Source organism: Diceros bicornis, chromosome 12 (genome assembly GCF_020826845.1).
Source record: "Diceros bicornis minor isolate mBicDic1 chromosome 12, mDicBic1.mat.cur, whole genome shotgun sequence".
In the NCBI taxonomy this organism is placed as follows: domain Eukaryota; kingdom Metazoa; phylum Chordata; class Mammalia; order Perissodactyla; family Rhinocerotidae; genus Diceros; species Diceros bicornis.
The window spans coordinates 74,961,327-75,199,268 of NC_080751.1; the positions used below are offsets into that span (position 1 = coordinate 74,961,327).

Sequence of the window (237,942 nt, forward strand, 5' to 3'; positions counted from 1 at the left end):
ACCATTTCAGTCCCGTTTGGTGCGACCACTGGAGAGAATTGTTTGAACGCATTCATTCATTCAACCAACATTTTGGGCATTTAGTATTACGTGGCACTACCCATTGCTGCAAATACAGAAATGAAAAAGGCACAGCCATGCCTTCAGAGAGACCTAACTGGGGAGGCAGACCTTCAAAACACATGTCCCTCTGCATCATAAGGGCAACAACAGAAGCACATAATGTGTCCAGAAGCACTGCAAAGGAGGACGGAGGACGAGACTGACTGTGTGTGGGTGAGGATGGGAGCGAACAGGGATGGAGATGGTCCCAACAAAGTAACAACTTAGGCAGTTTAGGGACATAGGAGAAGGCAAGAGTGCATGCGTGTAGCAATGAGGGCAGATGGAATTGCATGAGCAAAGACACTGGGATAAATCAAACAGTCTGAAGTGCAGGGAAGGAGCAGGGGAGGTCTGCAGGAAGACAGAGAACTCTGAGTGATGGAAGACCAGCTCAGAGAAGCAGAAAGAAAAGAAACCAGGCAGGAAGAAAGTATCAAGGTTTGCTGTGTTTGTTTCAAAATAATTGGTTTTGTAACTTTAGAGTTGTACTTTTTTTTTCCATTAGTAAATTATTGAAAAGTTTGCTTTCCTGTGCTATTGGGAATATTACTAGCAAAGGTCCAGCTCCTTGTAAAGCACTATTCTTCCAATCAGTACTTTCCTTTGTTCTCATTAAAATGCCTTCCATTTTCTCCTGTGCTCCATAACGATCTGTACCAATTTACATGCCACCTACCTCCACGTTGACATATAATGTTAAATATCCGTAGGTCAGCTTTTGGTTCTGCAATCTCAACTAAAAAGTCAGTTGTGCTAATATTTAACAATAATGAACCCATTTTTGTATGCATACTTGCTAACTGGTTTATAGCATTCATGGTTTAATAAAACATTTATAACATTTGCAGCTTATTAAAAGGCTTAAATCCTTAGGTACTATACATGAGGAAAAAGAGTAAAATTGCCACATAGTTTCAAGAAAATAATTTCTGCAATTTAAACACCAGTATCTCAATGACTTTACTCATTCCTGTTGCCATTATATTCTTATCATTGGAGTTAAAAATAATCACTTTTCATATGTCCTGAGAAGGCTGAAAAAGCAAACATTAGCTGATGGAAGGAAGTGAAAGTACTTACTGTGGGAAGTATTGAGCATCCCAACTAACAATGGAAAAACCTACTCACAGGAGATGAGCCAGCAGCCATCACTCAGAACTTTTTATTGACACAATGTAAAATTATCGTAAACCTAGTTATAGAGTTTCCAAAGAATAGGAGAAGCTCCTAAAAGAGAATCATGGAGAAAAATAGAAATGACAGCAGAAAGCTTGGAAAAAAGTACATAAGGAGCACAGTACCAAAAAAGGTAGATTTTATTTATCTAACAAAAACACTGATTTGGAACACCACACTCATAAGCAATGCACAATAACTGAGATACAACGCTACCTGCCGTCTACAGACGTGTACACGTGAACAGCAAAAGGTCAACACACTTCACATCCACAGGGAGGAAGACCAATGAGCAAAGGGATCAGAGTCCTGTTCATTTTACCCCAGTGAATGTAATTATTCATTTGTGTGCACTATTTGCTGTCGTCTGTTTGCATTCACAAATATGTTGCATTTCAGCGTTTGTCACCATAAGGACTCCTCGTAGTCAATATATTCATAGACTTCCATTTGTAAACAAGGCAATCATTGTATTTAAACTAAGAAATATTTTCCTATTCAAGTAGGCCTGGAATAAGACTCTAGTGTATGAATGTGCACATTGGCCTTCTCTCCTACCTTTATTTTGGAGATGGTCTTTACTTTATGGCCAGTTGGATGGGTGCTGTCTAAACTCCTGAACTAGCAAACCCACAGGACTGTGCTCTGCTCTGAAGCTGGGTGGGGAGAGCAGAGCCTGGAACGAGGTTGGTCAGGAGCCGTCTAAGGCTGCCAGTGGGTCCAAGTTTACAGGCAAGATTTTATTCCAGGGTGAAGGAGAGATGAAGAGCCAAGGGAGGCACCAGTGCTTTATCAGAGAGGCAGAAACCAAGTCTGAAGCAGAATGGCTCTAACAGGGCAGAATGAGAGGGCTCAGGAGCACGATGTAGGTAAGGAAAGCTGAAGAGAGCCCTGGGCCAGGTTCACAGGGGACTTGAAGCTTCACCTGTGGCCCAAGAGGCAGCTGTTAAGGAGCCTGGGGTGTCAACCCCACTTTCTCCCACCAGACTTGTTTGGTAGGAGGCTCTAACACACTGGGATGGGAAAGAAGGGGGCAGCTGTGGTCAATGCTGTTTTCTTAGATAATATCTTCCCACCGGAAAGGGGCAGCCCCCAGGAATAATGTCAACAAGGACTGAAAACCTCCTATTGCATCTCCTGGTCCCCATCTTTATTATTACCAGGTTAAGTCCCAGTATGCTGGGATGGAAGGCAAGGTGTCAGGGAGACCAAGCTGGTGACGGCAGAAAGCAGAATAGTCAAGGAAAATTCACACAGAGGGACAGAATTAAGATTTGAAGAGAGCACAAGGAAGTAATCTGAGGTACTGATGTGAGAGACTTTTTGTAGGTGTAAGCTATGGGCTGAATGTTTGTGTCCCTCCATCAAAATTCATATGTTGATATCCTAACACCCAATACGATGGTATTAGGAGGTGGGGCTGGGAGGTGGTTAGGTCATGAGGGTGGGCCCTCATGATGGGATTAATGCCCTTATAACAGAGGAAGAGACACAAGATCTCTCTCTCTCCCCCATCTGAGGACACAACGAGGTGGCCATCTGCAAACCAGGAAGAGAGACCTCACCAGACACGGCATCTACTGGACCTTCATCTTGAACTCCCAGCCTCTAGAACTATGAGAAATAAATTTCTGCTGTTTAAGGCACCCAGCCTATGGTATTTGTTACAGCAGCCTGAACAGACTAAGACAGTGCCCAAGGCCACAAATTTGTATGGAAAAGGAATGCAAGAGCATTGAGATGATTTGAATAGATAGGACTATATATAGGTGTCTTTTACTATTTTTATTTGTTTGTTGGTTGATTTTTGTTTAAAGCCCTACCTTGTTCCATAGAAGCTGTTTGAAATAGCTTAAGAAATACAACAGGATTAGATTTTTCTATTTGACAAAGAATCATGGCTAACCTCACATACATTTACCATAGTAAGATTAGAGGGAAAGATTGATGTACCGAAAAGTATGCTCAGGATGCTTCATAATGGTTAAAATGGGGCAGTTCTGAACTTCCCTAGTAACCAATGAAGAAAAGCACTTTCATCTTTTAGATGATACTCCATCAGGTTAGAAGTTTCAGGTCGCAATCCATCAATAAAGGGTGACTGTTAGCTATTTCACCTTTACTAGCATAGCTTCAAAAATTCCCATGTGACATGAAGTCACCACTCCACTGGGTCTATAGTAATAGTAGCTTTTTGTGGAAACTTTTGTGTCCTTCTCTGTCTTGTCACTTCATTGACTGCACCACTTCAGCAGAGCATCCTGGTGGTCAGAGAACACTGACATTGATCACAGCGTTTCCAAGGGTTTCTATGGGACACACCCTGAGGGAAAACCTGACAGAAACAGTCCCATGATCAAATGGGAAACTGCATACGTCCTAGCTCGTGGAGCCTGACACTGATCACGGACATAGCAGGAGTCCTGAGAAGTCCCACAACAAAGAAATATTTTATTAACTTTGTTTAAATTTTATTTGAAAGTTAAATCAGGGACCAGCCCTGTGGCCTAGCAGTTAAGTTTGGCGCACTCTGCCTGTTAGCTCAGGGCAAATCTTCCTCAGCCAAAAAAAAAAAGTTAAGTCAAAGACATTTCAATTTAAATTTCATTAATCCTCCATTTACTAAATACATTGTACAGTGTCACCTCTTTCTCCATAGTGCCTATCATGCAGTAGAAACATTTTGGGAAATATCATAGGGCAGTCAGAGGAATCAGTTCTTCCAATTCTCAAAATACGTTATAATTGGTAACTTATTTCTCCTCAAAATATTCTTGTGCACACAGATAAATTGTAATGCTCTATGGAATTATTATTTTCTGGTTATTTTATCCAGCACAGAAAACTCAAGCATACTCTAATACAATATCATCTTATAAATTACATCACTGAAGCCAACCACAAATACAATGGATCGTGAAAACTTGGCCTCTAGATTCTCTAAGCTTTGCAACCTGTCCAAGTTTCTGCAGCATCTCTTAGTCCTCCTGGTGAGTTGGCATGAGCTGTAGGGTATTCTGCTAAGTTCATGTTAGCATGAACCTAATTAGGTTTTGGATGAAGATGTGTAGACGTGCTTAATAAGCCTTCCATTAACATGGGCCAGGGGGAAAAGCGTTTTGGATGGAAAAATGAGATATAAAGACCTTGTTTGGATTAAAGTGATGGGATAAATACAATAAGATGAAATTTAATATAAATATATGTAAAGTCTTGCACTTCAGCTCAATTTAATAAACAATGTATTAAGTACATCATTGTGCTGAGTGTTGGAAATTGCAAAATGATCAAAATACCCTTTCCGCACTCTATTTGTTTGCAATATAATGAAAAAGAAAGAGAACTAAAAGATAATATAAGTGCATAGTAATTGTTATAATCGAGATAAGAATAGGTCTCCACAGGAACTCAAAAGAGAGGTGCTTAACCCCGAACTGGAAAGGAGTCATGAATGGCTTTCTAGAAGAGATGAAAACCTAAGTTGAGGAATGAGTGAGATTAAGCCATGTAAAAGAAGGCCACGTTAGTCACTAGAATTTTAATGTAATAGCTCAGATAAAGGATGATGAAGACTAGGGCTGGGGTAAAGGTATGGTCCCTAGTTTACATATTGCCCCTGAAATCTACTTGTAATAATTAACTAAGGTGACAATAATTATTTAGTCATGTCAAAATGATCACAAGTCCCCCCACGGCCCCCAGAAAAAAGAATTTTATTTCAGGTTCACTCTTCCAAATATACGTTCATGAAATGGAGGGAGGAGAGGGAAAGAAAACAAAATATTTTTTAAAATAACAGCCAAATATTTTCCAATTTTTACCAAAACTATAAATCCACAGATAAAAGAAGCTTAACAGAACAAAAGCATAAGAAACATGAAGAAGACTACACAAAGACACCTCAAAATTAAATTGCATGTCACAAGTGATAAAGAGATCATCTTAATAGCACGGGGGAAGTGGAAACACATTACAGAAGAACATAGAGAAGGATGACAGCAGATTTCTCCTTGGAAACCATGTAAGCCAGAAGATAGTGGAGTAACATCTGTGAAATACTGAAAGAAAAAACCATAACCTACAATTCTATACTCAGTGGATATATTGTTTACAAATGATGACAAAGATTTTTCAGACATATAAAAACCTAAAGAATTAATATAAGACACAGATGCGCTACAAGAAATAATAAATGAAGTCCTTCAGGCAGAAGGAAAAGGATACTAGATGGAAATCTAGATCTACATGAAAGAATTAAAAGGACTGGATATTTCAGCAATTTGTATATTGTAACAACAATTTTAAACACTTTTTTCCTTACAATTTAAATCCCTTTAAAAATTAATTTACTGATTAAGGCAAAAATAATAACAATGCATTGTGAAGTTTATAACATATGAAGAAGTAAAATGTATCACAGTAACAGCACAAATGCCAGGAGGAGACAAATAGAAATATACTCTAATAAGGTGCTTATACTGCATGTGAAGTGGTTTAATGCCACTTAAAGGTAGACTGTGATGAGTTAAAGGTGTACCCTATAAACTCTAAAGCAACTACTAAAATAAAAATACAGAGTCTTAGCTAATCAGCCAACAAAAGAGAAAAATTGGAATAAGAAAAAAAAAAACTGTTCAATTGCTCAAAAGAAGACAGTTAAAGAAAAAAAGTAATAATGGTATAAACAGAAAAAAAAGTAGCAAGATGGTATATTTAAGCCAAACCATCCACAATAATCACATGGACTAGAAATGGTCCAGATACCCCATTAAATAATAGTAATTGTAAAGCAAGACTCAACTACATACTGCCCACAAGAAACTCACTGTAAAAATGAACACTCAGTATCAGTATCAAAAGTAAAAGGATGGAGGGGCCGGCCCATGGCTTAGTGGTTAAGTGCGTGCGCTCCGCTACTGGTGGCCCGGGTTCGGATCCCTGGCGCGCACTGACGCACCACTTGTACGGCCGTGCTGACACCGCATCCCACATACAGCAACTAGCAGGATGTGCAACTATGACATACAACTATCTACTGGGGCTTTGGGGAGAAAAAGGAGGAGGATTGGCAATAGATGTTAGCTCAGGGCCGGTCTTCTTCAGCAAAAAGAGGAGGATTAGTATGGATGTTAGCTCAGGGCTGATCTTCCTCACAATAAATAAATAAATAAATAAAAGGATGGAAAAAGATATAGTGTGGTAACACTAATCAGGTGCAAGACTTATGGTTTCAGACCCAAAGGGTGAACAGCATGGAAGTTGTCACTCCCATCTTTACAACAAAAAAATGCTGAACAAATTAAACATCAATGTCTTTTCTTGAACTCATCAGAGAACTGAAGTTGCAGGGAAAACTGCTACCACTGTGAAATCTGGAGAAATCTGATGAATCAAGAGAGTCAGAGCTGAGATCTTACAACCAGAAGCAACAGCCACTACAGCCAAAACCTGGCTAGAAGATGTAAAGTGAGGCAGGTACATTTGATGAGGAGGCTGTGTGTGGATTATCACGACAGTGAGAAACTTCTGGGGCCAAGTCTTAGCGGGGGCCCCACAATTTCATAGATTTTAACTCAGTGAACCCCACCAAGTTTTCATGGTGAAGAACTGAGAAAGATCCTCGTCCTTGGAGCACAGGCAGAGGAGGGCATTAAACAGCAAACACAGCTCAGGTCTAGCCAGATTGACATAAATCCTCACACTAGGCCTACTCACTTCAGTTCCCATTACCTGATACAACATATCTGGCTTCTAACAAAAAAATTATAAGATATTCCCAAAGGGAAGAAACACCACAGTTTGAGGAAATAAAGCAAGCACCAGAACCAGCTTCAAATACGACACAGTCACAGAAATTATTAGTCAGGGAATCTAAAATATCTAAGATCAATATGTGAACTTCACTCATGGAAAAAGTAGTCATCAAGCAAGAACAGAAGGGTAATGTGACCAGAGAGACAGAAAGTCTAACAAATAACTAAACGAGAATGCTGCATATCAAAAACACTGCAATATAATTGAAGAATGCCAGGGATAGGCTCATTAGCAGACTAGACACAGCCAAGGAAAGAATTAGGGAGAGTGAGCTTAAACAAGTCAATAGAAACTACACAAATTGAAATGCAAAGAAAAAAAAGAATGAAAAAAATTGAACATCCAAGAACATAGGACAATTTCAAAAGGTCTAACATATGCATAACTGGAATATCAGGAGAGGTAAGAAGAAGAAGAAATGTTTGAATGCAGGCTGAGAATTATCCAAAACTAAAGACAGACATGAAACTAAAGATCCAGGAAGCTTAGAGAACACCAAGCAAAAAACTACAAAAAAAACTACACCTAAATATCTTGTATTCAAAATGCAGAACACAAAAGACAAAAAGAAAACCAAGACAAATGCTGGAGGTAAAAATATCTTATTTACAGAGGAACAAGGATAAGAATTACAAAGTATTTCTTGCCAGAAACTATGCAAGCAAAAAGAGAGTGCAATAAAATATTTAAAGTTTTGAAAGAAAAAACTACCAACCTAGGAGTCTACATTCAGGGAAATTATTCCTTGAAAGTGAAGAAGAAATGAAGACGTTCTCTAACAAACAAAAACTGAGGGAATTCGTAACTACTAGATGTTCCTTGAAAGAAAGGTTAAAAGAAGTTCTTCAGTGACAAGGAAAATGATCCAGTTAAGAAACTTAGATCTACATAAAGAAGGAAGAACATCAGAAAAGGAATAAACAAAGGTAAAATAAAATATGTTATTTTTCTTATTGTTAATTGATCTAAAAGATAATTTTTTGTTTAAAGCAATAATAGTAAAAGTGTACAGGGTGATTGTAGCATATACATAAGTGAAATGAATGATGGCAATGTCATAAGGGATGGCAGGGAGGAATTTGGAATATTTTGTGAATAGGAAACTGCAGTACACATCAAGTGGTACAGTGGTATTTAAAGATGGATGTAGATTAGTTAAGAATGTATATTGGAAACTCTAGGGCAACCTTTAAAAATTTTTTAAAGAATTATAATTAATATGTTAAGAGAGGAGATAAAATGGGACAATATAAGTTGCTCAATTAATATCAGAGAAGGCAGAAAAAGAGGGGGGGAAGAACAAATGCAATGATCAGAAAACAGTGACAAGGATGGCAAACATTAATTCAATTATACCAATAATCACTTTAAATATTAGTGATGTAAATATCCAATTAAAAGACAGAGATCTTCATAGTGGATTAAAAAAACAAGACCAGACCACATACTGTTTACAGGAAATTCACTTTAAATATAAAGAAGCAGTAGGTTAAAAGGATGGAGAATTATATACCATGCTAATACTAACCAAAATAAATCTTGACTAGCTATATTAATTTTATAGAAAGCAGACTTCAGAGGAAGAAAAAGTCCAAGTGATAAAGAGCTGCATTGCATAATGATAAAGGGAAAATTCTCCAATAAGTCATAACAGTCTCAAAGAAGTTATGGTACCAAACAAGAGAGCATCAAAATATACCAGGCAAAAACTAATAAAACGAGGAAACTAGATAAATCCACAATTCTAGTTGGAGACTTCAACATCCCTTTTTTGGTAATTGATATGCCAAGGAGGCAGAAAATTAGTAAAGATAGAGTTGACCTGAATAGACTATCAATCACCTTGATCTAACTGACATGTATAGAATGCTCTAGCCAAAACAGTAGAATACATCCTTCTCAAGCTGAATTTGGAACATTCACCAAGATAGACCACATTCTGAGCCATAAAATACACATTAACAAATACAAAAGAATAGAAATCATACAAAGTATGTTCTCAGATCACAATGAAATTAAACTAGAAATCAGTAACAGAGAGATAGCTGGAAAATCTTCTCACATTTTAGAAATTAAGCAACACACTTCTAAGTAACATATGGGTCAAAAAAGAAGTTTCAAGAGAAATTAAAAACATTTTGAACTAAATAAAAATGAATATATATATAAATTATCAAATGACATATAAATTATCGAAACTTCTAGAATGCCTCAAAAACAGAGCTTAGAGGAAAATTTATAGCATTTAGTGCATATATTAGAAAAAAGGAAAGCTCAAAATCAATAAGTTCTTAAGTTTCTGTCTTAGGAAACCAGAGAAAGAAAAGCAGTTTAATCTTAAAGCAAGCAGAAGAAAAGAAGTCATAAAAATTGAAGCATAAATCAGTGAAACACAGAACAAGAAAAATAGTTAACAAAATCAAAATCTGGTTCTTCAAAAAGATCAATAAAACTATAAAAATCTAGCCAGACTAACCAAGAAAAAATGAGAGAAGACATAAATTACCAATACCAGAAGAAAGAGGGGTCATCACTACTGATTCCATAGACATTAAAAGAATAATAAATAAATACCAACTTTATGCCCCCAAATTTGATAACTTAGGTTATCAAATAGGAAATAGATCTATTAATTGACAAACTAAACTATCAAACTCTCAAAGGTGAAATAGATCATCTGGATAGGTTTATTATCTACTAAATAAATTCATCGGTGAATTCGACCAAACATTTAAGGAATAAATTATGCCAGTTCTCCACAATATCTTCCAGAAAACAGAAGCAGAGGGAATAATTCATAACTCAGTCTTTGGGGCCAGCATTACCTGGATATTAAAACCTGATAAGGACATTACAAGAAAGGAAAATTACAGATCAAGATCTCTTATGAATAAAGATGCAAAAACCTCAACAAAATATCAGCAAGTCAAATCCAACAAAGTATAAAAAAAATTATACACCAAGACCAAGTGGATTTACTCCGGGTATGCAGGACTGGATCAACATTTGAAAATAAATCATTGTAATATACTACATCAACAGGCTAATGAAGAAAAATCATGTGACCATATATCAATTAATGTAGAAAAAGCATTTGACAAAAATCCAACAGCCATTCATGAAAAAACCTCTCAGAAAAAATACAGGGGAATTTTCTCAACTTGTTAAAACATCTACAAAAAAACATACACTTAGCATCATGCTTAATAGTGAGAAACTGGACACTAAGATTGGCACAAGGTAAGGATGTCCCCTCTCACCACTCCTATTTAATATCATGCTGGAAGTCCTAGCTAGTGCAGGAAGACAATAAAAGGAAAGGAAGAAGGAAGAAATAAAGGAAAATAAAAAACAAACTATGATCAAGTTGGGCTTCTTCCAGAAATACAACATTGCTCTATCATTGCTCTATCAATTAATGTATTAATGACATTAATAGATTCATACCAGAATAAATGACAAAACCCACATGCTTATCCCAATAGATGCAATGAAATAATTCAATAAAATTCAATATCCATGCAAGATGAATATTCTTAGCAAACAAGAGATAAGCTAATAGAGAATGTAAAAAAAATGCTTCCAAGACAAGTCAACAGTAAAATGTTGAAAACATTCTTTTTTTTTGTTTTTCCTAAGGAAGATTCGCCCTAAGCAGCTAACATCCATCGCCTATCTTCCTCTTTTTTGCTTAAGGGAGATTAGCCCTGAGCTAACATCTGTTGTCAGTCCTCCTCTATTCTGTATGTGGGTCACCACCACAACACGGCAGCTGACGAGTGGTGTAGGTCTGTGCCTGGGAACTGAACCTGGTCTGCCAAAGAGGAGAGCACAAACTTAACCACTAGGCCATGGGGCCAGCCCCTAAAACGTTCCCTTTAAGAGTAAGAATAAGATAAGAATACCCACTGTCACCACTTCTATTCAAAATCGAACTGTGGAAAAAAAAAAAATCAAAGAAAAGAAAAAACTGAAAAGATATAAAAGGATGGAAAAGAAAGCAGATTGCACGAGGAAAGGTCAAAAGAGTCAACAGTTAAATTATTAGAATTAATGAGAGAGTTTAGCAAGTTTGCTGGACGTGAAATCAATATACAGAAGTCAGTGGCATTTCTGTAACCAGCTATAAACATCAGAAAATATAAGCCCACAATTCTCCATAGCAACAACAATAACAAAAACACCTAGGAAAAAAAATCTAACAAAAGACATATAAGATCTTTATGGAGAATATTAAATGCCATTGAAAGACATTGGTCATCTTTTTTTGTGGAATTTTTGTGGCTCTTGAGAATGATATTTTTTTAAATGATATATTCTAAAACATAAAATACCTAATAAATTGAGAGAAATATCCATGTCCATGGATAGAAAAACTTGACAGTATGAAGTTAAATTCTCCTTGATTGATCTCTCTTCAAAGCAGTCTCCATCAAAATCCCAATATGCTTTTGAAGACCTTGGAAAGCCAATTATAAGCAGTATATGGAAAAACAAAAGTTCGTAAGTAGCTAAACGTTTATGAAGATTAAGAACAAGGGCTACGGCGAGCCAGGAGACAGAGGGAATTGCCCTGAGAGATACCAGCACTTAGAAAACTGTGGTAACTGAGAAAGTGTGAGTTTGACGCAGTGAAAATATAGACCAGACAGCAGGAAGTCCAGAAACAAACCTGTGAATGTGTTAGTACTCAGTTTGACAGAGCTGGAATTGCAGGCTACATTGCATAAACACTGGTTACAGATATGCAAGAAAATGCAATTTGATCCCCACCTCAAATCATATGCAAAAATCCATTTCAGGGCGATTAGCAATCTTACTGCGAAGTCAAGGCAGGAAACATGTGAAAGGCAATCTAGAGGAAGACCTTCATGAATGTGGGGAAAAACAGAGTCTGTCTTCTCAGCCTGGGATTCTCTCTGAGCGTCTCCTCTCCCCATTCCTCTGGCACTGTGAACCAGTGAGGGGAAAGCACTGCTGGGAGAAATGGAGACAAGTCAGCAGAGACTGGTACAGAAACCACTGAGGATTGATGGGAACAAAGACTGCCTTCAGTCTGACGGTGTTTTCAAACAACTACAATTACCAAGACAGCAGCCGCAACCAGCCACCGAACGTCAAACGACTGAAAGAACATGCATGATCAGCGCAGAGCCAGGCAAGCACCACGCAAAGAACAGTCTCCTTAGGCTCCAAGAGCAGACAGCCCCCAAGAGACAGCGTTGTCCCAGAGCCGTCTTAACTGCAACACTGTAGTGCTTCTCACTTTCGTTTGGTCTTTATTTCAATCTTGACTTTTTAAAATACAGCTCTTCTATTTTTAATTAACAAATAGAATAGTGATTGCTGTTTTAAATTTTACATAGCTGAATTTTTTAACTTTTGACAGTTTTATTGTATTTCTGACAAATATTTATTTTCTTTGGGTCGGAGAGGTTATGTGAATCCTGCCTGTGCCATCCCCCAGGTTCTGTGACAGATGTGATGACAGACTCATTCAAAAAGAATGGAGCTGAGGGGTATACACTCTGTCTCGGGAAGGCGGGTGTGACGACTGACTGACGCTTCAAAGAGAAGTAGAAAGTAATGTGGCCAAGTGATCTCGACACAAGAGTTGGACATCAAAGAGAGATTTCAGGAAAGGGAACAACCTGAGAAAAGTTATGGGGCAAGAACCAGCACCTTAGGTAGGAGATGATACAAAAAGTTTGGCTCACGCAGATCTAGATTGAAATCTTTTCTCTAGCATTTAGCAGGTTTGTGATCCAATGTGAGTTAAGTAACTGGTCATCCTTCAAATCTACTCCTCAAGGATTTGATAAGAATGAGAAATAATGGATGCAAAACGTCTGGCACACACTAAATGTTCCATAAACATTGGCTATGATTATTAGCAGTAAAGTGTAGTGGTGACTTTTTCCTCCGTATGCTGGGACAATAACCATGCCTTCATCATTCGCCATTTAGTCATCTAATTAGTCACTAGTCATTTGTCGTCAGTCATTCTGTAGTCTATCCTTCACTCAATGGTCTGCATTTCCACACTGGTCATAAAACATGTTTCCTATGTGAGTGGGCCCATTTCAGGACTCTGTCCCCTGTTCCACTTCTTGATTTTCTAACCATGCACCAGTAACATACATCTGCTAACTGCTTCAGCTTTATTATCTAATGCGGTTAGTGGAGGAATTCCCTTTTTTTCCCTTCAAAATCACGTTGAATATTTGTGGCAGGTTGTATTTTATACACACACACACACACACACATTCCACGTGTGTTGGCACTAATCTCACCAACAGGCAAGTGTGCATTCCCTTCCCTCGAATTTCGGTGGGGTCCTGTGACTGACCCCAGAACAGAGAACGGTGGAGATGGAGCCTTTGTGACTTCTGAGGCCAGATGGTAAAAGGATGCAGCTTCAGCCTGGCTCTCTTGGGACACATGCTTTGGAGCCCTGAGCAAGCCTATAAGAAGTCCAGCTACCCTGATGGCTGGGAGAACGTGTGGAAAGACAACCTACGGGGAGAGAGATGCTCAAGGAGCCCCACCTACTGCAGAACCCAGCAGTTTGCCTCTTCCCAGCCCGGGACAGATGTGAATGCAGGCAACTCTAGCCGATTCCTGCAGGCAGCCTCCAGGCCCCAGAGATGACACAAGGAAAGCTGAGGTGCACTGCCCCCACCAGACGGGCCCAGACTGCAGATGGGTGAATAAAATAAAGGCTCGGAGCCACCAAGCCTTGAGGTGGTTTGTTACGCAGCCATAGCAACAAGAGCGATTTCTGGCCCTTTGCTTTCATCAGCTTATCACGTTCCAGGAAAAAACCCCTGGGGAACGTTTAATAGAATTGCTTTGCATTTGGCATAAATGTGGACCTCTTCGCAATAACGACTCTTCCCAGCACAACATACACCACGCCAAACCCTTTCTCTGTATCTAATATGTTTTCTTCCCATTTAGTCATGGAAACGTGCTGAGTTACATATCTTTTTTCTACTGAGAAACATCTTTGCATTTCTATGATAATCCCACTTCATCAGGATATACATTTATATACACTTTTGGAATTGGTTTGCTAATATTTTATTTAAGATGTTTCAGTCTATGTTCATTAGAGAGATTAGTGTATAAATTTTTTTTTACTCTTCTCTGATTTTGATATCAAGGTCATAGTAAGCACATAAAACGAATTGGCTCACATCTCTTCTTACTCTGCTCTCAAACTTGGAATGTCATATTCCTTGAATGTTTGCTGGAACCTGCATATAAAGGTCTTTAGTCTTGGTGTTTGGGGCAGGTGGTTTGTTTTAGGATAGATTTAAACTACAAATACCATAGCTTTAATGCTAAAAGTATATTTAAATTGCCTATTTGTTCTCGTTTCACTTTAGGTAAATTTTAAATTTAGACTAAAATATTTTATTTTTGTTCCATTCTTGAATAATAGTTTACCCCTGTATTAAATCCTAAATTGGTGATTATTTCCTCTTAGCACTTTGAAGATATTTTCGTTGTCTTCTTTTTTTTTTTCTGTTGACACTGCTGTCATTCTAACTGTAGATCTTACATAGGTGACCTGTCTTTTCTCTCTTCTAAAATTGTCTGTCTTTGGTGTTCTGCTGTTTCATCATAATGTATCTAGACATAGATTTATGGGGTTTTTATCCCGCTTTGGTTCTTTGTGTACTATATATTCTATTTCTCTGTTTTCAGTTCCATTAGATGTACATTTGATCCTTTCATGGTCCCTCAATGTCCCAACTTCTCTCATCTTTTTCATCTCTTCTTCATTCTGTGTAATTTTCTCAGCTTTCTACTTCAGATCACTGATTCATCACCTCATTTCTTTAATCAATCCAATCAGTTTTTTGCCTCAATAAGTTTACACATTATTTCTAAAAGTTGTGTGGTTTATTTTGCATATCTGCTATACTACTTTCACGGTGTTTTGTTCATTTATTATGTTTCATTATGTTTCCAAAGCTTTCTTTGACATCTTTATTTCAATATCCTTAAGGATCAGATACTGCTGTTTTTCCTGTCTCTCTTGTCGTGGCGACTTGTTCTGTAATTTGGGGTTGGGAGCCTGTCGTATGCGTCTTCATCTTGGACACACAGTGCACCCTAACTGAGGCTCTGTCTCCAGATAGTTTGCGCTTCCTCCTGCCCGGCATTTCTTTAGTATCCCCAGCCTGTAGTACTTTTTGTGTGAATTTCCCAGTCAGGGATTCCCACATATGCAGATTGAATAAATCCAAAGCTCAAGCCCACACAAGGGTAGGCCTATGGTTACAACATCTCAGAAGGAATTATTTGTTTTCACCTCCAAGCCTAGATCAAGAAAAGCAATGTTCTTTTATTTTCCAATTTTCTATTTTAGAATTTCTCACACATCCAGAAAAGTGGGAAGAATAGTATAATGATTGCACATATACCGGCTACCTGGATTCAAATATTAACATTTTGCCATAATTGTTTATCTGTACATTCATGTGTATGTGTACATATTTGCTGAACCACTGGAAAGTAAGTTGCAGACATAATACTCGTTTAAAGAAACCCAAAACAGAGGCCACAGTTTGAGTGTACCCCTAAGCCAACCAACCATAGCCACGTTACCAAAACTTCAACTGTTCTCGTGTCTCCAAAATTCGGACTCTGCCTTGAAACAAATGTGAGCTTTCTTCACTGTGACCTTGCAGCTTCCTAGCCAATCAGCTGCACCCAAGTAAGCTCGGACAGTGCCACCATCTGAAAAGGAGCGTGAGTTTCCAGGAACCAGTCACAACAGAAAACAACTACATCCTCACTCACACTTTGCAAACCACGCTGCAACCACTGAGAGCAGAGCCTCTCACCACTGACGGTTTTGAAGTCCCCTGCTCACGAACAGTTTGTGTCTCACTCAAGAAAATAGTCATATCAAGCAAAGCTCTCTGAATTCTTTTCTGACACACTTTACCCCTAAATACTTGAGCATGCAAATTCTAAAAATAAGGACATTTGCACATCTAATATCATCTCACATCTAATATAATATTAGCACATCTAAGAAAATTAACAAAAATTCCTCAGTATGATCTACTATCCAGCCCATAGTCACTTTTCCCAATTGCCCCCAAAACGTCTTTTGTAACTCGTGTGTCTTTTTTCCTAACCAGATTCCATCAAGATTCCAACACTACATTTGGTTGTTACGTAACCTTTGTTTTTATCTCCTAAAGAAGGAAGGCAGATTCACTTTTAGTTGACCCTTTCAGGAGGCTTTATGCAGGGATATACGTCTACTTCCCAACGTTGCTCAGGCCCAGGCCCTCCTTTCTCTTCCCTGAACTGACAGACAACCCGAGGCCCTGACGACCCAGCCAGCCATCACAGCAAGCCCGGGACCCATCAGCACAGCTCCACAAGCCTGCCACTCTAGGTTCAGTTTCCTCCTCTGTTCTGACCCTTGAATATTTTCTTTCCACTTCCTGAGAGCTCAGACACTCATTAAAAATGCTATATTTCATTCAGCATTTCTAAGTGTTCTGCAGGTAATCTTCCCTATTGTTATGTCTCTGACCTGCTTTTTATGCCCCCCGGGATAACACAGGATCCAGCACATTCAGAAGTACCCCAAGGGTTTTTTGAATGAAGCAGATTAAATAAAATCACACCCCCATTTTATAATGATTAAATCCACATGTGCCTACCTCTTTTTATTTTTTGAAATTAATTACTTTAACTCCTTAGTTACATATTAAAGAAGTGACTTTGAAGAAATAACACCTACGCTGATCTGTACCCGGATAGCCTACCGTGTCGCCATTGACGGTATCATCTGCAGGACCAGGAACCAAGGGGGCATCAGTTCCAGTAATCTTATCCTGGATAAATTTCCCTGTAGCAACTTAGGTTGTCGATATTTCTAAAGAGAAATGCATTTTTGCCTCTTAAACTGCCATCTCAGCAGTCCTACTTACCTTGCGTCCTCATAGTACTCACGAGCCAATCCATGCACTTAATCTCCATTCTGTAAAACACTGTGTCGGTATTTCACTGTGTGAAACAAAGCCTCGGAGCTTCGGACTTAAACGGTGCCTGAGTTCAAAAGCACCTGGTGTGATTTTGATCCTCAAACCCCAAAATCAGAAGTGTCACAGCTCGGGCACTGGTGCAGCAGGCCGCCTGACTCCAGCAGACTGCGGGCACCCTGGAACGAGCCAGCACGAATACCAGGTACAAACTAAAAAGTAATGATGGATTTTCTTTACGTCTACCAGGATTGACAATTCCAAATAAGGAAGTTCTGGAATTAATAGCTTTCCTCTAACAAATTTGTTTGGGATCTTCATTTTTCGATTCCACTCACAGTCTCTTACCACGCTCACACACACACACACACACACACACAGGTCTCATGACTATGGTAATCACAGAATGCCCTCATGTAACTCATCATCTCTCGGCCTCTTTTCTTCTTTCATTTTTTCCTCTTTCTCAACCCCTCACCCCAGTGTCAAAGCACCTGTGTGGCAGAATTTGCTGCACAGAGAGATACAGGCGAGAAGGACCAAGGCAGACTGAGGAAGAGCAGAGGAGTCTCATGAGTGCCACCAGGAAGCAAGTCTGTTGATGCAAATTCCCCCGTGTGCCGGCCGGGCCTGCAAACACATAAGCGGGCACCTGGGCACAACCGGCCGAGACATGGACAGGACCAAGCAGGGTCCAAGGGCAGCATGATGAGCACCATGACGGGCGCTGTCCAAAACCGGGACGACTCCAGGGGAGACCACAGGCTGGAGGTGCACTGGCCGTGCTGGCCCCAGTGAACTCACCGTTGTCCTGAATGTCTCTGAGTTCTCCCAGACTTCGGACAATTTCCAGAATAAATTCAAAACAATCATTTTCTGTCTAAAACTTGTTATCCCTGTGGGTAAATAATTTGCTGGGAAAATCCCAAAATGGATTCAATATTCTAATAGTTCATGTGATTTGTTTGCTCAACTTTTGGATAGGTGGGGTATCAGAACTAAGAATTGGAAGGATGGGGGCGCGCCCCGTGGCATAGCGGTTAAGTGCACGTGCTCCGCTGCTGGCGGCCTGCGTTCGGGTCCCAGGCGCACACCTACGCACCGCTTGTTAGGCCGTGCTCTGGAGGCGTCCCATATAAAGTGGAGGAAGATGGGCACGGATGTTAGCCCAGGGCCAGTCTTCCTCAGCAAAAAAAGAGGAGGATAGGCATGGATGTTAGCTCAGGGCTGATCTTCCTCACAAAAAAAAAAAAAAAAAAGAATTGGAAGGAGAGCTGAGGAGATGGCATTTGTCAAACAACAGCCTTATACCAGTCACCGTCCTGCCTATGATGCTGAGTGGACCACAGGGCACCCTCCCTGCAGTGTGTGCTCTCAGCTCTGCTTCACAGACAGCACACGAGAGCCCAGAGAGGTCGATGGGCCGGCCCAGAGCTAGTGTGAGATGAGGGAGCTAGGAGGCAAATCCAGATCTCGCAGCTCAGAGCTCCTTCCACAATGCCGCCCTCGGGACTGAGATTCAGGACCTGGATCCTCGTCCTGGCTCTGCCTTTGAGCAGCCGTGTCACTGGATTTATCTCTGAGCCTCAGTTTGCTCATCTACAAAAGGAGGAGATACAAGCCTGCCCTGGCTCCCCCTCCACGTGCCGGTACAAGATAAGCTTGCGCCTGCCCACATGACAAGCATCGTCGATGTTGCCAGAAATGCCCACCAGTGCTTTCCTGGGCCTGCCCTGTGTCAGATTTCAGAAATAACACACCTGGGAAAAACAACCTGGTCCAGGGAAGGTAAGGAGGCAGGTAGTGGACACAGAAGGAAGGAATCACAACCTGAAGCCTTGAGAGTGGCAATTTGTGCAGGTGACGATTACACAAATCATTAAACACAACAGCAAATGTAAAGCAAGCCCAGATTTCCTGCCCAGATTGAAAGTGGAATCAGAGGGTCACGTCGTAATGTCCCTTCGAGTGGCCATTAAACAGGCATTACACAGTGATCTGGTGCGGATCGCTCCTGCCTCATCCCTCCAGGAGCCAGCGTGCTGGTTACTGCTGAGGGTGGAACCACGAGCGCCCTGTACCCGGAGCCAGAGTCTCCTCCAGGACCAGGTCCCCTGACCACTCCCAGAAAATGTCAACAAAGCTGCCACAGCAGAGCGGGAGGGACGCTTGGAAGAGTCCGCCTGCCTGCTCTCTGGTTTGTAAATCAGCACAAATACCTTTATTCTTGTGCCCTTCAATACAGTCTCCAACCATGAACAGGCCAGAACAACCTGCATTTGCAAATAGCATCCAATCTGAATCTCTCCACTTCTCTGTCCAAGACCTGGGTCTCTAGTCCTATCCTCACCCCTAAGGACTGAGTCTGCCACGTGGCTGATGGGAGAAAATGTTAATGAAGGGAAGAGGGGGATGGGAGGAAGCACCCTCTTATTTTGAGCACTTGACTCACCTCCTATGGTCCTCTGGTCACCATTGGAGTTATCCTGACAAAGATAGATTCTTTTCTTTTGCATATCTGACATTCCAAACCTCGTGCAGACGGTCTACACTGGAGCTCATTTTACAGGCGAATGGAAAAGTCTACCCCAAGCTCTGTGTGCCTTTTGGAGTCCCCACAGTGGAGCTTTAAATAATTTGACAATATGGAAACTTGAGAGGTGGTATTTCTTTTAGATCAAGAACGTGCTGCTAGATGAGATAGAAAGGAAATGTACAACTGTTGCAAAACATTTTGTAATTTTTTAAATTTTTTTCTATGTATCTCTTTCCAATGGTTCTAAGATATATTAGGCTGCTTATTGGTCGTGAGGTAGTTATATAAAGAGCTTTCATATCTTGTGGAACTCAAACTGGCTCCAATGGAAATCTATTTGTTGTGACTAAGTAAGTAACAGTGATATTTTTGCTAGGGAGTACCTGCTACATTGCATTAGTTTTATTTGAGGGAAAAAAAGCATTTTCATCTCTGAATTGCAGTACATTTGATTTCTTTGGTTAACTCGGAAAATATAGATTGACTGATTGACTTAAGAAATGTTCACGGAAGCTCAAGGGATTAAAGCAAGAAATATCTAGATAAAGTGCATGCTATGAAAAAATAAATAAAGGCATGACATTGGTTACTTTTGATTTAACAAACATTTCTCTTTTTGGAAATTTTATTTTTCTTCTAAATGAAGACAATATATACAATTTACATTGAACATAACTTTCCAGGAAGTTTTTCCCTACTACAGACTCTTAGGGGTCACAATCCATACCTCTTTATAATCTCTGTGATTCTTTTGCTATCACAAAACTACTCCTGTGCCTTTAAGTATTTGGGACATTTTTGTAGGTAACGTGGTTCTTAAATTATTAAAATAGTAGACTGGAGAAGATGTACACATTTCTCATTTACTAGTTTAAATAAAATTGATGCCTTGCTATCAATTCAGTGGTATAACCAAAAATTTTGCTATTTAGGGCAACATGTATACAGTAAATCACTTCATGAACTACAGTGGAGATCTTAGTCTCATGAATAAGGCACTTGTTGGAGTCAACATTGACTGCCAGCAAGGTGTGAGAGTTTACCTGATGATGCAGACAATGTTTTATTTCCATAAATGTTAATCTGTCTATCATCTATCTATCTATCCATATCTACCCATCCATCCGTCTATCTATCTTCTATCTCCTATCTCTATCTATCCATCCATCCAACCATCCATCCATCTATCTTCTGCCTATCCACCCAACCATCTATCTATCTTGTCTTTTGTCTGTCTATCACCCGTCTATCTATCTATCTTATACACACACACACCATTTGCACAGGGTAGTGTTGTATGTAATCAGACAAGTAATATCCTGAAATAAAATCTGTTCAACAGTGAGCACTCTCCCCACCTCCAGAATGTGAACACATCAAAGACAACATTATATTATTTATCTTTCACCCCTAGTTTCAGCACAGTACCCAGCTCCCAGGAGAGGGGCTCAGTACATGTTTCCTGATTGAAAAACACTGAACCAATTATTGCGGTAGCCCAGACAGCAACAGTCAGTCAATTTTTGGTTCTGTGTAGTTAATGGAAACACGGGTCATCTGCCGGATTTATCCTGGGGTGTTGCGACTGGGTCTTCTTCATGTGATTACTCATGCTTCATTGTTGGAGGTCTGCAGAAACTACATGATGTCTTGGGCGTTTCTGGGGATTCTGTTGGGCTCTAGTATAGAAAAATTAGATCTGAAACTCAGCTAATAGTGCATCCCTGATTACAATACTTTTAACAGATATAAGAAGAGGGCCTCTTAACTTCAAAATTTCTGCCCTTGGGTGGCTGAGAGCATCCTTCTTTACAGCCATGCATCTTGGAAAGCCAGAGCAAGTCCTAATGTCCCTCAGATCTCCCGGGGATCCCGCGTGTGCTCACACACGGAGATTTCCAACCAGAGGCTTAGAAAATGGGCAGCCCTCCCACTTCATATCCTCAAATATCAGAAGACTCCTTTTCAGAATTAAAAAAAACATACAAATATCTTCACATCCATGTCTCTATCTAGAAAGATATCTAGGAAACTTCGCAAGCAGGACAGAAGGAAAACCTCTAAAGAAGAGCAATCTCAAATCATTTTATCCAGTGTGGAATGCTGGAAGACGGCAGCTGGAAACACAGGCTGTTTACAAAGCTAAGTATGATGGGCGACTTTCACAGCAAAGAGAGAGAAAAAACAAAAAGTGTATATATATATGTAGAGACAGAGACAGAGACAGAGAGAAGCACATATCACACATCTGTCCCGAGGCTGGCTGCCTCGCATACTCTCTGAGCCACGAGGTAAGTGCTTGTCTTGGTTCGTCCAGGCTGCCATAAAAACTACCACACACCGGGGGCTTAAACAACAGACATTGACTCCTCACAGTTCTGGAGGCTAGAAGTCCGAGATCTAGGCACCAGCGCAGCTGGGCTCTGGCGAGAACACTCTTCTAGTCGCAGATTTCTGGCGGTGTCCTCAAACGGCAGAGAGAGAGAGGGCTCCTCTCCTGCCTCTTCTCAGAAGGGCGCTAATCCCACCTGAGGGCTCCACCTTCATGACCTCGTCACGTCCCAAAGGCCCCACCTCCTTAAGGGTTAGGATTTAACATATGAATTTGGGGGGCCAACACTCAGACCATAGCAGTGTTGTTACTGTATCACCCCCTGCTCCAGGCTGAATGTTTCTTTGCCCCTGAAATTCATACAGGCCATCAATCACCCTAGCCTCCTGCCTTTAAGGCAAAGAGACGCCTAGCCTAGAAAGCCCTAATGCTCACCCCACATGGAAGCACAGAGCTACAGTAAAGCTTCTTCCATCTCTTCTACTGGGTCCAGGACTTCTCCCCGACTCCGTGCCCCCTCCAACCCAGGGGGCTTACCGTGAGTGGAATAGGCCACTCCTGTCATATTTACCCCCACAACATCTCTTGCAAATAAGGTAACGTCTGAGACCATCTCCACCTGATGGAGAATGCAACCTTGTGTACGTAGGGGGAATCAGGAGAGGGCAGGAACACTGTTTCTTTCCCCCTTTTCACCTGCCCTGTATTTTGTGCATTCTGCTCTTCAGAAGCCTGCTCCAATGTTTTCCCCGGCCATAGAGAATTACCACGTACAATGATTTTTTTTTTTTTAACTTGGAGCAACTGAGAATATCAGAGACAGGTAAAACGGGAATTTCCCCATTAGCACCAGATGTTCCACCAAAGGATATTACAGTGCAACCGGCGAGACATGTTCTGATGATAGGAGTTTCAAGCCCAATTTCATGAACTCTGACCCTTTCCCACATTAGAGAACGCAGATAGATAAACATAAGGCTAGACAGATTGATAAACAGTCAGAAAGATAAAACCAACTTTTGATTATCTGCATTAATGGAAAGACAGCACAGATAAGTCAAAATCAGAAAGCATCCAAATCTCATTTTAAGATTTTGAGTTATTTGTCTTGACTTTCCTTCCGTAAACCTTTTTCAGGCATAGTTTGGGGGGGTGGGGAGGAAGGGAGGAAAGGAGAGGGAAGACGGAAGGAGGTGCCCATGAGCCATGGTTTGCATACCTGCAGAGATAACGTATTAACACCACCCCGCACCCCCTGTTTCCTGATCCCCAAAGCTAAGCCCTTTAAACTGCCGTGGATGAGAGATTGTGCATCTTCCTTCCCCTTCCACACAAACTCCAAAACCTGCTCTCCTGAGACTTTCCCCATGCCCAGCTGCCCATGCCTTTACCAGACTTACAACGCCCAGCTGTAGATGCGAGGGCGTGCACTGTACCCCACCTAGGCCCCCGGTGGAAGGGGCTGCCCTACAGCTGTAGCGGGTAGGGAAGACAGGGAACCAGGTCAGGACACGAGTCCAGTCCTCTCAATTCCAAGCAGCTGTACATGTTCTGTAAACCACTGGGCCTCCCTGAGTTCGATTCCTTTTTGCAAAAGGGGATTGATAATGCTGAGTTGCCAGTGTGCACTGAGAGGTTGGGGATCCTGGCCTGGGCTTTGAAGAGAGGCCCGTGTGGTTTGGAGTCACAGTCTGTACCACCGTCTACAAGACATGGAAGCTTGGGAACTTGCATAACCTCTCTGAGCCTCACTTTCCCCTTTTGAATGTCCCCCACCTTACATCATTGCCACGGAAGCAAAAAACATAAAATACAAGAGAATTTAAGAGTTCATTAAATGGCAGTTGTTATTATTATTTTATCAGCATCTCCACTACTATCATGATGATGATGATTAAAACTCAAATAGTTGACATGTAGAGAAGAAATAACACACCAAGCCCAACTCCTGAACCCTCACGGGTGTTCACTGAGTGATAGTTGTCATGCTGCTATTATGACCGTCTGTCAGCCCCTCCCCAGGGAGCCCTTCCCTGCTGCCTGGGAGCTAAGATTTCCTTTATAGAATGATACCATTCTCTTCCAGTTCACCTTCCTTTCCAGGACACAGAGCCAAATGGAGAGAGGTAGCAATTGCTTCCTGACTCGGCCAGGGCCCAGGGCAGGACAGCCTGGATCCTGGAAGGCCCACCTTCACTGGCTGAATGAGCTGGGGAGACATGGCCCACAGCACTGGACACTGCCAAAATGTCCATCCCGGCTGTAAGTTGTTCTGAAAGGAGATGCCCGCCACTAGCATTGATGCATGAGGGTTTGTCTGTGATGCCTTCCCTCTCTTTGCATTTGTCTTCTTTTGTTCTCCACGCTTTCTCTTGTGACCTGGAGGCCTTGAGCCGTGCGCAGTGCCTTTGGCCTCTTTCAATCTTGCCTCTAGCTGCTCTCTATTGCCCCTACCCTCTCAGTGCCCCTCCCAACTCCTAACCCCTCTCCCATTACTTTGCTCTCTCATGCTCTGTGGACTTTCTCTTTTCTTCTCTCCTCAAGGGTGTCATTGTTGGAAAACATGGGAGGCCAAGATTCAAACATGGCAGGAGATGAAGAATGACGTTTCTGGTGGCTGAAACAGCTCGGTGCAATGTCTGGGAAAACCATAACTCAGCCCTCTGCCATTCCCTACCCAGCCAGAAGGGACCTCACTGCAGAATGCAATTACAGTAGCAACAACAATCACAAGGAATAATAAAAAGTCAATGGTTTTTAGACACTATGTCCCAGGCACTATCCGAAGCACCTGACATGAATTATTTTCTTTGATCCCCATAAGGTAGAGGCTGAACTGGGAGACCCCAGGACTGGGGAACTGTACTAGGTGCTAATCAGTGCTTGGTACTTTAGAGGGGCTAATGAACAAGACAGGCTCTGTAGCAGGACCTAGCTCTGCTCTCCTACGGGCACAAGAGGAAAGTGGCAACAAGCTCCGTCTGGGCATCAGCAGGCCAGGACACCAGTCCTGGAGATTCTGGGGAAGTCATTTGCTCTCATGACTAAAGTGAAACTGGGCTAGACAATCTTTAACTTTTTTTAAGGCTTCTAGGTCTTTAGGGACTTATGCTTTTATATCAAGAGACCTTCACCTAATTAGGTGTCAATATCTGCCCTTGTCAGCAAACGTTTGCTTCACGCCTCCGGTCCAACCTGATAAACAGGTTGAGTGTGTTAGACACCAGTGCTGCTCACTGATATGTCCAGTCCTCCCCCTTCTGGGAAGGTAGGATTGTGTTCCCTCTGAAGTGAGACACGGTCACGTGACACACTGTGGCCCAGGAAATAAGAGCAGAAGTAGCTTGTGTTGCTTCTAGACAGAGGCCTTTAAAAGCTAATACATGATTCACCATTTTTCCCTTCCCCTTGCCCTCATGTAGGTGATTCCTGAGCCACTGCCCACCAGAAAGAGACATACACATGATCAAGAACATACTCCTCTGAGAGTTGGGGGTGGAGGGGTCCTTTGTTACAAAGCATAATTTGGACTATCCTGATACCCTGAGAATCTTCCTAGTGTCACGCACAGTTCTAGGCTCAGGACACGCAGCCATTAACAAAGCAGCTGGTTAGGGCAGCCACTGTTGAAAAGAAGTCCCTGAGCGTAAGGCCTGCCTGCCAAGAAGACTCACAGCAGCACGAGTTCTTTCAGGAAGACAGCAGAAAGTCTACAGCAGATAGGAAGGGGCATCCCAAGACAAATGGCTGTGGAGTAAGGCAGTCAGGATGAGTCAGCACCCACATGTGGCCACAGAGGACAATCTGGTGTCCTCTCAACGTCACCCTGCACTGCCAACATACTGTCCACGGAAGGGGCTGCCAATGTGTGTGCACACCACATGCACCCGCCAGTCTTGTCTACAACAAGGACAATACTGACCCAGAGCAGGCAGGAGGGGAGGGGCCCTGTGAGATTCGACTCTTACGTGCGGTCCCAGAGGCATTTCTCCAAATGGATGATCTGCTACACACAGGACAGACCAGGACCTTACCACATATTTGCTTCCAATGGAACTGGCTACCTGTGCGAAGCATTCACCCAACAATTCTTCATGTTTGTAGGAAAGCTTTCACACTGCACAGCTATTTGGCTTATCAAGCCTGCAATTCTGAGTCTGGGCCAAGACGTGGGGAAAAGTGGATGCCAAAGAGAACACCAAGGAAACTAGCAGTGAGCAGAGAGACCACAGTTGCCAGTGACCCCACACCCGCCGTATTCTCTTCAAAGTCAGTTAATCCTAGATCCCACCCATTCTTGTATTCAGTAAACATATTTGAAATGTCTAGGAATCTCTTACTCTCTAATCACACACTTGGCACATCCTGCTATTGATAAGGCAGTAGCTAAACAACTAGCATCTTGCATTCTGAAATGAAAATTTTAAAATGCACAGTCCTTTTTAATTCTATTTCTAATTACTGCACTATACACAACCCAGAATGATGGAGAATTGATAAAATATGCAAATGAGTCAACAATTCATAGAATACATTAAAATTTCCATTTAAACTGTTGGTTAAGCTGTACACATTTGTAAATGTAAACATTAACCCTCAGGAAAAATATTTTTTAAACTACAGCATAATGGAAACTCCACAATAATATGTAACAGAACAGGGGTCATTACACAGAAGGGTACCCTATTGCTATAAATTAAAAAAGGAACATTTCCACTGAGTTGTTGCTTCCTCTGAGCTACTCTCAGGTACTTCCTCTGGGTCTCCGTAAAGCCATTTTTCATTCTCTCCTCTAGAGTCAGCAGTGGTGCATGCATCCATCTCCTTAGCCAGGAGGCTGTGCACCAAGCACAAGAACCCAGCCTCACTCACCTGTGCATCCCTCATACAACCCAGCTTCACACACAGGTGCTTGCTGACGTCAGCTGAATTGACTGGAATTGAACAATGTGGAAATGAACCGAATCGACTTGAATGGAGTTAATCCACATGCGGCGCTGTGATGTCTGTGGATTTCCGTTTCAGAAGCTAAGGAAGTACATCCACATTTCCTCCTCTTCTGCCTATACACAGATGAAGTGCCTCAGGCCAACCAACACACCAGCAGGCTTGAATGGATTAGGTTTTAAGGGCTGGACTCATCCACAAACTAAGTAAACAAGGCTGCCCATCGACACCATCTTCCCACCTAGGAAGGTGTCTCAGCCCACACCTGGATGGAAAGAAGGTCACCTAGACCTGTTAGCTCAGCTCCCTCCCAGAACGCCTTCACCGAGCTCCTCTTCACATGGGATGCTCTCTGCTAACCAGAAGCCAAATGATGGTGGATACTGAATCTTCGAAAAAGCTGCCGTTACCCATTATTTTCATCAGTTTCCCCCAAGAATCATGCTAGAGTTTATGTCAGGAAAAAGTTGACTTTCATGAAAAGTATAGTGCGGTGTTTTTTATCTGGCAATGAAAAACACAAAACCTGTCGATTCCTTTTACCCAATTTTGCCCATCCTGCTAGGATGCTTGGATCTAAATAACGATCAAGAGTAGTAATCCTCTGATCACCAGTTCTTGGTGAGTTATTGCCATTTCTCTTCTATTTGGTTCCTTATTTCTCTTTTTTTACTATATTCTCTATTGGCATTCATTGGAAATAGCTTCAAGTTATTTTTGAAATATGAAGGCAATAAATAACTAATAAAATAGAACAAATATCCCAATTATATTAAAACTGCTGAGCAAGAAAGCTGTGCTATATAACCAAAGGTTATCGTAAATTCCATAGTTCCTTCCTATCCTGTCAAAACACATAAACTAAACATATCTAACAAATTATATTTGGAAAATAGGATTATAACAACGTTGAGAAAAGACAAATGATTTGGCAGACAGCATCAGTGATTTTCCCAAAGGCCAATGAATTAATAATCTATAAATAGAAACCACATTCCCATGCTTCTTCAGGTTCTCTAATCACTTCTTCAAGAGACTGATCAATTAATAAGGGGGAGGGAGGAGGGAGAAGGAAGGAAGGAAATTCTCATTATTTGAGTACACATTGTGTACCAAGTGATTGTATAGACAGTATTCCACATACAGTAACTCTATGGAGTAGGTATCATTATTCTTATTTTATAGATGAGACTCATTTTACTAAAGCTCAGAAATAAGTGACTTGGCCAATATCACAAAACTGTAAGAAGTCGTAAGTGTTCCGTCCAACTGCAAATCCTAAGTTTTTCCCTCCAAAAGGTGCTATGGTGCCTATTAATACCTCCATAATACTGTCAAATGCTCTGGGTGCTTCACATTATTATAACATCCCATTCTTCCACTAACTGTGGGTAGTAGTTAAAATAGGAATCTGCCCATTTTGGAAGTGAAGAAATTGAGGTCAAGAGGTTTAAGTGCCTAGTGTGGGTCCACCCTGATACTGCAGAGCAGAACTAGATGGTAGGTTCTGTACCCCAGGGCTACAATCTCATCACTCAGGTTCCCTTGTACCAGTCCTGTAGAGAAACAAAAACTTGTGCCCCCAAGGCCCCCCTTCTGCTACCCATTCCAGGAAAGGATGGGGTCGAATGTGGCTGCTGGGAGGTTACCCTACCAAGAGAGTTCTTCCATGACACCTCTTTGTCCACTCTGGACTTAGCCAAATATTACATTTTAAAGGTTTGAATAAGTCCTTAGAGATAAGTCCAGAAATGTGTCCGCTCCCTCAGATGCAATTCCAATGCTTCCAGCCTGTGCACCAAGCTCCTACGGTAATGAAAATTACCTTCCTCCTGACCATTTAATGATAGCAGAGTTGAGAAAATACAAAAACTCCTGGAAAGAGGAGGTTAAGTGAATGTCTGATGGCCTTCAAGAAGCAATTAAGACTTAAGCAGATAGTTCAAGTTGACGCTGAACCTGCGTATCCCCAAGTCCCTGACATCCCAGCGCTGCCCCCACCTCAGTACAGACTGACATATTTCCAATGACAACAATGATAAATATTCAGCAGCGTAAACACCATTGGCATTTCCCAAATCAATATTAATGGAAACCCTCAGGCAATCAATACACAGAGGGAAAACCTTCATCGATGCAGCTTCTGCTACAAATGGTAGTATCCCCCCTCCCAACTTCCAGCGAATCCAGATATTCGTGAACTCTCTTCCTCGACACAAGCTAAGCCTTTAAAAGTGTATGCGTAGGATTTCCTTCTTTTCACAAATATTAATTCCATAGATAACCACTCTCAACCTCCCTGACACAAACACCCCTGGCCCGCCACTCATAGAAGACTTCAGTTAATGAGAGTAAGCAGAGCAGCCCACTATTTTTTTCTCTTTGAACTTCCATGTTTGACTGAGCTCCACCAGGCAGTTCTAATAAGACCATAACAAACATCCCTGTGAGTAGCCGAGTGGCTGAAAGCAGACGAGTCAGAAGATGGCAGGAGTTTACCAGGTTTGCTGTTTAACTAGCTGAGTGATTTGCAGGAGCCATTGACCCGCTCTTTGTGCCCCGCTTTCTCACCTGTAAATTAGGGATCACTCAGAGGACCTCATGGGCCTGTAGCGAGGATTAAATGAAACTGTGGAAATAAAACACTAGACACAGGCCCTGCACAGAGAAAGGATTCTGTTAATGGTTCCTATCATTATTAATCCGTCTGGAAAGCATGTGATTCAGCAAACGTGAGTGGTGATCTTTTTCTCCTTACTTAAAGTCGAGGATGCGGTGTGGACAAGCATGAGTCTTACAGAGGGTGGGGAGGAAGGAGGCGGGGACATAGTGACCAGGACTTGCCCCCATGGGCTTTTTGTTTTCCGCAGGTCCTTCTCATTCACATTGTTGGTCTTAAACTTGGGAAATTTTGAGAAAAACCTCCCACTTACAAGGTTTTGTGGCTCCCCATGGAATGTTGGACAAAGAATTAAAAAAGCATTAAGAGAGGAGTTGGATTAGATAAATCCTAGGCTTCTTCTGGTCTTAAAATTGTCATTTTCTAGGTTCTCTGTTGCATCAGTGAAATCCGCAAAGATAATAAGGATAAGTCAGTCAATTCTGTGCCTTTCACAGCAAGGTTTTGACTTAGGACTTCCAGCTAATTGGACCCACCCACACTAGGCTGCATTATAAAGCCCTGGGGAACTATGTTAGACTCCTTTCAGGGAGGAGCAAAGGGAATTGGATGTTTCTTGGACCATCCATCCAATCAAGCCGGACTTGAACAGAGGGCCCCAGGAAACAAAGGAAACTTAAGAAATTTTGTGTTTGACCTTGGTACTTCCCCGCAACGGTGGAAGTAGGATTGGAAGGCCTGCCCAAGGGCAAGGGACACTGAGGATCAGAGATGTTAAGGAACATCTCCAAGGTCACACAGATACAAATGGTGGCGGCAACAGTGGAATCCAAATCTATTTCTTTACTGCCCCAGAGAGTAGGATGACCCAAGTTTCCAGGGACCTCACTGAGACAATGACAGGGATCCGCTGAGCCTGACGAGATGGGAATTTATTCCAAGTGCCGGCAATAGTTTCATACGAAAGCTATACATAAAACCTCACAGTCTTATATGAACTAATGTTCCTGTTTCCAAGATGAATTGCAAGATAAAAACTCTTGTTTGTGTTAGCAAAGAAAACTTCTTCAGGGGGATAAAAGAAGAAAAAGAAAACACATCAGTTCTGGATCTAAATTGCAGTAAGGAGAAAATATCCTGAATTGAATCACTTAGGAATCACTCTTTCCCAAGAGAAAACAGGTTACTTACAAGAAACAAGCTTGAAATCTCTGCACCTGGAGCAGCTTCCAGAGGCTTTTGTCCTGGGCAAGGGGGTGGGGGGGGAAGCGCTGATACTCAGTTGGTGGATAAACAGTGACATCCAGTGGCCAATGAAATTAACCAACTGTGTTCTTTCAGTTCAACTATCTACACAGAAAAAAAATTTTAATAGTATGTATTTTGTTATTCAACAGACTCTTACTGAATAACTGGAACGCGCAGATGTTATGCATAGACACCCCTCAAGCCTACAGAGATTTCCCGCACCAAAACCAACCCCTAAAAAAGAAACAGAACAACACCTAGAGCTTCAGATCCTCTTCTGCATGCTCAAGGTGCCCTAGCCAGAGGGTTCGGAGAACTGCAAGGGAAATAAAAGGCTCTGCCTGGGTTTACAACCAAACCAAGGCCCCACGGGACTGGCTGAGTGAGAACCTCAAAGGCCTCCCCTCTGCACGTTGATTCAAATAACAGCTATTTGCACACACCAAGTAGTAATCTTCTGCGCACAGGAAAGTTGGTTCTCCCGGCTTCCCTTGACTAGTCTTCTCCATAACCTGGCCAAGCCATGTTGTCTTCCACTTTCCTGGTGGGTAAATTGTAGCTTTCATAATTCCTTTATAGCTGGACTTGGGCAAATAAAAGAAACACTGAAAGAAGGAGCTGAAAGACTTGGTTTTCCACCACGGGCTGTAACCTTGGCAAGGTTAATCTGCAGGCAAGTTGCTAACCTCACGAGGCTGTGACTTGATTATAAAACGAGGCATTTTACTCACCTCACAGGCTGTGAAGATTCTGTTCTTTTAGAGTTATGGAGCAACCTCTGTGAACCTAGCCCCATGCCCGCCCGACTTCGAGCTTTGTGCCCAGTCATCACTCAATAAACGATACCTGTCTTCCCCTCCTCTGCTCCCCAGTTTACTGTCTCCAGAGTCAGGAGGTCAAACCAGATCCCCTTTAATCCTCCTTCCAATTCGACCAGTCACACTTCTGCAGAACTCCCTCCCTTCCTGCGGCAGCTCACGAGCAGGAGCTGAGGCCGTCACCACCAAGTGGTTTCCGTATTTACCATTACATTAGAGAACCTGTATTTCAAATGTATAGATATAAATTATGCCTGTGACAAAGACATTAAATCACAGGGTTCTGTGGCTCCTAGACTTTATTTATGAATTTGGTCTTACACAGAACTTCATTATTTTCATTTTAGACTAGATTCCTTCAAATCTTAAAGAATGCCTGGTTCAAGACTATAGTACCAAAGTACCTACGAGTATTCTAAAATTAGAGTCTTTATTTCACTCAAAACAGTAACCAACTCAAAAAAAATTGTTGCTGTTTTCTCTGATTTAATTAACCAGTAGTTTGACGGGACTCCCTTTTCAGAATGGGTTTACAGCATTTGCAACACTGTGGGTCAGATCCCCTCACCAAACTGAGCTCCTCTCCCAAAACAAACAAGTGTTTTGCATATTCAGATTAAGAAGTAAAAAGCACACAGAAGACGTAATATGTGTGATATTTAATTGTGAGATGCCCTCACTGCTAAGTAATAAAAAATTATTAAAAACTCCATCTTAAAAAAGATAAGTAATAAATGATCAGAGTTCAGATCTCATAGTTGTTGGATTTCAACAACATCTTTTAATTAAATCTGGAATATGGCCACACTAGAAGCAGTTAATATTTTCAAATAAAGCAATTCTTTGTCTAAGATGAAAAGCATTAAAGATTCATGTTATGTATTAGACATACTACAATAAGAAAATCAACTGAGGTCTTTGCATATTCAATAATAAGGTTCAAAGAAAGGGATTCTCTGTTGGCCAGTCAACCAGAAATCGGGTGCATTAGAATACACCATACTCTAAGCATTTTAGGGAATCAGGGTCTTTCTACCTTATGTTTTTCTTTGTGAGCCCACAAAAACTATAGTTAACAGAGAATATCCTTGAAGCTATGATATTTATCTTCTGAAGCGAAAAATACTATCAAGGGAGTCTATGAATTTAACTTTTTAATATGATTCAGAGCAAACACTGCGTGAGCAGCCTTGGGCTTAGTGTTCCAAAAACAAAGAAACAATAGCACCTTATGTTTGTACAACATCTACAATTCAGAAAGTTCTTTCCCACCGTTTGTCCCAAGTTATTCCCGAAACCTAGGAAGTAGACAGGGAGGTATTATTAGCTGCATTTTTCAGATGAGAAAACAGAGGCTCAAAGAGTCCTAAGACTGAGTAGGGAAACTGCACTGTTCTCTAGGATCTGACCAACACAGTCACTAAGTACTTCAACTATTTCACATTTAAAAAATGGGAAAGCACCGGAAGATAACACATGCTAAGGGCTAAAGGTGTTAGACTGGCCAGCTCTGCCCTGAGGGTAGATAGTCCTGCCGGCTGTTGGGTTCGGCCAGGTGAGCTTCCTTGTGGCTCATAGGGATAACGCTTGAGCAGGGAAAGCAGGAATCTGACTGATGTGTTTGTGGTTGAGCCTGGAAGGTAAGAAAGATGTGGAGAAACAGAGAAGGAGACAAGCACACTTTACAATGGAAGTGAAAACGCGGGCGGGCTCCAGGGGCCAGTTTCCGTGTGATGTTGGGTATGCGGCTGGACGTGGCGGGTTACACAGGACTGAGCAAAGAGCCTAAGCTTTACAGGAACTCACGGTAACAGACAGCCCCCTGGCTGGCATGATCAGAAGTCCAAGGAGTCAGAGCAACAACATGCCCCAAACTCAGGCACGCCTTCCGAGATCAAGATGCAAGTGAGCGTTCAGGGTGGAGAAAAGCTGACAGCCTTTCATTAGGTTGTTGAGCTACAGCGCTCTCCTTAAGGTTCTGTCGAATTTCTCTCTCTCGTTTCCTCATTTCAGGCTTTGCATTCATTTCAACCTGCTCAAGACATAAAGCACTAGAGAACTGAAAAATTCTTGGAGGTTTCCTTTCAAGTTTCATGCCAAGGCTTCCAGCTAGCTTTTCCATATTTAATCACAAGCACTCGGTTGCCTGCTTTCAAAGAACTTAGCGCCGAGCACCCTGCCCACCAGCTGTAGCTGCAGCCCTTCAAAGCGCAGGGCGGGTTGACCCCAGCCAATCAGTCAGAGCCCAGAAATTCAGGGTGCTCCGCCGGCGAGGACAGAATGCTGAGTAAATGCTCAGTGTCACCTGTAGCTGAATACAACCTCGGGATAGGTACTGCGGTCATTATCCGTGATACATGAAAAGCAAAACAAGAATCTTTTTTCACTCTCTCCTTACTGTCTTCTAATCTAATTGACAAAAAGCCCACAGAAGTGCAGTAAAAATTCATCTTTAGTCAATAGGTGAAAATATATTTTTTTATGTGAGAATTATCAAAAGGTACACAAGGAAATGAAGGGGAATAAGTGGGAGTAACCTCAGTTTAAGAAAACACTCACACACTGCATGTAGAAAAGGTAGCAGAGGCAGACGAGGGGAGATGGAACAGATGGGCGAGATCATCAGATTTCACTTTTCAGGAAGGAAATTCATTAGTATAGTAAGTTAGCTTTTTAATTATGAATAGGGTCATTTAATTCACCAAATTTACCACCAATTTCCTGAATAGTATATATTCCTGAACCAACTATATCAGTGAGTCATTTCTGGTACTTTGGCAAAGAGCTCTACAAATGACCTCTCACACAGATGGGCACCTGCTTGGGACAGCCCCCTGGACCCCGGTATAAAGACTGGCCTGCTAATGTCAGAGACACAAGCTTCAGTGGACATGCACAGCTCTTTGACATGACATTTCAAAACGGTTCACACTAAAATTTTTGAAATTATCGTGAATTATTGTCCTGAGAATTAAGAAGTAAATGAATTTTCTATATTCTCAAAATAAACCCAGGGAGTCAAGAAATCTTGCCCAACTCTAGAACGGAATTAGGACATTAAAGAGGGAAACCCTGTGATGGTTTTCTGAATATCCAGTGATAATGTGGCTCCATAGTTTCATGGGGAAGACAAATGTTTTCTGTAAATGCAGCTGCCATCTGGTTAGAACATAAGTCCTAGTGGATGAGTCTGAGTTTCCTAATACATAGAATGTATTAGAATTATGTAGACCTCTTGTAGACTTCCTGGAGACAGCCCTAGCACCTATATGTTGATGAGAAAGAAACTGCAGTTCCAAACAACAAAATACTCACAACCAAATCACATTTTTTGATACAGGAACAGCGAATTTTCTTTCACGTGCTTGTTTGTCATGGATAATGCCACATGATGAACTGACACCTTAAAAAACATTTTAAAATTTAAAAAAGCAGCAATACTGACATCCAGATATTTAAATAAATCTGTGCTTTCAACCCAACTAGCTCATTTGGGGAGGTTAATAAATTCACAGATGGGGAAGTTTACATTGTGTATGAATGTGAATAAGGGGCAAAGTGGGGTTCAGAAAGAAGGAAAATGGGACAAATATTTTATAATTTTGCAAGCTAAAAGAACTTTTTTTTTTGCTGTAGTAACAAGCATAGCCATGAGTTCTACATAGGTCCTAACCCCATGCTCACAAGAGAGGTAGAGAGGAAGTGATAACTTTTTAATATAGTCATATTACATTTATAATTATTATTACATATTTCATTTTTAGACTCTTGCACAAAGTCAATGAGAGGAAATAATATAGAAAGGAACATAAAAGATGCTGATTGACGGGGATTTTAAAGATATGCCCACCCACAAGGGCAACTAGTCCACGAAAAACTCAGAGTGACTTGCAGTGGGGAAATATACTGGATTAGGATGGAAACTGGTTGCCACCAGCCTTGCCACTAAGATGGCCCAGTCACTTCCTGACCGAGGCTTCAGGTGCCTGTTCTATAAAATTGGACCAGATGCTCTGAAAGTTCCCTTCCAGCTCCAAACACGCAATGCTTCTACAGAGACTGAATGCCCCACCACGCTGGGGCTGATGCTGGTGCACAGAGATGCACGTTCTCACTTGCCTGCATCATCACATTAATCTCCATCTGATTATCAAGTGGCAAACTGGACCAGTGCCAAATGGCAGCTTCTTACAAACTCTCTTAGAGCCAATTCCCCTGTGGAGAAGCACGGGGAGGCTTCTGAGCGGCTCCATCCTCCTCTCTAAGTGAAACACTGCAAAGCCAGTCCAGTCTGTGGTCCCAGTGACATCTCCTACCAGACAGAGCGGAGGTGGCTGTGGCCTGGGGTTACTGAAACCGAGGTCGAGGGTCAGGGCCCACACGGGCTAATCCACCTTCTACAGAGAAAGGAGAAACCGTCTCTCTTCCTCACCAGAGTGCCCATTAAGCCCAAGAAGCCGTTTCCAAAGTCCTTGAAGTGTAACAAAGGGCCGAGGCCAGAGTGTGGACAAGTCAGTACATCCCCTCACAGCTGCCAGGACAGCCACCTGAGCCTCACAGGACGGCACAGCCCCTGACCTCCCGGTTCCAGTCACGGGGCACACCTGCCTTCTGGGGAATCCCCCTGAGCAAGGATATTGCACTGCTGTTGACACAGGCAGGAAAAATATGTTCATGCATTTCTCACTGTAAATTTTCAAGTGGCCTAATCAAAGTTCACTAGCTTTTTCCAGCCTGTAGGAAAGAGGTCGTGCTCAGTCCCCTAGGGGCCCAGCCCACACGTTGGCCAGAAACCTTCTTCTGGCATCCCACTGGCCAGAACTTAGGCCGTGGGCACACCTGCTTCCAAGGGAAGCTGGAAAGGTGGTCTTTAGCTGGCACGTGGTTTCCCCGATGAAACTTGGGATTATTCCAGCTGTAGGAGGGGACATCCAGCAGTGTCAGCTACACACCCTCTGTGGATATCAACCGCTTCCCCGGAACTGTGACTCTGTGAAAGCCGGGGTCTCGCTCATCTTCCCATCAGCCCCAGGGTCTTACCACAGCATGGACTAACATTATAATCTCCCTGAACTGAATTAACGTTATAATCTAGTTTGTTTGGCTTGAGAGATATAACACTTATGATACAACAATAATGGCCATCCCCTATTGAACAATTACTTGGCAGCCTGGGGGTCCACTAGAATACCCTAATCCTCACACTCACCCCAGAGGCCTCTCATCATCCCATCTCACAGGTGCCTCTGTCAAAAGAAGCCAGGCCTTTCTGATGGCCAGGCCCCTGCTCTGACATATCTGGGCATCTGGGGCAGGACAGTGTCATCCTGGAGCTGCGCTCCCTCCCCTCTATCCAGGGAAAATTAAACCCTCCAGAGACGATGCCCAGAAACATTGCCTCCTCCACGAAGGAAGCTCACGCAGTCAGGCAGCGGCTTGTTTTATTGCATAGAAATCCTATTTCCAGACACTTCAGTTAGGCCCACCCCATGGCTCATCTGCAAGAGCTTTACATGTGTAGATCCTTTTATGGGTGGGCTATAAGTGACAGAGAGGAAAGAGCTGGAAATAAACAACGACGTAAATCTGATTTCAGTACACACCTGTGCTCGGACCTCATAGTTTGCTTAATGTCAGCCTCTATCTTGGTGCCTAGTTTGTAACCATCACTAATAGATTGCTTACCAGCAGCCATCATGGAGCAGGCGCTTTCTCCCTCCAGCTCCTACCACCACAGTATTACCAGGGAATTTGAGTTCAAACTCCAGCAATACAGATCGCACCCTGGAAAAAGCATTCCCCGTGGTGAATGGAAATCTTGCCTGAATGCTTACAACTAGAAAATGCAAACAAGCAATTTAGAGACAGTCACCAATTACTGAACAGCTCATCCCCAAAGTCCATAGACTCACACATTGGCGAAGCAAATCTCATAGCATTGCTCTGTCTCTTACATCACAGTGGGCCATTTGGAGCAGGGATGACTGCCCAGCCCTAGAATTCCCATTCTCTGTCCAGGCGTGGGTACAAGGCCACCAGGACCATCTGGATTTCCTAAGTAATCAAGAGAATCAGAATCGCTGCAATTGTTTACATGCACTTTGAGTTGTGGAAGGTGAAGGAGAGATTAGAATGGGAGTTCCAAAGGGCGGGAGGCTTTACGTATTCTGTTCCAAGTGCCTAGAACAGTGTCTGATGCATAATAATTGCTCAACAAAACTTGTTAAATAAATGTTAGCTCCTAAGGATCACTAAAGTCACTAAATATCTTAATTTGTCTTCAGGACCCTTCTGTTTTCCTTCAAGTGGCTTCCCGTCTCTGCCGAATCCCCACCAGCCTGGGCTACCCTGCCACCACCCCCCTGCTACTCCAGTGTGCACACTCAATGGACAGTACAGCCCTGCAGATCACCCTCTGGTCAGGATCGTCCCAGATCCTTCCCCCTAGAAATAACGAAAATAATTGCCAAACAATTTATAGTTTGCACATCTCTTTATATGTTACTTTTGAGATACATTTGTCTAAGAAACAGGGAGCACTGAGGCACAGTAGAGAAGGCATGACCTTTGGATGTAGAGATACCAGATACCAAATCCTAGTTCGGTCACTAAGAACTGTGTGGCCTCGGGAAGATGTGTTGGGATAGATTTGAGACTCGGTTTTCTCGTGTCAAGCGAGCTGGTACCCTCCTCTCAGAGTTATGATAAAGACTAGACCCAGCGTGTGCAAAAACCAAGCGGTAAGTGGCAATGAGAGCTCAGACGGTAGAGAAGCTTCCCATCGCCATTATCAACAGCCTCGTCAACAGCGGCACTGGTGGGAGAACTCTTGGACGAGGTCTGTCACCTGCTTCTTTTCTTCCGCCCTCTCCTGTCAAGCACATTGTCATCCCAGTGGGCAGGCGACGGGGCAGGACAAGGAAGAGCCTGGAAGTCTCTCTGCCTTGTTCCCCAAACAGCTGCAGACGTAGACAGAGGGTCTGAAGGAAGCACAGTTTCCCCCAGACTGACAAGGTCTCTCCTTGGCCGGGGGCAGTGTGAGGGGCTGTGGGTTCTGGGCTCAGAAAGGACTCGTCCCCGACCCGCGGCTGTGGTGGGAAGTGGCAGCCCAGAGAGCAGGTTAGAGGGGTGTCTCCCGTCAGGGAACAATGACCAAATCGATACCATAGATGTGCTTTGTTCCCAGTGATTTTATTTCCAAATTTAAACAATTGCCAATATATAAAACCAGAGATGTTTATAAACGTCTGAATTTCTGGCTTCTTTTGGACAGCAGCGAGATCTGGCAGCACAGAGCCCACAGTCCCTCATCAGCTGGTGCTGAGTAGTGTCCAGCACCACGGAAGGAGCTCATCACAGCCCTGGTGTCTTGTGGCCAACTTGCCTTCCTTCTCTGGGGCCTGACCCTGCAGTCATTTGTGTTGGGAATGCCCAATCCAGGGAGAAGGAACCCTAGTTGGACTGACAAAGAGTCTTGCGTTCCAGGAGGGCTAGAGTAGGACCAAGCACAGCTGGACCTCAGACAGGAGTGTCTGCAGGTGACTGCATGGACCAATGACCAGGGAGCATCTGAGCCCCAAACTCAGCCCTAGGTAGCACCCCAGGGCTCTGGAAAAATAAAAATAAAAATTCTGCAGAGGGAAAGGAAAGCCCTGGATAGGCCAAGTTTAGTCTTCTCTACTAAGCCAGCAGAATGTGGTTCTGAGAAGAAACAGAGTTATGAGCGAAAAGGTATGTGTTTGCATATCTGAATTTGAAGGCTGATATTTATCATATTACAGTTAATAATATTTAATATACAACATTACTTAATTATAACTTGCCTGTGACATGACCCATTTTTTCAGGGCCCTGCTAAGTGATTGGCTAATCTGAGGAACTAATTTTTAAAAAGCACAAGGTACTTAATATCTCAGCCTCCCTAACAGAATGCTCAACTATTGCATTGCCAGGTCCAAGTGCAAAGACAAGGCCTGAGAGCCTCTTGTTCTCACTGACGTCCTGCAGGATTTTTTAGGCCCAAGGATCTGAATGAGCACATCAACCGAGGTGAGGCTGTCACTTACAGGGCAGCTCTCCAGCTGGAGATAAGCCAGAGATGCTCCGGATTTGCTGCTGTGACATGTCACTCATTGTCCATTGGAATCGAAGCCCCTGAGGGAGTCATGACCATTTGGTCAAGGGAAACGCCACCCTCCCATCACACAAACAGACCCTCACTGCAACTGCACCCTGGTGTGCTTATTCAGATCAATGGGAGTGGCAGCTGGCAAGTTAGACCTCACAGGTGCCCCTCCGGCTCTGTGGCCTTCCTTGGTTGTAAGTGCCTGTACCAGTTTCCTGTGGCTGCTGCAACAAATTACCACAAATCAGGTGGACTGAAACAACAGAAATCTATCCTCTCACAGTTCTGGATGCCAGAAGTCCAAAATCAGTGTCACTGGACCAAAATCAAGCTGTCAGCAGGGCCATGCTCCCTCCAGAGGCTCTTGGGGAGAATCCTTTCTTCTCCCCTTCCAGCTTCCGGTGGCTGCCGGCGTTCCTTGGCTTGTGGCTGCATCGCTCCAACCTTCACCTTTTCAAATCTCACCCTGCTCTGTCTTCACATTGCCTTCTCCTCTGTGTGTCTGTGTCTAATCTCTCCCTGCTTATCTCTTCTAAGGACACATGATCACATTTAAAGCCCACCAGATAATCCAGGCAATCTCCTCATCTCAAAATCCTTGACTTCATCACATCTCTGAAGACCCTTTTTCCAAAAAAGGCAACAATTACAGGCTCCAGGGATTAGGGCCTGCTATATTTAGGGATAATAATGTTTCCCTGCTATCAGAGGACATTATTCAACCAACCACACTCTTTGGTTTTAATACCAATGTTATACTCAATAGCTACAGTGTCAAGGGTAGAAGGAAAAAGGAATAAGATTCCAGTCACCAGTGACAAATGTGTTTTGAGCAATGAAGACACTGGGCAGATGGTCCATGAGGCTGAGAAGTACAAAGCTGAAGATGCTAAGCAGAGAACAAAGTGTCTCCCAAGAACCTCACAGCCCCATGCTTTCAACATGAAGGTCACTGCAGGAGAGAGAAAGTTCAAGGTCAACAAAGGGGGATGAAATGACGAGTGAGACTGTTCAGAAGGGAGAATTTGAGAATTGGCAGAAAGAAGGGGGAAAGTCTTAGCAGCAGAGGGGAGCCAGGAGAGCTGCTGGGACTCCCTGGGGTTCTCCTGCAACCGGACCCCACATCGAAAAGGTCGACCAGCTGACCAGAGAGCAAGGTCCAGCATCCCCCACATGGCTGGTGCCAGAACTTAAGTGGCCGGTCTTACAACGCCATATTTGAGCTGCCACATGAACTAAAGACTGGGAGTTCTGAGCGTTGCAGTAGGTGGACTGGAAAAGAATTGATCCCAACTTGTAAAAATATGCACACATATATATTCACATAGAGACCCAGGACACAAGATAGCAAAATTTTAACAGTGATAATCTTTTGGATGGTGAAATGTTATTCTTCGTATTTTTATGCAATTTCCAAACTTTCCATCTTGACCACATATTAATTTCCAAACAAGAAAAACAACACTACATTGGCTCCCTGTCATCTCCATTTCTGCCTTCTATATTTCACTCCACTTTTAAGCCAGTAGCTATTCTCTTAAAAAAAGAAAATGAATTTTATTCCTTGCCTCTATCCCTCCTGATCGCTGAAATCTAAGCTAAAACTCAAAACACGGAAGCTGGTGACTTCTTGCTCACCAAGAAAGTCAACACGGGAAAAAGGAGGAATATGCCTAATCTAGTCAGCAAATACTTTCCCCAGTCAATTATATCAAAAACCATTGATCCTCCATCAGTCAGAGTCCGAAAGCTCTCGACGATTCTCTGGCTGGCGGATGGCATAACACGTGTGCTTCCTTCCTTAGGGGTCTTGACGTCACCTGAGGGATGGTAGCATTCCTGTGGGGGTCTCCATGTCATCCTCCCTGAGGGTCTCTGTGTCATCTGAGGGACATTCGCAAGGGATTCAGGGCCTCCCTGAAAAACTCTCCACTGAATACTAGTTAATGAGATGGAACTGCTTTTTTTCCTTAATATGAATTTCTTTTAATCAATTCTTGAATTGCCCTGGTTTTCAGACATTAACGTTTATGTTAATTTAATGTTAGTTAATCAGCAACTCTGATGCAGCAGACCTGGGGTAGGACCGAGGGCCACGTCTTGTCCACTTGCACACCGCCCGAGTGTGGTAAGTGTGGACTCACACCACACTGTTTGAATCCCTGTTGTCCTGACATGTGGGTTTCTTAGAAATTAGTGGAAATTGTACCAAAGTATGTATTTGAAAGCTTTTGCCTTGGAATTATGTAAAAGCTGTTGAAGGGAAGGTGAATTTTTGTCTTTTCTTTTGTTCCCCCTTGAAAAAATTCAATATAATATCAACTATTTATTGAGCCCCCACTGTGTGCCAGGAATTGTAATAAGCATTTTTAAACTACCTTATTTAATTCTCGTGGCAACCCTACAGAGCAGGTATTACATCACCATATTATAGATGAGGACACTGAGGCTCAGGACAGGCATGCTCGAGGCTGTACGGTCACAGAATGGTGTGGAGAGTTTTTTTTATTATTTCTCCCTTGAAAATCCAAAGACTAAATATGTTTATTTCTATTGTCCACTCTGTTGCTAAGCTTCACTCTTGGTAAAGGACATATTTTCTCATGAATAACAGGCTACACATTTTGCTCTTTCTCTGTCAGGAAGGTGAAAAATGAGCAGAGAAATATTTATCTCAGCTGGAAGAAGAAGGAAAACATAACAGAAAGTACACAGAGAACATGGGCTTTGCAAACAAGTTTAAGAGAAAGAAGCCTGAACACCGTGTCTCGTCAACTAAATAAAGGACTCTACAGACAGGTCCCGAGGAAACAGGACGCTGTCATCTGGCCGCACACGCAGGACAGGTAGAAATGTCATAAAGGAGATGAGTGCAACTCCCACAAGCGCCTACCTGAGACCGGGCTCCGGTTTCCTGGCTTCCTGACCCCACCCTGAAGATGAGGGTAGGTGGCGCTCCTCAGGGAAATTCTTTTAAAAAACCAAACATACCCAGAAACAAAGTAAAGCAAAGCCTCTGGAGATAGGAAGAAAATGCTCACCTAAAATTAAGGATTTGGCATGTCAGTGTAAAGTAGAGGAGGATGGGCGTGGATGTTAGCCCAGGGCCGATCTTCCTTAACAAAAAAAAAGGCAGGATTGGCATCAGATGTTAGCTCAGGGCTGATCTTCCTCACACACAAAAAAAAAACGACAGCAAAACCCACCAACACGGCATGTGGATATCAAGGGAATTGAGGTCAGAAAACCCCATCAGCCTCCACTCAACACTGGAAAAGCACACACACCTCTTGGAATCAGATCTCAGCGCTCCAGCCCCAACACGTCCTCTTCCAAATGGACGTCATTTCCATGTTTCTCTGCCACCCAGAGTGCAGGACCAAATCGTATTCTCCTGTTTCTTGGCAAACTGCCTTAACGCCCAGAGTTCGTGACACATTCTCCCCACAGGACTTGTAAGAGTGAGCGAGAGAAAGGCAGAAAGGCCAACACAACCCAGGAGGGCCTCCGCTACAAGCTTCTTGGCTCATGAAGCAGATCACAAAGTTACAGTATGAGAATTCCCATTGCTGATTTTTTTCTAAATCCATGCTGGTATGTAAAATTAGAGATATTTAGAGGCCTTGAAGTCATTTTTAAATGTCAAAATGCAAGGATATAAAGACACATCTCCCGGCATCACTGCTTCTCCTAGGAATCCTAACAATTTCTCTTTTTTACATTTACGTGTCTATTTTACTTTTTTTTTAGATGTGTCTTGTCATGAACTGGTAACTTTCCAAATTAGCGTAAGCGTTTAAAGAATCTTTGCTGTGGAATACGATCCCATGTTACTTCATCCTGGTGAGGAGTTTTCTAAAGAAGCCTGACTTTAGTTTCAACCACAGATATTTTTTAGAACTACTATTCCCAGAGAACTGTGTAGGATGCCACACAAAGAAAAAGTAAGCCCTGACCTCAAGGAATTTACACTCAATGCTGTCTTTGTTGCCACTAAAAACTGTGATCTAATTGAGCAAGCAACACAACAGCATATATAAAGAAAAAGAGAGAAAGCAATATTAATCTCCAAGTGAATGGTACGGCTACTCAGATCCCTAGGACTTAGGAAAGGAAAACCCCAGCGTGGGGAGCCGGTTAGGGAAGACGTCTGTCACTGGGAATATGTGAGCCACTCCCCTGCTTGCATCATTTTCTGTTGTCTACAGAGACAAGATTCTTAGCCTGACCTGTGAGGCCTTCTGGATGGGGCCCTGCTCCTGCTTTTCCAAGGAATCCTGTCACTCCACTTCACCCCCTTTGAATGTCTGTGTTTCTGCATATGCTCTTCTGCATATTCTTCTAGAATGGCCTAGAGCATCATTCTTCCTCACCCTAGTCCTCTGCATGAACTTCTATTCATCCCTCAGAACCCTTCCTAAAATCTTCCCTACCTTTGAAAACAGACTAACACACTTCCTCCCCTGTGTCAGCACCAGGCCATGGACACATTTTATATGTCCTGCAATGATTGTGTGTGCCTCCCCTTTAAGCCTATGGAGGGGTGTGTGTGTGTGTGTGTGTGTGCGTGCATGTACATATATCCAGCATGGAGGGCACATAACAGATGTTCCAGGTATTCAAAAATGTTTCTCAAATGAATACTGGTCATAGAGGAATCTGAGCAAACCCTGGAGGATGGTGAAAAGCTGAGGAAGGAGACAGGACATTCAACTCTGAAATCAGCCTGGACGCTGGCAACACGAGTTCTCTCCCAGGGCTCACGGGGGAGAGACCGTGGGAGGGCTCCTCTAGTGCAGGAAAAGAAGAGATGAGCTTGAAAAATCCTGTTGAATTCAAATTCTGAAATGCCTTGAAGGCCAAGTGAAGGAATGTGAACTTTCTCTTTTGTGCAAAACCTGCATTGAAGTTTTTAAGCAAAGGTGTGGTGTGGCAAATATAGTATTGGAAAGATGATATTAGCCATAATACACCATGGATGGGGCATTATTGCAATCACACTGTCATGAATAGAGAAGGCTGGAATCTGTGATGAGGGGTTGTAGGAAATTACAGTAGAATTTTACCTGATTTTCGCGCTACGGACAATGTCTCAGCAAGCTGTCTCTGTACACCAAGGGCACCCCTATGAGAGCTATGGTAAAAGGTTGGTGACAAAGCCAACATAATGTGTGTTTTGAACAAAAGAGGAAAATGTATTTACAAAAAAATATGGCTTTCACCGTCCTGATTACTATTCCCATTGCTGTTTCAACATTGGACAATTTAATTTAATTTTCTTTCCAGAGTTGTCAAAACCTTTCTTTATTTATTGGCCAGCTCTCTGGATGTACTGTTGCAATGCACACATTTCCATATTGAGCAATTTGATTTTGACAGAGATGATATTTGGATATATGTTCTTTGTTTATAGAAAGATCCAATCAGCCTGTGAGGGCAACGGAGGACAGGCGTGTTTGTTCTGAGAGGCAGTGTTATAAACCAGCGCAAAGACACCACAGTTACACGCACTTAGCTCTGACAAGGTGTTAGGAAGGCAATTTTTCCAACGCAAAGTAATCATGATGAGCCCATGGCTGGATCCAGAAAGCTAAAAAATAAACATCCAATATATGTAGTGTATTTAAGGGCTTTCATAACAGAAATTATTTACATGCCGGGTACCATCTATCATCAGAGTACATATTTAGAAAACTTAAAATGCGTATTAGCTACCTGATCAACTGACTGTAATCATGCTCTTGAAATTAACGTCGTCTATCATGAATACATGGAGGTTTGGATCTTTTTAAAAAAGAAAATGTATATTATGTTTTCAGTGGGGCAAAGCAGCTTCTCTGAGCCCTCTTGGTCTGTCCTGTTTGTCCCTGTAAATCAACACGTAGCCTTAGCTCCTTCACGTGGCACGGCGACAACTGTAGCAGGAACATGTGATCAAACAAAACAGAGCAGGCCTTGACGTGGTACTTCGTGGTGGTTCAATACCACTTCACTGTCTGTGCAAAGTTACTGCGGCCAATTCTATGTTCCTCTTCAGAATTCCCCCAAGAAGACACCTTACTAACAGGAGGAGGTTGAGCTCGGTAAATTTTGGTACTGTTTGCCTGGAAGCTCCAAAAAACTTAGACAGGATGTGAAGGGAAAGAAAAGGACAGAGAGGTGGCCCTCTCTTTGGAATTTGATCTTTGAAGGGTCCCTGACTGAGGGTTAGTGTGTGTGTGTGTGTGTGTGTGTGTGGCTTTGGGAGAGGGGGAGATGGAGGGAATAACTAACTACCCCTCACCCTGTCACACACAGAAGTTAGAAGCACTTTTTGATTGTGTTGATTCTTTCATTGGGCTTGTTTCTTAAGCCTTAGGTGAAGAACTCCTGTCAGGTATTTTATGCTGAGATAAATTTTCTAAAGGTAAAAACCTGTGTATATATTTCTACATTCCTATTTCTGTGGACCAGTGTAAAGAAGAACCATTTTTTCTTTTGTGTGGTTTTAGTTTTTTGAAACCAAATTCCAAAACTGCCTTTCTGAAGCACAGAGCATAAGCTGTAACTGGATTTGACAAAATCTAGCCAGTCTGACGGTCTGGCTGTCATGTCTGGAGAGCGTGTGAAGTTGAAGTGACAACAGGAGCACTAGCATTTCAGTATTTTGTTAAAAGGAGCATTTTTGTCTTGGGCTCTCCCACTAGGTCTTCAATGTTTCACGGTCTTAGCTGCTTTGTATGACGTTCAGGATAAGTTGGCTACCATGTGACTCTTAGTCACATGGCTCTTAGGGATAGAGTTAGACATACAGCCCTTCACACAGCAGCTGGCAGAGAGCAAACACCCGTACATGGTGGTCACCGGTGTTGTTATTCCTATAAAAAACTAAATAAGTGTAATATAAATGGAAAGTCAGCACTGGAAGGAGGAGGGTGTGGACTGTGATTTTAGAACATTCCAGAATACATTTTTAACTAACAAATAGTTTGGGGAGATTTATGCAAAGGAAACGGAATAATAAAAGACAGTATATAATTCCTTATATAAATTGACTACCATATTTAATAAAAGAGATTGTTGAGCAATACTGCATTAGGTAAGAAACACAAGACAGTATGTGTCTTGACAGCCTGTGAGCTAATTAACTCGGCCGTTGTTGAGGAACCAAAAGCCGATGAGTGTGCACTCCATCCAATACAGTAAACCATGCTCCTCTGGACCTGAGCATCTCAGGACCCGCCTCCTGCTCTCTGGTTTTACAGAAGCAAATATAAGGAGAAACATGTTTGTTTTGAGTCTTTCGTTCCAGGTAGAAGTGGAATGCAGAATGTTTGCTCTGGAGAAAAAAAATCTAACTTCATTCACTTGTGGTCATTTAAAAAAAAAAAAGACACCTGAATGAATTCAGTGCATAGTGTGACAAGGCTCTGACAAAATAGAAACGTGAGGCATTTCTTAGGTTCTAAAGGCCAAATTGCTTTAACTCTTTAGTCATTGAGTCATTCACTCATTCATTCAACCAACCAACCAGCATTTATTTTGCAACAACTATTGGCAAACATCGGGGAAAATTAAAAGGTGATGCTAGGGACTCACAGGACGAGGCCTGGCCATAGTGAAGTGAGTACAGACTGCTTCCTACATTTTCTGTGAGAGCCCAACATAGATGCTTTTTATTTTATTTTATTTTATTTATTTATTTATTTAGCTGAGGAAGATTAGCCCTGAGCTAACATCTGTGCCAATCTTCCTCTATTTTTTTGTACGTAGGACACCTCCACAGCGTGGCTGGTGAGTGGAGTAGGTCCGCATCCGGGATCCAAACCTGCAAACCCCGGCCGCCAAAGCAGAGCGTGCAGAACTTTAACCACTGAGCCACGGGGCCAGGCCCATGGACACTTTTGCATTTACATTTCTACCACTGAGTCTAGAAATACTTTATGAGTACAAAACAAATTATATGCACCTGGTAAAGGAAGGAAGGAGGGTGGAAGGGAGAAAAGGAAGGAGAGAAAAAAAGGAGGAAGGAAGGAAGGGAGAGAGGGAGAAAGGACACGTTTTCTTTGAATTTCTTTAATAGACACAGGGACAGTATTAGGAACATCCTGCTAAATCCGAAATGAAACTAGGCTTCCGAATATACTTTGGTCTGCTGGGACAAGACAGAAGTAAAGCTATTTCCCTTCCAGTTCCTCAAAGAAAATTGCAAAATAATCTGTTAAAAATCACACATAGAGTATACACCGTGTTATATCAGTGTTTGACTTTATAAAGTAAAATGGCAAGGGTAAAATTATAGTGAGCAGAAAATTCCTGCTCCAGCCCCGTGAGGTGCCCCTGGGGCGAGGAGCCTGCACAGGGCTGGGGAGGACAGGAGGCAGAGACCCAGCTGGAGGAAAGCCCCATGCTGGAGACACGCGGGAGGACAAGAGAAGATGGAGAGGCCCAGGAACGCCATTGGGTTTTCTCAGCAGAAGTGGGTGTGGTGCGCCCACAGGGCGAAAGCAGCACCGTTTAGTGATGGGACTGGTCCAGGAGAGGGGAAAAAGGACGACTTCCAGAACCGCAGCAAGTGTAATGGAGAAAATTAGCCAAACCTTCGGCCAACATGAATTAGCTAGCAAAACTTCAGGGATCAAAAATTCGATGACATGGGGGATCTTCATACAACCAACAACTAAACTCATGCCTCAAGCTAATTCCGGTAACGCTGTGGGGAGCTCCCTGTCCTATATTTCCATTCCCCCAGAGGGCTTGGGAAGTAGGATGTGCTGAGCCAGCGCTAGCCCACAATTCATTGACTGTGGAGCTGCCCGGGTCTTGCCCTGAAGCCATCTGAACCCTTGGAATGGGAAACTGTGTTAAGCAGGAGGGGAGGGCTCTGCAATAGAAAGTGGGATGGTCTGAGTGTTGCCACAGAGTTGCCGTGTGGCCTTGGGCATCTCATTGACCGAGCTGGGCTTTTATTTCCTCATCAGTCCTCTAGGAAGTGTTGGCTCTAAAGACCTGCACTGAAATAACTTGCACAGAAAATATGAATCCTAGCCTCGCACCTCAAGTGTGCAAGAAATCTCTCTTGATTTTTATTAAGTCATCTAATCTCTGACTTCTAGCCCTGCCCCACCAAAGTAGTCAATATTTAACCTGTTCTCATTAAATGTATTCTCCCTTGGGCTATGCAAAGTCCCTGGGGAGCTACATAGTGCCAAGCCATCCTCAGCCAGCCCCGGTTACCATGGACATGCTTGGTGTCCCAGGCAGCATGGTACTCCATGTCTGGCCTCTGTGCTTCTATGCCGTGCTGAGGTACAGGGAGTTTGACAAGTCAGAGAACTTGGATATTCCCTTTTAGTTACACCAAGCAACCGTGCCCATTGAGGCTGCCACTGTTCCAGAGGACCGCCACCATCCCAGGCGACTGCCATTGAAGGGCCTAGGGTCTCTGCTCTCTCTCCAAATCCATCTCCATCACTTCTCTGCCCTAGACAAAGAGCCCCTCTCCCTCCAGGACCCGTGTCTGCTCTTGTCAGCGGTAAGTTTAGAGTTTTACAAATGACAGGAGGTAAAGTATTTATGGACAGAGTCTGCTTTGGGCCCGGTGGCATGAACCTGAGCAGGAGCAAGTGCTCACAGAGGAGCTTGGCCATCTCCTTCAAAGAGAGACAGGGATACTACGAGAGAAGGGTGAACACGAGGGAGGATGTTAATAAATTATCCCCACACCTACACTCCTTGAGCACAGACCAGTTTATTTAATCCCAGAAATAATGCAAGAAAGGAGCTCGTTCACATGACAGGGAATAACTCTTGCGTTTAAAGTCCAACCTCAAACCATCCAGAAAGTGAACAATCACGCCACCAATATCCAAAAGTGAACACACTACCTTCAGTCTATGCTAAAGAACATAGCCACTCCCTGTTCAATGAAAAGACCAGGGACTTTCAAGGGATTCTTTAAAATAATCTATAAAGGAGAAAGAAAAATGGGAAGGCATAAAAAAATTCAATTATCCAATCACTGTTTTGGTATGAGATTTCCTTGATGAAGACAAGTCCAAGAAAGTATAAAATTATATGACCGTATAGTACCCTCTGTGGTTTCAAATGTGACCATTTGTGAAAAAATCAACATGCTAAAGTATCTGCAAATATAGGTCCTGGCACATACATGCATATGTGAATATACCTCTATAAGGTATTGTTTGGGTTATCTATTGTTGTGTAATTAATTTCCTTAAAGCTCAGTGGCCTCAAACGATAACCATTTTGTTATCTTCCACGGTGTTGTGGGCTGGCTGGGCTCAGCCGGGAGTCTCTCCTGTTTCACATGGTGTCAGCTGTGCTTACAGGCACCTGGGGGCTGCACTGGGCTGGACCATCTGAAATGACCAGTCATCTGCCCAGAGCCTTGGCAGGGCTGGCTGCAGACTGGGCTCTGCTGGGACACTGGGAGAGCTGGCCTCTCTCTCTTCCCATGGAATCCCAGGGCCCCTCCCTCTCCATGTGGACTTTCCATGTGGTCTCATTGGGTAACTACATTTCTTAAACGGTAACTCAGGGCTTCCAAGAGCTCACAAGCAGAAGCTGCCCAGACTCCTTAAGGCCCAGGCCTGGGACCTGCACCGAGACACTTCTGGCATATTCTATTTGTTAAAGAAAATCTCTACTTTAACGTAGAAGGACCCTGCAGAAGGATATGAAAGCCAGGGTCACTGGGAGACACCTTTGGAGACGAGCTACCATGGACACTCGTGAAATTAGACAATGACCCCCTCTATTAAGTAAATCACCTGAAAGTTTAAGAACCTCCCAAGCATTTTTTAAGTACATGATTTTCCTGATTAGCTTAAAGGGAAAGATGACTAAAGCGTGAGATTCTTTGAGAACGGAATTATCAGCACTAGGCCAGCAAGGAAACGCATCCAAGCCAGGCTCCCACTTTTGACTGCGCTGTCCTTAGCGTGGCAGCTGCATCTCTGGAGAAAAATTAAATGAAACCATATTTTAAGGAACTATCTTCTCTTAATGAGAATGCAGCTCAGATAGACACATAAGGATCACCCAGGACAAAGGAAGGAACATCCATTTAAGGCCTTAAGAGTATTTTTGTTTGTTTTGTTTTGCTTGTTTTTTGACAAAAATATACTCAGCAAGGCTTCGGTGGTGTTAAACATACCTTGCATTATTACCCATTAAATAAAAGAAACTCTTTAGACTTTAGCAGTGTTTTGTCACCAAACAATGGATGCTGGCCCCGGTACCAACTGCTGTTTTAGAGTCTGCGATCGCCCCGTTGTTTTTATCAGGTTTTCATTAATCCCCACAGAGTACCGGGGATTACAACCAAAGTGAACACAACCAAAAGGAACACGTACAAGCAGGAGACAAACCCATGATGTTTTTAATCGTGTAAATACAACATTATATTAGCAAAATCCCTAAGTGAACGTTGTAATTTAATCATTGGAATAATTTCGCCAAACAATATTCAAAAATCCTACCAGGAAATTACAGAGAATAAAACTTTACACTATCAATTATCCCTTCTCTCTCCTTTGCACTCAGCTTCATGTTTTCAAACAGATCCCTCCCATCAGATTTCCAGCACGCTCAGGTGTCTCCCGTTAACAAAAGGAAGATGACAAGAGCACCGTCCTGAGACTCACAGCCCTTCTGGAAGCTGTCTCTCTTCTCGTCTTCACAGGCAAACCCCTTTCAAGCCTCTATCACTGATTCCTCATGTGCCACTCACTCCTCACCCTCTCGGTCCATCTCCAGTGGCCTCCGGTCACTCAATTCAAGGTAAGGCTTTCACCTCTCATAGTGTGTGACCTACAGCACTGCCTCCTCCCTGCAGCCTCCTTCCTTTGGCTCTGTGACACCCTCTCTTCCTGTCTCCCCCACGGGGCTCATTCTCCTCTACTCCATGTCTTAACGCTGGGCCTACATCTCTTCTCACTGTGTGCTTTCTCCCTGGCCTTCCCATGCAGACCTATGGCTTCACTCACTATCTATACACCCTGAACACCCACAATGCAAACTTCTGTCTCTACCCAAGAGCTTGCTCTCCAGACTCGCATTAGACTGTTTGACATGGCCACTCCTACATCTCAAGTCACCTAGAGACCAGCATCTCCCACACCAGACTCATGTTCTTCCTCATAACCTTGTTTCTTCCCAGTCTTCCCAGCCTCACTCAATGGCAGCACCATCCATCCACGCACACTAGAAATCCAGACATCATCCCAAACACCTCCCTCTGCCTCAGGCCATAATCACCATCCACCACCAAACTTGCAGGTTTACCTCCTAAAATAACTCTCAAATCCATCAACTTTTCTTTATTTCCACCATCGCTAATCCAACCTGCCACCATCTTTTACCTGGATGAAAATTGAAAGCTTTTGAATTTTCAGCTCCTCCAATGCACTGCTCTCCTTCCTTCTGTCAGGACTTCTCTCTGCTCACCCTTCCACTTCGTTAACTCACCTTCATCCTCATCCATCAGATCTCAGCCTGAAGGTCGCTTCCTCCACGACTTTCCTTCTCGACCATATATAGATTATACCATCTTCATCTCACTCCATTGCATTAATTACAGACTTCAATTAGGCATCAATTAAGGTCATGATTTGATTAATGTCTTCCTACCCTGCTTGGCCAGGAGTCCATTAGAACAGAGCCCCTTAAGTCCTCACTGCTTAGCACAGTACCTGGTGCCCAAGAAAAACTCAATACAATCTTTAAATAAATATTTGTTTTAAACAAATATTTGTTAAATGAAACTTTTAAATAAATAAATGTTTGTTGATGGATGATGAGGATGAGTCATACTCTGAAAAAAGGGTTAACGCAAAAAATACTGTGTTTCACCCATAAAATGTGTGACTCCTCTATCCTGCCTTAAACATAGCATATAATGAACTTAATTGAGTCTAAGAAGACAGTCTCTTCAAATGAATTCATCACTAACATTTTCAGGGTTCCAGTCCCTCTCATTGATTTTTGAAAGCTCTGTATCCTCTCCCAAGCAAATGCACATATGAACATACATGCCCATAAAACATGATACATGCCTCTAGCCAGTGCGTTCCTGACCTCCAGAGAATAACTCCTGTTCCAGCACCTTAGAAGAGTTGCCCTTAACAGCAAATATGACTGCCCAGGACTCCAGCAGCTACAAGAGTTGAGAGGTTGGGTTAAAAGTATCTTGAGGCCAGGACCTGGTCTTCATGTTGTTTTCAGCTCCTAAAATGAGCTCTTTTCTCCTAATTTTCCTTTTTCCTATTAAAAATCAAAGGCAGTGAAAGATTCTGATTGAGAGTTCTGACTAATGGGGTTTTATTTAACATTCACACAGCTTTCAGAATACAGATCATGTAAGTAACCCTAAACCTTAAACCTCCCTTAAACATACACACAAAAAAATGATGTACCAATTCTTAAAAGTGAGAATTAATCTAATAGAATGCTTTTGAGTGTGATAAACTCTATGCAATATTTGATGAAAATGGTTATTTTATCACGAAACAATTTTAACCTAATTGAAAAAGAAAAAAAAATATGTGCCTTGAACTTGCTGATCCAAGGTTTTCCATGCATAGGGAAGCTGTTAGTTGTTATCAATTCTGTAAATAAACCTGCTGATGAGAAAGCCGGTTCTATTACTTGCTAAATGGGTCATTTGTGGGAAGTGCCAGGAGCCTCTTATAGTGTTTACCTCTTAGAGCCTGAGGATTGGAAATAATGTGCACAATTTCTAGCACAGTGCTTGGCTCAGAATAGGGATGCAATGAAGAGTAGCTATTATTTAAACTTGCTAGTTAGTTTTCACTCTAAATAATCCATCCCAAATACCACTTCACCAATAATTGTCTATTAAGCTAAACAGCCTTGAAAAGAAAATATGAAAAAATTTATTCCACTTTCTTTACCAAAAAATGCAAATTAAAAGCAACCATCAGAGGACAAATAACTTCCCCACACCAAAAAATACGTATATATAATATATATATTAGCAAGTTAAAGGAACCAGATGAAAGAATTCATGGATGATATTTTTAACCATATGCAGAAGTGGAAATGTGAGAGGGAGCATGCTCCTCCCCAATAGTCTCTAAAACAGGAAAAGCTGTCAGCAAAATGAGATGGGGAAATGGGGAGATAAAGAAAACATGATATTATTGTGGAAACTGTCAAATTATGGCTTCCTTGGCTTTTCATGTGAGTTTGGAGAAATTACTAGCATGCTGGTGAAAATGCATAACAGCAGGGGAACAAACCTGAAAAATGTTGTTTTTGTACTGTTTGACAAGATAATATTTCAGAGGGCAAAGGGGACATTTCAGCCACATTGGAAAAAATACCATTATCTTGACTCAGTCTTCAGTCACCCTCTTTAACTGGCTGCCGTGTGCTCTTGTGTTCACATCTATCAGCCAGGGGGAGCAGGGCACAGTGGGAGTGCTGCCTGGTTGTGCTCCTCTAAGACAATGCATTTTTTTCCTTGAAACTTAAAGAAACACCAGCAGCTTCATGAGTTAAGTCTGGATCATTGGTTCACTTAACAAAAAAATAAAAATAAATTTTTCAAAATAACAAGTTGGGAACTCTGCAAATCAGCCGACCTGCACTCTTCAAAATGTCCATTGTGAAAGACACAGAAGCTGAGGACCTGTTCTAGATTAAAAGAGACCAAAGAGACACGATAGCTAAGTGCAGTGCATGGTCCTTGATGGGATACTTTTAAGTCATCCTTAAAGATATTATTGAATCAACTGGGGAAATATATTAAATAGTTGTATTATAGTAACGCTAAAGTCCTGAGTGTGATAGAATAATGCTCCCCCAAAAGATGCTCAAATCCCAACCCTCAGAACCTGTGAACATGTTGGGTTGCATGGGCAGGGGGAATGAAGGTTGCAGGTCAACAGACCTCAAGCTAGGGCTGGTTTCTGGATTATCCAGGTAGACCCGATGTAATCACAGGAGATTCAGTGTTCGGGCAGTGTGCTGTGGGAAGAACTCCATCAGCCGTTGCTGGCTTTGAAGATGGAAGGGGCCACAAGCCAAGAAATGCAGGCAGCCTTCAGAAGCTGGAAAGGTAAGGAAACAGCTTCCTCCTGGAGCCTCCAGAAGGAGCATAGCCCAGCTGACACCATGATTTGAGCCCAGTGAGACCCACATCAGACTTCTGACATCCAGAATTGCAAGATAATAAATTTGTATTGTTTTAAGGCACCGAGTATATGGCTATTTATTACAATAGCAAGTGTAATAATTTTGTTGAGATTATGTAAGAGAATGTTCTTGTTCCTGGGAAATATGTGTGGAAGTCTTTAGGACTGAAACGTCATACTCTCTGCAACCATCTCACAAATGGCCCAGCAGAAAAAAAAAGAGGGGCATCAGACACAAATATGATAATATAAGAACAACTGGTCAATCTCAATAAGAAAACTAAGTGATACCAGCAACTTTCTTGGGGGAGGGGAAGTCTACATTTTTTCAGAATAAAAGTTTGGGGCATCAAAAGAGAAAAAAAAGAAGAAAGATTGTAAGATCATGTCAGAGTTCATCCAGAAAGAGGATTTTAATCAGTTAGCAAAGTCTACCGTTGGCAAAGGAAGAGAGGTGACATGTACTATGTTTGAAGATCCCAGACAATCTAATAGGGGAAAAGTGATTAGACAACCACTGATCCCCTGCAACTTCCCCCTCGCAGCAGAAACCAGAAATTTTATTCTCTGGAAAGGAATAGAATGTCTTGGGACAGAAACACCAGGGGCACTTGAGGGTGAAAATATCGTGTGGAAAATGGGGATCCAGTGAATGCTTACTGGGTGTTCAGTCTCCACTTTCTTCCTCATGTAGCCCCTGCCCTGGCAGCAGGCTCATATCCTCTGAAGAATCTGACCAGTTGAGAGGGAAGACCTCACGGCACTGTTGGTCAGGGTCCCTCCAAACTGGCCATCAAGACCACCCTGCAGTGAAGACCACCCAGGAGCACATAGCTTTCAATCATTGTTTCAGTGCTACACTCTGAAATATGAGTAGTCATCTGACATTTGAGAAATATTTTAATATGAAAGACACCGTCCAAAATAATGCAAACTTTGTCTTGTAAACATTTCCTAAGATTTTATTAATAATACCAGAGAACAAGATAGTGTATCCTTAAAACAGACTGTTAAAGAAATTTTTTAAAAAAGTAATATCTTTTGTGGAGAACAAAAGATTTGGAAAACAAAAATAATTTGAGAATAAAAAATAGCTCTTAGAAGTTGATAATATGAGAGCAGAAAATTAAAAATTCAATGAAAGAGTTGGAAGACGGAGCGGGAAAAAACCTTGCATCGGAGGAGTCCCTGGTTCTCCTTATTTTCCTGTTGTCATGGTGACCAACCACCTTCTTATCAACCTGTTTCAACATGACCACAGTCTAAATGCTCTGGCCTGGGGGCTGACAAGGGTCACGGTCTAGGTATTGGGGGGTCTAGAACCATCGCACCAGCTACAGTCAGTGCAAGAAGCATGAAGCCAACTAAGGACCAAGCTCAGTGTAACAGATGAAGTGTGAAAACCAGACCCAAGGTTTGGCGGGAGGGGAGAGGAAACACTGAAGGAGGGCGCTGGGGGCCCGGCCCACAAAGTTTCTCTAAGGCATCAGGGCATGGACGTGGGCAGCCCTGAGGGTCTCTGGTGTCCTGCCACCAGCCTCTTGAGCAGAATGGTGGCAGCTGAGGCAGGCAGCTTATGTGGTAGCTCTTCTGTCTCTTTGCTCGTCTCTGCTCTGATCCATTCTGTTTTAATCGTAAGGTTTAACCATCAAATTCAACCTGATTTCAGCCACTTTCATCCCAATATCATAGGAAATTTTTAAAATAAATTTTCCCTTAAAGCAAGGAATCTCAAATATATTAACAAACATGCCTCAATCCTAACTTCATTGCAGTAACAGTTTACTGTCTGGGACCCTTTCTCCGGGACACAGTTTCCCTTTTTGCTGATACCTGCTCAAAAACATAAGCACCACTTCAATTCACGTTTAGCATTTCTGCTAGGCCCCTCGAATTTTCATCGGTATTGCCAAGAAAAAAGCAGCCAGTTATTATCTTCACATTTGGAATGCATTCCATCTCATATCCATTGGTGATAATTAACATTTTCATTTAACAAGGATCTATCATTAATAAGTATCATAATCCCATTTCATAATTATTTTTCCAATTAAAAACCGTTTTTAATTTGTCAAGTTGGTATGAATTACAACAACGTCCACATTAAGTAAAAGCCATTAGCAATTTTTCTAATTGCAGAAGTAATCACAGTAACAATTCAAAGCTAAAATTTGCATTACTCTATAAAACACTTAAATTTCATTTATTTGATGACATTTCCTAAATATTCTCTCATTTTAGACAGTGCAAGAATTGCCATCAAAAATGGCACTATTAGCAAGCTAAATTGTGAAAATTCCTCTCTAGCCCTCAGCCTGCCTATGAAACGTGGGGTCAAACAAGGGGTCACCCACGTCCCTTCTGGTTCCAGCATTCAGCAATTCTCTTCCTACTCCCTCTCCAAGTTTTCCAAGTCTTTCCAAGTTTTCTCAATGCTGAGGCAAGGGATCCCTGAAAGTGAAAAATAATTTCTCGTGGGGTTCCGATTTGCTCTAAACAATCTTTAGGGTCGGCCTCGTGGCTTAGCGGTTAAGCGCACGTGCTCCGCTACTGGCGGCCTGGGTTCGGATCCCGGCCATGCACTGATGCACCGCTTGTCCGGCCATGCTGAGGCGGCATCCCACACACAGCAACTAGAAGGATGTGCAACTATGACATACAACTATCTACTGGGGCCTTGGGGAGAAAAAAGGAGGAGGATTGGCAATAGATGTTAGCTCAGAGCCGGTCTTCCTCAGCAAAAAGAGGAGGATTAGCATGGATGTTAGCTCAGGGCTGATCTTCCTCACACACACAAAAAAAAAATCTTCAATACAGAAAAAGTTCAGAGAGCAGTTGCCCCCTCCAGCACCCGGGCACTTGGTCTGGCCTCAGGGTTACCAGATGGAGCAAGTAAAAATGCGGGACACCCAACATGGAACATGCTTATGCTAAAAATTACTCATCAGTTCTCTGAAATTCACATTCAACGGGGTGCCTATGTTTTGTCTGGACCAAGATTTTGCCATTAAAGACAACACTGGAACATCTGCTTCCAGCCCTGGGAAAGTAACAGGGTCCAGGCCTGCACCCCATCATAAACAACTAGAAAACTGGGCAAACGGTGTGAAACAAGTGTTTCTGTAGTTGGACAAGCACAGGACTGTGTTCTCCGAGAGGGGGAAACAACCTAGGGAGAGGGAACCCCAACAGCACAGCAGCCGGATGAGAGTGGAGGGGCAGAGGGAGCTGGAATTTGCAGTGCCGGGTCGTGAGAGGATAACACTAGGCAGAGGGTGAGCTCCGGAAATCTGCATAAAGGCCCCTGGAGGATCTTCCAACCTGCACACCCTGCACAGGGGAAAACTCCCTAAGACCCGGGAAAGATCTGCCTGGGAAAAAACAATTACCAGGACAAAATATCTCCAGAGCTCACGCGGGGCTGGAAGAGGAGTTCCCACTCTCCAGAGGTGAGACGTCACTGAAGACAACGGGAAATCAGGAGGATCCTGAGAGGCCGGTGCAGTAGCAACGCCAAAGCTGCCCTATAACCCTGACTGCTGGCGGTTACAGGACTTGGAGGAGGCCCCGTCAACCCAGCTCCGTGACAGCCCCTCCTACTGTCAGCCCTGGCACTGAATGCCTAGGTTCCTGGTGCCCTCTCACCAGCACATTCTACCAGATAACCATGGTGACTGGTGAGTCCCTGGTGCCCTCGCATGGAACATAATCTTTGGTGGGCTGCCTGGCCTCACCCATTACGTCCATTCCAGGATGCCCATTCCTGAGCCTTTCATCCTGCTCTCCTTCACTAGGGGTCCAATGTGGGGGTCTTCAGTGGAGTCTTTATCCATGTCATGAGGATCTAGTCTCCTTTTGTCTAGTGGATCCCATCTTAGATGTAAGTTGGCAAAGCAAACGGGGCAGGTCCACCTGCTTCTCGAAAGCTTGGACCCATCACTATGTTCACATTCCCATTGGTGAGAATTAGTCGTTTGTCTGTAGCCAATTATGATGTGTGCTGAGAAACGCAGTCAGTCCCTGGAAAGCCAGCTGCTCCCAGAGAGCGCTCCTCAACAGCGAAGGGAGAACACAAACCTGGTGGGCAGTCAGCCATCTGGGCTTAGCGTTCTTGAAAACTCCCCTCGCTTGCCTCTTATATCGCACCTATCTCTGGGCTCTGCGTTTCACTTCCTAAATAGTTCTCGAATGTGTCCACTTGTCTTCACCTCCAGTACCGACTCTTACCTGTGCTATTTCAACACTTTCCTAAGGGGTCTTTCCTCGTCTATTCTAATTCTCCTCTTCACACTGCACTCAAAGGATCTTTTCAAGACACAAGTGTGAACTTGTCATCCCTTCAGTGCTTCTCCCTTGCCCCTGGGTGAAGACCAAGCTCAATAGTCACAGCAGGGTCCCTCTCAGCCTCACCTCCATCCCTGCCGCACTGGCTCCTTTCAACCCCTCGTCCTTCCAGGCTCCATCACACCCCAGGCTCTATGTCCTCCCTTCCCTCTGGATTGATCTTCCACTCACCCTTCAAATCCCAAAGCCATCCCAAGCTTTCCTGACCTCTACTCCCGATAAATCCCTTATTAGACATTCTTAAGAAGTTCTCATTATAGCGTTTACGTTTCTACATTTACTTATTTACTCATTTGATGAATGTCAGTCTAGAATATAAACTCCATAAGGGCAGGGTGTGGTGTGTTTTTGCTTAGCACAGTGACTGACACAGTAGGAGCTTCACAAGTATTTTTAGGGGAAGGAGGGAGAGAGAAAGGGAGGAAGGAGTGAGGAAGAAAGGAGAGAGGGAAGGAGAGAAAGGAGGGAGGAGAGAGAGAGATGAAAGGAGGGAGGGGAAGAGAGAGGAAGGAGGGAGGAAGGGAGAGAGAGACAAAGAGAGAGGGAGGAAAGGACAGGCTGGGTGGGGGAAGATTTATGCACGAACGTGACAATCACATCTTGTACTTCTGATTTAAGGAGGGCATCTGTGGGGAGGGGAATGGCAAATTGAGGAATAGGACAAGACACCGGACTCTTCCGGGGAAAAGGCTAAGTTGAAGGAGGAGATTGCAAATGACCAGACCACGTGTCACAACCTGGTGCTTATATTTCATGGTCCTCTGACCTCATGAGTCGCTGCTATTAGATCAGGAGCTTAGGGTAGGCGGGAGAAGAAGCAGAATGAGAATCAAGACATCTTGGCAAGAGTTCCCGCCACGCCCAGGATCAGAACTGGACACCCACTCCCTCCGTTGAGTGTCTGTTATGTGTCAGGCACTCTTCCAAGTACTTGGGACTCTTGAGTTTAAGAAACAAAAAAGCAGAGAAGATCCTTTCGGTTGTGCAGTTTACATTCTAGTAAGGGTAGACCTAGCATTTTCTCATCTAAAAGATGTGAATAATAATCATTTTCACAGGTCACTGTAGAGACTAGGCTGGAATGTCTCCACAAGAAACAATCTCATCAAGAGCAGGACTGTGTCTTCCTTCAACAGCTTTGAGCTCCTACTACGTGCCTGGCACCAGGCAGAGGTGCTGGAGAAACGAAAGCTAGCAGGCGCCCTCCTGGCACCCAAGCATGGAAGAAGATGCTAGTGCGGGAGTTACTGACACTGTTAGTTGTTATTATCTTCCAGGCACTCTCCAGTTGCATATAACACGCTTGAAGCCCTTGGATACACCAGACACCATTTTAATGTAATCTTAGCAATGATCTACATTTATTTAATAATAACCCTGTGAGAAAAGAGCTGTCCGCACTTCCATTTTATAGGTGGAAACAGGGGCAGGAGTACCAATGGACACAGCTGAGATCTGAACCCAGGCAGGCTGACTCTGAGACCCCAAGCTAAACCCATTACCACACTGTTTCCTCATTGAAACTTCACAAAGTTAGTTCTAACGCTTAGCCCACACCCGGAACATAATTGGTACTTAAGAATGCTGAATGTACAAAATGGGGTTCACAGAGAAGTAGTCACACCACAGCTGCATAAGCAAAAATTAAGAGCGTGAAAAAAGTTTTACCTGGTGTGTCTATTTCTCCAAGAGAAGCCCACCTCATTCTGCTAAACTAACATGCCCCCGTTCTACCGTCTCAGAGAGCTCAGGCCCAGCCTTGCCATCTTCATGCCTGCAGCGCCGATGCGCTGCCTGGGGTAGAGCACATGCTCCCAGGAGTGTGGGCTTAGAGAATAAAGACACAGCAGATAATTGCAAACACAACTTTGCTGTGAATTTTGGGAAGCTGCCAGACTCTTCCTTATCCATGCTAATTATTATGGAAGCCCTGTGAGACGACCCAACTTCGTTTCATTAAAAAACACCAGGAATGAAGAAGAAACTACTGGATGATACAAAAGGACAAGCATTACCAGAATTGGTTGTACGAAGTGATATCTGTAATCACAGGTATTACCTGCATTCAGAAGTTCATGGTCATTTCTATTAAAAGGTGCCTAGGATGATGAGAATTACGTAAAGGAAAACAAAGGGCCATTTGGGTGTAAAGGCCAGAGGAAAACCTGTTCAGGATATATAAATATAAGACTATATCTACACATCATACCTACATAAGCAAGTGATTGAATAGAATTGCTACAGTATAATATTTCTATTTCTTTAAAATTTTACTAATTACTTTCGTAATTATGCTTATAAGACTATAAGGTCCTAATGTAGAGTAACATTTTTTTAATTTTAACAAATTTTTAATTCCATAAACAAAACATGAAGGAAGTTTGAGAGACTGAAGGGAGAGGATAGACTACCATGTGCCACGTTTACATTTTTGCACATCATCTTCCAGTCTTTGCCCACAGACCTATTTATTTTTCACACAGTTACAAACAAGAAATTAAAGTCGATAACAAGTTTTTAAACTGATTTTTCAAGCTTCTGTTTTAAATAATCATAAATGCTTGAATATTAAGAAGTGGCTCATTTCATGGGCACACTTTTTTCCACCTTTCCAATAACCAGAAGGATGGGATTATGAAATAATTTCAAGTGTTAAATTACTTCCTCGTCATCAGCATCATGCTTTACAGAAGCTCCTGCCCTTTGGCTCTCAGCTAAGACCCTAATGACAGTGTATGATTTGGTCCCAAAAGAGGCTAAAACATCAGCACTGAGGGAGCCTGGTTTTAATCTGACAGAAGCAGAGATGTAAACAAAATTAACTTAAAAGCTGTTTGTGACTCGTTTAGCTTTAGGAGCTCCTGGGTGTGTCAATTTGCAGGAAAGCCAAGCGCTGCATTTAGCGTCATGCTACATTTGTACATGATTAACTTTCAGAGACCCAATTCATGTTTTTTAGAAGTAATAAATTAAGCTCCTGGATTTTTTTGGCATGGCTTGGCATGTGAATTTGCTGTTGTGTCTTTTTCAAATGTCTTTACATCTGAGGGCACATAAATTCAGTCTCGATGGAGGTCAGACCCTCATTAATTCACTTGACCAGGCTGGAAAACTGCTCTCTAAGAAAGGGTGGAGAAAAAAAAGGAAAAAAAAAAATTTCCCCTGGTTCACAAACAAGGAATTACCAATATAACACGTATCAGGAAAATCAGACCAGACAAAAAAGTAATTCAACATTGACCATACAGTTAACATCCAGGCCCCACCACAATTCCAATGTAACTGGTAAATAGTAAGTTAAAATACTTCTCAGGAATAAGGATTTTTTCAGCTATAATCTAGAAATGCTAATAAAATCATGAGCCAACATCCACTTCCTGATGAATCTTTAAACTCGGAGCAGACTTTGTGTCATGAAAGAAAATTATGACACTGAATTTCAAAGTGCTTGTGTAATGTGATGTATTTTCTACAAAGACCTCGAAGAAATAAATATTCCAAGCCTTCTAACCAAGGTCAACCTATCGATTGAGCAGGAAAGGGCATTCTAAAAGGCAAAGCATTTAAAAAAATTAACACTACAGAGATGCACCTTAATGCTTTTAAGAAATGTCTTTGGCAGACGGAACATCAATCTAAAGAGTTAAAAAAAAAATCAGCTCATGTGGAGTTGGAGGAAGAACAGTATTTAGGAAGCATACCTTACTACACTGTGATCCTGCCTCAAAGGAGAGGGAAAAAAAAGAGAAAAAAGAAGGAACCAAGCTTTCTTTAAGGATTACAAAATCATTGTGCTTAGCAGGTACTGAATTCCCACAGTGGTCTTAGCATTGGAATGACAGCGGAAGGCCAAAGGCCGTATGGTCTGCCAGGGAGGTCATGACCCTTGGAAGCATTAGTTCCATTTGTAAATAGCCATGGTATTGAGAGAAGAGAATGGAAACTGATTTATATTTTGGAAAATGTAACTGGGCCTATGTCCTGTGAGGAGAGGGCTACAGACGGCAAGGGGAGGCAGGTGCCAGGTCACCGCACAGGGAGCGGACATTCCTGGTGCAGGGCCCTTGGGGTTCACCCTCAGAGAACTGTGGAACGGGTGCTTTACGCCACCATTCGAGGTGTTGCTTTTTCAAAGCAGGCATGCTCGAGGGTGAGTCTGTTACCAAGGCTTGCCTCTTGCTTTATGATTTAGGTTTTTACATCGAGTGGCAAATGTCTGGTGTGAGAGAAGGTTTTGATTTTCCATTTTCATCTCATGGTTCGTTTCTCCTCATCAATCTTGCTTACTGATGTCTGCTGGGGATTTCATGCTGTGATCTGCAATAGGATGAGCTAGGAACTTGTGTACAGTCGTCCCTCTGCTAGGGGAATTATGTTCAGATAAAACTGGTGAGAAAAGTCACCAAAGCCATCCCATCAAAGATCACATCAAAATCTGCTGATTTCTATTCTGCATGGTCATTTTAAACGGCATCCCAGAACCACAAGATATTGCCCCCAACACTTTGAAAAGTTTACACTGCAAGAGACCTGTGTGTGTGTTTCTGTAATGATCTACTCAGACTTTACGATTTCATTGCAGCTAACATTTACTGAGCACCTAATATACACCAAGAAGTTTGCTAAGAGCCGCAAATATCAATAGGAAAAATACGTTTTCTTTGCCTCAAGGGAGTTGACTATTTTCTGCACCGGTCGTAGGTCCTTGACTCACAATCCCATTCTAACACAGGTTTTGGGATTCCAGAGTACCAAAACCCCAACTGAAAGACTGGATAGACTTCAGGAAGTGTAGACACAAAACAAAGAAGTTCAGTTGACAGACTGAGGAACGCCCACCTCCTCATTCAGTGGCAATTCTTTCTGCTAGGGTTTTGTCTTCTTCGACCTTGAATTCTGAGCCTAAGTGTTAAGAGTTGGTCCAGGAAACTCAAGCACGTAGCTAACACTCTTATTTTTACTTTGGAATTCCTAAGCCTCTATGATGGGTGTGGGAAAGGAAGTCTGATGTGGGGTCTAGTAACACCCAGGAGTGCAGCTGCCAACCTGTGAAGCACGGGAGCAGGCAGACGGTGAGGAAGGATGCTCTCCCTCCAGTTGCCCACTCCCAGCCCCCTCACTGCCTTGCCCTTCGTGAATCTTCCATCAGACCAGGCTAAGTCGCAGGGCTAAGAACTCCCTCCCAGCAACACCCCTGCTGGGAAATGTTGAGATTTATAAACGACGACATTGATTACATTCTGTCCACTTAGCCTGACTCTTCCCCAACTGCTAATCTACTTACTCTGACTCTCCAGTCTACCCCCTTCATCCCCCGATTCCTCCATTCTTCCTCCATCAATAATCCTCCCCTCACACCACTGGTTTCTTTTCAGCCTCTTTCCCAGTCTGTTCTTTACCCTCTAGACCCAACTTGTGCCTGTTCACCTATCTACATGTCCACATCTACGTGTAGATATCGACTACTATACGCCTCCACCATTGGCACTCCCGTTCTGATACGAATCAGCCCCCATGTATATCTGTGTGTAAATATGCCCCACCTTTTCTTCCTAATTTTCCCCACCTCGTCATATTAACTGAGAAAATCAGACCCCTCCAAATCTTGTGAAGGGGCTGCCTCTTCCCACTGCCCTTGGCCCAACGCTCCCTCCCAACCTTTCTCCACACCTGCCTCTTCTCTCCTGGCTCTCCCACCTAACTCCCCACGCCCCTCCCAGACCCATTGTCCCTGCACTTCCCTGTCCGCGTCAGCCTCGCTGTTATCAGTTACTTCAGAGTCGTGTTGACTATGACAAACATGTCAAGCACAAATCTAACGCTTAAGAGAGATGCTAATGAAAAAGAAAAAAGAAACGATCTCTGCTTTCGATTAACTTAAAATTTGGAACTTTTTAACAATCAGAATCCACAGGTCTCCTGCCATTTCCGACATTCCAACACAAACATGCTGGGGTGACACTAGCGCCGACATAGCTTAGATGCTAGCACGGTATGAAACCACTCCACCTCTCCAGTCCCCAATTCCTACGTCCTCCTGTCTCTGGCCATCATGGTTTGTCCTTCTGCCTCTTTCTCTACCTATCTTCCATTGAACCTGCTTTTCTTCTGGGTTGCAAACTCCAGCTGCACAACCGCCCCCCACTTTCCCAGTTTATCACACCCAGCATAACTTCATTTGCCCCCATGTGCAGCCTGGGCCGGGGGCAGTCACCTCCACAGCACCCCCACTTTATAAACCTGCATTCCTGGACCACTGGCCATGCACTTCACACCCAACTAGGGCTCAACAATTATCCACGTTTCTGAAGACACCAATAACTTCTCCAGGAATGAGTTATGTAGAAAATGTGTATTTGGGCTCACAAAGTTACATTTTGACATAACCAATATGAAAACAGCCCAAAGTCTGTGAAGAGGTGAAATCTTTCATTTGCAAGGTTTCTGGAGAATGTGTGGCTTCTCATGGCACATCTCTCATTATTCCCTGAGGAACAAGTATATTCTGTGGTAGTTTCATGGGAGAACTACTGTGCAGCTGTAAACAACGTGAGGTTATCCAGATTTTTATTTATTGAGTAATTGATTTCACTTTTCACAATTATGTTTTCCATTAAAAAGCCTATATTTATAAAGGCATGTTAATTTAGAGATGATGCAGATAATTAAGAAAAAAGAATATTGAGTTAAGTTTAAACCCCAATCCACTGTAGTTTCAAGCTTCTAAGAACAGTATCATGTGTTCAGGGAGGAAAGTGGAGTCAGTAAACCCACTCCCACCGCAGGCAGTAAGAACAAGCTCCTGAGAAAGGCACCTCGGGACCCGGTGACGGCATAGAAGTGATACAAGATCATGCAGGTCTGAGGAAAGGAAGGTGGAAGGGGAGGAGCAGGAGAGGGAAAGGACGAAAGAAAGACGGATGGAGAGGAGGAGTGGGGAGGAATATTCGGAGAGCAAAGGGGGTAATTGAGGAACCATTTGTTAGATGCTCGACACTGTACCGGGAGCTTGGGTGCTTTCAAAATATTAGGTTACTTAATCTTGAGAACAACATTGGGAGGTAGATTTTATTTCTATTTCTGTTTTGTTCAGATGAAGCTATGAAGCCATCAGGGCTCAGAAAAAAATCAACCTGCCCAATGACACCGTCAGCAGGTAACCACCGCCGAGCCTGCTCCAGCGGCACCACCATCCTCCAGCGGCCGGAAAGGAATGCTCCCAAGAAGACTGTCTAGAAACAAGGAAGAATTTCACCTCTCATCTCCTTTTCTACGTCAGAAACTACAGAATTCCATAATTGTCAACACTACTCTGATTGACTGTTCCTATGATACAATATTGACTTTTCTGATACGGCACATAAATGATAAAGGTTCTAGATTAAATGCAGCTTCCTTATTTAAATTGAAAAAAGAAAGACAAAGTTCAAGATGCTTCGTGTACTTTCTCTCCCTTATTGAGTGATGCCCTAACCATCACACTGGGAAGTGTCCCGTTGTGACTTCATTCTGTAGAGCTTAATTTCACCTTCACGAAGGAATCAAGTGGGAGGGAAGGAGGTCTAAAAAGTCAGCTCTGACATCTCTTCTTTAAAAGATTCTTCTCTATTTTCTATCTTTGCTTCAATTGTGGAAGGAAAACGTCCTCAGGGAGCAGCCCATGGCCCTCTGCTCCCCGTGACGGGCCCTTCACGCCTTGCTAGGAATGTACACGTGGAAGTCATTGAGCTGACGGGCACTCTGTGCAGAGCGCTTCCCGCTGTATCACAATAGGAACCGCTCAGGGAGAGGTGTCTCCTCCCCTGAGAGGCACTTCCCAGCCTCCCTGGCAGAACCCCTCCTGCTGTGTTCCCAGAGCCATTCGAACACATCTCACCTGACTGCGTGCAGGAGCAGCCGCCCTTTCCAGATTCGAGCACCTTGAAGGTAGAGCCCACTTGTCACCTTTGTCATCTCCCTCACAGGGCCTGGCACAGAGCAGTGTTGAGTAGTTAGTCCTTGACAATGGATAATCATATCGTTATAAGTTCTCCTCAGAGCTTAGAGGAAAGAATAACCAACATCCACAATTCCTTTGTGGCTTTATGAAAGGCATGGCATCCTGTAGGAAAACTGTCATGTTGGTGAGTAGAGAGCGCAGAGTGAAGAATGGATCGTGATCCATTCACGATCAAAGGGGGAGGGATTTTGTCCTCCAGGTTCCCAGAGCCAACCCTCTCTGCTAAGATCAGACAAATTGCTAAGTGTTATTAATCACCAAGTTAATCTTAGATACGCTCCAATTCTGCTGCAAATGCTAGAACAAACGCGGAGTGATTAAGAATCAAAGTGATCCTAGGAAACCACGTCAGGGAAGACGAGAAGGAAGGAGGAAGAGAAAAAGAAGGGTGGAGGGAGGGAGAGAGGAGGAAAGAGAGAAGGAAGACCTCCCTGACAGCCTTACCCACAGGCCTCTGAGTTAGATCCAAATAAGCAAGTGTCCCTAAGTCAGCACTGTCAATAGCAAGACCATGTGAACTGCACCTGTAATCCTAAATGTTCTAGGAGCCATATTTTGGGAAGTAAAACCTAAGTGAAATTAATTTTAGTGATATAGTTTATCTAACCCGATATATACAGAAATACTATCATTTAAACAGGACATCAATATAAAAAATTATTAATGAGCTGTTTTGCATTCTCTCTTTTCCTACTAAGGCTCAGAAATCTATGGGGTTTTCCACTCGCGGCACTCGGGTAGGACCAGCCATATTTCACACACTCAGAGGACAATGCAGGTCTGAACTCGGCGACAGCTCATCTTGTGTTCCTGGGGAAGTGTCCCCCTGTGGAATTATGGCATTTCAGACAAAATCCACGCACTCTTTCTAAACTGGGCCAGATTCTTTTTCTTGAACAAAATCCTTTTTCCTGAATCTACAGTGTTGTTTTCACTTGGACTGGATTACAGACCTTATTAGAAAAGTGAGATGATACCTCTCTCCCTAACCACAATGGACAGGGCTCTCCCCCGACACATGAACTGCATTTGCAGTGTGCTGGAGGGAAGCACACTGCATGGAGCAAACCTCTGAGCAGGTTCCGCGTTAGCGGGCTTGTCCTCACTATTAACCTCTGACGTGCTGGGACGAGATGCACGCGTGGAAAGGAACGCACCCCGCTTCCCCTTTGCGCTCTTCTCTGTGTTTTCATAACATCTCCAGGTAATGGGGCACCGGTTTACTTATTTTTCTTCTTCACTAATTTAATTAGTGTCTGCTGTCTCTTTAATGGCCACGAATGCATCTGCTTATCTGGAGGTTGTTAAAGCGGCTTTTGTCTCTTCCCAGGCTGGCCTTGTAGGCAGGAGGAATCTCCATGCTTCCTGGTCCTCTGGAATTTCACTTATCTTCCTTGTCCCATAGGAGAGCCAGTAAGCCCCACACAGCTTTATCTCTGCCTAATGCAAACAGTTTGAAGCTATTGTGCTAAAAACTTCACAGAAATAATGGCACTATATCCTGAATTTCAACAATAATGGATATGATCAAAGAACTTAAAACTCTATTAAGATTAACCAAACTTCAACTTTTGTGGCTCAGAGCTCCGTGAAGGCGGCCTGTGGACAAGTTCTGACGGACAGAGCACGTCTCAGGGCCGCCCAGCCGGAGGAATCTGAAAAGAAGTCTTAACCTCAACACCAACAGCGAGGTCTGCATACTTCACTTTGAAAAGAGACGGCAAAGATAAATTACAACAACGGATCCAGAGTTATTCCTCTGATCAGCCAAGCACACTGTGGCCATCCTCACTTCAGGCTCTGAGTCTGATCCACGGAAGAGGCTTGGGGCTTTCCTTTTTAATTAAATGATTCTAACCTTAAAAAGGGGGAGGGATACTCTGCAAAGGATAATATAGAAGTAGTTGCTTTGAGCTCTATTTAAGGACAGTCTTATATTTAAGAAACACGATATCTGGAAGAACTCAAATAATAATTTCTGGTATTCCCAACTCATCTATGTAATAAGATAACAATTTTGCTCCTCTCCTGGGTCAAGAGTGAGCAGCACTATGCCATTTACACAACAGACTCCTCTCATCGGTGGTGGGAACTGAGTCAGACAGGGCGTCTAAAACCGTCTCAACCCTTCAGCACAGTCAGCTTCTCTCGGCAGGAAAGTCAACCTTGAGAATCTAGAGGTCAAGGTCTATTAATATCATAGACGGTTACATGATCCACACTATGTGTATATTCTGCTTATTCGTTGTAATAATGTAACCCCTATGGTTTTATATGGCAGCTCTTGGAGAATACTTTGTGAGCATTTCTCAGAAGAATCAGGTCGATAGTTGGGGGATGTGCTGTCTCTTTGCGTGTAATATTCATTCAACAAACCTTTATGAGCCCCATAACCAAGGGACCATGTACACCATCTGTAATAAATCTCTGCTGGAACGCTCCCACATCTGGACACTGGACATGTTTTATGAGTGGCTAGATTGCCATAGGAATGAGTTTTTTACTTTAATTCACTCGTGTTCTTCCTTAGTGTTGTATCCTCATAATATTATTATATATATCAAATAGGGTAAGGTACAGGGTGGGCACAGGGAAGCCATGTCTTACCATTAGTCTTTGGGGTCCTTTTAATTCATAAACTAAGAGGTTTGTTGTTATTTGCTTGTTTTTAGGGCTAGTTTAGGCTAAAGGTGGTTTTTTAGTGATAAAAGATTGCCTATAGAAGCCTGTACTCTCTGGAACCATTACCTTTGTTTCTTTGTTTAAAACTGCTAATCTTTTCTGAAAGTGAGGGTGCCACCTTGCACGCGTGTGTGTGTGTGTGTGTGGATGAATACCCTGCATGTGTGTGTGTGTATGTGTATGAATATCGTGTGTGTGTGTGTGCGCGTGCATGAATAGCCACTTAATTAACAGACAAGGGTCATTCACATCTCCTGCTGAGCATTTAAATATGACCTCAGCCCTAGAACTCAAGCCAAGTATCTGTTAAACGGTTGCTTTGCAAAGCACAATATAGTAGTCATCTAACAAACTTGTTCCTAAAACGTATGTGAGGAGAAGAAAATGAAATAAAGGGCTAGATTCCAGGTCTTCATGCCGTAGACATGCCCTCCCTCCTGCCCAGATGTCGTCCTTACCTGGCTACTTACCTGGGGATTGTCTGGACGCCCTACACAGAGGGATCTGCCACGTGTGGCTGTCCTAGTGTTCTTCCAGGCCTACTTGGAAGAAAACAGGAACAGCCTTCCCAAACCTCCAGCATGGAGGATAAGCCAGATCTAGACACGCATCAAGACCCAGCAGAAGCTGCACACGGGTAGACTGCAGGGCCTCCAGGAGGGGCACAGAGGAGGCACTCCAGGATGAAAACATTCTTCATCCAACAGCTGCTCTTTGTGAGCAATGAGAAATTATGGGATATTATAGAACTTGAGCAATTTAATCTACCTGTACATTAAACCTTTTATGTTTAGTGATTTGCCTTTTTTTAAATAAAACATCCTCCTGATGTATTATGCATAGCTTATTTGCAATTGAATGCCTCAGAGTGACATAATATTCTCCAGATTTCTGGGCAGGGGCTTTAATTAAAAGGAATATGAAAACCAGGCACCCCCAAGCACTTATGCTGGTGTTTAGGGCCCCAAATTATCTTAACTTGCGCTCACTTGCATAACTAGCTTTCTTGAACATATAGTCTTTTAACTCCTGAATGTTCTACAGGCAAGGCCCATAGGAGAAAAAAGGCTAGGGATTGGGAATTCAGAGGCAGGGTGACTCATGTTGTCTCAGCCCAGGGGAGGAGGCCACTCCAGAAATCACATCCAGGAAGGGTGTCATGCAGACTGGAACATCGGAGGTGGTGAGGACAATGTGACTGCAGCTGGCTCTCAGGTGAGTCCTGGTGAAAACTGGAGCGGGGCTCCTGCTGCAATGCTGGCTGCCGTGCTGGCTATCGGCCCTGTGTGGAGGATGCCTCAGACTTCCACCTAAAGAAGGCTGACTGGAATGTGTTCTAAGTGGCTATCACCACTGTGCTCTGTCACCCCCAGGCAAATGGTTGGGACACAGCAGGGTGCCGACATCAAGGTCTTCAGGAGGGTGGCGCAGAGCCCTGACCACAGGCGTGCCAGGTCTTTTGTCTGCCAGGTTTAACAGGACATGACAGCTGTGAATGGACTCATGCTCCAGAAGACTTACCTGGGTCTCTCCTCAACCTTTCCATGAAGACTTCTCAGACAATAATAAGAGCATGTCACTAAATGCTACTCTGCTGCCCTTCTCCCCTCTCTCTCTTTAAGTACAAAAATCAGCCTTTTCTGGGAAACTTACAACTGCTAAGAGAGATCCCCACCACTTTCATCTCAAACTGGGTCCCAAGGGCTAACAGGCCAGTGTGCTGTCTGCACAGGTGAAGCCCCAGGAGGACGCGCAGACGCAGCGGCACTAAAAGTGACTTTCCCAGGGCCATGTGGATCCGTGGGTGGTTTTCACCTTCTAAGCCTCTCCTGCAGCCGCAGAATGAAGGGAGCAATACTCTCCTCTGGCCAGCACCATTTCTGGAGTGCAGTCATCTGGAACATCTACATGCAGCAGTTTACTGCACCTTAGAACCGCCTTAGAACCACCCCCCACTTCCCCGGCCCAGTGCCTGTCTTCGCAGGGCTCATCTCAGCGTGTCCGTACCCACACAAATCTGTTTTCTGAAACAGAGTTTCTCTTCCCCAATTTTCAACGTTGTTCACTAAGTGGTCCAACCAGTGACAGAAATGTGCTCCTTATGCACAACATCACCATCTCCTCTTGGAGTCCATCCTCAATTCCCAGCAACTCCTCTGGGATTTTACGTAATAGTCCACTTCCCAGGAGATACCCGGCACTCTGTGGATGCTAAATTTTTCCTGGGCTCAAAAACAGATCCAGAATCCACTTTCTTACTTTAAACAGGAAAAGAAGAAAAATTTTCTATGAGTTACTTCATGCACATGTACTTTCAATTCCACAGCCTACGGAAATTATTAGAAAATGGTAGATTGTCATCTCTAATTCTTCAGTTTTTCAGATATGATATCTACTCGTACCTTAGAAAAGAAATCTTCTTAAGACTTTATTTGTTGTTTTATGTTTTCCATCCCAAGAAAACAAATTATGAGACTACAAAACAAGATAAAAATCCAAGATTTAAAACTTTTTTATTAATGTCACATCATTATAGCTCTCACGTTTCTACGTCTTTCTTTTTTATATTTTTCCAAAATAACCGAATAACCTTAGAACATTTTCGAGGTAATAGCCCTCGTTCTATGTGATCATTACTCATTTAGGACCATTTAGTGAGGAACTACTTTCTCCTCCAAGATGCTATCTACAATTGGGTTAAAAAAATTTAACACTCAACATGCTTCAAAAATAATAAGATCCCATGGGAAAAGTCCTGCTGTGAGATATATATGACTGTAACCTTCACTAAAACAAACAAGAGTGCACGTCTGTCTCTAAGGATAAAATTTAGCCCAGTGAATTTTACCCCCCGTGAATACGCCTCAGTGGTGCAGGGTTTACATCCCACCAAATGGGGACATTAATCTAAGACTGATTGGCTTGACTATAAAGAGGGAATTTCCCTTGATTTCTTGCCATTCCTTCAATTATTGCGTAATCATCCTTCCTTTAGTCTAGAAACAAAAGAACTCTGACAGGCTTCCAAAAATAGAATCAGCTACCAATTATCTGGTCGTAGGGTTTAAATGGATGGAGACCCCACCTGCCCTAATGACTTGGATAAATGAGATGGGGGAAAGGGGGGATGTACATGGGAGTGGACACAGCTTAGGGGCACTTCCTTTGTGCAAGGCACTGGGTGGGGTCACGAAAGGAGGAAGAAGTCCAGCCTGCCAAGGACTTGCACCTTCACACCAGCTCTAATCCTGTCTCTAACGAGGCAGGGTAGGAATAAGAAATAATAAGTAAAGAGTTTGAGAGCAGGAGACAAACACCAAGGCAGACAGGCTCTGTGAAAACTCTGCTGGAGTACGAAGAACACTCTCCAGAAACACAGGCACTGCCAGAGGGGAGGCGAGATCTGTCAGCCTTAAAAGGCACATGGGTTTTGATCAGTCAAGGAAAAGGAGAAAGGGTCTTCCAAATAGAAACAGCAGCACGAGTAAAGGCAGAGAGATATGAAAATACATGGCATATTCAGGGGACAGCAAGATGCCAGCGACTAATCCTAAACTTTTGAGAAGCGAGTCACATCACATCTTCTCATACTGAGACGAGGCCTGTGTTGCTCCATTCCTGACCCCGTTAATTCTAAGAAGCACAGTGTCAAGCTTCCTTATTCTCGTCATTAGGTGAAAATGACAGAACTAGCATGGTTAAGAAAGAACATTTCTCACTCTAGCTGGTCTGGTTATTATACCAATATTACTATACCTTCTCCCAACATTTAATAATCACTTTCAAAATTGTTAGTTGTAGTTTCTCTTGACTCTAAATTAATTTCCAGTCATCGTCTACTCAACACAATAACTCTAAAAAATAATAAGAGGAATTATTGCCATAGTCTGGGATCTGTACTCAGGAAAACTGAAATGATTCTTTATTATTTACAACTGTTGTTATCAAGTTCAGTCAAAGATTCATCATCTTTGATAATTACTATAAAAAAGATCAAGTAAAAAAAGTCAAGTCAAAATATGGACTTCACAAGTCTTTGTGAGTTAAAGGCCGTATATAAGGTACATGGGTGAAGACCATGAGTATCCAATATGTAGGATTCCAATAGATGAAGGGATTTCTTACAGTTACCAAAATTACGTAAATGCATATTGCTCTGAAGGAAGAAAGGAGAAAAGGTGAAAATTGTTTATAATTAGGCCTACTTCTGAAAATCACTACATGGTTTGACATCAGAGCATTGTGTGAAGTTGCAAAGGGGGCTTAACTCTGAAGATTTGAAACAGTATATGTTAATAATTTCCATATTGTTTTCGGATTTCTTGTGTATCTGTTTATGCATAAGTCCTTCAAAAACAATAAAGAGTTAAAACCATATACCCAAAGCTGCTTAGAAAGCACACGATAATGCATCCTACACAGAAACAACTTTAATTAATCAATTAGCAGAATTAGCGGGAGAGAGGGAAGCAACAGATTTCACTTTAGTAGAATATCTAAAATCCTATAGGAAAGTGCTAAACGCAAATAATCTTGCATTAAAACAACCTAGTCTAAGGATCTGATAAAATGGACCACCGGGCTAGGAAAGTAGGTAAAGAGAATATTATAAACACTGCTCAGAGCTTCATCTCAAAATAACTCATAAACTGAGGAATGATCAAAGTCTTCTCTGATCCTCCGCATCTTCTATCAAACTAAATGATCCCACTAACAAAAGGTTGGGACAGTTGCCTCAAGTTTAGGAACTTCTCAGGGTTCTCCCCAAGCCTACAAAGTGTATCCATTCTCCCACAAAGGACGAAGCTCTGGTGGGCGCCATGTGCAATAAGGATAATGGGCACGTTTGCTGAGCACCTTCCAGAAGTCATGGGTCTGTGCTGTGTCTGCGTAACCTCATGCACCTGGGAGGGCTCACTTTGCCCCGATGTTAAGGGGGGGTGGTCAAGAAAAATAACCTAAAGTTATTTTTACAACCCAGAAAGTCACCTCCTCCTTGTAACCCCAACGTGTCCTCTCAGTGCCTTCAAAAGTGGCTGTCATCTAGCAATGCAAGACGGGGTTTTTTAAATCCCTGACCCTCACAGCAATGTGCAGTTGTAGAATGCACTTATCACGGTGGCCCTGGAGACGCTCACACCCATGAGCAGGGGACCAGGCCACTGCCTGGGTCTCAGGTGGGACCGGTGGCTCAGAGACTCAGCACACTCCTCCTCCACGTGCCCCAACAGCATCTTAGAGAAGAGGGGAAAGCAGGGAAGGACCAGCCCACATGCTGATGATAAGGGCCAACATTTACAGAACGCTTCAGATGAGCCGGGCACTGCTCTAACCCTGCGTAGGTCAGCTCGCTCACACATGACAACCTCTGATGGCGGTACGGTTCTTATGCCCACTTCTTGCCCAAAGTGGGGGAACAAAGCTGGGGTCAAAGCTAAGCCCAGGCCAGCCCAGGACCTTCACTCGTCACCCGAGCCACTGCCTGTCCAGCCAAGTTCTCGGGATGAGAAGACCTTCCATCAGGCATGTTCCCTTCCAGGACACAGGGGAGGGTATGACAAACACCCCCTGTACACATTCTATATCTGTGAAATGTCAGGTTCCCTGTGGGCGACCACATAGACTGTTAGCCTCAGCAAATTCTCGCCTTTTATGGTCATCTTTACAAAGCGGAGCTCACAGACAGGCTCCAAGAGCCCTCTCCTTACCTGCAGGTGTTATAGCAAAACAATAATGGCCATTATCTCTGGGTGATGAGATTAGAGGGGTTATTTTATATTTTTAATTTTATGCTTTTGCAAATATTTGACACAATGAGCATGCATAATTTTTATTTTGGAAGAAAAAGAAAATTCCATTTTTTGAAAGAAATAACCCCGTTAGCATTTTCCTTTCCTTCACAAGACTTATAATTAGGATGTATGATTTGAGAGGTCTTCCGTAACTGTTATACTGGAGTGTCTTCAACAAATCCTAAATATAAAGATTTTTAGGGGATTTATTGCCTGTGAAAAAGTCCACATTTATACGGACACAGAACAAAGTTTCTCACATATTCCTAGGTCACATGGGCAGAGGCGGCCTAACCAAATCAGTCAAGCATATTGACAATATTTATTGAAACCAAACTAAATGCAAAGCATAAGCAAAACTCTGTAAGATCTTTATCCTGTAGACAGTAGGGAACCATTAAAAGCCAGCTTCTATCCATGTGGAAGTCTGAAGCTCGCAGCTTGGCAGAAGCAGCGACCGTTGAGATGGGGTCTCAATTTCCAATATGCCCCCCATGGCACACACTTCCCCCACCCAAACCTGATCCCACCGCCAGACACACCAGGCCACGTCTCATGTCTACGGCTTGGCTATCCTTGCTCATTCCTCACAGAGGCAGCTGTGTGTCTCCTCCAGAGGTTAAAGTCTCTCTCTGAATTCTGCACCCGCCCAGAGCCACCTGCCTGACATCCAATGGGCCCTGATCTATTCCAACTCCCCGGGACTGTGAGAGCATCTGACACCACTGGCCACAGCCCTTTTAAACGCTCCCTATCTTCTGCCCTAAAAGCTCCTTCTCAGCCACCTTTCAGTGTCCTGTTCCTCAGCCCACCCCTCAGAGAACGATGCTCCCCAGAATCCTCGTTTCTCTTTCGACTCGACTCTCACTTCCTGTGACCTCATTCACTCCTAGGATTGCAACACGTCCCGAATCTACAACTCCACCTGATATCTCTTTCCAAAGCTATCAGGCCTTGTTATCAGTTGAATCATGTCCCCAAAATTCACATGTTGAAGTCCCAGGACCTCAGAATGTGACCTTGTTTAGAAATAGGGTCACTGCAGATGTACTTAGCTAAAACGAGGTCACACTGGAGTAGGGTGGGCCCTAATCCAATACGACCAGTGTTGTGAAAAGGGGAAATTTGGACACAGAGACACACAGACACAGAGAATGCCATGTGAACATGAAGCAAAGATCTACAAGCCAAGGAACACCAGAATTTTTGGCAAACCACCAGAAGCTGAGAGAGAAATGGGACAGCCCTCAGAAGAAACCGATCCTGTCGACATCTTTATCTTGGATTTCCAACCTCCAGAACTGTGGGACAATAAATTTCTGTTGTCTAAGCCACCCAGTGTGTGGTCCTTTGTTACAGCAGCCCAGGAAATAACACAGCACCTCTGCACCCAGATATCCCCCCTCATCTCCAGGGGCACTCTGGCTAAGCATATCTGAAAATAGGCTCCTCCCCATCAGCCCGAGCCAGCTCCTGCTCCCTCATCGCCAGGCTTGGTGACAGGCACCGTGATCCATGTGTTGTCTTAGCCTTGAGCTCTGGTAGGAGACCCCGTTGATTCCCCTCCCATCATCACCTCCTAAGTACCTCTTGAGTCCCCTTTTCTCCGTTACCACCGCCTTCAACTGGGCCCAGGCCTTATCTCACCTGGATCATTCCCTAGCCTCCAAAACAGTATCAGGGCCCCCAATCCTGCCTACCCTCCAATCTATATTCCACTCTGCAGTGAAAACGGCCTTCACAGAACACAAATCTGATGGTCACTCCCAGCCAACAACACTGTTAAGATAAGTCTCAAACTCTAAACAAGCCACAAAGCCCTCCATGATTTTGCCCCACTTACCTGCATCTCGTCTCTCATCACCCCATCTTCTATTGTCGGTGAAGCCACATTAAACTGGCTCTGTTTCCAGACATCGCAGATCTCCTCTCTTGCAAGTCTTGTTTCTGCTGCCTGGAGAACTTGTCATTTTCCGGCACACTACTGGACACGCTGCAGCCCAAGCCTGCCACCTCTGAGCCCCCAGCATCCCCCAGGGTGTCGGGCCCTGCTGACAACACTCTGTGAGTCCCTGATTTTACTAAATTGCAATAGCACCTTTTAGTCTGATGGAACTAGATGGCAAGTTCTCTGAGAGCAGGGTCCAAGTCCGTATTTTTCTTTGTTGAGTCTCTGCCATCTAGCATAGGACCTTGAATCCAATAAATATTTTCTTAACTGAATTCATTCATGAATGTGCTTTTCCTGCCGAAAAGCTACATTGAGTTCTCAAGACAGCACACACACAGCACTGCTCCTGCCCTCAAGATGATCCCAACCTAGAGGAAGAGACAGACATATCGAGTGAAAAATATATAAAATAACATGGAGAGGTGCATTTGACCCAATCTCAAATTATTACAGACACTTTCCTGGATATTTGGAATTGGGACCGAGAATTGCAGCCTCCATGCATCTGTAATGTTTTAACGGGAGAGCTGTAGCTGAAGCTGTCAGCTGCTCCAGTGCTGGAGGTGAGAAAAGAGAGATGTGAATACACTCCAACTTTTAAAAATTAGGAATGAAGGAAGATCCCAACCTGTGCTCTTGTAGATAGTAGAACCAGCCATATCTGGCTATTTAAATCTAGTTAAAATTAAATGAAGCCAAACATCTAGTTTCTCCATTGTGTCTCAACTTCTGAAACTAGCCAAAGGGAGAGGAGGAGCAGAGGGATCTGGGTCAGTCTGAAAGTGTCAGGGCAGGTTGGAGAGAAAGCATCCACTTTCCGGGTGGAGTGAGCGTGGGGTAGTCAGTAAAGGGGGTGGGCGGGGACGCCCATCGGGAGAGGTGGCAGGATCCACCAAGGAAGCTTTGATGTGGGTGAGCCACACACCCCTTGTCTGGAAAGCTCGGGTCCTGACACATCACAAAACAGTTACGAGAGTAAACTGTTAAATGTGTCTGCAAATGCATTATGACATGCAAGGAGCATGCAGACTTCCTTCTACTCTTCCCTTGTACTCTTATTACCCATTATTTCCACTCTTAGGCTGTCAGACCCCAAAATATGCATCTGCTGACGTGTATTCCAACCTACAGAACAAGCAGTCTGATTCCCCGAAACCTGACCCGGGCCTGGCTCCTGGGTCAGTCAGTGACATGGTTGTGTAAACGAATAGAGGAATGAATGAGCGATGCCCTCAGTGCGCAACAGGAAATTAGGGCCTCTTTATAACAAAGAGCTCCTATGTCTTGTCAGTTATTTAAACCAGACTAAATGGAGAAATGTAGTTCACTGACTGCCTTCCCCTCCTTAATCTGTGTCATCTCCACGTTTACTTTTCAAAGGTTTCCATTTTTAGGGCTCAGGGGCACAGTCTTCAAAGGTACCCACAATCTTATGTCACCAGAATTTGGGGATCAGGGTGATTAATTTCCAACTGTGTTCTGAGCTTTTGCAGCAAGTGGAAGGTAAATTAAATGCATCTGTAAGTGAGTTGAGGAATGTTTTATGTGCTGAATGCTGGGATAAAACTGACAGGAATACAGCTCATCGTGTTGAAGCAACTGAGAAAAACACATTGAAAAGAAGTAAAACAATATAAAATATAGCTGGAACTCACAAATGATAAGCAATTTATTTTCCTTTCACACCATATTGGATCACAGAGAAGAGTGATGTCATTATTTTATTATTTATCACTACTGGGACTTAGCCATATGAGACTTGGCTAGGGTATCTGGATTTCAGACCATTTGTTTTCTGCTTTTATCATTAATCATTCCTCCAGCAAAATGCTGAAGCTATGGGAATGCAGAGATCCCAAACTCCCAGCTGTTAGGAGCACGAAAGACTTACTGCCAAATAGCGTGTTTGTATGTGCACCATTTGGGCCAAAGGTGGAGTAAACACATAACATTGTACAGTGCTGGCGCTAGAAGGAACATCAGGGGTCATCTGGGCCTACCCCTCACTGCCCACGTGAAGAGTCGAGGCCAGTGGGAAGAGGGCAGCCTGATGGAGGAGAGCACCCATTGCAGTGAAACATGAGCCTCACGCCTGACTCCCTCATCTCCTAAATGCATGACTTTGGGTAAGTAATGTACATGCTCCCAGCCTATTTCCTTATTTGCAAAATCCTCACCCGCACCCTCCTCATCATCATCATTATGGTACCCCCTTCCTGACAGGTGCACTGCAAAGACGGAGATGGTGTGTGTATGTATCTGTAAACTGGGCATCACTCCACAGAGGTTGGTTCAGCTGTTGGCTCCACGTTGCTGGGGCATCCTGCCATTGATGTCCAAAGAAGACACAAACCACTCACCTCAAAAGGACATGACTTCTAATGGCCATTCTAACACTGAGTTGCCCAGTACAGTAGCCACTGGCCACACGTCCCTATTGAGCACTTGAAACACGGTTACTCCAAATTAAGATGTGCTGTAGACATAAAATACACATGGATTTGAAGGCTTAGTACCAAAAAGAGTCAAATATCTCATTCATATTTTTATATTGACTACATGTGGAAATGATAATATTTTGGTATATGAGGTTAAATAAAATATATTATTAATATTAATCGTACCTATTTCATTTTACCTCTTTTAATGTGGCTGCTAGAAAATCTGAAATTGCATACGTGGCTCCCATCTGTGGCCCACATTCTCTTTCTTTTAGACAGCGCTGTTCTAACCAACCTCTTGGTCATGCGGGATTTCCTCTGGTTCAGCAGCGCCCACTGAGAGACAGCAGGCCAGCTGGGAAGAGGTGGCTTGTCCCATGCAGCCAAACCCCTGGCCTCAGTCTCACTGTTACTGCAATCTTCACGCAGGCGCAAGAACTCAGTCTATACCCTATAGACAAGTCTATTCTTGTCTTTTGTCCTTGAGACCTTTGCTCTTAATTTCCAGGCTTTCCATATGGTATCATTTAAAACAGCCCATCCCACGGGCCAGCCCGGTGGCATAGGGGTTAAGTGTTCGAGTTCCACTGCGGCGGCCCGGGTTTGCAGGTTCAGATCCCGGGCACACACCAATGCACCGCTTGTCAAGTAATGCTGTGGCAGTGTCTCATATAAAGTAGAGGAAGTTGGACATGGATGTTAGCCCAGGGCCAATCTTCCTCAGCAAAAAGATGAGGATTGGCAACAGATGTTAGCTCAGGGCTAATCTTCCTCACAAAAGAAAAAAAAAAGAACAAGCCACCCCAAAGATATATAATCCTAGGACCAATGATATAACTGGGTGTTATGGGTTGAATTATGTCCCACAAAAATATGTTCAAGTCCTAACCTCCAACACCTGTGCAGAGGAACTCATTTGGAAACAGGGTCTTCATAGATGTGATTAGCTAGGATGAGGTCATACTGGATTAGGGTGGACCCTAAATCCAATGACAAGTGTCCTTATGAGAAGAGGAAATGCCAAGTGAAGACAGAGACACATAGGGAGGACGTCAGGAGACAACAGAGGCAGAGATTGGAGTGATGCAACAGGGGACACCAAAGATTGACGGCCACCATCAGGAGCCAGAAGTGGCAAGGAAGGATCCTACCCAGGGTTTCCGAGGGAGCATGGCCCTGCTGACACCTTGATTTTGGACTTCTGGCCTCCAGAACTGTGACAGAATAAATTTCTGTTGTTAATTTTAATTAAAGCCACCCAGTTTGTGGTATTTTCTGACAGCATCTCCAGGAAATGCATACATTGGCAGGGGAGGGACCTCCATGCAGAGCTAATATGCTTTCCCATTTAATGAAAAGAGTTTATTTTGTAGGTCATAACCAAATAACGGTCTTTTTTAAAAAATACATTATTTTATTAGCAATCGCAAAACTTAACATCCAAAACAAAGCATAAAGAGTACATGATGTACAGTTCCATTTATAAAAACAATTTAGTGACAGAAAGCTGATCAGTGGTTGCCTGGCACAAGGCGTGGAGGAAGAAATGGACCACCAAGGACTCAAGGAAACTTGTGGGGGTGATGGAAGTGTACTGTATTTTGAATTTTTCATTTTTCAAAATTCTTCAAATTGCACAGTTCAAATGGATGCAGCTCATTGTATATCAATCAAGTTGATTTAAAAAACCTAAACTTGGCATTATAATAAACTTAGGTGTTGTTCTATAAGTTTTAAGCTAATAGAATGATCTTATAATCATGATTTGGCATTAGCAAAGTTACTGCTAAGCTGCCCCACTTCCACTTGCTCAGCTGCTTGAAAGGGCTTCTGTGCTGAGCAGTTAGCACCGTTAAACCTTGAGCAGTAATGCCCGTGGCGTAGTTTTTATGATTTTTAACTCAAAGAAAGATTTTTATGCTGCAGACACAGTGCAAGAAATTGAAAAATTAATGTTAACAAAGAATACACTTTTATACTAACATTTTGAACATATTTATAGTTATAATTTTTTTTCATTTTTTAAATATTTCACACAATGCACTGTATGATTCAGATAGGTCACTTAACATTTCTTTTACACTTTCTGAGCATTTTCCCACCATTGATTTTCATCCATTTGAAATAACAGATGGAAATAAGCAATGCAAACAAATTATCAAACACATGAGTCTTTAAAATCTTGTCTAGGTGGGTCATGTCTATTTAGGCTACACTATGAAAAAATAACGAACCACAAACACTTCACCTAAAAGAACTGTTAAAAGTCAGAGGCTAACCATAAACGTTCTTGGCATATCAATAGATCAAGCAAGAAATATTTTAAATATCATTGGATCTTGATGAAATTTTGACGACCCAAGGGAGCTTTTTAATGTAAGACACACATCAGTTTTGTTCTAGCCTTACTGCTATGGCATCGTCCACCACTAATACAAAATTCTTGAAAGATTTCTGCATCCCTTCAGCTAAAAAGTGACCACACACAGTAATCCTCCCTTATCCTTGGTTTCGTTTTTTGCAGTTTCAGTTACCCGCAGTCAACCACGGTCTGAAAATATTAAATGGAAAATTTCAGAAATCAAAAATTCATAAGTTTTAAATTGTGTGCCATTCTGAGTAGCATGATGAAATCTCACGCCGTCCCACTCCAACCCGCCCAGGACGTGAATCATCCCTTTGTGCAGAGTATCCACTCTGTATACACTACCATCCTCTTAGTCATTTAGAAGCCATCTCGCTTATCAGATCAACTGTCATGGTATCCCAGTGCTTGTGTTCAAGTCACCCTTATTTTACTTATTAATGGCCCCAAAGTGCAAAAATAGGGATGCTGGCAATTCGGATATGCCGAAGAGAACCCGTAAAGTGCTTCTTTTCAGTGAAAAGGTGAAAGTTCTCGACTTAATAAGAAAGAAAAAATCATATGTTGCAGTTGCTAAGATCTACACTAAGAACAAATCTTCTATCCATGAAACTGTGAAGAAGGAAAAAGAAACTCCTACTAGTTTTGCTGTCGCACCTCAAATATGTATGTACAGGAAAAAACAGAGTCTGTATGGGGTTCGGTGCTATCCCTGATTTCAGCCATCCACCAGGGCTCTTGGAACATGTCCCCCAAAGATAAAGGGAGACTGCTGTATATAAAAGAGTCATCAGGTGTCAGGCAAGCCCTTGTTGTTGCCAGTGCTCACAAAAGGGCCTTGACAACTTTCAGCCAAAAAAAAAGTTGTCAAAGATCAAAGAGTTCTCCTGGGGATTCTACAAGAATCTAGGAGCTAACCAAACCGATACAATCTCCCTGCACATTACCATAATCCAGGAATTCCAATCAACACAGAGTTAGAAATACTTTACAGACATGCTTTGAAAAAATAGAAACCATCTGGATGAAAAGGGGGCATCTGACAGCCATAATGACCTTCAACGATGTTGTTTCCATGATTCTCTTTGTTTTTCCTTCCTATCACACAACTGCATCTTGTACGTGCTTAACCACTTGGAGATGGGGAGAAGGTGGGACTCAATTATTACTTAGTAATTGATAGAGTAATTGTTTAATCCATAAATTGTCAGAATTATAGATGATGCTCTCCAACATTTATGAAATTTTACCTGCTCTGTTGTTACACAAGCCCAACGCTAAATAAAATGTATGTGTCAGCACTATGATACTATAGTCAGATTTTTAAGAGAATTAAGACAAGGTTGAATTCTTTCAAATAAAGTTATTTGTTAGTGATATCACACTGGATTTTAAATGCATTAATTTTTCAATGGCCGTGAAACCAATACAGTAGTCTCTCCCTTTTCCACGGAGGAGACATTCCAAGACCCTCAGTGGATGCCTAAAACCACAGATAATACCAAACCCTACATATACTTTGTTTTTTCCTATACATACATATCTATGATAAGGTTTAATTTATGAGTTAGGCACAGTAAGAGATGAACAATAACTAAAAATGAGATAGAACAATTATAACAATACACTGTAATAAAAGTTTATAGTTATAGATCTTAATCTCAGTGTACAATTATTTTTCTTTCCTTATTAAGTGGAAAACTTTCACCCTTTCCCTACTCTTGTGCTTTGGGGTCATTATTAAGTAAAATAAGGGTTACCTGAACGGGTTACTTGAACACAAGCACTGCGATACAGTGACAGTGGGTCTGATAACCCAGATGGCTACCAAGAGACTAACAGGCGGGTAGTGTATACAGCATGGATACGCTGGACAAAGGGATAATTCATGTCCCCAGTGGGACGGAGCTGGACAGCACAAGATTTCATCATGCTACTCAAAAAGGTTCACAATTTAAAACGTATGAATTGTTGATTCCTGGAATTTTCCATTTAGTATTTTTGGATTGTGGTTGAACATGGGTAACTAAAAAGGTGGAAAGTGAAACGGCGGATAAGGGGGGACTACTATACTAGTGAAATTCTCAACTCACCCAGCCTACGGCCAACAGGCCATGAGTGGCCAGGTCCTCCTAAATTTGTTTACCTAAGAGTGTAAGAGCAGCTTAACCCAGCTCTGGCTCCAATGAACAGTTAACTGAGAGGTTGCCCCCTTTACTCCATGAACCACACAGAGTTTTACTCAAATAAGTGGGAGCCCCAAATTGTATCTCTGCTGACATTTATTTCAAAGACCTCTGAGTATAGCTATAGCTGCCAACCTATCGCCTTAAAAAATTCTAAGGACTGAACTCTCACAGCTAGTTCTTCAGCATCTAAACAAAAAGAAATGCTTGGACCGAACAGAGCTGATCTGATATTTTTATCTTTACCCTTTGAGGCAAGAAAAATGACTCAAGTTGAGCAGCACAATTATCCTTCCAGGTTGATGGCCTGGTTATAAAGAACTCTCAAGGGCTGCACGTGCACAGAAGCTGTCCTCACTATCAGACACTGGGTCATTTTAGGATGCCTCTAATATCTTTTGAAGTAAAAAACAAAAAGGATTACAACTGAAATGGCAACAGAAAAGATAGTTGTTTCAGTGTTCGGCAGAGAGAAAGCTAAGCTCTGTCTTTATCACAGTTAACTACCATCAAATGTAGCATTTTTTTTCCGTCCTTAGCTCGCTATACTGGGGCAACATAAAGGTGAAAAATAATATTGTCAGAACTGGTTGGAATAAGATGTAATTGGGAAGAAATATGTGTCCCTACTCTATCTAGGAAAACTAACCTCCCTGAAAAGCCAGAGGCCACCAGCCCAAGGAGACTAGTCCTGGGAGGGGGTAAGAACAAGGCGAGCCATGGCTTCTCGCCCTCCTCATGACTGGAGGTCACTTGGGAAGAGGGATCTGTCTGTCGAGGAACTGCCACAACTAGACCAATCAGCCTGCGTCTTGTCCTGCAGAAAAACAGGATGCATCAATGTAATTATAAGTGAACACAGTTTTACTGTTTTAAATTAAAAATGAGTATAGTTTCAAGGACTTCAAAATGCCCCAGAGTGTTGGTTATTCATTACGGATGCCTGGATCGTTCCACATATAAATCACCCATTTTTGTGGATTAACAACAAAAAAGATTAATTCCAAACTTCCTGCTGATCATGATCTCTGACCGCAATACAGCAAAGATTCTTGTATCTCTTCTTTGCCCTGCACTGACGTGTGCTCAGGAAATGCAAACATTACAAAATAGGATACAGCTAGATTTTATCACAGAACTGAGATGCTGCCAGCAGGGACTCATTCAAGAAATACCTACTGAGTGCTACTTATGTGCCAGTCATGGTTCTGGGCCCTGGAGATACAGCAGTGAATAACAGAGACCAACTTCCCTGCCCTTGGGAGCTGACATTGCAGGAAGGATGCTGCCTCTGAGGACACGGATAAAGCTATTAGGACCTGGGTTCAGACCATGGTAAAGACATACATTAAATTCAAGAAATACGTGTTGAGTGCTTTCTGAGTGCCTGGCACTAGAACAAAGGCACCAGTCTTTAAAAGCTTAAAGTCAATTAAATAGTTACTATTTATGGAGCAGCAACCAGGAACCCTGCTAGGCACCTTATAATTTATCAATAAATAATGCTGGAAACAACAAAAGACCTCGAATACCCAAAGGAATCCTGAGAAAAAGGAGTTATCACCCTCCCTGATTTCAAAATATACTACAAAGCTATATCTAGTAACCAAAACAGCATGGTACTGGTACAAAAACAGACACACAGATCAATGGAACAGAATCAAGAGCCCAGAAATAAACCCACACATCTATGGACAGCTAATTTTCGACAAGGGAGCCAAGAACATACAATGGAGCAAGGAAAGTCTCTTCAATAAATGGTGTTGGGAAAACTGGATGGCCACATGCAAAAGAACGAAAGTAGACCATTATCTTACACCATACACAAAAATTAACTCAAAATGGATTAAAGACTTGAATGTAAGACCTGAAACCATGAAAATTCTAGAAGAAAACATAGGCAGTACACTCTTTGACATTGGTCTTAGCAGCATATTTTCAAGTACCATGTCTGACCAGGCAAGGGAAACAATAGAAAAAATAAACAAATGGGACTACATCAAACTAAAAAGCTTCTGCACAGCAAAGGAAACCACCAACAAAACGAAAAGACAACCTAACAATTGGGAGAAGATATTTGCAAACCATATATCTGATAAGGGGTTAATATCCAAAATATGTAAATAACACATACATCTCAACAACAAAAACACTAACAACCCAATTAAAAAATGGGCAAAAGACCTGAACAGACATTTCTCCAAAGAAGATATACAGTGGCCAATAGGCACATGAAAAGATGTTCAATAACATTAACGATCAGGGAAATGCAAATTAAAACTACAATGAGATATGCCAGTCAGAATGGCTATAATTAACAACACAGGAAACAAGGGTTGGAGAGGATGTGGAGAGAAAGGAACTCTCATCCACTGCTGGTGGGAGTGCAAACTGGTGCAGCCACTACAGAAAACAGTATGGAGATTCCTCAAAAAATTAAGAATAGAACTACCATATGATCCAGCTATTCCACTGCTGGGTATTTATCCAAAGAACATGAAAACATCAATGCGTAAAGATACATGCACCCCTGTGTTCATTGCAGCGTTATTCACAACAGCCAAGACTTGGAAGCAACATAAGTGCCCATCAAGGTACGACTGGATAAAGAAAATGTGGTATATATGCACAAGGGAATACTACTCAGCCATAAAAAACAATGAAATCTGGCCATTTGTGACAACATGGATGGACCTGGAGGGTAGTATGCTAAGCGAAATAAGTCAGAGGGAGAAGTCAAATATCGCATGATCTCACTCATAAGTAGAAGATAAAAACAACAGCATTGAGACAGAGATTGGATTGGTGGTTACCAGAGGGGAAGGGGGGAGGGAGGAGGGCGAAAGGGGTGTTGAGGCACATGTGTGTGGTGATGGATTGTAATTAGTCTTTGGGTGGTGAACATAATGTAATCCATGCAGAAATAGAAGTATAATGATGTACACCTGAAATTTATACAATGTTATAAACCAATGTTAACCACAATACAAAATAAATAAAACAATAACAAAGGTTGAGCTGTAAAACAAATAAATAAGTAACCCTATTAAGTAGGTTTATTATCCCCACCCACACTTAGAGAGGGTAGGTTGCTTGCCAGAATGCCAGGAGTGGTTGAACTAGAAGAAAACTGTGCATCTGTCTTATGTCAGAACCTATACTCTTTTCCTCTCTACCCCGTCTTCTAAGTAAGAAAGGGTGAGCTACTTTACCCAGAGTAGCAAATAGCAACATATCCCGATAAAAAATTCAAACTGAGGTTGAAGAGAGGAGCTGAATGTAAAACTGGAAAACAGTTTCCAATGATCAGAGCCCAGGGTTGGCAGGGTGGGTCCATGCATGAAGAGTTGATGGGGGATAGATGTGTGATGGAACAATGAGGAGGTCAGAACCCAAGAAGACGGAAACAGACAAGAAGTGGGCGCAGTGGGCGGGAGGAGGGGGTCAAGGAAAGCACTCAGGCAGAAGACATAACAAAGGAAGGATTTTATGTGGGGCCACCTGCATGCCAAGGCCATGACCCCAACAACTTAGAAGGGACTTGCAGTGCTGGCAGCCCAGGTTAAAATGATGCCAAAGGGTAACACAGGCGCCCAATTCATCTCTTGAAATCCAGACTAGATGCAGATGGCTTTCACAACCTCATGTAGGAATTCAGATGACAGCATCACTGTTCTCCAGCACGGCCCCCAAAAACACCCTCCACACCCACGTTCCCCACCACGTACTGAGCTAACTTCTCCACTTTCATAGCCACTCTGAAACTTGGAACAGCACCGAATTATTCAAGTCCAAGTCCCCATAATATGGTTATCATTTTGTCCTATATTCTGGCATTCTTTAATTCAGCAGTTGGAATAAATGGGTTGATCAGTCCTACTATAAACATTAATATTCAGATACACTACTCAGTAGCCATAATATGAAACAGAGGAAATCAAATTTTGTAACTGTGAAACAAAGTTACTAATTTTATAAAATTCAGATTTTAAAAGTTTACATTTTGGTCATGTTATCTTAATATGTAAAACATTTAGAAAGTATTTGCATTTCTCAATAAGTGTATCCCACTTTAAATACCAGGTGTCTTATCTATAAAAATAGCGTAAATTGAGCCATTTTTCAAATGTTAATGGACTTCTGTGAAATGCTGTATAAGAAAAAAAGAATGTTTATCTTACAGCCTCTCCTTCAGTCACTTCTCCTTTGATTAACTTTGCTTACAGCAAACATGGCGGGGCTATGGTTTGATGGATATATCTGGGAACATTACGCTTCCCCTTGGCTCTCTCACCGGTGCCTCAAGAGCAGCCTCAGTGGCAGCAAAGCAGAAGCCACAGACTCCAAGCGGCTTGGATCAAAGACCTCAGGAGGGAGATGCCCGTGCAGAGCCTCTCCCAGCCACTGAGACTGTCAGGACAGACTGTCAGGACAGGGCCAGAGAGACGGGGACAGGGGGAGGAGGAGCTGGGTCTTCAGATTTGAAAGAAGTTCCTTCCCACCCAGAGTTGAAAGGGCTCAGCCTGTGCTGTTCTCACATAAGTGTGATCCATTTTCAGTGACCATGGGTGACCCTGGTAATCCTCCTGAACACAGAGAAAGATCTGTACACATGAGGCACAAAGTGAAACCACAGCCCCTGACACCGAACAGGCCAGGCAGTAATTTCCCGACAAGCGAGAGTTAACACTCACTAAGTGTATTAATAAAGGAGAATTTGGGATCTTGTGTGTTTAGAGCCATTACTTTAATTTTCCATGTCTGACCACAATTTTTCTCTATCTAGAATTCAAAAGAATTCTTAAAAATCACAGTGAGGGAATCCCTACTAATTTGTTCATGCAAGAGGGGATTGCGCCTGGGCTAAGCTTGTATTTATTATTCTGTGTGTAATGGATTATCTTAAGAAAATGTTGAGTTTCCCTAGAGATTGCCTTTGTCTAGTACATAAATCAAGGATCGTTTAGTACGACGCCTTTGTTAACATAGATTTACTAGTCTGCAGGAGAATCGTAGAGAAAAATTACCTCCTCGTTTCAAATGAGTAAGTGGACACCCACAGACTTCAGTTGGATGACGAAGGTCAGGCAGGTAGGTACAGAGCAGGGACCTGAATCCACGTCTTCTGACTCCAAGTCACACTTGGCACCTGCTGCGCTCTGGCTGTTGCAGGAGTGGATTGTCTACAGCCTTCCTGCCCCAAAGCCCCAGCCATCTTCTCCTGCAGGTGCAGCAATGAGGAATGACCCTAAAGGACTTCAGAAAGACCAACCCAAAGACTCCCTCCCCTACCTGAGTCAGGTGACAAGGGGCTGGCAGCGGTCTACTGCAAGAACTATTATTCCTAGATGATCTGCTAGATTTAGTGGAATGCGGCCTCTGCTCATGGGACTCTGACCTCATGGAAATCAAAAACACAAGCAAAATCTTAGCACTCTACATTTACTCAGCGCATGAGATTTTATTTCTGGCTGAGCGAAGGTAACCTCTTTTAAAGCATTAAAACATGAGCAGCCCAGTAATGCCCCTCATTGAACGTTAGAAATGCAGTAAACAGCCAAATCAAAGAAGGAAAGGAGGAAGGGAAGAGGCAAATAGACACGACACACTTCATACTGGCATTTTGTCAGAGTGCAAACTGTTCCAAAAGCTTTTTCTGTTAGTAAAATCAGACACGTATATGGAGCAGTTGATGCCTGGACTTATATTTAGACTTCTATCTTTGTCTTTCTGATTTGACATTTCTAAAGGTCTAGAATGATTAACTATTTTTATTTCATGATGATACTTTGGAATATGAGCAACAACCAAAAGCTGGTTGGCCACTACCCTTTGGCTTCTTACTTGCTGCAATGTCCTATAGCGTGAGTGGAAATACCACATGGAGCTTGCCACAGTGATTCCGTATCAGAGCTATCAATGCTCTAATAAGCCAGGGAGAGTCATAATTCCAAATTCTATTTAAGAAATCACCAGGAGCTGTTCTGCTGCATCATTTCCTCTGGAAACCGAATATTCTTGCTTCTCTAGAGCCATCTGCAATGACTGCTCTAAGGGAGAAAAGGTGAAACTGGAACAGAGGGATTTACTCTCTCCTCTCCTTCAGTCTTGGTGTGGATCCATGCAGCAAGTGGCTTCTCAGAAATTTCTCCAGAGGTGTTAGCCGGCCAACCAGGGGCCAGCTTCTCCTCCTGCCTGTCAATTTATTGTTTGTGTTGACAATCCGCACCACTGGTGTCAAATGGCAGATTAAAATGAGAATTAGCAATCTGGGGGCTAACCCAGATGGAGAAAAAGTCATTTAAAATTAGAATTAATTCACATTCCTGCAAAGAGGTGGGGGAGAGGGCCTACCTGGGGTCCTGGCTGAAGGACCAGGACATGGAAACTCAACACATCAGACCACGCGGAGATCCGGTCCTGCAGAGTCGGGCACAGCGCTGCAGCCTCTCCTGTCTGCACCCTCAGCCAAGGGAAGCACCCTCACGCTCTGCCCTGAGTCCTCAAACAAACGGGCACACCTGGGTGCCCTGAAGCTGTGCACTGTGTGCCTGTGAGGCCAGAGAGGGCTGCAGCTCCGCAGCAGGGGGTCCTGGGCTGCACAAGCATTTAGGTCATTATTCTGCCACATCCTTCCTCTCGGAGAGCTCGAGGCAATGGATCCTGCACCAGGAAAGGTGCCAAAGGCCTGTTTTCTTGCTGTTTTTAGTGTCCTAATGCTTGCTTCTTACGAATTAGCACGGCATTAGCAACAACTCTGCAGGGGCTAAGGAATGGTTTGTAACGTAAACAATTCCTAGGTCACTTTGGTTTGTATGTACCTCGGTCTAGATTTATCATGAGTGAAGCATAATACAGATTCTGGATGGTGCATTCATGAAGTATGATCACGATTCCTTACAACCAAACTAGGCAGACATTGAACACTAGAATGATAGAATACATCCTTTTTTCTAAAAATATTTAATTAAATTTTGCAAAAAGTAAATTTTAAATGTCACCTTTATTGAAATAATTTTTAGTTTTTTGATATTCATTAATTAGTTTGTATTTTGTCTTTTAATTTTAATAATTTTGGATATTTTACAAGAAAAATAGTACTCTTGAAACATCATGAAAAATAAATCTAATTTTTAACCTTAATTTACCTAAATTTATATTTTATTGGTAATATATTAAAATTTTATATTTTGAATGCAACTACATTTTCCTTTCTAATCCTTTGGATCAGAGATAAGTAAATTTTTTCTACAAAGGGCCTGCTTTACATCATTAAGAATGAATGAAAGTTGGTATTTTGCTAGAAATAGAGAATAAGAAAGTGGAGGGAGCTTAAAGAGAAAGCAGAACGGAAAATAGTAACAGAAAACATTTAAAGAGGCAGCCTGTTTAAATTTTTAAAAACTGAACAGACTTTTGTCAAGCACAACCCACATAAAATTTGTGAATAGGGCATTATAAGCTGATTTTGTGAAAATTTAATTATTGATCAAAACAGTAAATATGAGCAAGAAATTATTCTAATCAAATCCACAACATGAACAATTTTATATTTTGTCAACTTCAGTCATAAAAAAAAACAACTTTATGTATATTTTGATTTTGTTTCTATGAACAAATATTAAGGATTTTTGTTGTAACCATTTATAGCTTGGTTTATAACTTTTAAATGTTAAAAAAACCATAGTGTGCGGTAGTCCATTTATCCCAGGCACTGCAAATGTTGTGGCAGGCTTAGAGAAAATTGCAAGAGAGGCCGTTTTCTGGTTAAAAACAAAAGAAGCCTGCACACTCTCATCAGATTGTTCTTCCTCAAAGACTGGCTGTGATCACGGAAATCCCAAATCCCAAACTCAGAAGGTGTCTATACGTCCACATTGTCTCCAGCCCAAATTCCTCAGACCGACGTGCAAGGACACCCACAATTTCTCCAGAATCTACTTTTCCTTCCTCCCTTCCACCACTCGCCTACCTCAGTTTCCCACTCCAATGGACTGGCGGCCCCCCGGCCTCCCGCCCAGGTGTTGCACGGCCATGCCCACCTGGAACAGCTACACCAGCCTACTCCTATTTCAACACTCCGTTCCAGTCTGCCTCCAAGATGAAGCTTTCCCCGACTGCATATGTGAGTCTCTCTTTTCTCAACTCGTTAGGCACATATTCTCTGTAGCCCAGGAGGCGGGTGGCTCTGTAGTCATGATACCGATGAATGATGCCTTACTCCCAACCAGTTCATGATTCTCGTAAGAGCTGACATTTGTTGAGCTACTACTGCATGCTAAGTCCTGTTGGGTACTTTACATTCACTGTGAAAGGAAAATTAACTGAACTGAATTGACAACTATTCCTCACCACAACGCTACAAGACCCGAAATTCTCCCCACTCTCTGTTTCCCAAATTCCTGCTCATCAGGCTCGTATCTTACACTAAACAACACACCGCACAGTACCTCCTCAAATGCTCAAAGAGGAGCCACTCAATGAAAATCAGTATTGCTGTTGTAGATGTCAAAAAAAAAAGAAATTATATCTAAGGTTCTAGGTAATTATGCAGAAACTACAACTTATATATACATATTTCATTCATAAAAATAAACTCCTAGCTTAGCCTTACTCACTTATATACCATGCATATGAAATATTTATTTTTATGCAACCCAAATATGAGAAGTATTAGAAAGGTTTTTTTTGAATGTACAGTCATGAGTCACCTAACGAAGGGATGCATTCTGAGAAGGCATAGCCTACTCCACACCTAGGCTGCAAGGCACTAATCTTATGGGACCACCGTCATATATGTGGTCCATCATTGACCAAAACATCCTCATGCAGTACATGACTGTACATTATTGGAAAGATGATCAAGAAAATTTATTTCCCCCAAAATTAAATTAATACTTCTCCTATAAATTCATTAGAATCCTAGAAAGCATACTAAAGGTTAACTAATGACACATAGAGGTTATGGTTTTTTCAAATATCAATCTGTATAAATATCTAAGATACTACAAAGCAACAACCTAGAATCTGGTTGCTATTTCTCATTGACTGCTTGACTAGTTGTGGTAAAATAAGCGTGAGAACTCAAAAGTCTTGACTGTCCACAATTTTTATGACTCTTCATTATTTTGTATAAGATCTGTCTTTATCACAGAAACATGAGAACCCTATTCTCACAGTAAAAAGATAGTTTGAGACAAATCATTGTTTTTGGATATCTAATCCAAAAGTTTAGTTTGCCCCACATTCAAGGTTTTGAGAAAATACTTCTAGGATACATGATACTTTGGAGAGATTAATACAGGAAGCTGTATTTTCATTAAACCCATTCGTCTATGCAGTGGTGGGATGGAACCTGCTCACGTGGGGTCAAAAAAGCTGGTTTTACACAGCTCTTTCCATTGTTATACACAATGTGGTCAATGACATCATATTGGTAGCTGGAAATCAGCCACGGTGGAAATAGTCACAGCATGGAAGCTGACAGATGTTATAATAAGAGCTCCCCGCACCCCACTCCTGAAAGCCAATTGTTAAACATTTACCAGCACACCACTGCCCATTAGCCAAGATTTTTTTTTTTTGCCAGAATAATCTTGGTGGGCATATGGGAAAGAGAGAAGAAATAATATAACTTTTTTGAAAATGTAACTTCAGAACTCATAAAGAACAAGTATGAAAGGAATTATCATGGGGAAGTTTTTAAAGGTATAATGAGTTGGCGATTTTTGGTTAACAAATGAGGCTGCTGATACTGATAATTACAAAGTAGTCTCCCCTACTTCTCATTTACTTGTGCCTTTACCAGTTTCAGTATTAAAACTTTAATATTAGCATAAGAAAGTATAAATTATTTTTTGTTTTAAAAAATTTGAAAAAAATATGCTAAAAAATCAGTGTTCATAAAACTTCTAAGTTTTCATTGGTCAGATTTTTTTTAAAAATGAAGATAAAAGAAGAACTCGCTGCACCTAGAAACTGCAGTTCACGGCGGAGCTCACCAGCATGGGTGCCCCGGGGGTCGGTGCCCCAGACCTTTCTCCCTCTGCAATCGGGAATCCAGCCATTATGCAGAATGCCAGAAGTACGTCAAAATGTGAGACTATGAGGAATAAGAAAAAAACATAAGCTCGCCAATTCTCAGAGTTTTTAAATTTTAAAATTTATGTGTAGTTATTTTTTATTTTTCAGGAAAGGAGTCAGCTTAATTGGCATGTAAACTTGTTTTCCCACCAAAAAATATGAGATGGAAACTTTATTCAAACTAATGCACGTTGGTGTTTCTGGGGAACAGTGCCAAAGACATACCACATCTACAATTTCTTTTCAAATTCTCCAGGTAGACCATTCTAAGCCTCAAAGTTTACACTCAAGTCTCATCTTCATTGTTAAGTGTTTTATTCCAGCATTTAAAATGGGAAATTTGAGGGGCATAAACAGCATCCAATGAGTCCACGATGTGCAGTTAAAGCTAGGCTTTCTCTGAATTTTCTTTTCAATTGTTCAGCTGAATAGCAGTGGATTATTCTAGATATACTTTATGAATAATAAGCGGAGATACTGCTTAAAAGCAACCCATAATCCTGGTGATAAATGGCATTCTTACAGCCAAGATGCCATTTCCAGATACAACTTGTGCCCACCTGTCTCTGAATCAATTCCCACATCACTAATATTTCACGAAAAGACAAGGTGCACCTTTGGACAGCTCCAGAAGGGCTGCAGGAAATGGTCAGGGAACCAACCAAAGGGAGCTGCCTATTTCAGAACCAAAGACGCCGCACAACTTCTCTACCCTACCTGGACTCATCCACGATCCGTGAAGCAAGAAGAGCCTCGCAGCTGGGACCAGCCTGCACAACATTTGTGCTTCAGACTCGTGCGTTTTCCACAAATGAGACCCCCCCCGCACGGTCTCCAGCACTCTTGATTTGCACGTCTATATGACATGTTTTGTTATCTTATTTCTAATCCATAGTGGATTGAAGATAACAAATTACAGTCAGGAAGACGAAGCTTGTAGATGAGCTCAGTGAGGTGGTAAGAAGAGCCAGCAGACAGGGCAGAGCCAGGAAACGGAGACTGAAACTCAACAATAGCAGGAGACAATGACCTAACAATGGGCCTTCACTCCACACACCATCAGACAGTAAACTGTTTTCAGAATGCTCGCCCCGAGTCACCAAGACAATCATGTTTAGTGAGTATGCAGGATGTCCTTTTATAAAGATTTACCCCCCCAAGGTGTGCATGCAGGTGTGTGTGCAGGTGTGTGTGCCCCTGTGTGACCAGACTTCAGTGAATAGCCAGACCTCGACCCAGGTTCCTTGCAAGGCACCTGCTGCCAGGGTTATTAAAATTCCGTCCTGGGTTGGATGGGTGTCTGCTCACCCGAGCCGCACCCTGGGGTTGAGTGGAGGGATATACCACACTCTTCCATCCCCTCGGACATTTCCAGAAAAGAAACTACTCAAGACGCCCCAGGAAGAAAAATAATCACATGGTCTTAATCGTCTATCACTGAGCAGCAAAATCTCTCACCCCACTTCCCACCTATTTCTCTATCCAACTTATCTATTGTCCCCCAAATCCCCTTACCAAAAGGGCAATAAGGCAAGAGAATATTCTATCTCTGGTATGAAGAAATTCTGCCAAAACCAAGCCCTTCAAAACTAAAGCCAAAACCCAGGACATCTGTTTAAGGCCAAGATGAGCAACAGGGACTGGATTTACTCTCTTTGCTTAAACAGGTAGTCTTGAGAACTAAGGGAACAGAGATCAGAGTGCAGGAAGGTGCTGGCTGAGCTGAGGATCAGGGAGGAGGGGGCTGCCCGGAAAGCAGCTCCAAATCTCCTGCAGCTCCAAATCCCAGAGAAATAACCACCCAAGGAAAGATTCACCATGAAGAAACCGGCAGATGATTCCCAACGCCCACTAGGGCTGGAAATCCTTTGTGTTTCTACCAGCCAAGTGAGAAGCCTGCACAACACAGGGGATGTCAGGTAGACTCCTCCTAACCCTCACTTCCCCACCATCTGGAAGGCCAAGCCATGTGTTTGCCTGCTGTGCTGGAATCTTCAGCAGGAGGCCACGCTTAGAACTCCACCACTGTGGACCCAGCCCGCTGAACAAAGGATGTGAGATTGACTCAAAGGCTGTCCAGTGGGCTCTGAGGTGGCCTGACTCTCAAGTTCAGCCCGGCGGGGTATCCCCCACCAAATGGAAACTGGCCGAGTTATCAGATATTCTCCCTTTGCATTTAGATCAAACGATGGTTGTTCTAAATTAATCTTGCTCTTTCTGAGCTTTCTTGTGTGTGTACCAAATGTGAAGCAATAACTGTTAACATGCTGGCTCCCGGCTCCAAAAGAAGAATATTACAAAGAGTTAAGTTATGTCAGTTTTATATCAGTGTCAGAAGATACTTCAAATAGTAGATTAATTTAACCAATTCCAATAATGATTCAATTTTTCATTCAATTCATGGAATAAAACAAATGTTTTTGGAATTCCATTCTGTAGAGGATGAAAGCACTTGACATTACTGTGAACGCTATGGCAAATTCAGTTAAAAAGTTGAACAGTAGTAAAAAACTATATGTTTTTGCGGGGGTCACACGAATCCACATTTAAGTGGAGCACTGTATTGTGGTTTAGTAATATTCTTACCAAATTAAGAGACTTATGGAGCAGGAATGTACCTGGAATCAGTTGTGATGCACATGTAATATTCTACAACCATAACAGACCCTGTCATTGTCAAAATTGATATTTTTATACATAAAGAGCATGTGAACTATAATATTTTTGTGATAATGTTCATATTGTTAAACAAAAAACAACTTCCACATGGCAATAGGCTCTTTCCTCTCTTTGCTTCCTATCGTCAGTCCCACTGGAGAAATGCCTGAGCTTTGAAGAACTGCTTTGTAAATCAAACTAATGGTCCTACAATGGGTTAAATATTTCTTCAAGTTTTCTAAATTTTGCTTGCATTTTGTTCAAAATCTGTTTTAAGTTTTGATCAGATTATTCAACAAAGAGAGGCAAATAAAACCTTCAACTTTTGAAGTTTTGCAACTTGCAGTTATTGGAAAAAAAGTTTAAAAATAGGAGTTTATTGAATTCATCCTTACAAAAACAAGGCAGACATTCAACATACTGAATAAGGAGAGTTCCACTGGAGAACAGGATTTAGTTTTGAAATTCTATAATTTTGCCTGAAAATATCTCACATTGTAGGAAGAATTTTTTGATGAAGCACCTATTTTTAATTGGGTAAACTTGTATTTTCTACCACAGTAGGATAAAATTCAGAAGCTCCATGATTTTGCAGCATACAAATTTATCAAAACATCAAAAGAATCATCAAAACAAAAATCATCTTTGATGAGTTTTGTTTTATAAAAATATTTGTCAATGAAAGACACTCTGAATGGAAGCAACAAAGACAATAACTACAAAAATATTTGCATGAACTATTTACAACTTCGATATCTTAGAAGTAGTATTGAGAATTTTCTACACATAGCAAAATTTTTTCTGTGCTTACCCAGTCCCTTAGCACCTCTAGAGAGAGTACTTTCTAAATAAAAATATAAGAGTATATAGAGAAGAGACCATTGGAGGCAAGACAGAAAGAAACAGAGAGAGACAGAGGAAGGAGGGAAGGAGGGAGGGAGGGAGGGAAGGAAGGAAGGGAAGGAGGGAGGGAGGGAGGGAGGAAAGAAAGGAGGAAGGAAGATGGGAAGAAAGAAGAAGGAGGAGAAGGAAAATAAAAGCCCTCCCTCGACCCCACATCTCCCTCCAGCTCCTGCCCCATTTTCCTACTATTCTTAACAAGATATCTACTCCAAAAAGTTTTATTTATTGTTGTTTATTCTTCTGCCACATTCCGTCTCTCCTCCCTCTGGGACTCCAATGTCACATCTCTTAAACCTTTTCACTGTGTTACACACATCTCTCGGTATCGTTTATGTATTTCCTATGCTTTTTTCCTCTGTGCTTCACTTTGTTTTTTTTTTGTTTTTTTGTTTTTTTTTTAATTTTTTGTTTATTGCAGTAACATTGATTTATAACATTGTAAAAATTTCAGGTGTACATCATTATACTTCTATTTCTGCATAGATTACACCATGTTCACCACCAAAATACTAATTACAACCCATCACCACACACATGTACCGAATTATCCCTTTCACCCTCCTCCCTCCCCCCTTCCCCTCTGGTAACCACCAATCAAATCTCTGTCTCAATGTGTCTATTTATTGTTGTTATTATCTACTACTTGATGAAGAAAATCATACGGTATTTGACCTTCTTCCTCTGACTTATTTCACTTTGCATTATACCCTCAATGTCCATCTATGTTGTCACAAATGGCTGGATTTCATCCTTTCTTATGGCTGAGTAGTATTCCATTGTGTATATATACCACATCTTCTTTATCCATTCGTCCCTTGATGGGCACTTAGGTTGCTTCCAAGTCTTGGCTATTGTGAATAACACTGCAATGAACACAGGGGTGCATGTATCTTTACAAATTGGTGTTTTCAAGTTCTTTGGATAAATACCCAGCAGTGGAATAGCTGGATCATATGGTAGTTCTATCCTTGATTTTTTGAGGAATCTCCATACTGTTTTCCATAGTGGCTGCACCAGTTTGCACTCCCACCAGCAGTGTATGAGAGTTCCCTTCTCTCCACATCCTCTCCAACACTTGTTGTTTCCTGTCTTGTTAATTATAGCCATTCTGACGGGTGTGAGGTGATATCTCATTGTAGTTTTGATTTGCATTTCCCTGATAGTTAGTGATTTTGAACATCTTTTCATGTGTCTGTTGGCCATCTGTATACGTTCTTTGGAGAAATGTCTGTTCAGGTCTTTTGCCCATTTTTTTAATTGGGTTGTTAGTTTTTTTGTTGTTGAGATGCATGTGTTCTTTATATATTTTGGAGATTAAGCCCTTATCAGATGTATGGTTTGCAAATATCTTCTCCCAATTGTTAGGTTGTCTTTTCGTTTTGTTGATGGTTTCCTTTGTTGTATAGAACCTTTGTAGTTTGAAGTAGTCCCATTTGTTTATTTTTTCTATTGTTTCTCTTGCCCGGTCAGACTTGGTGCTTGAAAATATGTTGCTAAGACCGATGTCGAAGAGCGTACTGCCTATGTTTTCTTCTAGAAGTTTCATAGTTTCAGGTCTTACATTCAAGACTTTAATCCATTTGGAGTTAATTTTTGTGTATGGTGTAAGGTAAGGGTCTACTTTCATTTTTTTGCATGTGGCTATCCAGTTTTCCCAACACCATTTGTTGAAGAGACTTTCTTTTCCCCATTGTATGTTCTTGGCTCCTTTGTCAAAGATTAGCTGTCCATAGATGTGTGGGTTTATTTCTGGGATTTCGACTCTATTCCATTGATCTGTGTGTCTGTTTTTGTGCCAGTACCATGCTGTTTGGGTTACTATAGCTTTGTAGTACATTTTGAAATCAGGGAGTGTGATACCTCCAGCTTTGTTCTTTTTTCTCAGGATTCCTTTAGCTATTCAGGGTCTTTTGTTGTTTCATATAAATTTTAGGATTCTTTGTTCTATTTCTGTGAAAAATGTTGTTGGAACTTTGATAGGGATTGCATTGAATCTATAGATGGCTTTAGGAAGTATGGACATCTTAGCTATGTTAATTCTTCCAATCCAAGAGCACAGAATGTCTTTCCATTTCTTTGTGTCTTCTTCAATTTCTTTCAGCAATGTTTTATAGTTTTCCATGTACAGCTTTTTCACCTCTTTGGTTAAGTTTATTCCTAGGTATTTTATTCTTTTTGTTGCAATTGTAAATGGGATGGTATTCTTAATTTCTCTTTCTGCTACTTCGTTGTTAGTGTACAGAAATGCAACTGATTTTAGTATGTTGATTTTGTATCCTGCAACTTTACCATATTCATTTATTACTTCTAAAAGTTTTCTGGTGGATTCTTTAGGGTTTTCTATATATAAAATCATGTCATCTGCAAATAGTGAGAGTTTCACTTCTTCCTTTCCAATTTGGATCCCTTTTATTTCTTTCTCTTGCCTGATTGCTCTGGCTAGGACTTCCAGTACTATGTTAAATAGGAGTGGTGACAGTGGGCATCCTTGTCTGGTTCCCGTTCTTAGAGGGATAGCTTTCAGTTTTTCACCATTGAGGATGATATTAGCTGTGAGTTTCTCATATATGGTCTTTATTATGTTGAGGTACTTTCCTTCTATACCCATTTTATTCAGAGTTTTTATCATAAATGGATGCTGTATCTTGTCAAATGCTTTCTCTGCATCTATTGAGATGATCATGTGATTTTTATTCTTCATTTTATTAATGTGGTGTATTACGTTGATTGATTTGCAAATGTTAAACCATCCCTGCATACCTGGAATAAATCCCACTTGATCATGGTGTATAATCTTTTTAACGTATTGTTGTATGCGATTTGCTAGTATTTTGTTGAGGATTTTTGCATCGATGTTCATCAGTGATATTGGCCTGTAATTTTCTTTTTTTGTGTGTTGTCCTTGTCTGATTTTGGTATCAGGGTAATGTCGGCTTCATAGAATGAGTTAGGGAGCTTCCTCCCCTCCTCAATTTTTTGGAAGAGTTTGAGAAGGATAGGTATTAAGTCTTCTTTGAATGTTTGGTAGAATTCACCAGGGAAGCCGTCTGGTCCTGGACTTTTATTTTTGGGGAGGTTTTTGATTACTGTTTCGATCTCCTTACTGGTGATTGGTCTGTTCAAATTCTCTACTTCTTCTTTATCCAGTTTTGGAGCGTTGTATGATTCTAAGAATTTACCCATTTCTTCCAGATTGTCGAATTGGTTGGCATATAGCTTTTCACAGTATTCTCTTATAATCTTTTGTATTTCTGAGGTGTCTGTTGTAATTTCTCCTCTTTCATTTCTGATTTTACTTATTTATGCCTTCTCTCTTTTTTTCTTGGTGAGTCTAGGTAAAGGTTTGTCAATTTTGTTGATCTTTTCAAAGAACCAGCTCTTGGTTTTATTAATTTTTTCTATTGTTTTTTTGGTCTCTATTTTACTTATTTCTGCTCTGATTTTTATTATTTCCCTTCTTCTACTGATTTTGGGCTTTGTTTCTTCTTCTTTTTCCAGTTCCTTTAGGTGCATTGTTAGATTGTTTATTTGAGATTTTTCTTGTTTGTTGAGATAGGCCTGTATTGCTATAAACTTCCCTCTTAGAACCGCTTTTGCTGTAGCCCATAAATTCTGGCGTGTCTTATTTTCATTTTCATTTGTCTCCAGGTATTTTTTGATTTCTTCTTTGATTTCTTCATTGACCCAGTCGTTGTTCAGTAGCATTTTGTTTAATCTCCATGTATTTGTGGCTTTTCTGATTTTCTTCCTATAGTTGATTTCTAGTTTCATATTGTTGTGGTCAGAAAAGATGCTCGGTATTATTTCAATCTTCTTAAATTTATGGAGACTTGTTTTGTGGCCTAATATGTGATCAATCCTGGAGAATGTTCCATGTGCATTTGAAAAGAACGTGTATTCTTTGGTTTTTGGATGGAATGCTCTGTATATATCTACTAGGCCCATCTGTTCAAGTGTTCCATTTAAGGCCAGGGTTTCCTTATTGATCTTCTGTTTGGATGATCTCTCCGTTGGTCTAAGTGGAGTGTTAAAAGTCCCCTACTGTTATTGTGTTACTGTCTATTTCTGTTTTTATGTCTGTTAATAATTGCTTTATATATTTAGGTGCACCTACATTGGGTGCGTAGATATTTACAAGTGTTATATCCTCTTGTTGGATTGTTCCCTTGATCATTATGTAATGCCCTTCTTTGTCTCTTTTTACAGTTTTTGTTTTAAAGTCTATTTTGTCTGATATGAGTATTGCTACCCCAGCTTTCTTTTCATTGCCATTTGCATGGAGTATCTTTTTCCATCCCTTCATTTTCAGTTTGTGAGTGTCTTTAGGTCTGAAGTGTGTCTCTTGTATGCAGCATATATATGGGTCTTGTATTTTTATCCAATCAGCCACGTTATGCCTTTTAATTGGAGCATTTAGTCCATTGATGTTTAAAGTAGCTATTGATAAGTATGTACTTACTGCCATTTTTTAACTTTTTTTCCTCAATGTTTTAGTAGTTCTTCTCTGCTCCTTTCTTCTTCTATACAGAATTGTTGCTCTCTTTAGTTTGACCTCTGTCTGAAAGTTCTACTCTTTAACTCCCCTCTTCCCTCCTTTTATGTTTTTGATATCATATCTAACCTCTTCTTTGTGCATTTGTATCCATTACCCTCTTATCATGGAAATAGATCATTTTTCCCATTTGTGGTCTTCTCTTTTCCCCTTAAATCAGTCCCTTTATCATTTCTTGTAGCACTGGTTTCTTGGTGACAAAATCCTTTAATTTTTGCTTGTCTGGGAAATATTTGATCTCTCCTTCCATTTTGAATGATAACTTTGCTGGGTAGAGTATTCTTAGCTGTAAGTTTTTTCCTTTTAGCACTTTAAATATATCGTGCCACTCTCTTCTAACCTGTAAGGTTTCTGCTGAGAAGTCAGCTGATAGCCTATGGGGTTTCCTTTATATGTAACTTGACTTTCTCTTGCGGCTTTTAGGATCCTCTCTTTATCTTTAATTCTGGACATTTTGATTATGATGTGTCTTGGTGTGGGCCTCTTTGGGTATATCTTGTTCGGGGCTCTCTGTGTTTCCTGTACCTGGATGTCTGTTTCCTTTCTTAGGTTACGGAAATTTTCATCTATTATTTCTTGAAATAGATTCTCTGCCCCTTTGTCTCACTCTTCTCCTTCCAGGACACCTATAACACGGATGTTAGTGCACTTGATGTTGTCCCAGAGGTCCCTTAGACTGTCCTCATTCTTTTTAATTCTTTTCTCTTTTACCTGTTCAGCTTGGGTAGTTTCTTCTAGTCTTTCGTCCAGCTCACAGATCCGTTCTTCTGTATCCTCTACTCTGCTTTTGAGTCCCTCTAATGAATTTTTCATTTCCAGTATTGTATTCTTCATTTCTGATTGGTTCTTTCTTATATCTTCCATTTCTTTGTTGACATTCTCACTGAGTTCATCTATTTTTCTCCCCAGATCAGTGAGCATCCTTAACACTCTTAGTTTGAACTCTCTGTTGGGTAGGTTGCTCATTTCTGTTTCACTTAGTTCCTTTTCTGGGGTTTTGTCCTGTTCCCTTACTTGGAATGTATTCCTTTGCCTCCTCATTTTGCCTCTTTCCCTGTGCTTGTGTCTACGTATCAGGTAGGTCAGCTATGTCTCCTGCTCTTGGATAGGTGACCTTATGTAAGTGATGCCTTAGGAGAACTGCAGTGTGCTTCCCTCAGTTCTCAATGTTCCAGGGGTGACCCCTATGTGGGCTACGTGTGCCCTTCTGTTGTGGCCTGTTTGCTCTCCCTGTAGGCACCCAGGGAGGCCGAGTTATGCTCCTGGCCAGCTGTTGTAATGCTCAGCTGCTTGTAGTTGTTGTGGGCCCTTCAGTCTCTTTATCAGGTGTGGGGAGCCCCAGCACAGTTGGCTGCAAGTTCTAATACCACATTTGTGTTGCAGTATTTCTTTTAAGTGACTAGGCCCCCAGCGTGGCAGGTTGTTAGGCTCAGGGGCTTACAATTGCTATAAGCCTCCAGCCATTAGGTCTCTTGTCAGCTCTCTGAGGATTGCAGCTGGGTGGGGCTGGCCTCAGGCACAGGAGCACCCAATTGTTTCAGGCTTTGGAAGGTGGAGCAAATCCCCATGTGAGTCTTTGAGAAGCACAAGTCTTCTGCAGCTGACAAGCCCTGCCACCCACAGGTCCACACACACAGTCAACACAGTCCTGCCCCATTTGTGCACCCCGACCTCCCGAAGTGGACCCAGTCTCTCTACGGTGGGAGCCCCACACACTCCACCACTGCCCCACACTCTCCACCCGCTCCTTGTGCATGCCCTGCCCCACTGAAGTCGGCTCAGTTGCCAGGCTGCAGAGAATCCAGTCAGCAATCTATGCAGGCCCACAAGTTGCCTGAGGGCTTGGTGTTGGGTGGGGCCAGTCTCTAGGGTGGGCAGCCCACCCTGGCTAGCTGGATTAAATTGGTGCTCTAGTGGGTGGGGCAGACCTGGGCTAGCAGGCCTCAGGGAGAACTCCAATGGCATCTGTGTCAGCACACCCACACCAGGCCACAACAATGGCCACCGCCAATATCCCAGTCCCTGGAGAGGTGTCACCTCTCACTGAGATGCACTCAGGGCCTATTAGGTGAGTCTCTTTTCACCAAAGCACTGTGCACCTTTCTTTCTGGTGATTTTAGGTTGCTTTCTGAAAGGGGTGAGTTTTCACGTGGGCCCTTTAAGAGCCGGTTTTAATTTCTTTGTGAACCAGGTTTTCTGGGGGTACTCCCCAATGTTTTAGTAGCAGGCAAAGTCAGATATTATGCCACTCGTCTCGATTATGCTGGGTCCACAAAATGCCCACAGCAGGGGCACTCCCCGGCTCACGGCCCCGCGCCTCCAGGGAGGGCTGCGTACCTGTGGGCTGGTCCCCGGGCGCCGTGAAGCTGGCGGCTTGTGAAGGCTGCGTTTTTTCTCTCCAGAAGGGAGTTTCTGCCTCTTCCACCTCGATTAGGATTGTCCATTGTTGCAGGAGTTCCTCTTATCCAGTTTTCAGTTCTGTCTCAGGGGTAATTTTTCCACGAGAAGTTGTAAATTGGCTGTGTCCCCGGGAGGAGGTGAGTTCAGAGTCTGCCTACGCCGCCATCTTGACTTCTTCCCTCTATAAAGTTCTCTTCTGCAAACATCTGCACACCTGTGAGACCACTGTATCACAGTGTTTTTCTTGTCTGTTTATTCTCCTGATTTTCGATGATGCAAGCCTAAGGTCTTATCACACCTGATAATCTTTTATTGAATGCAGAGCATTGTGTATTTAAGACAATGTTATTCCTCCAGGGAGGACTCTCCCTTTCCTGATAGACTAGAGTGGGGCTCATATTTTAATCCATTCAGGGACTGAGCTAAATTGAGACTGGACTGCAGGGCTCCTAAAACTCAACTGCTTTATCTCTCCTCCTAGCGCATAAATTCTGTGAGCTCAGGGCTCTTGTGGGTCTTGCTCATCATCTTCCTCTTTTAAGAAATATACAGAAATACTGTACGGGGCACCACAGAGGCTCATACCAATTAGAACTTTGATTCTCCTTATATTTTCAAAAAGTGAAATACAGTAAAAGTGAGCTGTTCATTGTTCTGCACATAAAATTATGAGAACAAGAAGTCCACATATGACTTTCACCAACCTTGTCTAATGATTTAGTTATCAAATAAATTCTTGGAAATGCAATTACATTTCGTGTATATACCCTCCTGGTGGGGTCTAAAATATAGGAATATTCATCAAATCATTATGAAAAGGTTTAATTTTTACCAACATAGCTTTATACTACATTCTATTTCTATTCACTTAGATAAGCCCAATCGAATGTACTTAGCAAATACATCAAGCAACTTAAAGAAGAGGGTCACACATTCCAGATCTAATCGTAGTGGGAAATAGGCAATTTGTAGCCTCATTCTCTGGAGGAAATCCTTCAGATTTCTTCCACGTGTTCACATGGTAGGGAGCTCACTGTGGTAATAAGATCTTCCATATTTTAAATTGCCCCTCCCATAAAAAGAAAAGACCAATGGAAGAGAAAATGACTCAAAGAAAAAAGTGGGCAAAATAATCCTAATGCATGCTGAAGCATAACTCACCAGCCCATAGGTCCAATGTGGAGTCGAAGCGACCTTGATGAGACCAGACAGTCTGTGCAGTCCATTCAGATTCATGCAGTAGGTAAAGACATTCATTAAATTGAAGAAGACAGTAACCAAGATGCGTTGGTGGGGTGGGGGGAACACCTGTGTTAATATTTCTGAGAGCACTTCTGCACTGCAAAAACAAGCTAATTCTCTGAAAGTTTTTATTAGTTTATATCTTTGGCAGACTAAAAAAAGTATACACACAACAGAGTTCAAATCTGCTCCACTTTCTGGCTTTAAGAAAAAACAAACAAAAATAAACAAATAAAGGCTTTTTTAACAATCTCTTACCCACACACACAAACACACAGTATTATCTGATTAATGGAGACACAAAAGCGTTTCAACACATTTTAAAGTTGCAAAACATCTCTGGAAGCCTTCGAATGTTTTCAAGTGCTTAAGACCATAAGCCATCTGAGTGAGCTTAAGGAAGAAATTTCAACTTGTGCCTGAGCTATGGCATTACTGATTGAGGTTTTGACGACTAACACAGCAACCCTGAGCAATTCCAACCAAGAAAACACTTTACAGGGGAAAAGAAAGTTCACACTCAATCTTTTATAGAAAACTAGTTTTATTTAGAATATATGAACATGGGATTATAAACCGTTATAATTCTTTAAAGATTTTGGAAATGGGCCCATACAACACATAAAATCTGGCTATTTTCAAAAGGCAATATGAGTTTCAGAACAATCTAGAAAGTTAACATTTGGAGTTAAATAAAAATACATTTTAAAGCAGACCAAATTCTAAAGCATTTTTAAGTTTTAAGAAAAATAGAGGTTGAAACTATTGAGCCTATTGCCAATGGTTATAACTATTTTAGCAATAATTGTAACAGTAAATACATTTAAGTTCTTAACATGACAATGTCCATACCTTGGAGTTGACGACATTTAAGTCTCTATTGCGAAAATTTAACCTTATGGATAGCACACGATTTTTTTTACCGAAATGGAAAGTTCAACAGCCTACAGCTTCTTTAAACATGACCAGAATGCAAACAAAATAGAGATAAAAGCTATATGTGTACTACCAAAACAATCCCCCAATTCTTCCAATGTCCATAGGAGAACAGAGCAATTTGAAGATATACGTTTATATCAGTTTGCTGAAATTAAAATCTTTGCTAAAGGAAACTGTTAAATCTTTGCACTTAGCCATGGGTGTTACTTTTGTCTTCATAAAAATAAGTAAATAAATTAGTAAAATCCTTTTCCCAGCTCACCTGGGATCTTTTTCTTTTCACTTTGAATTAATCATTCAGAAGGTGAAATATTTTCATACTTTGAACTTCATGTAGCAGAGGTTCTAAATACCTCTTTGTGAGAACTTCCAAGCTGTAAAAAAATGAAACAATACCTTCCAATACACATTTCAAGGAAAAAAAAAATGATGATGGGGAAATGTGCACAGGTTATTCCAAATTTCTCTAGTTTTCTGAACAATCTTTGTGAGCCTTAATTATAAAGAACCACATTTCATTCTTTTAAATGTTTATTAAAAAGAAATATCACCAAGAAAAGAAATCAGAACAATATGGAATCCACTGGAAAACCCTCATCTTTAGCTTTTGAGAAGAAACTACCGCTTAGGGCTTCAGTTTCATCCCACACATGATTTTCTTGCTGTTAAAATGTCCATACACGAGATGGAAGCACCAAATTGACTTCGAGTAGATATAAAGGTGATTTTTTTAATTTATCGGTTTCTACTCCCAGGCCATCTGAAAGACATAGAAAAGCAGGTTAAAAGAAAACTTCACAAAGGTATGATCTGGCTTTGTTTTACTCCCACTTCTCACAAGAGCTGGTATTTCTGTAAAGTCTGGATTCTGGATGTTTTCCTGGGCTGCAGCCCGGGGCACGTTGCGAATCCAGGATCTGCAGTATTACACGAAGGCGAATCACAGCACATCCAGACAGGAATCTGCTGCCAGGCAGGTACTGATGTGGAAAAAGACCTTGAAAATTTATTCGGAAATACGCTTTTGTTCAGTGTTAGTGGTCATCTCACTTCAGTTGATCTAATGGGGTCCCTTGCTGTCCCTTCTGCCCCTTCTTCCATTGTCTTCCCTTCCAACTCCCAGCCCCCCATCTTGAAATGTGCTAAGATGCTATGGCATTGTTTCAATCTGAATTTTTTTGTTCGATAGCAATGCTGAATAACTCTCTTAAGAAGTTAGGTAACCCATCCCCCAGCACCCAGACCACTCTAAAACTAGGCCCCAAACACGGACATCGTCTAGAGGCAATATTTTAAAATGAAGCAGTGATTATGTACCCATTAAAATAAAATGAATCTATCTCACACCAGTATAGTACTATGAATTTCAGAGGGTTTAATTTCATTTGATTCATATGATAATTTTATACTAAGGCAGGTTGAGTATTATATTATTTGAAACTAATTTTTTAAAAAAAAAAAAAAAAGGAAGAAAAGAATAAAACATGAGTTCAAGTCCTTTCCCTACTCCCTACAAGCTACAGGTCACGTCTGACCTCGGGCCAGCTGCCCAACCCCTCTGGGGAGCTCATGGTACAATGTCTGCTGTCAACTCTGTCATAGATTTGCTCCTGGCTCCCACACTTTCATCCTCATTTTACAGAGGACAACTAACGTTCAGCGAGGACAAGTAGATACTCAAGACCACAGGGCAACAAATGGTGGCCTTGGACTAGCACAGCGGATCTTACCCCTAAGCTGTCCTCTTCCCACAATACCACGCACCAGGACACCGCAACAGAAGTCTCGGGCAAACAGAAAGGGAAACGCAGTTCTAACGTTCCTTTTCAAGCACCAAAATATGTACTAAGAATGGAGCTAGATCAAAATGGACGGGCTCTCCACCAGAAACTTATTATTAACTAAAAAAAGCTAAAGATGAGATGCAGATGGTTTCTATTTGATTATAATTTCCTCCTTAAAGTGTAACAAGTGCTACGGTCAAGTCTAAGAATAAATCAAGAAACCATAAATATGGTGAAATAATCAGCTTTCCTTTCTCCTTCCATAAGCCAACACTGTAGAGGTAATTAACAGATGATGAAGAACTGGCTTGATCTTTAACTAGACCTTGACAATGCTAAAATCCTTGTTTCCATTTTTGTTCTGCCAGTCAAGAAGCTCAGTTAACCATAAGAGTCAAATACAGTAATAATCTTAGCAGAGGCCCTGGGTAGAATAATCTGTTTGTCTTCTCTCACTTAATAACAAAAATGACAACAACCAAAATGAAATAACAGTAATAGCTAACATTTTTTTAGTCCCTTCCATGTGTCCAGTACCGTACTAAGTGCTTTCTGATAAGCATTATCTCTTTAAATTATCCCAACAACCTATGAGGTAGGTATTATTATTATTAGCCCCAATTTATAGATGAGTCAACTGAGGCACAGACCTAGTTCACACACTTAATGAGTGGAGAAGCCAAACTTGTGTAGTCTGACTTGAGAGTCCATCCTCTTAATCACCAAAAAGGTACCACTCCATGGAGTTTTGCTGTCTATTTCTGACACTTAAGGCATAAATACACATATATGTACATATATATGTATATATAATGTATATGCATTTGTGTGTATACATATAGTATGTATAATTATTATAAGATGCCTTAATTCACCTTTAATAGGCAGAATAAATTATAGGTAACTACGTAAACATGTCTCATTTTCAGGATGGCTGAGTCACTCTGGGTTACCAGACGGGGCAATTTCCGAGAAGGGAAGACCTGATATATTCAGTCTCACTAACCACGTCCCTCCCCTGCCAGCTGTACATTCAGGAACAGAGGAAGGAATTCTAGCTGAATTTAGTCTTAATCATTTTTTAAAACTTTATGCCTGGCCATCAAAATATGAAATTCATAATTTTAATATTCTACTAGCATACCTCTTCAGCATAATTGAAAAAAAAAGTCTAATTTTATTTTCATTTGCCTTATGATCCTTTCTAGCTTCTGAATGTTGTTCTTCACAACACGGCTGATGTGTGTTTTCATGGTATTTGTCGTTCAGTTTGCTCTCCCTCAGTCATCTGTTTGAGACGGTTTCCCCAAGGATGGCTGTTCAGGGGGTTCTTGTTTGTCAAGTATCTGTTCTTGGGATGGTTGTCCCAAGGATGACTGCTCAAATGATTCTTGTTTCTCAGGTATCTGTTCGTCAGACTGTTGTCTCAAGGATGACTGTTTGAGCAATTCTTGTGCCTTGGGTCGTTCTTCTGGTTGTCTTGGTGATGATTCTTCTTGGGGCTGTTGTCCCATTGGTGGTCCTCTTTGGTCTTCTATCTTTACTGGGGTTTCTAGTAGTACTGGTGTATTTTTTTCCTCTACCATGTCATATGGTTCTTTTTCTTGTTTTCAGTAAACAAAATAAAACAAAATCACCAATAAACATAGTAGCCATCTAACCCAAGTGAAATAAATCATAAAATGACAAATATTGCTATTATATCATTAATTTCATAGTGAGTGCTAATATTAATAAAAATAATTTTCACATAGGGTATTACACTTACAATGTGCTTTTACATATGTTATCCCTTTTACTCTCAAACAAGCATAAAATGGGTAGGATGGGATAGTATCAGAGAAGCCTATGAGAAGCAAGAGTAAAGGTGTGTTTCCAATATTAGACAGATATAATCTATTAGTTGTTTAAAATTTGAGGAAACATAGGAAAGACTAGCTTACACTATGAGTCACTGAGGTAGGGAAGGCACTTTTAGTAAAACGAAGAAGAAAGAATCAGAGCAGGAGAATCCGGAGCCACTGTTCTCAGAAGAGGCACCAGCATGTGAAAACCACCTGTAGAGCGTGGGAAGATTATCACGCACTTACTAACTTCTCACAGCCACACCACACTTGCCAATGCCAACACTATCTATTCCCACCGTGATAAACGCCGTTTGGCACAGGAAATCAAAGTCTGCTCCTGGAAACTGAAAACAACACCATTTCATATTTGAAGTGGAGAGACATCTTCAGCGAGAGGCCGCACGGAACCTGAGAGAAGCCAGGTATCTCCACTGACATGTTGACTCATTGCCTTCCCAAAACGCGCCCTTCCTCTTGTTTGCAGAAGCAACACCCAGAGCCCAATCCAGAAATCTCAACTCTGATTTCATCCTCACCCCTCATAACTATTTTGTGGCCAAGTCTGGTCAATTCGGTCTGTCCCTTCCTATCCTGCCCCACTGCCTTGGTCCAGGCCTCCACCATCTAATAGAATGTTGTGAGTACATGTAACACTCTCTTACCTTTCCCTTCTCCCCCTGCTGTCAGAACTGTTATTTTAAACCATAAATTTGATCATATCACCTCCCTGCTTTAACATCATCTACAGGACAAAGGCCAAATCCCTTAGACACACAGGGCGTGGCAGCAATGGCCAGCGGGCCACCAAGACTGTGTTCCTCTTCCCTAGCAGAGCTGCCAGAGATGGTTCCCAGCCAACTTGCATCCAGGCTGGGCCAAATGTCTACTTCTGACCAAAGGGCCGTGAGACACGATGTGCCTGCCCTTCTGGGCTGAGGTGGTTAACGTCTGATGTAACCTCCTCCTGTCTCCTCTCCTCCTGTAGCAAACTCGAAGGCCAGGTGTGGAAGACAGCAGCATCACAAAATCAAGGATCCCTGAGTCACCGCTGGAAGGAGACACACAGGACAGCCTCCAACCCACGGTAGGCTTTGCACAGTCAAGAAATAAACATTAATTGTGTAAAGTCCCTGGGACTTGGGGGGGTGATATTGTTACTACAGTTCGGCCTAGCCCACTCTCACTGATACAAAGCACCTTGAGAGTTGAGCCTTATCTATATTTCCTTCTTCCTCTCACGCTACTTCCAGACATTCACCAAACCAGTTGCATCTTCCCCGTGAACCATCACTCCTCCATGCATTTGCACGGGCTGACCCCTCAGCCCAACACCCTCTTCTCGATACCGCCTACTCGGCAAATTCATGCTGATCCTTCGCAATTCATTTGTACAAGTCTCTTGTTACAACATAATCTATAGATCCCCGCAGCCTCTTTGCTAGGCCCAGCCTGTCAACCATTGTCTCTTCAGGAATTTCCAGGGTATCCAACACAAACTATCTGGTTATACATCTGTGCCCCAACCCCAATATAAATGAGCATCTTGAGACTAGCAAAACTGAGCCTCACTCACATGGATTCTCAACATTCAATCTAGTACCTAGCACAGACTTGGCAGCTCCAGACTGTTTTGTTCTGTTTTTAAAGAATGATTAAATGACATTTGAGTCCTGGCTCCTCTACATACTTTCAGAATAATCTTGGACAAGTCAGCTTCCCTTTCTGGGTTTCAGTTATTTCTTTCTTGAAAAATAGGAGTGTAAGTATGGATCTTTAGAAACGTAGGATTACGGTGCTCAGTGAACGAAAGCCCACGGTGAACTGTAAAAGTTGATGTATACGTGATATGATATTCATTATTATCACATAAAAGTTTAAAGAGCAAAAAAAAAGGGGGATTATAGAAGAAAAACTAAAAGCTGTCACAAGGTCCCATATGATTATAGACAATGAAAGGCAGAGGCAGGGAGAGCCGTAAGGGGTTGAGCCGTAAGCCCTTTGCAAGCCCCCAGGAAGGTTTCCCCTCTGCTCCCGCTCACCAGCACAGTGCCTCCTGCAGGCTGCGCTGCTGCTGGGCTGGTTCTCTGGTAAGGTCTGCTCCCCCACCAGACCCCAAGCAACTTGCAGGCGGGGATTGTGTCTCCCTCATCCTGTTTCTCAAGTGCCCAGCTCAGCCTGGCACATTAAAGGTACTCAGAAAATGTTTGATAAGTGAAAGAAAAACAGAATAAATACAAATGAACCAGCAGTGCCCTAGTCCCCCACATAAAGCATTTCTAAAAATATATAACATTAGTGTGCACAAAATTAAAAATAGAATTAAGATATTAAAATATATTTATATGAATAACATATTACCATAAAATGTAATACAAAATTACATCAAACATTAATAAAAAATAAAATATGTGTGCTATATTAATATAAAGTAAAAGGTATTTCAGAAATCCCTGAGTTCTCCTTGCCCTTTAAATGCAATCACCAATGAGACATTTCTGGCATTGTGTACATGTTCTGTATTGTTTTCTTTCAGAATGGAACCCACAATCCACCAACCCTCGAAATGTGGGGTTGCACCTATCTGTCTGAAGTCTCCTGTCTGAAATCTGCATTTCTTACACAAGTTTCAGGGGCTTTACTTTTTCTCTTCTCTACTTCTTTTTTTTACAAAATATTATAAGGGTAAATGCAGTGAAATATTAAAATAATTGCACAATTGAACAATGAAAAGTCTGCCTGAACTGAACTATTGGTTGACAGACAGTGCCACCACATGGTCAGTCAAAACCTCATTTGTCAACTTTTCTAAAAACTGTGCCATACAAAACACAGTTTAGAGGGGTCAATGCATAGTTATAAAAGAGCAAGCAGTTTGTCAAAGTCAAATAGTGCAAGTGGAAGGCTGCCTGTAAATGGAAAGGCAGGTGGACGCCCAGGGTGGGCGATGGATAAAGGGCCCCTGCTGCAGACACCGTCCATGGGATAACCTACGAACTGACAGTGAGCACAGAGCAGTCAACTGCATGCATCTTACAGGCCCCATAAATGACCATTGATAATTCACTCTCTTACCAGGAAATGGAACCACTTTTTTATTCTTGCTGAGGTTCTTGAGAGATGCTAAAAAAAAAAAAAGAAAAAAAAAACAAGTATTACTAAACTGACCAAAGGGTTTACATACTATGAGATTTTGATGTCAGATCTGTGGCTAAAAGAACTACTGGAATGTAAGCATGTTAACTAGTTTAGAGAGAATTTAGAGCCAATTTTGGTAAAAGTATAATCGTGCTTTATTATACAGAAGGTCATGCCAACATTATGCAAACTGTAGTTTCTGAGATTACAGAGCAACTGGCAGAATTTTGATCTTATTTTTCCTCCACCAAGAACAAAGCATATTTTAGTTAAGGTGGGTTTTGTTTTTTGTTTTTTTGTTTTTTTAATTCCCTCTTCATGCAGTTTCATAGCGGGAAGTCAGGGGCATATGGTGGCACTTCCTTTGCTCCATACAAGATTTAGTAGGTAACAGAGTCTCTCCAGTTAGACCAGTAAAGTAGGTGCTGGGTGCACTCTACAAACAACCAGACAGTGTAAACGAGCTCAGCTTACACAGCAGCTGCTTTTCAAAAACTCAATCGTAAACAGAAATAAAAATAGAATACTCAGTCTACAATGAAAAACACTAAAACTAGAAATGGATGACATATCAATACTTGCAAGATAAAACACGCTAATACACACAAGTACAACATAAATAAATGCAATAAAACTTCTGCAGATCTGCACCATTTAACATCACATCTGACAAATCTGCTTTGATTTCACGTATTTTGAAGTTTGTGGGAGTCTCTGCCAATTCACCAACACGGCATGAAAATATTTGTTCTCTTACAGATCTATGCTCCTCGGTGTATCTGTGTGCCAAAGTTTCCACTGGCATAATTAACACACAAATATTCCTGCTAATAAGCACTTCAGTTAAATTGAACTCAGGAGCCAAATAACTAGACTGAAGCTGTTCTGAAGACCCGACATTCTGGCGAGTGAGATGAAGAAGATGTGCGAGAGCAGCTGCAGGAGCCAACAGTGGCAGGAGGAGGAAATTCGAGAAGCTGTTAGAAGAGTCGATTGCAGAGATTAAACTGCCAACAGCAGCAGCTGGGGACCTGAAAATCGGAGTGGAGGAAAAAAGGAACCAGAAGGAAGAGTTTCAAGGGAAGGCTGGTTTTGAGGACAACCAGGGGAGGTCAGAGGACACCAAGAACCAGACTCACCACAACAGCTGGACGAGGTCAGAAAAACCACTGCCTCTGTCCACCAAGTCCACCAACTGTCCATTTTAAAGCATCACGCGCTTTGAACGTACTGTGAGTACCGTCTTGGACACTTTCTTTGAAACCTAGTCTTCATTTTCACTTATTTTTGTGACTGCCAGCATACACGGCAGCTGCTAGTTACCAATTCAGATGTCAGGCTCAAATTTGTGAAAATAAATCCAATGTTTGGGTTCAAGATATAATTTAATTTGTGAAAAGTTAGAAACCCAAAGTTAGACAGTATTTAATTTTTGTATTTGGTAACTGTTACCCAGGCATCTGATTTCTCTGTGGGCTAGAATGTTTTTAAATAAATCAGCAAAGACATTTACCAAGTCCTTACAGGGGATTACAAATTAAATTGAAAAGTAATTTGAATTCACAAAATCTGTGATAGTGGCTTGAAGGATTTCCTGTCCAGCTGGGCAACTGGAGTCACAGTTAACCTAATGAGCTTCCCCACAACCAGTATAGATTTTTTTTATTCTTAAAATATTTTTAATTTTCTGTATTCGAACATGATCATAGAAAATTTGGAAAACAGAGAAAAGCCCCCAAAACGGAAATGAATTAAAGTCATCGACCCACCACTTGCAGTTATAAGCTGTCACATAAATGAAGTCTGGGGATAGGGAATAAGAACTTATCTCTGATTTTATAGCCTTAGGATAAACTTCTAGATGCAGATTGGTGGTTCAGAGGTATACACACTTCAAAGTGCCCTAGAAAAGAATACCCAAGTCATACCCTCCCGAGGACACAGTCTCCCCAGCAGCCTTCTCCAGTGAGGGCTGCCTGCTCGTCCACATGCTCAACAGTGGGTAAGGCTCCCCCTGGCTCCTCACCACCATTCCAGACCTTTATCCCCCCCTCCTCCCTAAAACCCCTCAGGCTCTCTGCAGTTCATGTCATCAGACCCCACCACCCACCTCCCCTCCTTGGAGTAGTCACCCCCTCTCTCCTAGACCATCGTAGCCCATGGTTCCTCTCTCGCTAGCATAGCCCCCGTCACAATCCTTGGGGATCTCAGTAGCTATCGAGACAAACCTTCCCATCATGGCTTCTCAGTTCCTTGACTCATCACATCCAATGATCCTATTCTCTGTCCTACTCCCATGACCACCCCCTAGACCTTGTCATCACCAAGAATTCAGACCCATCTCAATCTCACTCTCCAGTCTTTACAGTTCTCTACTTTTAATGCCCCAACTCTGATTCTTCTACCTCATCAGCACCTCCACCCACCGACCTTGCTGCCACCCCACCATCCCTCATCCACCTTATACACACTTCCTGCTTTGTCCATCTCAGATATTACAGTCCATCATTGCACTCACTCCTTTGATTCATGATCACTAACCTCCAGGGATCCCTTAGCACTACAACGTGAACCACATACACCTCCCTGGTTCATTCAGTAGCTCACTCTTCTAAGCAACTGTTCCATGTTTCTTTCTCTTCAAAATTCAACCTCCTCCCTCTGCACTCACAGCTGATGGCCTGGCTTCTGTGTGTGAAAATAACAGCAATCAGAAAAAGCTTCCACAGGCCCTGGCCCTAGCACTTCTCAACCTACCAGGATCTGTATCAATATACCCTGCCACCTTTCATATTACTCTGGAGGGACTGTCCTATTGCTAAATAGGACCAACCCATCCATTGTGTGCTAATGCCACATCCCTCACCTACTCAAGCACATCCACCCAGCCGTATCTCCTCTCTCGCTCCTGCATCATCAGTTTGTTCTCTTTAGATAAGGACAAATATGATGGAATATCACTACCTTTAAAAAAAGAATGCAGCCTTGACCATGTATCCACCTCTAGCCACTGCCCCGATTTGTGCCACCCTTTAGAGCCAAACACCTAGGCAGTGTTGCCTGTGCTGGATGTCTCTACTCTCAGCCCTTCCATTCTTTGGGTCAACTCCTATCCGGCTTCATACTCATCTTTCTATAGGAACAATCTGTAGTTAAGACTACAAACGACTTCCATATTGTCAAATCCAAGAGTCAATTCTCAGCTCTCGCTTTGCTTGATTGATCAGAAAAATTTAATTCGCTTGAACTCTATTATTGCTCAAATACTGCTCCTTGACAGACTTAGAGCCAGACTTTTTAAAGCTGAAAGGCCCTTAAGAGATTGGCCAATACAGTTGTGTCCCACTGTGTCCCATGGAGCCTCAGAGATGTCTCTGGGGATTGGTGGGAGAATGTCAATGAGAAGCAAAGGAAGGCTGAATTTGTGGATTTCAACCCACCCACATGCTCTTCAATCAAACAGTTCCTTTTTTCTCTGCTCTATAGATTGGGGTTCCTCATAATATTCCACCTGGGGAAAAAGGAGTTCTTGTGCTTCTTTTAACCTTTTATTTGAAATAATTTTTTTTTTTTTTTTTTTTGTGCTAAGGAAGATTCTCCTGAGCTAACATCTGTTGCCAATCTTTCTCTTTTTGCTTGAGGAAGATTCGCCCTGAGCTAACATCTGTGCCAATCTTCCTCCAATTTGCATGTGGATCACCGCCAAAACATAGCCACAGATGAGTGGTGTAGGTCTGCACCCAGGAACCAAACCCAGGCTGCCAAAGAAGAGAGCACTGAACTTAACCACTAGGCCATTGGGCCGGCTCCCAAAATCATTTTAGATTTCTAGGAAAGTCACAGAGCTAGTACAGAGAGTTCCAGTATACTCTTCACCCAGCTCCCCCTGATGTTAACATTTCATATAACCATGATACATTTATAAAAACTAAAATCAACATTCAGACAATACTAGTTAACTACAGGCTTTATTTGGATTTTCCCAATTTTTCCACTAATGTCGTTTTTCAGTTCTGGGATCCAATTCAGGATAGCACCTTGCATTTAGTCATCACGTCTCCTAGTCTCCTCAAAACTGTGACATTTTCTCAGTCTTTCCTTATTTTTCATGACCTTGACAATTTTGAAGAGTACTGGTTGGGTAGTTTGTAGACTGTCCCTAAATTTAGGTGTAGCTGATATTTTCTCACGAATGGATTGGAGATATGGATTTTGGGGGAGCAATACCAGAGAGGTGAAATGCGCTTCTCACTGCATCATACCAAGAGGTCTATCATATCAACGTTACATTATCACTGGTGACATTAACCTTGATCACTCCAGTAGGCAGTGCCTGTCAGATTTCTCCACTATAAAGTTTTCTGGTGTTTTCTTTCAAAGATTGAAAACCAATGATCTTGTCCTTACCTTTTATTTTATACATGAAAATGTAAGACCCAGATAAGGCTTCAAATAAGTTGATGTGCACAGTCATACTGTGTATTAGTATTAGTGGGACTAGAACCCCATCAGAAGAGAAATTGCAAAGGAGATGGGGAGATCAGCTATTGGATCTTTAAGGTCCTTTCCTAGTCTAAATTTTGATCGTGTTATAAGTTATTTATTCTTCATTTACTCATACTGATAAAAACGTATCAGAGTCTCATTTGAAAGAAATGACGACTTATTATGCTATAGGTATTATTCCTGTGAAATTTGCCAAGAAATTCAACAAAAGTATACGGTGAAAACAGATAAGAATGCGTTCCTGTCAGTGGTGGAAGACGTTTAACCTGAACATTTGTCTGGCACACAGTAACAGTAAAATGTCCACCAGAGGACCGGTCAAAATCAAGTGAGCAGAGATGGCTAGAAATTAAAGTAGGACGCCAATGCAGGTGACCACAAGTAGACAAGGGCCTCAGCCAAGCCAAGAGACACAGATTCCTCTGCACAACACATTAAAACAGGCATGGAGAACGCAGGGAAGTTCCAAAAGAAGAGTGAAGAATGAAGAATGACCCTATATTTGTGTGTGGTTTTAGAGGTGTCAATATACATTTAGATTACTTTTCTCATTTAACTGCACAACAGTGACATGTGCTATCAATTCTGCAGATGAGGGAAATCATGTTCCGAAAGGGTGACTTGCTTTGGACTCCACAAACATCAAGGGGCAGGGCTGGCACTGGACCCCGGAACTCCACGTCGCCTACACTTTCCACTGCACATGTGGTTGAATCAAACTATTGAGGTTCATTTTAATCTTCAGTTCCTCTGATTAACATTTTGCTTCTCCTTTTCAATTCTCAAATATTTTTAAAACAATTTTTAAATAATTACATATTAACTTCCTCCTAGCAATTTTAATTTATCCAATGACAGCTTCTCTAGGACTGTTTTGGGGCAGGGCTGTCTACAAGCAAGAGAAAGCCTACACCCTGTTTTTATGGCCACCAGGAAGGCAAAGGAAATGGCCCTTCTTTGTGCACCCATATGTATAAAGCACTCATATGTATAAAGTCTTTGATCACTAAAAAAGAAAGGCGCCATGTAAACCCAACATGTTTTATAATCGCTAAGAAACAATTTTTATAAAACTTGAAAAATCATTTAATTAGGCTAAGATGTATTTACCCTAGGAGACTAGAGAGGGGCTTCACACAGATCAAATACTATACAGGAAGTGAGTTAGTTCTACTAGCACAAGAAAGAGAGAGGATTTTAGATTCTCAGAAACAACTTATGTTTAGTAGTAAGGAAAGTACCTAAGGAGAAAAAGTACAGTGAACAGTTTTCTCTAGAATTATTTGGATCTTGTTTTGTCTAAAGAGAAAGACTCTGGATTCAAAACTCAAACAACCCCCAGCAAATTAAAGCCAATCCCACCACACAGCCCAAGTGACCACTGAGCTCTCATCCTCCATGGCTGCTGTCCCCCATGGCTGCTGTCCCCAATGTCACCCTCCCCCACTCTGCGCCCAGTCTTGGCGTGGGCAACAGCACGGAGGGATGAGCAGCTCTCTGCACACACTCATCAGTCTAGAAAAGACAATGGGAAGAGCTGAACCACATGCGGGTTTCACAAATTCAGCCTGACTCAGAGCGTCTCATTCCACTGCCTCCTCTTACCAAGGAGTGCCTGGGCCCCTGCGACTGGTCTGAGTTGACACAGCCCCACAACAGCAGATTCAGGGCCACTACCAGGTCTTTGGGATGCAGGCTCAGTCTCACTCTCTTTATACCATGACGCAGTCCTAACCATCATTTTATACCTAAGTAAAAAATCACAGAATATCACTAAACGGATTTGCCAAAAAATAAACCTCTCAAATAACAGCATCATAACCTACAGAACAGAAAGAAATACCAACTGGTAAGTTGTCACCTAGCCGGTACCTGTGAGACAGCACGGAAACATCGAGACATGCTGATGGATAGATGGGCATTCACAGCACAAGGTCAGGGCCCGAACCCCCAAGCCAACAGGAACCACTGAGTTTTCTTTCAGTTTTCCTTATCCTTTGGTAAAATAAGATGCATCTCCCATGGCATAATTCTCTGCGTGGTTAACATCATTGCTTACAGTCTAGGTCACCTCACAAGCGTACATGGTATTACCGTCGCAGCAGCTGAATTTAGAGCTTACTTTCTCCTATCCTGCACCTACTTCCTGAATCACCTTCTTCAAAGGAAAGGTGGCTTCCATCTACAACGGAGCCAGCGGAGACACCAAGTTAATCTCACACTATGGTGTGAATAACTGGTAAGAGCTCCCAAGAGCAGAGATTTTATCCACCTGACAGGAAGAGAAAAAAGGGAGGAAAGGATTCTCTAGGCGTGAGGAGATGAGGCTGAGAGCCCTGAACCCAGTCACCCTTCTCTCAGGGTCACTCTGAGGAAGATCAGAAAAACAGCAGTAAATAAGCAGAAGCCTGGTTCAGGCAAGTAAGTCTCTTAGCTCTACTCAAAGATACAAAATGAGAATGACAAAATAAAGCATAAAGATTAATTGCGTTGGAGCAGGCTGTTATTGCTGTCAAAATAGACAGCGCTTAGCAGAGCACAGCAAAGCCCCGATGTGCTTTTGAACTGAAACGTGTTGATCAGAAAGGCAAGTCAATCCCTGGATGTGTCTTCTCCACTCTTCATGAGGGCCCTGTCACACCTGCTGGACCCAAATCGTCACCAAATGTTCATAGCTCTTTGAACGACAACCAATAACAGGGCATCACAGAGCCAAGCTAATTTATGATTGTAAAAAAATGTTAAAAATTCATTTTTTAACAATTTCTAAGTTGCCAGATTGACTAAAATCATACCAAAAAAAAAGGCATCTAATGAAGGCTTCAGACAGAATGAGAATCTGGCCTGACGGTGCTGTGCCTCGAGATCTCATGCTCACGGCACGCAGAGGAACCAAGAGGTGAGGGGACTCGTGTGCGTCTGCACCGCAGAGAGGATTCTACACCAGGCCCCGCATTGTGCCTGTGTCCCTGGAACCGGGAGCTCTTTGAAGCAAAGTAGAGCAGGTTGAAAATCACAGTGGAAAAAAAAATTGGCCTTTTTTCTGATTCTTTTGTTCCCTCTCTTAGAATATCCCTTCACTTCCCAATTTTCAAAAACAAACAAAAATAGCTGCAATAGAACACAGCCAAAAATTATTCCCAGTAAGGAAAAAAACACTTATTACTGCCTTGAATTAAACTTCACAGACTTAAAATTGCCTTATTCTCCCAGAAAAATGAAACTTGCAAACTCTCACAAAATACAAGAAGGCACTGCAATGTTTTGGAAACAAGCACTGCAATTGGTAAGAATTCCAGGACTTTTAGGCCGTTGATAGGATGGATGGCCACTAACAGCCATAAGCGTTCGGTAGCAAAGGTAACATTTTTTAAGTGAGGTGTGAAATGGGCTCATTCCCTTCTCCCAAATAAATCTTTGAGTTGGGCCACAATTTCTGGTGGCCTCGGATTGGCTGATTAATTCCAGCAGCTCTGTGTAATGTATTGGAGTGAAAAACTGCTTGGAGACCTTGAATGCTGTAATTGAACCACAGAGCTATTGGGTGGAGCCCAAAGGTAGCCTAGCCTCTTGAAAACAAACCAAAGGGGTCGTAAAATCGCTCACAGCCACCTCGCCAGGTGACTCAGTGCTGACATTATGGATAAACCCACAGCAAGCCCACGCTTTCAGGGCCAGTCCCACGGCCGAGCCGGCCCCGTGCTCCTGGCAGTGGGGTAGAGAGGGAAGAGAAGTGGATTTGCTTCAATTTCTGAAGTTTCTTCTGTCACCTTTGTCACCAAGGACAAGACAAGTAATCATTCTGTTTTCTCCTCTGTAAAATGAGGATCATCACCTTGCAAGGTTGTTACATTGAAAATAAAAGTCAGAAGGAAATGTCTAGGAAGGTATTGTGGAATCTGTGCATATTTTTAAATTATTGTTACAGCAGATGGTTCAATATACGTTTTATATACTTAAGGCTCAATAAAAGCCCGTAGCATTTAATGGGATTTTTTCAAGTACTCAAGACCTTGACTACTGGGAAAGGACAGAGCAGGGCAGGAGGGGAAGGTGGGTTAGATTCTCCCCACCAAGATTTCTCTCTGAAGTGAATTGTCCCCTGAAGAGCATCCTTCAATTAAAGTTCAAATAACAAAAACAAAAGAGAAGCACATTCTACAACAGAATGGACACTTGCATCAGAGACTTACTTGTGAAGTCCACTGGCTTCCTTGCTGTTCCCTGGGTGGCGATCTGGGGCCCACGTGTACGACTGCTCCAGTGTGGTGCAATCACCAACTTCACCAACTTCACTTTTGTTTTTCTTTGCTGAGGAAGATTGCCGCTGAGCTAACATCCATGCCCATCCTCCCTTATTTTGCATGTGGGACGCTGCCACAGCACAGCTTCATGAATGGTACGTAGGTCCGTGCCCAGGATCCGAACCTGGGAACCCCAGGCCACCAAAGCGGAGCGTGCGAACTTAACCCCTACACCACCGGGCTGGCCCCCACTTTTGCTTTTTAATATCTGGGGGGTCCACTTCATAAACCTCTTTTCTTGAAAACAAAATAAGCTCCTCTGATCATTTTGTTGGCATTTCTCATACTGAATGATGATTTTTATCTTAAGTTACCAAGAAGAGTCGAAAATCAAAAGGCAGACATTCCCCCCAACAGTCAATGGAAATTGTTGTTGAAAGATTTTGATTGTGGGACCATCAACAATTACAATGAAATGTTAAAACTGAAAGCCAAAACATCATAATGTAGGAGTCCAAGTCAGCCTGTGTTCCCAGTCTGTGTTCTCTCCCGGTCCACAGATAAGAAATTGTAGGAAAGGTCCCCTCACACAAAGAACTCTCACCACCGTCATGACCCTCCTGGGACCCAGCCTCGCTGGTCCCCAGATGCCATCCCTCCTTTGGCTCCATGGTGCCTCTGCCTTCTGGTGCCCAAGAAGACCCCAGTGCTCCCCACCTCCACATATAACCTTCAAGCCACCCTTTAAGATCTCTTTTCCCTTCAAGGCTCCCCTTGGGGTTAGTTTAATGGAACTTTAACCACGTATAAATGCTAAGAGAAGTCAGCTAGTGACATGTGACAAGTGACAGCCTGCCCCCAGGACTAGGGAGTCCAGGCTCATCTGTCTCCTTATGAGCCAGCAGAGCTCCCTTCAGCCTCTCCTGTGGTAAACACTCCTCCTCTGTCTTTCTTCAAGGGGAACAATGCTCAGGTCCTCACACACAGGGTCCACAGAAGGAAGGGAGAGAGGGAGGAGGGGGGAAGCAACACAAACAGTGTTAGGTCGTCCTCACTACTGGTTTATCTCATAGGACACTATTTTCTCATAGGATTGTAATTCCCACACTTTAAAGAAAAAAAGGGCTGCAGGTGCTTTGTTTGGGGGCCTAAATAATATCCAAAGAGCATACAAGTTATTGATAGAGAGCCACAATTCAAGGCTATGGAATAAAGTGCAGAGTTTTCCATCCCTACCCATGGACATGAGACCTTCAGACCTCAGACGACATGCCCTGTGAGTGAGTTCTGGCTACAGCATTACAAGTTCAGTAACGTAGGAAATAACCCTGTGACCTTGGGAAGGACACCTACCCTCTCTATGCCTCAGTTTCCTCATTTGTAAAATATCCAACTATGTACTAAAAAGACAAGTAGTTAATATAGCTGTAGGATTTCTACAATTTGCAGCACATTACGTCATTTACTGTATGTCAATACTGTAATATATCATTCTTCTACTTTTCACGGCTAATATGTTACACCAGAAATGCATACACATGAAAACCCTTTGTAAACTGCTTTTAAAACTACAAATCTAAAGAATTATGATTATAAATAAACAGTTATGAAAAAATTTAGGAAAGGAATTTATAATTTGGTGACATTATAATTATGGGATTTTTGTGGAGGAATGTAGGGGGATTGTGGGCAAGAAGTAAGACCTTTTCTCTATCGAATGTTCTCTGTGTATTTTAACTATATTTCAGGAGACAAATTTGACTAGCTGTTTATAATAGGATCTGACAGATATCCTCACCCTTGGCTGAATTATTACAGAATATGTACTTTTCTATTTCTTCAACATCTACTTGACATACCTTTTTTCTTTGTGTTGTGTCTTAAGGAAAACCTTTTCTTAAAAGACATTCGTGAATTGTCTTCCTGAAATAGAAACCATCAGTGTTAGCAACTGATACTTTTTTCTCTGAATGTCAACAAGAGTCCTCAAGATTGGAATGCTCAGCTACAACTGGACTCTGAGAACTGAGGTTTGCAACCAAGGTTAGTCCACTGGAGATATTAATATACTCAGCAATGATTTGCCAAAACATGAAAGCCCGTGCTGGAAGGCCACCCACCTCTCCACACTCCAGCAAGGGCCTGCCTTACTCTGGCCCAGCCTGGGAGTTCAGACCAAGATAAATGAAGCCCATGGATCACCATGGACCAGATATACTCCCCTTGTCTGGCTTCAGGGTCCAGCCCCCATCTGTTGGACTCTTTACTCAGGGCAGTTCAGGGGCCAAGCTGGAGACCAGGACCTCTGGACCCAGTTCATACTGATTCCCATGGGTCACTCCAAGTTTTCCACCAGTATCTTATCCTCCCAAACATTTCCTATATCAAAAATGACGCAGCTTCATCTCGGAACGTAAAAAAGTGGAAAAAGAAACACTTCCTTCCTAACAACAAGAAAAAGCTGGATAATCTACAAAATTACAATCTTCTTGAACTCATCAGAGAGTTGAGATCACAGGGAAACCAACTGTCTTTAGCTTGGAATCTAAGGACAGACAGACTCCTCCAAGGAGATTCAGGGCCTGAGTATTGGCTTCCCTGGGACAGAGTGCAGGTGAAAGAGACTGCCAAACAAGGGGGTGAGAAGATTTCAGCCAAAGGTTTCAGTGAGTGTAGGTGGGCATGAGAGCATACAACCAAGGCTCCTTGGATAAATGGCTGATTCTATGGAAAGGGCAGAGAAAATACAAGATGAGCCTGGAGCAACTTGTAGTAATAGAAACAAAGGAAGTTCTTAAAATAACAAAACATGTCAAAGGACATGTCAAAGGAATACAGGAGCCAAGCTGCAAGAATTCCAGTGGCCAAAATAGCAACAAAATAAATAACGTAACATTGGATTATAACCCAAAGTGGAAAATAACAGTACATGAGTCCATAAAGATATGAATACAAGGGTGGATAAATAAATAAATTGGAGATAAGAAACAAATATTTCTTACAGGTGAATTCCAAAGAACAGATATACGTAGATTACGCTGCCCCACCTGGAGGTGGTGGCTAATTCCCACCCTATCTCCTTTTGGAGGCTAGCCCTAGTGACTTGTAGGGAAAGAGATCAATACTAAGTATACAGTAGAGAATCCTAAGAAACAATACATTAACCAAGTAATGAAGGTTAATATTATTAGGGATGTCATGTAGATATCCGCTGATATGACGTTACAAGAAGAGCACTTCACCTCTGTGGCATTCTTCCCCGAACCCCATAACTCCAGTCTGATCATGAGAGAAACATCACTGGGGGATGTTTTATGAGGGCTGCATTCCCTGATATCAAAACCAAAGACATTACAAGAAAAGAAAACTGCAGACTAATAACCCTCTTGAAAACAGACACAAAGATCCTTCACAAAATATTAACACATTGAATCTAACTATATATAAAGAAAGATAATACGTCATGAACAAGTGGAGTTTATCCCAGGAAGGTAAGTCTAGTTCAGTACTTGAAAATCAATCAACTCAATTCAGCAATTCAACAGACTAAAAAAGAAAACCACACGTTTATCTCAGTAGATGCAGGAAAACCATTTGACAACATTCAGCATCCATTCATGGTAAAACTCTCAGCAAACTAGGAAACAAGGTAGCTTTCTCAATCTGATAAATGACATCTGCAAAAAATATGTATATAAATATAAACATATATACATATACGTTACATAACACACACATATCCACACAGCTAACCTCACACTTCGTAGTGAAAGTCTGATGTCTCCCTTCAAGATTAGGAGGAGGTCAAGCATGTCTGCTCTCACCACTCCTATTCAACATCATACTGGAGACCCTAGCCAGTGCAATAAGGTAAGAATGTGAAACAAAGGCATCCAGACAGGAAAGGAAGAAATAATATGGTCTTGATTCACAAACAATATGACTGTCTAAGTAGAAAATCCCAAAGAATCTACAAAAAGCTACTAGAGCTAATGAGTTTATCAGGATTTCAGGATATGGCTCAACATACAAAAATCAATAGTTTTTCTATATATTCCTAACTATTGGAAATTAAAATTTTAAGTGCCATGTATAATAGCTCCAAGACAAAATATTTATGCATAAATCTAACAAAATATGTGCAAGATCAGTATTCTGAATGCTAAAAAACATTGATTAAAAAACCATAGACTCAACTGGCTTAGCGGTTGGGTGCTCGCACTCTGCTGCTGGCGACCCGGGTTCGGATCCTGGGCGCACACCGACGCACCACTTCTCTGGCCATGCTGAGGCCGTGTCCCACATACAGCAACTAGAAGGGTGTGCAGCTATGACATACAACTATCTACTGGGGCTTTGGGGGAAAATAAATAAATAAAAATTTTGAAAAAAAAAACAAAACATAGACCTAAATTAACGGAGAGATAGACTATATTCATGGTATGTCATAGTCAATATTAATGCATAGATTCTCCCCAAATTGATCTATAGATCAATGCAATCCCAATCAATCTCACCAGGATTTCTGCAGAAATCAACAAGTTGTCTAATATTTATTTAGAAAGGCAAAAGTTCTAGAATAGCTCAAAAAAATGTTGAAAAGGAAGAATAAAATCAGAGGTCTCACATAATCAGAGTTCAAAACTACAGTAATCAAGAAAGTTCAATATTGGTGGAAGGAAAGACACATAGATCAACAGAAGAGAAGATTGAGTCCAGAAACAGCCCAACACATATATGTTCAGATGATTATGAAAATTGTGCAAAGAAGTGTAATGCAGAAAGGATCATCTTTTCAACAGATGGTGCAGGAACAATTAGATATCCTCACGCAAAAAAACAAAAGATGAACCTCATTCCTACCTTGAACCACATATAAAAATTAAGTCAAAATGGGTCCTGGACATAAATGCAAAACAAGAAAGCCATCAAGTTTCTAGAACGAAACATAGAGGAAAATCTTTGAGACTTTGAGTTAAGCACAGAATTCTTAGATATGATGGGAAAAGCTCAATGTATAAAAGAAAAATTGAATCATAGGACTTCATCAAAATTAAAAACTTCCACTCTTCCAAACACAGTGGTAAGTGAATGAAAAGACAAAGCACATATTGGGAAAAGGTATTTGCAAAACACGTATCTGATGAATCATTTGTACCTGGAATACATAAAGAACTCTCAACACTCAATAAAAAGAAAGCAAACAACCCAAAAATAAAAATGGAGGCAAAAGATTTGAATAGACATGTCTCCAAAGAAGATGTATGGATGGCAAATAAGCACATGAAAAGATGTTCAACATCATTATTCATTAGGGAAATGCAAAATAAAATCAGAAATGAGGTACAACTACAAAACAAATAAAATTTTTTTAACTGGCAAGGCAAACTGCTGGTGAGGCTGCAGATCAACTGAAACTCACATTCACTGCTGGTGGGACTGCAAAATTGTACAGCTGCTTAGGAAAAGCTTGCCAGTTTCTTACAAATTTAGATATGCTTTGACCACATGACCCAGCAATCCCACTCCTAGACATTTACCCAATCTGTATATGAACGTTCATAGCAGTTTTTTCAAAATTGCCAAAAACTGGAAACAATCCAAATGTCCTTCAGTTGGTGAATGGATAAACAAGCTGTGGTATATCCATAAAAAGGAATACTACTCAGCAAGTTAAAGAGATGACTAGTTGGTACATACAACAGGATGGATGAATTCCACATGTATCACAGCAAGTGAAAGAAAGCAGATTCAAAAGAGTACACACTATCCAATTCCAGTTATATGACATGCTGGAAAAGGCAAAACCTTAGGACAAAAAACAGATGAGTGGTTGCCAGGTCCTGGGGCAGAGGGGAGGAGGAAGAAGAGGTTGACTATGGAGGGATGTGAGGGAATGTGGGGCCAATGGATGCACCATACTTGACAAAGCCAGTAGTTACATAACTGTATGTGTCCCCAAAACTCCTAGAACTCTACAATGAAAAGGGTGAGTTTTACTGTTCATAAATTATACCTCAATTTTTAAAAAGGAGATAAAATGACCCAAGGAGGGAACAATGGCGTGAAGTGGTGGATCAGGTGATTCTTCCTGCTGATTAGAATTATAAAACTGAAAAAAAAAATCACAATTATTAAAATGAGCTCTGAAGGCACTTGAAAACACCAAAGGAAGGCAGAAACGGAAGAGGGTTTACTGTTTCCGACTGCTGTGATCTCCCACTCTGCAGCCTTCTGGCCTGAGGGTGCTCCCCACCCACCACAGCGCTGGCTGCGGAAAATCACAGCCTTTCTGCCCAAGGTAACAGGTGACCACTCGAGCGGCTGAGCACCTGCAAAGTGAAGGGGGACGTTTTGGAACTGAGAAAGTTGCAGAAGGCTGAGATCCAAAGTCTGGTTGTAAAGCCTGCCCAGCTCTCGCTCACCATAACTGTGCATTTTTATGCATTTGCCAAAACTCCTCCAATTCCAATGCATGTAAATTATATCTCAACAATGCTGTTAAAAACAAATTAGCTTTTGAAGAAAAAAAACCAGGACAGTACCTCTGGAGCTAGCCTGCTCTGTGGTTTCTGGCCCTGGTAAGCCAAGGCCGCGAGGAGCTGCCCCGGGACAATTATCTCGACAATATGGGAGAGGGCAGCAGGGCCCAAGGATTCCCGGGGGCTCTGTAGCAACACCACATTCACCTGAAATCTATAATGCCTGAACACCACTTGCCCAGAAAATAGCGAAAGCAAAAAAGAAACTAAAAATATGTCACAAATCCGTGTGTCGAAGTTGACGCACTTTGTCAGTGGGAAAGTCTGCAGCATCTCACTGGAGCCTATGTGCACAATTCCAGCAAGCTTAATTCTCTGTTTCCCCCCCTGCCACCGAGCAGAAGCCATGTGTTAGAGGGATGAGGGAAGCTGCTAGCAGCACGCTGAGAGCCACAGGAGGCAGTCCTGAGTCCAGCAGTGAGAGGGGACAGGAAAAGCCACCCATACAAAGTAAGCAGGAGAACTCACAGAGCGCAGCCAGCAGGGGCCCCTTTGCAAAGGGACAAAAGCCTGCAGACCTCAAGCATCTTCGAAAACATCAAACAACACAGCAAAGAGACTTGCTGTGTGCAAAACGATGACTGAAGTGTCAGGAGACAGGTTTAAAAAATGAAGAAATTGTGGCTTATCCACAGAGGCATCAGATATATGGAAAATCACTTTTGCAAAACCCATCATGACTCAAAAATGAGAAATAAATGTAGTATTGCTGTATTGGCATTTATCAAACTATGTCACTAAAACCATTCAGTTTGGCATGCAATATCATTGAAAGCGTGTGTAAGCAATCTGTGAGTCCTTATCACCATCTCTAAGATTAAACACTAAAAACTTATTTGCAAAAAACCTAGTCACTTCCTTTAAAACGTCATAAAATACTTTCTACATTTCACAGAAGCACTGGACTGGAAACACAGACATGAGGTGACATTCATTCTTTGCCAGTTTTCAGGGTTCACTTGCAGCTGATATAAGGCAACGCTAATAAAGCATCCCTTTTGATTTTGCTCCCATTTACCACTGAAGAAATAGATTCTCCAAAAACACCCACCTCAGTCACTATATGGAGACTAAATATGGAGATAAAAGAGTGGAGATCCTGGGTTTTTCTTCATATCCATTTCCACTCATGTCTGATACTTTCTCCACCATGAGGGATCTGACATCCCAGCTGATGCCTAGAAAAACTCAGGTAGACCCTGCTCCCAGCACATCAACGGCACCTCTCCAAGGCTCATCCTGGCTTACTCTCATCCTATTTATGCCCTTTCTGTGTTAACCTGCCAGGAACTTCCACTTTCTCTCACCCAAATGCCTTCTAAGAGTGAGCAGACAGAAAAAAAGGTGTATTACCTGTTATCAGCTCTGTGGATGGTTTCTCGGGGTTGGGGTAGGGACATTTCACGTAGAGGAGGTTATTTTGGGATCTCTGGATTTTCAGTTACCCATGTTATTGATAAGGGAGAAAATACATATGTTAACTCTACGCATGTCAGTGATTGCATTCATCCCTACTTTAGTTTATATTTCCAAGTTTTAAATAACAACTTAGTCTTGTCAAAATTGACCTAGAAAGGAAATGTCACTAACAATTCAACAGCAAGGAGGCTTTTCCTCAATCTACATTACAATTCTCTATGAGACCAGAATGGGGTTAAAAGATGATAGCATTAGAATTCTCACTGTAAGGACTTCTTCACTTATGAGCACAGCCCAGGTAGATGTACTTTGGAATTATGTTAAGACCATTTCTTCAAATGTCCATTATAGCAATGAACCTCTCTTACTTACATATCATGTATGCATTAAAAAGAGTACTCTTCTCCTTTTCTACAGAATAAAGGAAATGAAATCTTTTAAAATCAAAATTCTTACTTTTGATATCAAAATTAGTTACTAGAAAAATGACAGGATTTCAGTAGATATTGATGATAATGTAATAATTATGACCTCTTGCAAAAATCAAGCACAGGCACAGTAAGAAAATGCTTCTAAAAATATTTATATCTGTTCCTACTGAGTCCTTCGTTCATGGATTTACCAACATCATTAAAGCAGAGTTTTTAAAAATCAGAAACCAAGAAAACAAAAGCAGTAAATAAAATAGGGGCAACACGTAAAGCAGAATAGAAAATAGTTCTTCAATATATTAGGCACAAAGGAGGAAATTCTAAAAATGGACGAAATGTTCAGTTGCAGAGACTGAAAATGAAAGAGATTTTGATCCTTGTTTTAAATATCTATTTCCTGGAAATGTCAAATATTAGCCAGTCGCCAGTTGCCTTTTGAGCACCTCCTAGGTGCCCAGGGCTCTGCCAGTCACTGGTACCAGCTGCCGGGAAATGCAAGGTGAGGTCTTCATGCTCAAGCAATTTACAGTTACAATGAGGCCCTGATTGCTAAATATGAAATGCACATCAAATGAGACCGCAGATAGCTAAGTGTACAACTGTGTCAGTGCACAGTAAGTTTTGCAGGATTTCAGAAACCACCCAAGTCTGGAGTGGTCAAGGGTGGTTTCACAGAAGCGGTCAGACTTAGATAGGGACAATAACAGTTTTGAAAAGAACAGTGACACAATTAAAGGGGCAAATGTGGTGGGGGAGAGGGTAAAACAGAGTCAGGAGAGCAGTGTGAGGCCAGGAGTTGACCAAGGTCGACCAGCGTGGAGGCAGTGAGAGGGAGAGGACTCAGAACATGGGAAAGAACTGACGGACTGACCAACTGAATGGAAATAGGGTGTGACGCAAAGGGAGGAGTCACAGATGAGACACCACCTCCTCAGACCTGGGCGACAGGAAGAACAAAGGTGCTGTTGACAGAGAGAAGAATGAACTTGTGTTTAGGACGTGACTTACTTGAGGAGAAGTAGCAAATCTAAAGGGAAACGCAGCGCTCGTAAAAGTCATGAGGTGTAGACTCTACATGCTATGGAAGGTCTGAAAGAACTGAAGTCACCAGAGATTCCACTCAAGACAAGGGACTGAAGTGGCATGTGGAAACAGAAGTGGGACAAGAGTGGGAGGTCAGCGCAGCTCAGGTCACCTTCGGAGTCATCGGGGCAAACTCACCTATGAAGACAGGCAATAGGGAGAAGCACCAGGAGGGAAAACAGAATGTGAGGTCTCTGCCTCAAGGTGGGGCCAAGAGGGAGACACCAGCAGGCTGATGAGAGCAAGAGACGGTCATGTTTATGACCACGAGGTTGACAGGTAGAGTCCAAAAAATATCCCAAAGATTTCAAGGATAGGGCAGATGAAGAAACGATCACTGAATTTAACCATTATGGGTGAATGGTTACAAGACAGAAGCAACAGTAGACTATCAGAAGTTGAGCCATATCTCAAGGGGTGAACAACGAGAGAGAGAGAAAGTAGAATTGTTGCATATCGGTGCTGGGCATGGAAAACCTGACATGAAAAAGCAACTGCAGCAACCTTCACCTGGAACTATTCCCAAAGCAAATGACAGTAAACGTTCTAGGTTAACAGATGAACATAGGTGAGGTAACAAGGTGCTAGCCACATGTGCTGGAAGGGCCAGGAACAACTTTTTAAAGTTGACACCTCTGCTTACTGGAGAGCAGAACAAACGTTCCAAGGAAGAGGGAACATTAATGGTACTGACGAGGCAGGAAGTGGATAGAGGCCGATGGACCCTCAAGAGCTGAGGAATGAAGACATTTTAGAGGCAAAGGGGATATTCTTTTCCTCTGGGGCTTAAAGAAGCAGTCTGACTAAAGGTAACAACGCCTGGAATGCTGAGCAAGAGGTTATCCTAGATGCTTTTCCTCTTGATTTCTGGTTCATAAACATTAAGAAATGTGTTCTATCTTCTAATATTTTTTATTTTTCTGTCAAAGAATAACAATAGGGAATGATTACTGAGCCCTTACAGTTCATGAATTATCTTGTTTACCTGTCCCAGTAACTCCACAGGGTCCCATGATCCACATGGTAAACATGGGAAAGCTGTGGCCTGGGACAGGTTACGTGACTTAGTCAAGATCACACGGCTAGAGGGGGCATAACCTGGTTTAACCTCTGCTCTACAGTCCCACCAATCATGACCTGGCTCCCCAGCAGGTAAACAAATGCCCAAGGAACTCCTACTTACAGGGGTCCTGTACCACGTGGGAATCTTCTGTGGAAAATGAATTGTTCTAGACTTTGAACACATATACCATCACCACTCCCGTCTAATGCACTGGTTCCCAGGAGGTGGTCTGTGGATCCCTGGGGGTCTATAGAACCTTCCAGGGGGTCAGTGAGGTCAAAACTATGTCCATAATACAACCAAGACTTGCTCGCTTCTTTCACTGTGTGCCATTTGCACAAATGGTGTAAAAACAACGGTGAGTAAAACTACCACTCCCCAAGTGCAGATCAAGTCCGTGGCACCGAACCACACTTGTCACCACTCTATTCCTCACTATGATGCATTTGCAGTTTTGGAAAAAATGCCCGTCACTTAAAACGTCCTTGATGAAGGAATGGAACTTATTAATGTTATTAAATATTGACCTAGAGTGGGTCTTTTTAATGTCCTGTGTAAGGAGATGAGAAGTATACCTACAGCCCTTCGCTGCACATCACAGCACTACAACCGTCTCAAGGAATGGCACTCGTGATTGCTCAAGTTGCAGGATAAACTAGCCACTCGCTTCATGGAACGCCATTTACCCAAAAGGATGAACAGCAGGCAAACTGTAGTCATTTAGTCACGGGTATTGGGCATTTTCTGGACAAAATGAGGCACCGTAGTGAAAACAACTGACAACGTTCAGGTCCAACAACAAAATTTGAGCATTCAATAAAACTAGAATTTACAAAACATGTATGTGTGTTTGACAACCTCCCAACACTAGAAGTCTTTTCTAAAGATATTCCTGGAAATATTAATCCATGTGATTTTTTTAAAAATAATGTATAATTAAATGTGTCAACATTTGCATAACTCGCTGAACAATTTTTTCCAAATGACAGCTGCATCATGCTGCAAAATCATGTACAGGTAAAAATCCATTCAAAGTGCAAGGTATAACAATGGATTTTAACGTAATAAAAGATAAAAAGTTCACTGATATGGTTTCTGACTCCAAATTGCAACTAACCTTTAAGAAACTACCACTTGTCAAGTTTTGGTGTAATATCAAAGAATATTCACAATTATCTGAAAAGGCTATTAAAACATTCCTCTCTTTTCCAAGTACACATCTATGTGAGGCTGGATTTTCTTCACCTACTTCAATCGAAATATCATATAGCAACAAATTGATGCAGAAGCAGATATGAAACCCAGCTGTCTTCTATTAAGCCAGACAACTAAAGAGAGTAAACTACATTTACTGCTAAAATGTAAAACAGTGTCAGTATACTCACTAATTTCTTTTTTGTTTTGGAAAATATAGTTATTTTTCTTGAAAAATGTGCTAGTTATAATAACATGTATTTGATTTGTTATAGTTATTTTTAAACGAATTGACAAATGAATGGTTTCAAATTTCTCAGTTTTAATTCCTAATACAGTAACTGCTGATAGATTTAACTCACATAAACAAAAGCTCTTTGGGGTCCTCAATATTACTTCAGAGTGTAAAAGGGTCTGAGAATAATAAGTCTGAGAACCACTGCTCTAAAGTATTTATCAAAATTTGACGGAGCACCGCTGAATTCATCTAGCATATTACAAACACGAGATGCTCGTGCACTAGTTCTAAGGGTGGTACCATGAGCCTCTTAGCACCTTCCTTTACACTTCAAACCTCCAAGGCCTAAAATAAATTCAGCCAGAATCTCCAAGCTCACCATTTGCAGGGAGAATTTCTGAACTAGGATTTTATTCTTTTCATTAGAAAAAAGTCACCCACTTCACCTATTTAGGTAGCTTTTTTATTATCATAATTTTTAAAATCTGATTTTTTGTTTTTCTACTTAGAAGCAAGAATAAAAGCTTTGCCTTAAAAATATGGTCTTAACCCCCCTTCCCATAACCTAGGCTCCCCACCCCCTGCCACCGCCTTTCTGTGGGACTCAGGAGGGCAGCAATTCGGGACTCAGGTGACAACGTCTGCATCTTACCGCGTCTCACTGTGTGGACCTTGCACAGAGTCCTGTCCACCAGAAGAGGCACTGAACGAGGAGTACATGCTCACTGGGTATTTGGAATTGGTTTAAGATATTTGTATGTAATAGGGAAATACGTAAAAATTTTTAAATTACAGTAGTGAGACGAGCAAAGAGATGTTTCCATTTCCTCCTCAGAATATGAAAGGACTGGAGAAGAATTATTTCTAGAGGTGCTTCTGGCTCAGAATTTTAAGATCCCATAGACCCAGTATACTGCGTGGATGGACTGCGCAGGCAGGAGCCTGCTCCTGGGCTAAAGCAGGCTCATTTATCAGGTGCAAGTGCGTAGACTTCGTGATACACGTTTGGGCAGTAGTGACAAAGAATGTTGAGAGAATGTCGCACAGCCTTCTGACACAGAGAATAGAACTGAAGGATATTTAGGAGCATTTAATTCCACCCCAACTATATGTATGTTTACTAAAATTCATTTGTATTCTGTGCCTATGATGTTTACCAATTTGTAAAATGTATTCTTTTTTTTTGGTGAGGAAGATTGTCCCTGAGCTAATATCTGTGCCAATCTTCCTCTATTTTGTACGTGGGACACCGCCACAGCATGGATTAACAAGCAGTGTGTTATGTCTGCGCCCGGGATCCAAACTTGCAAACCCCAGGCCGCCAAAGCGGAGGGCACAAACTTAACCACTATACCACCAGGTCAGCCCCCGTAAAATGTATTCTTGAATGCATTTCAGTGCAAGGTGTAAATTTGCTTTTTGATATATTACAACTTCGAAAAAAGCCTGTCTTTCCCTACTCATTCTATTTACGAGCAGAAAATGTGAATTTTATTTACAAAACTCTTTTTTGCACTACCATGGATTCCCCTCCTTCCGATACCATTATAGACAAACCCTGAGGATGAATAAATAAGAAAGAAATGCCTGACTTGACCTGGTTACGGCCTCATGGATGGCATCTCCGTGCAGTCTCCACAGGAGTCTCAGCTCTGCATTACAACCCCGCTATCTCTCATCCCGGCTTTCTCACGAGGAACAGCTGCCACGTCCACAGAAGAGACGTGGAGTCAAGAAAAAAGGTCCCTGAACAATCTCATTTGTGGATCCAAAGAGTCCGTGGACCTTCCAGCCCCTCTCTTTACGTTTCTGACTTTCTTTCCTCTAAACCACTCATGGGAGAAGATATTTGTTTCCCCAAAATATGGCTGTCAATTTAGGGTAACTAAGTCATAAATTCACCTGAAGTACCCAGAGCGTAGTGTAGGCCATCAATACAGATTTCTCATTAAGGCTTCCCAGAAACAAACATTTTAAATGCTACTTTTTGTGCCCAAAAATACTATTTATAGTCCTATGTTACACACACCTAAACTCCAGGTCGTTTGGTGCCTTACACACACACTGTAAACTGACCACATATATTTATAATTAAAAATAATTCAGATGTTTTAAAAGTTATAGATAGCATCTCTATAACTCACATAGAAAGCCCAGTAAATATGAATAAAATGCTTTCCTTTTGTGACTGCAATGGTTTGTGCGTTATGTGGTCATATGTTAATAAAAACTTGTCCACCTGAGGCCAATAGAAGTGTGACAAGATGACCACTCATGGGGAACAGAAATGGATTATGACACACCTTACTCCAGGGCTAAACTCACAGCTGAGGGCACCACTTTATGAACTAAAAAGGATCATTTCTTCTTTCTCCATGTCCCATTCCTGCTACTTAGGCATTACAAGTTGGGCATAAAGTTCTATAAAATTTTTTACTCTCACCTCTTGGGAGGTATCTCTGATAACACTTTTTCTTTTTTGTGTGTGAGGAAGATTAGCCCTGAGCTAACATCTGTGCCAATCTTCCTGTACTTTGCATGTGGGTTGCTGCCACAGTGTGGCTGACAAGTGGTGTAGGTCCGTGCCCAGGATCCAAACCCCTGAACCCAGGCTACTGAAGCAGAGCATGCAGAACTTAACCACTACGCCCCAGGGCCGGCCCCTGATGACACTTTTAATTAAGAGTTGTTCACAGCAAAATCCCATTGCTGTTCTTTGCCTATGCCCTAGCAGATGGCCCGAAGTTGGAGTTTTGTTCATCTGCCTAAAATCAATTTTCTGTAACAGATAATATTGTGGACAACTAGTGAATAAAAAAATAAAGTTAAAAATGAATGGCCAAATACAGGCTGCTGAGATGAGGAGCAGAGCACCTACCTGAGCATCTGGCTTAATTTTACCTCCTTTCCCTTTCACAATATCAAGGTCGACAAGTAAATATGGAGCCCACCTGAGAGACAGAGAGCCCAGTGGCAGCATGTCAGACACACTGCCTTGGTTCTGCCCTCTGCCCAGACGCAGTGGCTCAGAGAGGAGGACGGTCTGCTCAAAGAACAGCAGAGCCTGCAGCCTTGGAATGGAGCCCAGGCCGCTGCAAACACAGGACTGGGAGACGGGCAAGGATGGGAAGGGAACCTGAGGCCACTGGAGAAGGGGAGCCAAGAGGACATTTTGAGTCCTCAGCCTAGAAACCAGGAGCAAAGGTGCAGAAGCTTCCGAGATGGAAGGCGTGGTGGTGGAAACTGGCCTGCACTTGCTGATCTTTTTTTCTAGCTGTATTGAGATATGATTGACAAATAAAAATTGTATATATTTAGGTTGTACAACATCATGTTTTTTCAGGTGTTCAACATGATGATTTAATATACGTATATATTGTGAAATATTCCCACAACCAAATTAGTGAACATATCATCACCTCACATAGTCACTTGTTTTGTGTGTGGTGGGAACACTTAAGATTGACTCTCTCAGCAAATCTCAAGTATACAATACAGTATACTGTATTATTAACTGTGCATTAGATTCCCAGAACTTACTCATCTTATACCTCACTGATATTTTTCACTTGCTACTTCTGCAAACCAGAGTGGAGCCTCTTCCTTCAGGTCTCTAACTATGATTTCTAAAATTGTCAGGAATACAACAAAACTGTTTCAATGGAGCCCACCATATGAATAGATAGGTTGGTTCATTCATGTCCGTTCTATTATAAAACATCAATTCAATATTTCCTGTTTTATTAATATAGAGCATTACATAGAATACCGATCTGCAATTATATTGAAGGTGAGGCATCCTTTTTATTTTAAAGTGAAAATTCCTTTTTTTACATGATCAAATGAACCTCCTATGTATAGAGGAATCCAAGCTTTATTTTTCTAGAACTGTATAATTCCCTAAAAATTTCATTACTTAATACTTAATTCACCATATCCCACTTAGCTTTATTGATGACTAACACGTAGCTTTTGAGACTCCAGTATTGATCAATACGAACCTTGTCTCTTAGGCAAGCAATAAAATACTTAGCTGCAGCGACAGAGCGGCATCAAGATAGTAAAGAGAAAAGAATGGTAAAGGTCCTGGGCAGGCAATGAATTTCAAAAATCCATTAAAGAATCAATGTCATTTTCATTTTGCCACAAAAATCCTGAGTCAGAGACAATGCTAGATCAAAAAATCCTTGGTTTTATTGGCCTTTCTGGCAGTGTTAATTAAATAAAAACCCTCTACAGATTGACAGATAAAGCACACAACGAGAGGAAGTTACTACTAGGGATTTGCATATGCATTTCACTTTAGCAACACGTTTAGATGATGTTTTCATCAGTAGCTGCCGGCGATGGAAAATGCCTCATGTTCTGAGCCTCGAATTCATAATTACGTTAAATCATTTAAATATGATTTATGTCAATTAATATAAACCATTACTTTGATTATTTAAAAAAAGATTTCACTGTTTTATCACTCATTTTATAGCTCATAACATATCAACTGCTCACTTTTCGTATAGAATCTCGTCTGGTAGACCACTTGAAGCTGAGGTGCACATTACCGGAAGTGCCCATTTCTTTCAAAACCTCTCATCCTGTAAGATTTCGATCCTCGATGACTTTCTAAGCACAATATGATTTGGGGTGGAGTCATAATGGCAAGAAAACTAAAAAACAAAATAGAACATGACTCTTTTTTAAAGAAAATAAGCACACGACGTTTATCAACGATAGATAACTCCTGCTCTGTAACTATTGCACCAAAATTTTGTTTTTCAATTTTTTGTTAGTATGACTCCACCTAAAGTCTTATCATGTTTTGAAATTTCCAGCTTTTCAGCAACATGAAACATTGAAGACTAAAAGCTTTGAGAGGACCAGATCTCTCTTTCTTATGCCAAATTCTAGTCCTAGAATGCCCAGGTTTGTTCTTTTAAGAATTTGCAAGGAGCCAAGTCACGCTCCTTGGCAGGGGAGGAGAAGACCATGAGCAGAAGACATGGCCCCTGCAGATGCAGCTGACCGTTTCAGCAGGAAAAAATAAACAGAAGGCACGGAGTAGAGAGTTGTTGAAAACTTGAAAGCACACACAAAATAACTTGGAGATAATTAGAAAAAATGGCATGATTAAAATAGCATGTATAATTGCTAGAAGAGAGCATTAAGAAATGACCAGAATGGGTAATTTAAAAGTTTCTTGGAAGAAGTGACTCATGAACCCATTGGAGACGCGGCATTAGAAAAAGAGGGAAAGATGGATCTGGCCAGAAATGTGAACTTAGAAGTCAAGTAGGAGTGAGAACTGGCACCACGCTGGAAGGCGTTTCTTCAAGAGGAGCATGGGGCCAGCCCCCCAGGTCCCAGGAAGTGTGGAAATCAGGGAGGAAAACGACCACCGGTATTCCACACGAAGTCGCACACACCTGCACAGCTGGCCAGGCATCATCTGATGATACACCTGCCACTTTTCTCACCGGGGTAGCTTCTTCTGGTTCAAGAGCCCAGTACTATTAACAGAACTTTCTTGGGCAAGAAGATGAAACTATGAACTGCACCTCATTGTGGAGAAGATACAAGCCTTACCACTAAAAGGATGTCTTCCATTAATTCTAGCCTAGGGCAAAGAACCTGCAGACAAAATGATTCTCAATGCTTCATTGCCAAATCAGAGACCAGAGAGCAGACTCTCAACTTATACTGACATTCTAAATGTTTCGATTTATAGACATCAAGATTTTATCAGAACAAGTGACACCCAAATACACTTTTTTAAAAAGTTTACAGCTATCTCAAGGAATAAATTTAATAACAGACATGAGTTCTTTATGTGTGGCTTGGTAATTTTTCTCTCCTGGCTTTCCAATGCGCTAACATATAAACACTTCAAAGGCAGACAAAATCTGCTATTTTTCCATCACATTAATGGCATCTAACTCATGATGCTCCACAGGTTTTGAGGTGTGGTCGAATGCTGACTTTAACATGCATTTGAAGGGACTTTGTCTTGATCTAATCATAATAACATTGTCATAAAACATACAAAACGTACCTCTAAAAGGTGATAGACCATTTCATAAGTTGAAGAATATAAAAGGTAAAAATCTTATTTAAAATACTTTTTTTTTACTGATAGCACATGGATTATTAATCAAATTATACTTGATTTTTTAAGCCTTTGGGGAAAAATGTCACAATTATGATTTCACCTTCTTATATACTTTATACCTGAAACTTGTCACTATGGCAACCTACCTTGATGCCTATAAATCAGAAGTGATCCATGTGTTCATCTTATATAATGCAAAAACAAAAAAACCCACCAAAGTGCACAGCCCGGGTATTCCACATGCTCTCTGTTAGTGTTCTGTCTGGGGGAGTTATCATCAGTCTGATACAGGATGGAGGTAGAATACTTCAACATCTAGCTTCATGATTTAAATTTTAGTTTATATTTTTTAATGTTTTCCTGGGTAAATTATTCCATCTATTTAGTTTTCTTAAGCTCTCAATTTTTCACCACATCACAAAAATACACCAAATGAGAAATCAAGTTGAATATTTATTCTGGTAAAAGAGAAATAAATCTGTCTTTTTTAATCCTGGCATGAGACCAAATGGTCAGAACAAATGACACTCAAGAAGCAAAATTTCCAGTTGCTTTGGAAGAATTCCACATAAGCACATGATTCATATGTTGTTTTGTTGGTTGTTTTCCTTCAAATGTGAATGGCAGCTCTGCTCAAAAATGTTTAAATCTATTTCAAATAAACAAAATCAACATTCTGAAGTATACTGAGAAAAAATTTAAAATACTGAAAAATCGTAAAAATTGATTCATAGTATTTGTTAAAATAGATTTTTTTATTATCAGCAAAGTCAAAACCTCTTTAATACACTACATAAAAAACTAAATGGAAACTGGAAAACAGCTTTTAAGAATATATACAAAAGTGAAATAGATTCTAAGCAGAGGAATTCAATGTTTTTACTTTATTTTCTTATTTGTATTTGCTCATAATTCTACAATAAATATGAATTATTTATAATTTGATAAAGTATTCTTAATTTTAAAATGTGAGATATCATATCATAGAAGAAAATTCAATTTAAAAATGCAATTAATGCCAACTCTGAGTAAGGCATTGCATGTGCCTGATGCTGAGAAAAGTGAAAATATAAATAAAGTCAAATTCCTGCTTTCAAGGACTTTAAACCTCTGATAGGGATCGTGATTAGACTGGAGAATAACAATAATAACAGTAGCTATAATTTACTCCCAACCCACTGTATAGAGTACTTTATGAATATTTCTAATCTTTATACTGACCTCACAAGTTGGAAATTATCCCAATTTTACACATAAGGAAACTGTGGCTCAGAGAAGTGACACTGCTGTCACAGACACAGTTTCCATGTGTCCCAAGTTTGCACTCTTCATTCCATCATGTTCGGTAAAACATTGTGATTAAAAGAGCAAGTAACACGTATACCAAACAAATGATACATTTTCCAAAGAATTCTTGACACTGAAACCCCAGTGGATGTTATTTAAGCTTCCATGGACATCCCCATGAACACCCACTATTGTTTCTCCAGCCAAGTGCAGTCAGGTTGGTTCTCAGAGTTCCAGAGGATGGAATGCCAGATCACAAAATCGATTACACTGATTTTAACAAGATAGCTAAGAGTGGGAACAACCAAGTGTCTGTTTCCAACTGAAGAACATGTACTTTCAGTAAAATAACGCAAACACCATTTTAAACATAAATATGTTATAATTTTTAAGAACTTTCAAATCCATCATCTAATTGATTCTTGCAAAGTAAAGTGACCTATAAACACATAAAATAACTGTTACTTGAATTAATGAAGTGCAGAGAGGTATGGTTACTTAACAAAGGACACCTAGCAAGTTAAAGGAAGAGCCAGAACTGGAATTCAGAGCTCTTTTACATGGCTGGGTGCACGTCCGCACGTAAGAAATACGTGCACAAATACAGCTGTAGCTCTTGTGTGTGCCCTCTCCTCCATACTGCCAGGATTCTTCTACAATTCAGTTATTTCTAAAAACATAAGTAAAAATCGTAACACCAAGCGTATTTTATATATGTTATCTCTAATCCTGGAGGTTGATTTTGTTATAAATAAACCATTGAACAAACTTCAAACAGAGGAGGGAACCGAGGCTCTGAGATTTTAAGGGGTTTTCCCAAGGTCACACACGTGACTGACGGATGGGGCATGCAACTCTAGGCTGATCTCATGTCAAATCCCAGCTGGTTTCCACAGGCTGGTTTTGATTAGGTAACCTTCCCAAATATTAGTATTTATGGCCCGAGTTTTTTATGGAGTGATGAGGAGTATAAGTGAACTAAGGGGTAAATAAACAAAATCTTATGTACCAGGATAAAAATAGTCATGGTCACTTAATCATTTAACAAATAACAGTGAGACCTTGATTCGACTTAGGACAGAGGGACTGCTGAGCAGCAGGGAGAGCAGCCCCGTGGAGAAGGACACGCCCCCGCCTGCCATGAGGGGCCAGCTGCCCAGCCAGAGCCTCGCCTTCCCAGGGGGCTGTAAGCCTCGCAGCTATGGGGGAGCCCATCCTCCTCTTGGGCCCTCACCATGTCGACATATTCATCCTTAGCCTAATGGCCAGGGTCTGAAGGTGCAGGTTTTATGACTTTCTGGAAAACCCAAGTGACTGTCTCCAGGTGCCTGCTTGCAGATTGCTCATGGAAGGTGTTGCCTAATGCATGACCCAAAGGAATCTTCACCTCCTGGTTTTTTTTGGTGAGGAAGATTGGCCCCTGAGCTAACATCTGTTGCCAATCTTCCTCCTTTTGCTGAAGAAGATTAGCCCTGAGCTAACAGCCATGCTCATCTTCCTCTATTTTGTATGTGGGATGCCACCACAGCTCGGCTTGATGAGCGGTGCATAGGTCCATGCCTGGGATCCAAACCTGCTAACCCCAGGCCCCCCAAAGTGGAGCGCACGAACCTATCCACTACGCCGCCAGGCCAGGCCCAACTCTCTCTTGTTTTTTGTCTGCCTTTACAGAGGATCCGTCCATCCACTTGAAATGACTTAATGAAGTTTTGTTTCCACTGAGTTTGTTTTCCATCTCTGGGAACAAGAGCTATGGTGTATGACGGAGACGTGGAAGCTATATTTCTAAAGAACACCTGACAAGATTTTGGAATCCATTGATTATCTTGTTAGGTCTGTCTTCAGAAAGGAGACACAAAACTATAGACTTTGTCGATACAAACCTTTCTTTCATTATCTTCATAAAGCCTTTCATCTTCTTTTTCCTATTATTAAAAAAATATAGTAATCAACTATCTGCAAGAAGGATACTGTCACGTGAATCCTTAACCTTGCCTATCTCCTCTCATTTTCTAGGTTGGGTCAAATTCTTTCCTGTTACACGTATCACTCAGGAGTTCCCTTTCAAGCCTCCACCCCACCCTCGGTACTATTCCTGTGTTCCCGGTCCTCCTATTTCCCCTCCATTTCGTCAAGCACTACACGTCTCCCACTCTAAGTTCTTCATTTTTATGTACATCTGGTTAAATATTTTTACACAAATACAGTATACTATACTCTCAGTTGCACCTTGATTTTTTTTTCACTTAATATAATCTCTTGGAGCCCCCCACCCCCACACCTTCAGGACATACAGGTCTACCTTACTGTTTTTCGAGCTGTAGTGTTTTCCATTGTGTGGGTGAAGCATAAATTAATCAACCAGCCCCTAAGAATGAATATCTCATATTTCTATTTTTTTGTTACTAATGAGTATATCTGTGAAATATCCTTAGCTTTGGAAATTATGGTTAAAAAAAAAATACGTGCACATTTAATTTTAATAGAAACAGCAAAAATCCCTTCCCCAAAGGCTGCACCAATTTATACTTTGACCCTGTTAAGAAGCATTGCTGCTTTCCTGCATCTTCCCAACACTGGACACTGTCAATCTGATTTTTTTTAAAAACGCATTGTTTATGATTTGTATTTCTTTAATTCGGGATGATAAGGATATATTTTATTATGTCTTTTGGAGATTTGTATTCTCTGTGAATTTCCTATTTGTTTCATTTGCCTTTCTTTTAACGGGTTGTATTAATGACTTAGGAGCCGTTTGTAAATTAAGAAAATTTTACTTGTGTTGCAAATAGTTTCTTCCATGCTTTGGACTTTTGACTTGATGGTATTTTCCAAAGAGAAGAGTTTCATTTTCATATAGAGAAATGCCATGTCTTCGGGGATGATTACTTCTTAAGTCACAGCCTTTTGAGACTCACTGAATATTCAGCTTCATTTTCAGTCCTCTCTATCAGGAGTCACTTCCCAGCCCTGGCTTTGCCATACCCCCACCTTCTGAACCAGAGTTCAAATTGCCACCAGAGCCATACAATAGTTACCTACCATCCTCAAGGTTCTTGATCAAATCCAAGACCAGTTACTCCCACGTGCCAGGTGATGTGAAAGGTGCTAAGGGTGACAATAAAATGAACTGAACACAGACTCTTCCTTCACAAAACTTAGTCTATCAGAGGAGATAGCAGAGGCACACAAATAACTCTAAGAAAAGCCAAAGTGGGATTCAGGTGGTGTGAGAAGTAGAAACAAAATACTGTTGAGGATCACAGAGGAAGAGATACTACCTTTCGGTGGAGGATCCAGAAAGCTTAACGAGGAGGTTGGCATTTATAACGAGCCTTGGAGGGTGGGAGAAACTAGGCAGAAATTAGACCGAGGGCAAGCCAGGCAGCACGCACAGCACAAAAAGAGACAGAAAAGTGCAAACCATACTCTGAAAGGAAGAAAAACTTAGCACCCAAAATATTAAAATCAATCTCTCTCTCCCTCTCCCTCTCTCCCCACTTCAGAATAAACAAAATTACCCAGGAAATTTTTATATAGCCTTTTCAAAGGTAGGAAAAACAGAAAAACTATTAAAAGTTTGATAACCCCGATTTCAGAGTCAGAAAAAAACCTTAGAGTCGCACAAGATCAACCGTTCCCATGCACAAGTCTTCTCCGAAACCTGCCTGCAGAAGCGGCCTACAGCCCACGGAGAACCATCCCCAGGGGCACGGAGTTCACATCACCCTTGGAGAGCCCTAATACATGGTCTGGAGACACATTTTCCAGCATTGCCATTCACACCTTCCACATTCTTTGGAAACTTTTCAAAACCTTTACACATTCTTTACAAACCTAGCAGGTAGCATAAATAAAAAAGTGCTGCTTGCACATAAAAGGTTTTACAATCAATGGACCAAACAAATCAGGCAGTAAAAGAACTAGAGAAATTCCAGTCTACCTCGATTCCAACAGTTCTCAAGCACCCAGTTTAACTAAAATCTTGTGTCATGAACACAATTTGAAATAAGGAAAACAAAAAAGTACACATTTCATCCTTATAAGTTCACAGAAGAGTTTCTCAAGTTAGTTAATTAATGTTGATAATATTCCGTTGTTAAGATGAAAAATATTATTGTGTCAGATACTGGCAGTTGTCACAACTGTATAATTAACATATTTACAGCATTCTGAAGATGAAGAAGTGTCATGTGAAAGCACAGCTCTATTCTCTGTGTTTGATTTTGATTTCCTCTACTTCTGTGCCAGTGACACACAGGATGACAAAATAAACACACTTGTCCATAGTTCCCCGGGCTGAGGGGTGAGCAGGATCTGATCATAATACCTACATTGAAACAGCTCCTTCAGTCGGGGGTTATTTTAAATGCACAAATGACAACAGAGTAGCGCCTGGGAGAAGGAGGCAGTGGGGGCCAGTGCTCACTGCTTGCAGAGTTTCTGTTGGGTATGATGAAACAGTTTTGGATATAGATAGTAGTGTTGCTTGTACAACATCACAAATATACTTAATACCTTTGAATTATACACTTGAAAATGGTTAAAATGGCAAATTTTACATTATATATATGTAAAACCACAAAAAAAGTATTAAGTGATAACAGAAATCCTTGTGATCAAACATCAGAAATATAATATATATTTTTAAAATAATGTTCATGATAATATGCTCTCTTATAACTTTCCAAGGTCATTATCATTTTATTCCAGGAGTTTATACTTAAGTTTAAGCAACTTATCATAGGTAACTCGAAGCCACAAATATTTATTAAACACCTACTGCATATAAGGCACTTTCCTAGACACTGTGAAGGACATATAGGATGACAAGGCACATTCTCAGCCCTTTAAGGATTTCACAACCTAGGAGGGCAGTCAAGTCAGAAGTAACACGTCTAAGAAACCTAACCTAGTCAATGTGAAATAAATATCGTAGGGTTAATTTTTCAAATGAATAGACAAATGAAATACCAAGTGAAACTACAATTCACTGAGAGCAGATACAGATCACTGTGGCCAATTGGCCAGAAAGTGGTAATTGAGTATTTTTGCTTTTCCATTATTAATATTAGCTATTATCATGCATATAAAATGCTTGCTTTCTTTCTGATCGTTCAAAAACACAGGCTAGATTTTAGGGCCAAAAACCTTCAATTTCTTGGGGCATTTCATACCAGCAAGGAACAGACACACCAAGAAAGTTTTGTTCAGCTCCTGCTGGAAGCAAAGACGGAGCTGTGTGGACCTGGTAGAACTAAAACGTTTCTGGACATCTTGCAGACTATTAACACGATACATAACATCACAAAGCAATTGTTCTGTGAGGAGCAGACCATGAAGCCTGACATATCTCTTCTGAGAAATTATATGCAACTAGCATGGTTCACCAGGGAGAGGAAAACACAGCCTTTGGAATCATTCAAAACCGGGTTAGAATCCAAGCTCCCCCACTTTCTGACTGTGTGGTGTTGTCGAGTGACTTAAGCTCTCTCCATCTCACGGTTTTTGAATCTACAAAGTGGAGTACTGACACTTACCTCGAAGGTGAATGTGAGGGTGAGAGGGGACACGTGGGAGAGGGGCCAGCACAGTCCCCAGCACAGCACGAACGCTCAGTGAATACGAGTCTGCCCTCCCCAGCCCATCCCTGCCTCGTCCCCTGTCATTCAGGTTCAGGCAAGAGAATGAAGGTGTGATTGTTCCTTATCACCTCCTTTCCCTAAAAGCTTAGAAATTTTTTTTTTTTTTTTTTTTTGCTGAGGAAGACTGACCCTGGGCTAACATCCATGCCCATCTTCCTCCACTTTATATGGGATGCCACCACAGCATGGCTTGCCAAGCAGTGCGTCGCTGTGTGCCCGGGATCCGAACCGGCAAACCCCAGGCCGCCGCAGTGGAGCGCGTGCACTTAATTGCTTGCGCCACCAGGGCGGACCCCTAAAAGCTTAGATTCTTAACCCAGATATCTAAAAACGAGGTGCTTGGGTTTGCCGTTATTCCAATACTATTGCTTGCATTAAGAAAGACACTGATTCACTGTAAGAAATTCAGTCTACTGACTGATGTCATGTTACTAACGCTCCCAGAGCCCGAGCAGATTTACACGACAAGTCAATAAGGCGCAGATGACAAACTCCAGCGGCCCGTTTGCACAAGGTATTCAGGTGATCATGTAAACTCAATGTCGTCAAAATGAAAGTGTCATATTTCTATTAAAACACGGCATTCAGTTCCCCCATAACTGAGACACAACAGCAGCCCTGTCCTCTGCTCCCTGAACACAAGCAAGTGGTCTTTTTGCCCCTCTTCTCCTAGTGCTCAGGAGCAAACATCTTCTCCCCTGTCACCCTCCTCTCAGAACACAGTCTTACACTCTGTCACCAAAGCAATTATACATTCTCCTTCCTCCTCATTTGAAAGTCTTCCCTAATCACCCAGACACAGGCCATATACCTTTCCCTGAAAACTGTCTCCAAATCAAAAATATTTAAGAATATAAGGAGGGAAAAGAGAACTGTTGGAAAGATTATTCCCTTCGACTGTCTGTTTTAGATCATAAACTCCTTTGAGGTTGAAAAACCCAAACAAACTACCTGAGGACCCATGTCCTTTCCCATAAACGCTCCTTTCCAAGCTGAGCAGACCCAGGAGACAACTCCAGGCTGCTCCAGCACCCTCCCACGGGCCCCCGGAATCATTTCTCTCCCTTCTTGAACCTGGAGCCGGGAAGCTCCAGTTTAAGAGCAGGAAAGTGCTGCTGGCAAGGCTGCTGCCCCTCAAGGTTATTTAGCTCTGGAGGAATCAGCATCAGAACAGACTCAGACTTAACATCCCAGATTTATCACACAACCTCCTGCCTGGGGCCAAAATTTAAAAAATAAGAAACCACCGTGAAAAAATAGATTTTTGCAAACAAACTCCCAAAAATCTATTTCTTAGCTACATGAATTGTGTATTTAAAGCAAATTTTGTCTTAAATGTTCTCATCACAAAAAAGAAAAGAAAATGGTAACTACTGTGGTGACGGATATGTTAATTAGCTTGATTGTGGTGATTATTTCACAATATATACCTATATCAAATCATCAAATTGTACACCTTAACTATATACAATTTTAATGGCCAAATATCCCTCAAAAAATAAATAAAAGTAAAGTAAATTTTGTTTTCCCATTTCACCTACTTTAGCTAGATTAGTCACGTAATCTCATAGAGCACCTCAGAATCATGCTTCCTGCACGGACGTACATCTAAAGCATCTGGATCGGAAGAAGCACAAACAGAAACCACACAGCCAAGTTCTCCTGCACAAGCTCCTGCTGCCACCTATAGAGCACACGCGGCACATATCCTTCCTTCCCCCAACAAGACACGCTATTAACACAACACCAACAACCCACCAAACGGCACACTCGTCCGTGAAAACGGAGCCACCTACACACCGCTGCCACGGTTCACCTCCCCCGACTCTCCTCTCTAAAAAAATAGCTTGAAAGCTGTTGGAAAAGAAGTTTTCCAATCTGTGACTGGAAGTACAGTAACAGGTAATCAGAACAAGTATAGAAGCCAACAAAATTACTCACGTAGTTTCTGTCGCACACGAGACCTGATCTAAGGTACAGCCTGGCTGGAGAACACATGCTATGTTTCTAATTCTATGCTGATTTGTATCCTGGAAGCAACTGGGGCCCTCTGGTCCTTTCTCCATCACACGTGAACTCTGTTCAATGTGTTAAAAGGATAAAGAGGTGCCTTAGACCCAAGGCATTAAATACAAAATAAAGGTAGAATTAACTCACCTTGTTGCTTTCAAAATCAGAGGTGTTATCATCTATCTCTTCAACTTCTTTAACTATCTCAGCTGGTTTCTAGGTGGAAAGTACACCATGTTTTAGATTTAGTAGTCAACTTATGTCAAACTCCTTTAAAGATGCAAAGAGCACATGAAACAGCATGACTTTCTACACCACTTCTATGGACAGAGCTGAAAAGTCACCTTGGTTTTTCCCCAGCAGTTACTTCAAATACAGGATTGCATCTGCTCTGCATTTTTTTACCTTTGGCTCCACCAACAAAATGCCAACCTGCTTAATAAAACTGTTGGAGAAATCTTTAAGGAGAAACACTATAAATCCCTTTTGTGTAAAAAGGAGTGGATTGGTCACTCCAGATGCCTCTGAAATGCCTTTGTAATTTTCAGTGTACTCTTGGGGACCCCAACCAGTACCCTCTTCTCTGTGTTCAAGGGGCGCCCGCCACAGCCTGGCTGATCTTGCTCCTCACACAGTGGTGTGTGGTCACTCTCCTTGTTGATTATTTCCCACTTTTCATGATTTGTTGGCCAAAGGAAATTAGCTGTCTTTAATTAGTGCCCTGGAACTTCTCTCCACTCTTGGGGAAAATCATGTGGTTCTGTGGCAAAAACTCCCATAGGGGCTATTTCAATTACATTTCTGTAGGCAAACATCTCGAGACTTCGAGGAAACGTGCCTGAGGCCAAAAGTCAATGTGCTGAGGAAGGCAGCGTGGATCAACGGGAGGAACCTGGGCCTCAGTTACACCTCTGAGCTGGCCCACTCTGGAAGCTTCCATCACACGGAAGGCCTCTAGACTTCTACTACATGGCGTGATAAGTGTTCCTTATTGTTTACCACTTCTCCTTAGGTTTTCTGTTCTTCACAGCTAAAAGCATCCTAACAGATATAGTACTAATTACACTTTTTAATTTATTCATTGAAGTGGATACCTCAAGGACCTTTGTTAGCTTAGTCTCAGTTACTCTACGTAGGCACCTGAAAGCACCAAGGCTTTAAAGCTCCATTATGTTTTTCCTAATTAAACAATGCAGAGATTACACAAATTTAGACCGACTTTCTCCTAATTAATCCAAATTATTTTGGTTTTACTTTAGTTATTGTCTTGTTCTTGGCTCTGTCCCTGGAGGGAAATGAATTAAAGGGGGTGCGGTTTAGGTGCATCGCTTCTGATGCTACTGGAGAATCTAAGTAGACACTCTCCTCTTGCCTGACTGACTCTATGGGACCCTCCGAATATGACTGAATTTCAGTAGAGGTCAGAACCAGCCCCAGTCCTGTGTGATTGCAGTCAGTGCCCCTTCTCATGCGTCAACTGAAGACTGTACAACATCACCTGTGGGGATGCCGGCATGAAGCTCCTCTGCTACCACAGAATTGGCCCCGCGCAGAGAACCGCCAGACCATCTCCTCAAGCGAGGAATCAGAGGTCAGAGTCCTGGGCTAGACAGAGCCTGCAATTCTAGGTGTTTTTCTGTCTTTTTAAAGTATTTATAACAATAAATATAATCTTAAATCTGGCAGAAGACATTACTTCTGTGAAACATGTGTTCCTTAAATCAGACAGAATTTCAACATCAATGTTTTAATATCTGAGTGCCATTTTTGTGCAGATTATAAGTGCTAAAAATTGTTTCCTTAACATTGGGGTATCATAACCCAGGACTTTAAAATAAAAGCTAGTGTGAAAACTCATCACTCTCGGAGAATGAAAGCTCTTAAAGCAGACTGTTAACACGACCACCCTACAGGCCTCTGCTCAAGCTCTGATCACAGAATGTGGCAGCAGGAGGAGTGGATGGCAAGGGGGTACGTTATCTGCTATTAAAACCAAAGAGAGGAGCTGGCCCCATGGCTTAGCGGTTAAGTGCGCGCGCTCTGCTGCTGGCGGCCCAGGTTCAGGTCCCGGGCGCGCACCAACGCACCGCTTGTCCGGCCATGCTGAGGCGGCGTCCCACATACAGCAACTAAAAGGATGTGCAACTATGACACACAACTATCTACTGGGGCTTTGGGGAGAAAAAGGGGAAAACAAAAAAAAAAAAAAGGAAGAGGATTGGCATGGATGTTAGCTCAGGGCTGATCTTCCTCACAAAAAAAACAAACCAAAGAGAAACAAAAAATTGAAAATATATTGTCATTTATTAAAAATGAAAACTCCGAAGGAGACAATGCAGCATAGGGAGGAAAAAAAAAAAGGGTGACTACAGATGGACCATAATCCACGTGGGGACAGGCAACCAGCAGTGACACCCTCTGTAACATCCCGAGTTTCGATCCCTGGCATTCTCTCCCTTCACTTCATTATATTTCCCACAAACCCAGCCTTCCGCCCTGTGCCGGAACCAACTGGTTCAGGACATATAAGGTCCAGGGACTTGGAAGCTCCCCCACTCGTGATGAGGGGAACCCAGATCACTCAAGTAACTGAAATACAGCTTCTCTAACCAGCGGCCCCACCCTGATTCTCTCGGGAGCCAAAGACGGACATCAGCAGAATTCTACGAGGATCTCAAAGTGAAGTTTGTTCTCAAGAATGAGCTTTTACCACCAGGAGCGCTGGAATGTGAGAATGCACCTTCCAACACACGCAGGTAAAAGAGGGCTCTGCAGGGGCTGGCCCCGTGGCCGAGGGGTTCAAGTTCCATGCGCTCTGCTTCGACGGCCTGGGTTCGCGGGTTTGGAGCCCAGGTGCAAACCTCAGCCAGCTGTGGCGGTGTCCCACATACAGAACAGAGGAAGAGTGGCTCAGATGTTAGCTCAGGGACAATCTTCCTCAAGCGAAAAAAAAAAAAGAGGAAGATTGCCAACCGATGTTAGCTCAGGGCGAATCATCAAAAAAAAAAAAAACAAAGAGAGCTCTACGGAAATCAATGGCCAGTGTCTCAGCTGGTAGGAAACCAAGCGACTGAAGTTGGAAGATGGAAAAAGTGGAAAAAAGTGGCATCTGTGATTGAAATATATAAAGTATATATCACTCTGTAAGGAAATTAAAAGCAATTGGAAGACAGAACCACAAAAATGGGAGCATTTTAGGAACCAGAGCCCAGGTCAAAACGCACAATGAGCGGTCATCTTGAACTGTCAAGAAGATTAATGCTCAAAGCAGCAACAATGTATCAGTAACAATAATCAGTGTTGGAGGGGGGAGGGGGGTGATAAATTTGGTATAAAACCAAACTGCCTAAAATGTCTTAATTTACTTATTACTAAAATTCTTAAATGTGCAATAAAAGTATTTAAACTGTTAGTTTGGGTTTTAAGAGAAAAACAAATCTTTTGGTCATTTTTTGTCATGTCAAGGAAAAGAATAAATAACATTACTGGTAATTTAGAAAATACAAGACACACGGGAAAAGTGCTCAAAATGCCAAAAGGAAGTGGAAAGCTAGTACATTAAGGCATAGTCCATAACATTTTAAAACTATATCACAGAGAAGAAAAACAGTAGAAGTTAAAAATAAATAACAGAGTTCGGAGTGACTGATTCCCGAAAGAGGAGCAGAAAGGCTCGCTGGTATGGATTTGGTACTCTACAGTTACAAGTGCAGGGCTGGGACCTAGTCCATTTACAAGGACTAAAAATGGGACTCAAATGCTAATATTGACCTTTTACAGAATATAAATTTTTTTCTCAAAAACTAACTATTGGAATTGTACTTTTAGTGCCTTCAGGTAGATACTGGAGACAAAGCGGTGCATTTTAGAGCTTATCTGGCCGTCTCCCCTTGGCAGGCACAGGGATTGGGGCCAGAGGGCTGTGGAGATCTGCCCTGGTGCTCAGGGTCGGGGGTGGGCCGAGCTGGGCTGGAACCCAGGCCTGGGGCCCTCTCTCCAGGCACTGGGGAATAGGCCTTGACGACAGCACCCCATTCCCACTCTCTTGTGCCCTCTCTCCTATCTCATCTGCTTCCCTCCATCTCCCCCTGGACGGTCCACAGAACTCCGCTTCCCACTCTGCTGTGAAGCCAGGAGGAGGGAAATTGTGCATGGGGGTCCACTATACACCAGGCCCTAGATTGGGTATCACATGTGCATTGCTTCACTTAGCCCCACACAAACCTGCACGGTGACATCACCCCCACGGCACAGATAAGGAGACTGAGGCCCGAGGTCAGAAAGCTAGGAAGTGGCAGACCAAAGGCTCCCCACCATACCATCTGATATACCATTCATTCCATCATTCCAACATTCCATCATTCCACAAATGATTAGTAAGGGCCTCCTACCTGCCAGGAACTCTGGTAGGGACAAGGGCAACAATAGTGGGCAAAGCAGACCATCCCCTTCCTTAGGGAGCTTATAGCTTAGTGGGGAGAAGGGACAGCAATCAAATGACAAAGTGAACTATGCAGTCACAAACTTGACAGCATTAAGAAGGGTCCCAACAGCAGAAGAGCCTTTTGGAGAGATGGGCAGCCAGGAAAACTGGTGATACAGGATCTGAAGGAGGAGCAGCAGCTAACTGGAGGAGTCATAGAACATTCTAGAGGCCATGGAGAGCTTGGGGGAGGGGTGGGGTTGAGACTGCAGGCAGGTAAGGCTGGTGGAGCAGACTAAGAAGGCAGTGGGCACAGTTGTGCGATGCCAGCTACCCACCTGGTCCACAGGCACCTCCACCTGCACATCCTGGTCCTCTATCACTTCCGGCGCTCCTTGGGTTTCCGTGTTAGGTGTCTGAGCTTTATACACGTCACCTTCTGGAGAAAAATAACACAAATTTAACAGGGTTCTCAAACCAATGTCCATTGTACATTTTCTGACACAAACCAAAATTACAGCTCGGCATCCTCGGAGCCTCCTGTGTCATCTGTCAGGCAGCCTGGCCCAGGGACCCCAGACTCCACACACCTCATCTCTGTCCCCATCACCCTTGCTTTGGCTTCTGTCAAGGCGCTAGGCTCAGTGACCCTCAATGTCTGCATTGTCTATGTAAGTCCCTGTCTCCACTGAGGTCCTGGACCCTGGATGTCATGGTCATTGCTGTGTCCCACCCACCATGGGACTCGGTCCCAGAGACAAAATACAGTGGACATTTGACAAGCATGTGTCCAGTTAATTCAGCTAGAAATAAACACAAAGCAACTCACCAAACATCAAAATCATAGATTTTTCAGGACATGGAGCTTTATTACTTCAAAATATATTCAAGAACCGGGTTTGAACAAACTGGGTTTTAACAAACTAGGTGTTAAATTCATGCACTGTAAGGTACTCAAGTTAGTTGGTAGATAAAAATAATTGTAATTAGCATTACAATTGGATGTATTAAATGTTTATAAAATCCTGAGGTTCTTGAAAAGTTTATCCTCACCCTGATCAGAAGCGATAGGTGACAGCAGAAGATAAAGTGAGCCAGCCAGTTCCTTCAACATCCAAAAGGATAGATATGTGGCCATTGATGACCTCAATGAACCAAAATGGGAAACTCCGATCACAGACCCATTCCATTCCTCCGTCAAGAGTCCTGGACCTCCCACCCCGCCCTGGGTCCATTCTTGTCCTTCCCAGCCCTCAGCCCCAAGAGAACTATGCCCTGAGTCTCAGGCTGGAGGATCCCTGCTTTCACGGGTGAAGGGATGGAAGGTGAGAGGAAAGGGCAGGAAGGTGGCATCCATCAAGAACCCACTGGGTTCCAGGCTCTCCTGTACGCATTCGATACTTAGTACTCTCGGCAATCCTCAAACAAGCCTACCAGGCCCATTTGCAGAAAAGGAATCTGCCCATGGTCACAGGTTCATGATGACCACAGCTGGAATTCGAGCCCCATCACACCATGCTGCTGCCCAGAGGGAAGGCCCGATGTGTGCTGGGCAGCCCAAGCTACTCGTGTAGGATATGTTTCACCAAAAAGTAAATTTTACACACAGTGATTAAAATTTCTATTACCGTTGCTATATTACAGTATTTCAGGTGGTATAGGTTCAACAGGCTTTGGTCTTAGACTCAACCTGACCTCAGGATGTATTAGAACAGTGTAACCTGTGCGCACATGTCTGCCAGGCGTGAGCTCCGTGGAGGGGGGACCACATCTAAACACACCCCTGTCTAGACCAGTGGCTGGTGCACAGTAGGATGATGCATTCGTCATGGGCTAGGAGCACCAGAAGGGGGAGAGGAGCAAGAGAGAGCGTCAGGGAAACTCCAACTCTGTAGCCTGGGAGCAAACGGAGGAGTGAGAGAGGAAGCTAAGAAACAATCAGAGAGCAAAGAGGAGAAAACCCGAGTCGTATTAGACGGTAATTAAAGCCAAAGGAGAAGAGGGTTTTAAGAAAAATGACTTCCAAAACTTGTCAGACACTGCAGAGAAGTAAACAGAGCCTCCTTCCGCCATCCTCCCTTTCTCTCCACAACCAGCCGCAGGACTCGAGTCTCTTGTTAAGTATCTATCACACATACTGGTGAGATGGCCACGGAGCTCAGGGTGAGTCAGAGCCCAGTAAAGGTGGTGCGAGAGGACGAGCAGCACCAGTAGCACCAGCAGTACCAGTAGTAACAGCAGGAGTCAGAATAGGAGTATAATTAAATTATTTCATTTTAAAATCACTTCTGAAGTTTAATCTTTTGAATGTCTCTCCTACTCAAAAAGGAAACGCAGACAAGTCAGCTCCTATTTTCACGTTTCCCTTAAAGGCTGATTGGTTTGTGGTTGCCCCGTGTCCTTGGTCCTTCAGGGAAAATACGCCCACCCTAATGGACATGTGGGCCATAGAACTACTCTAAGGCTAGATTCACCTCAGAAGGCCCACGCCTTAGAGAATCCCACAGCCTTCAGCACTGGAATTTTGTTTTTCTGCTCTCCCAACCAATGCCCCATGAGCTGAACATTTTATTAATAAATCAGATAGCTACAAGTCAGGTTTTTAAATCAGCTAATTACTAGTCATATCTTTGCAGTACAAAATTGGTCTGAAAAACACATTCTTAACCCGGTAGCGTTCTTATTGCCTACAGCGACGTGAAATTTCACCGTACCTGCACCGCTCTGGCTTAAAGGCTCTACCAGTGTTTTCTTTTTTCTTTCTTTGGCGTAAAAAACAGAATCCTGATCTTTAGGTGGAATGTTGTCACGTTTATGAGGTTCTCTTCCTTTGGAATCCTCCTAAGGTACAATTTAAGAACAAAAAGGGTGTTAGGAACAGCGCGTACACTAAGTGTTATCAGCGATTTTGAGGATAATCGGCGGAAGCACGCAACTCCTTGGGGGAAACAGTGGGCCCCCTTCTAGCACCATCTGGACTCTCGGTTCCTTACATTTCTCTTCTGTAAAGTGACATCTCTCTCTCGCTCCCAGGGACACGGTGGTCAGCGCCTCACCAGGAGGGGAAGGCTGAGCCTCTTCCTAACGGAAGGTGCTGTGAGATGCCTGACAAATGAGGAGCTGCGGGAGAAGGGGGACAGCGAGTCTAGTCTGAAGGGGTCCGTGTGGCTTCAGGGACACTCCTAAAAGCCCAATAAAATCACTGCTTCAACTACAAAACCATTCCTGCTGGAACATCTGAGCAAGATGGAGCATCTCTGATAAAAAATTACACATATGGCAGGTTTGTTTTGCTTTACGATAAAGGGGAACTCAGATTTCTAAAAACAGTCTGTAGACAAGGATAACAAAGCATAACTAGACCACAGAGCAGGATGAACCAATTCTTAGCACAGTCCTAACTCTATTCCAAAAACTATCTTCACAATACAAACTGTCTTTTTTAGTTTTCCTTTTTTCTATCTTTGCTAAAGTATTTGGAAGTGAATATAGGCAAAACTATATAAATAGATGTTTCTTTTGAGCTCTCTATGTCACTTAAGAAAATCTCAAACTAAAAACACCTACCTTATACCATTAATATATTGTATATGATGCAAACTACGGTATTTTTTTCCTTGAGAATATTAAAGTGTGAAAATAGTCCTTCAACCATATACAAAAACCAAGTAAAATCTTGCTAACTATTTTAAGGGGCTTTCCTGCAGGTTGAAATTGTGTCTGTTCGTGCAGGAAACAAGGTCTTTGCAGACAGAATGGGTTCTAAAAACAGAACATGGTATGCGGTGCTTGCATTTTGCAGGGAGCTGGGGGTTGGGATCTGAAACCTTCTTGATGATTCTTAGCATCACTGACATCTATTTGTCGCAATCATATTCCGTATCTTTAGCCTCTAAGAGAAAGACATCATGTGTTTATTTTATTATCTCTGAAATAACACTCAAAAGAGAGTGACAAAGAAACATGCCCACCCTCTTTGTGAGGACACAGAAGCAGCCACGATACAGAGCAAAGAGCACAGAGCTGACAAGACCGTCTGCAGTCGGACCCCCGGCTCCCATCACCCCAGCCGCTGCATGAGACAAAATGAGGAGGCTCCATATTGACCCGGAAAGTCACCTGAAACTAAAAGAACTCCCAGGGCTGCAAGATGGCAGGTAAAGAGTGGGCATAATTTCATTAAACCAATTTTATTGTTTAATCTCATACCTTACCTAAGTACATGAAAGAGATGCAAGTTTTTTGTCTTTTGTTTTTTGTTTTATGAGGAAGATCGGCCCTGAGCTGACATCTGCCAACCCTCCTCTTTTTGCTGGGGAAGACTGGCCCTGGGCTAACATCCATGCCCACCTTCCTCCACTTTATATGGGACACCACCACAGCATGGCTTGACAAGTGGTGCGTCGGTGCACACCTGGGATCCGAACCAGTGAACCCCTGGCCACTGCAGCGGAGTGCACGCACTTAACCACTTGCACCACGGGGCCGGCCCCCCTTGAGATGCAAGTTTTTAAAATCACCTTATTTCCATAAAATCCAGTGAAACCTAGAGCCGCGCTGGTTTGGCCTCTTGTCAAGTCATGGCTCAAACATCAGCTCTTCAGTGAGGACCACCCTGCCTACTCTCGCCTTGTCCCTGCCAGCTCCTTCCTCGTCCTTCCCCACATTTTCCCACAGCACTTCACATAAACCTAATAGTTTATCTATGATGTTTATTGCTTATCTTTCACCACTAGAGGTTAGAAGCTCCACGAGGGCAGGGATGTTCGTCTGTTTGTTTTTCTGATAACACATTCCCAGAGCCTAGAACAGTGTCTGGCACATAGCAGGCCCTCAACAGATATCTGTTGAATGACCAAGTAACCGTTGAATGACGATGAACCTGACCACTCCCACCATTCAAACACTGAAGGGAGTTGTTGCTGCTTTAGGATGGTGTTCAGATGCCTTAGCTTAGCAGTGGGACCTTCAGGCTCTAAGCCCACCTGCCCTCCTACCCTACCTGCCATCCCACCCCCACACCCCTCACTACTCAGGCTTTGCACAACCCAGGCCTTTCTACCCACGGCTCACCTCCACCTGGAACACCCTCCGTCCTCTGCTTCCTAACCTACAACTTGCCATCCTTCAAATGCCAGTACAAGCCTGCCCTCATAGGCCCCTCTGCTGTGTCCCTGTAACACTTGACATATTGTCATCAGAATGCAGACCCTGCCATCTGTGCATTCCTGGTACTCAACACACATTGGGCTCTAACTGTGTACCTGTGCTCAGCTGAGTGATCATAACAGCTGCTCAGTATGTCTCTGCTGATTTAATGACCTGAGTAGGAAGATGTGGGAAAGTAAGAAAAGAAGAGCTGAAAATCTGGCATTCTCCACACAAGGAAAGTGACAAGTTGTTAGGCATCACTTCTGCAGGTCAAGGTCTCCTTATGTAAATGTTAAATACGTATTTTTTTCTGAACTATTTAGAAGTAGGTTGCACACATCATGCACCTTTACCTCTAAGTGCCTTAGCACATAATACTGAAGACACTTGACCTATTTAATACTTTAGGGAGCATTTCCTAACAACAGAGACGATCCTTACAGAATCACAGGACAGCTATCAAATTCAAGAAATTAACCTTGATGCAATATGCTTCTCTAATCCACCATCCATAGTCCCATTTTGTGCAATAATGTCTTTATAGGATTTTCCCTCAAGTCAAGCCCAGTCCGGGATCACATGTCGCACTTAGGTGTCACGTCTTCTTAGTCTCCTATAACCTGGAATCATTCTTGAGACTTCTTTTGTCTTCATGACATTGGCATTTTTGAAGAATGCAGGCCTGTTTTCCTTTGTTTCATAGGAAGAATCTGAAGCTGGCTTTGTGTGGTGTTGCTGCATGATTAGATGAAGGTTATGCATCCCTGGCTGGATCCTACACGGCCACGTCCCTTCTCAGGTATCACAGCTGGAGGCCCAGGATGACTGTCTCCTCTGTTGGTGATGTGGATCGCCCAGTCACGGGGTTTACAGCTTCTCCAAGGGCAGTCCTCCCTGTCCCTTACAGCTAATGCCGTTGGCAGGACGTGCAAATTTCCAGCTCCACCAAACTCCCCTGCACTTGACTTTGATTCCTGCATGAGTCTTGACCTAATCACCTTTAAAACCAGCTGTAAATGACTCTCATTTAAGTGGATGATCTTAATTATTTAAACAGAAAAAACTGTAAAAGTTGGAACAACTATAGAAAGAAAGCAACAAAATATTTACATAAGTCCACTTAAAACAAAAAAATGTAATAAACCCCTGAAAAATACACTGAGACCTTACAAAGTGTATGACTAGACCCACACACCTAGTGAGTGTGACCAGACCCACACTATTTGAAGTGTGAGTAGACCACACCTAGTGCACATACCAGCACAGGTGTATGACAAGAACTGGAAATAGACATGAAAGGCCCAGGTACGAAGCTGAGATTCTGGCCTTTATCATGGAGGAGGGGCAGTGCACCCAGGCTGGCTTTAGACAACCCCTCTGGCCATCTGGAGACCGGTATGCAGTCGGTGCTCAACTACAGAGTCAGCCCCACTCCCTACTCAGTAGCTGTGTGTCAGGCAAGTCATTCACCACCGTTGTCTCAGGGCCCTCTAGATGACATGGGACTGACAATAGGGCCTTTCTTAGGATTGTAGAGAGGTTTAAAAACTTCATTCCAGTAAGGATTTTGGAAGCCTGCTGGGTGCACAGAACTCCAGAAAATGTTAGAAAGAGACATCTGAGACGATGAGTGGATATGGTTTGAATCCTGAGCTACAGAGAGCAGCCATGAAAAGGTGGGGGTCCAGTGGAGAGGCGAGGAGAGGGTCTCCCAGGAGAAGGAGCAGAGGGTCCAGGAGGTAACTGAATGCTGCTCTCGTTTTCAGGCTCTCCAGGCCTGCGTCCCTCCAAGATAAAGCCCGAACTCCCACCAGCACATCCACACACACAGGCCTCCCTCGGGCCCAGCCTGCCTTCCCGTCCCCATCATGGGCAGCTTGACCACGTGCCTTGCTGTTCCCCGACATGCCAGCCCCTCCACATTCTCATGTTCTCCAGAATAGCCACCTCCCCGGTGTACCTGGCCAACTTGCCTACAGATCCTTCAAGACCCAACTCCATGGTCGTCTTGTCCCTACACAGAGAAATCCCTCCTCTGTGCTCCCATCCACTACACGCAGCTCCACGGTCAATCACACGCCTGTGGTTTTCCACCTACTTAACTCTCTGCCTCTGGGCCGTAAGCTCCCCAAGGACGGGACCAGGGCCGCCTGCATCTTTTCTCGTCCGGCGCGGCATAAAGTGGGCACTCTGGCTGTCTTTTCATTGTCCGAGCAACATGGATTTACAGCGGTTCTTGGATTAAGCAGGAAAACAGAGAACCTATTGCTTTCAGACGCAAGGAAACTTTTCTGAGCATCGTGCCTCCAATCCCCATGCCTCTCTGCCCCAGTCTCCAGCCCCCCTGAAATCAACGTGAGCTCTATTTACAAAGGCGACAGGTACTTCTTTTCAGTTTCATTATTCCTTCTTCCTATTAAAAATATTTTCAGAAAATATACCTGAGGCACGTTTGGCTTATTTCTCTGTAGTGCTTTAAGAACTATTATTTTCCTCCAGAGCCTATTTCAATCAATCTAGCTATATTTTAATGCATTGTAACGGGTTATCTTGCTCAGGCACATGAAAGGCAGCCGCCCAAGGTAATTTGGGATGAACTAGACAGATTGTCTAATTGAAGAATAGTAACAACCCATTTCAGAGTCAATCCATCCTCAGGCAGAAGACGACGAATGCTGCCGCAAAAGGCATTTCAATGGCTCTGAGTGAACGTCCTGGTTCCAGGTGGGTCCAAGTCTTCCATCGTGAACCAGTCCCTGCTCTGAGCGTTACTAACGTGGAGGGTTCGCTCACATTTGGCCTGACTGCCGCATCTTCAGGCCGCAAGCGGGTGACATCAAACGCTGCCCTGATTGTTGTGTGGTGCTGCCATGGCCTTGACATTACCAGCCTGCAAATGGCAGTTCCATAGCACTTACTTCACACTGAACTCTACAGTTTAGACTCGGTTATTAAAGTGTGGATGTCAGCCCCACACACACACACTCATGCACACACACACACACACCCCCACATACCACACACACACACCTTTAACTCACCAATGCTTTATCTCATTTTCCTGATTGTTCACTACCAATATTTGTGCTCTATGCCCAAAAGGGAAGTAGGAAATATTAACATTCTGATTGAGGATGTGATATAAATACAATGCTTATTAACTATTTACTGATATTTTACAGAGGCTTGCACCCTAAAATATTCATTTTAAGACTTGACTGCAATTTTAAACATCTATTAAATTAGCCTTACTTCTTTGGAAGGTAATAGATATAAAATCACAGTAAATGCAGTTGCTGTAAAACTGAATTTGATATAACTAAATAAGAGTAGCTTCATTCAGTTATTTTCATTGGACTCAAAAAGTCATGGCTCAAGTTAATTTGTGCCATACAAGGCATTGGCAGACTCCTAATGATGAATTTTCCAATGTTCGAATATTTGAATCAAGCAATAAGAGAACTGAGCCAATCAAATAATGCAGACCATTTTCAAAGCATATGTCAAATGTGCTAATCAGTGAAAATGCACTGATATGATTTCTTTGCCATTTTCTTGGGAAATGGGCATTTTTAACAGTGCAATTTAAAGTTCTGCTAAACGAAGACAAAATTTTTCATTCCATTAACAATCTAGACGTAAGAAGCAAACAGCTTTGCTCTTCAACTTTTTAAATACTCTGGGTAGCGTATCTACAATAGCTTAAATTAGAACTCCATGCCCCTGGAATTAAGTCTGCTGACAGAGATCCTGGAAAAAAAATAAGAAGTAAAAGGAGAGAACAAGCCGCGTTAACTGCGACCCTGAGAGGTCGGCAACCTCCAGCCACACAGCCAAGGACAGCGAGGATTCCAATCCAAGAAGTGGAATCCAGAAGGCTTGCTCTCAAAGCTCCTTGGCTTTCCCTTGGTGGTAGTAACTAGTTTACTAAGAAAAACAAAAATCTGTTACCATAATACGTAGACAAGATTTCACCCACTTCATAGGCATCCAATTAGACCCAGAGAAGGGTCGTTGTTTTACTCATTAAAGAATCCACAATAATAATCCCAGACAAATACAGGAGCAGATTTGTCCTCCATGTCATAGGGAATTCTACTTGACATCAAAAATACTTTTCTGCATCAATATCATCTCTCACGTCTCCCCTTACCTCTCATTTGATGAACGTGTTAATCTAGAGCAAAGCAACTTCTCACACATACTCACACACCAAGATCCTCCTTATCCCCCTGGAGCCCAGATCTCGGCTCCTAACACCACCACTGACCAGCTGTCCCCCCGGGAAACGTGGAGTCATCCCTGACCTCTCCCGCTTCCTCACACTCCACAGCCATGGAGACCTGCCCGTGTCCCTTCCCTTCGTCTTCCTTCCCATCTCATGAATCAAGATGCCATGAGTCATAAGGCATGTGGTGACTTGATGTGTCGCCAAGAAAGAAACCAAGTTGCCATTTAAACCATGCCACAGAGCTTCCTTATTACCTAGAAGTTGTATTTTCTACTTACTGAAAAAGCCCTATTAGAACTATATAGACATAGATTTTTATCACTTATCGCTCTTGTATATAAAGAAAGAGGAGAATGTAACAGAAATAAGTTGCCTGAATCCTCCCAAGATTTTACATCCAGAGTCTGGCTCTTCCAAATCATTTCGGCCTCAGAGTCAAAGATGTCTGTGCCTTTCCATGCAGTGTGGAGAGAGTTCTCCACTGTTATCTCTGGAATTCTCTTCCAAGCTGCTCTGCACATTTTGATGCTGGTACTTTCTTGCCTGGAGTTTGGGAGGCAATCCTCCACACCTATCTCAGCAACAAAATGCAAACAAGTATGGTGGACTGCTTCCTGGCCACAAAGCCCCCTCTCAGGAAGCACATGAGGTGTGCAGAATGAATAGCATTTAGCTGCACTCCTCTGCTGAAAGAGAGTCTATTTCTTCACCTCCTGGAACCTTGCAACCACGTGGATGAGGACAGAAGTGCCTGAGGACCAGCAGCAATTGCCAGATATGTTGGCACCTCAGTGAGACTGGCCCAAACCCACCCAGCCAACCACAGAATTTAGAGAAGTAATAAATCGTTGTTATTTTAAGCCCCTAGGTTTGGAGATGGCTTGTTAGACAGTAATAGATTACTGAAGCTGATAGCCTCAACTATGTGTGGGTATCTCCCTTTCTTTGGTCCATAAAAGAGTTGGTTGTTGGTTTGCAAAAATATATGGAATTGAAGAAGAATATGTTCTACTAATATCAAATTCACATCTTGCTGTTCTATCTTTATGCCTTTCTGTGTATATAATAACTTTTCATTTTAATTCTGAACCATAACAAAACCATTTTGAGCACATTTACACAGCAATTAAATGCACATGTATAGTGCCAACCATGCACACACCTCAACTGAAGAGACAGGAAAATGAGCAGCTGTAGCCAAGTTCACTGTGACAACAAATGACACTGCGACACGACTGCCAATAAGAGCTGTCAGATGCCATCAGCATAAGATGCACCCCATTTCAGAGATGTTAAGATAGGGAAAATGCTCATTGCAGAATCAACAATACACTGCATCTCTCAAATTTGACTGCTCTGCTCCCCCCGTCACCCCCTGGGAATGTTGTTGTGGCCTCAGAACTGGCCTCTCCTCCTCTATCCTTGCTCCATTTTCTGTCCGTACATTTTATTCCACCACTAGAAGACATTCTCAAGTGGACATCTGTTTATTTTACTCCCTTCCTTGCTGAAATGTGGATCCCTACAAACACAAATGTTTTCACCTGGCTTACCAGCCCCTCGTGACCCAGCCCTGCCCGCCTTCCCAACCTGCCCACCACAGCTGGCTTTCCCACCACAGGTATTGTGTTTTCCTAACTCTATTGGGCAGTGTTGATGGAGAGACAGGCGCATCTGAAAGTTTAATAGAGGAGGGATTGCTGACCTACTGGAATTGCCGGGTGAGGAAGGGCTGATGCTGGTGGAATCAGGGATGACTTTTAGGCTTAGGCTTAAATAGTGAATGGGATTCAGTTTACTGGGTGAGGACTGTTAGGATCACTCTGTCCTGTTTATTAACACGTCTGCCTTCTCCTCCAGCAGAAACTTACACTCCGCTCATCTCTGTATCTCCAGACACAGGGCTTCCCTGGGCCACGGACAATCAGCAAATGCCCCATTCAGCTCTGAGAGTCTGGGGGTCGAAAGCTCTGTGCTGCACGTGTGATTTGTTCATGAAAAAGTCAAGAAAGATTCTCTGCTGTGTACTCCAGGTAAATTAAAAAAAAATTTTGAAGAAGATTTAAAAGAAAATTCAGCACCAATCTTACAGACAGCTGCTACTCTGCCCACTGGACATCCTTGGACTGCAAAGACCACCAAGGTCACAACAGCCTCTCATGTGCTGCGGGTGACATCCCTACCAAGGGGCAGTCCTGGGTTTCCAGTGTTGCTTTTCTAATATCTTCCCCCCTTTCCAAAAGGATGTTGAGGTAGTTCACACCGAAAATAGATAAAAGAAGTTTAACAAGCTAGAAATGGAAAATCTGGAACAAGCAAATAAAGAAACAAATATATTTATCATAACATAGTTGCTGTGACTAATTATAAAATCCAGCCTCCTGCCGCTAAAGGAGCCCACATGTGGAGTAGTTTCCATTCTCAGCAACGTGCCCACTCATCACATGGGGCGAGGATATTTTCAGCACTGAGATCAATATATCACATAGACCTTTATACAAGGGACACGAATAATGTAAACCCCTTGACAGGCATTTTTACATCAACTTTTGCTAAAATCAATGCCTTTGGCTTTCTTCTAGGACGTTGCACCTTCCAGAACAAAATGTGCTTGCTATGCTGCTATATGCTCTCGTCACAATTACTCCATAGAAAATTTCCAAATAACACATGTTGTTTGCAGTGCAGTTTACGCCACGTTTGTGATCATTCTGTTTAAAGATACCTAAATGTTAAATGTCGTTATCAAAACCCATATGTCCAATGATAGATTTCCAAAAGAGAGAAGAGGAAATGTAGACAATATCAGAACAAACATGCCTCAAAGTTTAGACCAAATAAAATAAACGTTTAATAAAAGGAAAAGAAAATTATGTCCCTGCCTCTAAGGAACCAGAGTCAAAACAACAGCAAAACGGAAGGAAGACGTAACCAAAGCAGGAATGATGAAACAACTACTGGCCCAGCAGACATCGTCAACAACCTGTGTGCTCCAAAACCACTAAAGTGGGATTTCAGTGTTGTACCATTCATGCTAAATGTCGTCATTCAAAATCCAGTGCCCACATGTGAAGACACGGCTTTAGGTAGTAGAGAAAAACTCTGCGAGGTGGAATCACATGTGCATTCACGCAGGTTCTCCCCCTACCTGGAACATCTGCCTCTTCTCTGACTCACACTTTGTGACCTGCACTTCGTCTGCCAGTCTCCACCTGTGTCGATGACGCCCTCTCCTACAAACCGTCACTCTACACATGTGACTCCTTTATACAAATTTTTATCATGAAATAAGTCTATGTGTTTGTCTATCCCAACTAGATAGAGTGCATCCTTCAGGCAGAATCACGCCTATCATTTTTGTGTTCTCAATGATCCTCATTCATTCATTCAATAAGCACTTACTACTAAAACGAAATCCTTAGAGAAAGAAAACCGAAAAATAAATAAGATGATCATTCAGCTCAGAAAGCTACCAAAATAACAGAGTCAATTCAGAAAAACCTTGACACCAAAAGCTAGACAAGGACAATGTGAGAAAGAAGCATTGTAGGCTAATCTCACTTAAGAACAGAGATGCAAAAATCCCCAACAAAATTTAGCAAAACATATTCAGAAAAGTAGTTTTTTAGGGGTAAGTGTTTTTCAGTGAATGCAGGTTGGGTAAGGACCGTGGTCATGAACTCAACATGAAAAGAGTCAGGTCAGTTGTGTTATTATCTCCAGCAACACTGCGCTCCTCCAGTGCAAGTGCAGACAAAACTAAGGGTTGGAATCATCCAAAAGTGGACTTGTGTCAGGTGAATACAAGGTGGTTCGTAGGGGTAGGGAAGCCAAAGCTGTTTGCAAGAGAATGATTAAAATGGTGGTCATGATATCTGAGCTGCAACAGAAGAAAAGCAAATCCAAAGGCTGGCTGTTACATATTTGAAAAGAACAGATCAATACATGGGGGAAACTCAAGGCCGCTGAGTTACAGAAGGGAGGGTACTTGAGCAAATGGGCCCGAAAGCTAGGAACTGGCAAATAGGCATTCAACAGCTTCGTTGAATAAACAATGTCAGTAGAGCCACTAAAATGCAGTTTTTATAAGATGGTTATGGATATGTGATCATCATACAAACAGGTGATAAGGTCCGGTACAGGCCTCCAAGATCTGGCTTCTACCTGCCCTTCTCGTAGCGTCTCCTGACACTTCCTGCCATTCTTGCTCATGCTGTATGTTCCAATAGCAAATTGTGTGTAGATAAATTCACCTACATACATACACACAGAGCGAGCTGTTTCTCACCCTTGTGCCTTCCTCCAGCTGTCATATCTGCCTGAAACGTCCTCCTCCCAGCTGCCCCCCGCTCCCAGCTGTGCCAAGCTTGGCTCACTTTTGCTGCTACTGAAACAGCACATAAAATATTGCCAGCTTAAAGTAGCTTTGCTTCCTTAAAACAGGCTGTTGATTAATCAAACCTTGCTCAGTAACAGAGACAGCACTGTGCACGTGCCAGGTGGGAACCCATAGCCCCCGGATGACCCCAGAACCAAGAATCTTCAGAAGTGTTGTCACCTGAGCCCTTCAGGAAGCAAGAAGTTCTTCAGTAAAGACAATCTGGCTCCCAGCAGCTTGATTACCACACACGAACTGATTCAAGACTAGCCGATCAACTTACATGGGCCCAGCTGTAGCTTAGCAGCCCCTAACTCCTTAAATTTCGCCCTGAACCTTGGATCAGAGAGACAGATTTCAGAGCCTTTCTTCCTGTCTCCTTGCCATCGACCTCAAAATAAAGCCTTTTCTTCTCTCAAAAGCTGGTTCCAGAGGCTGGCCCTGTGGCGCAAGAGGTTAAGTGCTCGCGCTCTGTTGCGGTGGCCCGGGGTTCGCCGGTTCGGATCCTGGGCACTCACTGACGCACCGCTTGGCAAGCCACGCTGTAGTGGCGTCCCATATAAAGTAGAGGAAGATGGGCACGGATGTTAGCCCAGGGCCATTCTTCCTCAGCAAAAAAAGAGGAGGATTGGCAGATGTTAGCTCAGGGCTGATCTTCCTCACAAAAAATAAAAAGCCAGTGCCATAGTATTGGCTTCTGTGCACGTCAGGCAGTGGGCCCTTGCCCAGTGACACCACCTGTCCCATAAGATCGGTATATATTTTTATCTTCCCACATCCTGTGTTATATTACAAACACCTCAGTGCGCCTCCAAGTTTCAGACTCTGACCTCCAAGTATACACCTAACCTCTCATTCACCTCATTCACAGGAGCAAACCAGGCACCTAACCCCGTGCCAGAGGAGCTCTGTTCTGCCAAGTTGGGGCCCTCAGCCTGGGATGTGTCCTTGTCAATGTGGAAGACACCAGACTCAGTCACAGTTGTCATCTTTCCTTTTTAAAATGTACTTACTTTTTTCTTTCTTCGTGAGTGTTTCTCGATGTCCGTGTGCTTTCTGAAAGACAAAGGACAATCAGCCTGAGACGTTTAAAGCTCAGCCAAAAACAACTTTGTAAAAAACGTAGACTGCAGCCATGGGTTTCAGGAAGGCATGTCCAAGAGGAAGGAGCTTACTGTCCGCAGATGACACGAGCTCACATCAACAAGGCTTCCCGGCCTCAGGAGAGACAGGGAGTCTGTCCAATTTCCTTCCTTGAGATCTCTGAAAATCCGATGGATTCTCATGCACCACGGTGGCAGTCTGGCCCAAGGGTGGCATGTTTACAGGCACCTTCTGTCCTAAAGTTTTTATAGGATAGTGGGGAGCAAATTCTAACATTCAAGTTTTTACAGTTGACTATGGCTTCCACAAGCACGGTTTCTTCACGTAGCTCTCACGATGACCGGGGAGCAAGCGTTATGTCCTCCTCAGGCTGGTAAGGAACCCAGGCTTGGGGACATGAGAGCTTTCTCAAGGCCCCACAGCTGATCAGCAAAGAACTATTGACGAGACTTCAATCCAGTCCAACCCAGTCCATTTGCTCCTACCACATCACACAGCTCTCGTCTAACTGCCTGACAACGGTACAAATGCATGCGTCCCGTTTCCAACTCTTCTTTACCGAGGCTTACTCCGGTCATTGCTGTACAAATTTGGAAATGCTTCTACCACACAGTTCTCCAGCAGAAGAGCACCTCCCCCTCTATTTCGTGTATGGTGAAAGGACTTCAGTCTCTTAGCAACTCTGTGGACTCTCTTCACCCCAAGCCCCAACCTCTGGTGACGGAAAAAGACATTCAAGCAACCGACAGACTCGGTTCAGGGTTCAACACGTGAACAGCTGACGGGAAGAGGCAGAGGAACATGTGTGGTGAGCAGGGGACACGGAGTGGAGAGAACTATTCAACTCAGTTCAACAGCCCCGAAGATATTTCTACCCACCTGCTGTTAGGACTGTCAGTAATGAACTAGGAAGTCCATAAAATCAGGAAATATCCAAGCTTGCCAGGCGTGCAGGCAGGACCCTCACCTAACCATCTGCCCAACATCACTCTGCTGTGGGGTCCTCCATCCATAGACAGGACAATGGAAGCCGTTCTCTGCCTTAAAGCAGGAAACCTAACAGCCTATGAGCCCAAATAGGCACGAGGTACACCACAGACACTGTTCCCAGTGGGGTCTCAAGTTTCCCACATGACACGGCGCTCCATGCGTGGGGTGGGGGTGGAGGCCCGCCACCGGCACACCTGAAAGCATCTGCCTGTTCCACAAGGAGGTGAAAGCTGACCCCTCTTCTTCTTTGCTCAAGACAACGACCATTAAAAACGTGACAGAGAAACAGCTACGGGGAAGGTTCCTAGCAGCCCTCAAATAGGTCCCCACACTACACGTAGTTCAAACACACCCACTGGGGCTAAGTAGTCAAGGGTGCAAAATCCCACACATCAGCTTGAGGAACTGCTCATCTCAGCAAGACCTGGAAATCAGGAACGCCCCTCAGTGTAGGAACTGGTGCTTGGTGCCCAAGTTAAAAATTACATCTGATGGAGTCTCATGAAAGGAACACTCAGGCTGCGTGTACACACTGAAGGGAGGAGGACGGGCAGCAGCAGTTCTGGCGGCCTGACACCCCAGCGCTGGCCCCGCCTGCTAGGAAGAACAGTAGCCCTGCCTTCCAGGGCAAGCAGGAAAGGGCATGGTTAGAGGGCGGATAAAAGTCTCGCCCACACATGGCCAAGGGGCCCTGTGATATTGTGATTTATAATAAGAAATACGTATGTGGTCTTTGTCCTCATTTCTGGCACAGAGCTCCTAACACCTTTGGAATCTCCTAGGCAATGAGAGCAATAAAGGTGTCTTTTGTTATGTTAATGAGGTGACTTTTGGAGAGTGCCTAAGGTTGGGGGCTGGTTGCCAGGAGAATCAACCACACGATCAGAGGTTGGAAAGCTCAGTCCCACCTCCCACCCCCACCCCCCAGACCACCAAGAAGAGGAGAGGTGCTGAAGTTGAATCCAAGGCCAACGGCTAATGATTTAAACAATCTTGCCTTTGTAACGAAGCCTCCGTACAAACCCAAAGGACGGGTTCAGAGACTTTCTGGGGTGAACTCGTGAGGATTCAGGGAGAGTGGTGCTCCATGCCCCTCCCTGTACCTGCCCTGTGCATCTCTTCCATTTGGCTGTTCCTGAGTTATACCCTTTTATAATAAACCAGTGATCTAGTAAGTAAAATGTTTCTCTGAGTTCTGTGATCTGCTCTAGCAAATCAGTTAAACCCAATGTAGGGAAGAGTTGTTGGAACCTCCAAGCTATAGCTGGTCAGTCAGAAGCACAGGTGACAACCTGGACTTGCAATTGGTTTCTGAAATCGGGGGGGGGGGGCGGGGGGTGCAAGGATGCAGTCTTGTAGGACTGAGCCCCTAACCTGAGAGATTTGATGCTATCTCCAAGTACACAGTGTCAGAATTGAGTTGAATTGTAGGACTCCCAGCTGGTGCCCAAGCATTGCTGGTGCTGTGGAAAAACCTCCACACATTGGCATTGGTACTAGAATCATAGGTCCCTAGAAGGAGAGACCTGAGGGATGCCTGCCTGTCATCCCAAGCCCCACGCCTGTCTTCTCAGCTGACCCAAAGGCAATGAACCCAGACTCAGCCTTAATCCCAGGGCTTTCATTTGGGACAAGAAAATTGAGGATTTGGATCAGTATGTACCTCTGAACTTTGGCCTTGCAGGTCAGCCTCCTCCCTGAACCACCGCTGAGCCTGGCCCAGCCCTGACACTCAGTATCAGACACACACGAGCTCATCAGGAGCTGTGGCCACTGAGGGGCCCAGACTAATAAAGAGGTTTCTGGATCTATCGTATTTCTGGCCAATACAATAACAGAAAGGTTAGGAAGTTGTTTTGGACTCTATCATTGTACAGATATTTGGAGTAGGAAATATTGAGACTTTACATTCAAATACAACCTAAGAAGGAAGGTGAGAGGGACACTGAAAGTTCATTAAGGAAGTGTCAAATGTAATTCTACCCTGGGAATGGAAATCAGACCACCTCATCCGGTGACTTCAAGGACACTGGACTGTGGGAAGGGCTCTCTGCAGACAGAGAGGGAAGTCTGTCCATGGCTAAGTGAGCATCAGTGCAGGACACTGGGGAGCAGGCCAGATCTCAAATGCTGGGCTTTTCTGCCTCAGGATAAAGCCGCCAGGCTCCCTCAGGCAGGAGTCTACAAGAGAACCTAGTGCATTAATTACAGGTGCTCATCTAGCCTACTGCAGACGGCACAAGCGGAGTGAGCCAACTGTCCCGAGAAGAGAGAACTGTCAGGACAAATCTCAGGTGACGGGACGGGAGTTTCCACCAACGTCTTCGTCTTCCTTCTAGTCGTTCTTCCATGTCCATAAATACACACACCATGGTGCACGCTGGTAGCCAGGCCCAGGAGCTACTATAAAAATCACTGCTTTTTTCACCAGGAGAGACTACTGCGCCACACAAACTCTGCGTTTCAGATAAGGAAAAGCAAGTCAAATTAAGACAACAAACACTGTGCTGGATGGAGTGAGGACTATCGTAACTGTGTCCTGGGGCCAGCTGTGCCACTATTTTGCACCTTTAGTCCCCTGATCTCTAAGACTCCCAGCATCCCCAGAGAAAAGACGATGGACTCAACACAAGATCTTAACCGTGCTTGTGAACATACCAAACAACGGTAGTTCTTCATTGCCTAACTTTGAATATCCAAAACTGCATCATATATAAAGTGAGAATACCAAGTTCCACTACAGAAAAACAGCCAGTAGCTGAACTGGCCATAGATGGGAGAGATACTGAGGGTAAAAATGCAAATTGGCTGGAGCGAAAGGTATGAAAGTGCTCACTGTGGGACCTCACTGGGAAGGTTTAGGGACTTCCACTGAGGGAAACACTTGAAGGCCTCCAGTCCTGCCGCAACATAAAAATGGTGGTCTTGCAAATCCTTTGAGTTGTCCAAAAGATGCCCATTCATTGTAAATAATCTGCAAAGAAAGAAAAAAGAAATGAGCTAGAGATTTAAGACCAGCGATCCGGGGCTGGGGGCATTTTTGTATATGAAATGGCCAGCATGTGGACCACTGGAGAATCGATGCACTCGTCAGCAAGCGCAATCCAAACACGCTAACTAACCCTGTGGGAGCTGCTCTTACAGAATTAGGTTTCCTTTCTATTTTGAGATTTTTTAATTAAAGTCTATTTTTAATTACGTACAAATGCTCAGAGGCCCTCGAGAACATTTTAAGCTCTTGGTTGGTATTCAATTAATTTTAACTAATAACAGCTAAAATTAATACAAATTGGCTTATACTGTTCTAACAATACTTGGAAAACAAACCAGCACTTATTAGCAAATAATATGCCTTTTTATAAGCACCAAAAGACTAATATTTGTCTACTCTTTATTCCGTACTTTTTTTTAGCAAGTATTCATTCACTAATTTATTCATTTAAGAAATGATTCAATTCGTTCAATGCTGAGCATTGTATGCACAAGACAATGAAGCAGGCATTGCCTTGAATAAAAATATGAAAAAGTCACTGCTTCCCCTAGTCCAGAAGTGGACACAAACTTAAAAAGACAAATATGAGCAGAGAAGGGCACCGTGCTGGCCCTTCCAAGAAGAGAGAGATTAAACTCAACTGTAGGCTTCACAAAAGTGGGAGAATTTGCAGCGGGGTTTGAAGGGTGGGTGGGATTCCCTCATGTGAAGATGGCACGAAGCCATCTGGGGTAGCGGGAGGGGTCTGCGCAAAAAGCCAGAACACAGGGGGCTGCCTGCCCTACAGGATGAAACACAAACATAGACCTGGAATGTTGAGTTCTAGAACCTGGAATTCTAGGGAGAGGGATTTATCAGCAATTTAGCCAGTGACTGGAGATTTCCATGAGAGAGGGGGAGAGGAGCTGTGTGTTAGCAACAGTACACTGACCGTTGTGGATGGGCTGTGACAAAGCAAAGGCCTCACCCATGAGAGGAGACAGAGCAACTGCCAGGTGTATGCTGCAGCCACAAATTGGAGCAGCAAGCGCAGGAGTGGGAAGGAGAACCCACAGAATTCATCCCCCCCCACCCCACCCCACCGCCCCACCCACCCCCCGTCAGTCACTCCCAAACCCTGGGCGTCTCTGATTACCTGGGAGGCTGCTAATGCACAGGGGACCAGGCCCACCCTCCCGGCTTCTGATTCGTGAGTCTGGGAGGGGCCTGAGCGCTCATTCCTAACAAGTGCCAGCTGATGCCCATGCTGCTGCTCCCGGGCCCAATTGAGAACTGCTGCCTTGGATCAACGCTGGAGAAGCGACGGAAAGAGAACATCAAGATAGGAGAGGTGAGATGCCACCCGAGAGCCGGTGCTGGGACAGGGAGCGCAAGGTGTGAGGTGAAAAGCAAAGCTTGGAGTTCTGTTCTTCTCCTGCCATTGCCTTGGGCCAGTCAGTGCCTGTCCCCCCCGGAGGGCTCGGACAACGGGGGAAGTGTCCCCAGGAGTAGGTCAGGGAGGCGCAGCAGACGCCCTCAGCAGATGCGCTCAGCAGGCGAGGGGCCGAGGGAGACGACAGGACTGACCAGCTGCGGCCATGAGGAGAGCACCTCTGCCCAGAGCCAGGCCCCGGGCTGGACGGTGGGGCTCCAACAAGTGGGGTGTCCAGAAGATCCCCCCAGAAGCAGAAGTGTTGGACAGATGGACCAAGAATTTAACATAAACATGAAAATGTTCTAAAAGAAATAAGAGAAATAAAATACTATATTACAAAAAAAAAAAGTAAAAAAAAAGAAATAAGAGAAATAGAGAAATACAAATTACTGTTTGGAAGATAAAATTGAGGAACTCCCCCAGAAGGAAGCAGAGAATGATAAGAAACAGAATATATAGAAGTTAAGAAATAAGGATAAGTAGAAGTGCCAACATTCAGACAATAAGAATCCACAAAACAAGTTAAAATAGAAGTGGAAAGGAAGAAATATGTGTAGAAATAATGACGACTAGTTTCACAGAACTAAAGAAAGAGGAAGACCTCACATTGAAAGAGTCCATAGATGACAAAAAAAAGTGCAGAGAGAACAGTGAGGTTCTAGTACATGCTCAACAAATACGGATGGAAATGAAAATTGAGGGTGGAAATAATTGTATTTCAAAGACTCAAAGAATTTCTCAGGGATGGCTCATCACCTTTTCCTTCCAGCGGGTGACTTGGACAGAACCCAGCACAGTGGAACTCGGGGCAGTTGACCCTCTTCCATCCTCACTTTCCTCCAGCCACATAACCACCTGTCCTTTCTTGGAACACATCTGGCTCTCATGTCCAGGCATTTCCATTAACACTGCGTTTTCCCACACAGGCCTGGGACCAGGGTGAGGCAAGCGAGGTGTAAATCTGGGGAGGTGCCCACCCTCAAGGGCGTGCCAATGCCTCACTCATCTCCTCCCTGGTCCAGCCCTGCCCCGACTTCTGCTCATCCTCCATTCTTAGAGCAAACATCTCTTCTTCTAGGGGTATGCTTAGACTGGGCTCCACCCCTGTGTGCACCCTCTCATACACACCCTGCCCCCACTGTAATTACCAATTGGAAGTTCTGTTTTCTCTGCTGGGCCACCAGCTCAGTGGGGGTGAGCAGAAGAGGCTGGGTCTCCAGTGCGCAGCACTGTGCCCACCTCGAAACCAGCCCCCAATAAATGCCTACTAGAAGTACGTTTTTCCAACACCAAGATCAGCAATAACCCCTCACACAGAGACCCAGGCAATTTTACTGAAAGATTTCTCTGGATTATATATCTCATACCGAAAGTTCAAAACTAGCCAATAAATCAACTAATTTTAATACCACTGAGAATTTGGCTAAGTTTCCAACTGACACAAGAAAAAGGTGCAGTGGAAACCTCCACTGAACCATATTAACATTATCTAACAAATGATAAATACAGATAAACACAAATGACTTTTCAAATGTCTGTTGAATATTAGCTGTAGATTCTGTTCAAAGGTAGCGTATACATTGATTAAAAAAAACTGTTATGTGCATATTATATCACTCTTTCACGATTACTATTTCTACTTTGTAAGCATTTCTTTTATTTCCAAGCTCTGCACTTTTTCTAAACGCAACCAGAAAGAACTAATTTAAGTCCAGGAAAAAAAAGAAACAAGCCTATTGATCTAACATCCTATTTTCCCTCTAAATCTCCTATTTCCTTGCTTACTTCTGTATGAGGATATTCCCTCTCACTTTCACCACCACCATTTTATACATGAAAGTTATGATTAATTCCACTATTGTTTCTGGCTTCTTCCAAAAACATACACAAGTCTACCTGTTCCACACCATTGTCTTTATTTAAGAATAAAACACTACTATTTATAACTGCATTCCGGAAGCATTTGGGCCTTTACAGAACTGATTTTTATACATCTACCTTCCCTGGTGCATTTAGGTCCCCCTTGGTATTCACCGTCCTTGCTGGGTTAATGACCCAGCCCAAACGTCCCAACACGCTATGTCCTACTCACAAGTGGATGCATCAGTTTTCATTGTTGGTGTCACAACTGCGGACAGTAAATCAATCTTTTATGCTTTAATTTACCCCTGAGAGAGTTAGTCGACAAGCAAGTGAAACAGGAGTAAATGTTTTGGTCTTCCAGCCCAATGCCCGCCACCTGGGGACCATCACTGTCCAGAAAAATGGTCCTTCTAACACTCGGCATCGGACCACATTTCCTTACTTTTCAGCTTTAAAGACTTGTGTCTTCCCTATGCTTTCTCAACTCACTCCCACTGCAAGACTTTGGGCCTCCTCATCGCCCCGGCAGCGCTCCCAATATCCAGGTCTTAACCTGGCCCCCTGCAGCCTCTCAGCCTTCCAGCTCCCCACTGCTCCCTCCCTCTGATCCACTCCAACGGCCAGTCCCCTGGTCTGAGACCCTACTGTCCCTGACTCCACTCCACAGCCAGCTCTGTCTCCACGTGCCTTCACCTTAAACCCCTGCTGACACACGGAACCAAACTTCTCCCCTGCTGTCCTTCCCCACACTCGGCCCATGGACGAGTCCATCCACCTGCCTTCTCCCTCTCACCCTGGGCTGCCAGGGATCAGAGCACACACAGTCCTGCAGGTTGGTCTGGCTGGGCCCTCCAGGCTGTTTGTCAATCCCCTCATTCCACGTCCCTCTAGTCCCTGTCGCTGCCCCGGTTCTCCTTTCCATTCACAAAAGACAACCTTCTTTCCACCCGCCCCCAGGTCACACTGCCTTCCATCTGCTCAGAACTTTGTTCCAACTGTTCTACACTCTCCTTCGTCTTCACCACCCCCTGTCCCCTGGGGCTTTACCCTCAGGGGAAAAATGTGCTCAAGTGTCTCCCACATTCGTTGATAAGAAAGTATTTTCCTGGAGCCTCCCCAAGCAGTGATCCTGTGTCTCCTGTATCCGTCCTCTCTCTTCCTTTTACAGCCACACCCCCCCACACACACACTCTCGCCTTCCTTCCCCGCCCTTCACTCAAGCCCTGCCCACACAGCCTGGCTTCCACCTCCAAGCGCTCGGGCCACCTGCTCAGTGCAGTCCTGAGAGCCGTTCCCGTCCTCATCTCACTCGTCTGCGGCATTTGTTGGCATTCTTGTCCCTAGAAGCATTTCTGCCCTGCTCCCACCTTCTGGACTGCCTATCTCCCCACTGGCCATGCGTGTGCACCCTCCTCTGTGGACTCCCTTTTCTCCTGCTCCAAACTCGACTCGCAAGAGTTCTGCCCAAGCCAGCTCTAGGGTCCAGGACTGGGAACAGGCAGAGGGCCAGGTACTCCATCGCCACAGAGCACGGTGCCAAGGAGAATTCAAAAACCCAGCTATGGAGTTGGGCTCAAGCACCAAATAGCCCAACGAGGCACCAACAGGCCAGAGAGAAAGAGGGACTCCAAGCCTCAGGGCCACAAAGGAAGCGCAAACGGGAGCCAGGAGAGATTCTCCAGGGCCCACTCAGAGGAAAGCAGGGGCCTCGTACAGGACGCCTAAAGCCTCACCTGTGGGTAGGAAGGGGGCCATAAAAGAACTGATTAGAAGATGACTATTGTCTTTGTTTTAAACAATTTGATGCTTCTGCCTTCTTGTGAAAAACTTGATCTGGCTACATGGGACCCACATTCCCACCAGGTGACAAGGAGCTCATTGAAGCTCCCACAGCATCTGAGCTGTGCCCCTGCTCTGGGCCGGCTCCCAGGAGGGTCTCGTCCACACGCACAGTTCCACTCACTAGCCACTGAGTTAACAAATCACAAATCTAAAACTCACAGCCCAGACTTGGAGGTCCCACAGGCGTGTCATACCTGACTTCTTCAATCCTTCATCACATCCAAACCTGTATTGTGTTCACCACCTCAGAAAAGAACCTCATCGGTTCAGTTTCTCAAATCAGAAATCCCGTGGAGTCCCCTCTCCTCTATAGCCAAATAGTTACTAAGACTTATCATGTCAACCTCTTAAGCACCTCTTTCCACCCCCAAGGTCACCTCGCCTCTCTCCACCCCATGGTCACCTCGCCTGTCTCCACCCCATGGTCACCTCGCCTCTCTCCAATCCCATGGTCACCTCACCTCTCTCCAATCCCATGGTCACCTCGCCTGTCTCCATCCCATGGTCACCTCTCCTCTCTCCAATCCCATGGTCACCTCACCTCTCTCCACCCCATGGTCACCTCACCTCTCTCCAATCCCATAGTCACCTCGCCTCTCTCCACCCCATGGTCACCTCGCCTCTCTCCAATCCCATGGTCACCTCGCCTCTCTCTACCCCATTGTCACCTCGCCTCTCTCCACCCCACCTTCCAATCCATCGTCATGACTGGCATGGTGAGCTTTCTCCACACAAACAGGACCCAGTGCCTACAAGACAGCAAAGTCTTGCCTGGCCTGCCTGACGTTCATGGTCTGGATCCCTGACAGTTGTTCCAGCCTCAAGTCTAGCTACCTCCCTCACAATAATGCTGAGCTGTGTATAACAAGCAGTGTCGGATCCCCCCCAAAACGCTGTCCTTATTCACCATCATAATCGTCAGCCCTCACCATACACCAGGCACTATTTAAGTACTTCACACATACCACAACTCTTGGAAGGAGGTACTATTATTATTTCCAATTTTCCAGATGAAGGAACAGGCCTCAAGAAGTTAAGCATGTAGCAGTTAAGTGCGCGCGCTCCGCTACTGGCGGCCCAGGTTCGGATCCTGGCCCACAGCGACGCACCGCTTCTCCGGCCATGCTGAGGCCGCGTCCCGCATACAGAAACTAGAAGGATGTGCAACTATGACATACAACTATCTACTGGGGCTTTAGGGGAACAAAAAAGGAGGAGGATTGGCAATAGATGTTAGCTCAGGGCCGGTCTTCCTCAGCAAAAAGAGGAGGATTGGCATGGATGTTAGCTCAGGGCTGATCTTCCTCACAAAAAAAAAAAAAAGAAAGTTAAGCATGTCCCTGAGGTGACCAGGACACAGGTGGTGGAGACCAGGTTTGGCTCCAGGCGACACTAATGGCCACTGCACCATGCTGCCTCCTTCATACAGGGACTTCATCTCCCCGCTAATCAGCCAAGTCAGGGTTCAGACTCGGGCTCCCCATGTGGCTTCCCCTGACTTCTCCAGACCGACCGCGAGGCCTCAGCACACCAACGGCAGCGGCTAACTAAACGTTCATTGTTGGCCCACCAGGAGCGGCTTAGTGGGCACGCCTCTGTCTGTTAGGCTGTGCTCACCACACCTAACACATGGTAGAGGGTCAACGATCTTTGTTGAGTGAATACATGAAAGAAACTGGTTAAAATAAGTATGGCACAAAGACTGGAGAAATACTGTCAGCTTTGAAGAAGCAAAATCAGAGTTTGCAATGCCTCGTTTCCGCCCTGGCTGCTCCAGGCCGGGCATTCCCACAGCAAAGCACAACTCGAACTGCGGTGCCCCGTCTCCCGCAGACAAGAGAGCTCCTTACTTCCGAACACCTCCGAGGGGGAAGACCTTTTCTCCAATCGTGGCCAGCACGCTATTCCACTCCGTCAGGCTGAATTTGGGTATAATAATTTTTACAGGAGGAATAAATAATCTTCCATTTGTGAAAACACTGTAAGAATAGAAACAAAAGCATTAACTAGTACCTGAAATTTGAGGAGAAAACACTGAAAATTCAAAGAAAGATGTGTAATTATAGGATGTAAAATCCATGCAGTGCACTGAGCAGCCCTGGTAGTACACACCCCGCCCCAGAGGACCGTTCTGAGCTGCAGGGGATGCTGAAACCTGTGACGTCACAGTAACGTTGGGGAAACATCCTCTCACAGAATATAAGGTCCCAGATGAACAGAACAAAACTCTACTTTTTAAAAAATATGCCTCCACTATGGTGGGTAAAATGGAAGAAAATTGAGTCCATTGGGAAAACAAAGGGGGAAATTTTGCCTTTAAAAACGCAATTTTTCCCTTCCCGTGGAGCCAAGATAGCATCCCAAAGGAAAGAATGTGTAGTCTTCTGAAAAGATAATAGAAACAATTGGTTTCACTCTTGCAGTTGTAAGGCAGCTTCACTGTGATCTCAGCGGGTTTATTTTATTGCTTCTGTGTGCAGGCGGAGGGGTGGTGAGGGGGACAGGGGGGAGGGATCTGCTACAAAATCCAATGCAAAGTTACTAGTTCTCTGGTGGTAACAAGGTCCTGCCACTTGGTCAAAGCCACGCGGCAACAGTTTCAAACTCTTGTGACTCATATTAAAATAAGGTAAAACACAAGGCTTATTCCTCTAAGTCTAAAAGTAATGAATAATATTTAACAATAGAGGAGCTCAACTTTACAATTCTGGTTTTCAATTTTTTACATTATTATTTATCGTCATTGTGGTTTTATTCTTGCTGTTTTTCCTGAAATGCAAATAATGTAAAATTGGAGAAATACATCTCTTTTTTTTTTTTCAGAGTAAATATAAATTTTAATTTAACGTGTTTGTGCACCATAAAAAGACTTGGTTTTCTCTACTAAGGCTCTGTGGCAAGAGGCTTCCCATCAACCCAGAGTCCTATTTACTAGTCCCACTAGTAAAATCATGTGGATTTTCTCCCTAGAAAGGAATGTTCTGTGCAAGTGATAGCCCAATTCATCCATGTGATTTTACTAGTACAATCAAGATTTGTACAATGTTTCCATCTGTTGGTTTTCCTAAATGGTGTATACCAAAAGTCTTTCCAAACCTAGATTGCTACTAACAATAAAATAAATAAATGTTTAAACAAGGTCATGTTGTATTTTTGTCTAAATTTTTAAAGATATTTAATACATATTCTTATTCTGAGTGTGGGGAAATAGGCACACTGTTATGGACTGAACTGTGTCCCCCCTAAAGTTTTCACAGCCCTAGCAGACTAATTCATACACACACACACACACACACACACACACACACACACAGTTGACATAGCTAAAAGTGAGCACAAGCCTACCGAAGGGCAAGTCGCTAATATAGATCAACGACATGTACGGGACCCATAATCACAGACCCAGTCCTTCCATTCCATGAAATCCAATCCATGGAAATGGGACAGAGATTTACATGTAAAGATATTTCTCATGGGAGTATTTATTTAAAAAAAATATAAAAACAACCTAAACATGCAAGTATGGAGGAATGGTTAAATAAATTATGGCATAGCCATACAATAATGAATTATGCAGCCATTTAAAATTATTTATGCAGAATTTGTATTTACAGGGGAAAAATGGACAAATATAATTAATACCTTAAAAACATACAACTGCAGGTACAGAGGGAACACTAAAAGTAAATGAACCTCCAAGTTAATAGTAGCTGACTCTGAGGAGTGGGGTAATGAGTGATTTTTATGTTATTCTTCCACTTTTCTAGATTTCCACATTTCTTATAATAAGCATGTAAATATGGAGAAAACTACCTATAAGAATTTTTTTTAATTTTCAAAGACAAAGGAAAGAAATGCTGTCTCCAATTTATAAATTAGGAAATTGCAAGTTCAGAGGGAGTGATGGACTTAACACGTCTCCAGAAGTTTGCTGGTTGAGTTGAAGAGTGAACTAGCCCCCTCTTGCTGTGCCAGATTTAGGTCTGCACTGTTCAGCTGTCAGACAGTCCATCTCCCACCTGACCTTCCGAGTGGGTGGATAACCAGCACCATCTAAAAGACCCAAGAACAGTCTCCCTGGAAAATCTGTGAGGACAGGTAATGGATGGGCAGGAGCCCCCAGTCACAAAGCAAAAGCTCACTGTTGTTAGATTATGGTACACCCAAATTTTGGAATACTATGTAGCCATTTTTAAAAGCACAGCTTATCTATATGTGCTGATAAAGAACCATCTCCGAAGTAAACTGTGTGGTGAAAATAAAGGAAGATACACAACAGTGTATGCAGTACACATACGCCTCTAAGAACTTGAATATGCAGAGCTTGTCTTACAAGGATACTCCAGAAACTCTTAACCGTGGTTCCTCTGCAGAAATTACTAGAGAACTGGGATAGAAAGTGGGAAGAAGACTTACTTTTAATTTATACATTTTAAAACTACATATTTACCATGAGCATAAACTACTCTGGCCATAAAAAAATGGTTAATTTTAAAAAATAACTTTGAAGTAAGAGAAGTTAAAGGCATAAAACTACTTTGTCAATGCCCCTAATGTGCCAGTTAATTTTTTAATAGGAAACATTTTAAGTAGGATGTATTTTAAATTCTTTACATAGGAAATATTTTTAAATTTTTTAAATAGGAAACAGCACATGGATCTAGGAACGGATTTTAGCCAGGTGACTGGATGATGATGACGACGGCCACCATTTACTCAACATTCCCCACATTAAATAGCTTAGTCAGTGACAGAACCAGGACCTAAACCTGAGCCTCATCCTCCGAGCTGGTGACTTCAAACGCTCCTGGTCATGACCAGCTAGATTCTGAGGAGACCCAGTCAGGGGCATCAACAGCTGACTTCTGCAGAACACACGCTCAGCAAGCCACCCACTCCCCCCACCTTGGCCCCCCGTTTACAAGGAAGGGTCAGAACCCCTTTCTCCCTCGAACATCAAGGCCTCTGAAAGCTGTCATAATAACCATTTTCTGTTTTTATAGTTACAAGGTCTCCAAGCAAACATGATCTGGTCTTTTCTTTGTAGAGAAGACCCTGTGTTTGGATGGATATTTGGGTCCATCTAGTTGAATGGAGCCTATGCTGCCAGAGTAAATGGTTTATGATAGAAAAAAATGTCTGTCAAGATAAGTGAGAATCATGGATGTCTTGGGTCATGCCAAAAACAATGTAGCTTTAGGGATGTGTCTTTGCCAGGAAGGATCCATGAGCTCCTCCATAATGTTCCCTGAGATTTCCATACATTCTTCAGAAAGAGATGTCCTTCAAGAAATTTAGAAATACTATCTTTCATTATTTCCAAACAGCTCTCATATTTGTAAAAGGCACCTAGTATGTTTAAATGTCTCCCTTGCAGAAGCTTAAGGAAAGGTATCAAAGAAATGATCGCTGAGGTTCTGAGGATAAGTGAAAGGAGCAGAGTTTAGCTAATAAACAGGTTTCCTTCATCCTTCTGCTTCCCAGTCTGGGGCTCTGCCGGGTCTAGCAGGGCTTGTCTAGCCACGTGGGCCTCCATCCCTTTGCTGGTCAGCATGAGAGTGAAGGGCAACTCATCAGGAATGTAGCCAATGTGATTCCGGTTAGCAAAGGTTGGGCCTGGACACTGCTGCTGGTGTCCGTCTGACACTGAGACCCCCAATTCCGGAAACTCACTGAGAGTCTTTCCAAAGAGAGTAGGACATGGTAAAAGGGAGGTGCTATCCTGAACTTCACATCAGGGATTTTAATCCCAAAAATATTAAAACATCACAATATAAGAAGGATTCGGGAGAAGAGCCGCCGTTTGGAGAATTCCTACCCAGGGACAAGTGCTGGGCCGGGCTTCTGGGAAATGTTACCGGTTAACCCGACCACACCATGCAGGTGGATGTGATCAGTCCTGTTTTACAAACTAGGAAGCCAGTTCAGAGAGATGAAGTGCGTGCAGTTCACAAAGCCGGTAAGAGGAAAAGCAGGATTTGAACCAATGTTTTGAGTCAGTGTGCTCTCTTTCTACTACCCCCAAAATATAGGGCAGATTGGCCCACAAAGCAGCCTGGATCCACTGGACATATTCACGGGGGCACCTCCACGCCTAGTGCCATCAGTGCTCCAGGGCAGCCGGGACATCCCGGGCCTCAGGCTGCACTTTTCTAGGACATGCTGTAACCTACAGCCTGTGACAGTAAGAGCTCATGGTGGGAAAAATAACTGCTAAATTTGCTTTCAACATCCAGCAGCTGCAACTGCTAGATTAAAAAAAAATTAAAAGCCTAAGACTGACATGTGTGTTCCCACAGCCATGTAACCTGTAAACAACGGTGCAGCAGCTGGATGGCTTCCCAAAATCAAGGTTCAAGAGGGAAAGAGTATAGAGCACCTGCAAGGCTGGGTCCTACAGAAGGTGTCCCCAGAAGAAGAATTAGCTCAGAGAGAGGGGAAGAGGGGGCAGAGGAAGAGGGGGAGGGGAGGAGGAGGGAGGGAGGAGGTAAAGGAGAGTCTGTCAGGCTGAGCGTTATCTTGAAAGAGCCCCGGAGCTGTGACTTCTCACACAGGACTCTGTACTCACTTTATATGTCGGGAGGTACGATGATATGTTTGCCACCTGGAAGGCACATTTATATCACAATGTACCACCGGTTTGATCTGAAAAAAGAAAAAACAAAAACCTCAGAATTCAGTTCAAACTAATAAACACTTGTTCAACACCCACGGTATGCACCACACCACCCCAGAACCTAAGTAAAGGTGGGGGCCTTGGTAATAGGACACACGGGGAGACCCAGGAGGGGTGCACGGAATGCTGGATTCCATGCTAGTTGGTGGACAGGATTCCAGCCAGGACAATGCCCGGGGATGGGGATCGGAGGGCTGTGTATTCCAAGTGGACGGCAAGCTCCACGTGTGGAGGTGCAGAGTGCAAGGGGGTTACAGTGGTCCATGAGGGCTCAGAGAGACAGGCTGGATGGTTCTGCTAAGGATGCACCTGGCGACTCGTCCAGCAAGCATCGATGGTCTACTCCCCAGGGACACGGCTTGGCCAAATTGTGGGCCCCAAGAATGGATGGGCAGCTGCTAATTCAGGCCGTGAGGTTGGAGCCAGAACGTCCTGGCAGCAGGTGAGAACACCTTCCAGTGCTTTCTGACCTTTCTCTTCTCTTTTCTGTGAGTCCACCTGAGGGGCCGAGCTGCCTCTGGGGCCTCACTCAGCTTCAACCTCACGTCCACTGGGGCCCAGACACTCAGGCAGGAGAAGAGTCTGAGACCTGCCACCGGTGGGTGAGCAAAGTCTCTCTTCCTCATGGTCCTATTGTTTAAGAGAGCACAGAAAAGCAGTCTTCCCTGCCTGCCTCATTTTGCCCTCTGCCACTCCACACATTCCACATTACATCCCAGTCGGCCACCTGGTCCACTGGCCAGTCCACACACAGGCCCTGGGCCTTTGCTGCAGGATGCCTTGGCTCAGGCTCCTCCCAGCAGGAAGCCCTACCCCACCAGCCCCTCCCCCCACCTATCTGCTCACCACCCCTCCAAGGCCATCTCTAAATCAACAGAACCCAGCATCCTTTTCAGCACGCCCTAATTAGAACTCACTCAGTGTCCCTCACACCACAGGCCGCTCCTCCTGCAGGATTGCTCCCCGCTGCACTGTGACCTCGGGGCAGAGATGCACTCAGAGGCCATCCTACCTCACACAAGGCCACCAGAAGGCCTGACCTGGACCCCACCTCCAGGGGCTTCTTCTTCTGCTGATCCTCCCATCCCCCTCCCAGGCTGGGCCCCAAGCTCCCTTCGGACCCCGCCCAACATGAAGCTCACAGAAGGCATTTGAGCTGCTCGGTATCAAAAGTCTTTGCTGTGGCTCAGAGTTCAGGTCTGACTCATGTCTCTCCCTCACTCCCTGGCTCCTGGACCTCATCTCCGCCTGGAGCCTGCTGCCTGCTCATGCTCTGACTCCAACGCCAGGCCCCACCAGCTTGTAGAGGCTCTGGCCTGAGTTAGACCTGGTGTTCAGGGCTTAGAACTCCTACTGCGCCTGGCTCAGCAAGGAGGGCCAAGGGACAGAGGGTTTCTACCCGGAGTTGGGCCTCCCGCCCTGGCCTGCCCAGCTGTCTGCTCTCCATCCACTCCCAGGCCCCTCCAGGCTGCCTAGCTCACGTGCAAACAGGCCACCTAACCCTCTGATGTGGGCACAGCTCTACTGAATTACCCCAAGTTGAGTAAAAGTCACCTACAAAAGTTCCTTTGCCAAGAATAACACCAGTATACTCCCGGTTCACCACGAGAGACAAAGTAAGCTGCACATACCATTCACAGAGGTGACAAATTATTGACATCTCAGGATTTCCCCAGGACTGTTTTTTAAAAGAGGAGAGGGGAAAAGCGTTACTCTGTGTTTTCTGAAGGAGACGAGGAGGCAGTGTCCACGTGGCTCGTGGGGTGGAGAAGGGTGAGAAGAAAGATGGAGCTGCCGTTGGGAAGTCTGCCTCAGCATCTTGCTGCAAGGCTGAAACGCCTTTAGTCAGGAGAGAGAACTGACGAAGAGTCATGAGAAAGCAGAGAAAATCTGGGAGGCAGACTGGCAGGTGGAAAACCACAGGCTTTGGAGTTGGGTAGACCAGCGTTCAAATTCCAGGCCTACATCTTCCTATCCGTGTGACTTGGGAGAATCTATTTCACCTCTGAGCTGCAATTTATTAATTTCCAGAATGGGGATGATATACCCTGCAGAGTTTATATGAGATGATGTTTTATAAAACACACACTGCCATACCTATCACACAGCAACAAATATTCAATCCAATAAATATGAGAGTCTCCCAACACACACAGAGAGACAGAGACAGAGAAAGAGAGGAGAGAGGAGGAAATGGAAAGAGAGAGACCATTTAGCATCTTGGTCTTATTATGGTCCAAACAGAATGGCAGAATTTTACCCACAGCCTACTGATTATCCCCAGACATCCCCATCTCAGAAAATCACACCACCCTAGACCCATTTGTTCACCTACAAAATCTGGGAGACATTCTTGAGTCTTCTCTTCCCTTACGCCCCACAACTAAACCATCAGCACATCTCAGTCTACCTCAAAACTGTACCCTGGACCCATTCAGTTCTTGCTGTCCCCACAGCTACCAGGCTGGCCAAGCCCTCATCTTTCCCCTAACTCGTCTCCCCACCCCAACAGTCGTCTCTTCACAGCAGGCAGAGTAGCCTTTGTGAACATAAATCAGAACGGGTTACTCTCTGACTTAACGCCCCCAGGCGTGGAAAGATCCCTGCTTACACTAAAATCCCACTGCCCACGAGGCGCATGTGAGCTGGCATATGCTGGCCCCTGCCCTCATCTCCCGTGTCTCACCTCTCTTCCCCTCCCGCCCACACAATGGCTGTTCTTTCATTTTTCCAGTTCTTTAAACATCAAGCTTGTGACCCACAAGACCTTGAGCCTGGAATGTTCCCCTAGATCTTTGCACAGCTTGCTCCCTCTTGCATTAAGTCAACTTAGGGCCGGCCCTGTGGCTTAGCGGTTAAGTGCGGGCGCTCCGCTGCTGGCGGCCCGGGTTCGGATCCCGGGCACGCACCAACGCACCGCTTCTCCGGCCATGCTGAGGCCGTGTCCCACACACAGCAACTAGAAGGATGTGCAGCTATGACATACAACTATGTACTGGGGCTTTGAGGGGAAATAAAATAAATAAATAAAATCTTAAAAGAAAAAAAAAGAAGTCAACTTAAAGATGTCAGCTCCTCAGAGAGGCCTTCCCTGACCAACAACACATCTCGATTTATTTCCATCTAGCACCTAATATGGCCTAATATTTTCATGTTTATTTATTTGCTTATTATTGATTCCTCCTTGTAGAATGTATGCCTCCTGAGAGCAGGACCTTGACTGTGCTGTTCACAAAGTGTCCCCAGTGCCTGAACACCGAGTGGACCATTGTAGGAGTTCAACAACTATTTCATGGATATGAATGAACGAATGCTGTGATGACACGTGAAAAACAGCTCTGATACTCCAGAAAGGATCCCAGAAAAAAAAAAAAGGCCATTGAGAATTGTGGTAATGCACACCTAGGCCCATTGTCACCCTATTGTCATACTATGTATAAAATTGTGCACACCTGCCTACTAACAGTGAAAAAAATCAATGCCATGAATATCAACAACTAGCATGAATTTACAGCCCTAGTTTGAAAACAAATCAACAGAAATTGTCTTCTGCAAAATTCTGTTAGGGAAGGTACAGCTACCCTAAGAAACAGCTTTCTGCTTGATTGCATTAAATTATGGAAACAATGAGCTAATTGCTCTTTTAATGTGTTAATGATTCATTAACCCTGATATCACCTGCCTAATTAAATAACTCTAGCAATTAAATTCATGATTCTGGATTTTTTTTTCCCCTGTACTCCATATAATAAGCTCCTAAGAGGTGTCAAGCAAATGCGGTTCTCTGTGTCTGTCTGATGGTGATGACAGTTTCAAAGACTCATGTCACTCACCTGCCCTGAGACATGGAAGAGATCTCCAACAACAGTCCAAGGTAATTAGGCCAATCTACATCAACGATGGAAGGTGCTTGAGACTACCAGAGGTGTACCTCACCAGGCAGAGCCGTGGTTTACTGGATGCCTGTGGTGTATCAAGCACTACATTCATGACTTTAGATGCATTCATACTAACCCTCAAAATGACCAGGCAAATATCCAGGCAACAAAGAATCAGAGAATTTATATAACTTCCCAAGAACACACAGTTCTTAAGTGTCTTGGCCATGATAAGCCATCAAAAAGCATTTTATTGTAGTAGTTTTTAGCAAAATGGGGATTTGAACATATGCCACTATAGCATTCAGGAGCTTGTGTTTTGAGTCATCCACCATTCCAAGACTGGCTGTGTCACTCTCTAGCTGTGTAACCTTGATCAAGTTGTGTTACCTCCCCAAGCCTCTGTTTCTTCATCCATTCAATGCAGATAAAAGTGGTGTATATCTCAGAAGGTGTGCTTTCAATATAAGTAACACAGAATGAGATCGTGCATGTCCAGTGCTTAGCACAATGCCTGCAGTGAGTTAATAGCTCAACTGACAGAAGTTGTTGTTATTTTTGTTGTTGTTGTTGTTGTTGTTAGGCTCCCAAGACCCTGCTCTTTCCACCTCGTCCTGCTGTTCCAACTACCCTCAGCAGACATCCTCACAGCCTTTTCCAGGCAAAGCATCAAACAAAAAAGACTCAAAAGAATCTAGCATAGGGCCGGCCCCGTGGCTTAGCAGTTAAGTGCGCGCGCTCCGCTGCTGGCGGCCCGGGTTCGGATCCTGGGCGCGCATCGACGCGCTGCTTCTCTGGCCATGCTGAGGCTGCGTCCCACATACAGCAACTGGAGGGATGTGCAGCTATGACATACAACTATCTACTGGGGCTTTGGGGGGAAAAATAAATAAATAAATAAATAAATAAAAAGAGAATCTAGCATCAAGAAAAGACCTCATCATGTAACCACATTGAGAGGAGAATCTCATAATAAGCAAATAGTGCTCATCAAAGTCTTGTCCATGCAGCGTCATGAAAGTGAATTAACAGAGATGGCCAAGCTAAAGGAATTAACAGTAGATGCTTAGCCTAAAAGTCTAAATCAATTTCTAAAGAGATACACAATGGCCACAGATCACAGAAACCTTGTGGAAAGTGCAGTGGTCTTTGCATTTCTTGTTTTATTCATTAAGAAAAAAATGTTGCACTGGATCACCTCCAAAGTCACTTCAAATTCTCATTCTGTGATGCTGTGAGTCAAAGAAACAATCAGCTTCACTCTTTCCCAAAATGTCAGAGTCTTAATAGGTTAGCCATTCTGGAGCAGTGACATAAGGAATGGGAAAGAGGCAGGCAGGTCAGAAATCACCCTCCATCCACCCCAGCACCATTACCGGTAGAAATGTGGCAGATCTGGGCAATCCCTCAATGCCTTTTGCAGTCCTCTCCCTAGTTTTATGCTGCATTATGGGCCCCCAAGGAGGAGAACAGGCAGATGTATCTAAATAATGGGGGGGGGGGGCAGGAGGGGAGCAGTGGCTGTTTTCCATCTTTTGGAAAATTGTGCAATTTTTTACATAAAAAAAGAACCATGACTAGGGTTTTTAATTGACTTAGCTGATTTCACGTACTTTGTAAAGTTCTATCGTGATTCTAAAAGTTAGGATTTTACCCACTCTGGAAAGTTGGGAAGGAAACAGGGGCACACACTTGCCCAGCCCTCATGGAGGACTCCTTGACTGAGATGACACTGGCAGGAGAGGTACATGTTTGGGTTACTTCTGTGCCCGCTAAGACAGCAGCTGATCTGAATTATGATGGGCCTTGAGTGGAAGCTTCCAGATCTAGAGTGGCAGAGGGCTTTGGATCATCCTGGCAAACGTTCCAAGTTTCTGATGACAAGACTGAGGGTTGGAGCAGCGACTTGCCTGAAGTCAGCAAGGTTGTGCCAAAGCAGCTGAAGCCAAGAGCTCTTGACTCCTGGGCAAGGGTGCTTCCCACAGACCTGCTCCTCCTGAAGAGCAATGCGTTTCAAAATTTTATATTTCAAATCCTATTTGTTCAGTGATTTATTTCTTTTTATTGAAAGATACTTCTTCTTCTCCAAACTATTTTGAATTACTGATGATTCCTTGAATGCAAGTCTCTCTCCCTCCCTCTCCTCATCACCATCATCACCACCTCAGCAACCTCGAGCCTCTTTCTCAAAAAGTGGGAAACACAATATGCACAGCAACTAACCAACCAATGAGTGTCCTTGGAGTGAGCTCAGCCCAGAGAAACCCTCAATTACTCCTTTTGTGAAAATAAAATGGTAACAAATGAAACTAATCACTCCTGCTGGCTTGGTGTTAATCACCTCCATTTTCTGCATGGTCTCTAACAATAGCCAATATGAATAAAATAACCAAAAAGGAAGAAAGAAAGAAAATGAAGACTAGGGGGGTGGAGAATTGAGGGAAAATAAGAATAGAAGCAGTAGAGCAAGTGCAGGAGGAGTGAAACTTATGCTTATCCGCATACATTTTGTCAAAATTTATTGATTCTCTCTGCCTGTATGGTTAAACTGTAGAGTTAAAAGAGAGTTAAAAGCAGCTGATAAATGTCAACCTTTGGAGACAGAAGAGTTACTGAAATCAGCTTCTGTGACAAGCCTAGGAGAAGGAAGCAAGGTCTACAGAGCGAAATCAGTAGAGGTGAGAAGGAAAGAGGCAAGCAGGCCCCAAGGCATGGTGGGATCTGGTGTGTGCCAAAGCCAGCCAGTCCATAAGTGTCTTCCCCATCCACCTGATACCAAAACTAAAATCTCTACCATTGGTCACTCTTTGGGCCAAGATGTTGTCTCCAAAATGTCTCTGACAAAAATGCAAATACATCACACATGGCAGAGAAAGTAAGTTAGCCCTCTCCTGCTAACAGAGCAGCAGAAATCATCCATGAAGGCCTGAGCCCTGGGAGGAAAGGGCATTTGGGGGAGCATGGAGGAAAAGATATCCTAAAGAGAGAGGGAAGAAAGTGAGGGTGGGGAAAAGAGATACCCCCAAATAGAATCATAACTCCCTACACAACAGGAAAGAATGATGTTAAAAGCAGAATCAATGAAGCAGAAAACAGAACAAAAAAAAAAAAAACAGAGAAAACCAACAAAACCAAAAGTTGGCTCTTTGAGAAGATCAATAAAATTGATAAACCTATAGCCAGATTGATCAAGAAAAATAGAAGACACAGATGACCAATATCAGGAATGAGAGAGGTCACATCACTCAGATTCCACAAATATTAATAAGATAAAAGAATATTATAAACAACTTCATGCCAATAAATTCAACAACTTAAATGAATGGACAAATTAAAAGACACAAACTACGAAGTTTCACTCAAGAAGAAACAGACAATCTAAAGAGAACTGTATCTATTAAACAAGTTGGATCGATAGTTAAAAACCTTCCCACAAAGACAACTCCAGGCCTAGATGGCATCACTAGGAAATTCTACTAAACATTTATGGAAGAAATGTCGCCAAAACCAGAGACAGACATTACAAGAATAAAAAATTACAGACAAATATTCCTCCATGAACATAGATGCAAAATTTTAGCAAATAAAATCTAACAATATATAAAAATGATAATATTTCGTGACCAAGGGGAGTTTGTCCCAGGAATGCAAGGTTGGCTTAACATTTGAAAATCATCAATGTAATTCATATTAAAAAACAAAAAAACCATATGATCACCTCAACAGACACAGAAAAAGTCCCACATAGTCCAATTTAAATCTTAATCCTACACCCCATGCAGAGCTTCTCCCCTCAGCTCAAGCCTAGCCCGGCTGCAGTGGGTAGAGTACATGGTTTTTTATTTCACTCTGTCTTCAGCCCCCTCCTCCTCCTGGCTTTTCCAAGGCTGGGCTGGAGAATAAGTATAAGTATAAGAGTATAAGAGTATAAGTATAAGTATAAGAGTATAAGAAGACAGGCAACATCTAACATCATTGGAGCTGCTGCATCTGACTTCCTTCGCAAGTGTCCAAAAACAGCTTTCAGGGGGAGGAGGGATTTAGTGGATTCTTCTGAGAACCTCCACAGGGACCTCCATGCTGCACTGTTTCTAACGCAGGAGACGCATGCTCCAGCTGACTCCTTGCTTCAACCCCTCCAACCCTTGCTACATTCCCCACAGACCTTTACCATGACTGGCAATTATTCTTGAACAGCTCAAGTCTGGCGACCTTCTGAGGCATTCGTCTCCCAGGAAAAGTTATGCACCTTTGCCACACCATCCCACCATATGGTGGGAGTGCAGCTTGCACAACTGCTCTCTCCCCACCCTGTCCTCACAGGCCTCCATCCTTCTGATGCTTTGGGGCATAGAGAAGTAGGTCTAACCTCTGCACTCACCTGCAAACCCAAAACTCAAGCTCACAGGTGGAGTCCTCCCAAGTGCCTCTCATGCTCCTCTCAAGCAGAGCTTCTCTGATTCAGCGTCCAGCCGCTCTTCCTTTCGGTAGGCACCCAGTTTTCTGAGAGGTTCTCTGGAACCTCATACTTGATGTGAAGCACCCATAGGAAGCAAAGGAGAAACACCAAAGCATCCTCTACTCTGAAAAATTCCCTTCATCCAATACATTTACTAATATACAGTCCTTCTTATGGAAGGTTTCAAAGGTGATGGTCGGACCAGTTTGGTATCTTAAGTAGATCCTACATTGCTATATCTGACACTTTAGAAAGTGGAAAGTTGTCGGCCAAAATTCCAAGATATTAGGCAAAGTCCCATTCAACATCTTGTAATTATACACTATAAAAAGTGGAGGAGAACTGGTTGCCCTACCACCACCTCCATCATCACTACCTTCAACCCTGCATCTAGTCCTAGGATTAACCATGACCCCACAGCACACGAGGACAGGCAGGAAAGAGAAACATGGAAGGACCAACTCAGAATGAGGAAACTGCATTAAATCCACCACAGTGGACAGGAAGAGATGCTATGGGGCAGTAGGAATGAGCATGAGCACCTGTAAAATGAAAATAGTTATACTGAACTTGCAAGATGTTGTCAGGTTTTGAGATGCCAAATGAAAAGTCTCTGCCCATGACAGCACTTGTTACAGAGTGAGTGCACAATGAGGGTCTATTTAATACTAGCATTAACTAATGAGGATCAAGGCTCACTCTTATCTCCCCTACCCTTCCTCCTGCCCAGCTCTGCCTCGTTCAGGACAAAGGACAGCTCCACACTGCCATCCAGGCCGATCAGCGAATCCCTGGACTCTCTTGGAGACTAAGAACCAAGGCATCCCAGAGCTCGACCCAGATGAGGTTCACTCTCTGAGGCTGACCTGGAGTTTGGCCACATGATTAGCATTGGTGACAATGGCTGCACAGCTAATTTGTGTGTCATGCTCTCACGGAGGTACTCCCTCTGAAAAATGGATTTATAGGTTGGAATTGACATGCTGAATGCCTCCAAAATTGCTGACTCTGCAAATCAGAAAAACCATCCCACAGAGACAGACAGACATATGAATTATGGAGCCTGCTGGCCATGCTGCTAAGTCCCTGCTCAGAAGCAGGGCCTCAACTGAAACCAATCTATAGGAAAAGACCCAAGGAGAGAATATCTGCCCTAAAATTCTGCCAGGCTGCCAGACTTCCCGAAGGTGCTCAGTCAGTTTCATTCATTTATTTAAGACCTATTTATGGAGGACCCACCCTGTAGTAGGAACTATGCTAAGTGTTATGGATGCAAAGGTGAACAAGACCATCACCACACCTGGCCTCGGAGAGCTGGGAGCCTAGTGGGGACACAGGCACTAAAGAAGTGATCTGTAAACAAGCACACAGCACTGTGAAAAGGGCTCTGTAGAGGCAAGCATGGGGAACTATGGGAACACAGAGGAGAGCACCTAATCCTCATGGGGGGAGAAAGGAGGCTTCCTGGAGGAAGGGGCATCTAGGTTGAGACCTGAAATATAGTAGGAGCCAGTCAATTGAGGACAGGAAGAAATGTTACATGAGGCAGGAAGAACGGCATACACAAAATCCTGGTTAGAGGAGGGGGTATGTGGATATAGGTTTTTGGGAAACTGAAAGTCATCATGGACTGGATCCCAAACATAGAGGAAGGAGTGGTGAGAAGTGAGGCTGAAGAAGAAAGCAAGGGCCAGATCAAGAAGGACCTTAACATTCATGGTGAACTGTATCAACTCCATCCTCTCGGATCAAAGCGCCTTGAAGCATTTGAACAAGGGAAGTGGTGGCTCAAATTGGAAAGAGACAAGGCTGGAAGTAGGGAGAGCAGTTGGAAGGCACAAGATTTTTTCTAGGAACAGATCTTGGTGCCTTCAACAAGAATAGAAGTAACAGAGATGGAAATAACTGAATGGATTTGAGAGGAAGTAGACTGGATGGGGTGAGAGAGGCTGCAGAGTTGCTGGGAGAGGTAAGAGTTGAGAACAATATCTGGGTTTCTGGTTTTTGGAATTGGGTGGACAGTTCCATTCTCTGACATAGAGAACACACACAAAAAATTGAGTTTTGGGGCAGAAGCCAATGAGTTCAAACTTGGACATGGTGAGTTAGAGGTGTCTTTGGGACATCCAAGTGACAATGCTCTATAGATAGAGATGTGGATCCTGAGTTAGAGAGAGACCTGGGAGTCTTGGGCACATGGATGATAATGGAAGTCATGGAACAGATGAAGCAGACTGTGCTGCCTGAATGAGAAGAGACAAGGAACCAGGACAGTGCTCTGAGGGACATGAATATTCAAAGGACAGACAATGACAATAATTGCACAAGCAAAATTTAGAAGAAACAATCATAGGAAACAAGAAGAGATAAGAGTTTCAGAAGACAAGGAAAGAAATCATTTCAAGAATGAGAGGAGAGGACTTCATATCCACCAGCATGGCTATAATAAAAAGGTCCAAATGTTCATCAACTGTTGAATGGATAAATAAAATGTGGTATATTCACGTAATGGAATGAAGAATCAGCACATGCTACAACATAGATAAACCTTGCAAACACTATGCTAAGTGTAATAAGTAACATGCAAAAGGCCACATACTGTATAATTCTATTTACACGAAATGTCCAGAATAGGCAAATCCACAGAGACAGCTGTTATTACTCTTATTATCTTTTCTCATCCACTCAAGGACAGTTCTCGAGCAAGTCTCCCTATTCTCTCCCACATCATCAGTTTACCCACAAAACATCCTGAATAGCAAAAGCAATCTTGAGAAAAAAGAACAGAGCTGGAGGCGTCACACTTCCTGATTTCAAACTATATCACAAAGTTATAGTAATCAAAACTGTATGGTATCAGCATAAAAACAGACACATAGATCAACGGAATAGAATAAAGATCCCAAAAATAAACCGATGTATATATGGTCAACTATTTTCAACAAAGGAGCCAAGAATACACAATGAAGAAAGGACAGTCTCTTCAATAAACAGTGTTGGGAAAACTGGACAGCCACAGGCAAAAGAATGAAACTGGACCCCTGTCTTACACCACACATAAAAATCAACTCAAAATGGATTAAAGGCTTGAACATAAGACATGAAACCATAAAACCCTTAGAAGAAAACATAGGGAGTAAGCTCCTTGACATTGGTCTTGGCAATGATTTTTTTGGATTTGACACCAAAAGCAAGTGCAACAAAAGCAAAAATAAACAAGTGAGACCACATCAAACTAAAAAGCTTCTGCTCAGCAAAGGAAACTAACAACTAAATAAAAAGGCAACCTACTGATTTGAAGGAAATATTTGCAAACCATATACCTGATAAGGGATTAATTCCAAACTATACAAGGAACTCATACAACTCAATAGCAAAAAAATAAAAACAAACAAAACAACCCAATTTAAAAATGGGCAAAGGACTTAAATAGACATTTTTCCAAAGAAGACATCAAATGGCCAAAAGGCACATGAAAAGGTGCTCAGTGTCACTAACCATCAGGGAAATGCAAATCAAAACCACAAGGAGAGATCACCTCACACCTGTTATCAAAAAGACAAGAGATAAACGCCGGTGAAGATGCGGAGAAAAGGGAACCCTTGTGCACTGTTGGTGGGAATGTAAGTTGGTGCAGCCACTATAGTAATCAGTATGGTGGTTCCTCAAAAAATTAAGAATAGAACTACTATATGATCAGCAATCCCATTTCTGGTATATATCCAAAGGAAATGAAACCATTATTTTAAAGAGCTGTATGTATTCCCATGTTCATTGTAGCATTATTCACAATAGCCAAGGTATGGAAACAAACTAAGTCTCTGTTGATGGATAAAGAAAATGTGTTATATAATACAATGGAATATTATTCAGCCACAAAAAAGAAGGAAATTTTGCCATTTGCAACAACATAGATGAAACTGGAGGGCATTATACTAAGCAAAATAAGCCCAATTTTCAGCTATAAGATGAATAAGGTCTGAGGATCTAATGTGAAACATGGTGACTACAGTTCTTAACACTGTGTTGCGTAATTGAAATTTGCTAAGAGAGTAGAACTTACATGTTCTCACAAAACAAAAAAATAAGAAAGAAAAAGAAAGATAATATGTGAGGTGATGGTTGTGCTAATTAACTTGATGGGGGGAATCCTTTCACAACGTATATCAAATCCTCACATTGTACACTTTAAATATCTTACACTTTTGTCAATTATACCTCAATAAAGCTGAGAAATATGGTATAATGGAATACTCTGAATTCACTAAAAGTTATTATAGGAGCATATTTGTTAACATGTAAAGATTTCATGATACATTGTTAAGTAAAGGGAGATTTGTAAAAAATAATATGTAGAATAGGCTCTCATTTTTGCTCAAATAAATATGTTTATAAAGCTAGAAATTTGTATATATATATATGCATATATGTCTATATATTTAGAAGCATATAGAAAAACATGGTGGTTAATCTCTGGGTGATAGGATTATGAGTGTATTTTCTCTTAAATTATATACATTTTCTCATTTCTGTACAAAGAACATGAATTATACAGTACTTTTTTTTTTTTTAAACAGAACCAGAAGCTTCCAAAAACGTGTTCAGGACAGTTCAACAACAAACAGTGAGTGCCAGTGGCAGGACCACAAGAGAAACATGGCGGAACTGAGTGTTGGTTCAGTCAGTCCAAAGTGCCTCAGCCTAATCTGGAGTCATCAAAACCAAGTTAAATTTCATTCCCCATGCTTTTGAATAAGGTGGAGAATCACATAAAACTTTATTAAAATTTATATTAAAAGTTAATTTTAAAATATTCTTCATGTGAGACTCATTGATAGCTGCAATCATCTGGAAAATTCACCTCAGTGAATCTCTTCCTTCTCTTCCACAGCAACTTGAGACAAATAAGATCTAAATTAATGGTATAATTGTTTTTATACAGAATAGGCCCACTGAGAGAGCAGAATCAGAACACAACTCTCATGGGGAAAAATATTAAAGTGGGGTTCATTTGTTCCTATTAGTGGAGAGAAAAGGACTGGAGAGGTCTTCTAAATTCTGCCTAAATCTACACAATTTGAGATTACAAACCAGACCTCTAAGATGTAGCAATAGAAGTCCTTGAATTAAAGTGAGACCAAGGACATTTTTCTCATTAAAACTAATAAGACTCGGTCATTGAAAGCCAAGATCCCAAGAGCATTTATTTTGAGTCTAATTTTCCTTCATTTAATGAAACATAATTTCAAATTCATTATATTGAAGTATTTTATAAATCATTTCTATAGTTATATTAAGTGTATATTATGGTATTCTAATTAATTTTAAGTAAATTTCTATACTAAATTAAGGTCTCTTGAGAAGCTTATACAATTTTCCCACTAATCTATTTTGACCAAAACAGAAATTCTCTGAAAGAATAATCTACAGAAAGCTAGGTATTTCTATTCTGGTGTTAGTATCACAAAATAAGGCAAAATAACTTAGTAAAATATTTAAACATTGAATTTTTGGACTTGGCCAAAGCTTACAATGTACTCTATTTAATTTTTCTGTTTGCACTGGCATTCAACTTGGTAGGCATTCATGGATCTCAAATTTGGACAGGCTGAGCCACTCCAACTTAAAGATGTTATGAGTAATAATAATGTCAACTATGTGTGGAGCTCTTGCTAGCATGCCAGGCACATGCTGAATGCTCAACAAAGATCATCTCATTTAATCCCGACAACATCCTGAGAGATACTATTTCAGATCAATACTTACAGATCTCATCACAGTACAACACGTCATGAATCATTCAACCACTTCTCTACTGATGGACATTCAAGTTGTTCCCAGGTTTTTGTAATTACAAAAAAAATACTGCTATAAACATCCTAAGCCCCATGTGTGACTAGGCCAAGGGCTGTCCACTGAATGAGCTACCCGGAACAGGTGCACGAAGGGCTGCGTGTGGCCTCAACACCCAACAAGTCCTCCAGGAGCTTTTAGTACCAGGCTCGCAACTCCCCTGGCCCTGGGCACCTGGGCCCCACGTGGTTTCCCCCACGCAAAGCTGTTCTCCACTGGCCCTAGAAAGAGCTGGAACAGCCAAGGGGCAAGGCCCCCTTTCTACAGCTCACCCTGTGGGCATTCGCTCCCCTCAGCCCTTCGCACAAATCCTGGAGAATCACAGGCCCCATCTTGCTGACTCTCTGCTTCTCAGTCTTCCCGGTGGTGTCTGTTTTGTGCCTTTATTACAAGACCTTGTGGCATTTGCCTTCACCCCCTCACTGCACATGGTGCTTCTCTCCCTGTAAGGTAAGTGCTTAAATGCCCCTCAGAAATAGTTCCTCAAATTACTTAATTCTATGAATTAAAAAGAAGAAACTCATTTCACACTGATAGGCTGTACAATGCAGTAATGGTCTTTCCTTGAGAAAAAAGTGGGGAAAATCCTGCCATCATCTCTAGAATATTTGGTCTTAGTCCAAGGTCTGTTACTAACTAGCTACATAATTTTAAAATGTCACTTAACCTTTCTTGAACTCTTTATTCATCTTTTAAATGGCAGATATTAAGACCTGCTCTACCTCACATGGTTCTATTTTTCCATCTTCCCGGATGAGACTACAGGTGTGAAAACTTGTGAACATAAACCATAGACATTCCATGTTAAAATAAGAAGAAAGATGAAAAAGATCAAACACTGATGAAGCACACCAAGGACTGAAATGTCTGTCCAGTGCGTGAAGTGACATGGGGACATAGCGAGCCTGGCTAAGTGAACAGTCGTACATAAAGTCAACAGCATAGAGGGCTCACTCCGTAAAGTCCTAGCATTTAGCATCTGACATCTCATCAGAGCGTTTCTATTCCTAGAATAACATAAACAATGAAAACAAATCAATGAAAGAAAAGTCTTTTAGCTCATTAAATATATAACCTCCGGAATCATGGGTATATTCCCACAAACCACAAAGACCACAAAATGTGGCTTTGTAAGGAGTGGTGAGTAGTAAGAGGTGACAAAAGAGAGTGAGGGTGAGTAGTTACAGGTGACAAGGGGGAGAAGAACTCATTCGAGTGACTGACAAACCTCTGCCTGTGACTGGTCACTCTACATCCCCGTATGGGACAGATCCATAATTTCAGGCTACTCTTATGGTCCCCTCACAGGAACAGCAGATTTCTTGAACCAAAGCTTGTGTTTCAGTCAAAGCTCTTGGTGATGGCCCCAATTCACTCAGTGTTGGTTGCACACAGACGCCTGTCCATGAAAACACTACACTCCCCCCAAGACAAGAATTCACAGGTCAAACCACAATAACCATAATCCATTTTTAGGGAGTGAATTCTCCCACAAAAGGAGAGGGCACCAAGTACCTCCTGGGCCACGCACCCTGCACGTCATACTGCTCAACCCACCACACCCACAGGGAGTCATGGGCATGCTCACACTCCACTGGAAGCTACTATACGTTCTTAGAAAATTCCTGGAAGTAAATATTAAAGAGGTTAAAACAGGCACAGAATTCCACTTCTCCATAAACAATCATGACTGTGAGCAAAGACATCTCTCTCAGGGGTCTGTTAGACCACTGTTTACAAGAAGGAAAAGGCACAATGACGTCAAGTCCGCTGACAGGGAGTGGGTTAAACCAGGATGATAGGTTCACATGATGGAATATTTTGCAGCCATTAAAAATCATGTTGCAGAAGATCATTTACTGTATGAGAAACCTGTCATGATACACAGCTAACAAAAAGCAGATAGAAAAATAGTATGTATTGATGGATTCCATTGCTGTAAATATATACATATACACATATGTTTATGCATGTGTGTGTGTCTCTGTGTATATACTTGCTGCTGCACACAGAAAAACAACTGGAAATGGACGTGACAAAATGCAAGGAGTGGTGATCTGTGGGAGATAGGATTGTGCGGGGTTTCCATTCTCTTCATTGAGCTTTTCTGCACAGCATTTTTGACATTTTACTCAACAAGAACTACTTTTATAATCAGATTTTTGAAATGAAAAAAGCATAAATTCCAAACGAAAAATTACACAACCCTTTGGGCACCTGGAGTCTCATTGGTGGGAGTGCACAGCAATCTCGGGCCTACTTGAGGAGGATCAGGCTCCCATGGGAGTTTAAATTCTGGTATGCTTGTTTGACATTGGGCACATCACCTAACCTCTCTGATCGAAGTGTCCTCGACTAGAAAACAAAGAGGTTTGACAAAATCTGGACGTTTCCTTCCTGTCCTAAAATGCTAAATGTTACCTTATAATCGTGTCTTATTTTTTAAATCACTGAAATGTACAAAGGATAAACACAGACTCAACCTCCCACAGATGCTCTGGAGGCGTACTTTTCAGGTTTGCTGCTTAAACCCACTCCCCACCCCACCTGAAGAGAGGAAAGCAGGTACGTAGCTGTTGAGAATAATCATGTGCCATTTCCACTCCCTTTATTAAGGTAGCCCTGAAATTCAATGACTGCCAGAATTGTTTTCTTGTTAGAAACTTGCCTGCCTGCCCCTGGCAAGCTACAATGTAAGGTGAATAAGGAATAAATTTGACTAGATTCATCGCACTGCCTTGAAGTGGAGAATCGGAAGAAGCAGCTAGCTGCCTCTGCAGCCTGGTGCTTGAGATCAGTGCCGGAGGATGAGAATGTCCTTTGCTGGCACACTGGGTGGTGACTCAAGGACACAGAGAGATCCTGCCTCTTTAACATGTGGGGGAAGAGAACCAACATTCATCTAGTGCTGGTACATTACATATTTCATCATTTGATCTTCACAACAATCCTCGATGGTAAAGATTCTCATCTCCATTTTATAGAGGAGAAAACTTAAGACTAGCAAAACCACCACTTAGAGAAGGAGATGCTCTAAAAACATCTCACCTTTGAAATACTCCACAAAATGACAAGTCCTTTTCTTTTAAAGTAAAATCATGTTACATTCTAAATATGAATAAGCTCTCGTGCTTAAAACCTGGCGATTTTTATTGCTTCTTAAAAAAATGTGGATCTCTTTTAACTTTTACATTAAATTTGGGAGAGGCTAAGAATCAAGTAATATGAACAGAGATGCAAGGTTCCATCCTGTAGACCTTTCAAGTGTCAGCAAGTACAAAAATGGTAAGTGTACATGGGGCAGATCTTTAAATTTAGCATTATAATTAGATGCAACACTGTATAACTTAAAATAACTTTTCATGCCACCCATCTTTCTAAATCCCAAAAAACAAGAGAAAGTGAAAAGTTTTAATATACAATTGCACAGTGTGTCCCAAAGATGACTATCTCCCTAACTGTGGTCTCAGAATATTCTTAGTGACTTCCATCATTTTAGTAACTCAGGTGCTTTGACAGGTATGACAAGCTTGCACAGGAAATTCTGGCTTCAGGAGCAACATGCCTTTTCAGGCTGTTGCCTATAAAATGCTGTTTTTGTAAAACTTCACTTAATCAATACTAATATTTAAATTTTTACCAAATCGTCTAATTTATCCCATCTTTAGTAGTTAGCAGTGAACACTTACTTCCTTCAACTTTCTCATCTTTGCAGGTTTTCTGGGAACTATATGAATATAACTGCAAAAGAAGAAAGGAAATCTTAATTAGAAGGTAAATATTTAGATAGAAAATTTGAACCTCTTCAGAGATGACTCCTTTTCAGCATTACGATATACAATTTCACAGCAACTTAAAACTAAAATCAAGAGCACAGTAAATGCTAGGATCCACATCAATAGTCAATACATGTCATTGTAGGACCATTTTCATACTGGGGCCACCGTTATCAGCCAGGGGAGACTGTCTCTTAAATGGCACTGCTTTCCCCCATTCAACGTATTGCTCAAAGAGGGACCTGAGAGATCATCTAATTCAACTCCCTTTTTCACCAGGTCACTAAAGGCCCAGAACCATGAGTGTATCCAGGGTCCCACAACCGGCCAAAGTCAGGGCAGAGTTTGTCAGCCAGCTCCTTGTCACCTCCACCATTCCCTCCTGTCTCACAGAATTTCATCACTGTTCCCATTCTGCCAAAAAGAACACTGAAAAGAGTCACCAGAATAAAATGTGTATGAGCCCCATTAATACAATTTTTGACCCTTGGGGACTTTTGGAAAGCCTTCCATATGCCTCAAAAATAGAACAAAATTTTTTAGTGATAATAAACAATAGCTTAAGATTTATATTGGTTAAGGATTCTTCTTGATTTAAGAAAAATAATTGATGTTGTTTTTGATGGTTTTAGCAACATTCAGAGAGGGATTTACTGAGAGTTGGTAGATGGAAGGAAAAAGAAAACTAAAAAATTATTCTACAGAAGCCAGGCAAATACATGATGACACTTGCCAAGGGTAGTATTAGGGAATGGTGGGGCCTGTGGTTAATGGGCACGTGCTTACCACCTGAGACGAAGGCGCTTCATAGCCCCGGGGCACTGTTTTACTGGGCAAGTGTAGGCAACTAAAACCAAGTCCTTTTGAACACTCAAATCCTCTATTTTTTTTTCAATAGAAACCAAAATTTCTTATTATTACATGAATTCCCCCATTATAAAATGCTGCAGCCAATTCCAATCTTTGAAAACCATGCGAACCAAAGAAAACGTGACTGCTGGCTGAGCGCAGCCTGCAGGGCTCCAACTCGCCACTTCAGCTTCAGCCCTTCTAGGAACTCTTCTTCTAGCCCCCGGGTAGCATTTTAAATGAGCTTTAGATCTCCAAATTCCGTACTTTATTATGAACATTACTCTTCCAAATGAGACAACTTATTATCAAGTCGAAACAAAAAGTAAAAATAAACACAGAAGAATTAAGGCATGAAGAGAGCCTACAAAAACTCAAAACGCTATTTATTGTTTTAATGTTGCATTCCAAAGAACATACAAATAGAACAGAAAGAGGAAACAGGCACTTCCTCAGAGATCCAACGGACTGGAGTCTTTTAACCAGGCACTTGGAGTTTTCTGGTTGGCTTCAGGTTTCCTTGGGGGGCATGGTGGGGGGGAGCAGTCATTTGAAGCAGAGACTGGATGTTAATGTGCAACTTCCCTCCTTGCTGCTTCCAGAGAATAAAGGAAAGGAGGAAGCCAACCACCAGAATCAACACCAGGCATTTTAGTACTGCCTTCATTTAATTCTCACACCACTACACGGGAGTAGATATTAATTAACCCCATTTTCTTGATGAGGAAACTGAGTCTCAGAGATGATTTAATTTGCTAAATGTTACTCAGACAGGAAAACCCAGCATGCAGCTCAACCCGGGTCTTCTGGCTCTGAGACCACATTCCTCTTCCCCTGGCACAGCTGCCTCCCCACAGCCGTTCCTCCTGGTCCTGTTACCCACGAGTCCTCAGGGCACAAATGGGTACTCAGGAGATCAGGAGTAACGGTTGGGGTGTAGAGGAACTAGGACAGTTTGATTTAAATAGCACTTTCACTTCGTCTCAACAACAAACCCATAACGTAAATACGACAATTAGATTATTTGCTGGTGAAAATTAATTTTAACTGCTTCATGGCTCAGTAATTACAGAATATACATTACGACAAGTGCCAGCTCACTGATACCGGCGGAAATCAAGCCAAAACCCTTTTCAGAGCTTTATTCACCAAAGTCCGGATTCCAATTTCATACTTCACTAATCTAAAAAGCAGCAAAGAAAATGAAATACAATGTCTCTCCCAGTTGAACTTCACATGCAAATATCACCCATCTATTTTCTAGCAATGAAGGTACATGCAAATGCAAAATAATCAAGGCTACTGACCACATCAGAATCCAGTCTCCCCTCCCTGCTCAGGAGCACATTTCCTTCCTTACAGAAAATAACAAACATTGAGAAATCTGAGAAACACCTCAAAGTCTTTCTCAATATTTTTGCCACATGTCCAAAACATTTGAACTCAACTCTGAAAATTTCTCTACAAAATTAGAGGCCTAACAAGGTCTATGAGACAGCGTCTTGAGCCCCAGGAAAGCGGAAGGCCAGCGTCCACTGAGCACACTCCAGGCATGAGCGTTGGGGCCTCACAACTTCCTCCCTCATCTGCTCGCACGTAAAAGACAGGCCAATCTTACAAGGAAATGTTCTGGGGGAAAAATTAAATACTTCCCATCATACATATATTCAAAAGGACTTTAAAGTCAATTTTTGTAGAAACATATCCTTCTGTTGTTGTAAAACAAGACTGGATTCCAGTATAAAATCAGAATCCAGCACATGCAAGGTCTGACTGTTCAGGGGGCAATAACAAAAATACCACAGACTGGGGGCCTTAAACAACCCACGTTTCTTCCTCACAGATCTGGAGTCTGGAAGTCCAAGATCATGGCACCAGCAGATTCGGTGTCTGATGAGGACCCGGCTCCTGGTTCATAGACGGCTGTCTTCTTGCCGTGTCCTCACACGGTGGCAGGGGCGAGGGAGCTCTCTGGCATCTCTTTAAAAGGGCGTTAATTCCACTCATGAGGGCACCGACCTCATGACCTAATCACCACCCAAAGGCCCCGCCTCCCGATTCCATCTCAGGGAGGGCTGGGTTTCAACATATGAATTTCGGGAGGACACAAACATTCAGTTTATAGCATGCAGTAAATAATCCTGAAAAAGTAATCCCAGAGTCAAACATCCACAAAGAAAGATTCTTGTCAGCGAATTCTCACACACAACAGGATTATCACGGTAACACATCTAAACCTAAAATGTCACAGTGTTAACCCAAACTCTACCTCATGGCAGCTATGATGCCTGTGACCTATGACTTTTCTTCAAAAACAATAGGATGGTAAGTTTGTGTCTTTGCAAATGCCATTAAATATTTGGATCACCAGCCAGCTCACAAAATCACACTATCTGGGTGGTCCAAAAAACCCCAAGCTACTAATTTAATTCACAATATATTTGGATAGGGAGCATTCCCAGCATTTGGAAGATGAAAATGGAAATCCTTTCTGGAGAATCTGATCTTTATCTCAGCCCACAAAGAATTTCCTCAAATAAAATTCCATAGAAAAGAGTTATTCACAGTCAAAAAATAGGTAAACTAACAAGGATAGAAAGGACCAAGAGGAGAGAAATACAGCTGAAATAACAGAAAGCAGAAACAGGTTTCATATAGTAGGATTATAGACATGGACCACAGAAGGACATCATTTTAATAAAAGGCAAGCTTGAAAATGTACGCAGGACCAAGAAACTTGAAAGAATAACATGGAAGGTTTGAAAAAGAACAAGATAGAATTTTTAGAAATGAAAAATTAAATAATTTAAATTTAAAACTCTATGAATTGGTTTATAATATTCTTTTTTGGTGTGTGAGGAAGATCAGCCCTGAGCTAACATCCATGCCAATCCTCCTCTTTTTGCTGAGGAAGACCGGCCATGAGCTAACATCTGTTGCCAATCCTCCTCCTTTTTTTTTTCCCTTTTTTCTCCCCAAAGCCCCAGTAGATAGTTGTATGTCATAGTTGCACATCCTGTTAGTTACTCCATGTGGGACACTGCCTCAGCATGGCCAGACAAGCGGTGTGTCGGTGCATGCCTGGGATCCAAATCCAAGCCACCAGTAGCAGAGCGCGCACACCTAACCGCTAAGCCATGGGCCGGTCCCTATGAATTAGTTTGATAACATACTATACACAGCGGAAAAGTTAGCCAGAATATCTATGTGAAGAAAGTACTTAGAGTATAGCACAAAGATCAAAGAGAAATACATGAAAAAGAGGCGGACTCCTGGAGATCAGAGTCAATGAGACAGGCCCACCCACATCAACTCAGATCCTGAAAGCAAAGAGAGGAAAACATAAGGCAGAGGCATCAACTGAAGAGACAAGAGCTGAGAATGTCCCAAAACTAATGAAAGTGACCACACCAGTGACTCAAGAGAATTGAATAAAAATCTGCACTTAGACATATCACTTAAACCACAGTACACTGAAGTCAAAGAGAAGATATTTTAAACAGCCAAAAAAGATAAAATATTACTTTCAAAGACGTGAATGATGACAGCTGATTTCTCATCAGCAACCTCTAAGTTACAAGACAATGAAAAAATACCTTTCATGGCCTGAAGAATGGGCATCCACAGAATCACGTGTCTAACAAAAATATACATGAAGAACAAGGGAGAGAGGACTTCTGCTTCTGGGAACCATGGACTAAGCAACTCTGATCAACTCTTCCACTAAAAACTAACCAAATTGAACAAAACAAAAAAACACTTTTTTGAAACTAAGACATCTAACAAGATGGTAAGGGATTACCAGGCCAAGGTCCAGGAAAGAAAGGAAATCCAGAGACATGAGCCCAATATTTGGGGCCGTCTTGGCCCAGGGGTTATTGTCGATTGGGAAGAGAGAGCTGAGAGGCTGAACCCTGTTTCTGACAGCCTTTTGTGGCCAGTAGGCAAAAGCACTTGTTCAGGGCTCACCAACAATGGACTTCCTTGTCAACTACCCCACCGGGCTGCACCTTAAGAGTAGGGAGCATCCTGGCTTCAGGCCATCTGGCTGGTCCAAACTATCTCACACTCTGAAGCTGTATTAAGGTGATCGTGAACTGGTGATGACACAGGTACCTGCCCGAAGCACACAAAAATCTACTTTGGCAAAAGATATCATCCTAGGCCTCAAATTATTTCTGCAAATAAGTTTCAAAAGTAATGTCCAGTACACAGTCAACAATAACTAGGCAGACGGAGAGAGAAGACAGCATAACAGAGAACCCGCAGTAAAACAGACATTGTGCCTTCAGCCTAGATCACTCACACTGTAGAGAGCCAGCTGTTAAGTCCCCTCTGGAAAGGCTCACACAGCAGGGATGAAGCTTCCTGCTGTGGCCATGTGAGTGAGCCTGGAAGCACCCACCCAGTCAGGCCTTCAGATGACTGCAGTCAGCATCTTAATTGCAACCTCATGAGAGTCTCTGAGCCAGAACCATTCGGCTAAGCTGCTCTGGAATTCCTGATCACAGAAACTGTGAGATAATAAATGTTGTTTTAAGCCAATAAGTTGTGGTAATTTGTTACACAGCAATAAATAACTAATACACCCTCCTAGAGAAAGTCTTACCCGTACGCATCAGGAGACATGCAAAAGAATGTTTACAGCAGAGTCGCTTATTTTAGCATAAAATTAAAAACAATCCAAATTATCCATCAACAGATTGGATAAATAAACTGGTATATTAGTCAATGAAATAATACATAACAGTAAAAATGAATGACCTTCATGCTATGAACATGGATGAGTCTCACAAGCGTATTATTGTGTGAAAAAGCAAGTAACAAAAAATACATGCAACATAATTGCATTTATATAAAGTATATGCTAACATAAAGCATTGAAAAAAATCCATCCTTCAGGGATAGATTATTATGAAAAGATGATTATTAGAAGCCAAAATAGTGGTTATCCATGGGCAAAGGATTCGGGTGAAGGTGGGAGGTTTTTAAAATACCAGTAATTCTGGGACCGGCCCGGTGGTGTAAGCAGTTGGGTGTGCTCGCTCCGCTGCAGCAACCCGGGGTTCGCCAGTTTGGATCCCAGGCGCGCACTGAAGCACCGCTTGTCACGCCATGCTGTGGCGGCATCCCATATAAAGTGGAGGAAGATGGGCACGGATATTAGCCCAGGGCCAGTCTTCCTCAGCAAAAAAAGAGGAGGACTGGCAGATGTTAGCTCAGGGCCAATCTTCCTTACAAAAAAACAAATAAATAAATTAAATAAAATACTGGTAATGCTCTTTTTCTCAATCTGGGTTGTGGTTTACTCACAGATTTGTTTTATTACTATTCTTGAAACTATGCATAGATTGTATCCACTCCTCTGCATATAAGATATATTTCACAACAAAAGAAATGGAGTTAGCAACAATGTAAAGAACAGTAACACCTTTCAAAGGCAGAGCCAAGAAGTAAGTGATGCTGAGGCCGGTCAGGAATTTGTGGAGGATTAAGAAACAGTTGTCCTACTTCCATTTTGTAAAGGGATCCTTTTCTGAGGTCCTGCATCTAGACAGAATTAAACCTGGGCTTCTGTCATAGTAGTTACCACTTTGTTTTTTTCTGTTTGTCTCTTAACTCCCCAAAACATATCCTGTAAAGCCCTCGCGGCCTCTGCAGCGCCCCGGAGGCTGCCTGACTCGAAGAAGTGCACGGCAGCTATTTGTTGAAAAACTGCAAGATTGAAGCTCAGGTTGCAAAGAAATTTCTATAATGACAGTTACCAAGAAAGTTTAGAGAAATTATAAGGAGATGGAGGTACGCCTGGGAAGAAAAGTAAGAGTACAAACAGGACAGTGTTGTACAAGCCCATACGCCATAAGATCTCAAAAGGATTCCAGTACCAGTCCCAGGCTAAACAAAAAGAATTAAATTGGCATATTGAGTGAGCACCCTCCTGTACAAATGACAGCCTGAATATGACCAGTCAGTTTCGGTTATGGCTTTCCGCAGTGGCCCTGGCATTTATACACAGGCTATTTCCCCAGGACAGCAGACAGCCCTCTGGGGCTGCTGTCTTGATCTCAGCAGACACGGGGGACTGGATTTCCTTGTTCACAGCCAGCATTCCGAGTCTCCACTGTAGGCCAGCACTGTTTCACGTGCCAGGATTACAGAATCACTGCACAACGTCTGTCCTCCGTAGGGTGATAGTCTAGCAGGAGAGACAGCTGTGAAAAGGTCCGATTTACACACTGTATTTAGTGCGTTGTAGACAGCACGGCCAGCGACGCCAGAACACCCGGCTGGACACTCCGTAGAGGGGTGACTGGATTGGATCCGGGATCTCCAGTGCGCTTCCCCCAGTTTTCCTTCGCATGGCTAACTCCCTTCTTCCTTCAAATCTTCGCGCAGAGGTCACCTTTTCAAAGAGGCCTACCCTCAGCATTGGGTAGGCCTCTACTGCCATTGCCACGGCCCGCCACCCTCTTTTTCCATCCCCTTCCTAAGGTTCTCTAACGTGGACAGGTCATGTTGATAGCAGACGGCCACCCTCCCCATAGGCGGCCGGGGACTTCTGCCAGCTTGGCCCCAGGTGCACTGCGCGCACGGAGGAGCCACCAGTGGAGGAAACCCACGCGTGTGAAGGGCGGGCAGGGCTCGGCCGGGGAAGGGCCCGGAGAGCACATCCTCCGCCCTCTGCGAGGAGGACAGGTCGACGCGCTCCCGGCAGAGAAGGCGCCGGCCGGGGCGCAGGGTCCCCCGCAGCCCTGGCCCGCCCCGCGAGCCCGGGGCAGAGGCGGGCGCACTTACTCGAGCTTCTGGAAGCGCTCACGACCGGCCGCCACGTACTTGCCGCCGGCCTGCAGCGCGTCCAGCTCGCGCACCGGGTGCCCGCGCGTCGGCGTGTAGAGGCGCCGCACGCCGAACGGCACCTGCACCTGCTCCGTCAGCTGCTCCAGCAGCGCCTCGAAGGTGGCGACGCGGCGCCGCGGCAGCACCACGCGGCGGCCCACGTAGAACGGGTCCCCGTTGCGGTACACCAGGATGGTCTTGGCGGGGGTGGTGTCCACCAGCGCGGGGAACCCGCGCGTGCCCATGGCCGCGGGACAGCAGACACCTCGCCGTCCGCGGTCACTGGCCACGGAACGCTGCGCTCGAGCCGCGGGGCAGCCAGGGCGAGGGGCGCGGGAATGCAGCTGCCCAGACGGGCCCCTGGCACTCCCCACCTGTGTTGACGCCAGTCGGCGATTGTGACCACAGCCCGCCGCCGGCCGCCCGGGAGAGGGGCAGCGGAGCCGGACAGGTAACGGGGCATCAGAGAGCCAGGACAGGTGAGGAGGGAGAGCTAGGACAGGTGAGGGGCAGCAAGAGAACCCGGACAGGTGAAGGCAGCAGAGCTCAGGGAAAGGAAAGGAGGCAGTCGCTCCTGCAAACGTGGCAGGAATGGGAGGTTGCGGAGGATCCACCAGGTAGGTACCCACTGCAAACCCTCCCACTACACTTGCCACCTTCCTATGCAGAAAAGATTGGGTCGTGGACTGGAGGAGGGGGCATCAGGACTACCTTGGCAATCAAAACTGCATGGAGGAGGAATTGTCTGGAACCATTCAGAGCATGTGAGAAACTGGGTTACTAGGCGCAGCTAGCACATGGTGTATCAAAGGTTAACATTCAGAATGCACCTTTATTTGGGGGAAGAACAACTCAAGCGGCTGTATGTACTTGGGAATGTCATTCCCTATTCTAGGTAAAGATAGGCCAGTCCTCTTGAGCTGGACAATGAATGATTCTAGAAATACATTTTTCCAATCGTTTTGATGGGCTTAAACTTTTAAAGACAGTAGGCTATGTGTTACCTGCTGAATCTACATACGGAAGGTATGGAAGCGTGATACTATAAAAAAAAATGGAATTCTTTAAGAAACCACCTCCCATTCACAGTCACAGCCAATTTTTAAACTAGCAAACACTTCATAGCAACGTTAAATACAGATATCAATGTGCGAGAGGGACCACTTTATTAAGTCACCAGGAATTATAGTGATCTTAAACAGATTAATTGCTAGAAGCTTCTTAAGCTTCGGGTGTTCAAAATACTTCAAAAGAAGAGTATGAGTAATTATGTAACCAACACACGGTTTTGTGTGGGGTTATAGGTTCGCTTTGAACCCCAGCTTAACGGAGAACCTCATCATGGGCCTCTCCCGGGGGCGCAGGAGGCAGATGGAGCTGGGGAATCCCTTGAGTCGGAGGCGGCTCACGCCGCCGTCCGGAGTGATGGTGAACCTCACATGAGTGATAACGTCCTGGAGCTCCAGGGTTAGGCTGTCAAACAAGTGACTTTCGTCCGGAGATAGCTGAAAGAGAGGCAGACGTAGAGGTCTCTGTAATAACGCAGTGTACGTGGTCCAGACGGGCTGACTCACCCGACGCAGCCCCTCTAGAGATCTGCTAGTAGGGAAAGGATGCCCAGATAATACTGACATGAATACTCAGATCCCCGTGATGTTTGTTGTTTTTAATAGTTAAGTAAGTGGACAAACTGATGTGAGAAAGAAAGAAGCAGGCATGTTGGTGTCTCCCAGAGGCCGACACCCATCCTTACATGGGAGCAGCCGGCACCCCCCACTCTGACCTGCAAATGACTTCCCTCCTACTGGGAAAAGAAAATGCTTCTGGACCATCTCAGTGTCCACCTGAGTAGACACACCATTATAGCTTTAAATGTGCTAGACAGACCGCATATATGCTGGTGGTCCCATAGATTAGTACCATAGAGCCTAGGCGTGTAGTCGGCTATACTGTCCAGGTCTGGGTAAGTACGCTCTGTGATGTTTGCACAATGAAGAAATCACCAAACGATGCATTTCTCAGAGTGCATCCCTGTTGTTAAATAACTCATAACTATATATATCTTTTGCACATGATGGTTTAAAACAAAATTTGATTGTTAGACATTCAAAAGTATGCAAAAATAGAGCCTATCTTTTTATTATATACATGCACAGGTATGATTTAAGTTAACCTAGTTAAACCGAGCAGAAGTTTGGAGCTGTATCATAACCCTTGGGAAGCGAATCTGAGTGAAGCCGCACAGGTGGAGGGCCCGCCAGCACGGCGCCCGTGGATGCTGCCCCACGCTCACCTTGGTGACTGGAAGCAGTGGCTTCCACCTGTGGCTGGGAAGATCCCACTTCTGCCTGATCATGTCTTCTTCTTCCTGAGCTGTCAGGATACAACCATCCAGCTTACAGCTGTCAGGAGAATTGCCTAGGAGAACAAAATGCAGAGTGACTCTCTCCACTCCCTTTGCACGCAGTACAGTTTGGTTTATAGGATATCAGACTTTTTAAATCGGATCAAAAACACAGCAAAGAACAAATCATTGTTCTTTCTAAGCAAAAGCACAGGTATGAAGTATGTGAGAAAAGGAACATGCAGGTTTGTGATGGAACTGGATTGCCTCGTGAAATACATGGTGTTTGTTTTTCAGAGGAATCAGAAAAGTCCGACATATTAATGGGCTGGCGCATTTGAGTTTGAATGTATGGCATTTTACTTTGAAAGTTTAATGTATTTGAAAAGCTTCCTAGATTGTAGATTTAGTTACTTGCATACTGCTCTGTGGCTCATCTGAAATTATTACGAAGCCGGAAAATATTTTCCTGATGGCATCGTATTTTGTAATGTGACAATAAAAAGAAGAAATGCTGAGTAAGTTACCCGGTGCTTAGCACCTATCAGACGCACTGTGTTCAAGGATCTCTGAGTGTCTTCTAGGTGAAAATATAGTCCTGAGTTTCTCTTGTCTCTTTGGGATTTCATCGGAATCATGTGCCCCGTGGGGTTAGAGGACCTTAGTGGAAGGGCCCCACACTTTTTGTGAGGAGAACTTCTATAGGGGCTCCCCAAGACTTTAAGATCAACAGAAGAGGAGTGGCTGACCACAAACCCTGACAGAAGAGGATGCTCATTGCTCTCAGGCCCCCTCCGGCTCACCTCGTAAAACAACCGTCTCCAGGGTAGATGAGCCCTCTCCTGGGGTGCACATGAAAACCCAGAGGATGCAGGGGGAGAACGTTAGAGCAACTATTTCTATTTCTTTAATATGTGTTCACACATGTGTATGTATATATATATTCAGCTTTGCATTTTGATATTAGAAGGGGATACTGACATGCTCCCTCATTCCCCTGACCATGATCATGTTGTAGGGAGATATCTTAAGGAGCTAACAGCAGTATATTCGTGGCACATTTCAGTTTGGGGTCCCTGGTTACAAGGATTTACTGGTTGTTACCTGGTTTTAACTAAACTACCCTCACAAAAGTAAACAAGTGATTTTAAACTGTTCATGAAGAGAAGCATGGATTAAAGATACTACTAGAAATGCAAGCATCCTTGAACAATAAGAAAACAGCAGCCCTGACACTTCTTCTGATGCTCAGGATGAGCTCTTCATCAGCCATGTTGAAAAGTGAAAACAGTGACCAGCTAATCAGATCTAAAATATAGTCTTCCAAATATAAGTTAAAATTATCAAGACTTCTTGAAATAGTTCATTTACATCCACTACCAATGATGATGAAACTCGCCTTAAATATATATATATTGTCCCTTGACATAACAGTTAATAATTGGGTGAAATCCCAATGATTCACAAAATGTTTAAAAATCAGGCATCTGAAATATGAATATAAACTGCCATGTTTATTCAGAGATGGCTGATCAGTCATGAGACACTCAATCCAGTACTTATCAAACTTTCATCTAACAATTATAAAAGTTTAGTAACTTCTCTTGAACTTTCTTAATATAATGACATATATATACGGCATAAGAAAGTAGATATAGAATATCATGGGTGCTTATCCAATTATTTTTTTACTATGGAAGTGCATGATTTTAAAAATGTGTAGATCACTGCCTTCTAAATCCAGGCTGGAGAAGAAATGGTCCCCCCCAATCAACATGCTCAAGACCCCTCCCTATAAGAAGATGCCCCCATCCAGTTCTTCTCATGACCTAACCAAGGAGTATTTCATAGGCTTTTTCCAGATGGGATTCAGAGCCTCTATAGTAAAGAGCCTTACAGCATCATAGAATCTCATATGAATTTAGTGTTCATCCAGTTCACCTCTGACGTTTTATAAAGCGGGAGACTCTTTAACAAAGAGTTAAAGTAACTTGCTCAAAATCGCACAACTGGCAAGTGGAAAGCCAGGTCCACAGCCCACTGTCCTGAGTCCCACCCCACAGGACCGCGCTAGCTTTATAACCAGCACACTGATTGTTACGCATTTCCTCATGGCTTTACACCTACCTTTAAAATATTTAGTATCGATTTCAATTTGAGTTATTACTCCAGGATGTGCCAATCGGAAAACTGCCCATTCACAGCCCGGTAAAAGGAGAATGCCGTTCTCATCATTCTGGAATTCAAAAAGAAAAAAGAAAAAACGTTAAGCCAACTTGGTGTCATTCAAGAAACCAATCCTGAAAACCAGCGGGTGAAAAATGACATCTACTTACATCATCTCTCTTATTCCTTACTATAAGAGGGTTACCTATGGCCTGATTTGTAAATTACTTTTTGTATAAATTTCCTCTGCTACCACTCCTTAAATGCCTCACGACAACTCATGAGTTGATTGGGTACTTGGTAAATTTTTATAAATTTCTAATACGATTTTCTATATCAACTATAAATTCACGTAGAATGCTATACACAACAGGATCTGTACCTAACCCAGCCCATCGGTCCTCTAATCTGTTTGTTTTGACCTTTCAAAGTAGATATGTTCTTGGTGAAATCAATACCAGTTTATGAACTGCTTGCAAACCTTAGTCTCTAGGAAGGAGCATGTATTCATTTATATCTGGAAGTGTTGGGTGACATGAAAACTAACCCAAAAAGGAGGTGTTTACAACTAAATTTTCAGTGGGATTTACAAATTGAAAGGTGTTCTGTTTCGTTTTGCTTTCGTTTTGACTCCCTTATCTCAAGTTAATTACTAGCCACATTAAACAGCCAAGCCATCTCTAGAGTCTCGATTGTCACAAGTTCACATACGTGGTCTCATCTGGGGATACACAGATATTAAAAATGATTAAACTTGTGTTTTTTCTCCAGATCGACCGATAAGTTCACTCGTGGGTTTTATATCATGAAGTTGCAGATCTGTTTCTTTCTTAAAGAAGCAGAGGGATCTTCCAGAGCTGCGTTAGAGTAGCTGACAGTAACCAGTGTGGTTGGCCTTCCGGGTCTCTGCCCTGATATCACAGCGAAGCAGAGGGAATTTGGAAAACGTGAAGAAGTAATAGGCTTTTAGAACGATGCTTAAGAGTTTTCTAAAATAAGATGTAAAATTGACTTAAAATTTAAAAAAAAACAAAGTTCATTTTTTTGAAACCTTAAACCACAGTTGTTTTTAACTTCTTACCTCCAATATTGGGGGCCTGTCCAGCCTTCTTGCAGTTTCCCAACCATCTGCCATAGACTTTGCCTGCCCAACTCCTACCGAAAAGAACATCATTTAACAAGCTATCACATGATGTTATTTTAAATGTGAGAATGAATGCTGGTGTAATTAGATTACAGATCTCATGCACCTAAACATTGCCACATAAACTATTTTCACTAAAGTTAATGTTTCAGTAAATTCATATACAACCATAGGGTTAGTAAATTTTACTTTTCCTTTTATAGCAACTGCTTAAGGAAAAATTAGGAAGGAAAATTGCTATTGATTTACTTCATGTTGTAAACGCATCAGATCCAATACGTGGATGATTAATCTCATCCACTCCCACACTTTGAGGATGGCACCTTCCTCTTAAATCATTCGTACCATATTGGGTGTTAAATGCTGGTGCCCAGATGTTCCAAATAAAAGCCAGCTCCTAGAACATCGTCTCACCTATCATATTGTTCGGGTGCCCAAAATGTGCGTTGCTAAATCCTACACAGGCACCCCCATAAGCGATGGTCACTAGGTCTAGTGGTTCTTTGGGGTCAGTCATTGCCCAGTCTTTTTGTCCAGTACCATATACCCTAAGACGTGCAATTCCGCCATCTGAAAAAGAAAGATGCCTGAGTTATTTCTTACTTGGAAAGTGACTGTGTGCAGATCATAAACTACAAAGCCCTCCACATCTGCCTGCTCTGTTTCTCAAATACACCAAGCCCACGGCCCCAGGGCCTTGGCACTTGCCATTCCCTTGTCCTGGAACAACTTTTCCAGCTCTCCAAAAGACTATTTGTTGTGCTTAGATCTCAACTTAAGTGTCGTGGGCTCAGAAAGGCCTTCCTCTCACTCTCTAATGTTCTCTCCTTCCTGCTCTGCCTGGCCCCCGCCTAATTCACCAGGTTAAGTTTTATCATCTGGATATTTACTCCACAGCTCTAATCACAGCCTGAAATTACCTTGTTTTATTTTAGTCCCTGCTGATATAAGTCTCCCAAAAACAGAATATAAAGTCTTTGAAGGCCAGAACAGTTGCTTTCCTGTTTGCTTCTGTGTCATCTCTACCTAGAGGAGGCCCTGGCACATAGGTGCCCACGTTTTTTTACTGAATTAATAACTTCAGGAAGGTCAAAGCAATTGGGAAATTCATCAGAGATATAATGTTTGGTGCCAGAAATTAGCAATTCTAAATCTTGAGATCACAAACGATAATAGTCACACAATCAAATAGCTGCTGAGAACCACAGCAAGATCTACCAAGATCAATTCACATTATCTGATTTTAATAAAGTAAATTTTTTATGTGTTTGAATATTACTTTCCAGAAGGTGGAAGCCAAGCTTTTTTTATAGAGAAGCTCTAAATCGTTAACCAAAGTATTCTACTGAAACCAAGCCCTATATATTTTTACATGGACAATTTGGTGAAACTAAGTGATCTGAAGAAAATTTATTAGAACAGTGGAAGTCTTGATATTTTCAATAAATAAAACCAGGGTGCGTTGGCGTAAAACCCTAGAAAATATCCTAGAGGGAGTCACTCAGCAGTGCTGGACTCTGAGAACCACGGTTCTGGTTCATTGAATAGTACGATCTGCCATAATGGTATAGAAGATATTTGTTTATTGAATGTAAAGCTGATTTTATATTTTAAAAAATAAGATTCTTCTCTACAGAGTTAGTATCCAGCATCACTTTTAATCAAAACCATCAAGGAATATCAGAAATGCCTCTTGATGCTCTGAGGGCATCTCATTTAAAGCAACCCCATTCCCACCCCATATGTCCCATCCAGGTCTTCCTACCGCTTCCTTCCCTCTTACACTTGGACCCTACGTGAAATCCTCAGGAGCACTTAAGGATGCTGCTGAGACATGAGGAGAAATCTGCGTACAGACAGTGCCCCCCTCCCTTCCATCAGCTGATGCTGACCAATTTAAAAAGAACTTGAATGTGCGCAGGGAACCTCAAGATCCAATCCCGCAAAGCAGGTCTTCCATCGTGACTTTTTTCAGACACCCCCTCAACTCCTAAGCTCTGGACAAACTGGGTTGAGCATATGAAGTTGCTATTTTGGTTAATCAAAAATTGCCAAATAGAAACTTCTCAGGGCTTTACCTGAACACTTTTGTTATAACACTTATCACTATTTTGTAGTTATTTTTACTTGTCTTTCTCCCCACCTGGGTTGTTCACTTCATAAGGGCAAGGACTCTGTCAAGTCAATCTAACAACGATGATTACTGAGCATCTACTCTGCTCCCCAAGCTGTGCTAGGTACTGGGGGTACACAAATGACAGCCGGGCACATGACCTCTGTCTTTATGAAGCTTACATTCTGTTAGCTCTGCCCTACTCATCATCTGGGAAATGATGACATGGCCAGTGCTCAGTCCTAGCTCAAGGCAGCTACACCATAAGTGTTGAACTAACAAATGGAAAAAGGGCTAAATCTCTCTTGTTGACTTTGCCCATTCAGTTGTTTCCACTGGTTTTAGAATAGATCGTTTCAATGAGCAATCAATATCAGTAAACATGTGTTCAGATCTTTACATGTTGGTGTCGTCCTTTAAAGCATGATAACCAGAAATAAATTGCATCTAAAATGAAGATCAAGAGATCTACTTCTGGCATAAGAGCATGAGGAGCTCTGCTAACCCACTCCCCAGTGAAACTGGGGGAAAATAGAAAAGAATCAACCAGTTGAAGTCTATGGAAAAAGTCCTAAGGGCATACACCAAATGAAGCAACATTTATTCAAGGAAATCTGCTAAAACTCAGTAAGAACAGTGAGACTCTGTGGTATTTGAACAGGTCAGCACCTTCACTCCCTGCTCCCACTCCAGACAGGTACAGCCAAGAACACAGGGCTTCCTCTCCCCCAGCTCCCAGCTTCCCGGGGCTTTCTTCCTGGAAAGGGCAGGACATCATTCTGCCCCACCTGCCTGTTGCCGAGGCTAAGTCCCAGGGGAGCGTGGTTGAGAAGAGGGGCCTCTTTTCTTCAACTCAGCCCCCACTCATGGGACTGGGGCTCTACCTTGGGCACTGCCCCACTGAGGTACTGGGGCCATGATCACCACGTCTCAGTTCATAAGGCAGAGTTTCCACAATGAAAGAGACAAGCCAAGAAGACCTGAGGCTACTGCCCCCCCTCCACTGAGGACACAGCTCCTAAAGCAAGGGTGTCACTCAGAGAGAAGTGTGCCATTGTCCCCACCCCAGCTCCAGAGCCAGGGCTCAGAGATTTTGCCCAGGGGAAGAAGTGAGTCATAGAATAGGGAGCTCCAAATCTCTTCCTAATGAACTGACTTCATGTGCAACAGAGTATGGAGAAGTTAAAGCCTAAGGGTTCTCTCAAAAACAATGGAAGTTGTGGTCAAAAGCTATTAAGGGAGACTGGTAGATTCATTAGAGAGATAAATAAACTATAAGACTGTAGTATAAATTGTAAGCCAGACGGTTTGCTGGAAAGAACAGGGAAAGAGCTCAGAGAAGCTCTTCTGGGATCAGAACAAATCTCAAACACTGACCTCAAAAACTGTCACTTCAAAGGAACCCAAATTTAATTGGATTGGTATGTGGAGCAATTTATGCCCAGGGCTTTGTTGAAAAAAATAGAGCAATCAGATGGCAATTAGTGGAGCTAATTGTGGGTATGGTTAGGGAAAGAGACGGTCAGAGAGTTCTGCCAAAACCATTATCCCAGGGTCACTGGGGGCATACCCAAGGCTGCACCTCCCCAAGGGGCAACAGAGAAGCTTCACACTGTGAGAGTGAAATGGACTTCACTAGAATAATACAGCCAGGAGCTCAACATGAAGAAACAAAGAGCACCTGTAAAGGTGATTATGTAATTATTATGAGACAGTATAAATGCATATTTCCTCCCCCTTATTCTCTGAAGTGACTTAAAAAAAAAACAATAGTATAAAATCATATGTATGTAGTGTACTTTGGGGCTTATAATATAAATAAAAGTAATTTATGTGTAATATATTTACCAGAAACAGCACAGAAGTGGTTGTTGGGAGCACAGCTGTATTGGGTTAAGGAAACAACTACATATGGTAACTCAAATTCACAAGCATAAACGAAGAAAACCATAAATGATAAATGGGAAGATTAATATGACAAACCTTAAATAAATATAAGTATATACTTGTTCTCCTTTCTTCTCTCAGCTTCTTTAGAAGATATAAAATTATATAAATAATTGTAAAAATGTATTGTTGAGTTCGTAACATTTATATATGTACTTTGTATAACAATAATGCCACCAAAGGGGGAAAAGGAAATACATCTATATGAGTAATGTTTCTAAAAAGAAATAACAATAAAATAATGAAAAAAATCATTAAAGAAATTAAAATGCTACTTACAAAATATGCAATTAATTCAAAAGAGAAGTAAGGAGGAAAAGAGGAACAAAAAAACACAAGACATGGAAAACAAAAAGTAAAATGGAGGCCAGCCCGGTGGCATAGCAGTTGAGTGTGCATGCTCTGCTTTGGCAGCCTGGGGTATGCGGGTTCAGATCCCAGGGATGCACCGCTGCACTGCTTGTCAAGCCATGCTGTGGTGGCATCCCCTATAAAGTAGAGGAAGATGGGCACAGATGTTAGCCCAGGACCAATCTTCCTCAGCAAAAAGAGGAGGATTGGCATGGGACGTTATCTCAGGGCTAATCTTCCTCACAAAAAAAAAAGAAAAAAAAAGTAAAATGGTAGATGTAAATACTACTATAAAATAACAATTATGAATGCATTAAACAGTCAAAAGCCAGAAATAGTCCAACTGGATGAAGAATAGTATGGAAAAAATAATATCATGCAAACAGCAACCACAAACAAGCTGGAGTGCCTTTCCTAATAATAGACAAAATAGACTTTAAAACAAAAAATGTTGGGGCCAAGCTGGTGGCGTAGTGGTTAAGTTCAAGTGCTCTGCTTTGGCTGCCCGGGGTTCACAAGTTCGGGTCCTGGGCATGGACCGATGCACCGCTCATCAAACCATGCTGTGGCGGCATCCCACATACGAAATGGAGAAAGATGGGCACAGATGTTAGCTCAGGGCCAATCTTCCTCACCAAAAAGAGGAAAATTGGCAACAGATGTTAGCTCAGGGTCAGTCTTCTTCACCAAAAATAAGTTACTAGAGATTAAGAGGGACATTATATAATGATAAAAGGATCAATCCATCAGGAAGATATAATAACTATAAACATATATGCACCTAATAACATAGCACCAAAATACATAAAGGAAAAACTGACAGAAATGAAAGGAGAAATAGACAACAATAATAGTTGGAGACTTCAATACTCCACTTTCAATAACGGATAGAACAACTAGACAAAAGATCAACAAGGAGATAGAAGGCTTGAACAACACTGTGCACTAACTATACCTAGTTGACTTGTAGAACACTCCACCCAACAACAGCAGAATATACATTCTTTTCAAGTGCACATGGAACATTCTCCAGGATAGGCCTTATAGGAGGTCATAAAACAAATGGATTGAAATAATATAAAATATGTTCTCTAATCACAATGGAATGAAATTAGAAATCAATGAGAAAGAAATTTGGGAAACTCACCAATATGTAAAAATTAAACAACACACTCCAAATAACCATTAGATCAAAGAAGAAATCAAAAAGTAAAATAGAACATACTTTGAGATGAATGAAAATGAAGATACAACATACCGAAACATATGGTATGCAGTAAGCAGTGCTTAAAGGGAAATTTATAGCTGTAAATGCCCATATTAAAAAATAAGAACCTTCACCTTAGGACCCTAGAAAAAAAGAGCAAACTAAACCTAAAGCAAGCAGAAGGAAGGAAATAATAAAGATTAGAGTGGAAATTAATGAAATAATAGAGAATATCAATGAAACTGAAAGCTGGTTCTTTGAAGAGATTAACAAAATTAGCAAACCTTTAGGTAGATTGACCAAGAAAAAAGAGAGAGAAGAGTCAAATTATTAAAATCAGAAATATAAGAGAGGACATTCCTACTGACCTTACAGAAATAAAAAGGATTACAAAAGAACAACTATATACCAAGAAGTTAGTTGAAATGGACAAATTCCTAGAAGACACAAACTACTGAAACTGACTCAAGAAGAAATAGACAATCTGAATAGACTTATATCAAGTAAATATATTGAGTTAGTAAACAAAAAATTTAAATATCAGTTCTTTACAAACTCTTCCAAAAAATAGAACAGAAGGAAACACTTCCCAACTCATTCCATGAGGCCAGTATTACTCTGATACCAAAAGCAGACAAAGACATCACAAGAAAAGAAAACTACAGGCAAATATCTCTGATGAATATGGACACAAAAACCCTCAATGAAACACTGGCAAACCAAATCCAAGAAACATATTTTAAAAAATTATACACCGTGACTAAGTGGGATTTATCCCAGGAATTCAACTTTTACATCTGAAACTCAATTAATGTAATACACTGTACCAATAGAAGTTAAGACATTTTATAAAACCACATGATCATCTCAGACAAAGAAAAAGTATTGAACAAAATCCAACACCCTTTCATGACAAACACACTCGAAAAATTAGGAATAGAAGGGAAATCTGTAACCTGTTAGGGGCATCTATGAAACCCACAGCTAACGCCATACTTAATGGTGAAAGACTGAATGCTTTCCCTCTAAAATCAGGAACAAGACAAGGATTCTGCTCATGCTACTCCTGTTCAACAATGCACTGGATATTCTAGCCAGGACAATTAGGATGGAGAGATAGGTAGGTAGGTAGGTAGGTAGATAGATAGATAGATAGATAGATAGATGGCATCTAGATTAGAAAGGAACAAGAAAACCTATCTCTACTCACAGATATTATGATCTTGTATATAGAAATCCTAAGGATTCCACTAAAAATCCATTAGTACTAATAAACAAGTTCGGCAAATCTGTAGGATACAAGATTAATATTCAAAAATCAATTGTGTTTCTAAACACTCATAATGAGCATTCCAAAAATGAAATTAAGAAAACAATTCCATTTATAATAGTATCAAAAAGAATAAAAGGTATAGGAATTAATTTAATAAAAGAAGTACAAAATGTATACTCTGAAAACTATAAAATATTGCAGAAAGAAATTAAAGGAGATGTAAATAAATGGGAAAACATCCTATGTTCATGGATTGGAAGACAATATGTTAAGATGGCAATACTCCCCAAATTGATCTACAGATTTAATGCAATCTCTATCAGAATCCAAGCTGGCTTTTTTGTAGAAATTTACAAGCTGATTCCAAAGTATAAAATTGCATATGAAATTGTAAAGGACTTCAAATAACCAAAACAATCTTGAAAAAGAACAAATTTGGAAGACTCACACCTTCTGATTTCAAAACTTACTACAAAGCAACACTAGTCAAGACAGTATGGGGCTGGAGTAACGATAGACACATAGAACTGAGAGTCCAGAAATAAACCCATATGTCTGTTGATCAACTAATTTTTGACAAGTGTTCCAAAGTCATTCAATTGGGAAAGAAGAGTCTTTTCAACAAATGGTTCTTGGACAACTGATATCTACATGCAAAAGGAAGAAATTGAGTCCTGCCTCACACCATATACAAAAATTTATCAAAAGACCTAATAAGAGCTAAAAAGATAAAACTCTTAGAAGAAAACATATGGGTATTAATTCTTCATGACCTTAGATTGGCAATGATTTCCTAGATATGACTCCAAACACACGAGCAACAAAAGAAAAAAATACATAGTTGAACTTCATCAAAATTTAGAACTGTTGTGCTTCAAAAGAAGTGAAAGGACATCCCACAGAAGGGGAGAAAATATTTGCAAATCATACATCTGATAGAGGATTTGTATTTAGAATACATAAATAATTCTTCCAACTCAATAATAAAAGACAAAAACCCAACTTAAGAATTGGCAAAAGATCTGAATAGACATTTTTTCAAAGAAAATACACAAATAGCCAAGTAAGCAACTGAAAAGATGCTCATCATTATTAGTCATCAGGGAAATGCAAATCAAAACCATAATGAGACACCACTTCACATCCTCTAGGGTAGCTGTAATCAAACAGTCAGATAATAACAAATGCTGGAGAGGATGTCAAGAAATCCGAACCCTCATACACTGCTGTGGGAATGTAAAATGATGCAGCCATTTTGGAAAACAGTCTGATAGTTCCTCAAACAATTAAAAACATAGTTATCATATGACACAGCAGTTCCAATCCTAGATATATACCCAAATGAAAACATATGTCCACATAAAAACTTGTGAAGGAATGTTTATAAGCAGCATTATTCATAAGTAGCCAACAGGTAGAAACAACCCAAATGTCTATCAGCTGATGAATGGATAAACAATGTGGTCTGTCCATACAATGGAATATTATTCAGCCATAAAAAGGAATGAAGTACTGATAAATGTTACAACATGGATGAGCCTTGAAAACATTATGCTAAGTGAAAGAAGCCAGTCACAAAAGACCATTTATATGAAAGGTCCAGAACAGTCAAATCTATCAAGACAGAAAGTAGATTAGTGGTTGCTTAGGGCTGGAGGAGATGAGGGTTGATAGCTAAAGGGTATAGGATTTCTTTTTGAGGTGATGAAAATGTTCTAAAATTGACTGTGATGGTTGCACTATATATTTACATAGACTTTAAGCCATATACTTACATATACTATAAACCATTGAATTGTACACTTCAAATGGTTAAATTGTACATTATGTGAATTATTTTACAATAAAGCTGTTAAATAAAATAAAATGAGGGTCATTTTTATGTACCACTTCAACTGCTAATATATCTGTGAAATAGAAATTTTTAAGAGCTATCTAATCTAATACAACTTAGTTCCATCACATTCTAACTTACTTGACAGTTTTTCAATAACTACCTATGGATGGATGGGTTAAAACAAGAATTTCCTAGAGCACCAACAGGGCAAATTATAATCCTAAAATGCTAGAGAGGTCAGTGACCAAGAAGGAAAGCGTGATTTCATTTTATATTTTTTAAATATGCCAACCTTAAGTAAAGAAACCATAGACTGGAGATGGGTCCATGTCATATTTACCTGGGTAAATGTTGAGTCTTATATGAGTCCATCTCTGCTGGGAATTGATAGGAAAATAGTTGTGGCTGGAATCAGGCTTTCCTGATTTAAGCTCTGTCATGGGAACCAAGTAATCCCAGTCGTCGGACTTGAACTAGCAATAAATATAAAAATGTTAGCAACGGCTCCAGGGAACAATAAACTCTCTCATCCTAGTGCCCAGGTGGGGTTTACAGGGTAGAGATACTTTGGAATAAAAATTAATGATGGATGCCTAATGCAACATTTTAACACAAATACTAATAAAGATCAAGTCCCAGTTTTCATAATAAATGACTCAAGGCCTGTAATTTTTCACCCTGATCAAAATAGCCACTGAGTGATGGTGGCAGTGGGTGGGAAGGGAGGGTCGGGAATGAAGGACAAGATCTGAGATCCCTCCAAATGCCTTCACCTTGAGGATTCTTAGAAAGAAGAGACCTGAGTGTGATGTGAACATTCAAATAAAAACTAGGAATAGCCCCATGGACCCCGAGATCTCAGGTAAATTGGTTGGTCTGAACCTTGCAACAATTTTCTCTAGATAAGTGCTTCTCAAACTGAAGGACCTGTTTGTTGTTATTCATTTCCCAGTCTGCTATGGACCCACACTTTTGTAAAACACAGTGTAAATTACTTACTACATAAATAAACTTAAAAAACAAGAGTGTACCAAAACACAAGCCCAAACTGTTTATTTTAGTAAATTCATCAGACATAAAGTTACTTTGTCAAATTGCTATAAAGAGTCTTTAAACTGTTGCTGTCAGTTTCTGTATTTATCTCATCAGGGGCCAGCAGCAATTTGCAGGTGGGTGCCAGTGAGCGGACAGCCCTGTGAGAAGCACTGCTCTAAGTCTCGCACAACCATGGCCTTTCCTCATACGGGGGTTGTATGAACCGCTCATGAAACACCCGAGAAGTTGCACCGGGCAAGTAAATGAGGTGAGGCGTGCCAGGGCCGAGTGTCCCAAAGAACCCCCTTGCGTCGCCAGGCATGCTGTCCTGACAATCCAGGCGAGACCCAGTTCTTTTTGGAGGCCTACCTCAGCGATAGCTTCAAACTCCTCCGGGGTGGCCGCGGCTCCTGTCCTGAGTGCTCTCTGTGGGATCTCTGGTTGTTTATCTGAAGTCAGAATGACCATTTAGGGTTACAGATCGAGTTCAAAAATCAAAGAGAAGACACTCTCTCAGTGGGTCGTATGGTAATTTTCATTTTGCCAAATAACACTAAAGATATCATTCTTTAAGTCAAAGTAGCAGATGGTCAAAGTAATAACCACACCCGTTGAAGTTCCTCATTATTTAAAGTATTGACAGTAATTTCAAAAAGTAGTGCAATACATTTGATAGTGCATTCGCTTGTCAAAATAGTAAATACTGTTTTCAAGTTAGGTCAAACTTCAGCAGATTCATCACATGACTAGAGTTTTCAAAAGTTGGATCAGTAAAGGTTCGGGATATTGCAAGGTCAATCCCAAAGAAACTACTTCCCTCAATGGCATCCTTAAAATTGATACTTGGGCAACTCACGGGCTTGCTGAAAGAATCTTACCCATTTGTCACTGGTTATTTCCCGCTTGTAAAGTAACAACTCTCCTATCATCATTTAACTTTTCAGGTACCCAGCTGTCTTTCAGGAGGAGGCTCCATTCATATCCACAGAGCCTCATACGGTACTTTCAGTATAAATTTGCCAATTGGCCTGATATATCTTCCCAAAGTACATGTATGTATACATACATAATGATACATATTTCTAAAAAATTAATTCTGGGACCAACATCACATGAGGCCAATTAAAGGAATAAAAACACAGGTTTAACTTATAGAGCCTGTATGATTCATATGGTCCAGCATTCCAAAATACAGAAGGGAACCTTTTCTGAAAACCCCGTAGCTGCTGCATCATTATGCACACTGGGATAGCTGAATGTGGAGCTGCTGCAGCTGGCCCCACAGCTGGCTCAAACCTGGATCCACATCATCCAGATCCAGGCAGCCGCCCTCCCCAGCAGCCTGCTCACCAAACCTCACAGGGACATGAGGATGTGCCTTTGGGTGAGGCCTGAAGAGTGTGGGAATAATGAAATCTAAATTGGGCCACAGAACATTGTTAAGCTAAAAATCAAAAATCACAGAGCACTCTGTAGGGAACTGAGTTCTAAAGCTCTGTGGTGGTGAAGTGGCCTTGACGAGTTGCTGAAGCTATCTGGATGGAAAGTGCACAGTCAGGGGCTGGGCCCGATGAGCTTCACGACCCCACAGTGCTTATTCTGGGGCCAGTGGTTTCCGAGGCACCTTCTTCCAAGCATGCTGCTTGAATTGACATTCGAGGAGGGTGATCTCCCATGAAGTAAGAAATGTCCACGTCGAAGCCCCGGATAATCCCTTGTATCCCCAGCCTGACGATGCACCAGTCGTGACCTACAAGACAAACCGCAAGAAAATCCCTGTTAGATTTTTTTTTCCCCCAAAGCCCCAGTAGATAGTTGTACGTCATAGTTGCACATCCTTCTAGTTGCTGTATGTGGGACGTGGCCTCAGCATGACCGAAGAAGCGGCGCGGTGCGTCGGTGTGCGCCCAGGATCCGAACCAGGGCTGCCAGCAGTGGAGCACGCGCACTCAACCGCTAAGCCACAGGGCTGGCCGCCCCGTTAGATTTAATTCAGCAGATGAATCCTGTGATTGAACAGAACTGAAACGAAAATAAACGACAGGAACACCCTCCTCCCAACACGGAAAATTATGCCCAGGTTAATTCTCAGCTATGACTTTAAGATCTCTCCTAATGTGGCCACATGTGACCACCATTCCTCAATGAATCCTCAATTCTAGTCGGGCCAGAACACCTATAGGCCTAGGACTCAGAGAGACCCGATTCTGATTCCACATTGATCATTTCCTATGTGTGCCTTCCTCAAACTGTTTGGCCTTTCTGAGCCTCATTTCTTCAACTGCGAATCAGAGATGAGATTAGCTTCCCAAAAGCTTGAATGTGACTGTGTGGTGTAGACAACACGTAGCCCAACTCAGCAGGTTCAGTGTAGAGCTGGGTCTCCTGGAAATACTGTGCTCGTTGTCATCTCGGGCCTTAGGGAATTCCTACCGTGCCCCCACTCAGAACACCCTCCATTGTGTCTGCTAGAGTCTAAGATCTCTTGAAGTCAGTATGTCACTTGTGGTTCTTGGTTACTTGCAGTCAGATATGGACCCACCTTAAAACGTCCAGATTTTTAGACTCTAATAATGTCTGGAGTACCATAGAAATAGAGAAAATTAGAAATATCCAATATTTATGTAATACTTAAGACAATAACAAAAAAATCCAGTTATTAGCCTAATGCTGGATTAGTTTGCTTTTACAAGCATTTCTTCAACTTTAAAACCTGTATTTTGATTGAAATTGATGAGTAGCAATGAATAAAAGTAGCATCTTAAGGTGACATTAAAGATAGTATATACAGCGGCATAGGACAGATCTTGGTTCAATTCCTGGCTTATCTTCCATTTATGTGACCTGGGCTAAGTTAGTGAGCCTGTTTCCATAGCAATTAAATGGGGGTAAGAACACCTCCTTCAGAGAGTAGTGGTGAAGACCAAATGGAAATTCATTTACCGAATGTTTGCCACATTGCTCAGTGAGTGTCTGCTCCTCCCCTTCATCCACAGCCCTCAGAATATTTTCATCTTCCTAACAAAGTGTTTGCACTCTCCTTTTTGCCTGGTGGGGCATGGACGACCAGCTCTCCAGCTACCCCTTCCTGAATTTTCAGAGCCTGATGTTCAGAAGGAACATCTGAGATGACAGAGCATCCCAAGGGCCCCATGTTAAAACTGACCCAAACGAACACTGGCTTTCCAACAGCCCCTGTTTTTGAACTTTGCAGTATTGAATGCACAGAGTCATCATCTTATTACCTGGAATCCTTTTCCTTCTGGTCTGCCATCCATCCATCCATTTCCCAAACTCAGTATATTCATGTTCTTTAAAACTTGGGCTGTCACTCTAAAGCAAAGGTGTACAACAAATCAGTAATTAACATTCACTCAGGAGCCTAGGCTTCCAACATATTAATTTTTGCCCCAAAGAGACAGAAGGGCCCCGCAAACAGGACTCTTGGGGAGTCCTTAGTGGGGAGTCCCTGCCCCCACCCTCAGGCACAGGTAACCCGTTCCAAATCAGGGATGCCTCCTTATCTTTGTATCATCTTTAGAGAAAGAAATTCTACTCTGTGGACCTCAGTACACGGAATCAACCCCTGATAGCAACAGGTAAACCACATCGCAATTAATTCCACAGGCCCCACAAATGGTGCAACTCCCAAGCACAACCTAGGGGCATACTGAAAGGCCACCGGGACAAAATGAGACGGGACAGTTAGATTTCCCAAGCAACCCAGGAAAGACTGTTTAACAAGGTGTTCAGCCAAAGTCGTATGAAGAGTAGGCCGGATGCTCGGGGTCCAGCGGAGCGCTTAAACCCCAGTGCTCTGAGCTCTCCACGCCCGCCTGGGGAGAAGTGGACTCTGAAGGCGCAGAAGCCAGTGTGAGGCTCAGCTCAGCCACTTATTGGGCCCTGAGACAAACGGCTGAGCTCCTGCGAGGGCCCAGGGCAAAGTCCTCCGCCAGCGCTCTTGAGCCTCAGTTTCCCCACATGTCAAAGACAGATGACAACAGTGCTGCCTTCCTCCTGAGGCCCCTGTGAGCATTGGAGCGCTGAGAGCAGAGCCCGGCACCTAGGAAGCCCCCAAGATCTGTTCAGCATTATTATATCAAAGTTGGTGGCATTTTGAATGTTATTACAATCCAATCACATCTTAAAGACAACCCATACTCCAGCCTGTCCTTTGTTCATAAGGAGTTGTGAAGCTCTGTGTTGACCCAGAGAGAGGAAAGAGGGCGCACCACCCACTTACACCCAGGCCTCTCGGCCTCAAGCTTTTTGGTGTTTAGTGAAGCTTCGGTGGCAGATAGGTCATTTTAGGTGTGTTGTTGCTGTGACTGCTGCCGTGGCGACTGGATTGATGTGAAAAGCATGAGGGAAGCTACTGAATTGGTGGCAGGAGAAAACAGGACTGTCACAAAATGGTACTCGCCACACAATGGCAAACACGTTCTTAAAGAAAAGAAACCAAAGGCTAATCCCAGGGAAAAACCTGCAGGTGCACAGAGACCTGCACAAGGATGTTTACCACAGTGAAAGTGTAATCGACCTAAACAGGAAACGTCAAACAGGCTCAGGGATTTGGTTGGTTACCACCCAGCAGCTCAGGAATCACCCAGACCCCCAAGAACCAGCCTGAATGGAGATCACAAGCATCCAGTGAGAAAGGATGGTTGCAGAATGTTAAGTACTTGATGATACTAGTACACAAATTTAAAAACAGAAAGCAGGACTCTTTCTATATATGGATATGGATATATTTATTTAAAATTACATAATATATTAGAAGAATATGCCAATCTTACGATAGTGTTAATTCTATAAAGGGAAGGAGTGGATTGGCAGTGGAGTTGGTGGTGAAAGAGCCTATAGCTTTATCTGTAATATTCTTTTTTTCCAGACTTGTAAAAGCGATTTGTAAGCATGACTACCTATAAGTGATTTGTAAATATGACTGTGTATACATATGTATAATATATCCTCAAGTGTATGTAGGTATATATACTCAAGTATATATATAATATAGATACTTATATCTATAATAGTACATATATATACATACTCAAGTGTAAAACATAGGAAATGAGGCCCCCTTCTCTCTCCCACCCACTCCCCAAGCCCAGCTCTTCACAGACAGCCACCCTTCACCGTTCGATGCGCATCCTTTCAGTCATGTTTTCTATGCATGCAATGTACATGTTTTCTATACATGCGTACAACATGCATGGGCCTCGCCTTGCCAGGGTGTGGAGAGCTGGCTCGTCCTTTTTAGTAGCTACACAATATTCCACACCTGGGAGAGCCATAGGTTCTTTAACTGGTTCCCTATTGACGGACATTTAGGTTGATTTTTTTCCTCTCTGAACAACACCAGAATGAATATTTTCTATATATCTTTGCCTACTTGTGCCAATAATGTAAGTCTGTGGACTAGCTAGATCAAGGTACTATGCATTTAAATCTTTCAAAAATAGAACATATAGGGGCCGGCCCGGTGGCGCAAGCGGTTAAGTGCACGCGCTCCGGGGTTCGCTGGTTCGGATCCCGGGCGCGCACCGACGCACTGCTTGGTAAGCCATGCTGTGGCGGCGTCCCATATAAAGTGGAGGAAGATGGGCACCGATGTTGGCCCAGGGCCGTCTTCCTCAGCAAAAAAAGAGGAGGATTGGCGGATGTTAGCTCAGGGCTGATCTCCTCACAAAAAAAAAAAAAAAAAAATAGAACATATAGTAAAAAGGTGAGAACTTTGACATTTACTAGCTGTGTGACCTAGAACAAGTTAACCAATATCTCTGTTCCTCATTTTATTATCATTTTCTCTGAGGAATAAGTTAATATATGCAAGATGCCCTCAGAGGGTCATATTGCAACATGCTCTGGACCTGGCCAGGTCCTGTCCAGACAGAGTAACATTGAACCAGAGCATCCAGATGGCCACTGACCGTGGTGGAGGACGGCATGCTGCCCACCAGGCCGGAGACCCTGAGCTGCAGTCACACTCACTGTGCATGGGCGTCAACTCTGTGTGCACCCGTGTCCATCTCCCCACTCGCAAGAATTCTGACCCACACACAGGTGTGCAAGGTAGCAGGATTCCAGCAAAGCTTCCATTTCTTCCCGATATTTGTTAGCATTTTCTGTTTGTGTTTTTTTAGTAAGCATGTCCTACGCTTTTAAAATTAGGCAGGTAAAACATTTTCCAAAAAATTCAAGTTGTATACCAGTTTTCTTCCCAACACAGATTAGGAACGCCACGTAAGACAGAAGAGCAATAATATATGAGGATCTCAGGAGTTTCCCCAAAAGCAATGTGGTCCCAAATTCCTGTGTCAGGTCCCGTCTGTCTCTGCTATGTCTTAGCATGAGTTGATGCTGATTTCTACATGTTTCTCCTGTTCTGATATGCTAATTCACTGGTACACACCACGTGACTCCCATCCCAATTATACAGGTAGATTTTAATTCACATGGCTGCATCCATCGCTCTACGCCAGCACCTTACATTGCTGAACGCCAATTTACAATACCTTTATGAGGTTCTCTGCAGGAGCAAAAAAGTCATCTGTTGCAAACAAAATCTAGACAAATAAAGAAAGAAGTAAAGATAAAATAACCGTAAATTAAAAACCATTTTATTTCATTCCCTAGTGAAACATTACAAGATGCAGTAAAAAGAAAACGTGAATTGCCAAGGGGAAGAGAAACAATATGCAATTAAGCCACAATGCTTTTTAAATGTTACATGACATTGCCTGCCTCCTTCTTAATCTTTCCTTCCCACTCTTTATTCTTAATTTCCTTCACCATCTGGATGCAAACGTGACAACTTCTTACACTTGGCAAGGAAATAAACCAACTTCCTCTTCTCAAGAACCAAGGACCTAGGCTCTGTGCCTCTTTCACAGACAGAGCAGTGGCACAAAGACGCCGCCCTGGGTCACCCCATGGTTCTGCCGGCTCACCAAAGTACGCCCTGAGGGTAGTTGGCCTGGTGATTGGTCATCCAAAGCAGGATGTTTTCAAGAGTGAGGTGCTAGTAATTACACCAAGAAAACAGATGGAAACCGGATTTTCCCAAGCAAAACAGGCTGCTGGTCACCCTGCCTGACCCGGGACCCAGTGACAGCTGCAGTCTGGAGGGGACACAGTGCCCTGGCCTCTGACTCCAGCCCAGAACCTAAAAGATGGAGAGGATAGCACTGTTTTGGAGCTGCCGGCAGTTTGGGCGGCTGAGGGTAGGGGAGCGGGGGAGTTGCTGCTGTGTGGGGTTGACTGCCCCCTGAGAATTTGTCAGGACTGTTAGAGTCCGTCCCTTGTTCCAGATCCTTCAATGGCTCCTCAGCAGCAACCCTCCCAGGGCACTTGAGGCCTTTCCTACCTCTCCAGGCTCATGCCCCCGACTCCCCCTACACACACCTGGTGTGTTCCAGAAACACTAACCCAACTGGAGCATGTCGTGCTCCCTTCACAGCATCTTCTGTCTGAAATGCCCCTCACCCTTCTTTGCCTTGACAGCTCCCTCTCCCGCTTCAAGACTCATGAGCATCACTTACCTGGATAGTCCTTCCCAACCCTTTCCCACCCGCCTGCCCACGGCTGGAGTAGACGTGCTCCCACAACACCCTGTCCTTGCCTGGGTGACAGCTCTGATCTGGACTGTCTCCCCGGCAGAGTGTGAGCTTCTTGAGGGCAGATGTAGATCTTTCCCTTCTGTACCATACATAGTGCCTCTGCACATTACTGGTACCTTAGCACATTTGCACATTGCTGGTACCTTAGTGCCTTTGCACATTGCTGGTTCCTTAGTGCTTTTGCATATTGCTGGTACCTTAGCGCCTTTGCACGTTCTGGTACTTTAGGGCCTCTGCACATTACTGGTATCATAGCACCTGCACACTGTATAACAAGTTCTCCAGGTGATTCTCATACTAGAGCTTGAGGACCTCTGATCTACACCATAAGAAAACACACAGAGGGATAGTGAATTCTTTTCATAGGTGCAAAATGTCTCTGTTTTAAACTTAAGGCCACATTGCTCTTGTATCATAACTGTCATCAATTTAAGAAAAATCCTTTGGAAGCCTTTTGCAGTAATGGGCTTCCTCAGGTGGCCAATACTTCAGCCTGATTCCTGCCCTTCTGATTAGGTTCTCAGCAGTGGTGAGTTGGATCCTTAGCTCGGGTACCTTAAGAACTTGTTCTTGTTGGGAGAGATCGCTTACCTGTCCTCCCATAGACTCAGACGCCATGTCAGTCAGCTGAATGAAGGCCGGAGCCCTGGCCAGCTTTCCCTCCCTGGGAGAGTCCGCCATGCTTCCTGGCAACGAGAAAGGCAGGCTCAGTCAACCTCCGGTGCAGAGGGCGGCAGAGCCTGTGTGAGTGAGCGAGGCCCTCGTCCAGGCTTCCAAAACCAAGGCTTCAGACGTCCGAACAACACTGTCAACTGGATGTGGCAGGTGCCCTCCCGCTCAAGGATCCCTGCAGATTAAATTACAGATGACTTTAACAAATGCACAGAAATGGAGAGAATTAGAGCACAGCTTCCTTCTGAAGTATTTAAGAATAAAATATACACAGCCTAACGCCACAAAATGCAAGATTTTGTTACATAAAGGGGGAAAATATTTTAATTTAGAAAAGAATAATTTGCTTTTAATAGTGCTTGGATCCATTCAAAAAACACTTATTGAACAACTAGGTGACAGGCCCTGGCTAGAAATGGGGTACAGAGGAGAATGCACACCCTACCTATGGGGCTTCTACCACGGTGGGAAACAGATGCCCACAGACGCACACACAGAGCCACAGAGATTTCTCCATCCAGAATTCAGGACCACTTGTCATATCAGCAGGAGGCTAATCTAATGGAATCCGACTCCCCAGCACCCTTACTTTGGAGGTGAGAAAGCAGAGGTGAGAAATGGAGAGAGGCGTCGAGGGAGAGCGGAGGAGTCAGGACTGCCGAGGTCGCCCCACTCCTGAGCCAGTGGGTGAGCCTGTGTTCCCATCCTTTTTCTCTGCCCCTCATGGTGAAAAGAGAAAACTACATAAAAACTAATATCTCATTGAGAATTATTCATATTCACAAAAGAAGAAATACAAATGGTCAATGGACATGAGACGTTGTCAGCTCTCCCTTGAAATCGCAGGAATATAATTAATCATAAAAAGACATTCTTCCCTATGAATTGGACACTTTTTTTTAAACAGACAGGCACCCCATGATCTGCTCTCAGGAAGGTGACTTGGACCAGTCTCTGCAGAGTGATTTGGTGATAACTACAGCCTGAGAGGCAGCTCCTTGCCGTTCTCCTCTGCCGGTGACCTCCCCGGGCTGCAGTGTCCTGGGCTACCTGACTCTCCTCTTCCTCTGCACTAGTCCCTCTGGAGAGCTCAGCCACGCTCTTCATACCATCCATGTGCTGATCATCCCCAAATACATATTGCCTTCCTGGATTTCCAGCCACCAGCTCAAAATATCTCCCCTTTGACATCTAATCGCGTCCCACGGCTGGCGTGTCCCACACTCAGCTCCTGCTCTTCCCAGCCCTGCTCCTCCCTCGGGCTTCCCCATCTCAGCCAGTGGCGACTCATCCGCCCAGCCACTCAAGCAAAAGGTTTGGAGTTGTCTTTCATTTGTCTCATCTTTCCCTTACACTTCACATCCAATCTGTCGGAAAATCAAGTCTGCCTTCAAATTAGATCCAGAACCTTGAAATGATATCATATCTGGAATTTTCTTTAAAATAATCTGGAGAATTTTCTTCAAAATTATCTAAGAAGGAGGGAAGTGAATAAGGACATAGGTGAACAAGATTGGCCATGAGTTGATAATTGTTGTAGCTGGATGATGGGTACGTGGAGGATCCAGATAACATTTTTATCTACTTTTGTATGTGTTTGAAATCTTTTACAATAAAAGTTTTACATATTATATGCATTATAATACGAAGAGAGAGAGAATGTGGGGGGCGGGGGGGACACCATCATCATCTCTCTCCTGGGTCATTAAAATATCCCCAACTGCTCTCCTATGTCCACCCTCCCTCTCCACAGTCTGCCCTCAACACAGCACCTTCAAAAACAAGAGTCAGTTTGTTAAAAACCCTGCAAGAAGGTTCCCTTCTTACACTCAGAGTAAGAGCTGGTCTCCTTACAGCAGCCACAAGACCCTCCCTCATCAGGCACCCATTTCTCTCTGACCTCTTCTTTCCTACTCACCTCGCTCTACTCCAACCACACTCGCTCCTCGTAGCTCCTCGTCACATGTGGCAGGCGTGTCCTGCCTCTGTGAGTTTGCAATGGCTGTTCCCTCTGCTGGGATGCTCTTCCTGGGATATCTGTGCGGCTCACCCCTCACCTCCCTCCAAGCCTTTGCTCGACTACCACCTTCTCAGTAAAGCTGTGACACCTGCTATCTGCAGGGGTGTCTCCACTCCCCCAGCACTTCCAACGCCACGACCCCATCTGCCTTTGTTTCCATGGCAGATAGACACACTGCGTAATGTGCTTGTTTATAATTTGATCTTTCCCAATTAGACATATGCTCCATAAGGACAGTAATTTTTGTTTTGTCCACTAGTGTATCCCCAGGGCTTGGAACATTGCCTGACACATACAAGATGCTTAGTAAATATTTGTGGAATAAGTGAATGAGTGAATAATGTTTTCTAACTCTTTTTGTGTTTTTAAATACTGATTCCCTAAAGGGACTAAAATCTTCCTGAGGTGCCGAAGAAGAAATGTACTAACATTTATTACAAGTTTGCAATAACATCATGCATGGTTCAAATATTTTATCTCATTTTAATCCTGAGAACAACTCTGGATTTGGGTATTATTCACATCTTAACGAAGGAAGAAAATGCTTCTCTGAGCGGTCAAGTGAACGGTCTAGACCACACGGCCAGGAGGTGGACCATACGCCCAGATACGGGTGACGTTGGAACGCTCTTAGTATGGTGCTGGCACACGGAAGTACTACATAAAGCATGTCAGAGAAGCACACTTCATTCCGCTGTGTATTTACTCACTCAGCAAGCGTGTGTGGAGCTCCCATGACGTTCAGGCACTGAGCCAAGCAGTAGGGTTACCGCAGCTCTCAAAGGGCTCTCAGTGGAGGGCAGGGTACAGACACAACAACAGGGGATGGCAGTGACAGAGATGTCCTCACAGCACAATGGACACTGAGGACGCACACCCAGTGAGCTTCGGGGCTCGGGAGCTGGGAGTTGAAAAGGAGCAGGGAGGCAGTGTGGACTCCAGGAGCCACAGAGCCGGATGGCGACATTTGTCTGGACCTGTGCTCTCCAACCTGGAAGCCACTGGCCATACATGGCTATTTAATAAATTGAAAATTAATTAAAATTAAATAAAAGCAAGAATCCAGTTCCTCCTTGAACTAGCCATATTTCAAGTGCTCAGTAGCCACATGTGGCTTCCATACTGGACAGGGCAGACACAGAACCTTTCCATCATCGCAGAAAGTCTTAGTGGACCGTGGTGGAAAAGCTCTGAAGAAATTATGGCGCAGAGCCCACCCCAGCACACCCACCACCTCCACGTACTGCAAAACTACAGCCAACACTAAACCACAAGACAGACGCATGCCCTACACAGGCCGACGGGTCAAATGGCTTCTTCACGGAGCTCTCACTGCACGTGCTGGGGCAGCTCATCAAAGCGGAGACATTCTCATTTTGCTTGAGCTCCGCCAGCCTCCCCGCCGGCCAGCCTGGGGGCTCAGAAGCGCAGAGCACATGGCCGCAGAGGCGCGGGCTGTGACAGACGGGGCCTGGCGGAGCTGGGGGGCACTCGGGGCGGGCTTTCCTCCTCACCACAGCGGTTTAGGA

General features: G+C 42.8%; 2 protein-coding genes across 2 annotated transcripts; both read right to left on the reverse strand.

The window, feature by feature from the left end:
- Positions 1–2,110: 2,110 nt before the first annotated feature.
- DCDC2C (doublecortin domain containing 2C) lies at positions 2,111–210,927 on the reverse strand. The gene is made up of 10 exons (XM_058550718.1): positions 210,641–210,927; positions 202,910–202,961; positions 184,923–184,999; positions 180,205–180,333; positions 173,080–173,217; positions 169,163–169,205; positions 157,104–157,230; positions 154,728–154,828; positions 150,114–150,182; positions 2,111–2,206 (listed from the first exon to the last, which is right to left on the reverse strand). The coding sequence occupies exons 1-10, from the start codon at positions 210,925–210,927 to the stop codon at positions 2,111–2,113; spliced, it is 1,119 nt and encodes a 372-aa protein (XP_058406701.1).
- Positions 210,928–211,656: 729 nt separating this feature from the next.
- Positions 211,657–234,549, reverse strand: ALLC (allantoicase). Its single transcript, XM_058551858.1, has 11 exons — positions 234,313–234,549; positions 232,618–232,668; positions 229,345–229,432; positions 227,724–227,849; positions 226,469–226,548; positions 225,405–225,537; positions 216,751–216,906; positions 216,274–216,347; positions 215,154–215,262; positions 212,976–213,100; positions 211,657–212,187 (listed from the first exon to the last, which is right to left on the reverse strand). Exons 1-11 carry the CDS (start codon positions 234,400–234,402, stop codon positions 211,981–211,983), a joined length of 1,239 nt encoding a protein of 412 aa, XP_058407841.1. The 5' UTR covers positions 234,403–234,549; the 3' UTR covers positions 211,657–211,980.
- Positions 234,550–237,942: the final 3,393 nt, after the last annotated feature.

Coding starts and splice junctions, on each gene's coding strand:
- DCDC2C (XM_058550718.1), bottom strand. CDS start 210,927: ATGGGCACGCGCGGGTTCCCCGCGCTGGTGGACACCACCCCCGCCAAG. Junction 157,231..169,162: donor ACTCACGAAGAAAGAAAAAA/GTAAGTACATTT, acceptor ATTGTACCTTAG/GAGGATTCCAAAGGAAGAGA. Junction 2,207..150,113: donor CTGATTTTGAAAGCAACAAG/GTGAGTTAATTC, acceptor CTTGGGCCACAG/GTGAAGCTTCAAGTCCCCTG.
- ALLC (XM_058551858.1), bottom strand. CDS start 234,402: ATGGCGGACTCTCCCAGGGAGGGAAAGCTGGCCAGGGCTCCGGCCTTC. Junction 232,669..234,312: donor CTGAGTCTATGGGAGGACAG/GTAAGCGATCTC, acceptor TTATTTGTCTAG/ATTTTGTTTGCAACAGATGA. Junction 229,433..232,617: donor CTGCAGAGAACCTCATAAAG/GTATTGTAAATT, acceptor CCTTTGCTTTAG/AGTGACAGCCCAAGTTTTAA.